The sequence below is a fragment of the Trichosurus vulpecula genome, chromosome 3 (genome assembly GCF_011100635.1).
Source record: "Trichosurus vulpecula isolate mTriVul1 chromosome 3, mTriVul1.pri, whole genome shotgun sequence".
NCBI lineage: Eukaryota > Metazoa > Chordata > Mammalia > Diprotodontia > Phalangeridae > Trichosurus > Trichosurus vulpecula.
The window spans coordinates 265,392,658-265,681,015 of NC_050575.1; the positions used below are offsets into that span (position 1 = coordinate 265,392,658).

The window sequence follows — 288,358 nt, forward strand, 5'->3', positions numbered from 1 at the left end:
ATGGCTCTGAACCAATTCTAGAGCGGCGGAACCCACAGAACAGTGGAGGGAAGCAGGGCTCCGGCCCAGGACAGCCTGGATGGTCTCTGGGTGAGGTCTATCCCACACGGAGCTCAGAGCTGGGAGCTGGGAACGGAGTGGAGCAGAGCCCAGCCTGAGCGGCATGGACCAAAGAAACCAGGAGCCGGGCGGAGCGGGCCCTGGTGCCCTGTGTCGGTGAGGTGCGGCAGTTGCTGGTCTTCTCAACCCACAAACACCAAAGACTGCGGAGAAGGTTAGTGGGAAAAACTGCAGGAGTGGAAGGAGTTTGTGGTTCGGCTTCCAGCCCCGGGGGCAGCAGAGGTGGGGCAGCTACAGTTGCTGCTGCTTCTGGCCCCAGGCCCACCTGGTGGGAGGAATTAAGTGGCGGATCAGAGCAGGAGTGCACAGCCTGTTGAAGATCTAAGCCCAGCCCGGGCTGGGAGTTCTAGGGGAAGGAGTAGTGCTGGTGTGACAGAGCTGGCACCTCCCCCCCAAACGTGGAACATAGAACTCGTTAGTCTACAAGCAGTCATACCCCGCTGAAAAACTCAAGGGTCAAGTTAGTTGGTTGGGAATATGGCCAGGCAGCGAAAGCACACCCAGATTCAGTCTCAGACTTTGGATTCTTTCTTTGGTGACAAAGAAGACCAAAACATACAGCCTAAAGAAGACAACAAAGTCATAGAGCCTACAACAAAAGCCTCCAAGAAAAACATGAACTGGTCCCAGGCCATGGAAGAGCTCAAAAAGGATTTGGAAAAGAAAGTTAGAGAAGTAGAGGAAAAATTGGGAAGAGAAATGAGAAGGATGCGAGAAAACTATGAAAAACAAGTCAATGATTTGCTAAAGGAGACCCAAAAAAATACTGAAAAATACACTGAAGAAAACAACACCTTACAAAATAGATTAACTCAAATGGCAAAAGAGCTCCAAAAAGCCAATGAGGCGAAGAATGCCTTGAAAGGCAGAATTAGCCAAATGGAAAAGGAGGTCCAAAAGATCACTGAAGAAAATACTACTTTAAAAATTAGATTGGAACAAATGGAAGCTAGTGACTTTATGAGAAATCAAGATATTATAAAACAGAACCAAAGGAATGAAAAAATGGAAGACAATGTGAAATATTTTATTGGAAAAACCACTGACTTGGAAAATAGATCCAGGAGAGATCATTTAAAAATTATTGGACTACCTGAAAGCCATGATCAAAAAAAGAGCCTAGATAGCATCTTTCAAGAAATTATCAAGGAGAACTGCCCTGATATTCTGGAGCTACAGGGCAAAATAGAAATTGAAAGAATCCATCGATCACCTCCTCAAATAGATCCCAAAAAGAAATCTCCTAGGAATATTGTCACCAAATTCCAGAGCTCCCAGATCAAGGAGAAAATCCTGCAAGCAGCCAGAAAGAAACAATTTGAGTATTGTAGAAATACAATCAGAATAACCCAAGATCTGGCAGCTTCTACATTAAGAGATCGAAGGGCTTGGAATATGATATTCCGGAGGTCAATGGAGCTAGGATTAAAACCTAGAATCACCTACCCAGCAAAACTGAGTATCATGCTCCAAGGCAAAATATGGACTTTCAATAAAATAGAGGACTTTCAAGCTTTCTCAGTGAAAAGACCAGAACTGAATAGAAAATTTGACTTTCAAACACAAGAATCAAGAGAAGCATGAAAAGGTAATCAAGAAACAGAAATTGCAAGGGACTTACTAAAGTTGAACTGTTTTGTTTACATTCCTACATGGAAAGATGATGTGTATGATACATGAGACGTCAGTATTAGGGTAGCTGAAGGGAATATGCATGTGTATATATATATATATATATATATATATATATATATGTGTGTGTGTGTGTGTGTGTGTGTGTGTGTGTATGTGTGTGTGTGTATGTATGTATGTATATGTTTATGTATATATAGGTGAATGTATATATAGGTGAATGTGTATGTATGTATATATCTATGTGTGTATGTGTGTGTATATATATATATATACATATATAAAAGAGAGAGAGCAGACACAGGGTGAGTTGAAGATGAAGGGAAGATATCTAAAAGAAATAAAATCAAATTAAGGGATGAGAAAGCAACATACTGAGAGAGGGAGATAGGGAGAGATAGAATGGGGTGGATTATCTCACATAAAGGTGGCAAGAGGAAGCAGTTCTGTGGAGGAGGGGAGAGGGCAGGTGACGGGGGAATGAGTGAACCTTGCTCTCATCAGATTTGGCCTGAGGAGGGAATACCATGCATACTCAATTGGGTATCTTACCCCACAGGAAAGAAGAGGGAGGAAGATTAAAAAAAATAAAAGGGGGGGATGATGGAGGGGAGGGCAGATGGGGGTGGAGGTAATCAAAAACAAACACTTTGGAAAGGGGACAGGGTCAAGGGAGAAAATTCAATAAAGCGGGATGGGTTGGGAAGGAGCAAATTATAGTTACTCTTTCACAACATGAGTATTGTGGAAGTGTTATACATAATGATACACATGTGGCCTAGGTTGAATTGCTTGACTTCTTAGGGAGGGTGGGTGGGAAGGGAAGAGGGGAGAGAATTTGGAATTCAAAGTTTTAAAAACAGATGTTCAAAAACAACAAAAAAAAAGTTTTTGCATGCAACTAGAAAATAAGATACACAGGCAATGGGGTGTAGAAATTTATCTTGCCCTACAAGAAAGGAAGGGAAAAAGGGATGAGAGGGGAGAGGAGTGATAGACGGGAGAGCTGACTGGGGAACAGGGCAACCAGAATATATGCCATCTTGGAGTGGGGGGGAGGGTAGAAATGGGGAGAAAATTTGTAATTCAAACTATTGTGAAAATCAATGTTGAAAATTAAATATGTTAAATAAACAAATTTAAATTAGAAAAAAATTTTGCTTTGACCTCCTCAGGGCTCATCATGATGGTAGCATAGGCACTGATGATGGTGGTGCAGCACTTTTCTCAAGTGGCAATCTCATTGTCATGAGCCTGTCATTCACTACCTTTGTAGGTATACAAGTTTATTGACTAGATTGGCTTTGATTACAAAATCTACACCAGCTTCACAGTGCTCCCTTTCACTGTGGCCACTTGAGAAAAACATATATTGACCTCTGACTTTGGTAAGCTAGCCTTCATTTGCCAGCCTTTTTTCACTCAGGGGTATTATTTGGATGTGACACCTGCTGAGTTCTCTCACAATGAGAGCTATTTGTCTTTCAGGTCTACTGGACTTTGTGTCACCCTCGTGTGCCAATGGTGAATGGAATCATCTTTGTAGAAGTTTTTGTACATTTTTTGTGTGTTCTGACCTCAGAGTTGGATCCCTATCTGCTTCAGGAAATAAGCCAGGGTTGCATAAGCAGACAATTTTTAGGGCACCTTTTCTAGCTCCTTCCTCACACCAGGAGGTGAGCAGTGTAATCCCTAAAAGGCTACTCAGGCACCGAGGGGGCTACTGAATCCTACTATTGCTTCTAGTGAGATGACCCTATAGCCTGGGCTGCCTGTGTGCAGGGTTGTGACTACCATTCCCAGTGTATTCTCACCTGCTGCTTTGTCACCTGCCTATCGTCACAAGACTTTGAGTTGGTAAAAATGGTAAAATGGTATGGGTGATATCTTTTGATTTGGGTATAAATTGGATTTAAGTGAAGCAGAGTTTCATGAAGTTACTGGTTTTGCTCTCTCCTCCAGAGTCTTCCCAATCCAGTGGCAGGGCAGAGTCAAGATGATAGGTGATGGCTCAAGATGCAGTGGATGATCTTGGCTTCTTTGATGTCTAGCCAAGTTTTAAGTGCTCCACAATACCTGCTTTAGTTGTATTCATGGCTTTTCGAACACATTTTTCTCCTCTGTCCATTCCACCAGGAGAAGTCTTTACATTGTTGAGTAGACACCCCCTGCAACTCACCAGTGGGTTTGAGACCCCTTGGTTACCCTCAGCCTGATTCAGTCTGTCTGCTGACATGGCTTACTGCGGTGTGGCTGCTGCGCATGCCGCACCTTCTTGGAGCCACAGGTGAGAGTTAGGTGAAACAGGTGGATACCAAAGGTGGAAGGCAGCCCTGAAAAGGGGTGAGCAGTCTTCACACAAGAGGTACTAGCCTTCCCTGAATACAGCCTACACCCCATTTGGGTAATAACAGTGAGAATGAAGAGGAGTATGTGTATTGCTCACACCTATTTCCGAAAGGAAAAGAACAATGTCTGCTTTACCTCTGACATCCATCCCTATAGCATCTCATACTCTTTGGATTCTGAAAAATATTCATCAAATTGAACTAAATGACTACACCTTAACAAATAGGAAATGACTGGTTATACAGGGTGTTCCTAAAGTCTGAACACATAGGCAAAAATGCATATTTTCAAGAAATGAAATGAATGAAATTTTCAACATTTTATTTAATTCGAATATTAACAAAAAACATCTTCAATTCATTTGTGATGTAAAGGTTGATGCGCTTTGCAAGATTCATGTGAATTTGATGCAATAACTCCACATTGCCATCAATTACCTATGTGTCCAGACTTTAGGGACACCGTGTAGACTGACCTAGGGATCATATTAGAATTAGCTTTCTATACAGTCAGACATGAGACAATTAGAGTAAAAGTCAAAATCAATATCAAATTAGAAGATGGAATAAAGATGAAAAGAAAAAATCATGAATAATTGCAACAGCTTCAACCTGACCTCTTCAAATGAACCACTGATGGTAAAAAACGAGAAATGGAAAAAGACAAAGCAGTTAAATTTGTCATCATTTAATTTAAAATGTAACCTATATAAACACTCCCTACAATAAGAATGTTCCTCTCCAAATCTAGAAACCACCCTATCCAGAAAAAAATACAGTATTCTTGCCAAAGATGTATACATGGTAGCTAAAGGTGACATTCATTTAAAATACAACTCCCTCCCCCAAAAAAATTACAGAGAGGGATAATGGAAGATTACAAGCAAGATAAATTCATTAAGCAATGAAAATAAGTGGAACTTAAAACAAGTTAACAGAAAATTTGGTATGAGACCCATCTGAGCCACATTATTTCATGATCACAAAGAATAAATACAAAAATGGAACAGATTTACGAGCTTTTCTATGAGGATCAACTTTAAATCATTAGTCACAAAGGAAATATTACTTCTGTATCATCCCATTAGGAGAAAATATCATGCCGACTGCATCAAACCCTAGGACATTAGAATTCCTCATCAATATGATCCAGGAGTACTCATAAGTGACTGGACCAATAATTCATATAGGAAAAACAAAATATATGAAAAAATGCTTGTTGAATAGAGTATTACAGAAAACTGAATATCTTCTCCATTGACCTGGTATATTGATATATTTATACGAGACAGACAATGCAGATAGACAATGAGTTCGGTTTAGAGTTTAATAAAAGGAAGAGATGAGAGTGAATTTCACATGAGAAAAAGCCAGTTGTTTTAATGGTACCAAGTTACTTCTTTGTGCCATCTTCTCCTCCTCCTTCTTTTCTTAAAGCACAAATGCTATTGGAGCGATGCTACATGGCTGTGAATTCTGTAATGCCACAATCTCCAAAGAATCAAGATTGCAGATGACCACAAAGGTAACTGATTGATGCACAATGGGCATGAGCTGTCTTCTTATGCATGTCATCATATTTTCAATGATGTCTCATGCATAAGAAGTAGCAGAAAAGAGAATATGGAGGAGATGATTGGAAAAGGAGGTGGGCTAGTCATGTGGCATGTGAAGGATTGCAGAGATGAGTGTTGCTATGGTACTTATGAAATGTACAAATGTTCCAGAACAAGGCCTCCAGCACATTCGGTATTGATCCTTGGAAGAGGCTCCAAGAGAGAATGTAAAGAACTGATTAAATTGAGAAGGGGGGAAGGGATTGCAATACACACTGATGTGAGATTAACTCCCAGATATTTGCAAGATTCCTTCCTTCCATATTCTCAGTCAAGGTTCCAAGGATAGCATAGGTGCCTCTCATACTTTTGGCAAAAGAATAAATGAATCTTAAACAATCTTTAAAACTACAATTGAAATCATCTGTCTACAGATTCTGTCAACTTGCTGGTCAGTTCCATTCATTCTGATGTATATCGTGGAGTAAAAGCATGGGAGAGTGGAAGGACCACAGAATGTTTTTCCCTGACCTTCAGGTACACTTGGGCTCTACCACATACTGGGGTAATGTACACAGAGATGGAGACATGATACAGTAGCTTGGTTCTTATTTTCTTAGAGATCAGCATTGCTGAGAAATATTCCATAGCAGTTAGGTGGCACAGTGGATATAGGTTGGGGCCTAGGGTCAGGGAGACCTGCATTCCAACCAGCCTCAGACAGTTACTAGATATACAACCCTGATCAAGTTACTTGACCTGTCTGCTTCAGCTTCCTTTTTTTTTTTTTTGCAGGGGGGGAGACAGGACAATTGGGGTTAAGTGACTTGCCCAAGGTCACACAGCTAGTAAGTGTGTCAAGTGTCTGAGGCCAGATTTGAACTCAGGTCCTCCTGACTCCACCAAATGGAGGTAATAGTAGCACCTCCCTTACCAGAGTTGATTTGAGGATCAAATGAAATAATATTTGTGAAAGAAGTTACAAAGTGCTTGGCACATAGGAGGTGTTTAATGGATACTTGTTCTCTTCCCTTGTCCCCATGGGCAGCTTAGACCTAGTAACAGTACAGTAAAGACTGAGGAATCAGGTTGAGTGGGAGTTTTGTCTGCCATTGCAAAAAAAGGGCAATTGAAGGTTGCAGGGCAATTATGGATGGTATCCTTCCCAGAAAATTCTAGTGAGAATGACAAGGAATTAAACTTAACATTTCCTTGTAGCACATACCGTATTACCTAAATCTTTTGTTTTATTCTGCCCAAACTCTGGCAAAGAATATAAAATTAAAATCAGCAGTATCATGGACGATGGCACAGGGTTACTGAAGTCAGGGAGATCTGAGTTCAAACTCAGCTTCAGATACGTTACTGACTGTGTGACCCTGGGCAAGGCACTTAACCTCTGTTTACCTCAGTTTCCCCATCTGTCGGCTGGTGATAATAATAGCACCTCCCTCCCAGGGTTGTTGTGAGTATCAAATGAGTTAATAATTGCAAAGTGCTTAACACAGTGCCTGACACATACTAAGTGCTATATGAATGTTAGCTATTACTATTATTTTTATTAATTACTATTATTCACTACAGCCTCTAGGCATAGAGAGACTATAGAGGGTGAGGATCAGGATGACTCTGTAGCCACCATTATAGCAGGCACAGGTGATATGTCAGGGCCTTTTTCTCTTCTTCCTTTCTCCAACCCCTTCCCCTCCTCCTAGCAGTAAGGTAGAGAGACATTTTGTTTGTTTTTGTCTAAGTTTCTTTTTTCCTCAGAAATGAGCTTCCTCGAGCTCTTGCCTCCCTCTTTGTGCAGAATGCTCTGCATTCCACCAAAGCAGGCCTTGTGGAAAGCAGGCAAGGAAAGATTATTTCTTGTAATATAAAATTTGTATCCTGGGATCATGGGCCCGATGGTATGCTCCACCATGTAAGAGCTACCTTCAGAGGAAAAAGACTCACTGTGTGAGTACTCTGCCATATCACTCTCGAGGGGAATAAAATTCATTGTGTCTCAGAGGGATTTAGGTCAGCTTAGTATTGGGACAATGTCTTGTTTGTGGTCATATACTTTTGGTTAATGGGGTCTTCAATATACCACGAGTTAGGAGATACTGGGACTCTAAACTGAATATGTTGGATAGGGCTGCTTCTTCAGGACCATGGACCTGCCAATGGCCGTTGAATCTCTCCAGGCTTTTAACATAATACTCCCCACCCCCACCCCCACAATTGTTTCTAGTACCTTATAATTAGAATCTGACCACTGGCCAACCTGACAGAGAGAATAACATAGTCTAGAAACAGGCTGTAAGAAACATCAGGAAGAAGAAGTCATTTGTTACAAGTAAGTTGGTGGGTTAATGATATTATTTATTAATTTGAATAAAATTCTTACTGCATTAAGTAACATGTGAGTACCTTCAATCATGGCTATGCATAATACTTCTGATTGTTTATCTCTGCCCTACTTGATTAAAATAAAATTTGGTTTATCACCAGAAACAAAGAAATAACAATACTTAAATATGCTAATATATACACTTAAGCATATCCATTGTTTGGTCAGTTCAGGTGCTCCATCCCCTGATAGAGATTGAAACCTCCTCCATACCTTAGTAGAAGATCTTAAGGAGATACTATGGCTGAAAAGAAATTATTACTTGGTGTCCCACCCTCCTGTGATGAGCTCCTCTAAACTTAGCTAGGATAGTCCTCAGAATGCCAGAGGCAAAAGGCATGGTGTGGTCAGATGGAAAGAACACTAGATTTGGTGTCAAGAGGATCCCAAACCAAATCATAGCTTTGCTCTTTAACATTTGGGTGAATTTGGGCAAGTCACTTAATCCCACTAAGTCAATCTCCTCATCTGTAAAATAAAATGGTTGGACTAAACAACTTACAGTGTCTTCTTTAAATCTTGTACCAGGCTCATCCTCAAAGCCTTGCTGGCTTAGTAATATATGCCTACAATTTTCTTCTGCTGGCTTAGCTTTTAAAAGTCCATGGTCAGTCCTTGGTCACAGTGAAGTATTGTAGTGATACTTCTAGTAGAGTACAGATATCAATACCTGATTTAATCTGAACTTATCTGATTTACTTACTGCCTCTTTACCACCTAATACCAATAGTGGCATAGTATATTGATTACTGGATTTGAAAGCGTCTTTGGCCTTGCGCAAGTCATTTCCTTAAACATACATTGTGGGGCTTGGAAGAAGTGATTTCTCATGTTCATTCCAGATTCTAAATCTATGATACTATGTTGTTTTCTAAGCTGTAACTTTCCTTCTATTTCTTCAGCACGAAAGCTGAAATCACTCATGAACACTAGGTGGCAGCTTTGCATTTTCCTTGATTTTGCCAAACAGATTCCGTTTTAAAGCCTTAAAGATGATAGAATCCAACCACCCTCAGTTTACAGATGGAGATTCTTTACAGGATCCATGTCCTGCCCCCACTGTGTGGGTGTGCCTTAGGCTCATTCCTGGCTATATCTTGCATATCTCTCCTCTGCCATTCTCTTCTCTCTCCCTGCTCTCTCTCTCTACTTCCCTCCCCAGCTCTGTTTCTCTTGTTGACCTCATCCGCTCTCAGGGGTTCACATTTCACCTCTATGATGCAGATGACTCCCGCACCTATATATGTAGCCCTCATCTTTCTCTTGAACTGTAGTCCTGCATTTCCAACTGGTTGCTTGATAAAAGAGGTCGTGAGAGCAAATATGGTATAGTAGATAGAGTGCTGGCCTTAGAGTCAGGAAGACCTAAATTCCAATCCTGCCTCTAACAATTACCCACTATGTGACCCTAGGCCAATCACTTTAACTTTCTGAGGCTCAGTTTTCTAAAAGGCAAAATGAGGGGGTTGGGGGAGATGGCCTCAAAAGTCCCTTCTAGCTCTAAATCGATATTCCTATGATTTTAAACCAGATGTTTACAGACATCTCAGATGTGACATTTCCAAAATAGAACACATTCTATTTCACCTTAAATGCACCCCTCCTCTTTACTGCACTACTTATGTCAAAGGTTCCAAGATCCTTCATCACCAGCATTTGAAGACTCTTCACTCTAATATTGCACATTCAGTGAGGTGCCAAATCTTTTTTGAGTCAATGTCCCCAATATCTCACACTCCCATCCCCTTCTCCCCATTCATATATTCAGGACCTCTTCACCTCACACTGAATGATTACAACAGTCTCTGAAGGGCTGGCCTGCATCCAGACCTCTCCCTTCTCCAATCCATCCACTGACTCAGCTACAAAACTGGAAGTCCTAGAGAACAGGCTTCACCATGACACATTTCTGCTCAAGAAATTTTGATGTTTCCATATTGATTCTAAGATAAAAAGTAAACTCCTGTTTGGCACCTAAAGCTGCTTATGAGGTGGCTCCAACTCAGTTTTCTAGACTAATTTTGTGTTATTTATCCTCATGTGCTCTGTGTGCTAATTAAACAAGCTATTCCTCATAAATGACATCCCAAAAGCCTCTCTGCTGTTGTGCAGTCTGGCCCCCAGGCCTAAAATTCTCTCCTTTTTCACTTCTTCCTCTTGGACGCCCTACCACTCATCAAAGCTCAGGTCAAGATCTACCTCCTTCAAGAGGTCTTTCCTGGCACCTTCGGTTGTTACTGCCTGCCGTGATATTATATTGCACCTACTATATTAATAATATTATAATAAATGCATTTACATATACATGCATGTACTTATATCTATAACATATAATGCTCTGTGTATATTTTGGTTTTGCCCAGTAGAATTTGAGTTCCTAGAAGACTGTCTTCTGTTATTTCTCTTTTTAAATCCCTACACCTACACCAATGCTTGGCACATAGCAATCTCTAAATGAATACTTACTAAAATGAATTGAAATTGAGGCTCAGAAAGCCTAAGAGAGTTGCCCAAATGTACATATCTACTTAAAGGAAAGGTCAGGGCTAGAATCCATGTTTTTTTTTTTATTCCAGGACAAATATCCTTTGAAGGAAAACATACCCCCATTACCTGCCAAAGAAAGGAAAGGAAAAAGGTACCAAAGTTTAAAAAGTATACATTTCCTTTTAAAAATATCAATTTACTTTAAGAAGTTTTCCCAAAAAAATGCCATTAAATATGTAAGTTAGGACCTGAAGTAAGACTACATGATTATGAGCAAGAATAAGTTATATAATTAGGACAAATATTAAAATAATTTTAAATGGCTTTTATTTTCTCAGTATTATAGTGGGTTTTTTTTTTAAATGGTATTTTGACCATTGATCCAAAAAAAGTAAGGGAGAATAAAATGTACCAAAAAGCCAGTAGATGGCAGTATACTTTAAGGTGTATACTCCAAATGTAATGGAAAATGCCAAAAGAAAGAAGGAAACCATCCATGAAAATAGTAGGTGGATTTGTAAAGAACACAGGCAGAGAAAAGCTCAGTAATATATAACATATAACACTAAATGCCTTATCTGTACAGTGTACAAAGATGTACCCTACTCAGGGTAAATTGACTAAAAATTATCTGTTCCTGATGAAAATAATTTTAAAATCATCAGTTCCTTGAGAGAAAGAACCAGCTGCCAGAAAGATATGCCGAAGAGGTCAATAATAAAAAGAATTCAGCAAAAAACTGGGAGAAAAGTGGATGACCATCGACTAGAGAGTTTCTATATATCAGCAGTGACACACGAATGTGATAGAATATTACTGTACTATAAGAAATGACAAATGTGATGAATATAGAGAAGCATGGAATCAGGAAAACAACAGATACAATGACTGCAACAATATGTGTACCAACAATAGCAAAATAATCCCATGAAATTATAATGACAAATGTGCTCCCAAAGAAGTTACATCAGAAGGTACCTCCTTCCCCTGCTTTAGAGATGGGGGACTATGGCTATGGAAAACTGCATATAATGTTAGATTTTTCCAATATGCTGCTTTTCCCCCTTTTATAAGGGATAGCTCTTGTGCAGGAGGGATACACTGGGAAATATAATGTAAAAAGAAAAGACATTAATATTCCAGTCAGTAAGCATTTATTAAAAACCTACTATGTGTCTGTCAAGCACTGGGCTAGGTGCTGGCATCCTGAAGAATTAAGGCACTACAACTGTCATGATTATTTTTTAGGTTCATTAAGACTCTTTGGCTTAGTCTCATTTATGTGGGGAATGCTCTGATTTGTATGACTGAATTCTATGTGTGACACAGGTAGCATAAATGAAAAACATAATTTGGTTCAAGAAAAGTTTAGATAAATAGACTCATAGGACTCAGAGAACCTAACAACTAGAAGAAGGGATTGAGATAATCTAATAATAGGTAACACTTATATAGCTATTTAACACTTACAAAACAACATCGTTACAACAATTACTTGACAACAGGAGTACAAATATCGCATTTTACAGATGAAGAAACTAAGGTCCAGAGAAGAAAAATGACTTGAACAAAGTCATATAACAAATTTGTAGAAAAGCAAGCAATAGAATCCAGGCCTCTCAGTTTCCATTTGAGTGTTCTTTCTACTCTTCTGGGGATACAGTCTCCGTTTTGAGATAGATGTCATAACAATTGACCATGTTCTCAAAAAGAAAAAAAAAAGCTTTCCAATTTCACACTTTCAGAGCAAGAATACTGGACAAGCTAGATCTTTGGATGCCCCCGGGATAACACTTCTTGTATTGCCTTAAAAATGTATGAAAATGGACTGAGGGAGCTTGAGAATTGGATGCTAGGATGAGAGCCTATAATTTAAACAAAAAGTTGTATTTTTAATACAAAGCTTGAATGGGGTAGTGAAAAAGCACAGTGTTTCTTCTATCTCCCAACTATATTCCTCCTCTGCTTTCCCACCTTATTTGGGCTTTTTGTATGTGTTGGGAGGGGGGAGTGGGGAAGAGGAGATGGATTAGAGAGAAGGAAGAATGGGATAGGGAGGACCCTAGCATCACTGAATCTTCCCATTCAACAAGCATTTATTAAGGATCTTCTATGCAAGTAGAGCATAGTTGTGTAAGGGACAGATAAAAGGGATAAAAAAAGAAAAAAAAGAAACAGTGCCTGGGCTCAGGGAGTTTACATTGTGAACTTCCTTCCTATCCAATGCAGGAATTCCCTCTAAAACATTCCTAAAACACAGTTATTTATCCTTTGCTCAAACACAACCCATTACTTTGTGAGGCAGCTGATTTCATTGTCAAATATCTCTAAATAATGGAAAGGTCTTCTCTACACTAAGCCAAGCTAACATAATAAAAATGACAATTTTGCCTAAATTAATTTACTTATTCAGTGCCATACCAGTCAAATTACCAAAAATTATTTTATAGAGCTTGAAAAAATAATATCAAAATTCATCTGGAAGAAAAAAAGGTCCAGAATATCAAGGGAATTAATGAAAAGACATGCTAGGGAAGGTTTCCTAGCCATACCAGATCTTAAATTGTATGGTAAAACAGCAAATATCAAAGTACTTAGTCAGTATTTGGTACTGACTAAGAAACAGAGGGGTAGATCAGTGGAATAGGTTAGTTACACAACACACAGTAGTCAATGACAATAGGGATCTACTCTTTGATAAACCCAAAGAGTCCAGCTTTTGGGGTAAGGACTCACTATTTGACAAAAACTGCTGGGAAAACTGGAAAATAGGATGGCAGAAACTGGGCATAGACCAATGTCTGACAATGTACACTAAAATAAAGTCCAAATGGGTGCACGAGTTAGATATAAAGGCTAATACTATAAACAAATTAGGGGAGTAAGGAATAGTCTATCTGTCAGATTTATGGAGAATGAAGGAATTTATAACCAAACAAGAGATAGAGAACATCATGAAATGCAAAATGGTTAATGTTGATTACACTAAATTGGAAAGATTTTGCACAAAGCCAGTGGAACCAAGGTTAGGAGGGAAGCAGAAAACAGAGAAAGAATTTTTACAACTAGTATCTCTGATAAAGGCCTAATTTCTAAAATCTATAGAGAACTGAGTCAAATTTGCAAGAATACAAGTCATTCCCTAATTGATAAATGGTCAAAGGATATGAACAGGCAGTTTTTAGAGGAAGAAATTGAACTTATCTATACTCATAAGAAAAATGTTCTAAATCACTATTGATTAGAGAGATGCAAATCAAAACAACTCTGAGGCACCACATCACATCTATCAGATTGAGTAACATGACAAAACAGAAAAATAATAAATGCTAGAGAAGATGCGGGAAAGTTGGAACACTAATTCATTGTTGGTAGAGTGTGAGCTGATCCAACCGTTCTGGAGAGTAATTTGCAACTATGCCCAAAGGGCTATAAAAATGTGCATACCCTTTAACCCAGCAATAGTGCTTTTAGGGCTGTATCCCAAATAGATCATAAAAATGTGAAAAGGATCAAAAGGTACAAAAATATTTGCGGTGGCCAAGAACTAGAAATTGAGGGGATGCCCATCAAGTGGGGAATGGATGAACAAGTTGTAGTATATGAATGTAAGGGAATGCTATTGTGCTAGAAGATTGGAGCCGACAGACTTCATTATAACCTGGAATGACTTATATGAACTGATGTTGAGTGAGGGGAGCAGAACCAGGAGATCATTATACACGATTACAGACACATGGTATCTGTAAGGACTAACTTTGATAGACTTGACTCCTCTCATCAATGCAAGGTTCAAAGACAGCTCCAAAAGACTCATGCTGGAAAAAGCTATGCACATCCAGAAAAAGGATTATGGAGTCTGAATGCAGACTGAGGCAAAAACTTTTTGCTCTCTTTTTTTTTCCTTCTTTTTTGGTCTGGACTATTATGTAAATAAGCTCAATGTGATGGTATATGTAGAACCTATGTTGGATTACATGCCATCTTGGGGGGATAGGGGGGAGGAGAGGGAGGGAGAGAAATGTGGAACCCCAAAACCTGTGGAACTGAATGTTGTAAACTAAAAATTAAAAATAAATTTATTAAAAAAAGAATTCCCTATTTCACAAAAACTGCTGGGAAAACAGGAAAACAATATGGCAGAAACCGGGCATAGACTAATATCTTACACTGTACAGCAAAATAAAGTCAGAGTGGGTTCACAATTTAGGTATAAAGGCTGATAATATAAGCAATTTGGGAGAGGAAGGAACATTTTACCTGTCAGATTTATGGAGAAGGGAAGAATTTATGACTGAACAAGAGATAGCCTTACAAAATGCAAAATGGATAATTTTGATTATGTAAAATTGAAAATTTTTGTACAAACAAAGCCAATGCAATAAATACTAGGAGGGAAGCAGAAAATTGGAAAAGAATTTTTACAACCAGTTGTAATGGTGATCAGGGCAGGATTTTTTTTTTTTTACTATTTCCTCTTTTTGAGTGCTAAGGCTATCAAGTGACTTTAATGAGTCTCACCTTTTTTTGAATGGGGCAGGGAAACTGGACCACTTTTGTTTTGAAGTGTTTCTCAGCACTAAGGCAATCAAGAGTCATTGATTCGTATAGAATGTGGTGCTAGTGATTGATGAACTTTCCCACTCTCCATGGTGAGACCAGCTGTCAGTGTATATGTACTGGATGGCTAGCATTCCACTTCGGGAGGCACATTCATTGAAAAAGTAATGGTGACAAGACTCTGGGAAAGCTGTTCAAACAGCCCCCCTGGCTTCGAAAAACCAAGATGATGGTGCTTCTCTGGCAACCATTGTGATTTTGTCAGACAGAAATCTATCTGTTGAACTGTTTACAATATATGCTTGTAATTTCTGTTCATATTTGCTCTGATGTTCAGGGTGTTGGGCTTCACCCCTGAACTTAGTGAATGATATATGTCTGTTTAATTAAAGTAAGATTGTTATTGGGACCAATAACACCAGCACACAGGAGGGCAGCTAAAAAAGGTTCCTTGATCTACTTTTCTAAGGAAAACAACTTTAAGGGGTTAACAATCTTACTTTAAAGTGGTCCCACTTTAAGAGTCAGCTACTTTGCAGCCTTAGCTGCCTCTGTGATAGCCTTGCTATACAAGCCCTTTCTCTTCTTACTAAAGCGTGACTGGAAGTTTTCTGAAAAGGAAGACAGTTGCAGTAGTGCAAGGAAAGATGTTGGAAACTGAAACCATGAAATACAGGCCTCCTGTTGATGTATCAGGCAGTTATCTTTCTGGCTTACTGTTATAGTAAGAATGGAGGCTGGCCACCATGGGAAGCCATAAATCTTGGCCCCAACAATGTCCCCTACCTATATGGTCATGCCATCTGATGTGATGCATTTAGAGACATTTTTGAAAAAGACCTTCATTTTTAAGGTATTACTGAGCTTTTTCTCTTCCCTTGAAGAGGATGAAGTGGAAGAGGAGGAAAGTGCATGCATAAGCCTGGAGGAAAATCAAAGCTTTGAGCAGAACTGCACTGTGAATTGGAAGATTTGAAATCTTCTGCCCTATCAACGCTACACACTGCTGCACTGAAGAGGCAGATTTCTTTGGACTTATGGTCCTATAAACAGCGATATTGCTTTTGCTGCCCTTTTGGCCCAATGTCTGGTGTTCATCCTGTTCATCAGGAACATGTCTTTACCTTGTGTCCTGAACCTCACTGTTGGCCTCTTCGAGACCTCTGGAGGGATTCTGCTTTTCTGCAGGGACCTCACCTGCTGAGCAGGTAGAAGTGCAGTGAGACTGGGGTTTAGGTGCCATCTTGCCACTCCACATTTTCTCAAGTCCAGCCTTCAGGGAAGAGTCAGTTTTCTTCACTCTTATATCTTTGTGGCTTGGAATGCAACTGGGGTGGAAGGGAACCTAAGGTGGTGTTCTGAAACCAATGGTTGAAGTGAACCTTAGAACCTCTTTTTTTGGAAGTGGAAGTTTCACTGTTTCTTTGGTGCCTCTTCCTTGGCCATTTTCACACTTGCTGGACTTTTGCTTGGTCCATGTTCTTGCTCAGGAGGACCTTTTTTTTTTAACTGGGTGTTTGAAGTATTTGCCTGAGCAGACACTTTAACTAATGTGCCTCTGCTGTGAGCAATATTTGAAACTTTGACCACAGCATTTCTTTTCTGGCTGTCACCTTGGTTTTTCCCATCCAATTTACAGTCAGTTTAAGGTTTATAATCACAGTATTTAACACTTTCAGTCCTCTGGTTTTGGTTATCATCCTATTTAGAACACTCCCTGGCATTGCCACTTTTTGGGCTTCTTGATTGAATCTCTGGGCTCCTCCCTGTCCATTTTTCTTTTGGGTCCTTTACTTTTCCCAGGAGGAGGCTGAGGTATGGACTGGCTCTCTGTCTCCCTGTTCAACAAAGGGGGAGGATAAGGTGCTCCTTGGTGAAAGAGAGGTGGTGCTTTACCAGTCCCCAGGCTTTTAGCAAGGCTAGGTCCGGTGGCTAAATGGGAGGACGGTCATCAGGAGCAGCACCATCCAAGGCCCACTTGATTTCTGTTCCTTTTTGGACCCATCTACTGGGGAGCAGCAGGGCCTCCGGTTTCTCTGCGTGTTCTCTTTGGGAAACGTTCCAGGGACTGCATGGGGCCCAGCCTGCTTCTCCAGCCTGCAGAGCGTTCCCACCAAAGGATGGCCAGGAGACCACACGCTCTTTTGGACAGGTCCCCGAGGACCCCCGACAAAAGCTTCTCCCCGAGGCGGAAGGGCAGGAGGAGCGCGCGATCCATGGAGTGGTCCAAGGGCACCCGCGCCTCCGAGCCCGGGATGGGCTGAGCCACAGTCCACCACCGTGACCAGAGGCGGGCCCGCGGGCTGACGCTGGAGCTGAGGTGACTGCGGCGGCTCTTCGGTGGCCGTTTCGTTCCCCTCCGCCGGCAGCCGCGTCAGGGGCTCGAGTCCTCGCGGGGCTGTCGTTGCCTCCCCCTCCTCCTTCGGTTCTCTTTCCTCCGGGAGGGCGGTTTCTCCTCCGGCTCGAGCCTCAGACCGCTGTCCGGGACTCAGGGCGGCGGGGCGGTTCAACGGCCTGAGGGGCGGCCTTGCCGACCGTGGCGTCAAGCAGCAGGGCTTCGGTGGCTTCAGGCCACAGGCGGGGGGATCGGTGCCGGGCTCGGGGCCACCCTCGCTGCCCGGGATGGGCGCCATCTCTGGCTGGGCCTCGCCGCACCCCTCCCCCACCGGGACGCTGCCGTCGCTGCTGCTTCCTCAGCCACGGCCGCCATTTTCTTTGCGGCTTCTCTTCGTCTTGAGAGGAGGGCAGCCACACTCCAGGTAGAGAGCCTATTAAAGCGGGCTTGCAGAGCCTTTGTTCTCCTTTGGGAGCCCCATGACTGAAAGGTGCTGCCGAACACCCGGGGTGGGAATCTGGCTGCCGAGCAATGCGTGGCTCTGGGCCTTCTTCTTCCCTGAGTCCCGGTGCCTGCTTCCTTCGGGGGGTGGGGGCGGGGTAGGGGGGATAGACGGGGAAACTGAGCGAGAGGAGGCCAGGAGAAGCCAGTTTAGGAGCCAAGGAGATCCCGGGAGGCCGGCCCATGATGGAACAAACTATGGTGGGGGAGGGAGACCCTGATGCCAGGTCAATGGGCTGAGCTGTGGGCAGTGACAATGGGAGGAGCTCGGCCCTGCTGTCCCTGGTCACCTCATCTCCCCACCCCCTGCAGGTTTTACTCTGAGAATCCCAGCCTGTCCTGGTAGTGGGCGTCCCCCTTAAACTGCCTTCTCCCTTCATCTGGGAGGGGGCTCTCTTAAGGGGCCATCTCCCTTGGTGGGGGAGAGTTCTCCCGCTTGGGGCTGCCACACCACCCCTTTAAGCTGGGGTGTTCACCCTGACTCTGCATCTCCCTCAAAGGATGGAAGAGCCTGCTTGGTGCATCGTGTTACCCGAAATCAGTGCCTTTCCTTGACTTGGGGACAGTCTGAGCAAATTCTTTAGATGCTACTTTGCAACCCAACATTTCGGGTGTCCCTGAACTTCATCACTTCTGCTGCCCATCAGGCATATTTCCAAATGAGGGTAAGCTCAGTGCCCCGGTCTGACTGCAGGATTGTTGGGGGCCCCCCATTGGCTGGCTCTGGCTAAATGGGGGACTTTCTGCATGAGAACCCTGTGTTGTTCTCCCACTGGGATACAGGTACAGGCCGGCAGGTGGGCTCTTCGCCTGGTTGAGATCTCTGCACCAGGTTTTGGGGCCTCTGAGCCTTGTGGTAATCTCTGGACCTGGTTGAGGTGTCTGTACCTCATTTGCAGTTTCTCTCGAAGTGGAGGATGCCCTGCTTGAGAACCCTGTGTTTTTTCCCTTCCCACGGTGGAGGTGGGGTGGCTTCAAGGGAAAATGACTTGTTTGGTACTTAGAGCAACAAAGGAGCTCCTCCTGCATCCCTGGACTCCCCGCTAGGCTGTCTCCTGCAAAATGGGGACAAATTGAACCTAGGTGAAGTTTATTTGAGTAAAAGACTTTATTCCAGCCTGAGTGTTTTGGAATTGTCCTTGATCATTGTATTGCTTGTCTGCTGGAATTGGTCATAGCACAGAGCCGCCATTACTGTGTACAGTGTTCTCCTGGTGCTGCTTTCTTCACTCAGCGTCAGTTCATGAAGTCTTTCCAGGATTTTCTGAAATCCACCTGCTGATCATTTCTTACAGAACACTGGCAGTCCATTGCATTCATATGCCACAGCTTGTTCAGCCTTTCCCCATTTGATGGGCATCCCTTCAATTTCCAGTTCTTGGCCATCACATAAAGAAGTGCTGTAAATATTTTTGTACATGTGGTTCCTTTCCCCTTCTTTATGATCTCTTCAGGATACAGACCCGCTGGTGGTATTGCTGGATCAAAGAGTATGTATAGTTTTATAGCCCTTTGGGCATAGTTCTAAATTGCTCTCCAGAATGGTTGGATCAGTTGACAACTCCACCTTATCTAGAATCTTTTTGAAAAAGACCTTGAAAGGGATCTTTCTCTATTTCCTCTTTTTCTGGATGCATTTCTTCTGTGGTATTTCATATAAAATGCCATCTTTCTTTCTCTAGTGGAAGGTCCAGTATCAAACCTAAATGAGCTAAACTTGGGTAGGTACTTTGGATGCACTTAACTACCCATTATTTCAATTAGCATACTCTCAAGAGTGATTTGAGATGAAGAAAAAGAAAGTCTCTTTGTGAGTATGTCAGTAAGAGAAGAGTAAGCCTTAAACTGTAGAGAGCATTACAGAATACCTTATTTTTTTTTTTAATTCCATGCAGTCGGATTCCTTCTGTACATGAAGGGGAAATTCAAGTCAGCTGCCTGTACAGCTTGAAACTTTTATTTTACAGTACTTATATTAAATTTCCTTTATAATGCTAGACCTTGAAAATTTTACTGCCTAATTAGTTGTCAGTGCTAAAAGGTGGAGGCCAACTTTCAGACAGTGGCATAGGGAGCAAAGGAGTCCCCAAATGACGTAGCTCTGATCCCATTTACCTTGTCCCTTTCTTCCCCATCTTTCAGGAGGCCATTTGTTATGCCCTGCCCCCCCTCCAGTTTCTCCTTCTTGCCCCAGCTCACCCCACTGTTTTTTCTCCCATCTCCACAGACCCCACTGTTTGTACTCCCATCTCCACCGACCCCACTGTTTGTGTTCCCTGTGTACACTGTTTGTGTAACCAGGTAGGGTTATATCCGGATCTCGCTTGCTTTTTTTGGGCACAACACTCTCTGTAGATTATCTCCAATTTATCCTGTAGATATTATCTTCTTTGTTTATGGTTGTTTGCATTTTGTCATCCCCATTAGACTACGAGGTTTGTTTTTTTTTAAATATTTTTCCCCGGTTAAAGACAGTTTTTAAAATTTATTTTAAAAAAATGAGTCCCAAGATTCCTCTCTCTCTCCCTGAGACAGTAAGCAATTTGATACGTTATACATGTTCAGTCTTGCAGAACACGTTGCCCCATTATAGACTGTGAGCTTCTTGATAACAGGACTTGCCTTTTGCTTTTTCAAGGTGGTTCTTTTTGTATCCCCAGGGCAATTCCAACAGCATCTGGCACTTTGTACTTGAGAGTACTCAAGTACTTAGGTACTTGCCAAATGCTTATTGACTGACTAGCCATCATTATTGGCAAAACATGGATAAAGAAGGATACTTGTAATACCTATCTCTTGTGAAGAAAGTGGTTAGTAAACTTCAGCAATATAAATGTGAGCTATTGTGATCAGGTGAGGTGAGCCCAGGACAAGGTGCCCGGTAGAATACTCCCCAAAGTCTCATGCCCTAGATGGGTCTGAAACTGTTGGCTTCATGATTCACCTAAATGGGAAGTCAGTCATAAAGTGAAGATAATGTGAGAAGATAATGGGGTTGAGTCCACAAGGACCAAGCCTCTACTAGAGGCTCTTTCATAACTAGCTTCATGGTATTGGGCGAATTGCTTACCCTCCCTGCATTTCTGTTTCTTGATGTGTAAAATAGAAATCATGATGCACAACCAAAGAGTTGTTGGACTCTGATTATTTTTAAACCTCTACTGTAGATGAAACAGAAAGGGGGTGGGGCTACAGAATAATCTGGTACTGGTCACTGCCTTCTAGCTGACCATCTAGTTGAAGACATAAGAAACTAAAGAAGGTGGCATGGGATTCATTTTTTATTTATTGGTATAGATAGAAGAGTGACATAGAGATTCAAAAAGAGGAGAATAGGTGCTATGTGAAGCAGTCAAAGAAGTATTTGTGGAGGAAGTACCCAAATTTTGTGATGGATATTGAAGTAGGTTGAAAGTAAAGAGCTCTAAAGAAGGAGTTCTTAATCTGGGATCCATCCATTCATTTCACAGGGTCTGTGAACTTGAGTGGGACAACATCCCAAATCTACTTTCACTTAATCTCTACCTGAAGTTTAGCATTTCCTTTCATCATCAATGAAAGTAACAAATAGTATTTTGGGAAGGAGTCTATAGCCTTTGTCACACTGCCAAGAGGTCCAGGATGCACACACAAATAGATTAAGAATCTCTGCTCTTATATTGCATTCGGAAGCTAAATATTAATAATTTTTATATTTTCACAATGTTGTGCAGTTTTACTAGTTCTACCAACAGAAAAGGACTGAATGTTAAGCATTAAGCCTTTCTGAAAACCCTTTTGGAATTAGAGGGTGTTGTTGAAAGCCTATAGAAGTACTTTGCCTTTTTTGTAAATGTCTTGTTTCTTTTCTTCCAATGGATCAATCAACAAATTAAAAAAAAAATAACTTTGCAAACTGCTGCCAAAAGAAATATACACAAACTCTCTGGTAAAAGAACACATTCTAGCTTCATGCTAAGCCAAAGTTAACATGAAGCAATAAGTTTTTACTTATAGTCCCTAAGGAGGCATTTGATTTTATGACAACATCATTTCAATATTTTTTGAAGCACCAAGATAATCACAGACAGTATCAACTGGTACTCCAGGCACTAAATAGTTTTTCAAATAAAGTGAAGGTCTTTTTACTAATATCTCTCCATGCAGGAGTACTTAGAAGTGAAGTTTCAGAATGGTAAGCCTCTCACCCAGAAGCATGGGTAGAGACTAGCATGGGACCAGTTCACACTAACGTTCTTTTTGCCTCAGTAATTCGACCTGCTTGGGAGACACTGCTGTGTCTGTGTGGACATAATGGGTAAATCGATGTTCACAGGAGAAGGCTGTCTTTGTGAAACACAGCAAATGCATGGGACCCCTTTGAAGGAACAGAACTCCTAGCCTGAAAACTTGAGGAAAGGAGCAGACTAGTTACCAAGTGGAGTACGGTCAGACTTCTCTAGAAACAGACAAGATCAGTGTCTAGACTCATTTTTCTTAATTTCACTAAATTCATTTTCAGAGGTGCTACTGAAAGTAGAGCAGCTTCCAAGGCTTGAGCTTCTTTCAGGGTCTTTCAGGACCTAAAGGTCTAGATCTGCTAAACTGCTTGAAACAGCCCAACAATGCTGTTTATTTGGGGCATCTTAGGGCCAGGGAAAAAAGTTTTTGTTTGAGGAGTTAGCGTGCCTGGTTTCTAGTTGCATGTCTTCCATTAGCCAGTTGAATAACCCCAGCGAGCAACTGACTTTCTCACTCTGGGCCTGATTGCAGAGCTATGTAGCTATGAAGTGGGAGAGGCAAAATTTGAACCAAGCTGTTTCTGATCCCATGTTCAGCACTCTGTTCACATACCATGATGCCTTTGAAGGTCACGTACCAAGACTGTGGTAGATCTGGGATTGTAAGCTAAGTCCTCTGATTTCATACTCTCTCCCCTAAACCATGCCTTTGGCTTTCTGTTGGTCTATGAATGGAAACTACAGTAGCTGGGAGGACTTGGAAAGAATCTGACAAGTTCACTTGATAAAGTCTGACTTTTTCCCCAGGTTATACTTGCGGCAAACTCTCTAGATGCTGTAAGTGGGCACTGTTTTCTCAAGTGCCCAGGTAGAGTCCAGGTAAATGACTTTCTGTACCAGCTGCAGGCCACGAGCAGATAGATTTCTGATGACCCAAGAAAATACCCTGAGAGAAATACATTAGTATTGCATGTACCATATGTACCTCTGTTGTTGTCGTGCATTTATTTTGGTTGTGTCCAGTTCTTAATGACCCCATTTGGGGTTTTCTTGTAAACATACTAGAGTGGCTTGCCATTTCCTTCTCTTCTGGCTCATTTTGCTGATAAAGGAACTGAGGAAAAAAGGGTTAAGTGACTTGCCCAGGGCCACAGAGCTCATAAGTGGTCTGAGGCCAGATTTGTACTCAGGTCTTCCTGACTCGACATCTGGCTGTCTATCCACCCTATCTTCTCCATACATACCCCTAAAGGCCTTTAAACATTTGCATTCTTGTGGCAACAATTTTCCTTGTGAAAAGAGTGGTATTGTTGATATGGTCCGTTAATCCTGGTAAAATATTCAAACATAGGTTAATGGATGAATGGATACAAAAATCACTTAATGGATGTCTCCTTTGATCTTATCCCCACATTACAGTTGAGGAAACTGAGACAAACCAAGGTTGAGTGACTTTGCTAAAGGTCATATAGCTAGTAAGTATACAAAGGCAAATTTAAACTCCTCTCTTCCTGAGTCAAGGCCCCACTGTACCACCTAGTAACTTTACTTCATAATAGCCTTTTATTTATTCTACCACATTTGTTAAGTGCCAGTAGGTAGAGGGGAAATAGCCCTTGCCCTTACAGAGTTTGCAGTCTACCTTGTATTGGGTGTTATTCTTGTATGTATACCTATCTGTCTGTCTATCTCTCTATCTCTGATTTTAGGCGGTGGTTTCTTGGCAGACCTCTTTGACATCATCCCAGAACTACAGAATCTCAGATTTAGAAAAGTGCCTCAAAGGCCATGAACAGGTCCCTGGAAAAAAAATTCACTTCATAACATCCTAGAGGCTATTCACTCTGTACTTGAAGACCTCACGTGAAAAGGAGCCCTATGTAACTACAAGCATTCTCCTTTGGGATAGTTCTAAATATCAGGAGGTTGAGTTTCTTTTTTCTTTCATTGATCAGAAATCTTCATCATCTTAGCTTCTTCTCATTGGACTCATGGTCAAAAACAGAAGAAATGGAATGCCTCTTGGAAGCCCTTTAGACTCTTAAAACCAGCCCCTGGAGGTCTTCTTTTTATCCAGGCTAAACATCCTCAGTTCTCACAAGTGACCTTTGTTATGTGTGATTCCAGCACCATTCACTGTGGTGTTCACCCTGCTCTGGATATTCTAGATGGGACCCAGGCCTAGAGCAGACCCTGCAACTGTGGTCTGACCAAGATGGAGTCGAGATCGACTTCATACTTAACCAGATTTGCAGGGGGAGGCCCCTTCCATACTTACAATGTCTTATCACCCAGGCAATTTGAGCTTGCTGCCACTTAACAGTGCATGCTTCAGAGGAATGTTGTTTTGGTAGAAGAAAGGATTGTCCCCTTTTCCTTTTAAATCATTTCCTCTTACAACCCTTTCACTCACCCTGACTAGACATATAGAAGTGCTTTGTTACTGTTCAAATCACCATCATATGATATTGGCTAGAGGCGGCGCAGGCAGATTGACTCATGCCTGAGCTTGACCTTAACTAACTCCTAGTTTAAATATTCCAACAGCATTATTTTTCATTGAGATGTTCTTTATACACCTTAACTTGATGGGCACAGCAGTGAGTAAGAGGAACTCACCATCAAGAAGAAAAGTTGGAACTGTTTCAATTCAAGACTAATATATCTGGCCTGTCATTTCCTTAGCACTTGTTCTCAGGCAAAGATGCACGAACAACCTCTTTAAAAATGCCTGCAATGTGATTAATGCTATCCTGGTGATTGAGCTCACTATAATGTCAAGTTTATCCGAATACCATAAAATCTTTTTCATTATGAAGAGGTGTGTGATGGAATGGAAGAAACTTTGGACTTTGATAAAATCTGACTGAGTACTGTTGCTGATACTTCTGAGCTGTAGAAAGGTCACAAGTCACTTTTCCTGTTCTAACTCTACTGTCCAGTCAAGCAAGATGATTATGTAGAAATTGTTTTGTCAATAGACAGCACTATGGAAACGTTATTGTTATCTTTGTCATGTATAATAGAAAGATTGCTGAATTGGCAGTTCCAATCCCAATTTTTGCCACATACTTCCTGTGTGATCTCAGGCAAGTCACTGAAGGTCTCTAGGTCTCAGTTTGCTGATTCTGATTAATGAGGAATTTGGATGAGATGGTTTGTTAAGGCCCTTCTTATTCTAAATTCATGATCTTCTAATAACTGTCCCAGCTATAGAATTCCCTGTTTTCTTTTATGGCATCCTCATTCTTACAGGCAACTGAATTTGAAAACTCCCAATTGGTCATCATCTTCCATTCTTTCTTTCATCTGTCCTGCCATATCTACTCCAAGGCAAGTCCCCCAGCTTCATTTGTATGCCCTCCTCTTCATACCTAGCAGCATAACACAAGTCCAGGACTCATCCCCAACTCTCCCTGCAGGAGCTTCATACCTGGTCTCTGTTTTGTTCTAATATATTCCTTCATGCTTCCCAGCATGGTTTTGTTAGCGTTATGGTTATGGTTCAGTTGTTTTCAGTCGTGTCTGAGTCTTGGTGACTCCGTTTGGGGTTTTCTTGGCAAAGACACTGAAGTGGTTTGCCATTTCCTTCTCTGGCTCATTTTACAGAGGAAGAAACTGAGGTGAACAGTACTACATGACTTACCCTGGGGCACGCATCTAGTGCCTGAGATCAGATTGGAACTCAGGACTTCCTGATTCCAGGTCCTGCACTCTATCCAATGTGCCACCAAGCTGCCCAGTCTTGTTAAGATATTGGTCTAACTATGTCTCCTCTCCAGTTGAGTTCTACTTTGCCTTCCTGGCCTGATGTCACATCATTCCCCTCATCCACTCTTATTTTCTGGCCCAAATGGACTAAGAACTATTTCTTAATTTCATCCTGCCTTTGCTGACCAATGTATGTTCAGTGCATGTTATCCAGTATGCCTAGAAAGCATTTCCTCTTTACTTCTACTGGGGGAGCACCTCTGTGTTACAGTGGATAGAGCTCAGAACCCAAAGTCAGGAAGAGTCTTTTGAGTTCCAATCTTCCCTCAAATACTTACCAGCTCTGTGACCCTGGGCAAGCCACTTGTCCCCCTCTGCCTCTGTTTACTCATTTGTCCAATGCGAATAATAACGGCATGTATCTCATAGGATTGTTCTGAGGAAAACATGTGAGAATTTTTAAAATGCTCTAAAACGTTGTTGATTGTAATTAGTAGTAGTAGTAATATATGGAAAAACAATGCTTATTACTATTCTTCTTATTACAGAAATTCTTTTTTCTTTGAGATTCAACTCACTTTCTCCTTGTAGAGTTCTCTAATTGCTTCCCCCTTCCTCACGTTCTTTTTTTTCTTCTGTTTTACTATTTGAGTATGTGCTATCATGCTCTTAGATTGGGGCGAGGGCCTGGGTTCTTCATGTTGGTAGTATTCCCATGGTGATTTCTTTGTTGACTGAACTGAATTAGATTCGATGAACTGAGTATCACATGTTCTCCTTGTAAGTAGAATAGGCAGCTGCTCACTTACTAGTCTTGGAGGAGTAACAAAATGGCTTTTGCCCCAAAGTACTCAACTTCCCAGGTTGCCAAGTGTAATGTTTGGCTTTCACAATATTAGCCATACCATTAGGCTGAGGTACTTTTTAAAGTCTTCTGTGCTATCCCTGGTCTCTTGTCAGGAAGAAGGAGCAATTCAGAATCTTATCTGACATTAATACCTCAGTAGAAATTAAACTTATCATATCAGTACTGAGATAGAAGGACAGGTAAGGAAGATGCATAGAATGCAGGTTTAGGTGGAACACGAAGTAGCCCTGAGAAGCTTAGGGGAGAACAGAGAGGTGTGGAGCAGATATGTAGGGGATATGGAGTTACGAAGATGACTTGAAAGAAGGCCCCAGAGAGCAAACTTTTTGTATTTCACTCATGTCCCTGGATGTTTTGGGGGTACAACCATTGCAGGATTTGCTAAGTGGACATAATACAATATATTTTATGCTATATAATCTCTACATAACCTATCTAGGGCATGTAAATCTTTGGTAACAGTTAAAAAGTAGCCTTTGCTGTGGTGTAAGATGATGAGAAATGATGGATTCCCTTCTGCCCAATTTTTCTAGGTTGTTAGAAGAAGAAAGGGCTGGAAATATTGGCACCATCGAACTTTATGCACAGAGTTCATCTCACCATTGAAAATATGGAAGTGAAATATGTAGGTTTTCCAGTGCAGTGGCACAACTTGTTGCTGGCAGATGGAGTGAATCCGCTACCCATCCAACTTGCTGCCATGAAGGTACTGCGATATAGTGGTGGTCCCCAATTGACTTAAGATTTCATTTGTGTGCTTGTATTTAATTTTAGCAACTATATTTAGGGACAATAGGATTTTTCCTGGGGCAATGTTTTCTCGAGTTTTAGAGGTCAGTAAGGGAAAGTGAGAGCAACAGTACTGCTTAATCTACCATTTCAGTTCCCAGAAGTTAAGTCCACATCCTCCTGTCTTTCTGAGTACTCTGCAATCTCACATTCATTATGTCTCCATCCACACCATACTCATTAATTATGGTTCTACCCCCAAGGCTCTGTCCTAGACCCATTTCTCCTTCTTCTCTGTACCCTCTCAACTTGATGATCTTTTCAATTCTCATGGATCCCGTCACCACCTCTAGGCAGAGATTCCTGGATCTTGATATCAAGCCCTTGTTTCTGAGCTCCAGTTTTCCATCAGGAACTGCCTGCTGGGCATTTTTAAGGTTTCCCCTTACAAAACTGGCTACATTCCTGTTTTGAGTCTTCTGCTAAGAAGCTAATGCTTCTTCACATGACTCTCTCTAGTTCATCTTGATTGTTACCCATATTTAGTTCATTTGTGTTCAGACATTGAAGCTACGAGCTCTATTGGTGACTCTTGGCTTGGATTATTTCTGTTGAAATTCTGAGTGCCTTGCTTTTCTTTTTATACCAGCCGTGTACCAGGCATGACCAGATCAGGGCTGCTCTGCCATTTGTCTGTAGCCCTGATGACCCTGGGGACTTCCTGTAGAATTTTAAAAATATTGGACAAGGCTCGACATCTGTAGCGGAGTATGCCACCACACTGAACACCAAAACACAAGTCGCCATTAAAAAAATGAAAATGAGGGAACAAGAGAGGTCTGAGATGCTTTTCCATGAGGTAAATGATGTACCCTGCGCACTTCCCTATTAGTTGAGGAAAGAGTGATTAGCCCTGGAATATGTCTTTCAACAGATTGGTCTACTGGTAAGAGCACTGAGACCGTTCTGATGTTCTGGTTGCCCAATTTTTGAGTATGTAGTCAGTGTAGCAAGGGGAGATCAATATTCTTAATTGTCTTTGGGCACCAATGTCTGGGAAATACAAAGAATGTAGGCACGTTTTCTAATTAAACCTGATAATATCTAATGGCAAAGTCTCAGGGAAGGAGATGAAAGACCCTGAAAGACTGTTAGCAGTGGGAGCCCAGAGCACATGGGCTCATAGGATCGTATATTATAGCTCCCAGCTAGCAGAGGCCTCAGACCATCTGATGTAGCCCCCTTGTTTTACAGAGAAGGAAAGTGAAGCCCAGAGAAGTTAGGGGCTTTGTCCCAGGTCACACAGGCAATAAAATGGCAGGGTCAGGATTTAAACTAAGATTGTCTGTTTCCAAATGCTGCAGCTCTCTATCCACTCTACCAAATCCTAGCTTTGCTTTGAATACCTGGTGCGACTGTGAGTTGTTTATTTTTCCCTTTCTTGGTCTTCATTTTCTTATCAACAAAATCAAGGGGCCAGACTAGATATACCCTAAGATCTCTTACACCTCTAAACCTTATAATTCAGTGAAAGAATACCCCTCTTGACAATGAGGAAACTGAGATTCCTTAGCAATAAATCACGTTCACTCTAATGGGAAAGTGTTCATGATGACCTCTGGGTTTTCATGGAGTTTCTAGAAGCTAGTTCTTTAACAGATAAACTCCTGCTACGTAAACTTGTTTAGAGTTTACCTGTCACTCAAAGACCCTAGTTAATTCACTTATTTTTCCTATCAGATAAAGTGTCTCGACAATCAATATGTTACCATTAGGTTATGTTTATCAATGCCCCATTTAGGGGTGTGTTATTATTGTTGAAAGTATTAGTTTGGAAGTATTAATAGCAACAGTTACAATTCCAAACCCTACATTACCCAACTCCCAGAAGGTATTGACCTCCTTACCCTCCTTTATTTAGGACTTTTTCGAAAATTTCTTGGAGATTAATTGATCAAGAATCAGAAGCTATAAAATTATAGACAGCCATAGAGCCAAATACATAAGTCTTATCTTAAAAAATGGTGGAAACTGATTTGATTCTTTAAGAATCCTTTCTGTCTACTATTGATGTGCTCATTACCACCCTCAGTTTCTCTGGGGAGGAATCACGTTCATCACTTGCCTGATATATTATTGCTCAGCTAAATTATTATTTTTTATGAATAAGCCAAACATGTTTTTATAAATAGCACAGGAAATGTGATGGTTTGACTTCGTCTTATGAACGAGTCACAAGGTATTTGCTGGGTTACATTTTCTTCCACCTTTCACTCAATGGACCCCTGTTGCAGTAATCAGGGTGGGGCTTTTTGCTCTTCTTCTCTTAAATGCCTTTAATGATTCTGGCCTTTGTTTTAATGGGGCAGGTAAAATGGAATCTTTTTGCCTTGGAGTGTTTCTCAGCACTAAGACAATGTAATGGTAAGGAGGGCAGGACTTTTTGTTGTCTTCTCCTTCAGAATGCTGAGTTAAGTACCTTTGATGAGTCTTGCTTTTCAAATGCAATGGAAAGCATAATGGGATTTTTCACTGTTCTTTGCTTGAGTGCTTCTCAGCACTGAGGTAATCAAGTGCCCCAAGGCCCTGAAGCAGAAGATCCAAGCTTGGTGTTTGACTTTTGGAGCTTACTCATGAAAATAGTGTTGAGACTGTGGGCAAGCAGTTGTAACCGCCCCCCAGCTTTGATAACCCAGACAGACATTGGCGCTTCTCTGGTAACTACATATTCTGATTTGATCAGACAAGGTCTGTGTGTTGATGTTTGTAATTTCTGTTTGTATTTGTTCTGAAATTCAGGAAGCTGATCTTTTCCCCCTGAACTAAGTGAATGATATATGTATGCTTAATGAAACTGAGATTGATAACCCCTTAAAGTTGCTTTCCTTAGAAAAGCAGATCAAAGAGCCTGTGCTGGCAGCTCTTCTTGCTAGTCTTGTTGGGTCTTACACCTAAACAGCTGATGCTAGCCGAATTGTTGTTACACCCCCAAATCCCATGGACCTTTCAAATTGATTAAAGACTTGTCCAGTTATTATTAGGATTTTTTACAAAAGGAAATTCCTTAGTATTCATTTTATTGTGTTGATTGATTGATTGATTAGGGTGAGTAGAATAGAATCCTGCTCTTAACACATTTATGAGTTTTAAAAGTCTAGTAATATGTCTAACAGTGAGAAGAATTGTCTGCGGGGGGAGGGGTTTGAAAAGGGTGGAGGATGATTTCAAGTTCTCATGCAAACAAACAGGTGAAGCAGCGGTGCTTTTGTCAGTATGTGACTTCCCTGGGCTCCCATTTATCACTTAGTGGATAAGCCCTAAAGGATCTCTTGAAACACAAAGAGGTATAGTATCTGGCCCAAGGGGACACAGCTAGTAAATGGAAGAGGCAGGATTTTAAGCCAGGTCTTGCTGGCCCCGGAGCCAAAACCAGGTTATTCTAAGCCACCTCTTTACCAACTAACAGCCAGATCATTTCCTTTTCTTTTGTACAGATTGTGATGAGAAATTACAATCATAACAATATTGTAAAGATGTATAATCCTTGTCTTGTGGAGGAGGAGCTGTGGGTGTTAATGGAATTTGTAGAAGGTGGGGCCTTAACAGAAATCTTAACTCACCTGAGGTAAGTGTTTTTAGTACCTAGAGATCCCCGAGAGACTCTTTTTGTCTACACTTGTCTTTCCCTCCCAGGTGGTACCCCATTGATCCATGTGATCATTAGACCATCCTTGGTGATATCTCGATTTAACTCTAAGAAATTCTCGTCATACCACACTCCAAGAATACAGGGAATGAGCCCCCATTGAAACACCTACTGAACTGAAGTTAACATGCTCTTGCAAATGATAAGTGTTCATTGATAAATATTAGAACATTGAATCATACTCTGCGTTTCTTAATCGTTCAACAAATATTCATTTCTTACAAATGTGTATTACTCTGTGCTATGAACTTTCCTAAGTGGTAGGGATATAAAAATAGGCAGAAATCTATCCAGCCTCCAGAAGATTGCACTGCAGTGATGGAAATGACATATACTTAAATAGCTACATGAAAGATACATACGTGTAGTTGGCAGTTACTGAGTGGAAGGCTCTAGAAGCTTAGGGACCAAGAATGACCTCTTGTCTGAAGCACTATTTGCACCACCTTCTTTCAGGAAGCCAGGGGAACTAAGAGGTAGAAGTCAGAAGGAGAAGTATTGCAAGCATGGAGGAGGTGTCTTAATGCTGTGTGCCATGAGAAATTGAGCAGAAGTGCGAGACAAGTGATATTTTCAAATTTATTTCAAATAAAAAATAGCAGTCATAAGACCAACCACAGGATATTGTTTTGTTGCATGTAAGAAGAGAGAAATATACTTCTGTTTTGTTTTAGAACAGTCTCAAAAGATAAAGAAGTACTTTACATCCTGTTGCCTCTGCCTTTTGCCTCCCTCCTAGTTTCGTAAATGAAAGCGCAGCGAGGAGAGTATGCCTCAGTGAAGAGAAGATAGGGAAGCTTTGCGAAAATACAATCATGTGGCTAGATCACTGATGAAGCACAAAAGTATCAACTGGCCCCATGTTGGTGGTCTGTAGTTTTTCCAGTTTGTGAAAAGCAAGTAATGACATGAAATACAAACCTTTTTTTTTTTTTCTAAATTCACTTAGGGCCAGGCAAATATTCCTAAAACCTAGGACAGAGGCAACAGCTCAGAAGAAGACCTGTTCAGTGCTAAGGAATATACAGCTAAATGTCTTTAAGGAATTGATAAATACCCAAAGTAATAGGAATCTGGAAACGTAATTGAGGTCATTTTATTTCTAAATTACATTTTTAGAAGTTCTCTTAGGTTGTAATATTTGAGAGACCCTTGTGAGGTCTGAATTTTGTTATATATGAATTGATCTTTTAGAAAAGGGTGTGTTAAAAATGTGATAGTTTGAAACTTGTATTTGGTTATAAACAAGTAATATTACAGCAGATTTTCCTTTTGAAATCTGGAATATTTATAAAAATGTATACAGTGTTTCAGGGTGTTAATCTTCACGTGTTGGTAATGAGATGAATGACTTCTGTGTAAGGAGACTTACAAATGCATTCACCTAACTTGATGGGTAGTCTCCAGTTTTAAACACACAAAAATATTTAAGGTATTATTACATTTGTATGGTTTAAATGTTGTTAAGAATTATCCTATCAGAAAAAAATGACGAATGGGTTAAAAAGCTGTTATCTACTTATTGCTAATATTATAAACTTCCAAGTTTTGGTCTTTTGGGAATTTATGAAAGGCAATTCCCCCTATAATCTAGATGTTGTTAGATTAATCTAAGAATTGAAGCTGTTAACTAAAACAAAAATTCTTGGCATAAATTCTTATCAATCCTGGGTGAAATCTTGACTTTTATGAGCCTCTGGTTGGGACCAGATGCAAGGGAGATATGCACAAGGTGAATGTGCCTCACAGAGAGAGCCACACAGGTCTGGGCAAATGTTGACACCACCTAGTGCTGAATGGGGTGGAAATTGATGTCTCTTTGATCAGGATCCAGTGACCTAGGTCTACCCCAAAACTCATTTTAATATAGCTCCCCTCCCAGAATGTAGGCCCATCAATTGGCATCCCTTGGGAACACCTACTTTTGGAAGGGCATGTTTTAAAACTGCCATTTAGAACGTTTTTCAGCTTGGCAGAAGGGAAGGAGCGGGGGGAGAGGTAGCAATTTCTGGGATCTACTGAAAGAGAGAGAACAGCAGGGGTCAGAAACCTGCTGACCTCCAAACCTGGCTTTTTAAGTCAGCAGAACTGACTTAGTGATTGTTTTTTAGGATAAGATTAGAATTTAAGATGTGGGTCTTGGTACAGTTTTATTAGTGAAACTTGTGAAAGCACCCACCCTCTGGGGGAGATCCCATTAGTCAGAGCAGGTAGATACAATGGTTTTTTTATGGCAGGTCTCAGTATTCAAAAATAAGTAGTTAATGATAAAAGGAAAGGTATGTGTCAGAATCTGTTACTATTGTGAAGTAATGTTGTGGTACCTAAAGATCTGGCAGGTTTTATTGGGAAAAATGGAAAATTTGATTAACGCAATTATGTGAAATCTTGCTGTTTTCAATCAAATAATTGGGTAAATTGGTACTCGTGCATAGCCATGTAAAGACTAACATTCTTTCTGGATATTAATGTAAACAACTAGACAAAAGAAGAAGTGAAGATACCAACATAATGCTGAATTATTATCTCATAGACTAAGACTGGGATTTAAAGTTATCGTGTATCTGTACAGAATAAGGTCCTTATAGGTTTCAAAGTGATGTAAGAGCAATCGCGTATTAAGACAAATAGTGTAATTAATTACTGAAATTAAATCAGAGACATTGTCAGCATGGGGAAAGTAATTTCAATGTAAGTTTCTTAAAGAGAGATAAGTTGTAGAATACTTTTGAATTGATGGGAAAAGTTAAATGTGGTTGTTTGGATTTGAATTCATTGCATGGTCTAAAACATAAGATAAAGTTAGTGTTTGAACCTATCATATTCATATGGTTCAATTCTTGAAGTATATCGCATTCTTTCTGATCAGGCATAGTTACAGAATAGAAAATCCTGGAAAATGGATGCAAATGTGTTAGAGCAATGACTTATGATCTTAATGTGAAGATTTTATGAACAAGGGTGGAAACACATGCAAGCTATTTAAGGCTCGCTTTGGAGATGTTCCTTACGCAATGTTTGATTATAGTCTTATCTTAAACTGATTATTGGATTTTGCTATTCAGAGACTTAATGGGACAGTTTCTGAGTCTAACTCCAGGTGTGAAAATCAAGGAAGGCTGTCTGAGCCACTGATCCATGATGCCAATAGCCCTGTGAGGGGCAAGTATGAACTGCAGGTATGATTTCATGGGAAAGTTGAGAGGCAAACTGTTCCACCTGTGCTGAGGTGGGACTCTCTTGACTTGATTCCTTAACTGAAACGTGGCAGACTTTAAGCCTGGCTCAATGCAGTTTGCAGTTTGAAATAACTTCTGCCTGGATTAGACGTGAAGTTGGGGAATGTTCCCTTACTATAAGTTATGTCCCTAATCTACTAGTGGCAAATTACTATAATCAGAAGCTTTTGTAAGTACAGTAACAAATCTGTTAAAATAATTGATTATGGAACATCTTATGTTACTATAGGACTGGGATTAGTGTTCCTGTGTGTTTTCTTGTATAAGATAGGGTCCTTCAATTCTTGGTAATGATATGGAGAGAATTAGGTCAAGGGCTTGTGGAACATTATTTTGTTATTTGGTTAATATTGTGCTTGTCTAAAGTTTTGTTAAGATTAGTAATGTTAAAGGAAGAATGGCTTGTGTTTTATTTTGTAAATGCCTGAAAAGAAACATGGCATGACTATAAAAGTTTATGATTTCATATGTACTATGTTGAAGATTGATTATTTAATGTATTTATGTATGTACTGGTGCCTATTATTATTTCCTTAGTGAAATCTCATCCTCCGGGTGGATTAATGTAAAGTATAAGAAACTGGGTTCTGATGTGAATTTTTTAAACATAACAATGGTCAAGGTTCCCATTTTGAATTTGCAAAGGGTTATAAGGATTGGAAATGGTAACTTAAAATTGTGCTCAGGTCACTTTTGTAGGAGAATGGAAAGAAAGCTGATCTCTACAAGAAGAAGAAGATGCTGAGATTCTTTGCTGGAGATGGCTGGAACAAATACCAAGGACCAGCGGACTTCATTGATGATGTTCCCTGCCAGACAGCTGTTTGGTGGGAGATTTTTTGAATTTTGAATGAACACTTGCATTATTGTTTTCTTTTAGGTCTCCAGTATCTGTATTTATAAAGGGGACTTCCTCCTTTGATTTGTCAATGCAACAATCAAACTTTACCCCTTCCCATGTTTACTTAGAGGGGTGATGGTTAAGGAGAAAAATTCAGATGAGAAAGGGAGTATTAAAGATGTGGAAAAAATTTGAACAAAACAAGGAGATATATGTGGGAAATTGAATCTGTCAAATTATTGGTAAAAAATGATGACAAGGAGAGAGTGGTGAAGGATATCACTCAGAATATTAGCAAATTAGTTCCTGTTCCAGTCCAGACCTGGAGTTCCCCTTTTAATGTATCCTGAATGTCCTGGTTTGGAGGCTCCTGGTGGAAACAAGTGCTATGGTTTCTACTTATAGCTATAAATGGAGTATTACTCCTTCCTTTCTGCTTGCCTTGTATTGTGCAATTAATTACCAAAACAGTGCACAATTCTATACAAAAGATAATGTCTGGCCATGAAGGTGTAATGATTATGGTGAGAAAACACAGGGAGGGACCCTTTTCGAGACTATGGATAGGGTTGAACATATAGGACATGTTGAGAAAAACCTGATAGATGAGGTCTGTCAGGAATGGTGTGAGGAAATTTCAAGAAGGATGAAAGAATAGGGGAGATTGTGAGAAATGGCTCACAGTGAAGTTCCCTCACTGGAACCTCCCTGCTGCACTCTTATCTCTCTCTCTCTCTCTCTCTTTCTCTCTCTCTCTCTCTCTCTCTCTCTCTCTCTCTCTCTTTCTCTCTCTCTCTCTTTCTCTCTCTCTCTCTCTGCTCTACTTTGCCAACTAGTTTTGTTTCATTTCCTGAGTGACTCGTGATTTCCCCGAAATGATTAAACTGAAACTGAACCATACTTGTCCTCTTCTGATTGGTCATCTCCAAATTTAGTGAAAGAAAGGCATAATGAGGTTTTGGAAAACCACTGTCCTCTGACAGGGTACTACTTTGATGAATAATTATGGTAATGAAGGACTGAAATTGTTTTGCGCTGATTAGTTAGACATTAGTAAGAAGATTGTGAGCTTCCCTCACCAGGCAATGGTGAGGTAGGACAGGAGTTAGAGATGGGGTTAGGGTTAGGACAAAAGAAGCCTGCCAGCTTCCATATCTCCCACTCTCTGGCTGCCCCTGCTTGAGCAGTAAGAGCTGTGCCCTTTCTCATGAGAAAGAATAGAAACCTTTTCTCATCTCCAACTCAGACTCTGAACTTCTAATTCTGGTGGTAGTCATCCCACACACTAAAGAGGTCAAAGGAAGCTTAGCTGCTTAAGGTTTTCTCTAGGCTTGAAAAAGGAGGTAAAATGGACCATCAAAGTATCTTGGAGGTTGTTCATCTTACTCATCCACTTCCTCAGGAGAGAAAAGGGAAAAGAAGTGATACTGGATACTTTATCTAGAAATAAACATTATACTTTTAGTTGGAGTTTGCCTTATTCCATCTCTCTTCCAAAGACTAGGCATAGTAGCACAAAGCTAAGGAATGTTAATCAAACACAAACCCAAGAATGTTTGTGAGGACATTACAGTATTTTTAAATAGTATCAAACAGGAGAGATGTAAATAGGATTTGTTTTTTATTCTAACATATGCAAAGAAGGACACTGATGGACTTTTATGCACCAAGAAAAATTTCTCATTGCTTGGTCAGCCTGAACTTCTCACCATGAGTACTGAGTTGCAAATTCTTTTTTTTTTTTTTTTTTTTTTTGGACAGGGGAAGGCAAGGCAATTGGGGTTAAGTGACTTGGCCAACGACACACAGCTAGTAAGTGTGCCAAGTGTCTGAGGTCAGATTTGAAAAAATGTCCTCCTGACTCCAGGGTCAGTGCTCTACTAACTGCGCCACCTAGGTGCCTCCTGAATTGCAAATTCAAAGGTGGTTTTTATCTTTCTTCCAATTAGGGCAAGGAATTGCACATTTTTTTCATTCTGAAATAGTAAAATTATGATGACAGGCAGAAATTTGTGAAATTACATATTATATAGGTATGCATTACATGTAGATACATATATGTGTGTATGTGTGTATATGTGTACATGTGTGTATATTTACCTATATACATAAATGTATATGTACATACTTACATACATATGTACAGGTAGAGAGAAGAGAGTAGCTAGGTATTACCATGAATACAGTACTGCATCTGTCAGGAAGACTCATCTTCATGAGTTCAAATCTAGCCTCAGACTCTTACTGGGGGACCCTGGGCAAGTCACTGAACCCTGTTTGCCACAGTTTCTGCATCTATAAAGTGAGCCAGAAAAGGAAATGGCAAACCACTCCAGTATCCTTGCAAAGAAAACCTCAATAGGGGTCAAGAAGAGTCAGACACAATTGAAAAATCATTGAACAACATCCATATCCATATATAAATATATGTATGTATGTGTATGTTTATTTATACACAGTTTTCCCTTCCACAATGCAGGAGCTAGGGGCACAGTGCCCTAGTGATCTGGAAAGTTCGTGTAAAATTTTTGGGCCCTCCATTCATACCGGAGAAGTCTGAATTACTATCATATTAAAAGAAATTTTTGATACTGTACAGTAATATGTAGATGTCTGATATTTTTCCAAGTTTCTAAATTTTTTCTGTCTCATCTGCTGGCCTTTGTGTGTAATCTGTGGCTTGCACAAAACTCCCCCCAGATTCCCATTCAATTTCTTATACCAACCTGCACCATACTGAAACAGCAATGGGGTGAGTCATGAGGAAAAAGGGATAACTTTATGTGCACACACACACACACACACACACACACACACACACACACATACAGATGGAGAAAAATCTTCAAAAGAAACCAATTAAGTTATTCCCTAGTTTACCCAGCTAGTAGCTGTCCAGGTCCTCTGGGTTGTTTACCTGCTATCTGCTTCACATCTCATTAGTGAGGGAATTGAGGGGACCAGAACTAGTGGCTAATTGTGGGAACTAAGTGAACTACAGTGACCCCCCATATCTTGTGATTTAGTTTTGTTTTTTTTTCCTTTTGAGTGATTTCTTCTTTCACAGTTGTGACTAATATGGAAATATGTTTTACATGATAGCATATATGTAAATTATGTCAAATTGCCTACCATTTTTAGAAGAAGGGAAGGGAGTGAGGGAAGGAGAAGAATTTGGAACTCAAAATCTTGTAACAACAAATGCTAAAAATTGTCTTGACATATAATTTTGTATATAAAACTATATAAAAATTTAAAGGATCAAATGGAAAATAAGAAGAGAAGCAAAGAATTTGTTATGTGAAACACTGACATGATAAAGTGACATGATTATTTCATATAATTGTGATTATATAAAAGCAATAGTTGAAATTTCATTGATGAGTAAAAAAAAATACAGTTTCACATGTATTAATGATACACACACACAAGACATGAAAATCAAACTATATTGAATGTAAATAAAAAAACAAAAAAGGCTCGTGTGTCGTGGTAGTGATGGTGGTGGCAGCCGTTGCTGGAAATGGAGCTGTCTCTATTACCAAGTTATTAGTTGCCATTTTATCTCTTTGTCTCTACCTCTAACTTATATCACAATGGGATCACAGCCATAAAACTTCAGTTATGTAGTCTGTTCCTAACAGAGTTAGAAGCTTTGCTTAGACTGATTTTTCTCCCTGCTTTTACTCTGAGCTTAAGAAACTACAGAATATTTTCCTCATTATTAGTTATTATTAGTTCTTTGTTGCCATTTTTCTTTGTTTCAGTATTTGAGTTACATCACAATTGATTAATATTAATGAATTATATCATCTTCATTAGTTAGGATTAGTTATTAATTGCCATTTTTTGTCCTTCGTTGAACCTCCATCCAATATCCCAAAAATATCCCAATCCCAGAAGAGATTTAAATTTGGTTCATTTCTTTGGAATACCATGATTTCGACCAGACATCTCATGAGCACCAATGGACGTGATAAATATTAGGAAACTAGCTTCTCTAATTCAAATATCCATTTTAGGAGGGGAGAGATTTTTTCAAGTTCAGGATTTCATAGGAGTAACTCATGTGCCTTTAGCATTTCAATCTTTTTTATTTTTAAAGAGTGCTCTTTTTTAAAAAAATTTAATTTATTTAATATATTTGGTTTTCAGCATTGATTTCCACAAGAGTTTGAATTACAAATTTTCTCCCCATTTCTACCCTCCCCCCCACTCCAAGATGGCATATATTCTGGTTGCCCCATTCCCCAGTCAGCCCTCCCTTCTGTCACCCCACTCCCCTCCCATCCCCCTTTCCCTTCTTCTCATGTAGGGCAAGATAAATTTCTACACCCCATTGCCAGTGTATCTTATTTCCTAGTTGCATGTAAAAACTTTTTTTTTGTTTGTTTTTGAACATCTGTTTTTAATGCTTTGAGTTTCAAATTCTCTCCCCTCTTCCCTCCCTGCCCACCCTCCCTGAGAAGTCAAGCAATTCAACATAGGCCATATGCGTATCATTATGTGAAACCCTTCCACAATACTCATGTTGTGAAAGACCCACCATATTTTGCTCCTTCCTAACCTATCCCCCTTTATTGAATTTTCTCCCTTGACCCTGTTCCTTTTTGAAAGTGTTTTTTTTATTACCTCCACCCCCATCTGCCCTCCCTTCTATCATCTGCCCCTTTTTTTTATCTTCTTCTTCCTCTTTTTTTCTTGTGGGGTAAGTTACCCAATTGAGAATGTATCGTATTCCCTCCTTAGGTCAAATCTGTTGAGAGCAAGATTCGCTCATTCCCCCTCACCTGACTTCTCTTCCCTTCCTACAGAACTGCTTTTTCTTTCCATTTTTATGCAAGATAATATACCCCATTCTATCTCTCCCTATCTCCCTCTCTCAATATATTCCTCTTTCATCCCTTAATTTGATTTTATTTCTTTTAGATATCTTCCCTTCATCTTCAACTCACCCTGTGCCTGCGCTCTCTCTCTCTCTCTCTCTCTCTATATATATATATATATACACACACACATATACATATATATGCATATATACATACTCACATATACATATATATACATAAACATATATATATACATATATATATATATAAAAATATGAATATTCCCTTCAGCTACCCTAATATTAAGGTCTCATGAATCATACACATCATCTTTCCATGTAGGAATGTAAACAAAACAGTTCAACTTTAGTAAGTCCCTTGCAATTTCTTTTTCTTGATTACCTTTTCATGCTTGTCTTGATTATTGTGTTTGAAAGTGAAATTTTCTATTCAGCTCTGGTCTTTTCACTGAGAAAGCTCAAAAGTCCTCCACTTTATTGAAAGTCCATATTTTGCCTTGGAGCATGATACTCAGTTTTGCTGGGTAGGTGATTCTTGGTTTTAATCCTAGCTCCATTGACCTCTGGAATATCGTATTCCAAGCCCTTCGATCTCTTAATGTAGAGGCTGCCAGATCTTGGGTTATTCTGATTGGGTTTCCACAATACTCAAATTGTTTCTTTCTGGCTGCTTACAGTATTTTCTCCTTGATCTGGAGCTCTGGAATTTGGCAACAATATTCCTAGGAGATTTCTTTTTGGGATCTATTTGAGGAGGCGATCTGTGGATTCTTTCAATTTCTATTTTGCCCTGTGGCTCTAGAATATCAGGGCAGTTCTCCTCAATAATTTCTTGAAAGATGATATCTAGGCTCTTTTTTTGATCATGGCTTTCAGGTAGTCCAATAATTTTTAAATTATCTCTCCTGGATCTATTTTCCAGGTCAGTGGTTTTTCCAAGGAGATATTTCACATTGTCTTCCATTTTTTCATTCCTTTGGTTCTGTTTTATATTATCTTGATTTCTCATAAAGTCACTAGCTTCCACTTGCTCCAATCTCATTTTTAAGGTAGTATTTTCTTCAGTGGTCTTTTGGACCTCCTTTTCCATTTGGGTAATTCTGCCTTTCCAGGCATTCCTCTCCTCATTGGCTTTTTGGAGCTCTTCTGCCATTTGAGTTAGTCTATTTTTTAAGGTGTTGTTTTCTTCAGTGTATTTTTCAGCATTTTTTTTGGGTCTCCTTTAGCATGTCATTGACTTGTTGTTCATGGTTTTCTCACATACTTCTCATTTCTCTTCCCAATTTTTCCTCTACTTCTCTAACTTGCTTTTCCAAATCCTTTTTGAGCTCTTCCATGGCCTGAGACCAGTTCATGTTTTTCTTTCAGGCTTTTGTTGTAGGCTCTTTGACTTTATTGACTTCTTCTTGCTGTATGTTTTGGTCTTCTTTGTTACCAAAGAAAGATTCCAAAGTCTGAGACTGAATCTGGGTGCGTTTTCGCTGCCTGGCCATATTCCCAACCAACTAACCTGACCCTTGAGTTTTTCAGTGGGGTATGACTTCTTGTAGACTAAAGAGTTCTATGTTCCAAGCTTGGGGGGATGCGCCAGCTCTGCCACACCAGCATTCCTCCTTCCCCAAGAACCCCCAACCCGGACTGGACTTAGATCTTCAGCAGGCTCTTCACTCCTGCTCTGATCCGCCACTTAATTCCTCCCACCAGGTGGGCCTGGGGCCAGCAGCAACTGCAGCTGTAGTTCTGTAGCTGCCCCACCTCCGCTGCCCCCAGGGCGGTAGCTGCACTGGGAACTCCTTCCACTCCAGCAGCTTTTCCCACTTATCTTCTCTGTTGCCTTTGGTGTTTGTGGGTTGAGAAGTCTGGTTACTGCTGCAGCTCACTGATTCAGGGCAGTAGGGAACACTCCGCCCTTCTCCTGGTCTGGTTGGTCCGCGCCCCGCCCACACTGGGCTCTGCTGTGCTCTGCTCCGTTCCCAGCTCCCTGCAGGATAGACCTCACCCAGAGATCATCCAGGCTGTCCTGGGCTGGAGCCCTGCTTCCCTCTGCTCTTTTGTGGGTTCTGCAGTTCTAGAATTGATTCAGAGCCATTTTTTATAGATTTTTGGAGGGACTCGGCAGGGAGCTCACACTAGTCCCTGCTTTTCAGCTGCCATCTTGGCTGCTCCAATCTAATTTTTAAGGTAGTATTTTCTTCAGTGGTCTTTTGGACCTCCTTTTCCATTTGGGTAATTCTGCCTTTCAAGGCATTCTTCTCCTTGTTGCCTTTTTGGAGCTCTTTTGCCATTTGAGTTGGTCTATTTTTTAAGGTGTTGTTTTCTTCAATATTTTTTTCTGTATTTTTTTGGGTCTCCTTTAGCAAGTCATTGACTCATTTTTCATGGTTTTCTCGCATCGTTCTCATTTCTCTTCCCAATTTTTCCTCTACTTCTCTAACTTGCTTTTCCAAATCCTTTTTGAGCTCTTCCATGGCCTGAGACCAGTTCATGTTTTTCTTGGAGGTTTTTGTTGTAGGCTCTTTGACTTTGTTGACTTCTTCTTGCTGTATGTTTTGGTCTTCTTTGTTACCAAAGAAAGATTCCAAAGTCTGAGACTGAATCTGAGTGCGTTTTTGTTGCCTGGCCATGTTCCCAGCCAACTTACTTGACCCTTGAGTTTTTCATCAGGGTATGACTGCTTGTAGAGTAAAGAGTACTTTGTTCCAAGCTTGAGGGGATGTGCTGTTGTTTTCAGAGCTATTTCTATATAGCAAGCTCTGCCACACCAGCACTCCTCCTTCTCCATGAACTGCCAGCCTAACCTGACTCAGATCTTAAGCCTGCTCTGATCTGCCACTTAATTCCTCCCACCAGGTGGGTCTGGGGCCAGCAGCAACTGCAGCTGTAGTTCTGTAGCTGCACCATCCCTACTGTCCCTGGGGTGGTGGCTGAACTGCCAACTCTTTTCACTCTGTACCCCACAGCTTTTCCTACTAACCTTCTCTGTTGTCTTTGGTGTTTGTGGGTTGAGAAGTCTGGTTACTGCCACAGCTCACTGATTCATGGCACTAGGGCCTGTTCTTCCTGGCTCCCTGTCTGGTTGGTCCTGCCACCACCCATGCTGGGCTCTGCTCCACTCTGCTACCAGCTCCATGCACAATAGACCTCATCCAGTGACCATCCAGGCTGTCCTGGGCTGGAGCCCTGCTTACCTCTGCTATTTTGTGGGTTCTGCAGTTCTAGCATTTGTTCAGAGCCACTTTTTATAGGTTTTTGGAGGGACCTGGCGGGGAGCTCAAGCAAGTCCCTGCTTTCCAGCCTCCATCTTGGTTCCACCCCCAGCATTTCAGTCTTTTAAGCCAGGACAACCTATATTAATGAATGAAATGGAACATCAGCTCCACTTTACACAAGGGCCTTGAAACCATGCCACATGGGGATTCAAGGAGGTCCTGAAGCTTAGCCTCAGGAATGTAAAAAAGTCAGAGGGAGACATTTTAGTAGCCATCAGATATGAAAGATGGTCCCAAGCTCAAGAGAATACACTTATATTACTTGGCTGCAGTGGGCACAAATAGGTGTGGCACAGATTTCAACTCAGTGAGATGACTCGCTACCAATTTCACCATTAGACCTGTGCAAAAGTGACATGGTTACTCTGTGAGAAAGTGTTTTCTCCCTCATTAGAGGTATCCTTGTCCTCAAGGTATTGAAGAATGGATTCATCTGTCAGGCAAGGAATTGGATCCAATGACCTCTAGAGTGCCTTGTCAATTGTATGATCATGGAGTTAAATCACAATTAGCCATCAAACTTCCCTCATATATGCAGTTACCTACGGGGTTAGAAGGTTTGACTAGACTGTGATTTTTCTCCCTACTTTGAGTTTAAGAAACTACAGAATACTTTCCTCATTATTAGTTATTATTAGTTCTTAGTGGCCATTTTTGCCTTATTTCACTGAGTCCTATATTCATTAGGTATTAGTTATTATTTGTTGTTATTAGTTATTCGTTGCCATTTTTCATCCCTATTTGAACCTCCCCCAATATCCCAATAACATCCCCAAGCCAGAAGTCATTTAATTTTCGTTCATTTCCTTTGAAGGGACACCATGATTTTGACCCAAAGTCTCATGAACACAATAGACCTGGTGAGTATTATTACTTCATGGGCTTGAAAAGGCTTGTGTGTTGTGGTGGTGTTGGTGGTGGTCGCCATTGCTGTAAATAGAGCTGTCTTTCTTCCCAAGCTATTAATTGCCATTTTTTCTCCTTGCCTCTACCTCTGAGTTCTTTCCCAATGGAGTTATGTCACTGAATTATATCACAATGGGATCATAGCCATAAAACTTCACTTATATATGCTGTAACAAACAAGAGTTAGAAGCTTTGCTTAGACTGTGATTTTTCTTCCTACAAGAAAGTAGAGATTACTTTCCTCATTATTAGCTCTTTGTTGCCATTTTTTCCTTGTTTTGGCATTCAGGTTATATCACAATGGAGTTTTATCATTGAGTTCTATCATTATTATTAGTTATTATTAGGTACTAGCTGCCATGTTTTGTCTTTATTTGAACCTCTACCCAATATCCCAAGAATATCTCAATCCCAGATGTGATTTTATTTTAGTTCATTTCCTTTGGGACATCATGATTTCAACCTGAAGTCTCATGGAAACAATTAGATGTGTTCATTGGCTTGAAAAGGCTTGTGTGTTGCAATGGTGATGGTTTTGGTGGCAATTGCTGGAAATGGAGGTGTCTCTATTCCCAAGTTATTAGTAGCCATTTTGTCTCCTTGTCTCTGTCTCTGAGTTATATCACAGTGGAGTTATGTCACTGAGTTATATCACAAAGGGATCATGGTATAAACTCCCCCTTACATATGCTGTTAGTAACAGTTCGAAGCTTTGCTGAGACTGTGCTTTTTCTCCCTACCCTTAATATAAGCAACGACCAAAACTTTCCTCATTTTTCTTTGTTATTTGTTATTAGTTCCTATTTTTTCCCTTCTTTTAGCATTTGAGTTCTGGCACAATAGTTATATCACTGAATTCTATTTATTTTTAGTTATTAGTTATTTATTTATTTTAACAATTTAGATCTATTTGTTTTTATTTATTTATTTATATAGCTATTTTTATTTATTTACATATTTCTATCTATTTTTTCTACTTATTGATTTACATATATATATTTATTTTTTATAGGATACCATGTTTTCAACCCAGAGTCTCATGAAAACTATTAGATAAGGTAAGTATTACTTCATTGGCTTGAAAAGTCTTGTGTGTTGTGGTGCTGTGATGGTGGTGGTGGCCATTGCTGTAAATAGAGCTGTCTTTATTCCCAAGTTATTAGGTGCCATTTTTTCTCCTTTCTAACTCTGAGTTCTATCCCAATGGACTTATGTCACTGAGTTATATCGCAGTGGGATCCAAGCCATAAAACTTCCATGATATATGCTGTTACTAACAGATTGAGTAACTTTGCTTCAGCTATGATTTTTCACCCTTATTTGCTCTTCATTTATGAAAGTATGGAATACTGTCCTATTATTAGCTGTCAGTTGCCTTTTGTCTGCTTATCTCTGCTTATCTTATTTGAACCTGCACATAGTAGATGTGTGTCTCACAATATCCCAGTCCCAGAAGTGATTTAATTTTAGTTCATTTCCTTTGGAACACCATGATTTCCACCTGATGTCTCATGAAGATATTTAGATATAGAAAGTACTTCCTCCTTGACTTGAAAAGGCTTGTGTGTTGCGGTGATGATGGTGTTGGTGACCATTGCTGCAAATAGAGCTGTCTTTATTCCCAAATACATGGTATTTGCCATCACCATGATTTTGCTAAGCTTTCAGGAAACTACCTGGAGTTGAACATCCAGTTGTCTTGAACCTTACCTCACCTGGGCTAGAGATATCCTTTTTTCTGTTCTACAGGCCCGAGTCACAGGTCTGAAGTGAGTGAGTAAATTCAATCTTTTATTATCGAGCATTAATATGGGAGCATCAGGGACTTGCTACTGCAAGATGCTGAGCTTCTGTTTGGGGCCAGAGTACTTTCATATCCTACTCCTTCAGGACTATGGAGAAGATCCACTGGTTGTCTAGGACATTTATTCTCCTGAATGTAAGATTCTACTATAGAGTGCCTCAACATACCACAGATTCAGTGATGTTGCAAGTCCTCCCATGCCACTCACACATAGAAATGTGTGATATGTATGTATGGACAGGGATTGGTACCAAGGTACCATGGTAACCTCCATTTATTTCAGTGATAAAATTTATTTGCTCTATTTAGGATTCCTAGGTCCAGTCCTTAACCTTGTCTGCATTTGTGGGTCCCAGACTTCATAACTTTCTTTAATTTAATTTTTTTTAATTTATGGACTAAAACAAGCATTTCCATAGCATAGTGCAATACAACAGATGATTGCACATAAAACCACAAATTCATGACTTCCTAGCTTTCGTTTCAAGTCCCCCCCAAACAAACAAACAAGCATGTTTTGTCCTCTGTCAGGATTGGAGTTAGGACAGTAACAGGATGACATAGCCAAGGAATTAATTCCAGGACTTGGCATTGAATAATCCTAGCCAGATCTTAGTAGGTATGAAGAATTTAGGAATCAAGAAGCCAGGCTTCCTTATCTAGGTGCCATAGGCCCAGGTGAAGGTGCCTTGTATTCCAGAATTAAAAAGCAAGCAGCGTAGACAAGGTGAGGTGAAAAGGAAATGAAGCCCTTAGTAGAAAGTTCAGGTGGAAAGGTTTAGGGGACCAGCAGCCAGAGGGAACCAAAGAATTAATGGAGGGCCAAAGTGAGAGATGATGCCTGAGTCTAAAGTATCTGTCAACAAGTCTCAGGAATGCAAGCTGTTGTGTGGAGAACATAAGGAACCCAGGTACAGAAAGACTAGACTGCAGGCAGGAGTGAGCATGGAGAGGAAGATACAGGAGATAGGAAGAAAAGACATCCAGGGACTCAGTGCGTCATAGGAGAATAATTACCTGTCTCTCTGAGTGCAGCTTAAGGTTTTTTGGCTGCTTTATTCTATAATTCTTGTTAAGCTTGAAGTCTACTCAAGGCCTTAGATGTTCTTCAGACAGAATGCTGTGCAGCCATGCTTCCCACTTCTGCCACTTTTGTGAAATTGATTTTTTTCAACCCAAGTGTAAAGCTTTCTGCTTTTCCCTACCAAGTTCATCTTACTTGATTTGGCCCACTCTTCTGGTCTGCATGTTCTTTCAATATTGTCTCTGCCATACAGTGTTAACTATTGCTCATAGCTCTTTGGTCAGCCATGGTTTTGAGAAAAATGGTAAACAACATAGGGAAAAGCACAGATCTCTGGGGAACTCCACTTGAGATTTGCTGCCAAGTCTATATTGGGCTATTAGTGACTGGAGTCAAACAGTTTAATTTGTTGTACTACTGTTGTATTACAGTTGCCTATATCTCTCACTATTCTCCACAGGTATAGCACTGGAGACTTTTTCAATGCTGTGCTAAAATCTAGGGGAAGTCTCTCTACGTAATTCTCCTGATCTAGCAGTCTAGTGATTTCAAGGAAATATGGTTAGTCTGGAATGATCTGGGGGGCGTTTTCTTTATTTTTTAATTTGTATTGCTACCTTCTTTCTTGTACCTCACATTCATACACTCACACACATACATACATACTCACACATATACTCAGATACATACATAGGAATGCACACATGTAAATATATTCATGCATGTATACGCTATATGGATGTTTTAGAGGTACAGCCCCACTGCAAGATTCACTAACTGGCCAAAATATAATCTATGTGATAGCATGTAACATATTATGTAACTTAGCTAGGGTATATAATTGTTCATATTAACAAGTGGCTTTTGCTGTGGTGTATGGTGAGAAATAATAGCTTCTTCTTTGCTCAATTTTTCTAGGGTGTTGCCCTTTGTCTTCAAAAAGGAAAAAAAAGGGTAGAAATCTCGGCACCATCAAATTTTAGACACGTTACGCACATAGGATTTGATGCCCAAGAGGAGGATTTCACAGGACTCTCGCTGAAATCACACAGCTTGCTGCAGGCAGACACACGGAATGAAGCAAAACTGATTCTGGACCCTTCCACCATCACATCAGCTCTGACTCCCTGTAATTATACTAATAGTCTATATCTCTCAATAGTCTCCATAGGTATAGGCAGATTGACTCATGCCTGAGCTTGACCTTAACTAATTCCTAGTTTAAATATTCCAACTGCATTGTTTTCTCATTGCGATGTTCTTTATACACCTTAACTTGATGGGCATAGCAATGAGTAAGTGGAACTCACAATCAGGAAGAAAAGATTAAACTGTTTCAATTCAAGACTTAAATATATTCAGCTTATCATTTCCTTAGCACTTGTTCTCAGGCAAAGATGCACAAACAACCTCTTTAAAATGCCTTTAATATGATTATTGCTGTCCTTCTTCCACTTGCCACTAGCGGCTGTGGCAACCAGATATTGCCAAATAGTATACCAAATTCTGACTTCGTTTCACTTAAATTCAAGGGAAAAATTTCTCGCTTTCTTTCTTACCTCTCTTCACATTCCAAATTGGCCAGATTTGGAATGGAGGGAGAAAGAAAGAGCATTTTGTCCAGCCACTTCCCAAAAGTTTCCAAACCTTATTTCTTCCTAATTTTGACCCAATACTTCTCCAACTTGCCTTTTCTATAACAAAAACCAAACAAGAAAACATTTTTCTCTCTAGAGATAAAGGACATTACAGGCTGTCAGGTTACACACTCCACACACAAACACAAATACAGAACACAGACACAGAGATAGCAAACACAGAGAGGAGTTTTTCAGTCTTTTACACAGATAGCTTGGCCCTCAGGAATGTAATGGAGGCCAGGTGCTATGCTTTATTGGAGTCTTGGAGACCCTGCTTTTTAAGATGACCTGGGGCAAATCACCGACTGTAGGGGAAATGTGCTTGTCTCTGATTCTTGTAATTTGGGTAGTTGTTATTAAGAGACCTCTTTCCCTTATATTCTTGGTCTCTTTCTCCCAGTTGCATTTCCCCATCTCTACAATCCCCATATAAGCCTGGTGATTACCTTAGAATAGGAAAATGAAAGTAAAAGAGTTAATCCCCATAAAAGCCTGTTGATACTTAGGAAAGAAAAATGAAAGTTTTTAATACCCAAGAAAAGATTATCGTCCTTATACCTTAATCGACTGTGTATGTCTATGGGAGCTCCTTTTGTTTTTGTTTTTGTTTTTTTCTTCCAGGGCCTCTACCATGGGAGACTCAACCCTCTCAGAGCCTCTGTCCCCCGAACCTGTCTGCTTCAGGTATGTCTGCTTTGAATCTGTGTTTACCTCGGGTCTCTCTGCTTTGGGTTTGTTTGCTCCAAGTGTCCACCTTGGGTCTGTTTGCTTTGTATTCGTCTGCTTCGGGTGTCCTTGGCTACCAGAGAGTGAAAAGGATGCCACAGAGATTTAAAAGAAACACAGGTCAGGCAGAAGAGAAAGACTAGCTCTGTTGATTAAACTGAGGGACAGGGCTTATATACCTTTTAGGCAAGCAGAATCAACAAGTCCCCGTGGGAGCGATTTGTTAAAATTCATAACTAACTTGTGCTTAGTTCCCTTTTGCTGTAAAAAATATTGTGTTAATAGCTCACATGTGGTGTTTAGCACATGTGTGCCCTGGGGTTTTGGAGAGAGCACATGTATACCAAGGAGGGGTATGGAGAGCCCACTTGAGGAGTTATCAGCCCAAGGGCAAGAACAGGCCCCAGGGAAAACCTGGCCTATATCTTTATCACAGAATGGACTTTCTCAGAGCTGGCCCTCTACACTGTCCTGGTGATGGAGCTCACTATAATGTCAGGTTTATTCCAGTAACTTAAAATCTTTTTTCATTAAGGAGAGTGTATGGTGGAATGGAAGAAACTTTGGACTTTGATGAAATATGACTTTGAGTCCTGTCGCTGCTACTTCTCAGTTGCAGAAAGGTCACAAGTCACTTCTCCTATTCTAACCCTAGTGTCTGATCAAACAAGATGATTATGTAGAAATTGTCTTGTCAATAGACAGCACTATACAAACGCTATTTTTATCTTTGGCATGTATAGTAGAAAGACTGCTGGATTGGCAGTTCCAATCCCAATTTTGCCACATACTTGCTGTGTGATCTCAGCCAAGTCACTGAAGGTCTCTGGGCCTCAGTTTGCTGATTGTGATTAAAGAAGGATTTAGTTGAGAAGGTTTATTAAGGCCCTTCTAATTCTAAATTCGTGATCTCCTAATAACTGTCCCACCTTTTGTTTTTCCTGTTTCCTTTTATGGCATCATTCTTGCAAGTGGATTTGAAAACTCCCAATTAGTTATGATCTTCACTCTTTCTTCCATCTCTCCTGTCATATCTTATCCAAGGCAAATCCTGCTGCTTCTAAGCCCACAGAGTTATTTGTATGCCCTCCTCTCCATCCCTAGCACCTTAACACAAGTCCAGGACTCATCCTTATCTCTCCCTGCTGCAGCTTTTAGTTTTTAGCTGTTTTTAGCTGGTCCCTATTTTGTTCTAATTTTTTGCCTTCATGTTTGCCAGAATGAACTTGTTAAACATGACTCTTGTGTTGCCCTTGTTTTCAGTCATGTCTGACTCTTGGTGACCCCATTTGGGGTTTTTTGGCAAAGATACTGGAGTGGTTTGCCATTTTCTTCTCTGGTTCATTTTACAGAGGAAAAAACTGAGGTGAACAGGATTAATTGACTTGCCTGGGGCATGCAGCTAGTGTCTAAGACCAGATTGGAACTCAGGACTTCCTGATTCCAGGCCCTACACTCTATCCAATGTGCCACCAAGCTGCCCGGACTTGGACTTAAAATATTGGTCTAACTATGTCTTCTCCCCAGTTGGGTGCTAATTCGCCTTCCTGGCCTGATGTGCCATCATTCCCCACATCCACTCTTGCTTTCTAGCCCAAGGGGACTAAGAACTATTTCCTAATTTCATCCTGCCTTTTCTAACCAATGTATGTTCAAAGCAAGTTATCTAGTATGCCTGGCATGCATTTACTCTTTCCTTCTACCTGGTGAGCATGTCTGTGTTACAGTAGATAGAGCTCAGAACACAAGGTCAGAAAAAGTCTTGAGTTCCAATCTTCCCTCAAATATTTACCAGCTTTGTGACCCTGGGCAAGCCACTTGTGCCCCACTGCCTCCGTTTTCTCATGTCTCAAATGCAAATAGTAATAGCATGCATCTCATAGGCTTGTTGTGAGCCAAAAATGTGGGAACATGTAAAATGCTACACAAATGTATAGTAGTGGTAGTAGTAGCAGGAGTAGTAGGAGCAGTAGTAGTTGGAGGAGTATATGGAGTAACAATGCTTATCACTATTCTTATGGAAATTCTTTTTTTCTTTGAGATCTGACTCAGGTATCACCTTCTCCTTGAAGAATTCTTTAATTGCTTCCTACTACTCCCATTCTCTTTTTTCTTGCATTTTCCTGTTTGTGTAAGCACTGTATTCCTCTTAGATTGGGGCCAAGGCCTGGGTGCTTCATGTTAGTAGCATTCACATGGTACTCTGCATGTAGGAAATACAAGCTTAGTAAATGTTGGCTGAATTGAATTAGATTCGATGAATTGAATACCACATGTTCTACTGGTAAGTAGAATAGGCAGCTGCTCACTTACTGGTCTTGGAGGAGTAACCAAATGCCCTTTGCCCCAAAGCACCCAGCTTCCCAGGTTGCCAAGTATAATGTCTGAATTTCACAAAATTAGTCATACCTTTAGGCTAAGGTATCTTTTAAAGTCTTTTGTGCTATCCCTGGTGTGTTGGAGCAGATAGGTAGGGGATATGCAGTTACAAAGATGAATTGAAAGACGGCCCCAGAGAGCAAGCTATTCATATTTCACTCATGTCCCTGGATGTTTTGGGGGTACAAACATTGCAGGATTTACTAGGCAGACAAAGTATATTATATCTTATGCTCTATAATCTCTACATAACCTATCTAGAGCATATAACTCTTTGGTAACAGTTAACAAGTGGCTTTTGCTGTGGTGTATGATGGTGAGAAACAATGGATTCTCCTCTGCCCAATTTTTCTAGGCTGCTACAAGAAGAAAAGCCTGAAAATATCGGCACCATTCACTTTTACCCATCAAGTGCACGTCACTTTCGACAAAACAAAGAAAACATATCTAGGTCTGCCAGTTCAGTGGCACAACTTGGGGCTGGCAGACAAAGTCAACCTGCCACCCAGCCATCTTGCTGCCATGAAGGTACTGTGATATAATGGTGGTCCCCAGTTGACTTAAGACTTCATTTGTCTGCTTGTGTTTACTTTTAGCAACTATATTTAGGAACAATTGGATTTTTCCTGGGGTGATGGTTTGTGCATTTTGAGGTCAATAAGGGAGAGTGAGAGCACCTTATGGCTTGATCCACTATCTTTGTTCCCAGAAGTCAAGTTCACATCCTCCTATCTTTCTGACTACTCTGCAATCTCTCCTTCATTGTATCTTCATCCACACTATACTCATTAATTATGGGGCTACCCTCAAGGCTCTGTCCTAGACCCATTTCTCTTTCTCCTCTATACCTGTCAACTTGATGATCTTACCAATTCTCATGGATCCAGTTATCACCTCTAGCCAGAGATTCCTGGATCTTGATATTAAGCCCTTGTAACTCTCCTGAGCTCTAGTCTTTCATATGGAACTATTTGTTGGATATTTTTATTTGGATGCCCTGGGTAGGCATCTGAAACTGTCCAAAGTAGAATGCGTTATTCTACCCCCCGCCAAAAAAAAAAAAAACCCTGTCTCTCTTCTAAATTTCTCTATTCCTGACACAGGTAGCACCATACTTCAAGTCACAGAGGTTTGAAGCCTCAATGTCATCTGAAAATCTACTCGGCCATTCCGTATTTCCAATCATTTGCCATTTCTATCATCTCTCATGTATGTCCTCTCTTCTCCATTCATACAGTTAGTACTTTACTGTAGGGCCTCATCAACTCTCACCTAGACTACTGGAATGGCCTCTTAGTCTCCCTACCTCCAGTCCCCTCTTACTTCAATCCATGCACACCTGCCAAAGTGATTTTCTTAATGCAGAGGTCTGCCTCATCTCACCTGACCCCCATCCAAGAAACTCCAATGGTATTGCCCCTAGAATCAGTGACAGACTTTGCTCTGTGATATTTAAAGCTCTTCACAACCTGACCCTTTTCTGCCTTTGGGGTTTGTTTACACATTACTCTGTGCTACACACTCTATGGCCTAGCCATACTCAGCTGAAATTCCTCACACAGAGAGGTTGTACCATTCTCCTGATGGTTCCTCATGCCTAGCATGCTGTGTTCTTACCTCCAAAACTTAGAATCCTTAGTTCTAGTGGCCCTTTCTGAGGGACATCTTTCCCATCTCTCCCAGATACTAGTGTTCCTTACTCACCGAGATTGCCTTCCATATCCTCTGTATATATCATTTATAGACATGTTATCTTCCCTCATTAGAAAGTGAGCTCCTTCACAGAAGATTCTGGGAAGAAGGCGGAGTAGGTCAGAAGATTCCAAGGTACATACTGAAGACTGACTATAAGGGATCCATCAGAACAGACTGCTTACCTTTTATATAACATAAAATGTAAAATGTATGTCTAATATTCTTATTATTAATTGTCGAGCTCATAAGAAAGAGGGGGATAAACCTGACTATGATATGAACTTAAAAAGTAAAACCATTTAGAAACAGCTAAAAACAGTAACTATTTTATACAAAAGAGGTGCAAGAAGAAGAAAGGATACAGAGGATTTAGATGGGAGAGGAGGGCTGGTAGTTCTGGTAATCTTCTTTCATCATGAATGGATTTAAGAGGGAACAATACATATATATTTGGAAGAGTATTGAAGTCTTCTAATTTAGAAGAAATAAAATGGTAGGGGTATAGTGAGGGGGGAGAGGACAAGGGAGGGGTTTTTAGAGGGGAGAATGAGGGAATAGGTAAAGGGAGGAGGGCAGGGTATGGAGGATGGGAATGGGAGGACAGGGGAGGGATCTTTAGAGGGGGGAAGGCAAGTAACAGGAGAGTAGGGTGATTGGTAGAGGGGGGTGGTAAGCAAGTAATAGGAAGGCGATGTAGCAGGTAGAAGTAAGTAGAGGAGGCAGGAGGGATAGGAAACAAAAGATATGTACAAATATAAAAAAACAGTGGGAGTATTTTGGGGAAAGTACATGTCTACATACGTACGTGTGTGTGTATATATATGTATGTATGTATGTATTTATGTGTGTGTGTGTAACTGTATGTGTATGTATATATCAAGAAACATATCTAAATTATATTGTAGCTTTCTGAGGGGGGAGGGGGGAAGAGAAAAAAAAGAACAAAGTTAAAAAGCGCGCAGCAGAGAACAAAAGAAAACACAAGGAAGCAAAAGATGGACAATTCTCAATACAACGTGTATTGTTTATCATACACGCTTTCTTGAAATGAAAGTTTATTGTTACATGTTTTGAATCCTCTCCTATGTTCTGCTACGCACATGACATGCTTTTTTTCTTTCTTTATATTTAAGTTTCAATATTTAAGTTTATGATATGTTTTTGTTTCTTTTTTCTATTTTGTATTTGCATTCTGGTAAAATAAAATAATTTTTAAAAACAGTTAAAAAAGTGAGCTCCTCAGGAGGACCTCGGGTAAACCTGGAAAGACTTATATGAAGTGATCCTGAGTGAAGTGAGCAGAATCAGGAAAACATTGTACATGGTAACAGCCAAAGGGGACCAGGACTGATTTTGATAGACTTAGCCCTTCTCAGCAATTCAAGGACCTAAAATTTTTCCAAAGGACACATGATGGAAAATGCCATCCAAGTATAAATTAAGAACTGTGGAGGCAGAATGTAGAGTGAAGCAGCAGACTCTTTTCTCTTATATTTTGTTTTGCTTTGTTTTCTTTCTCATGGTTTCTCCCATTCCTAATAATTCTTCTGTGCAACATGACTAATGTGAAAATGTGTAGAGCCCATATTGTATTGCTTGCCTTCTTGGGGAGGGAGAGAGGACGGAGGGGAAGAACATTCAAACTTGTGGCAATGAATGTTGAAAACTGAAAATAAATGTTAAAAAATTGATTTGCAGCCATAAGCATCTACATGTGTTGTCTCCTCCTGTTAGAGCATGACTTTCTCTAGAATGAGGACTCTCTGGCTTTTCAGTTTGTATCCTTGGCGGTTAACTGTGCTTTGCACAAAGTTAAGTGCCTAATACCTATTTGTTCAAAAAAGAAAGTAAGCTCCTTGAGGGAAAGGTCTCTTTCCACTTTTTCCTTTGCATCCCTAGCACTTAGTATAACAGCTGGCATTTTATGTTAATTATTGACTTTTTCTTTAAATAAATTGCAATGGGAATTTTCAACAGAACATGGAGCAATGCATTGGTTGAATTATTTCTAGAAATATTGAGTCATCTTTCCAGGTAAATTATTAAATTCAATCACTTTATAGATTGCATTAAAACTTACTTTTAGCTTTCACAATGGAATGATTTTAAATCACATTCATCATCACCTTTTTTGTGATCATATACAAATCTTTCTTTTTTCCTCTTTGCTTTTCATCACCTATTTGTGTGCCCTATTTTCCCAAATTATTCAACATTCCAGTTTAATAGCAAATTTCATCTGGAGGTTCTTATGTCCATATAATAGAGAGTAGATTTGCATACACCAAAATCTTCAGGCTATAGTAAAAGTCAATTTCTTTTCTCCATTAAAACAAAAGAATTTTTTTCAGTTTTGAGGTTGATCTCAGGAATTTTCAGTGTGTTCACTGAAAATCATTTGCCTGGTGCAATGCACAGACTGCCAAGCATGTATGAAATAAGCAGATCCCAGAATAACAAAGCAAAACATTCATTTAAACTAGGAAATGATCAACTTCTGACCTTCAGCATGAACTTCCACAAATGTAATTGTGGATAATGGGAAAATAACTGTGAAGCACATGCTTTTCATTTCACTGAATTAGAGCTTTTTCAGCACAATTAGTGAGAGAGAAGGTCTTTTCCCAGTATAAAGCGCATTATTATTATTATTATTACCATTTTTGTAACACTAGTGCCAGATAACTGTTATATATTTCCTCCAAGCTTTCCTAAGAATTAAAGATTGAATTTTCAGAGGAGCCTAATTAACATTTTTAAGTTATAAGGACGTTCTTTAGTGAAGAGGAGAAAGAGCAAGTGGAGAAAACAGACATTCGTATAAACAGCAACTATAGTGCTCTAATTTCAACTATCCCTGGGAATCATTTTTAGAGAGTTAGTCTGTGTTCACCAATGTAGTTATCAACTTGAGAAGACCATCTGAGGTATTTCACCTTATCACCGCCATTTATTAGTACCACAGAGGCCAATCATTTGACTTTCTGGTAAATATGCAAAAGAACAAAGTCACCGAGAAGCCACAAACAATCATAAAGAAAATTCCCCCAACCATATTTTCCTTAAAAATATTTTAAATATTTCACACAATATATGGAGAACTTCCAGTGTGAACTGGAGATACTAACGCAAGGAGATCATTTTAACTTCATAGGTAATTTACTGATGTTGATGCTAAACCACTGTCATATCATCCTATGTTTGAATGACTCAGTATCTTGACATCATTCCATTCAAATGAAAATGGGTTACTGTTGGATGAATTTACTTCCAGTGGAAACTGAGAGTCATCCCTGCATTGTATTGGAGTAGATTGTTTATCAGCATAATCAGCTTTTTGCCCTGGAAATCCTTGATATAGCCTAAAAACAGAGAGGCATGCCCTTTAGCCCTTCAGTGAAGGAAAGAACTAGCTCACCCAATCCACATTTTATGGACTCCCAACATATTCTGGTATTTCTGGGAAGTCAGCTTACATGTCACAAGTAAATTTGTTAGTAAATGGATCACTATTCTAGAGCCTTTGACTCATTTGAATATTAATAACATGGAATCAAATCTTATAATTTTTTGACACCTCCTGGATGAAAGGCACTGAGCTGAGTACTATTCAAGTTTGAAGACAAATTTGGAATTCTCCGCATATTTTCTTATTCACATACAATTATCAGGCTGTGTCTACAGGGCACATTCAAATAAGCACATTGCATGGGACTTCTTTTGTGAAGGAAACATCCTAGTAAGCTCTCTAGGTACTAAAATAGATCAGTTAGGTAAGGTTGAGCCAACAGACTAATTCAGTTGGAACATTTACTTGAGTTAGCTTGGGAATCCAAGTGAGCACATGAAAAGTCCTGAGCCTAAAAGGGCCAGTGTCTCCCATTGCATTCTGGGTCATCTCCAGTCATCCTGAGGAATATCAGGTTACTAGATCCAGATGGCTCTGGAGGAGAAAGTGAGGCTGGTGACCTTGCATAGTCCTCCCTCATTCAAATCAAAGTCAACTGCAAGTCATGTCATCATTTCCCTGATGTCCTGGTCCTCTTTGAAAATGAAGGACAAAGACAAACTTTGAGTTGACTGAGCTACCTGAAAGGGCACCCAGCTAGTCTGGTAACTCAGCTCATCTTCCCTCTCTCACTCTCCCTCTCCTTCTCCTCTCCAAAGGAAAGTAAATTTTGATGGCCAGAAGCTGCCACTTAACTTGGCATTTATTGGATAGATCTTTCTTTCTTTTCCTTCTTTCTTTCTTTTTCCTTCTTCCTTCCTTTCTTCCTTTCTTCCTTCTTTCCTTCCTTTCTTTGTTTCTTTCTTTTCATTTCTTTGTTTCTTTTCTTTTTTTTCCTTCCTTCTTTCCTTCTTTCTTTCTTTCTTCCTGTCTTTCTTTCTTTCCTTCCTTCCTTCTTCCTTTCCTTCTTTCCTTCTTTCCTTCCATCCATCCATCCTTCCAAATCCAGTTTACTTGGAAGCTCATGAATAGGTCCAATTCATCAGAGAAATGTTCACAGGTATTTTCAGCATAGCTGAGTGGAGAGAAAATTTCAGTAAAAGGAAAAAGTTCAAGTCCTCTCTCTCTAGCTCTGTGACTGTGTGAGTCACCTCCATGAAATTAAATTTTCTTGCCTGTCAAATGAAGATGATACCATAATAAAATCAGTAATAGCTGATATCTATATCACTGAAGCTTGCACATTGTCTTATGCACATTTATCTTAATTTTTTACAAAAAATTCATGAGGCAGGTAACAACAACAATAAGAATACCAGCTAATATATATCAGCTTAAGGTTTGCATAATGTTTTTTGTATATTATCTCATTTGGTCTTCATCACAATTATGCCCTTAAAAGCAGGAAATGCTTTGTGTCTTTCTTTGTATCTTCAGTGCTTGGTACAGTGTCTGGCACACAGTAGGTACTTAATAAATATATATAGACCGAATGAAGTAGATGCTATTATCATCCCCATTTTATCTATTAGGAAACTGAGGCAGAGCGGGCTAAATGACCTGTCCAACGTTGCACACGCTAATAAGTATATGAGATGGGATTTGAATTTGGGTTTTTCTGGCTCTAAGTCCAAGGCTCTAACGACTACACCAAGCTGCTTCTCATTACTGTCATGTTTACGCCAGTATTTCAGGAAATTGAAGGTCAGAAAGATTAGAAGGACTTGCCCATGGTCATGGAGTTAGTAAATATAAAAGTTGGAATTCCATCCTAGGTCTCTTCTACCAGTTTGGAATTCTTTGGGCTACATCATAATGCATACTGTATCTGTCTGAAGGGAAGGCAACAGGCCAGATGATCTCTAGACCTCCAACGTTAAGATCTGAATCTTAGGATGTGGTCACAATGATACACAGTCTGTACTTTAGAAACTTTAAATATGGAGCAGCACAACACTCTGTTACTCAGGATATAACTTCAGGTAATGGCCTTGTTACTCTTGCCAGTGAAGTGTCTGTGTGTGTGTGTGTGTGTATGTTTCTGTAAGTACATCCCTACAGGTAAGAGGGGTTGGTCCCTCTCTCTTTGGACCAGTCTGTACAAAGTGCTTGTGTTTTGGTCATCTTTCAGAATAAGCGTTTTGTCTTTGAAGCACAGGATCACAGATTTTGAGCTAGAAGATTTTGTTAGAGGCCATTTAGACCAGGTCCCTCATTTTACAGATGAAGAAACTGAGCCTCAGAGAGGTTAATTTCCTTGTCCATGGTCACACATGAGTAAATATTAGAGGCAACCGTCAAATCCTGGTATTCTTAAATCTTAGACTTTAACACATCTATCATATATATCATGTATTTGGTCCAAAAAATGACCAACCTATAGTGTCCAGCTAGGCTTACCTTTTGTAATTGATTAGGTTTATAGAATTCTTTTCATAAAAGAAATATAACAGATGTAGATATGTAATTACTCATACCAGCTTACTGACTTGACTCTGATGATTTTTCTAATATGTTTCTTTGAGGAAATTCTCCTTACTCATGAGTCCACAGTAGTTTGATTAAGAACAATTGTCTGGATCCCTGTTTTAGACTAAAATATCACATATTCCCTTTTCTAGCTGACGAGGTAGCTGGTAATCACAAGTGGTAACACATATTCTTTCATTAGTTACCCACTAACGTTCACTTTGTTTCTCCAAGATCATGAAGGATCGTTTCTTCCCTGTTCAAGGAATCCTCTCATTTAGGAAATTAGTGCAGGCTCCAAAACCATAATGGGGAAAATGCAAACATTTATTTTTATTTGCAAATGCAGTTTTCTGCCAGTAGTTGGTGCTCACAAAACCTCTTAAGCTACAATAACTTTCAGTAAACTCAATAAATACTTTAAAAAAATATCTAGTGATAAGAAAATTACAGAAAATTTTTTCTTACACTGTTGAAAATGTTTTGAATCCAAAATTTACTATCATATTCAAAGGTTATTAGCAGTTATTCTGGTTATTAAAAAGATTTTTTAAAACATCTCTATATTCCTGGTTTAAGACAATTATTCACTTGAAACTCCAGGCCTGTAGTGTTCTAGTATTTATGCTTTGGATTTTAAAATCGTGTACATTTCCATAAATACATGTTTTTTGCTGATTTTTATGAAATGAAATTTTTAATCCTATTTACCACAGAGAATCTCCATCTGCTTGCAAAAACAAATAAAAAACAAACAAACAAAAGTACCCCAGGGAAATCCAAACAGCAGTAGGTAATCTTATACTTAATTCTTTTTTCTTTTAAATATAACAAAAAATTAGAAACCTATTAATTACAAAAACTCCTTAATGATACCTAGAGCAACCAGAGATAGTTTTTTTTTTCCAAATCTAATTCACATTTGTAACAGTACTTGAAGTAATTAAGAAAGCTTCTGGTTGGTCTATTTGGTAAGGAATGGCTTCTTTCTGATATATAATTAAAAGAAACTAATAGTGATGATGTAGCACTTCCAAAGTTTTAAAGGCATATCTACATAGGCCTACAGTTAACATGCAAGTTATCCAACAGGCAACACAAAATTTATTGTTGTAGTCATTCAATTATCAACATTCAAGAAGGTCTAGACAGCAGCACAACTCTTCTATGTCAGAAACACATTAATAACGTGAAAACAGGAAAAGTCAGAATATAACTGGGAAAATACCCCCTGTGGTAAACTGACTGTTAGAGTCAACTCAGACTTCCATCATGTGAAGAATCAATTCAGACTTCCCTCTGTGTAAACAATAGAGATTAATACTGTGGTACAAGGTCAACACAGACTGAACTGAGGGATCCGCCTTCTTGCTAGGAGACACTGATCAATCCTTAGATCTCTCCTGTAACAAATCAAAGTTTAGTATGAAAGCAAAGGTTTTGAAATGAGACAAAAATGGAATTGTTGAGCTTCTAATTTAATTATTTCTCTTTTTCCTTTTGGGAATTGAAATAATTTGATTAGTGTATTTGCAGTGCTCAATTTTTATAAATGAGCTTGATTTTCCCTAGTGTAGAAACACCTCCTAAGTAGTTGAGCTGGTCACTTGGGAAAGCCATACTCAGTTTTTCAGACTACTAAGGGACCACTTAGTAAATTCCTGCTTCATTGCACTTGTATCCTGGAAGAAGGAACTTGATGTCTCTAAATGTAGGACTGGCTACCAAGTAGTAGCTTTTATTGGGATGATAGTTTTTTTCCAATGGGAAAACAAAATGTGTGCTATTATCTCCTCCCACCCACCCACCTTTCTCTACCACATACAATACTTATTAAATTAAGAAGGATATTCTACTAAAGCTGAAGATGATAAGTATTCTTCCGGGATTCTAAAGAACTCTCTGTTCTCTGATAAAAATGTAGGAAAGACTTTGTTCAAACTCCTGCTAAGTTACACATATTACTTCAACTAATACAATGGCTACTTGACATCAAAGTACTATAAATTATCAAAAGTATAATACAGAAAATTACAAATTCATTGCAAAATACATTACACTGCTACAATTCAGAAAAAAAGTGCTTTTTATCTTTTGCCAGAAAAGTATTGTTCCAAAATAGAAATGGAGGGTAGTCTTCCTCTTGGAGCAAACTCCTGTGGCTTATCCTACATGTGCTATGCATAATAACCTTTTCAAAAAAATGCCTATATGGAGTCTTTCAGGTTTGCTGGCTGAAGGGCTCAAAAAAATAATGGAAATGACAGGTTGTTTGTACTTCCCCATGGTTTTCATGCTCTTCTTCCAAATCTCATGAGAAATCCTCCTTTGGATCTCTAACCATGGGGATCCGCCATTTAGCGGTGCCTGTATTGTCTCATGAGTGGAACAATGCAAGCAGGTGGGCCGGCTAGTTTCAAGAATGGATGTCCAATTAGTTCTTGTGCTGTTGCTCTCTGGGAGGGTTCCCTCACCAACATCAAGTCTAGGAACCCTCGAAGCACTGAAGAAACCTGTAATATCACACAGACATCATGAATAAGATAATGTAAATCATCATCCCAACAAAAACTGACTTTTACAAAGTCCTTAATGGCTAAAAACAAAACAAAAAACCCCAAACCACGGCCTACATTATCTGCTGCAATTCAGACAACTACCTTGTGAGGTAGGCAATCAAATTATTACTATCTCCATTTCACAAATAGAGAAACTAAAGCTGATAGGGGATAAATTGCCAGACGAAGACCACATTTGTAATTTCCAGAGCCAGGATTCTAGCCTAGGACTTTCTTTATCTCTAAGATTAGTATTTCTTTCCCTTATCCTATACTAGCTTTTCATAGACACTTATCAGAGTTCTGTAAATTAGTTTCTCACTTAGCCTAAATAGTTAATTCTAAGAAATAACCCTAATGGGAACATGGAAACAAAAAAGGCACTGCTTTCCATTACTAGAAGTAATTTATCCTGGTACCATCAATTTAGGAAAAAAATAGGATATGTGATAATAATAATAACACACACAGTAACTTAAAGGAGTAGTCATACTTCAGGCAGAGGCTGAACTACAAAATCTCTAAGGCCCCTTCTAAGATTCTAGGATTCTCTAGTAATCAATACATCAATTACAAGTTGAAATAAATTGAGTAGTTGATAATTGTTTACATGCAATAACCCTGGTCTCAGAATGCCAAGGTGGCCTATTGATTATCAATTTTTTGATCTTCAATAAATCATATAAATCTTCACCTTGTGTAGGTCCTTCACTCTTGGAGGTAAGTTATCACGGATCCTACGCATTGCCTGGAGTGGAGGTTCATTGAAATAAGGAGGTTCTCCATCTATCATTTCTATGACCATAATTCCAAGTGACCAGATATCCACCTGTTTTATAAAGTTCATAGATTAATATTGAGGGGGAAATGGTCATTATGAAGCACATACTTTACCTAAAGCAAGTAATTCACAAATTATTCATAAACAATTTTACTCATAAATAACCCAAGAGGGAGATTTTTTTAAAGCATATATTCCTTAGACAGAGGTTTCATTTCAGTTATGTTTATAAAAAAAAATCTAATTTCTCATGGGGAGTTCTGGTTTGCCTTGTAAGGAAGTAGATCTCATCAATAATATTCTACAAAAGCAATGTATATATCACCATTTCAAAGTTTGTTGCTTTCATTAGAACCTTATTTTACCACCTGCAGCTGTCTGATAGGTCCAGACAGTAAATCTCCATAAAATAAAAAGAGGTTGTCAAAATAACAACATATTTAAAACTTTCTACTTAAGAAAAACTGCATTTAAAATACTGAAAGTAAATTTAAAATAGTGTCACATTCCATAGAAGACATTTTGATATTTACTGCTTTAGACATCAGGTTTAGATGGATAATGGTCAAAAGATATGAAAAGATAATTTTCAAAGGAAGACATGAAAATATGAACTAATCCTTGGGAAATCTTAAGACTTACTATAAAAGAGATATACAGTAAAAACAACTTTGAGGTACCATCTCATAATCACCAACTTAGCAAAAATAATTAAGAGCACCAAAACTCAATGCTGGCAGGGTTGTGGAATACAAGGTACACTCAATCATTATGGATGGAATTACAAAGTTGCAGAATCATTTTGGAGAGCAATATAACAGCATACATTAACCATTAAAAAACATACCCTTTGAACTAATCATTCCATTGTTAGGAATAGAATCAGAAAATATCAAAAAGCAAAATTAAAAAGAGCTCTCTGTTGGAGGATTTTCCCATCAGTACTATGTATAAGTACCAAGACTTAGAAACAATGTAAATGCTGAGCAGCGGGGGAAATTGTAGTCCATTACAGGAATAGGAGAGGCAACATGGCATATTATAGCAGATAGAAAACTTCCTTCGGAGTAAGGGAGTCTTGGGGATCAAATCCCATCTCAGACATAAGCTAGCTATGCGACTGGGCAATTCACTTAATGTCTCAGTGCCCCGGGGAACTGTCCGCAAGTACACAGCATTCACAGGTCTATATTAGGAGACAGGGTTTCTTCAATGGAAGTCCCCTATACCAATCAAACCAAAGGGATAGACAGTGCCCCTACTTCCTCCTGCTAAGTTATAAAGAAAATTGACTTGGGTGTATCATTAAAAATTAAGTTTTCAATACAAATTGTTAATAATAAAAAAGTCAGTTTAAAAAACAAAGAAAACAAAAGAGAAGTTCAGCTGTTTTGGCAAAACTTTGCCTTGTAGGAACCTTTGGGTTCTACATTGTCTTGTAAAATCAGAACGTGCAGCAGTTGGCTTTATACATCCCGTTTCAGGGTAGAGGGACAAGAATAGGCAGATGACACACAGTGATTTCTAGTTAAAGAATGGGGAATTCATTCAAGGGGAATGAAATCAACACACTATCAATTTCCAGTTACACTGACACATCGTATCAGCTGGATGTATTCCTATCATAACCTATACAATGGCCTGCTTTTACAGTTTATATCTCAGGGCCAAGATGAAAAAATTGAATGTAGTTTATCATCCAAGGTACCACAAGCTACAACGTACATACACATCCTCAGGTTTCATTCAGTCAGTTTGTTCGGTTCAGTGCTTCTCACCACATCTTTACATTTCTCCTTCAGCTATACAATATGGGTGATTCCCCAACACATAAATATATTGGATCTTACACATTATAATGGTTGATAATTAATTCAGAGCAGACTCCTTGGGAAACTGGACACATTTCAAACAAAACTTAATAACTGTGATAGATAAATGTTATCTTTTGAGAGTAGATTTGAGTTTTAGAAAAACTGATAAACATAATACAGATTCAATTATGACATTAGAATCATACATTTAAACAGGTTGGGAATTTTAGAGGTTGGTGCTCTGTCTTTCTTTATACCTTGATCTTCTCCATTTTGAAGATGTGGAAATTGAAGTACAGAGAGGTTAAGGGTTAAGTGAATTACGCTGGGCCATATAACTAATGAATGTCTGAAGGAAGGATTTGATCCCAGTTCCCCCTGACTACAATTCTAGTATTCTGTCAGTTAGGCTATGTTGCCTTTCTAAATAAAGTAAATTATATAAGTGGGTAATAATGCCATTTCTTATTTAATTTGGGAGAAAAAAAATAAGAGATGTAATTGTAGAGTAATGAACCTTTGAGAATAAGTTTCTTTCTATGACTCTAAAGACATTATCGTGTGTGTATGTGTGCACATGTGTATACACACATGTTTGTGAATACCTACACATATTTACACATGATATACATAAACACACATACATATAATATACATATATTTAGATACGAAACATACATGTGCTTTTGTATGTGTAACATACATACACACACACATATATAAAATTTATTGAGCTCTCACAATCTTCCTGGCCTTATGACATACACAAATGCTTTCGTGTATTTCATGGTTGCAGAAAGGATATTTTTTTTCCTTACCTCTGTTCCATAAGGTAGTCTAGATATGACCTCTGGTGCCATCCAGTAGGGAGTGCCAACCAGTGATTTCCTCTTTGGGACTTCTTTGGAAACTTGGGCACAGAAACCAAAATCAGATAACTTTATCTGGAAAAACAAATAGATGCAACAGCATGACTCCATTGACCATATTTTCTGCCATTCTCTATAGACATCAGGGAAGCAAGATACAAAATTAAATGATTTGTTATTTCCTGTACTTTAGCAGATAATATATTCAGTACTTCAGCAGATAATATTGTAATCTGCCCTACTATGCCTAGCACAATACTAACTGTTCAATATATATCTGATTTTATTTTAAAATGATGGATTCAAGGAATTTTATATATGTATCTATATGTATATGTATATAAATATATACATGCACACATATTTATATATGTTGATTTTCTTTTAAAATGATGTTCTCAACTGTACAACTATGCATATATTGAGAAAATAAAAGCAAGATTATTGGATGCTATAAAGATATTTAGAAATTCATCATCTAATAATGTTTTTACATATAAGTCAGTTAATAAGTGTTTATTAAGCTCCTACTGTGTGTCAGGTACTTTGTTAAGGGCTAGGGATACTAAGAAAGGTAAAAGATAGTACCTGCTCTCAAAAGAGCTCACAGTCGGATGGTGAAATGAGTGGAATATCCTCCCTACTAATACTCATTCTTTAGAGCTTTATCTACACATCAACTCCTCCACGGAGCCTTCCTTTCAAACAAGATTATAATCTTCTTAAAGGGAGGGACTTTTTCATTTTTGACTTTGTATCCCCAGAATTCTGTGCAGTGTCTGGCACATAGTAGGCACGTTTTACAGTGCTTTCAGATTGACTGATTGCTTGATTTCAAGGTTGGTTAAATACCGTCTTCCTTTTTTGACCTTGCATAGCATTTTGTTTTGCACATGTTTTTGTACTTCTATTAAGTTTTGTGGTATAAGTTATCTGTATATATGGGTTTTTCCCCCACTTTATAGACTGTAAGATCTAAGCAGAGGCTTTCTCACTTCCCGGCCATCTTGGCGGCAGGTCTCTGGCTGAGGGTCCTCCCGCACCGCAGGCAGGAAGATGGTGGCCGCAAAGAAGACGAAAAAGTCGCTGGAGTCCATCAACTCGAGGCTCCAGCTGGTCATGAAAAGCGGCAAAAACGTGCTGGGCTACAAACAGACCCTGAAAATGATCCGACAAGGCAAAGCCAAGTTGGTCATCTTAGCCAACAACTGCCCAGCCTTGAGGAAATCAGAGATTGAATATTACGCTATGTTGGCCAAAACTGGCGTACATCACTACAGTGGCAATAACATTGAATTGGGTACAGCATGTGGGAAGTACTACAGAGTATGTACACTGGCTATCATTGATCCAGGTGATTCTGATATCATTAGAAGCATGCCAGAACAGACCAGTGAGAAGTAAACTGTACAAAAATATACTTTAATAAACGGGCCAAAACTTGTTTTAAAAAAAAAAGATCTAAGCAGAGAAAAGCTGTGTTTTAGCTCAACATTTTAATCTCTAGCAGTGCTTACTGTAGTGATCAGCAAGCACACTGTAATACCTAAGAAGTGTTGGTTAGTTAAAACTGAATTCTAAGGAATATGCCCATAGAATGGAAAGAAAGGAAACAGATCCTTAAGGGAAAAAGTTAATTCCTATCATTTCTCTTTCCTGATTGTAAACTACAGGATCAATGAAATATCTGAACAAAGGGAATGCCAGAAAGTTGCTATCAGGAGTGACTTATCATCTGTTTAATGCAGATATCTCTTTCCAGGCTTCAAGATGACTGGAAGTTTAATAATGTTCTCCATGACAAACAGAAGGGAGATGAGTGGAATCACTACCAATTTTTGAAAAGTCAAGACCATTTTTCTCTCCTATGAGTGTAAGAGCATTTCAATAACCATTGCTCATCTGAGTACGTAACAGAAAATTTTCTTTACAAAAAAGTTAAGTACACCCAACTCATCCCTGAATAAATCTTCAATTGCAGATGAGTACCCAAGTAATAAGTATAAATGAAGCATTGCATATAGGTCCTAAAAGCAAGCTGTGTTGCCTCTGAGATGTCCCTTTTCCTCATCTTGACAGAGTTGTGTAACTTCTCCATTTAGTAAAGCACCCCTTTACTCCAGAATTCCATTTAGCTTCAGAAAACTTGGGCTAATGGGAATGCCTGCTAAGATGAAAAGGAGCAACTTATTAGGCAAAGACCATCTTGGGAACCAGCCAATTAGGAACTGCCTTTACATGTAGGTTTAAGTAGTGCAGTGGGAGGAGCATGGGCTTGAAATGAGGAAGACTCATCTTCCTGAGTGCAAATCCAGCCTCAGACACTTATGCTAGCTGTAACCCTGAGCAAGCCACTTACCCCTGTTTGCCCAGTTCCCCATCTATAAAATGAGCTGAAGAAGGAAATGGCAAACCATTCGGGTTTCTTTGCTAAGAAAAACCCAAAAGGGGTCACGCAGAGTCAAACAGGACTGAAATGACTGAACAACAAAAACAACAACAACAAACTAATTAGATTAAATTTCTACTTGAACTTTACCTCCACAGTGAGAGTATGTAGTGTTTAAGTAGGAATTAAGGTAATAAAAGCAAGTGTGAGGGAATAGCAAGGTTCGGGGAAGGGAGGAAGGTAGAGTGAAGAAGCTACAATCACATGAAAAAATCTCAAACATGTCATTCAAGAGAATTTGAAAAATCTGCACTAAATACCGTGTTTAGGAAATTCCTACACAGGATCATGGCTGCAGAGGAGGGAAGGGACCTTAGAGGTCACCTAATCCAAACCCCTCACTTTAGAGATGAGAAATTGAGACCCAAAGAGGTTACTACTCGATCATGAGGTAGTGAGGTGTCACAATGCATACAGCACTAGACTTGCCTGCCTCATATACTTCCTAGCTGTGTCACTATGAGCAAGTCATTTAATCAACACCTTTCAGCTTCAGTTTCTTTATCAGTCAAGTTGACAATCACTGATTAAGCAGATATGGGGCACTGTGATAAGCTCTGGAGCTACAAAGAAAGGCAAAAAATAGTTCCTGTTCTCCAGGAGCTCATAATCTCACTGAGGAGAGGACATGCAAACAATGATGTACAAACAAGATCTGTACAGGATCCACTGGGGGGAAGTCTCAGAAGAAGGGCACTCCAAAAGAGTAAGGAGGACTAGGAAAGGTTTCTTGTAGAAGTTAGGACTTAAGTTGAGACTTGAAGGAAGTCAGGGAAGCCAGGAGGTGCAGATAAGGAAGGGAAGCATTCCAGGCTGAAAGGACAGCCAGTGAATATGCCCAGAATCAGGAGGAGATGGAGCATTTGAGGCAAGGAACAGGAGAGAGGCCAGAGGATGTGGGGCAGCAAAGATCGAGAGTATGTAGTGGGGCAGCAAGGTTCAGGAACAGGGAAAATGTCAGACAGAACTGCATCGACCTCACAGCGTTGTAGGAGGCCATTGTATGAGTTAGCATATGAAAAGTGCTTTGCAAACAAAGTGCTACATAAATTCTCTTAAGTATGGTTGTTGTTTTTGTCCTTATTAGGTTGGCTAAGAACTCGTTGAACTGGGTATGAGTACTTCAGACTCCATACTTAGCATTCTTTCCATGGATGAAGTGTGAGCCTCTTGAGAACAAAGACTATAAAATTTTGTCTTTATGTCTCATGCCCAGCACTGTTCTTTTTTTTAAAAAAATTTAGTTTTCAACATTGATTTCCACAAGATTTTGAGTTACAAATTTCCTCCTCATTTCTACCCTCCACCACCCTAAGATGGCATAAATTCTGATTGCCCCTTTTCCCAGTTTGCCCTCCCTTCTATCACCTCACTCCCCTCCTTATGCCCCTTCCCCTTACTTTCTTGCAGGGCAAGATAGATTTCTATACCCCATTGCCTGTATATCTTATTTCCCAGTTGCATGTAAAAACAATTTTTTTTAAACAATTGTTTTTAGAACTTTGAGTTCCAAATTCTCTCCCTTCTTCCCTCCCCACCCACCCTCCTTGAGAAGGCAAGCAATTCAACATAGGCCACACATGTATCGTTATGCAAAACAATTCCATAATAGTCACATTGTGAAAGACTAACTATATTTGTCTCCATCTTATCCTGTCCCCCTTTATTCACTTTTCTCCCTTGACCTTGTCCTTTTTCAAAAGTGCTTGCTTTTGACTACCTCCTCCCCCAATATGCCCTCCCTTCTATCATCCCCTCCTTGTCCCTTTCCCCCCTATTTTCCTGTAGGGTAAGATAACCAACCCAATTGAGTGAATATGTTATTCCCTCCTTAAGTCAAATTCGATGAGAGCAAGATTCACTCATTCCTTTTCACCTGCCCCCTCTTTTCCATTATAACTGCTTTTTCTTGTCACTTTTGAGATAATTTACCCCATTCTATCTCTACCTTTCTCCTTCTTCCAATATATTTCTCTTACTCCTTAATTTTATTTTTTGAAGATATCATCCCTTTATATTCAACTCACACTGTGCCCTGTGTCTATATATATGTATATACACATACACACACACACACACACACACACACACACACACACACACACACATATATATATGTATGTATGTATACTCCCTTCAGCTACCGTAATACTGAGAAAGGTCTCATGAGTTACAAATATCATCTTTCCATGTAGGAATGTAAACAAAACTTTTCAACTTTAGTAAATCCCTTATGATTTTTCTTTCCTGTTTACCTTTCCATGCTTCCCTTAATTCTTGTATTTGAAAGCTAAATTTTCTATTCAGCTCTGATCTTTTCATCGAAAATGCTTGAAAGTCCTCTATTTTATTGAAAATCCATATTTTGACCTGGAGTATTATACTCAGTTTTGCTGGGTAGGTGGTGATTCTTGGTTTTAATCCTAGCTCCTTTGACCTCTGGAATATCATATTCCAAGCCCTTTGATCCCTTAATGTAGAAGCTGCTAGATCTTGTGTTATCCTGATTGTGTTTCTACGACACTTGAATTGTTTCTTTCTGGCTGCTTGCAGTATTTTCTCCTTGATATGGGAGCTCTGGAATTTAGTGACACTATTCCTAGGAGTTTTCTTTTTGGGATCTTTTTCAAGAGGGGATCAGTGGATTCTTTCAATTTCTATTTTACCGGCTGGCTCTGGAATATCAGGGCAGTTCTCCTCGATAATTTCTTGAAAGATGATGTCTGGGTCCTTTTATTTTATCATGGCTTTCGGATAGTCCAATAATTTTAAAATTCTCTCTCCTGGATCTATTCTCCAGGTCAGTGGTTTTTCCAGTGAGATATTTCACATTGTCTTCCATTTTTTCATTCTTTTGGTTCTGTTTTATAATATCTTGATTTCTCTCAAAGTCATTAGCTTCCACTTGCTCCAATCTAATTTTTAAGGTGGTATTTTCTTCAGTGGTCTTTTGGACCTCCTTTTCCATTTGGCTAATTCTGCCTTTTAAGGCATTCTTCTCCTCATTGGCTTTTTGGAGCTCTTTTGCCATTTGGGTTAGTCTATTTTAAGCTGTTATTTTCTTCAATATTTTGGGGGGTCTCCTTTAGCAAGCTGATGATTTGTTTTTCATGATTTGCTTGCATCACTCTCATTTCTCTTCTCAGTTTTTCCTCTACTTCTCTTACATGATTTTCAAACTCCTATTTGAGCTCTCCCATGGCCTATGATCAATTCTTATTTTTCTTGGAGGATTTGGATGTAGGTGCTTTCACTTTGTTGACTTCTTTTGGATGTATGTTTTCATCCTTTTTGTCACCAAAAAAAGATTCTATAGTCTGAGTCCTTTTATGCTGTTTGATTATCTTCCCAGCCAATCACTTGACTTTTGAGCTTTTTGTCAGGGTATGACTGCTTTCAGAGTGGAAAGTGCTTTGTCCCAATCTTCAGGGGTTTTGCACTGCTGTTTTCAGAGCTACTTCTATTCTGAGGTGGTATGATGCTCCTCTCCTGGCCTGTGCTCTAGTCTGTGAGTGCAAGTACTCCTTTCTGCCTTGTGACCACCAGAAGATCTCCCTTTCCACAACCATGACAAAGCTCTGCCTCACCAGTGCTCCTCCTGCAAGGAACCGCCAATCAGGACTGCCACCCAAATCCAAGCAGGGCAAAGCAAGAGAACCTTGCCTCAGTGACAGCGAAGCGATCTCTGCACTCTTGCTCTGATCAGTTGCTTGATTCTCCCCACTGTGTGGGCCTGGGGCCAGAAGCAGCCTCTGCCACTGCTGTAGCCACCTTTGCCTCCCCAGGGCTGCGGCCACACCACGCACTTCCCTCACCCAGATCCAGCAGTTTTTCCACTGACCTGCTCGGCTGCCTTTGGTGTTTGTGAGTTGAGAAGTCTGGTAACTGCCATGGTTCAGTGATTCAGGGCACCAAGCCCAGCACTGTCCTTGACACCTAGTAGGTACTCAATAGGTGCTTGCTGATTAATTGTACTGTGGCAGCTTCTTCCCTAATAACTGACGGTTGTATTTGTTATACGGTTCTCAGAGCAGAGCCCTAATAAGGTGTTAAACAAAAGGGAAAGAAACTGCAATGCAGTGGTATCATAAGATGGAGAGCTACAAGCCACCTTAGAGATCATTTAGGACAAGTCTCTTGTATTATGGATGAGGAAACTGAGGTATGATGATAGAAATGAGTTACCTAAGGGTGCACAAAGTGAGTAAGTAACAGCTGGGATTGGAGCTTAGGCCAGGTGACTACAAATGCAATGATTTCTCCTACCCCGGGATGGAAGAAAAGAGAGCTCAGACAAGGAAAGAATTAGCCAGGCAGAAAACCAGCTTTTTGGCTACGAAATCTGGAAGCCAAAGAAGTAGGAATGGCAAGGAATCCTCCAGGTATGAGAGCTCCCAAGACTTTGCAGTATTGCATGATTTTGGCAAGTTACTTCACTCTAGGAATCTGCTTTCTAATGTGTAAAATGGACAGGGTGTGTAAAGAGGGAAAGAAGGAGTGGGCTGGGCTGGGCTAGAGGATCTTTTGAGTTTCTCTTAAGTCTTTGATGATTCTATGAGATTTACTCTGTGTCCTCCTCTCACTACAGCTCTTCATGAAAGAGTGAGGACAGTCAATTGTTATATTGCTTCTTATTTGTGTACGGGTTCAACTAGATGGTATGGGAGATGTCTTCTGACTTTGAGATTCTATGATTCAAGAACCCTTCCTGATATGGTCCTAAAGAGAGCTGTCCTGGGCTTCAGGCTTCCTTACACTAACTTAGATATTTAAAATAGGTACGTAGAAAAGAAAGCAGTGACCTCAAAGGGTCAACGTGGCTTCATGTTCATCAGTTTAAGCTCATAGTCCTGACAGATGAACATCATTTTTCATCCTGATATGCTCGCTCAGTAGACTGTAGACCAGAGGAATCCGGTAGGCCTACATTTTAGCCAAACTTGATGAAATCTGATATCCATGTGGACCAGATGGACTGACATGGGCTAGATGAAAGTACGTTTAGCTGGATTTAGAATTTCTTGAATGATTAACTTTGAATTTGGTACTTCAAGGGATAAAAAAAAGAAATATTAGAAAAAAAGATACTTAGTCCCCAGGTACCACAGAAATCTAATGAACTGGAAAATCTTTGGCTAAACAAGTACAGTGGCAACAATTACGTGAACAGATTAAATAAAACCATACTAGTGTCCCAATGCTATTTCTTTACTTCCATACTTTTCTTTAGAGCTATAGTCTATCATCTTATTATATGGACAAGTATCCAGAGAGTCAATAAACATTGATGAAGCAGCTATTATGGGCCAGGGACTATGCCCAAAGCTAGGGATACAAAGAAAGCCAAAAGATAGTCTGTTCTCTCAAGCAGCTCACAGTCTAATGGGGTGACTGCTACATACAAAAAAGATACACACACACATGATATAACACATATTTTTTGTATATTTAATAAATTGGGGAAAATAACAGAGAGAAGTCAGTAGCATTAAGATGGACCGGGAAAGACCTATCGAAGGTGTAGTTTTAGCTGGCAATTGAAGGGACCTGTGGAAGCCAGGAGGTAGAAATGAGGAGGGAGGAAATTTCCAGCTGTAAAAATATCCAGAGTCCCAAGATGGAGTGTCTTGTGCCAGGAACAGCAAGGAGGACAGTGTTACTGGATGGCAGAGAACATAGGTAAGTACGATGTAAGAAGACTGGAAAGTCACTCAGTTTCCTTAAATATGAAATGGGGAAAATAAAAGTAGGGCCTGCTCCATCTTTGAAAAATATAAAGCATTCTCTCTCTTTTTTCCTTTTTTTAAAATTTGGTTTTGTTTCTCCTTTCTCATGATTCATTCCATTGGTTATAATTCTTCATTACAACTGGACTACTATGTAAATAAGTTAAATGTGAAGGTATATGTAGAACCTACATTGGATTGCATGCCATCTTGGGGGATTGTGGGGAGGAAGGAGAGAGAGAAAATTTGGAACCCAAATACTTGTGGAACTGAGTGTTGTAAACTAAAAATAAAACGAAATAAAAAATATAAAGTATGGCATTAAAAATGTTAAGAACTCTCTTTTTTAGTATATTTATATAAATAGCAGGGAGCTATGAGAAAATGGTAAAAAAAAATTGGTTGAAAAATGCGAAAAGTATTACTGCAGATCAATCTTTATTTTTTCAATCTGACTAATGACTAATTTTTTCAATCTGACTAGACCTGGCTGGAAGGGCATCCTAAGGCCACTCAATGAATCACTGTGTTCCTGGGTCTCAAGATTCCCCTTGACTCTCTGAATCATTTCTGAAAGAAGTCTGCCAAGTGCCAAGATATCCAGACGATTATGACTATGCTTTGGGAAAAAAGAAGTAACTCTAAGAGAGGTTTTATTCCATTTATCATCAATGCCATGGCCCTCAATGGCAGGAAGAGAGGTTAAGTAGACCGCCTTGGTCAAATTCCATTTTATATCCATTCTGCTAATCCAAATTTTCTTTGAGGATTCAGCTCTTCTTTTCTTCCTTCACTTCTCTGTAGTATTCTAAATTGTAAAGCAGCTGATGCATTGAAGGAGTATATGAAATGGCTGCCATGACTACCTGTCCAAGCAGGTTCCCTCTAAGGAAGCACCAACAGCAGCTTGATTATAATCCCTTGGAAAGCCCAGATGGCTAATGCCTTCGGTTAAATTTGGAATAGAATCACAGGAGATATTTTCACGCATATGAGTAGAGAACTAATTTTTGTTAGAATTGAAGCAGGAAGGGGAAAACGAAGTTTCTACACTCCATGAGTTTCTATACTCACTGTTCACGCAAAGAAACGCACTTTAAATTTGGGCTCTCGTTGAAGGTGATGGCTGGGATTTCAGTTTCAGATATTGTGATCATAGCACACGTTGACCCTCTTCGTAAAGTGTGTGCCATAGATGGGAGGCAGAGACACCAAGTCGGGAAGTTCAGAGTCTAGAGGAACAAGTACCTCAGGGACAGCTGTCCTCTGAGGCTGATGTCCACAGCTGATGATCAGATTGAATTGTGTACTTTTACTAAAGGGAAGGAAAATCTTAATATCTTACCCGGCCATCACTTGTCAGAAGGATGGAGTCACTCTTTATGTCTCGATGAATAACTCCCTGATTGTGAAGGTAAGAAAGGGCCCTCAGGACTGATAAACAGACTGTAGCTATCTGTTCTTCATTCATTCTAAAAAAAAAAAAAGAAATCATGTTTAAAAAGTTACTTTGAAGGATTAAGGATACCTTTTAAGCAAAATCAAATGGACAGATTTAGAGTGTGTTCAGGTTCGTTAGTTCTAGCTAATGCAAATGAAAGAAATGTGGCTTCATCTGGAACATAGTAGATGCTTAATAAATGCTTGTTAACTGACATTTGATTTGACTCATACAACAGTCTTTAAGTCAGCACAAAACTGGTGGCAATGGGCCCCAAAGACTTATCTATTAAATAGTCTATTCTAAGTAAAAGTTATTCCTACCTCTTGACTATTGGGTAATTGGGGCAGTTGGTGGTGCAGTGGATATAATATCAGACGAGTCAGGAGGACTTGAATTCAAATGTGGCCTCAGACCCTTACTAGCTGTAAGACTGTGGGCAGGTCACTTACCCTTTTTAGACCCATTTCCTCATTTGTCAAATGAGCTGAAGAAGGAAATGGCAACCTTTCTAACATATTTGCTAAGAAAAAACTCAAATGGGATCACAGAGAGAAAGACACAACTGAAAGACTCAATAACAAAAATCACATATTAAATAAAAATCATATCCTGGGACTATGTGCTAAATCACACTAATATTTTACTAATTCTAAACAGTTTCTGAATATTTTTAACAAGGTTAATGCCATCATACAATGAAGCTACATGAGTAACAGTTCAGGTAGAAAGAGGAAAAAAATCCTCTATATTTATGGGAACATATGTTCCTGTTTACATAAGATTATGTAGGCACTTAATGAGGCTCATTCAAAAAATAGTGAGGATATTCTTTGATAAAGGAAATGAAGTAAACAAGAGTGAGGGGACAGAAGGGAAGGGAAGGAAAGAGAAGGAAAGGGAAGGGAAGAGGAAGGAACCAAAAGTCTTCATCTTACTTAGTTTCTTGCCTGACCTAGCAATGTCAAACTGCCAGTGTTAACATCTAACAAAGGCAAACAATTCTGTAATTTCTTTCCATAGTTATGGTAATCACCCAGAAGGGAAAACCACTACTTATTTTAGAATTCATTTATGTTGATCAGCTAAATATGTCTTCAATTATTATCACACAAAGTATCCTAATCTTCCTTCTATTGCATTTCCCCCCAGCATACGAGATTTTAATTTGTTCCAAGCAGACAATAAAAGTCTACAGATGGGCTACAATAACAACTGACTATGTTACATTGTTAAGGACCATTTGAGAGGTCATCTCTCAGAAGTTTAGGTTTGATCTGCTAAGATGTTCTAAGACTGATTTCTAACTCAATGAATTTGAACTATTCAAGGCTAGCTGAAGTTCACACTATTATTATTATTATTATTTTATTTCTAGAAATCTTTCCATGCTAAGTAGAATTTAATTCACAAGAATGAGAATGAAATTTATTTCCTCTAATCAATCAATTTATCGACATGTATCAAAATTTTTAAGGTAGAAATTTCCCAAATTTGCATAATCATCGTTTAAAATTTTGTATATTCAAGACACCCCTTGATAATTTTTCAACTGCTTCTTCTTCAATGCTGGTGCCCCAGTCCCAGTTCTCTGGACTAGTAAAAGGACAATCAGGAAAAGACAAAAAGATAGGTCCGCTGTGTTAACGGCAGGAGGAAGAGAGAGATCAACTGCCAATTGGGAACCTTTTCCTGATTTAATCCTGAAAACTGAAATTATTTTTAAGGGAGGAAAAGGTTTCTTTTGGAAAGAAATTTGATGAACTTTTCTTCTGCGTGTTGCCACATGAACAAATTCCCCTTTGCGCTATCATCTTTATGATCTGGAAAAGTCTAGGATTTGCAGGTTTCTCTGTTCTCAGGAACCTGCAGAGTGCATTGCCTCAGGAAGAAGGAGAGCTGCCTGTATGTATCTGGTCCTGTGCTAGCGCTCCCATGAAGACAATATCCTCCCAGCTGAAACTGCATGGAAAATTGGTAGAGGTCCTCATTCCTCCTCCAGTGTCCTCTATTATCTGGAAGCCACAAATTGGAAAAAGTACAGATGACCAACATGGGGCCAGTCGATACTTTTGTGCTTCATCAGTGATCTAGCCACATAATTGTATTTTCACAAAGCTTCCCTATCTTCTCTTCACTGAGGCTTACTCTCCTGGCTGCACTTTCATTTATGGAACAAGGAGGGAGGCAAGAGGCAGAGGCAACAGGATGGAAAGTACTTCTTTATCTTTCAAGATTGTTTTAAAACAAAACAGAAATATATTTCTTCTTTTATGTAACAAAACGATATTCTTTGGTTGGTCTTATACCTGCTATTTTTTATTTGAAATAAACTGAAAATATCTTGTCTTGCACTTCTGTTTAATTTATCATAGCACGCAGTATTAATACACTTCTTCCATGCTTGGAATACTTCTCCTTCTGACTTCTGCCTCTTCATTCCCGTGGCTTCTTGAAAGAAGGTGGTGCAAATAGTGCTTCAGACAAGAAGCCATTCTTGGTCCCCAAGATTCTAGAGCCTTCCCCTCTAGGTACCTACCAACTACTGCGTATATCTTTCATGTAGCTATTTATTTATATGTCATTTTCCTCACTGAAGTGCAATCTCCTTGAGGGCAGGGAATATTTTTGCCTATCTTGGTGTAATTTCCTTGAGGGCAGGGAATGTTTTTGCCTATCCTGAGATTCCTACTACTTAGTAAAGTTCAAAGCACAGAGAAAGCATGCAATAAATGAATATACACTGATTGACTGATTAAGAAATGAATAGTATAATTCAATCTTATAATATTTATCACTGAACATTTATCATTTGCAAGAGCATACTAACTTCAACATATATTTAAATGGGGCTTATTCCCTGTATGTTGTATGGGGACTGTGGTATGACAGTAAGATGTAATGCCTACCTATGAGTTTCTTAGAACTGAGATATTAACAAGGATGGTCTAATGATTACATGGGTCACTCAGGTACCACCTGTTAGTGAAAGATAAGTATATGAAAAAAAGAGTCTCCCAGGGATTTCCAGGTACTAAATAAACTCACCTCATATGAGTTACTATCTCAGTCAAAGCCCCGCCTTCCAGAAACTCCATGACAACCCACAGCTCATCACCAACAAGATAACTATTGTACATGTCAACCACATTGTCATGATGATAATCCCTCATTATTACAACCTGTACAAAAGAAAAGGAAATGATATCTCTATTAGTTGGCAAAGAAGTAGCCTGGAATAGCAAATGTGGCTTTGGATGTGGGCCCAGGAAGATCCTGTCTCTCACATCTACCAGCTGTGTTACCTTGGGCAAGTTACAAAACCTCTTTGTATACCAAGAGATTCTTTAGGATTTATCCACTAAGTCATAAATGGGAGACCCTAGAATCACATACTGACAAAATCACAACTACTTCACATATTTGTTTGCATGAGAAGGTGAAATCTTATTTTTTTTTTCTGCTGGAGACAGTTCTTCTCACTATTAAACTTCTAAAATTTATAAATGTGTAAGAGTGGATTCTATTCTCCTCACCCTAATCAATAAATCAACACAATAAATTGGGTATTCAGGAATTTCTTTTTCAAAAAATACTTACAATAAGTGAATAAGTCTTTAATCAATTTGAAAGGACCACGGGATGTGGGGCCATTGGATGAAAGGTGGAAAATGTCACACAGGAAATACCTTGCGAATGGTTCATAAGATAAACTCCTAACATCACATTTCTTGGACTGTTTATAAAAATATATTTGGGCTATTTACAAAAATGGCAATTCAGTTGAGCAGTATATCCGGCACGTGGTAAACCTGCTTCTTCTCCAGAGAAACTGGGGGTGGCAATGAGCACATCAACGCTACACAGACAGGATTCTTAAAGGATCAAACCAGTTTCCACATATTGTTTTTAAGATAAGAGGTATGTATTTAACTTCATGGCTGACTATAATTTTATAGCTTCTGATTCTTGATCAATTATTCTCCAAGAAATGTTTGAGAAAGTCCTTAAAGAGAGTAGGGTAAGGAGAACCATAGCTTCTGGGAGTTGGGTAATGCAGTTTTTAGAATTATAATTATTGCTATTAATACTTCAACTAATACTTTCAACGATAATAACATGCCTCTAAATGGGGCGTTGATAAGCATAACCTAATGGTAACATATTCATTGTCAAGACACTGTATCTGATGGGAAAAAAATAAGTTAATTAACCAGGGTCTTTGAGTGATATCTAAACACTAAACAAATTTACGTAGTAAGAGTTTATCTGTCAAAGAACTACCTCTTAGAAATTCAATAAAAACCCAGAGTTCATCATCAACAATTTCCCATTAGAGTGGACAAATGACTTTATTGCTAAGGAATCTCAGTTTTCTCACTGGTAAATAAGAGTATTCCTTCACTGAATTATAAGGTTTAGAGGTGTAAGAGGCCTTAGAGCCTATCTTTTCTGGCCTATTGATTTTGTTGATAAGAAAATGAAGACTGAGAAAAGAAAAAGTAAATGACTCAGTCACCCAGGTATTCAAAGCAGAGCCGGGATCAGACAATCTTAGTTTGAATCCTGATCCTGCTACTTTCCTACCTGTGTGACCTGGAACAAAGCCCTTAACTTCTCTGGGTTTCACTTTTCTCCTCTGTAAAACGAGGGAGCTGGATTAGATGGTCTGAACCTCTTCTAGCTCCTAATCTATGATGCTATGAGCACACATCCTCCAAGCCCCAATCCAGTGGTCCCACTGCTAACACAGTTGCAGGGTCTCTCATCTCCTCCCTTCAGACTTACTTCACCATTAGATATTACGAGGTTTAATTAGAGAACAGTTCCTACTTTCTTTGTGTTCGCCATATATTGGTGCGATTCCCCTCCTCCCCTCCCCTTTTCTAGCTACATTTAGCATAGCTTCAAAAATTGGTTAACCAGAACATGTAAATGATCACAGGGCTCTTACCAATAGACCAATCTCTTGAAATGCATATTCCAGGGCCAATCACCCTTTAATCAAATAATAGAAAATGTTCAGGGAACATTGATTTACCTCATTAAAAAGTAGCTCACGCCGCTGTTGTTTCCTGAGGTCCATTTTCTTTACTGCGACTTGTTTTCCTGTGGGTTTCTCAGTGGCAAGATAAACTATTCCAGTCGACCCTTCTCCTATTTTAATGAAATTATCCAGGTATTCGCGTGGGTCACCAGGGCTGACCACAAGCTGTAGAGCAGCCCTGAATTGTTCATGGGACACCCTAGAGGGCTGCTGGTCTGAGGATGAACCCCAACTAGGTGGGGGATAAGCACTTGAAGAGACGCTTGGGGAACTTGGATAAGAAGCTGTAGAAATGTACTGAGAGCTGCTCTGGAGCCCAGGCTGGTGGTAGTGAGCAGCCTTGTGATATCCAGAAGGATACTGGTAGCCGCTTGAGGAATAGTTAACTTTGTTCTGAGTTTGAGGTAGTTTGACAGGGCCCCGAGGGTAAGTGTCAGATCCAGACAGGGTTGGGCTAACCGCCATCTGTGCTCGATCATAATCCACCTGGGGAAGGAAGTAATGCTAGTCATCACGGGTAGTCTTCACATATATGCCAGCGAGTTAGTTCATAACTTTGGCTGAATGATGACTGTGTGCAGAGCATCATTATATTGGGCCTAGCCTGGGCAAATAATAAAATAAGAGAAGTCTGTCTTGCGTATCCCCGAGTCTGGAATTTCAGTCTCCTTTGCACTCATACACATACCCAGGGCCTTGAGGTTGTCTTTCTTTCCTCCCATCAAAATCTAATCTCAGAATTAGTTATTTATGCCTTATTATTATATCTTATGTTATTAGTCATTTATACCTTAGTATAAATTCCACTAAATGTGTTCCCTCTCCTTTGATATTGACATTTTAGGCATTGTTCCTTTGAAATAAAAGGCTTTGTACTGCTATAGGAATTGAAAGCATCAAGGGGTAGGTGAGGGAGGTCTATAGAGGAAACAGTCCTCAGTGCCCCAGAAATCATAATATGTAAGTAGGTATTGACACTGCCTTCCCACAAGGTTGGCTATAGAGTTTCTGATTTCTGCTGCCTGACTTCTTTCAGAGATGCTCTTTGGGTGGGCTATAAGTCAGATGGACCTGGAGACTTCAGGCCACCCCCGGCTGTTCAGAACCCTCTACTTTTCTACTGCGTCTAGAGCCTGCCCAGCTTGAAGAAGTCCCTATGTGTCATATATCTGTCTCCTCTGTCCCCCATCAAAATGTATCTGTCATTCTTATTTCTTCAATATACGATTCCTAGAAAAAATTTTTAAAAACCTCATAAAAGTTTAAGTGACTTATAATAGCTAAATGTTGACTTTTCCCCAAAGTAATCTTTATAATGAGATAGGGGAGATATCATGCCTTAACCATAAGATGGACTATAAATGCTCCGTTCCAGGGAAGTTTGTTCAGGATTCCTCCAGTAGTAATTCAATTCCATTAAAATAAAACAAAACATTTACTATGTATTTACTGTGCATGAAGCAAGAAATAATGTTGCATAGTGTATATCAAGCTTGTCTCTCTGTCAGAATTACTTGGATTCAATTTCTGTCTCTGATACATATTTTTTGAAATCTATTTTTTATTTTTAGTTTAGTTCCACAAATTTGTGAGTTCCAAATTTTCTTCCCCTCTCCCTCCTCCCCCTTCCCCCCCCAAGAAGGCAGGTAATCCAATATAGCTTCTACATATACCTTCACATTAAACTTATTTACACAATAGTCAAGTTGTAAAGAAGAATTATAACCAATGGAATGAACCATGAGAAAGAAAAAACAAAACCAAAAGAGAAGAAAAAAAGAGCAAATAGTTTACTTCAATCTGCATTCAGACTCCGTAATTCTTTCTCCAGATATGGATAGCTTTTTTTCATCATAAGTCTTTTGGAGTTGTCTTAGAACCTTATATTGCTGAGAAGAGCCACGTCTATCAAAGTTAGTCACTACAGATACTGTATGTCTGTAACTGTGTATAATGTTCTCCTGGTTCTGCTGCCCTCACTCAGCATCAGATCATGTAAGTCTTTCTAGGTTTTTATGAATTCCATCTGCTCCTCATCTCTTATAACACAATAGCATTCCATTACATTCATATACCACAACTTCTTTAGCCATTCCCCAATTGATGGGCATCCCCTTGATTTCCAATTCTTTGCCACCACAAAAAGAGCTGCTATAAATATTTTTGTACATACTGGTCCATTTTCTACTTGTGTGATCTCTTTGGGATACAGCCCTAGAAGTGGTATTGCTGGGTCAAAGCGTATGCAGATTTTTATAGCCCTTTGGGCATAGTTCTGACACATATTGACTATGTGACCGTAGTGAAGTCATTCAACCTCTCACTCATCTGAGCAACACTATAAGGTTTTTCTTAACTTTTGTGTGTCATGAATGTCTTTGGTACTGTAGTGAAGCCTATGGATCCCTTCTTAGAATGATTTTAAATGAAAAGATAAAATACATAGGATTACAAAGTAAGAAAATTGTATGGGGGAAATTAAAAAAAAACGTCAAGTTCATCTATTGTAGGTCATCTCTGTTCTAAGACTGTAAACTCCACATAAATTGGAGATCTGTCGGGGTAGAGAGAGTTTCCTTATCAGAAGTTTCTTCTATTGATGAAGGTCCATACCACACAGATATAATTTCAGCAGAACATTTATGCTTTGTCTCTCTTCTATCATCATCTTAGCAGTGGTCTTATTCCCTTTTCTCCATTCCACCCCCATTTCAACAATCTGGCTAGCAGCTGTTGTGGGGGTGAAAAACCAACACAAGCCCAACAACAAGCACGCTGCCAGCACGTTGCCAAAGCCCAGGTTCTTTTAATCTGCTTTACTAAGGAAAGCAACGTTAAGGGGTTAACAAGCTTCTTTTAATCCAGCATACAAATATCACTCATTTAGTTCAGGGGAAAAAGCCAGCGCCCTGAACTTCAGGGCAAAATACAAAGTACAAACATCAACAGATAGACCTTGTCTGATTCAAATCCAATACATGGTTACCAGAGTTTAACAAAGTCCTAGCATCCGGGTTTACGAGCTGGAGGGCTCTTAGCTACACCTGCCCAGAGTCTCCGCATCAGCAGGCCACCAAGAGTGAGAGCCCTGAGCAAATAGCTCTGTCTTCTCTTCTTATGCCGTTTCAGACGTCATCAAATCTCATCTGAATGACCGGAACTTAGGCTCCTATGATTGGCTCTTGAGTTAGCACCTCCCCTTAGTACCCTGGGAGCTTCACACCCACACAGGCTTAGCACCTAGTAAGACTCAATGAAATACACTGTATTAATCAAAGGAAACAAAAGCCAAACTCTTCAAGGACATTTGGTTGAACTGAGTGCTAAGAGCCCATTTTGCTTACTAACACAACCCCCCACCAAATGTAAGTGGCACACTAGATAAGGCATTAGACTGATGGTCAGAAAGACTTGAGTTCAAATGTGATCTCAGATACCTACTAATTATGTAACCCCAGCTTTCCTCATCTGTAAAATAGGATAATATAGAACCTACCTTTTAGGGTTGTTGTGAGGATCAAATGAGAGAATGTTAATGAAGTGCTTTGCAAACTTTTAAGTACTACATATATGCTTACTATAATAATAATAAGCAACACCTTTATTTTTAGAGTTCTTGTAAATGCTCATTTTCCTATGTAGAGAACTCTTTATTTTTTGACTTATTACGCGCGCACACACACACACACACACACACACACACATACATACACACACAGACAGAGATGTGGGTGATGGGGATAAATAAACCAAAAGAAAACACGCCCTACCCTCAAGGATGCCATATTCTTCTCTTTACATTTTACAAGGAACATTAAATAACCACCTACTTTATTTTGCATGAATTGGGTATGATATGCACATAGTGGATACTTAACAAATGCTGCTACTATTAATATTAAATCAGTTATTGAAATTTAATGCTAAATATTTAAAACCATAAAGTACTGACTGGAGTGTCCTCTACAAGGTTCCTGTTGTAATGCCTCATAATGGAGGAAAGGTCACCCTGGATTCTTGAAGGTTAGATTGGCGTATTTCAACTCCCAGCAGGACCCACAAAGCTACAGGACAGCTTTGAGGGCAGACCTGGAAAGAGACTGTCTACAGTCTGACTAGCTAAGTACACACAGGCTTATCACCAGAAGGTCATCCAGTAGATGATAATTTCTTTGGCCATGGCAAACCATAAAAGATAACCATTCCTTCAATTGGGACCCATAGTCCTGTGTGGCCCTCTCCTACTTCTACTTTTGCAGTGACAGTGGTTGGTTGATTGGTTACTGTCCTTTGTTCTTGAAGAGGCCCAAAATGACATCACTATGCTAGAGTCAAGTTTCAGTGTGTCTGACTGTGGCTGATCAGCTCAATAGGAGCTTGAAATGTTCTACCACAGGTCATCCACATTTAAATAGTCTGTGTGAGCATTTGGGATGGATACTCTAAATCTGCACATCCTGCGTTTCCTTTGAGCTGTTTCAATTCGGTCCTGCTCATAGAGCACAGCACCTCCTCTGATGTGGGCATGCCATGCTGAGCGGTCCTGTGCCAGTGTCTCCCATATCACATAATTAATCCCAAAGTTCTTGAGACCTTGTATCACTTCTTCTGACCACCATGTGAATGCTTGTCCTGTGTGAGCTGTCCATAAAACAGTCTTTTTGACAAGCGCACATTTTGCATTCAAACAATGTGGCCAGTCCACATTACTCAGAGAGTTGCACTCTCTGAAGCAGAGTATGAATGACTGGCAGTTTAGTTCAAGTAAGGACCTCAGCATCTAGTATCTTATCCTGCCAGGTGATCTTCAGAATCTTCCTAAGACAGTACAAATGGAAGTGATTCAGTTTCCTGGCCTAGTATCGGTATAATGTCCAGGTTTCACAGGCACACAACAATGAAGTCAGCACAATGGCTCTGCAGATCTTCAGTTTGGCAGTCAGTCTAATATTTCTTCTCTCCCATACTTTCCTTCAGAGCCTCCCAAACACTGAGATAGGTCTGGCAATTTGTGCCTCAACCTCATTATCGATGTGTACATTCCTGGAAAGTAACTACCAAGGTAAGTGAACTTATTCACAGCAATCAAAACTTCTCTATTTGCTGTAACCGATGGTTCCACACATAGATGGTGTGGTGGTGGCTGATGGAGCACCTGTGTGTTCTTGGCGTTAATTGTTAGGCCGAAAATAGCACAAGCAGCAGAGAATTGATCCATACTTTGTTGCACCTCAGCTTCAGAGGCACAATCATCTGCAATTTAGTGCACAATCATCTGCAAACAGAAAATCATGCACCAGCACTCCCTCCACTTTGGTCTTGGCTTGTAGCCTTTTCAAGTTGAAGAATATACCATCAGCATGGTAGCTGACCTTGATGCCATGTTCATCATCATTGAAAGCATTTGCCAGCACGGCTGAAAACATCATGCTAAAAAAGCACGGGAGCAAAAGCACAGTTTTGTTTCACTCTGCTGGTGACTGGGAAAGCACAAGGACATTGTCCATTATCCAGAACCTGGGCAAGCATGCTGTCATGGCACTGACATACAATCCTGATGAACTTCTCCGGGCAACCACATTTTGACATACTTTTCCATAAGCCCTCATGACTGACAGTATCAAAGGCCTTGGTCAGATCTACAGACATTAGGTACAGACCTCTGTTCTGCTCCTGGCATTTCTCCTGGAGTTGTCGGGCAGCAAACACCACACTGACTGTTCCTGGGACCTTTATGAAGCCACACTGGCTCTCAGGTAGATGGCCATTTTCCAGGTGAAGGATCATCCTATTAATGGTGACTCTGGCAAGAATCTTGCCAGCAACAATTAAGAGAGAGATGCCCCTGTGATTGTCACAGGACAGTCTATTTCCTTTACCTTCATAGAGATGGACAATAGAGGCATCCTTTCCTGGGGGATAACCTCATCTTGCCATATAACCTGGAAAATTTCCATCAACTTTTGTATGAGCAATGGACCCCTACTTTGTAAATCTCAGCTGGAATAGAATCAGCACCAGGTGCTTTGCCACAGGAAAGGGGCCTAATGGCATTCAAAACCTCTTCTTCAGCTGGAGCTTCAGCTAGGGAGGGATTGACTTCAACCTGAGGTAAACGGTCAATGGCCTCAGCATTGACTGATGATGGTCTGTTGAGAAGACTATGGAAGTGTTCAGACCATCTTCCTAGGGTCATGTCCTTATCACTAATTAATGTGGCTCCATTAGCATTGAGTAGCTGAGATGCACCATAGGTCTTTGGCCCATAAATAGCCCTCAGTGCATCATAAAAGTGCTTTGGATTATTACTATCAGCATAAAACTGAATTTCATCTGCCTTATGACTGAGCTAAGAATCCTGCATCTCTCTAAGCTTTGCTTGTACTTTACTTTTGATGGAATTAAATGCTTCCTTCTTAGAGGTGGACCAACTATCGTGCTGGTAAACCCAGTGGAATTCTTTTTCATTTAGCAGCTTCTGAATTTCCCCATCATTTTCACCAAACCAGTCTTGGTGTTTGTGAGTGTTCTGATATAGATGTTTAAATGCAGTGCCATATACCAAATCTCTGAGTGCTTACCACTCCTTTTCTTCTCCACTGTTGCCAACTGTGTGTTGGCCCAACTTTTCCTCCAAGTCAGCAACAAACTGTTCCCACTCAGAGAAGACCTCTAATTTGTTGACATTAATTCTTCTGGTAGTCACTTTGCCGTGTGGCTGCCAGTTTTGTTGAATGGGAATATTTAGCATGGAGAGAATTATCAGTCCAGCACTCTGCATCACACATTGCCTTCATCACTCTCACATCCTGTCTGTCTCTTTTCCTTACAATCACATAGTCCATTAAATGCCAATGTTTGCTGCAAAGGGGCATCCATGAAGTTTTATTGTGTCTAGGTAAATGGAAGACAGTGTTGGTGATGAGAAGGTCATGAGATGCACAAGTGTTCAGTAGTAAGTGACCATTGCTGTTGCTGTTTCCAACTCCATTCCTCCCTAGGACTCCTTGCCAAGTCTGGTAGTCTGAACCTACTCTATCATTAAAGTCACCCAGAAGTATAAGCTTGTCCTCTTTTGATGATAAGGTTCTCCAGGTCTTCATAAATTTTTTCTTTAACCTCATCAGGGTTTGTCATGGTGGGGGAATATACTCTGATGATGGTGGAGTGATGTTTTCTTACAAGTGGCAATCTCATTGTTATGAGCCTGTTGTTGACTCCTTTTGAAAGGCATACAAGCTTGTTGACTAGATTAGTTTTCATTGTAAAACTTATACTAGCCTCACTACGCTCCCCTCCACTGCAGCCCCTTGAGAAAAATGAACATCCAACTCCAACTCCAGGAAGCTGCCCTTCATTTGCCAGCCTTGTTTCACTCAGGGCTTCTATTTGGATGTAAAACCTGCTGAGAGCTATTCATTTTTCAGGCCTGCTGGATTTTGTGTTGTTTATAAATATGTGCACCTTACAGGTTTCATTGTTTCCTTTCTTTTTTATACTAATCTCCCAAATGGGTTTTGGAGAACCTCCAGTGCCAAGAAGAACAACCTTCCCTTCAACTTCTGACCTCCTATTTCCTCCTCCAACCCCATGGTGCCCTCCACTTAATGATGAACATTCTCATACCTGGTCATACTCTTCATATCCCAGTGACTCTGAACTCATGTAGATCGTCATCCAAATCCTATTCCATACCGTCTATCACCTGATTCCTTATTTCTATCCCCTAAAACCTTCTTAGTCCAAAGTTTCATCCTAACTCCACTTAGCCCTTCCACTGTGCCCTCCTAGTATGGGGGCAAGAATTGAGGAGGAGAGAAAAATTGTAAGGCAGGTATCACACTCATTTAGGAAAGAAAAGGAATGGCTTGGTAACAGGGAAAGGTGTAAACAACCACCAGGATTTTGATTTGGCTACAGAAAGTTATTTTGGTGACAAGGAAGACCAAAACACACTCAGAAAAAGATAGCAAAGCCAAAGCACCTACATCTAAAGCAGACTCCAAGAAATGTATGAATTGGTTTCAGGCCATGGAAGAGCTCGAAAAGGATTTCGAAAATCACGTAAGAGAGGTAAAGGAGAAATAGTAAAGAGAAATGAGAGTGATGCAGGAAAATCATGAGAAAAGGGTCAATAGCTTGGTAAAGGAGGCACATACACACAAAATACTGAAGAAAATAACACCTTAAAAAACAGACTAGGCCAAATGGCAAAAGAAGTATGAAAAGCTTATGAGGAGAAGAATGCCTTAAATAGCAGAATTGGCTAAATGGAAAAGGATGTACAAAAGCACACTGAAGAAAATAATTCCTTAAAAATTAGAATGTAGCAAATGGAAGCTAGTGACTCCATGAGAAATCAAGAAACAAACAAAAAAAGAAGAGCATGTGAACTTTCTTATTGGAAAAACAACTAACTTGGGAAATAGATCCAGGAAAGATAATTGAAAAATTATTGGACTACCTGAAAACCATGTTCAAAAAAAGAACCTAGCCATCATCTTTCAAGAAATTATCAAGGAAAACTGTCCTGATATTCTCAGAATCAGAGGGTAAAACAGAAATTGAAAGAATCCATTAATCATCTCTTGAAAGAGACCCCAAAATGAAAACTTCCAGGAATATTATGGCCAAATTCCAGAGTTCTCAAATCAAGGAAAAAATACTGCAAGCAACCAGAAATAAACAATTCAAGTATGGTGGAGCCACAGTCAGGATAACACAAGATTTAGCAGCTTTCTTTAAAGGATTGGAGGGCTTGGAATATGATATTCTAGAGGATAAAGGAGCTAGGATGACAGCCAAGAATCACCTACACAGAAAAACTGACCTTCAGAGGGAAATGTGCACATTCAATGAGATAGAGGACTTTTAAGCACTCTTAATGAAAAGACCAGAGCCAAATAGAAAATCTGACTTCCAAATACAAGACTCAAGAAAAGGATAAAAGAGTAAACAGGACCTAATAAGGTTAAACTATTTACGTTGCTACATGGAAAGATGATGTTTGTAACTCATAAGACCTTTCTCATTATTAAGGTAGTTAGAAGGAGTATATACAGACAGAGGGCACAGATGTGAGTTGAATATAAAGGGATGATACCTAAAAAAACAAAATTAAGGGATGAGAGAGAAATGTACTAGGAGAAAGAGAAAAGGAGAGGTAGAACGGGGTAAATTATCTCACATAAAAAGGCAAGCAAAAGCTTTTACAGTGGAGGGGAGGAGGGGGGAGGTGAGGGGGAGTGAGTGAACCTTACTCTCATCAGAACTGGCTCAAAGAGGGAATAATATACACACTCAATTGGGTATAGAAATCTATCTTTGTGTTGGTAAGCAAAATGGCCTTTGTTTCCTTTGATTAATTCAGTGTCTTTGATTGAGTCTTACTTGGTGCTAAGCCCCAGGCCCAAACTCCTATTATGTGTAAAACCTTAGTGGGTGTGAATTGGCAACTAAGGTGGGGTCCAAGGTGGGGCTAACTCCAGGGAGGGCCTAGTTTACATGTCTGGGAGAGCAAAGGCTTTTAGACCACGTGGGTTTAAGTCCGCCTCTTTGTGACGATTCTAGGTCACGTGGGTGAGTCGCATGTGTGACTCACCCCTGACACTGAAAAAGATATAAAAACCAGGGGTTGGCTGTTTTTTGGAGCTCTACCTGCAGTAGTGGTGGTGAGTGTGACTCTGGGCCAGCCCTCGTTCCGAGCTCCCAGGCTGAACCTAGATGTTGGTAACTATGAATTGTATTGGGTCTCTCTGTTGATATTTGTAATTTGTATTTTGTTCTGAAGTTCAGGGTGCTGGATTTTTCCCTTGAACTAAGTGAATGCTGTCTGTATGCTGGATTAAAGTAAACCTGTCAACCCCTTCACCTTGCTTTCCTTATTAAGGCAGATCAAAAGAACCTGTGCTGTTGGCAGCTTTCTGGGTGCTGGCTGTGGGTGGATCTTACACCCCCACAGAAGCTGCTAGCTGGATTGTTGAAACAATCTTACCTTACAGGAAAGTAGGAGGGGAAGGGGATAAGAGAAGGGATGGAGGGCTGATTGGGGGAGGGGGTAGTCAGAAGCAAAACACCTTTGAGGAGAGATAGGGTGAGAGAGAGAACAGAATAAATGGTGGGGTGGGGGTAATAGGATTGAGGGGAAAACAGCAATAGAAACTGTGAGAAAACATTTTGAAGCAAGTTTTTCTGATAAAGACCTCATTTCTCAAACATACAGACAAGTGAGTCAAACTTAGAAAAATAAGAGCCATTCCCCAATTGATAAATGATCAAAAGATATAACCAATTTTCAGATGAAGTAATCAAAGCTATCTACAACTATATGAAAAATTATTCTAACTCACTATTGATTGGAGAAATGCAAATTAAAACAATTCTGGTGTACTATCTCATACCTATTAGATTGGCTAATAGGACCGAAAAGGTAAATAACAAATGTTAGAGGAGATGTGGGAAAAATGAGACTTTAATGCATTGTTGGTGGAGTTATGAACTGATTCAACCATTCTAGAGCAATTACAAACTATGACCAAAGACCTATAAAACTATGCATACCGTTTGACCTAGCAATACCACTACTAGGCATGTATCCTAAAAGAGGTAAAAAAAAAAAAACAAAAAGGAAAAGTACTGTATGTACAAAAATATTTATAGCAGCTTTTTTCTGAGGGTAAAGAATTATAAGTTGAGCAGAAGCCCATCAATTGGGGAATGGCTGAACAAGTTGTGGTATGTGATTATGATGGAATAATTATTGTACACTAAGAAATGATAAACAGCAGGCTCTCAAAAAAACCTGGAAAGACCTGCATGGACTGATGCAAAATCAAATGCACTACGTATAAAATAACTGCAATATTGTAAGATGTTCAGCTGTGAAGGACTTAGCTATTCTCAGCAATATAACCATCCAAGACAACTCTGAAGGACTGAAGGACTGAAGGACTTAGGATGACAAATGATATCCATCCCCAAACCGTTGGTTTCTGAACACAGATTTAAGTATAATTTTACTTTATTTTTTGAGGCTTTTTTTGGTCTTTATCTTCTTTCACAGCATGACTATTATGGCAGTGTTTTGCATGACTACACATGTATAACCTATATCGAATTGCTTGCCTTCTCAATTGGGGGGGCGGGGTCAGGAAGGAGGAAGGGAGAGAATTTGGAACTGAAGGTTTTCAAAACAAATGTTAGAAGTTGTTTTTACATGTAAGTGAGCAAAATACAATCCTAAGTAAATGCAAAAAAATGCAAACTAATTAAAAGAATGATGCCACTTTTACTCATTTGAGTTTCTAGAGACTTGGAAAAGTAAAAATCAATTTGTTATTCATCTCACTACAGGCAGGAGAACCACTCATTCTTCTTAGCATTTTCAGTGAAGCAGAGCCAAACAAACAGTTGTGGCCTCTATTTTCACAGCAGGAAGTTCTGTGTTACTGGTAGGGTTATTTATTTGTAGGACTAAAACAGAGTTCTAAACACATATGCATTATTTTGTGTCTTTTTCAATGTCTAATTTTTTTAATCAAATAAACATTTTAACAGTAGATGTACCATCCTTTCTCCTTGCCTCCCACAGAACTCAAATAAAGACATGTAGCTCTTGGCTCCCAGACTTTATTGTTTTCAAATTGGAAGTGAAACACTTATTTTAAATGAGTGGATTTTATGGTTTTAAGGCTACAGAGAGCTTAAAAAATAACTTGAAGGTTACTCCTATAGGTTCAGCTTCTGCTGGCCTGTGATGTGATGTTATGGGCAATCTCTGCACTTAAGATGGCCAGGGCAGCTCAGCTCTTTGCTTTATTTGTGGAGAAAAAGGAAGACAGAGGAATATCTCCTCGAAATATAACAAAGAGCAATCCTATCATTGTCCCTCTCAACCTAATTCCCCCTCTAAAAGGTGGAGCCTGGGGCTTGTGGATACCTATCATAATTGAAAAGCAATAAAATCCCTTATGTAATGTCAAGGTATAGTCAGAAGAAAATAGGACTAGGGGTGATGTTACTTACGTTAGCTATTAGACCATTGCGATTGTATGATAAAGTCAAACTTCAATAACATTTCTTATTTAAAAGGCTAACTGCTATGGTGAAGCTACCGCTCTTTCATGGTTTTATTATTGTTGTTTTTGCTATAGTTATTTAGGGAAAAAAATAAGCACTTTCAGCACAAACTGTGTGGAGGAGACTGGGGAGCAAGAAAAATCAGACTGATGGCTGCCAACTTACCTTTGGAACGCACGTGGTGGTTTCTGAGAGGCGAGGGTAGGTGTAAGAGCTGTATGAGTGTCCTTGTGGGTGTGACTTAAATGAACTTGCTCCATATGGCATGGCAGGTTCCTGAAGCCCAGAACCTGATCTTGACCTCTGCCGCATGGCTGGCTGAGGGCTGGTCTGATTTATATATGAAGACTTTGGTCTCCTATCATAATCATCCATGCTGGGCCTCCATTCACTTTCACTATACACCAGGCTTTCTTTTGAACATTCACTTGTCCCTGCAGTCCTAGAGGGAGTTAATTGAAAGGAATCTCGGTAATCTAGAGGGGATCCAGTTGAAACTCTGTGATAGTCCCACTTGAAGCCACTATATTCACTTGGTTTACTTAGCATATCCATGTGGATGTGATAATCTGGAGGAAGCCTGGACATATCTGATTTCAAAGCCTGTATGTCGGAATAATAGGCATCATCAGATTTCATTTTCACTGCATGTCCATTTTGCTTAGATACTTGGCTGCCTTCATAATATCGATCTAACTCATCTCCATATGGACCTTTTTCTCTATATTTTTCTGTCATGTAGTCAGTGGTAGTGTCAGATTCACTGGAGTACTGAGAAAATGAGATGAAACCATTTTCTTCCGAATGTCTCTGGACATGGTTGGAGGTACCCTGATGAGGAGTGGGAGGACTTTCTTTCCTTAGAGAATTGGAACGAGTAACAGAGATGTTGTCAAATTCTTCTAGCAAACCATTGATTGAAGTTTCCTTGCAGGGTTTGTTTCCCCTAACAATTGTCTGGAAAGATGAAAAGAAATATTTTTTTTAGGAATGCCTTAACATCTGTGTATTCAAAAAACAAAATCAAGCAAATAGTCCCTCCCTACTCCCCCCAAAAAGAACACCTTGCGCTTGGCTGAGAAATGAAACCACTGAAGAAATGCGTTTCTGGGTGCATAAGATGTAGGATTTAGGATTATTTGATTTAGAATCAGAGGGGGCCTTAGTGTTTACCTAGTTTAACCCTCTAATTTTATAGATGAGGAAATTTAAACCCAGATGGACTTACCCAAGGTCACATGGGTAATAAAAAGCATAGCTCAGATTCAAACTCAACAAACATTTATGCATTAATTGATTTCAATGACACAATGGGAAAAAAAAAACAGCCAAAAAGTACCAGTTTCAATTTGCCCAATTATTTTTCTTATTTATCTCAAGAACAAAATTGATTTCATCACGTACCTAATACTGTTTTTAAAATTACCAATAGTTTAATTGTTATTTTATGCTGAGAGATTGTGGACAATGGTCATTCACCTACATAAGGCACCAATTAGCCCTCTACTTTCACTCTTCCCCATAATCAAGCAAAAGCAATCTAGAAATAGAGGCAATTATCATTTTCACAACCCACAGCTATTGCTTAGCAAGTGATGCCATTGGGGGATTGTTAAAAAAGACAAAAACAATGAACACACGCACACACAGTATATCATGACCACATATATGTATACATGTATGAGCACACACGTGCCTATAGAGACACGTGTGTTCACTTCCTACTGGTTGCAGAGCATTATCTTAGAACAAAGATTAGATAAGGTGAGGAACCTGCCCTCAAGGAGCTTACAGTCTAGCATCAAAATAAGAACCCATCACGTGTGTGAATGTGGTCAAGTACTTCTCTGTAATTCTGATTTCATATATTTCATTGTTCAAAATAGGTTAGGCACAGTGAAGAATATATCCCATTGATCCCCACACAGAGTGATTATTCCGTCCCGCCGTCCTCTTCTTGAAGGTGGTGTCCCCTTCACACATATGTAAGAAGACAAAGAACGGTCATTTCTAGATGTTAGCCCGTGTTGTCTAGGATAAGGTGAGGAAACAGGCAAGGACACAGCCGTGTTCCAACCTACTGCTAAAAGTCTTAATGTTCTACATCTCACTTATTCCCTATATGCTCAAAGAGCAAATCTACAAAGCATGTCAGTGCACTGCGGTATACATCTTTAGCCAAATATTCTCACTCTTTTGGCAGCCCTCATATGACACATGCTTATCTCTAATGATGTGTTTTGCTTCTTTTTTGTTTCAATCCTTCCCTGGGGAACCCAGTTAAATAAAACAACTGATTTATTTGTAGGAGGCAAGTGGGTAAAGAAACTTCAGGAAAAGGCTAAATGACCTCAGGATAGGTCTTGCTTAACTTGTCCTTCTACAAATCTTCCACTGAATGACAGTAAAGTAATGCTACCAGCCACAAAATAGGAAACTGATAGATGTCGTTGGCTTCCCTATGAATCTGAATTCTACTACATATTTCCTGTGTGATCTTGGGACAAATCCACATAGGGAAATGAATAGTTGTATTGAATAATTAAGCAGGGTTGGGGGACCTCTGGCCTTCTAGGTCCTTTAGTGCAGCCTTTTGACTAAATCCAAATTTATAGAACAAATCCTTCTGCAAAATCCTTCTGTTCTGTGAAATTTAGAGTCAGTCAAAAGGCTGCCCTGAAGGATCTAGAAGGTCACATGGGGCAATAGGGCCTCAGGTTCTCCCTCCCTGGAGTAGAGAATCCAATTCTTCTTCTACAGGTGGTGTTATTTTTTGAAAGTGTTTTTGTATATAGCAACTTATTGCTTGGGTTTTGTTTTCTTATCTATTCTGATTTCTTTTGTTGGGGAATTTAATCTATTGACATTTAAACATATAGTAGTTAGGTTTGTGTTTTCTTCCACTTGCATTGACTTTGTCCCTATTATTAGTTTTGTTTACAATAAATGCATCCTAGTCTTTAAAAGAAATTCACCATTATTACAAATTTAAGCAATAATATGTATAGAGGAGATTGTATATGAAACTGAACTTCTATCACACAGATTTTTTTTAAATTGGGGTGTTATACATTAACAAAACATGCCTTTTTGTGTCCAGCTATAGGCTATTCTATAATCTCTTCTATGTATTATTAAATATTTCATTAACTCATGATTTCTCCTGTTTACTTCTTTGTAATACTAGTCTTTTCCAAAGTCTCACCTATCCTGATTAACTTGCTCTATCCCAGTTTCCTTGAGTATACTTAAATTGATAGTTTCTCTTTTTATTACTTCCAATCTCTCTTTTTTTTTGGCTCACAATCCCTTTTGAATGCTTTGCTCAACTTCCCCCCCCCCAAGTATAATAATAATAGCCTTTCTTCTGTTGAAGATCCATTTTTTTCTGTTGATAATTAGGCTCCTTTTGGCAGTATATGTAATTCTGGAGGGCTCCTTGTTTTTCTTGGCTTCTTCTAATATTATATTCCAGGCTTTTATCTAATGGAGAATAGTCCTAGGTTATTATGAGTGATTTTTTTCTACCATAGCTAAATGTTTTTTTTTCCTTGAGTGATTGTAAAACTTGGTCATTTTGATTTGAGATTCTGAAATTTAATCACTCTATGCCTTGAGGTTTCAAGCTTCATGTTTTTCTCTTTTGGTGATGTGAGGATTCTATCATTCAGTACTTTGCCATTTGTTTTCAACATTTATGGACAATTTCCTTTGATTTTTCCCCACAGCATGGTATTTAGGCTCTTTAATTCATCGTGTTTGATGGAAGACCTATGATACGTAAAATTGTCTTTCTCCTTTCCACTCATGAAGCATACTTCCTGTTTTCCCATACCCACTGAAAGATCAGACACCTGCCATTTTATATCCTAGAATGAAGATCAGCTACAGCAGCTAATGAACTCTCTTCCAATTTTCTTTTGTCTTTTCCAATCCGGAGTTCATAGTTTTAGAGTTGGAAGTGACCTCAGAGATCACCTAGTCCAACTTAGCAGGTTAGGTTAAACAGTGGGTTGGAGTGCTGGACTTGGAGTCAGGAAGATCTGAGTTCAAATCCTGCCTCAGACCCTTCCACCTATGTTAGCCTGTGTAGGTTCACTTAACCACCCTCAGCTTCACTTTCCTCACATGTAAAAGGAGAATAATAATATTACCCCCTCCCTCACAGAATTCTGGTGAGGACAGAAAAAGACATTTGCATAGTCCTTCTCAAACATTAAAGTGCTATATAAATTCTAGCTATTATTATTATAACTAATAGCAGTAGGAATAACGCTATGTTTAAATTATTTGCCTCTGAGTAGTGCAATGTACCAGATGCATAACAGAGATCCTGACAGAGGACAATAGCACTGTTTGTCTTCATTCTCTGTAACTTCTCAAGTCCTTGTTTAACCCTTCAATGCGTATCTCTTAAATATCCAAACTGGTTGGTGTAATATCAATTAAGGTGGGACTTTCTTTTACTGTTTTAGAATGATTAAGTGTCTTTGATTGAGCCTTACTAGGTGCAAAGCCCCAGGCCCAAACCCCTATCTACTAGGTGCTAAACCTATGTGGGCGTGAAGCCCTCAGGGTCCTAAGGGGAGTTACTAAGACCAGAGCCAATGGTAGGAGCCTAAGTTCTGGTTGCTCAGATGATGTTTGATGACAGCTAAAGAGTGTATAAAAAAGAGGACAGAGCTATTTGCTTGGGGCTCTCACTCTTGGAGGAGTGTTGATGTGGAGACTCTGGGCAGCTATAGTTAAGAGCCCTCCAGCTTGTGAACCTGGATGTTGATGCCTTCTTGGTAACTATGACTTGTATTTGGTCTGCTTATAATGTATGTTTGTAATTTGTTTGTATTTGCTCTGAAGTTCAGGGGGCTGGCTTTCCCCCCTGAACTAAGTGAATGATATTTGTATGTGGAGTTGAAATAAGATTGTTAACCTCTTAATGCTACTTTCCTTAGTAAAGCAGATCAAAAAAACCTGTGCTGGCAGCATTCTTGTTGTTGAGCCTGTGTTGGTCTTTCACCCCCACAGCAGCTGCTAGGCTAATTGTTGCAACAGTTGGTGAGGTCTGTGCGTATCCACATGGATCCCTTTGGACCATTTCCATTACTGGAATGACTTCTGTGTTTCAAGAATTTTATTCTTCAGTACTTCTCATTGCTCCTCAGCTGACTTCCCCAATAGATTTGTAAGTCATGGTTGAGAAGAACCAGGGGAACAACATCGACAGTAACAATAACATCGTAAAAAGAAACAGTTTTCAAAGATGTTCTATCATCAGTGTAATGATTTACTATGACTACTGAGGGCTCATGACAAAATATGCTACAAATCTCCTGCCAGGGAGGTGATGGACTCAGCATATATGAGACACACACTTTTCTCTCTGTCTCTGTCTTTCCATCTGTGTGTGTGTGTGTGTGTGTGTGTGTGTGTGTCTGTCTGTCTGTCTCTTTGTCTGTCTGCCTCTTTGTCTGTCTCCGTCTCTCTTTCTCTGGGTCCACACACATGCACACACATACACACACAAACACATACACACACACACACACGATATATATAGTAAATAAATTTTATCAATCAAAATATGAGGAAGCCAATGGAGATCTATCATTCTGCATCTGTTTCCTACCATCAAGGATAGCTAATTTCTAGAGTGTGAGAGATGAAATACTTGGGGAGGAGGGGGAAGTGATCTCACCCTGCCTTATAATTTGTCACACAGAATTTGTCAATAGTGCAACATTCACCCCAGATGTTAGGAGAGCAAATTTCAGAATGTTCAAAGTAAGGATAGGTTGGCTGAATCTGATGACTCAGAATACTACTTTAATTTACTTTTACTTTTTCATTTAGCTTTAAGTCCATTTTCTTTCCTTCATACCTCCTTTAAAACACTAGGGAAAAAAAGAGAAAAATAAAAACCCTTGTAACAAACATGCATAGTCAAGCAAAACAAATGCCCACATTGGCTATGTTTATGAATGCATGTGCATATATGGACATGTGCCTATGTGGACACATCTACACATATCTACACACATAAATATGCATGCAATACATATATGTGCATCCTGATGACAATATAATGTTTTTATTTTTCCACTGACCTTCAATGAAATGCTATCTAGCACGCTTCCCCCCACCCCTCCCCCGGTTCCTAGATTTTCCTCATGTGAGTCACATTCTATGCTTGGCTCTGTTGCCACCAAGACTTTACCTATGAAGTTAAAATGATCTCCTTGCATTAATATCTCCAGTTCACACTGGAAGTTCTTTATACTTTGTGTGAAATACTTAAAATATTTTTAAGGAAAAAGTGGCTGGGGGAACTTCCTTTATGTTTGCTTGTGGCTTCTCAATGACTTTGTTCTTTTGCATATTTTCCAGAAAGTCAAATTATTTGCCTCTGTGGTACTAATAAATGGCAGTGATAAGGCTGGAATACCTCAAATAGTCCTCCCAATTTTACAACTATATTGATGAAGACAGATAAACTCTCTAAAAATGATTCCTAGTGGTATTTGAAAAGACCACTATAGTTGCTGTTTATGTGAAAGTGTTTTCTCCATTTGTTTTTTCTCCTCTTAACTAAGGAAAATCCTTCTAACTTAAAGTATTAATTAGGGTCCTTTAAAATTCACTCTTCAATTCTTAGGAAAACTTAAAGGAAATATATACCACCTATCTCGTGCTAGTGTTACAAAAATGGTAATAAGACAACAGTGCTTTATACTGGTAAAAGACCTATTCTCTCACTAATTGTGCTGAAAAAGCTCTAAGTCAACAAAATGAAAAGAATGTACTTCACAGTTATTTCCCGTTATCCTCAATTACATTCAGGTAGTTTCATGCTGAAGGTCAGAGGTATATCATTCCATAGTGTAAATGAATGTTTTGCTTTGTAATTCTGGAGTCTGTTTCATACATGCTTGGTAGTCTATGCATCACATCAGGCAAATTATTTTCAGTGAACACATTGAAAATGTGTGAGATCAACCTCAGAATTAAGAGAAAATATTCCTTTGTTTTAGTGGAGAAAAGAAATTTAATTTTAGTATAACCTAAACATTTTGGTATATAAATAAATCTATTCTCTTTTATAGGAATATAAGAATCTCTACATGAAATTTGGCATTAAACCAGAATGACAGAATAATTAAGGAAAATAGTGCATCTGTATACAAATAGGCAATGAAAACCAAGAGAAAAAAGATTTGTATGTGATCACAAATAAAGATGATGATGAAGGTGATTTAAAATGATTTAAAATGAGAGCTAAAAGTCAGTTTCAGCAAACTATAAGTGCTTGAATTTAATAATTTATCTGGAAAGATTACTCAATATTTCTAGAAATAATTCAACAACTGCATTGCTCCATGTGCTGTTGAAAATATCCATTGCAATTTATTTAAAGAACTAGTGAATTAATAAGCACATATTAAGCCAGGTATTATGGAAAGAGCCAGGGATGCAAAGAACAAGTGAAAACAGACCCTTCCCTCAAGGAGCTTACTTTCTAATTAGGGAAGGTAACATATCTATAAAAGATACATACATTGGATATGGAAGGGAATCTTAGTGGGTAGGGAACTAGTATCAGGGAGACTTGGGAAAGATGTCCTTCAGAAAGGGACACTAGAACTAGGGATTCTAAGTTTTGGAGGTAAGAACGCACAGCATGCTAGGCATGAGGTACCATCAGAAGAATGGCACACCTCTCTGTGTGAGGAGCTTCAGCTGAGTACGGCTAGGCTATAGAGTGTGTGGCACAGAGTAATGTGTAAGAAAACTCCAAAGGCAGAAAAGGCACAAGTAGTAAAGAGCTTTAAATATCACAGAGGAAAGTCTGTCATTGATCCTAGGGGCAATAGAGAACCAATGGAGTTTCTTGAGTGGGGGACCGGTGAGATTAGCCAGATGTATGTATTAGGAAAATCATTTTAGCAGGTGCAGATGGATTGAATAAAAAGGTGACTGGATGTAGGGAGACTAAGAGGCCATTCCATTAGTCTAGGTGAGAAGTGATGAGGCCCTACAGTAAGGTAGTAACTGTATGTATGGAGAAGGGAGGACACACATGAGAGATGTTGTGGAGATGGAAATGATGAGATTTGGCAACTGATTGGAAATATGGGGTGTCCAAGTAGATTTCCAGGTGACCCTGAGCCTTCAAACCTATGTGACTATAAGGGTGGTGGTAACTGTGACAGGGATAGAGAAATTCAGAAGAGAGATAGGTTTTTGGGGAAACATAACGAGTTCTTCTTTGGACATTTTCAGATGCCTGCATCCAATTAAATGTCCAATTAAAAACATCCAACAGGCAGTTCCTAATGTAAGACTGGTGTTCGGGATAGAAACAAGGGCTTAATATCAAGATCCATGAGAATTGAAAAGATCATCAAGTTGAGAGGGTATAGAGAAGAAGGAGAAATGGGTCTAGGACAGAGCCTTGGGGGTAGATCCATAATTAATGAGTATGGTATGGCTGAAAATATAATGAAGGAAACTGGGGACTGGTCAGAAAGAAAAGAGTAAAACCAAGAGAGAGAAATATCATGGAAAGTCAGAGAGGACAGAGTATTCCTAAGGTATAAGCAGTCAAAAAGTGTCAAAGGCTAGGTTTCCAATCATCTTACATATCATTCCCCCCAAAAAAAACTCCATGGTAGAGCCATGTTGGCCAATTTTCTCTTCCTTGAACATGACAGCTCATCTCTTGGCTGTCCCTAATGTCTTCAATATTGTCTGTCCTTACCCCTGCCTCCACCTTCTGCAGAGTGCCTTTCCCAGTCCTTCTAAGATACCTTCCACCTACTACATATGCATCCTGTATGTACCGATTTATATAGATGTTTTTCTCCCCCATCAAAAGGTAAATTCCTCAAGAGGACAGCTTTCACTTTTCTTTGAATTTTCAATGCTAAGTACAGTGCTTGGCACATAGAAAGTGGTTAATAAATGCTTCCTGATTGGCTGACTGATTGACATGTTGCAGAGTGGTGAAGAAGGATGAGACTTAAGAGGAGGTCTCTTAGATTTTGCAGCTAAAAGACCATGGTAACTTTGGAAAGAGCAATTTCCTTTGAACCATGACATTAGAAGCTACATTACTCGGAGTTTAGAAAAGAGTGAGAGCAGAAATAGAAGCATCAAATGCAGAGAGAGTCTTCAAAAAGGTTGAGCTGAGAAGGGGAGGAAAGAAAAAAGCAAAGGGTGTGTTGGAATCACCTTGATCCTGCACACTAGAGCCCAATGTTAAATTTTCACGTGAACATTTATACCTCGGAAACTGGCAAACACTAAAAATTAGGGCTTGATTTATTGTTCTGTTGATTGTCTAGACTTAATAAAGTGATGGACAAAATGTTGATAATGCTTATTAAATGGAAAAGTGTGCCCTCTGCATATTTTTTTTACCCTTCCCATAACTGGTTGTTAAATACTTACCACTACACCTCTGAATATAGGATGATGTCTAGAGGGGATTCTAGGATTAAGTGGGGATTTTTGTTTTTCTATTTTTAAGGATGGGGGAGATGTGGGTGTGTTTGTAGGGAGCAGGGAAGAAACCAGTAGAAAGGAGCAGACTGAAGATTGAGAAGGGAGATGTTTGTGAAGGCAATCTGCTGGTAAACACAGGAAATGGGTCAGATTAAGGATACATTGGTGAAGTTTAAAGTATAAAATAGGCTTTTGAAGAACAATAAATTTTATTCTTTTCTTTCTTAAGAACATAATTCCTATTTCAAGAAAATTAAGCAAAACCTCCCTTTCAAGAGCTAAATTGATGAGTTATTTCTAGAAAAGAAATAAGGGTAGATTTTGATTTCATGGGAAAAGTAAAATGTTTCATTTTGTTGCCAGGCACTGCACTGTTTAATGTTTTTATGTTTCTAAAGGAGTTTGACTCCCATGGACTCCCACAGCCGAATTACAACTTTAACAAAGTCAGTGCTGCTGGCTTGGCTTCTCCCCCTTCCCAGCGCCTGAGTGCTGTTTATAAAGAAAACCCAAGTCGAGAGAGGCAAGCAAAATCACATGGAAGAAATGTCATAGCTGTAGATGATGGAACCACAGATCAACAGCTGGAGCTGCAAAGGGCCTTATAGCACATTTTAATATTTGAAACTGTATTTCAATTTAAGTAATTTCCCTTGTAATATTATATATTTTATTTTATGCATTCAAAAATATTATTCTGATGAAGCAGAATATAGGCTTCACCAGACAGTCAAAAGTAGTCTACGACAAATAACTGGTTAAGAATTCCTGCTTTAGAGATCTTATAGGACAGCCTCTTAATTTTGCAAATGAGGATGCTGAGGCCCAGAGAGAAAACAAAAAAAAGAAACCCAAAACTTACCCAAGGTCACACAGATTATAGATGTTAGAGACAGAATTTGACCCTAGGTAACTTGAGTCCAAGCCCAGAATTTTTATACTATCCCAAACTGTGCCATGAGTGAAAAATGTCTGTATTCTTTGATCTTATTACTTATACCTTCTAATTGTCTGAATCACTGCTTAATTTAAATACATTAATATTGTTTAAATAAATACTTCCTTTTCCCAAATGATTATTACTCCTTCTTATCTATATAATAGTGCTACGTTAGTTACAAAATTTTTTTTAAATTATTATTATTAGAAAAAGAAAATAACTTTTCCACTGACTTTGTATGATAGGATATGTTTCTTTGAGATAATGGGCTGTCAGAAAGCACATGACTTTTCGCAACTAACAGAATGGTAATAGTACTTTGAATCTGCAAGAGCAAGAGGTGGGACAATGTTTTCTATTGTAAATAATGAAATAAAAAACACGGTGTTCGATAGCATGGCTTAACTAGCTTCAAAAGGGAAGACTGCTATTTGCTATTTGCTATTTGTCACCTTCAATAATAGGCTGTTTATCAAAGCAGATTTTGCAATGTAAAGGAACGTGCAGCTTTCTATACAGCAACAAAAAAGGGTATCAGTGAATGTTATGCCACAGAAATGTTATACGTTAAAAATCAATGAAGGCCAATCTATTTGAATTAGAGTCCACTACTTTGAACTACTGGCTTTCATTTTCTTTCCATTGCCTTCTGGACAATTTCAGGGTTTGCTCTGGACCCCAGTGACAGCAGCCATATTTCATCGTGTTCCTTCAGTGGTCCGTCCTCTGGTGATAAGCTATAATGGATCTGTCTGTAAGAACAGCTGTTTTCCCTTGTTCCCAAGGAGAGATGAAAAACAGTTTCTGCTCTCAAATACTGGATTAAACGTGTCAATAATGAAATGTGTAATTAACAGCTTTGCCCTAATAACACTTTGCATTTATTGTCTTTAAAATGATTGCACCTTGTGTGATTTTAAAGAATGCTTTAAGAATCTGCTCTTTGGAACTAAGTTTCTTTTGTTTTGTTTTGTTTTTTAAAGGCATCGCCTTCACTGTGACACAAACCACAGACCCAGACTTTCATGTAAAGTGTATGCCTATAAACAGGTCAGATAAATTTCAGTTATCTCTTTTCTTCACTTTTATTAATGCACGGCACTGGAGGGGTCTAGGTGCAATGGAAGCAATCTAAATTCTTTGAGAAATGGCATCCTTAGATCTCCTATCAGAAAAGGTTAAATTCCAGAGTGAATTGGGGAAGTTCACATGCCCCCAGACCTGCTACTTATCTTTTTTTTAAAAGCTACTCTCATGGCTGGCTTTTGGTAAAGGTGGCTGAGAAAGAGGCCTTTGGATGGTGGGGTTTGGGAAATAATTTCTCACCAGAGTTCTTGTTCTTCAGACTACCTAAGGTACCATGAAAACAAAAATGCCATAAAATATCAATTAAAAGGAACTTCAAATAATGAGAACTATCGAATTAAGAGGAATTTTTTGCTGTCTTCTATTTTTAGGAGAAAATAGGCAATTCAAGGAAAAGCATAAAAATAAAGCAAAACAAATTCCAATCAAGGATTTGGCAGTGGGAGATGAGGAGACTCTAATAACAGCCATAAGATGACCTGTGGTCAGTACCCCCAGCTAGGCCCAGTCTCTTACTCCTCAGCAGTGCTAAATATTGACAGCTAGAATGTAGAATGAGACCTTTCAGAGGCACTAGGACATTCTTTAGTCATCCATGACAAAATTCATTTATGCTCAGTATTTTCTACTTACCAAGGCAAGAAAGAATTCATAGTATTTTAGATTTTATTAAAAGCTACCTTCTCACCTACTCTGTGCTTCCAAAAGTTTAATAAGCTGAAAATGTGATTAATCAGGAGAAACCAATAAATCAAGTTTTGCTCCATGAAATTATTTTGATTTAATAAACACACACACAAAATAATTGTTCCTGAGCCATTCACACAAGGTTCTTTCTGACAAACTAATTAGTTATGACCTGTCTACATGACAATGTGCAGGAAATAGTGGCTATCCCTAGTCTCCGTCATTCATGCCACACTGATAGCTGATTAATTTACCCAAAAGTAATAGTCAGAATAGCTCTGGTTGCTGAATATGAAGCTGATTTGAGGAACTGAACAACTGAAAATATATTTGAAGTATATTACTGATCAAAATTTTGGTGGTGATGGTGTGGTTCCTCTGGAGATTGGTAGGCATACCAGTTTGCCCTAACAGAAATATGAGAGAGGATTTAAGAACTGGACATAGACATAAGGGCAGAAATTTGGCAAAAGACAAGTCTGGACATCTTGGTGGTAGTGTAGGACTCTTTGGGTTCTCTACCTCACCATCAATCAGTTATTTACACAATCACCCATTCAAGAAAGTGAATCAAGCAGGAGACCATTGTGGGCTTGAAACCAGTGTCTATCAGTGTGGCCCAGGGATGCCAGGGCAAGAACTTCACCTGAACTGGATCCACGTGAAGATATTAAGAGAAGCAATCTGAATTAAGAAATTAATTAATTAAGACCCTGACATTAAAGGATGACAATAAAAGAAACTATATTAGAATATGCAGTATTAATAAAAAGGTCAATCCTTGCCTTCAAGGAGCTTACAATCTAGGAGGAACACAATATACAAAAGGAGGAAGGAAGGAAGGAAGGAAGGAAGGAAGGAAGGAAGGAAGGAAGGAAGGAAGGAAGGAAGGGGGGGCGATGAGACACAAGGGTGTCAGTGTATGTGTGTATGTGTATTTTTGGCAGAGATGTATTCACTGTCATTAGTGGAACTATAGTACCATCATAATAAAAGTGCTCACACCTTATAGATAAAGGTTATACATTTGGATCTGAAAATGAGAAATGAACATACTTGACAGTCAGTACATACATAAAAATACAGATGCTAAATCATAAACAAATCATCAAATCTTATGAATCATAGGATGACTATGACTATTGTGATGGGTTGATGGGACCTAGACCCCTAAAGGAAAAGGCCATGTCTTTGAAAGCAACCCAGTTCCTGAATTTTCCAACACAATTGGCAGCTGAAGGCATCTGGCTCACCCTAGGCCACCTAGATACTTGGCAGTCCTTTTCGGTCACTCTTGGTGCACCACAGACTACTTAATACTCCTTTCACTATCGCACCTGGCCCACCCCAGGCTATTTACCACTCCTCAATCCCATCCAGGTCTTTTCACTGTCCTTTTTTTGTATATAAGTATCAGCCTCACCCCCTTTAAGTTGCAGATTCACTGGGAACCCTGCCTGCTTCTATTGGGGTTACAATAAACTGCTCCTTGACTGAACCATGGTTTGAGTGCATGAATTCATTCCAGGCACATGCCACACTCTACTCTGACATTTCTGGGTTTCCAATAACCCAAACCACATCATTTTGGTAGTCTGTATGGGGGATTGCAAAGAGTTGGACACAAATGAAACAACTGAACACTATGAAATCCATTGATAAATATTTTCTGAAATAAAATTAATAATAATAGCTAACACTTATATAGAGTTCTGTGGTTTACAAAGAACTTTATGTATGTTATCTTATTTTATTCTCACAACAACCCTGGGAGGTAGGTACTATTTAGTATTATAACTTTACAGATGAGGAAACTGAGGCAGACAGGGGCTAAATGATTTGTGTGACTGAAGTAGGCTTCAAATCTCCTTAATTCAAACTTTGAATTCTTAGGAAAGCAGAGAGTTTTAAGTATTATTAAGTACTAAACAAAATTACATCTATACAATTATGAAATTATAATATCTAATAAAATTATAAATATTTTTTGTTGCTCAATCATTTCAGTTGTGTCAGACTCTTCACGATCCCATTTAGAGCAAGAGGTTATCTTAGAGACCATCTAGTCAAACTCTCTCTTTTTACAGAAGAAGAAACTGAGGCATAGAGAGGTTAGGTCACTTGCCCAAGTCACAAAATAAGTATCAGAGACAGGATTCAAACCTGACTCTTCCTAACTCCAAGTCTAGTGCCCTAACCACCATGTAACACTTCCTCTTGATTCATTGGTTTGGGAGTATCCATTTACATTTCCCTGCCATTTAATATAGATTTACTTCATGAAATCTAAAGAAACTCAGATCACTCAGTCCAACCCATACTCAATCAAAGATCCTTCCACCAGCATCCCCAAAGGTGGCAAAATTCCATTTGAAGACCTCCAGTGAGAAGCAATCCACTACTTGCTAGGTCAGGCCATTCTACTTTTTTATAGCTCTGTTAGGAAATAAAGCCAAAATGAACTTTTTGTTAAGGTCTACCCATTATTCCTACTTTTGCTTTCTGAGGTTAAGCAGAACAAGTCCAATCAATCAATTTCCCCCTTTAACAAGTACGTTACAGGGTAAGATTATAGATATTATTAGATTAATATATAATTTTATATTTATAGTTTTGGTGCAGTTAGGCAGCACAGTGAATAGGACGCTAGACCTGGAGTCAGAAGACCAGAGTTCAAATCCAGCCTCAGATACCTACTAGCTGTGAGCTCATGGGCAAGTCACTTAACCCTGCTTGCCTCAGTTTCCTCACCTGTAAGATGAGCTAGAGAAGGACATGGCAAACCACTCCAGTATCTTTGCTAAGAAAACTCCAAAAAGGGTCACAAAGAATCAGGCTAAACTGAAAATGAAAAAATAATGGCACCCACCTCCCAGAGTTTTTTTAATGAGAAAATGAGATATTTGGTGTTACTGTTATTATTATTATGAATAAATTTTTAAAGTTTCAAAATGATGAGATGGGGAAAAACCCTTTTGCTCAATACTTTATATAATGTATTTATCACAGCAACCTTGTAAAGTAGGTCATGTATAATCCTCCCTTTACCAATGAGAAAACTAAGGCACAGAATGATTAAATCTCTTGACTAGGGTTCCACTGCTATAAGGTAGAGTATTCAAATGATAGTCATTTTTCTGTAAGTCCAACATTATATCATGCTGATTTGCCTGATGATACACATTTGTAGTGACTCATTAAAAAGGACTAGAGACTAGGGAATCACAGTTCATGGAGTTGATGGGAATTTGATTTATACAATATCTCCAAGCTCCCTGCTAAGGAGCAATGTTCTGCTTCTTACTCAAGTACTAAAATGTCTTGCCAAAATATAAAACGGAGAAAGAGATATAATTATTCATATCTGTCGAATGGCTGTGGGTGGACAGAGTTTGAGTGTTCCAAGTCATGCTGGTGACTCAAGGCAGGAAACTCAAGGCTGAAACCACAGCAAAGCATCTCTCAGGAGATAAAGAGAAAACACAGGTTTGGTTGATTAACATATGTCTGTGTATTTGTAGAAGATGCACACGCAAACAAGAATGTGAGCCAAAGGGCTGAACCAATGACCTCTTATCCTGCTCAGCAGAAGCATGTAAGCAGGATAAACAAATCTGGAAATAATAAGAGTGACATTTCTATATATGTACATACTTCTAGGTATATAGATAGGGATATATACATAATCATAATTAAAACATACAACATATATATATATATATATAGTTTTTTAAAGATTTTTAGCCATTTTCCTTGGCTTTGTCCCTGAGGGTTTTCATTATTTTGCTATAGAGTTGATTCATTTGTTTTGTAAATCACTAATAATATCCACATTTATAGGGTATGTTGGAATTTATGGAGTGCTTTTTTCACAACCCCTTGAAAAACAGCCCATTTTACTGATGAGATAACTAAGGCTCAGAGAGATTGTGTGATTTGTTTTCATTTCTCACCTAGCTGCTCTCCTGGACTTCATCATTGTCTTCAGAAATTCATTTTCCTGAAAGATCACATCAGCTCTGAATCTCACAAGTCCTCCTTAGTTCCCTTGGGCCCCACCCCCTTGGATCCTTCCCCTCACTCTGATTGGAGGAGGTAAAGGATGGCTATCACCAGGTCCTTTACTAAAGGAGGGAAACTAAGGCAGCCGTTTCATCTTTCCCATCCTGCTACAGCACGTTATCAACAGGTACCCTCCCTCCATCCTTCTTTTTATATATTATCTTCCCGCATTAGATTCTGAGCTCCTTGAGGGCAGGGAGCATATTCTACCTTTCTTTGCATCACTACAGTGCTTGGTAAATAGGAGGTTGGTTGGTTGTTGTCAATCTTGAGGAGGACCAAAATGACATCACTATGTCGGAGTCAAGGTACAGCGTGTCCCACTGTGTGTGATCGTACTGTAACAACAATGCTACTAGCAGCCGCTGTGGAGACCCACAACAAGGATGAAATCGCAGCAAGGCATCTCTCAAGGGATAAGGAGAAAACTCAGGTTTGGCTGATCAGCATATGTCTTTGCATAAGATGCACATGCAAACAAAACTGTGAGCCAATGGTGTGCGTCATGGCAAGCAAAGTGGGGCTTTCTGTTTTGCTCTTTTTTTCTTTTGGAGTTCTAGTTCTTCTCAGCGCTCGGGTGTATCAGTAAGGCAGTAATAACAATGTAGATGATAATCGTCAAAACGCCTGTGTACGAACCAATGCCCTCTCATCCTGCTCAGCAGAAGCAACACCAGCACACAGGAGGACTGCTGGCGCAGGATCTTTGATCTGCTTTTCTAAGGAAAGCAACTTTAAGGGGTTTACAATCTCACTTTAATTAAACATACATATGTCATTCACTTAGTTCAGGGGAAAAAGTCAGCACCCTGAACTTGAGAGAAAACACAAGCGGAAATTATATAAACAGAGCAAATAACACAAATTCAGAGCAAATACAAACAGAAACTATATAAAAAGAGCAAATAACACAAATCAGCAGACGGTGCTTCTGTCCGTCCACAGCAAAACATATATAGTTAGCAGAGAGAGAAGCACCCGCATCTGGGCTTTCAAAGCCAGTGGCGGGGGGGGGGGCGGGGGGCGGTGCTTAACAGCTGTCCAAAGTCTCGTCTGGTGAAATCACAGGAACGCTCTTCCAATGACTGAACCCCCCCCCCCAACAAAATGCTAACCTCAGAGTATATATACACTTCTTCAGGATCAGGCATCACAACCATGTGACTCAAACTCATGTGACTTAGGCTTTCTTGTTACTTAAGTAGGTCATCAAAGACTCTCAATTAATCGAAGACTCTCGATTGAAACAAAGGTAAGTCTCAATCAAAGGCACCTGATTATCTGATGTAGTAGCAATTTAGATTTGAAGATCTTCCCCAGCCATTAATAGGCCATGTGACCTGCTTACCAGGAAGCCTAAGTCACGTGTGATGGGAGGAGCTTCCTGACAGGAAAAGGAAGTTATGTCACAGGAAATGCTGAGAGAGAGAGAGAGAGAGCGCAGTTACGGCTGCTAATGGCCGCCGGCCATTGTGATAGTTAGAACTGAACAGGCTGTGACTTAGCTGTACTGTGAGTTTGTTTTGGGGAAGACCCCAGCAGGGGGTAGGAGAGGTTTTGGGATGGCGAGGCTCCATGTTGAATGTTTTACTGCTCTGACAGATTGGGTAAATGGCTTGTGGGATCTGGTCCTCTGGTGTCTGAATAAATGGTTTACTTCTTCTACCTTCTATATGGAGAGTCTCATATACTTTGCGATACAGAACTCCGTAGGCACTTTGACAATTATCATCTACACTGTTATTACTGCCTTGCTGATACACCCGAGTGCTGAGAAGAACTAGAACTCCAACAGAAGAAAGAGCAAAACAAAAAGCCCCACTTTGCTTGCCACTACGCATGCCAAAATGTGTTCTGAACACTCTACCCATTTGGGCACAATTAGTCCATATGAACATTTGGAGTGGAGATGTCTCCAAATATGTGCATCTCATATTTCTTTTGAGCTGCGGCAATTCTGCTTCTCTTCAGCACCTTCTTTGATGTGGGCACACCATGTTGGGCGGCCCTTTGCCAGTGTCTCCCGTGTCATGCAATTGATTCCAAAGTTCTTCAGAGAGACCTTGAGAGCAGCGTAGTATGGCTTCTTCTGACCTCCATGTGAGTGCTTGCCTTGTGTGAGTTCTCTATAAAATAATCTTTTATGCAAACTTATATGTGGCATTCAAACAATGTGGCCAGCCCATAGGAGTTGGGCTCTCTGCAGTAGTTTGAATGCTTGTCAGGTTAGCTTGAGAAAGGAACTCATTGTCCATCACCTTATCCTGCCAGGTGATCTTCAGAAACTTCCTAAAACAATTCAAATGCCAAGACATGGTGCTAGTATACTGTCCAAGTTTCACAGGTATACAACAATGAGGTCAGCACAATGGCTATGTAGACCTTCAGTCTGGCAGACAATCTAGTATTTCTCTTTTCCTGCACTTTCCTTCGGAGCTTCCCAAACACTGGTTCTGTCAATGCATGCATCAATCTCATCTACGTGTACATCCCTGGAAACTATAGTGCCAAGTTAAGTGAACTTATCCACAGTATTAAGAATCTCTCTATTTGCTGTAACTGATGGGACCACATGTGGATGGTGTCGTGCTGTCTGGTGGAGAACATGTGTTTTCTTTGTACTAATTGTTAGACCAAAATGAGCACAAGCAGCAGAGAATCGATCCATTTATTGTATTGCATTCTTACATAGCAGGTACTTACTAAATGCTTAGGTAGGTGATGCAGTGGATAGAGTCCTCCTGAGTTTAAATCTGGCCTCAGACGCTTAATAGGTGTGTGACCCTGGGCAAGTCACTTAACCCTGTTTGCCTCAGTTTCCTCACCTATAAAATGAGCTGGAGAAGAAAATGGCAAACCACTCTAGTGTCTTTTCCAAGGAAACCCCAAGTGGTGTCCCAAAAGTCAAACAGGACTGAAATGACCGAACAACAAAAATACATGTTTATTTACTGACTAATTATCTGGGATCACTAGGTAGTGCCAGAGCTGGAACTAAAACTCAGGTCATGTGACTCTGAGTTCAGTGTTCTTTCTAGAGCACCTAAGGGGCTTCTAGTTGGATTCCTTAAAAGTTCATCTCTTTAAGATACAATGATCTTTGTACAAGGATTTTAGATTTAGAGCTAGAAAGGATCTTTGAACCCATCTAGCCTGTTCTCTTCCCCTCCTTTTATGTATGCAAAAAATAAGACCCAGAAAAGTTGAGCAAGACATAGCACACCTGGCAAGCAGCAAAACTAGAATTTAAACCTAAGTCCTTTGACTCCAAATTAGTATCCTTTCCTCCAGCAGACTCCCTCTCAGAGAAGTAGTAAGATATGAACCTTGAGAATGTTTTTCATTCCTATTAGAGCTTTATGTCAAAGGACAAGACATGGGTAAAGATACAGAGCTGGACCTGGAGGCAGGAAGGCCTGAGTTTAAATACCACTTCAGAAGACATTTACTAGCTGTGTGATCCTGGGCAAGTAGCTTAACCTCTGCCATAATTTTCCCATCTGTAAAATGGAATAATAATAGTGTACCCACCCCCCCAAGGTTGTTGTGAGGATAAATGAGATAATATTTGTAAAGTGTTCTGAAGACCTCAATGCACTATACAAATGATGTTGCTGTTATAGTTTTCAGCAAAGAAAATTTAGGCTTGATTTAAAGGGGAAAAAATCCTTAGAATCAGATCTGTTATCCCAAACTGGAATGGGCTTCAATGGAAAATGGTGGGTTTCCCTTCACTAGAGGAAGTATTCCAGCAAAGGTTGAATGACCACTTGGGTATATTGTGGAGAAAATTCTTGCTTAGGAATGGTCACTGAGGCCCTTTCCAACACTGAGATTTTGACACTATGGGAACTCCATTTGATAGAACAGACATTCTAGACTGGAGATAATGAAGAAAGTCATTTGGACTATGTGGTATCATGAAATTGTAGGATCAGAAGGCTAAGGGTAGAAATCAGTTCATTCACTGACCATACTTATAAACACGTTCTCATGTAAATGGTTCACTGTGATGGTGAAGTGATATAAATAAAAGAAAGGGAACACACCAAGGACTTCAGTCATTCACCTTCTAATCCAGCCCAGAGGATAGAAAAGGGAGAGGGGGAGGAAGGTGCAGAGGTAGAGAGCTGCTTTTTTTTAAAAAATATATACTGTCATTTTAAAATAAACACATATATCTCTAAGAATGTAGATCCAGAGAATACTTTGAAATTAAGATTTCTGTCCACGTTAATGTTCATAACTCTCCTTTGTTCATAAGGAAGACAGAAGAAAATTACAAATTCTAACTTTAATAGAAAATAAGAGAGGGAAAGGATATAGCACTTTGCTGGTCTTAGTTTTTCCACTTCCCTGTCAAAATCTCTCTCTCTCTCTCTCTCTCTCTCTCTCTCTCTCTCTCTCTCTCTCTCTCTCTCTCTCTCTCTCTCTCTCTCCCCCTCCCTCCCTCCCTTCCTCCACCCTCCCCCTCTTTCACACACACACACACAATATTTATTAAGCATTGGCATAATTACATATGGGCTAAATAATGTACATTTTCTATCAGAAACATGTTTCTGCCCTCCACTAGTAAATGCTAAAACTTATTTTATTTTCGTGGGCCAGTTCCATTCAACACTCCCTCTTGCTTGCCACTGTACCTTCTGGACCTCTGGACCTTGCCATCTGCCCTGCAGCCTTGTGCCTTCTTTACTCTACCTTCTAGTTCTAGAACCATAATTCATTCAGTACTGACACTGATCTTGCAAAGGATGTGTTAAGTCAGCTCCTCTATGGCTCCCCTCATGGTCCTTGTGGCTTCTCAGATCAAAATACTCCATTCTGACAACCACTGCCCTATATGTACTATCTCCCCATATTAGAACGTAGGATTCTTTAAAGCAGGGGATTTTTGCATTTGTATCCTTACTGCTTAGAATGGGGCTCGGCACACTGTAAGCACTTAATAAATGCTTTTTTTCATTTATTTATTCAGCATTTATTCATAGCTATTATGTAAAGGGTACATAGGATTGTCGTTGTCCAGTTGTTTCAGTGCTGTCCAACTCTTCATGACCCCATCTGAGGCTTTCTTGGCAAAGATACTGACATGGTTTGCCATTTCCTTCTCCAGCTCATCATATAGATGAGGAACTGAAGCAAACAGGGGTAAGTGACTTTGCTGGGGTTGCATAAACATTAAGTGTCTGAGGCCAAATGACCTTTCAATGGTTCTCCCTTGTCTATCCAATAAGCTACTACCAAATCCAAGGCCTTCCACAATTGGACTCCTACTTATCTGTGGAGCCTTTTCTCAACTACTGCTCTTTCTACACTCTTCTTTCTAGGCAAACTGGCCCATTTTCCAGCACTCACAGCTTTTGTTTATGGTATCTCCCACGCTTAGAATGAACTCCATAACTTAGGAGTCACATCTTTCATGAAGACTTCCTAGATTTCCTCTCCCTCAAGCCTCCTAAAACTAGTCTTTCCCTCCTTTCATTTCTCATAGTACTTTGCCTTGGACCTTTCTTTCACGCTTTTTTACCTATCCTTTTATATATACAGATATTTCTATAAATGTCTCCTCTCCTCCAGCCCCCTCCCTTTGCTACAGTGAAAACTCCTTGAAGGTAGTATCATAGAGTGAGGACAGTAAAGACAGATTGAATTGATTAGCTCAGTAATTACATCACCCTTCCCCATTTAAAACAAGTGATAAAATTCCCTAGTACCTTAACCAGGTAAAAGCAGTCAATCTCAATCACAGGCTTTGGACTAAATTTAAAAAGTCCTAAGTTTCCTTTCCATATCCTCTTTGGCTGGAAGAGAACCTTTTGAATTTCAAAAGGTCTAGAAGATGTTAGACTTACTATCTTCCCAAAAGTGTCTCATCAGCATCCCTTACATTTTACTGGAAAGGACTTGAAATAGTATGCATAGATGGCTTAAGGATCATAGATATTCTTGGAAAACATGTCAATAAAACTAAAACAAAAACAAACAAAACAAACAAAAAATAACCCCAACCCTACTGTTATGTGAATCAGTTCACAGTTCCACCAAGAGTGAATTAGTGTCCCAATTTTTTTATATCCCCTCCAACATTTGTCATTTTCCCCTTCAATCATTTTGGCCAATGATAGGTGTAAAATGATATCTTAAGGTTGTTTTAATATGCATTTCCCTAGTCAATGACCATTTTTTCATCTGACTATAAATTGTTTTGATTTCCTCATTGGAAAAATGCCTGTTCATATCCTTTGACCATTTATCAATTGGAGAATAACTCATTCTTAGAGAGTTGACAAAGTGCTTTAAATATTTGAGATATGAGACCTTTATCTGAGAAATTGTCTATAAAATTTTTCCAAATTTTCTGCTCTCCTTCTGATCTTGGCTATATTTGTTTCATCTGTACAAAACCTTTTAAGTTAATGTAATCAAAATTATCCATTTTATACCTCACACCGCTCTTTATCTCTTGTTTATTCATAAATTGTTCACCCATTCGCAAGTCTGATAGGTAATGCGTTCCATGTTCTTCAAATTTTCTTGTAATACCTCTCTTTATATCTAGGTCATGTATCCATTTTGATGTTATCTTGGTAAATGGTGTAAGATATTGGTCTATGCCCAATTTCTGCCACAGTGCTTTCCAATTTTCCCCATAATTTTTACCAAATAATAAATTCTCATCCCCCAAACTTAAGTCTTTACATTTGTCAAACACAAGGTTACTAAAGTCATTTGCTGCTGCAGATTGTATGGCTACTCTGTTTCACTGATATATCCTTCTATTTCTTAACCAGTACCAAACAGTTTTGACAATTACTGCCTTATAGTATAGTTTTCTTCTTCCAAATGAATTTCATTATTATACTTTCTAACTCAATAAAATATTTTTTGATAATTTAATTGGGATGACATTGAATACATAAATCAGTTTAGGTAAAATAGTCATTTTTATTATATTGGCCCTGCCCTGTGAGCTAATCTAATATTTTTGAAGAACAACCTGGAATTATGCCCAAAGAGGCATTAAACTGCCTCTACCCTTTGGCCCAGCAATACTACCAGGTGTGTTTCCCAAGATGATTAGGGAAAAAGAGAAAGAGTCCATATGTTCTAAAATGTTTATAGCAGCTCTCTTTGTGGGGGCGAAGAACTGGAAACTTCAGGGACACCCATCAACTGGGGAATGGTTGAACAAATTGTGGTATATGATCATGACTGAATACTACTGTGCTACAAGAAACAATGAACTTGATGATCTCAGAAAAATATGGATAGAATTATACAAAACAATGAAGAGTGAAGTGAACACATCCAAGAGAACATTGTATACAGTAATAGCAATCTTGTTTTAAGAGCAATTTTGAGTTTAGTTTGGCAACTAAGTCATTTTGAGTATTATAAATACCCAAATTAACTACAAAAGACCTATGAAGACACTACGTGCATCCAGAGAAATAACCAATAAATAGAAGTAGGTAGGAGGAAGAAAAAAAGAAAAAAGGAATTATGTGATAACTTTAATATGTACTTAAAAGAAATAGTAATTTGTACATAATAGATTTGAGTTTTATGTGCAATCAACTTTTTTCCTATCCTACCACGTTATGGAAATACTTGTTTTATTTCTTAAGTTCAGAATTAAAGAAACAACTAAACAAGTAAATAAACACGATGATGTGGAAATAATACAAGAAATGCTTTCAGAACTTCTGAGTAGTGACAAAAATGCAGTGAAGTAGAGAATTTATAGATTGTCATTCAGAAAGATTGTCACTGTATGAAATGCGGTGATCAAATTTCACAATTCCAGTACCAAACAACAAATTTTGCAATCAGCCTATATAAATAAGCAAAGTTCTTTCCAAGAGGGTATTCTGGACATAGTTGTGACCTTTAGGGAAATTTCTGTGAATCATAAGGTAGGCTATGACTATCCCATGCTCCATTCTTAGCTAATGGGATAGAGCTTGATTTTAGAAAAAAAGAAACTTTATACATAGGAAGTTTTAGAAGATGAAAAAAGTGAGTGATAATTTAAGGATATGGTATTATCCTTAGATTACATTGATGAGACTAAATTGATGAGGCAACGTGCAGGTGAAGGGAAATTCCCCTTACCCCAGCTAGTGCTACAAGTGTTAGAGGCACAAATCAAGTGACCTTGAGACCTTTGCCACCCGGATCGGTATCTCAGTACCTAATACAGTCTGTTGAGTCCAAGTCTAAGCTACTTCAAGGAAAATTCAGCAGATGTGCCTTGAGTTCCTAAGTCACCCTAAAAAGCTCCAGGATAGATACCTCGCTATTCCCCATGAGAGTATCTGGGAGGGAAGCTGAACTAAGTTTTTTTGGCTTGCCTGACAGATCTACTGTCTACTCTCAAGCCGATCATGTTAGCAATGACACTGGCTTAATCAGCATTATGCTGATTAACATTTCATACAATATGCTTTGTATGTGAATTGAAGAAACACACAATCAGTAGCTTAGTGAATGAGAAGAACCACTAGGTAGGGGCTGAGCCAAGATCTGCATGGATGAAACCACACTTAAAATCCCTAGGCTAAGGGGACATACTACTTCCTACAAAGGAGCAGAGGTAAGGAAGTGAGAGGTAGTCAGTTCTTTGAGAGTTCAGAGAGAGCTTGGCAATTATCTCAGCACAACCTCTTTTATGTGGAAGAGTACATAGGAGGTACCTATGAGCATTTGACTGACAGCACCTGACCTTTGTGACTGGAAAGGTTCTGACATGAATTTCTGTACAGATAGCCGACTAATAACTCTTTTAAAATGCATTTATGGATTGTTTCTAAGCTATTTTGATACCTGATTGGCACCACTTTTTACGTGGACATAAAATAGCTATGATGGATCTACAAAACCACATCAGTACATTCAATGTTCATTGTTGAGCAGCCTAAAAAACAAATGGGATCATTCAAGGACAAAACACACAGCCTTACTAGATGTAATCGGAGAAATGTCAGTACAAACATTTAAGTGATAACATGCGATATTCTTAGCAACCCAACTTCTTCAGAGAGTACTGAAAAGCTTGTAAGGAGCAAATTGTGGGGATTGTAAAAACAACTGACCACAACTGCACTATTCAGATTGTAAGATTTCAGAGCAATTTCCAAACTGAGTTGCTATGACAACACAAGAAATGTTTTAATATCATCAGTTGTCTGAAATTCTAATGATATTTAAAAATAAAAAAGCTCTCTAATGAAATGTTTAGTCTTCATGCCAAATGTGCTATACCTTGCTGAACACAAAGTGATTAACACCTAAAAGTTGTGGATGAGCAACATTAAATGCCAAAAATAATCATTACTTAGTGGATTTTTGTAGACTGTTGAGAAACATAGTATATCCCCCACCCCATTTTGGCCAACATAGTTTAACCTTTTAATTAGGGTAAAAGTTTTCAAAGCCTGACATTTTAGGAACTCTTTATAAACAAAGAAACAACTCAATCTCTTTAAGGCATAACAAATGTGAGAAAACCCACAAACCTCAAAGCAATTCTTCCTTTTACATAGCAATATTATTAAATAACATTTAAAACACTGGAACAGGTGTTGCTGCTAATCCCGGCAACTTACTAAGTCTATTTTCTGAGGACAGGAAAAGTATGCAGAGGCTCCTTACTACTAGGCTGGTGATTAATTCTTGGGCCTTGACAATCTATGCAACAAAGAAATAAACAAAATACTGCTTGGCCCTGTGCATCCTCTTCTACCTCTTCAGTGATGGTGGCAGAGTAGTAGAAGATTCGGGTAGGAAGAGGTAAGAATTATACCATCCTTAGGCTGTCTATGAACTGTAACTTTACTAACAAAAATCAATGTAAGATTCCAGTCCAACAGTCAATAAGTGTATACACTGGTGAAGAAACTGAATCATATCAGTACTGACCTTCTATCTCTAACAAATCCAGAAGGCAGAAGGAAATTGCAGCTATCCAAAAGGATGAATGTTCAGATTCTCCTTGGATGGCACAAATAAAGGAGTTGGAACTGGCTTTATCATGCATCCAAAAGCAACAATGAACATCCTTTCATAGGATATTTGCCAAGCTTGTATTGCAGTGCACAGGACAAACACTTGGAAAAAGACTACCTCCTACAGCAGCCTCATTGTTGACTGCAAAACTCCAAAATTAAAAAAAGTAGGTCAAGGGAGATTGTATCAAGGAAGAGAACAAAGATTCTGAATGACTAAGCAGAATGGTAGAGGGCAAACTTCACCTCCTTCACAATCTTACCTTGGTCAGTCTTCCTTATGTTTATCAAATATTATTGGGGAACTAGGTGGTGCAATGGATAGAGTGATAGCCCTAGAGTCGAGGACCCAAGTTCTAATCTGACCTTAGACTCTAACTAGCTGTGTGACCCTTGGCAAATCATTTAATCCTGTTTATTTGCCTCAGTTTCCTCACCTATAGAATGAGCTGAAGAAGGAAATGGCAAACCACTCCAGCGTCTTTGCCAAGAAAACCCCAAATGGGCTCACAGAGAGTCTGACAAGACTGAAATGACTCAATGACAAATCAGATATTATTGGCTTAGAGATTCATGTTAACAGGGACTCCATGAATTTCTCCATAATCTTCTGCATAAATATCAGAAAGCTTTTATTTCAGCATCTACCCAGTAGAAAAGATTCCATCAGCTTCAGATAAAATATGTCGGAGATTGACACTTTCAACCTTTGCTGCCTTTATAATGGGCTGCTCACTAGTAGAGCTGCCAGATGCTACTGGATATGACTTAGAAGTTCTCATGCCACCTGCCTCCCCCTTCCCCCACAAGTCATGCTCACTGGTGTTCCACAATGAACTGAAGTCACTTCAGCTTCTGGTTATAGAAATCTAAAGTTTCATTCATTGTTGAGTGAAATCTTCCCCTATCATTGCTCACTCAGTCTCCTTCTTCTAGTCTGTTGGTTGCACATTTCACACTTTATCTTATAGGTAACTATAATAAAAGGCCTAATTACAGGCAACATCTGATCCACAAGGAGATTTGACTGAAAGCTTTGCTGAGTCAGTCAGATGCAACCACAGCATCTGTGTAGAATACAGCAGTGAATGTTTGAGAGCTTTCCCTATCGGCAGGAGCTCAGGCCCCCCAGTAATATCCTAGAATGACCCTGCAGCATCCAAATCTACTTTAAGAACTGCCACTAATGTCAGTACCATGGAGCCTTATTAGACAAAGCCTCTACCAAGTATTTTTTTTACAATTAAAATATTTTACCCAAAAAGTCCTATCACTTTGTGCAATGGTAGGGCTCTCAAATATAGAATGACTTATTTGCAAGGCAGCTAACTCAGAGTTAGTTAGTCTTGGGTTTCACATGAACTCTCTGCTATTTAATGGCCATGTGACCTTTGGCAAATCATTCATCAACATCAAAGTATAGTTTTTTCAACTGTAAAATGGGTATCTGATTATGAGCAGTATCTGCCTCATGTGTTATTGTGAGGAAAGTGCTTGGAAAAAATAAAGTGCTATATAAATCTAAGCTATTTGTGCATGTGACGAAGGAATATGGTCAAAGAGGCAAGGCTGCACAATTTGAAAAACCAAAACAAAATATATCCTTAGGTACCAAGCTCCTCACCGGAATTTCCAGAAATTATATATGGTCCTTCACTGCTCACTTTCTTGAACCTCTTAAAGTGGAGAAAATCCAAGTTAGCTCATTAAACCATGAGATTGACTCTGAGCTAGACAGACCTTGCCAGGACTTGAACCTCTATGCCTTTTTAGCTTATTTTCTAGTTCAGCTCAAATGTCTGGTTCTTCAATGCTTGCACAATTAATAATTCTCTGCAATGAAGCTTTTCTATAATGAAATTGGCTGCTAAAAATAACAACAACAAACTTTCACAACTTACAAAAGCCAGGTAGTCTGAGTGCTGAGGAAGTTGAGAAATTCCATTCCGATTTCCTCAGTCTAGGTTAGTGGCAGCAGCGCTGTCCACCAGCAAGGTGCTGAAAGAGCTCAGTTGATAGCTGCCTGTTTGGCATGGGAAAGATGCTGTTCCAACTGAAGATATACACAACTTCTTAGCTAGGCACAGGACTATGGAAAAAATGTGGGAGTATCTCCACATTGCTAAGAGGATTGAGGAACCTCAGTCTTCTTCATATAGGGAGAGAATTGTCTGGCCATTGCGAGCTCCTTTCTCACTTACTTTCCCCCCTGTAACAAACCTTGGACAGACTGGATTCAGAGAAGTATTGAAAGACTTAGATAAACTGATGCAAAATGAAGTAACCAGAGACAAGAAAACAATATGCACAATGAATGTTATTGTTGTTCAGTCATTTTCAATCATGTCTGACTCTTCATGACCCCATTTTCGGTTTTCTTGACAAAAATATTGGAATGGCTTGCCATTTCCTTCTCCAGCTTGTTTTACAGATGAGGAAATGGAAGCCAACAGGGTAGAGTGACTTGCTTGGAGTTACACAGCTAGTAAGTGTTTGAGGCCAGATTTGAACTCAGGAGGAGGAGTCTTCCTGACTCCAGGCCTGGCACTTTATCTACTCTGGCACCTAGCTGCCCCACACAATGACTATAAGAGTATAAATGGAAAGGACAACTACAGAATAATCAAAGATGAATGTCACACAGTTGCAAACCACAAGCTTAGACCCAAAGAAGAGACAAGAAAGCACCATTCTCCACTCATTTGCAGGTGTGTGTGTGTGTGTGTGTGTGTGTGTGTGTGTGTGTGTATTTCCATGGATGCAGAATGTTTATTATACTGTCAGGGTTTTTGGGGGGTTGTGGTGGTGAGGGGAATGTATTGATCAGGTTTGTTGATCTTTTCTGTCTTTATTATTTTTAAAATAATTTATTAGATGTCTTGGCTCCCAGGGAAGGAGAGATTATATGAAAAAAATTTAAAACAAATATCAATAAAATTTATTTTTTTATAAAAGAAATCCTGGAAAGGCATAATCCTCTATATTATCTTTAAATAGGAAGCTGCCTATTGGACTCAGCCTTACCCTACTTAAAACTCTAAGCCTGGTAGTCTTATCCACACAGCAGAAAGCATGAGCATAAGCATACAAGCAGGGTAGAAAGCAGTGTGCTCTAGGGTTGAGTGGTCACAATCTTTTATGTAGCAGTATATTTGTTGACCCCATTTGTTCTTCCATGACTTTAGTAACCTTTCTGAACTCAGTTTCTGCTTGCTTTAATTCAAATTCAGATATCTATCTTCTCCTACTCATTGCTAGATTTTCACTTTCTTCTTTGGATCTATGGAACTTACTTATTTCAGTATTTACTGTGATCCTAGTTTGAATCCACTATCTACTTAGATCTGTGGTATCTTCCAGACCTCATCTGCTTAATTAGACTTGTAGCCCTGACCTCTTCTAAACTTCCCTATCCTTTTCCAACTTACATCCTGGATCCACACTTCTCTTTTCCTCTCCAATCTATTTAATTCTCCTTCTCCCCCATCCTTTTCCTGTCCATCTCCCTCTTTCCTGAAAGTCTTAACAGCCTCAGCCCTAGTAGTCTTGCTCTATGATATAGAGTGATGTGATAAGAGTTTTATTAAATTCTGAGGTTCTTAAAAGTACCTGGAAAGAGTTCCAAAGACATGAAACCCAGTACGTGAACTGAGGCAGCATGGTAAGAAAGTGTGCTAAAGACCTGAATTTGAGTCCCAAGTTATTTACCTATAATTTCTGTGACCTGGAGCAAGTCCCTGTTACCACTCCATGGATCAATTTCCTTATCTGTAAAAGGGAGAAAATATCTGCTTCATCTGTCTCACAGGGCTGTTGTGAAGATCCAATTGGTTAAGGTATGAAAAAAGTGTTCTATACCCATACAACACATACGCCAATTAGCACCACCAGCACCACCACCACTACCACCATCATCATCATCATCATCATCATCATCATCATCATCATCATCCCTCCACTGAAAAGAGGATCTCAGGGACTGTTTGCTGGGGAGGTGCAAGCTCAGATAGGTTTTATCCCAAACTGGAAAGATTTCAACTATAGGACTAGTGATAAACTGTGTATCTGATATACAAGGTCCAGTCTAGTTGAGTCTGGAAAGGCTTATCACCAGGTTGGCCACAATGTGATTGATTTTTTGGTAAAAGGTATTCACAAAGACTATCTGTTATGTTATGGATGGGTTGCAAGGTATTTCAATGGAAGGAATTCTCACAATTATAAAAAATTATAAAATCATAGATACTCAGAGTATGCATATTGGGCTGCCTTTCCTCAGAATGGAGATATATATTTACCATCAATCCTCATGGCCAATTTGGAATTTGTGTTCACACTCTCATGACTTCATGGAAAACTGTATGAATGAAATAAGACCCTATACTATGTTGTCTATGCGACAACAGAATTCAAGGGAAGATATCAGGCCCACTTTAATGTTTCACATGTGTTTCCAAACCCTAATGTTCAAAATCTCAAAGAGAAATTATTTTACTCACCAAATATCTTCTCTGAGATAAAGTCAAGGGATATATTTGTGTATGTATGTGTATATATTTGTGTGTTTACACACACACATACACACACATATACGTACAATTTTAAAAAGGATACAAACACAGGTGTGCATAGATACAGAAATTATATTGAGGATTTATATGAGACTATGAAAGTAATCTGCATTAAGCTGCTGAAGTAATTCTAGAATAATTTAAATTAGATTTGGTTTGCTGGACAGATCCACTTTCAGCTATTTTCTAACATCAGTGGTAGATTGGCCCTGACACTCTTAATCAATTAAACTGTCTAGTTGACAAGGCATACAAAACAGCTGCTCCTTAATCTGCTATTGCTTGTAATTGAAATAGGAGTACAAAACAAAGAAAAGGGTAAATGTGGTCATTGCAGCATTCACAGTGCACACGCAAAACTAAAAAACAAAACCTTGTGTCAAAAGTGATACCCTGTTGGCATGAAAATGTTAATACTCCACCAAAAGCAAAAGTGAATGGTAGGCATTCTTTTACATTGTTAGAGCTGTTTTGTTATTATTGGCAGCTAGGTTGTGCCATGGATAGGTGCTGGGCTTAGAGTAGGAACAATTTGAGTTCAAATCCTTCTTCAGACACTTAATAGATTTATAACCATGGTCAAGTCACTTAATCTCTCTCATCCTATTTTTCTCATCAGTAAAATGGGGATAATAAGTGCATCTACAACATATAGGCATACCTCGAAGATACTGCAGATTTGTTTCCAGACCACTGCAATAAACAGAATATTGTCATAAAGCGAGTCACATGAATTTCTTGGTTTCCCAGTACATATAAAAGTTATGTTTATACTATATTGTACTCTATTAAACATGCAACAGTATGTCAGAAAAACCCACAATGTACATACCTTAATTAAAAAATACTTTATTGCTAAAAAGTGTTAATCATCATCTGAGCAGTCAGCAAGTCACAACCTTTTTGCTGGTGGAGGGTCTTGCATTCATGTTGATAACTGCTGGCTGCTCAGGGTGGTGGCTGCTGCAGTTTGGGGTGGCTGTGGTGATTTCTTAAAACAAGACAGCAATGAAGTTTGCTGCATCATTGACTTTCTCTTTCATTTGAATACTTAGAAGCTATTGTAAGGTTATTAATTGGCCTAATTTCAATATTGTTGTGTCTCAGGGAATAGGGAGGCCCAAGGAGAGGGAAAGAAACAGGGAAATACCAGTCAGTGGAGCAGTCAGAGCGCACACAATATTTATCAATTCAGTTCAACATCTTATAAGGACGTCCCAAAACAATTATAATAATAACACGAAAGATCACTGATCATAGATCACCATAACAGATACAATAATAACGGAAAAGTCTGAAATATTTCTAAGAATTACCAAAATGTGAGAGAAACATGATGTGAGCGCATGCTTTCAGAAAAATGGCACCAATAAATTTGTCTGATGCAGGGTTTCCACAAACCTTCAATTTGTAAAAAAAAAAATGCAATTATCTGTGAAGTGTAATAAAGCAAAGCACAATAAAACGAGGTATGCCTGTATAAAGTTATTGTGAGGCTCAAATGAAAGCATATCCAAACCACTTTGCAAACCTTAAAGTACTATATAAATGATAGCTATGATGATGATGATGATTATATCTGCTACATGCTAGCTTTTTAACATGTGATAAATTATACCAATGACCTAACATTGGCACTGAGTGGTGACAGATTTGCATTGCTCCATCTACCTATTTTTAGGGCTAATGGCTTCAATATGCAGGATGGTCATTTGGTTTGGAACTGCAGCTTGTATTCATGGCATGGAATAGAACTAACCAGTTAAGTGATGATGGATCCCACATTGGGGACTTTATCCATCACTCCATGTTATAACCAATTAAATCAATAGGACCCCAGCTTTCCACAAGTGGCAGTCTGGCATAAGTAAGTAGATGGCAGGTACCTCACATAAACATTTAAACAGTGTAAATTATACTGTTTTATTTGTAAGAACACTGGACTATGTCTACACTCTCTCACATACACAAACACACAAAGTCTCAACAACTCTTCAGAAATACTGTCTTCACCAAATTCTCAATCTCAGTTGTATTCTATACAATGCAAAGATAGCAAGAAATAGGAAGCATTTGGTGCAAGGATTTGGGCAACTTTTGGTACTGATAATAGACAACTCAAGATTTCTCAGGAGAAAAACAGAGAGTAAACTAGGTAAATATACTTATGCTAAGAAGCAGTAGCCTTAAAGCTATTAAAGGGATTTGGAATAAGCAACCTTGAAGGTCCCTTCCAGCTCTAGGTTTATGATCCTATGACAAAATGTTGGCATTGGGTTCTACCTTATTATTACTCTACTCTCATTGGGATGATTTACTTGAGAAATATATTAAGGGTAGTAGTGAGGGGTAGGAAAGAATGGACAGGAAAGGGTCGCTGATGCCTGGCTTAAATCTTTTACTCTATGTGGTCAAAACTTTGATAAGGCAAAACCAAATCTAATTTTGCAGCACTTTAGTAAGCATTTGAATAATTTAACCAGAAATGAAAGATGGCACTGTAGTACGATGGTGTGAGAAGTGTAATTTTAAATTATATTATCTTATTGTTATATAGGATTCCAACATGGAGTCACTTGAGTTAAGTAGTCCTAATATCCATATAGCACATGGGCAATGATAGATAATTTTGTACTTTTCTACTGTCATGACCTATTTTAGCCCTATATCGAATAGCTGATGCTCACAGTTTCCAAATGGATAAATATCTTGACCAACCAAAGTAGCCTACGAGCCACTCTTTTTCTCATGCTTCAGACAGCAAACTCAAACCCTCAGCCAATTTCTGGTCCTGATAAAGAAATTTCACCTTCACCCCGCCCTGCCCCCAACTTCTGGATTATGGTATTGATAAGCAGCCCTGATAACTTTTCAATCACATGTGGGTCTGATTAAAAATGCCCCCTTTCACATCTGGCATCAATTACCTGCTCTCCACCAAGCCCATTTTTAGGGTATAAAACTTTCCCATTTGAATTTCCAACTCAGTGTATGTACTTTCCCCAGCATAACTCTCTCCCCCTCCCACTGGGTGAGTTTCTTGTATTTCTGGGGATGAACCTCTGTCTATACTGCCACACAGTATATAAGTAGATGCTTTTTGGGGGGTCTACTTGCTGTGCTACATAATAATAAAATGTTTATTTTCATCAACTTCCCTAGTAGCAATCTCCCGAACCCAGGTCTTGGCTTTAACCAGAACCATGAGGCCAAAGAAAGCAAGGCCAGGGCAGGGTGGGCGGTGCGGTGCAGTGGGCAGGGAGGGGGAGGGTGGTGGTTTAAAAAACACAAAAGCAAATTCCTTGAACAAAAACTCAAGAGACTTTGGTTCTAATCCTCATCTCATTCAGGATCAGTCGTGAGGGTAGGAAATCAGGAAAGATGCCTGTTAATTCCTGAATTGGGTAGATGAGAGTTTCATATCTATATACTGGCATCACAAAGGATTCATGTGTGTGCTGAGACAAAGTAAGGTGATATCCCAGATGCAATACTGTGAAAGTGTATAAGGATCACTAAAGGGAAATGAATAGTAGACGAGGGAATAGTTACCCAAGGGTGTAAAGAGTAATTAAAAAACAAGCTTTTCCCAGACGGACTATTTGGTTTGGTCTCAGATCTAACTGGTAACTTTGGGCCAGTTTTTGATCTTCATTAAGGTAGCATTAATAGGGACAGAGCATACAAAATGAGGCAAGCCATAGTTCTATTATTATATAGTCTGTGCTGCTCAGACGTCTGGAATATTATATTAACTGTGCATCCCACTTTAGAAAGGACATTGAAGAATTGAAGAGAGCCCAGGATGGCAAAGGGAGTCAAGATCATGGCAAATGCAGATTAGCTGAAGAAAATGGTCATGCTTAACCTAGAGATGATAACACTGTGGGTGGGAAATGGGGAAGGGGCTTGCCTTTATCGCTGGAGACAGCATCACATAGAAAAAGGACTGGAGTTATTTTGCTTGAACTGAGAGGGGAGAAAGAACTAGAAGTAATGGGTGCAAGTGGCAGCAAGAAAGATTTCATTTATAAGTGAAGAAAACTTTCTATTAATTAGAATTATAACAAAGTGGAATGGGATGCTGTTGAACTTGGTGTGTTCCCTTTCATTAGAGGTCAGGCAAAGGTTGGATGATCACTTGTCGAGTATGTCATAAAGAAGATTCTGGCTAAGGTACAAATTGACAAGGTGACTTCTGATGTCTCTTCCAGCTCTGAGATTTCCACCTGTGAAGCAAGGATAACAACACTTGCTATACATCCCTCTTAGAGCAATTTTATGGGTGAATTGTGATAACATATCAGTCATGTTAATAAAGCGTGGATGGCTGGTTTAAAAATATAGCAAGAGTCAAAATTAAATTTGTGCTTTAAAATAAAAATGGATTCTCTTAAGCCCTTCCTTTTATGACCATTATATTGTGAGAAATGAAGTATTACCAAAAACTGTTAGGTAAGATTGCAATGTTGGTGTCATGTGTGTGAAATAAACTTGAAATCAGTATCTGACATTAGACAAATTAAACTCAAATGATGAATTTCTTCTGTACCAGTCAAGTACAGTAGAATTCTTTTATTAGCTGAACCTAGTGTCTTTAAAGATATCACGTCTGAATATGTTGCTAAGCAAGTGAATGCTGCCACCTGGTGTTAGGAATGGATAAAACCAATACCGTCCTTTAGGAAGAGGTATTTGAAAGACATCTTATATTATGAAGGCAGAATTCATGACTTCAAAGAAAATCATGTATATGCCTGAATGGTTCAGAACCGCAGGATATAAGGAATTCTCTAAGTAGAAGGCAGAAGAATTAAAGCATTTATTCAAGCTCCAAAGTAGCAGACCCATGAACCAGTGTCCCCAATTCAATATCCTGGCCAAAAGCTTCCAGGCCCAATACGTCCACCTCACAAGAGCAACCAGGAGGTTACAGAAAAACATGATAACATTAAACCAAATCATATTCATGCTTCCCCCCTCCAGTAAGAAGACTACCCACTGGCCTCAAGCCCTTGCTCAGCACTCTCCAGTCTGCACTGGGGTCAGCCCTGCTACCAGCAGCGCCTGCTTCTTCAGCTCCTTTGGCTTCGGCTTCAGCTTTGGCTGTCACTGTTGCTGTCACTGGCTCCAACAAGAGTCAATCTCCAAACTGTGTTCTCTCCTTTTATACAGTTTCAGACGTCATCGAGCGTCATCTGAGCAACCAGAACTTAAGCTCCTGTGATTCACTCTGGTCTTAGCGCCTCCCCTTAGGACCCTGGGAGCTTCACCCTCACATCAGCTTAGCACCTAGTAATTAGAGGTTTGGGAAAAACCTAGGAGCAAAGATCTAATCAGACCTTCTTAGTTGGGCCCGCCCCCTCCTTAGTCTGCCCCACCTGGGGCCCCACCTTAAGCCTATTCAAATGGGCGGGAAAGAGCTGAGGTGACTATGCCATTTGTTTCAACAATCTGGCTAGCAGCTGTTGTGGGGGTGAAAGACCAACACAAGCCCAACAACAAGCACACTACCAGCATGCTCCAAACTTGTAAATCTCAGCTGGAATAGAATCAGCACCAGGTGCTTTGCCACACAAAATGAGATTATGGCATTCAAAATCTCTTTTAATTGGAACTTCACCTGGGAAGGGACTGACTTCAACCCGAGGTGAACAGTCAATGGCTTCAGCATAGATTGATGACCGTCTGTTGAGAATACTATGGAAGTGTTCAGCCCATCTCTCTAGGATCATGTTCTTATCACTAATAAATGTGGTTCCACCGGCACTGAGTAGTTAAGATGCACCATAAGTCTTTGGTCTATAATCAGCCTTTAGGGCATTATAAAAATGCTTTGGATTGTTACTATCAGCATAAAACTGAATTTTATCTGCCTTCTTACTGAGCCAAGAATCCTGCATCTCTCTAAGCTTCACTTGTACTTTACTTTTGATGGAATTAAATGATGCCTTCTTAGAGATGGATGAGCTATCCTACTGGTAAATCCCATGGAATTCTCATTTTTCATTTAGCAGCTTCTGAATTTCCCCATCATTTTCATCAAACTGGTCTTGGTGTTTGCGAGTGTTCTGACCTAGATGAGTAAATGCAATGCTATACACGACATCTCTGAAAGCTGCCCACTCCTTTTCTGCTTCACTTTTGTCAAGTGAGTGTTAGCTCAACTTTCCCTCCAAGTTAGCAACAAACTGTTCCCATTCAGAGAAGTGTTCTAATCTTTAATTTTTCTGGTAGTCATTTTGCCTTGCAGCCGCTGCTTTTGTTGAATGCAAATATTCAGTCTGGAGAGAATAAGCCTATGACCAGTTCAGCACTCTTGAGCCACACATTGCCTTAGTCACTCATATCCTATCTGTCACTTCTCCTTACAATCATATAGTCTATTAGATGCCAATGTTTGCTACGAAGGTACACCCACAGTTTTATTGCATTTAGGTAAACAGAAGACAGCGTTGGTGATGAGAAAGTCATGAGATGCACAAGTGTTCAGTAGTAAGTGACACTGCTGTTGCTGTTTCCAACTTCATTCCTCCCTGGGAATTCCTGCTAAGTCTGGTAGTCTGAGCCTACTCTAACATTAAAGTCACTTAGAATGATAAGCTTGTCCTATTTTGGCACACTAATGATAAGCGTCTCCAGGTCTTCATAAATTTTTTCTTTGACCTCATCAGAGTTCATCGTGGCGGGAGTATAAGCACTGATAATAGTGGCGTGGCACTTTACTGCAAATGGCAATCTCATTGTCATGAGCCTGTCATTCACTCCTTTTGTAGGTATGAAAGCTTGTTGATTAGATTGGTTTTGGTAACAAAATCTACACCAGCTTCACAAGGAAGAATATTCAAGAAAAATATGTATTGACCTCACACTTTGGTAAGTTGGCCTTCATTTACCAGGGATACTATATGGATATGATGCCTGCTGAGTTCACTCACAATGTGACCTGTTTGTCTTTCAGATCTACTGGATTTTATGTTGTCCTTAAGTGTACACATAGTTCATGTACCCATGGTGAGTGGAATTATCTTTGTAGAAGTTTTTGCACATTTTTTTTTTACCTCAGGGTTGGATCCCCACTTGCCATGGTAATCAGGCTGGGCTGTAAGCAGTCAATTTTTAGGGTAACTTTTCTTTTTTATGTTTAATCATTTTTATTTAATATTTTAGTTTTCAACATTGATTTCCACAAGATTTTGAGTTACAAATATTTTCCCCAATTCTATCCTCCCCTCCCCACTCCAAGATGACATATGTTCTTATTGCCCCATTCCACAGTCAGCCCTCCCTTCTGTCACCCCACTCTCCACATACCGTTTCCCTTTACTTTCTTGTAGAGCAGAATAGATTTCTATGCCTCACTCCCTATATATCTTATTTCCTGGGTGCGTGCAAAAACAACTGTTTTTTGAGCATCTGCTTTTAAAACTTTGAGTTCCAAATTCTCTCCCCTCTTCCCTTCCCACCCACCCTCCCTAAGAAGGCAAGCAATTCAACATAGGCCACACATGTATCATTAGGTAAACACTTCCAAAATACTCCTGTTGTGAAAGACTGACTATATTTTCTTCCATCCTATACTGTCCACCTTTATTCAATTTCTCCCTTGACCCTGTCACTTTTCAAAAGTGTTTGCTTTTGACTAGCTTCTCCCATTATGTCCCCTCCCTTCTATCATCCCCCATTTTGTATCCCCTTACCCCTACTTTCCTATAGGGTAAGAAACCCAATTGAGTATGTATGTTATTCCCTCCTCAAGTCAAATCTGATGAGAGCAAGATTCACTCATTCCCCCTCACTTGTTTCCTCTTCCGTTCCAACAGAATTTCTTTTTCTTACCACTTTTATGAGAGATAATTTATCCCATTCTATCTCTCCCTCTCTCAATATATTCCTCTCTCACCACTTTATTTTATTTTATTTTTTAGATATCATCTCTTCATATTCAACTCACCCTGTGCCCTCTGTCTATATATATATGTATATTCCCTTTAACTACCCTAATACTGAGAAAGGTCTCATGGATTACACACATCATCCTTCCATGTAGGAATGTAAACATAACAGTTCAACTTTAGTAAGTCCCTTAGGTTTCTCTTTCTTGTTTTCCTTTTCATGCTTCTCTTGATTCTTGTATTTGAAAGTCAGATTTTCTATTCAGCTCTGGTATTTTCATTGAGAAAGCTTGAAAGTCCTCTATTTTTTGGGGGGTTAGTCTATTTTTTAAGGTGTTACTTTTTTTGTTTTTTTAATTTATTTAATATATTTAGTTTCCAGCATTGATTTTCACAAGAGTTTGAGTTACAAATTTTCTCCCCATTTCTACCCTCCCCCCCACTCCAAGATGGCGTATATTCTGGTTGCCCTGTTCCCCAGTCAGCCCTCCCTTCTGTCACCCCACTCCCCTCCCATCCAATTTCCCTTCCTTTCTTGTAGGGCAAGATAAATTTCTACGCACCGTTGCCTGTGCATCTTATTTTCTAGTTGCATGCAAAAACTTTTTTTTGTTGTTTTTGAACATCTGTTTTTAAAACTATGAGATTCAAATTTTCTCCCCTCTTCCCTTCCAACCCACCCTCCCTAAAAAGTCAAGCAATTCAACATAGGCCACATGCATATCATTATGTAAAACCCTTCCACAATATTCATGTTGTGAAAGACTAACTATATTTTGCTCCTTCCCTAACCTATCCCCCTTTATCCAATTTTCTCCCTTGACCCTGTCCCTTTTTGAAAGTGTTTGTTTTTGATTACCTCCTTCCCCTATCTGCCCTCCCTTCTATCGTGCCCCCTTTTTTATCTCCTTCCTCCTTCTTTCCTGTAGGGTACGATACCCAGTTGAGTATGTATGGTATTCCCTCCACAGGTCGAATCCGATGAGAGCAAGATTCACTCATTTGCCCTCACCTGCCCCCTCTTCCCTTCCAACAGAACTGCTTTTTCTTGCTACTCTTATGCAAGATAATTTACCCATTCTATCTCTCCCTTTCTCCCTCTCTCAATATATTCCTCTCTCATCCCTTAATTTCATTTTATTTCTTTTAGATATCATCCCTTCATCTTCAACTCACCCTGTACCCTCTCTCTCTCTCTCTTTCTCTCTCTTTCTCTCTCTTTCTCTCTCTCCCTCTCTCTCTCTCTCTCTCTTTCTCTCTCTCTCTCTCTGTATATATATATATATATATATATATATATATATATATATATATACACACACACATACATATACATACACACACACACACATATATATACATACATACACACACACACACACACACACACACACATACACACACATTTATACGCATATTCCCTTCAGCTACCCTAATACTGAGGTCTCATGAATCATACACATCATCTTTCCATGTAGGAATGTAAACAAAACAGTTCAACTTTAGTAAGTCCCTTGCTATTTCTTTTTCTTGTTCTTTTTCTTGATTACCTTTTCATGCTTCTCTTGATTCTTGTGTTTGAAAGTGAAATTTTCTCCTCAGCTGTGGTCTTTTCACTGAGAAAGCTTGAAAGTCCTCTGTTTTATGGAAATTCATATTTGGCCTTGGAGCATGATACTCACTTTTGCTGGGTAGGTGATTCTTGGTTTTAATCCTAGCTCCATTGACCTCTGGAATATCGTATTCCAAGCCCTCAGATCTCTTAATGAAGATGCTGCTAGATCTTGGGTTATTCTGACTGTGTTTCCACAATACTCAAATTGTTTCTTTCTGGCTGCTTGTGGTATTTTCTCCTTGATCTGGGAGCTCTGGAATTTGGCAATAATATTCCTAGGAGATTTCTTTTTGAGATCTTTTTCAGGAGGCAATCAGTGGATTCTTTCAATTTCTATTTTACCCTCTGGGTCTAGAATGTTAGGGCAGTTCTCCTTGACAATTTCTTGAAAGATGATATCTAGGTTCTTTTTTCAATCATGGCTTTCAGGTAGTCCAATAATTTTTAAATTATCTCTCCTGGATCTATTTTCCAGGTCAGTCGTTTTTTCAATGAGATATTTCACATTGTCTTCCACTTTTTCATCCTTTGGTTCTGTTTTATAATATCTTGATTTCTCATAAAGTCAATAGCTTCCACTTGCTCCAATCTCATTTTTAAGGTACTATTTTCTTCAGCGGTCTTTTGGACCTCCTTTTCCATTTGGCTAATTCTGCCTTTCAAGGCATTCTTCTCCTCATTAGCTTTTTGGAGCTCTTTTGCCATTTGACTTAGTCTATTTTTTAAGGTGTTGTTTTCTTCAGTATATTTTTCAGCATTTTTTGTGTCCCCTTTAGCAAGTCATTGACTTGTTTTTCATGGTTTTCTCGCATCGTTCTCATTTCTCCTCCCAATTTTTCCTGTACTTCTCTAACTTGCTTTTCAAAATCCTTTTTGAGTTCTTCCATGACCTGAGACCAGTTCATGTTTTTCTTGGAGGCTTTTATTGTAGGCTCTTTGACTTTGTTGACTTCTTCTGGCTGTATGTTTTGGTCATTTTTGTCACCAAAGAAAGATTCCAAAGTCTGAGACTGAATCTGGGTGCATTTTTGCTGCCTGGCCATGTTCCCAGCCAACGTACTAGACCCTTGAGTTTTTCAGCGGGGTAGGGCTGCTTGTAGACTAAAGAGTACTTTGTTCCAAGCTTGGGGGGATACGCTGCTGTTTTCAGAGCTATTACAGCCAGCTCTGCTACACCAGCACTCCTTCTTCCCCAAGAACCCCTCAACCTGGACTGGACTCAGATCTTCAGCAGGCTCTGCACTCCTGCTCTGATCTGCCACTTAATTCCTCCCACCAGGTGGGCCTCGGGATGGTAGCAACTGCAGCTGTAGTTCTGTAGCTGCCCCACATCCACTGCCCCCAGGGTGGTGGCTGAACTGCAAACTCTATCACCTTGTCCCCAGCAGCTTTTCCCACTAACCTTCTTTGTTGTCTTTGGTGTTTGTAGGTTGAGAAGTCTGGTAACTGCTGCAGCTCAATGATTCATGGCCCTAAGGCCTGCTCTGCCCGACTCCTGGTCTGGTCTGTCCTGGCATGGCCCATGCTGGGCTCTGCTCTGCTCCGCTCCCAGCTCTGTGCGCAATGCACCTTACCCAGAGACCATCCAGGCTGTCCTGGGCTAGAGCCCTGCTTCCCTCCACTATTTTGTGGGTTCTGCAGTTCTTCTCTGTTGTCTTTGGTGTTTGTGGGTTGAGAAGTCTGGCAACTGCCACAGCTCACTGATTCAGGGTGCTAGGGCCTGCTCCGCCTGGCTCCTGGTCTGGTTGGTCCGTGGGGCCCATGCTGGGCTCTACTCTACTCTGCTCCCAGCTCTGTGTATGATAGACCTCACCCAGCAACCATCCAGGCTGTCCTGGGTTGGAGCTGTGCTTCCCTCTGCTATTTTGTGGGTTCTGCAGTTCTAGAATTGGTTCAGAGCCATTTTTTATAGGTTTTTGGAGGGACTTGGTGGGGAGCTCACTCTAGTCCCTGCTTTCCAGCCACCATCTTGGCTCTGGCCCCCAAGGTGTTAGTTTCTTCAGTATTTTTTTTGGGGGGGGTCTCCTTTAGCAAGTCATTGACTTGTTTTTCAAGATTTTCTTGCATCACTCTTATTTCTGTTCACAATTTTCCCTCTACTTCTCTTACTTGCTTTTTCAAATTCTTTTTGAGCTCTTCCATGGTCTGAGACCAATTCATATTTTTCTTGGAGGCTTTTGATGTAGGCTCTTTGACTTTCTTGACTTCTTCTGGCTATATATTTTGATCTTTTTTGTCACCACAAAAGATTCTAGAGTCTAAGCCTCAGTCTGTGTCCTTTTTCACTGCCTGTTCATGTTCCCAGCCAACTACTTGACCTTTGAGCTTTTTGTCAGGGTATGACTGCTTGTAGAGTAGAGAGTACTTTCTCCCAAGCTTTAGCAGCTGTGCTGCTGTTTTCAGAGCTACTTCTACTCCACTATCATTGTGAGCTCTACCACAGCAGTGCTCTTCCTCCCCCAAGAACCACCAACCAGATTGCGACCCAGATCCAAGAGGACAAAGCTGCCCTACACTCCTGCTCTGGTCTGCCACTTGATTCCTTCCACTGTGTAAGCCAGGGACTCTGGAAGTAGCTGACGCTGGAGCTCTGGAAGCAGCTGCAGGAGCTTCCTGCTGCTGCTGCTGCCGCTGTCACTGCCATGCCACCTCAGCCACCCCTAGGGCTGGGGACAGACTGTTCTCTAACCCAATCCAGCAGTTTTTCCACTAACCTGCTCCGTGGTCTTTGGCGTTTGTGGATCCAGAAGTCTGGTAACTGCCACAGCTCAATGATTCAAGGCCCTAAGGCCTGCTCTGGCTGACTCCTGGTCTGGTCTGTCCTGGCATGGCCCACACTGGGCTGCGCTGTGCTCCCAGAACCATATGATAGACCCTTCCCAGCAACCATCCAGGCTCTTCTGGGCTGGAGACCTGCTTCTCTTTGCTATTTTGTGGGTCCCACAGCTCTACAATTTGTTCAGAGCTATTTTTTACAGGTGTTTGGAGGGATTTGGGGGAGAGCTTAAGAAAGTCCATGCTTTCCAGCCACTATCTTGGCTCTGCCCCCAGGGTACCTTTTCTAGCCTCTTCCTCACACCAGGAGGTTAGCAGTTCGATTCTTAAAAGGCTGCTGAGACACCCAGGGGCTGCCAAATCCCACTGCTGCTTCCAGTGAGAAACGACCTTATGGTCTTGGCTTCCTGTATGCATGATTGTTGACTACAGCTCTCAGTTAACCACACCTGCTGCTTCATCACTTGCCTGTTGCCACAGGGCTTTAAGATAGGTATAATGTAAAATGTATAAGTGATGTTTTTTTAATTTGTGGGTGAACTGGATTTAAGTGAGAAAGAGTTGCACGAAGTCCTCCACCTCACTCTCTCTTCCAAATTCATGATAGTCCAGTGGCAGAAAAACGTCAAGATGACTGGTAATGGCTCAAGGTGCAGTTGATGACCTTGGCATCTTTGATGTCTAACCCAGCTCTAAGTGCTCCACAACACCTGCTTTAGTTGTCTTCGTGGCCGTTGGAACAAATTGTTCTCATCCATCCCTTCCACCAGGGGAAGTGTTTACATGCTTGGATAGATACAGCCCCCCCAACTCACCAACAGGTTTGAGACCCCTTGGTTTAGACTGTCTGCCAAAACAGTTTAACGGGGCGTGGCCACTGTGCTACACCTTAGAACCATAGGTGAGAGCGAGGTGGAACAGGTAGACACCAAAGGTGGAAACCCTGAAAAGGGTTCAGCAGCCTTCACACCAGAGGTAATAGTCCTCCCTGAACACACCCGATACCCCATTTGGGTAATAATAGTGGGAACGAAGAGGAATATGTGAACTGCTCACACTTATTTCCAAAAGTTACAGCATCTCATACTCTTTGGACTCTGAAAAATATTCATCAAATTAAATTGAATGACTATACCTTGACAAATAGGAAATGAGTGGTTAAAGACAAAAGGATCATACTAGAATTAGATTTCTGTACAGTTAGACATTAGACAATTAGAGCAAAGGTCAAAATCAATATCAAATTAGAAGAAGGGATAAAGAGGAAAAGAGAAAATCTAGAATAATTGCAATAATTTCAAAATGACCTCTTCAAATGAGTCACTTATGATGAAAAATGAAAAATGGAAAAAGAGAAAGCAATTGAATTTGTCATCATTTCCTTTAAAATTTAACCCATATAAACACCCCCTACAATAAGAAGGTTCCTCTCCAAATCTCGAAACCATCCTATCCAGCAAAGATGCAATGTTCTTACTGAAGATGTACATATGGTAGCCAAAGGTGATACTCACTTAAAATACAAATCATATCTTTAAAAAAATACACCTCCTCCCCCGAAAAACAACACACAGAGAGGGATAATGGAAAATTACAATAAATATAAATTCATTAAGCAGTGAAAAGCACTGGAACTGAAAATAATTTGATATGAGACCCATCTGAGACACATCATCTCATGATCACAGAGAACAATAAAAAAATAGAACAGATTTGTGAGCTTCTGTATAATGATCATCTTTAAATCATTAGTCACAGAGGAAATATTACTTCTGTATCATCCTGTTGGTAGAAAAGATCATGCCAACTTCATCAATCCCTAGGACATTAGAGTTCCTCATCAATATGATCCAGGAGTACTCATGAGTGACTGGACCAGTAACTCATATAGGAAAACACTGTGGATGAAAAAATCCCTATTAAATAGCATATTACAGAAAACTGAATATCTTCTCCATTGACCTGGTATGTTGATATATTTATACGAGACAGACAATGCAGATAGGCAATGAGTTGGGTTCAGAGTTTAATAAAAGGAAGAGATTAAATTGAATTTCACATGAGAAAAAGCCAGTTATTTTAATGGTACCTAGTTACTTCTTTATGCCATCTTCTTCTCCTCCTCCTTTTTTTAAAGCACAAATGCTATTGGAGCAATGCTATATGGCTGTGAATTCTGTAACGCCACAATCTTCAAAGAATCAAGATTGCAGATGACTACAAAGGTAACTGATTGATGCACAGTGGGCATAAGCTGCCTTTTTATGCACATCATCATATTTTCAATGATGTCTTATGCATAAGAAGTAGCAGAAAAGAGAATATGGAGGAGATGATTGGAAAAGGAGGTAGGCTAGTCATGTGGCATGAAGCGTTGCAGAGATTGATAACCCTGAGTGTTGCTATGATACCTGTAAAATGTAAAAATGGTCCAGAGGAAGGCCTCCAGCACATTAGATATTGATCCTTGGAAGAAGCTCCAAGAGAGAATGTAAAGAACTGATTAAATTGAGAAGGGTGGAAGGGACTGCAATCTGCACTGATGTGGGATTAACTCCCAGATATTTGCAAGATTCCTTCCTTCCATATTCTCAGTCAAGGTTCCAAGCATAGCATAGGTGCCTCTCATACTTTTGGCACAAGAATAAATGAATCCTAAACAAACTTCGAAGGTAAAACTGAAATCATCTATCCAGAGATTCTGTCAACTTGCTGGTCAGTTCCATTCATTCTGATGTATATCATGGAGTAAAAGCATGGGAGAGTGGAAGGACCACAGAATGTTTTTCCCTGACCTTCAGGTACACTTGGGCTCTACCACATACTGGGGTAATGTACACAGAGATGGAGCCATGATACAGTAGCTTGGTTCTTATTTTCTTAGAGATCAGCATTGCTGAGAAATATTCCATAGCAGTTAGGGGGCACAGTGGATATAGGTTGGGGCCTAGGGTCAGGGAGACCTGCATTCCAACCAGCCTCAGACAGTTACTAGATATACAACCCTGATCAAGTTACTTGACCTGTCTGCTTCAGCTTCCTTTTTTTTGCAGGGGGGAAGACAGGGCAATTGGGGTTAAGTGACTTGCCCAAGGTCACACAGCTAGTAAGTGTGTCAAGTGTCTGAGGCCAAATTTGAACTCAGGTCCTCCTGACTCCAACAAAATGGAGGTAATAGTAGCACCTCCCTTACCAGAGTTGTTTTGAGGATCAAATGAAATAATATTTGTGAAAGAACTTACAAAGTGCTTGGCACATAGGAGGTGTTTAATGGATACTTGTTCTCTTCCCTTGTCCCCATGGGCAGCTTAGACCTAGTAACAGTACAGTAAAGACTGAGGAATCAGGTTGAGTGGCAGTTTTGTCTGTCATTGCAAAAAAAGGGCAATTGAAGGTTGCAGGGCAATTATGGATGGTATCCTTCCCAGAAAATTCTAGTGAGAATGACAAGGAATTAAACTTAACATTTCCTTGTAGCATATACCATATTACCTAAATCTTTCGTTTTATTCTGCCCAAACTCTGGCAAAGAATATAAAATTAAAATCAGCAGTATCATGGATGGTGGCACAGGGTTACTGAAGTCAGGAAGATCTGAGTTCAAACTCAGCTTCAGATACATTACTGGCTGTGTGACCCTGGGCAAGGCACTTAACCTCTGTTTACCTCAGTTTCCCCATCTGGAGGCTGGTGATAATAATAGCACCTCCCTCCCAGGGTTGTTGTGAGTATCAAATGAGTTAATAATTGCAAAGTGCTTAACACAGTGCCTGGCACATGCTAAGGGTTATATGAATGTTAGCTATTACTATTATTTTTATTAATTACTATTATTCACTACAGCCTCTAGGCATAGAGAGACTATAGAGGGTGAGGATCAGGATGACTCTGTAGCCACCATTATACCAGGCACAGGTGATATGTCAGGGCCTTTTTCTCTTCTTCCTTTCTCCAACCCCTTCCCCTCCTCCTAGCAGTAAGGTAGAGAGACATTTTGTTTGTTTTTGTCTACGTTTCTTTTTTCCTCAGAAATGAGCTTCCTCGAGCTCTTGCCTCCCTCTTTGTGCGGAATGCTCTGCATTCCACCAAAGCAGGCCTTGTGGAAAGCAGGCAAGGAAAGATTATTTCTTGTAATATAAAATTTGTATCCTGGGATCATGGGCCCGATGGTATGCTCCACCATGTAAGAGCTACCTTCAGAGGAAAAAATACTTAAACATGCTAATACATATGTGAATACTGTAGCATGCCCATGATTTCATCAGTTCAGGTGCTCCATCCCCTGATAGAGACTGCAGCCTCCTCCACACCTTAGTAGAAGATCTTAATGACATACTGTGGCTGAAAAGAAATCATCACTTGGTGTCCCATCCTCCTGTGATGAGCTTCTCCAAACTTAGCTAGGATATTCTTCAGAATGCTAGAGGCAAAAGGCATAGCGGGGTCTAATGGAAAGAACACTAGATTTGGTATCAAGAGGATCCCAAACCAAATCATAGCTTTGCTCTTCAACAGCTGCGTGAATTTGGGCAAGTCACTTAATCACTTAATCCCACTGAGCCTCAGTTTTTCCTCATCTGTAAAATAAAATGGTTGGACTAAACAATTTACAGTGTTTTCTTCTTTAAATCTTGTACCAGGCACATCCTCAAAGCCTTGCGGGCTTGGTAAAATATGCCTATATTTTTCTTTTGCTGGCTTTAGTCAATATCTGGTCATAGTGAAGTATTACAGTGATACTTCTGATAGAGTACAAATAAATACCCAATCTAATATTCTGAGCTTATCTGTTTGACTTGACTTACTGCCTCTTCACTGGCCATAATCCAATGACTTGCCTGAGGCCAAGGACACTTTCAAATCCGGTAATCCCATTCAATAACCACTACAGCAGCATCCTGACATGCTGTATTCAATAATACAATTCAACTTTTATAAAATTCCAGTCAATTCTTTAATTTCATTCTTGCTTATCTTTTATGTTAGTGGTTTATGTCTTAAAGGGGTATGATTATTCTTCCCTTACTATTATGGTTTTATATTCCTTATTTTCCCTGTAATTCAACTAAGTTTTCTTCTAAGTAGATCATGTGCTTTTATGTGCATACAATATAGAATTATTATATATGGCATCTTTAAGTATGATGCAGTCTCCCTACTTCTTAATTGTATTTATTTTTACTTTTACCTTGTCTGGAATGGACAAATGAGTTGACTAAAAGCATATTATAGATTTTGCTGTAGCCTCATACTGTAACTCTGTGAACCTTTATGTTTTAAATATTATGTGTTTCTTGTGAGCAATATATCATTAAATTCTGCTTTTTAAACCATTCTGCTGTCATTTCCTTAAAAATACATTGTGGGGCTTGGAAGAAGTAATTTCTAATGTTCATTCCAGATTCTAAATCCATGATACTCTGTTGTGTTCTCAGTAAAGCTGTAACTTTCCCTACAAATACTTCTTCAGCATAAAAGCTGAAATCACTCATGAACACTAGGTGGCAGCTTTGCTTTTTCTTTGATTTTGCCAAACAGAATCACAGTTTTAAAGCTGGAATGAGCCTTAAAGATAATAAAATCCAACTGCCTCAATTTACAGATGCAGATTCTTTACAGAATCCACATCCAGCCCCCACTGTGTGGGTGTGCCTCAGGCTTGTTCCTGGGTGTATCTTGCATATCTCCCCTCTGCCATTCTCTCCTCTCTCCCTGCTTGCTCTCCCTCCTTCACTTCCCCTTCCCTCCCCTTCTCTCTCTCATTTCTCTTTTTGACCTCAGTCAGCAGTCAGGGGTTCAAATAACATCTCTATGTTGTAGAAGACTCCCACACCTACATACGTAGCACTCATCTTTCTCTTGAACTCCAGCCCTGCATTTCCAACTAGCTGTTTGATATAAGGGGACATGAGAGGCAATTTAGCGTAATAGATAAAGTGCTGGCATTAGAGTCATGAAGACCTGAGTTCCAATCCAGCATCTATGTGACCCTGGGCAAATCACTTTAACTCTCTGAGGCTCAGTTTTCTCAAAGGCAAAATGATGGGGTTGGGGGAGATGGCCTCAAAAGTCCTTCCTAGCTCTAAATCGATATTCCTATGATTTTAAACCAGGTGTTCACAGACATCTCCAATGCAACATTTCCAAAACAGAACTTCATCCTAAATGCGCCCCTCCTCTTTACTGCATTATTTATTTCAAAGGTTCCAAGATCCTTCATCACCAGCATATGAAGACTCTTCACTCTCACTAATATTGCACATTCAGTCAGGTGCCAAATCTTTTTGAGTCGATGTCCCCAACATCTCACACTCCCATCCCCTTTTCCCCATTCATCTATTCAGGACCTCGTCACCTCACATTGAACGATTACAACAGTCTCTAAAGGGCTGGCCTGCATCTAGACCTCTCCCTTCTCCAACCCATCCCCCAACTCAGCTACAAAACTGGTAGTCCTAGAGAACAGGCTTCACCATGACACATTTCTGCTCAAGAAATTTCGATGTTTCCATATTGATTCTAGGATAAAAAGTAAACTCCTGTTTGGCACCTAAAGCTGCTTATGAGGTGGCTCCAATTCACTTTTCCAGACTATTTATCCTCATGCTATTTATCCTCATGTGTTCTGTGTGCTAATTAAACAAGCTATTCCTCATAAATGACATCCAAAAAGCCTCTCTGCTGTTGTGCAGTCTGGCCCCCAGGCCTAAAATTCTCTCCTTTTTCACTTCTTCCTCTTGGAAGCCCTACCACTCATCAAAGCTCAGCTCAATATCTACCTCCTTCAAAAGGTCTTTCCTGGGACCTCTGGTTGTTACTGCCTGCCTTGATATTATATTGCATTCACTATATTAATAATATTATAATAAATGCATTTACATATATGTGTATATATTTATACCTATAACGTACAATGCTCTGTGTATATTTTGGTTTTGCCCAGTAGAATCTGAGTTTCTAGAAGACTGACTGTCTTCTGTTATTTCTCTTTTTAAATCCCTACACCTAAACCAATGCTTGGCACATAGCAATCTCTAAAGGATACTTACTAAAACGAATGGAAATCAAGGCTCAGAAATCTTAATAGAGCTGCCCAAATGCACATATCTACTTAAAGGAAAGGTCAGGGCTAGAAGCCATGTTTTTTGTTTTTTTTTATTCCAGGCCAAATACCCTTTGCAAAAAAAATACCCTGTCCCCCCCCCCAAATAAAAGAGGAAAGAAAAAAGATACCAAAGTTAAGAAAAAGGTAGACATTTCCTTTTAAAAGTATCAATTTAATAAGTTTCAAAAAATGCCACTGAATATGTAAGTTAGGACCCGAAGTAAGACTATATGATTCTTAGCAAAAGTAAGCTCTATAATTAGGAGAAATATTAAAATAATTTTAAATGGCTTTTATTTTCTCAGTATTATAGTGGGTTTTTTTTTCAAATGGTATTTTGACATTGATTCAAAAAAGTAAGGGAGAATGTAATGTACTCAAAAGCCAGTAGATGTCAGCGTACTTCAAGATACATACTCCAAATGTAATGGTAAATACCAAAAGAAAGAAGGAAACCATCCAAGAAAATAGCAGTGGATCTATAAAGACCATAGGCAGAGAAAACTCAGTAATATATTATACATAACAGTAAATGCCTTAAGTGTACAGTGTACAAAGATGTACACCCTACTCAGGGCAAAATGACTAAAAATTATCTGTTTCTGATGAAAAATCATCAATTCCTTAAGAGAAAGAACTAACTGCTGGGCAGATATGCCAAAGAGGTCAATAATAAAAGACCTTAGCCAAGAACTGGAAGTAAAGTAGATGACCATCGATTAGAGAGAGGTTCTATATATAAGCGGTGGTACATAAATGTGATGGAATATTACTGTATTATAAGAAATGACAAATGTGATGAATAGAGAGAAGCATGGAAAGGGCTATATAGGCCCAGAGTGAAGCAGAATCAGGAAAACAAGAAACACAATGACTGCAATAATATAAGTGGACCAACAATAGCAAAATAATCCTGTGAAATTATAGTGACAAACGTGCTCCCAAAGAAGTTACATGAGAAGGCACCTCGTTCCCCTGCTTTACAGAGATGTGGGGCGATGGCTATGGAAATCTACATATGTTAGATTTTTTCCAATACACTGCTTTTCCCCCTTTTATAAGGGATAGCTCTTGTGGAAGAGGGCTACACTGGGAAATATAATGTAAAAAGAAAAGACATTAATATTTCAGTCAGTAAGCATTTATTAAAAACCTACTATGTGTCAAGCACTGGGCTAGGTGCTGGCATCCTGAAAAATTAAGGCACTACAACTGGAGTGATTATTTTTTAGGTTCATTAAGACTCTTTGGCTTAGTCTCATTTATGTGGGGAATGCTCTGATTTATATGACTGAATTCTATGTGTGACACAGGTAGCATAAATGAAAAACATAATTTGGTTCAAGAAAAGTTTAGATAAATAGACTCATAGGACTCAGAGAACCTAACAACTAGAAGAAGGGATTGAGATAATCTAATAATAGGTAACACTTATATAGGGATTTAACATTTACAAAATAATGTCCTTGATACAGGAGTACAAATATCCTCTTTTAGAGATGAAAAAACTAAGGCCCAGAGAAGAAAAATGACTTGAACAAAGTCACATAACGAATCTGTAGAAAAGCAAGCAATAGAATCTAGGCCTCTCGGTTGCCATTTGAGTGTTCTTTCTACCCTTCTGGGGATACAGTCGCAGTTTTGAGATAGATGTCATAATAGGTGACCATGTTCTCAAAAAAAAGCTTTCCAGTTTCACACTTTCAGAGCAAGAATATTGGACAAGCTAGATCTTTGGATGGGCCTCGGATAACACTTCTTGTATTGCCTTAAAAAATGTATGAAAATGGACTGAGGGAGCTTGAGAATTGGATGCTAGGATGAGAGCCTATAATTTAAAAAAAAAAGTTGTATTTTTTATTACAAGGCTTGAATGGAGTAGTGAAAAAGCACAATGTTTCTTCTATCTCCCAACTATAATCCTCCTCTGCTTCCCTTATCTTGCCTTATTTGGGCTTTCTGTATGTGTTGGGGGGTGGGGTGTGGGGAAGAGGAGATGGATTAGAGAGAAGGAAGAATGGGATAGCGAGGACCCTAGCATCACTGAGTCTTCCCATTCGACAAGCATTTATTAAGGATCTGCTATGCAAGTAAAGCATAGTTGTGTAAGGGACAGATAGAAAGGATAAAAAAAGGAAACAGTGCCTGGGCTCAAGGAGTTGACATCGTGAACCTCCTATCTAATGCAAGAATTCCCTCTAAAACATGCCTAAAACATGGTTATTTAGCCTTCACTCAAACACAACCCATTACTTTGTGAGGCAGCTGATTTCATTGTCAAATATCTCTAAATAATGGAAAGGTCTTCTCTATACTAAGGCCAAACCTCTTTTGCCACCCCTTCAAATCTAGAGCAGCACAGAACAAAAATGATCCCTCTCCCAAAAGACTATTCTTTAAATATGTGAAAACACTGCTGCATGATTCCTTTTCCCACTTTTGCCCTTGGTCAAGTCATCTCCTCTCCGAGTTAAATGTTCCCCAATTCCTCAAGCTATTCGTTGTACAACATGGTTGCCAGGCCCTCCTCAAGTCGGCCAATGTTCAAGCAGACTATGGGGAAAGAAAAATTGATGCTTTGTTATATGTGTTTGGGAGTAGAATTTAAGGCACCAAAAGAAATTTAACCTTCCTACTATCTCCCTGCCCCATACATGCCTTCTGCTTTGTACCCCCTCCCACAACATTACCAAAGCATATGTACAGTTTAGTGACTTTTTGGCATACTTCTAAATAACTTTCCAAAATGGCTAGACCAAACTTCAGTTCCACTAAGTGTGTATTAGTGTGCCTGTTCTCTTTTGTCTTCCCTAACAAATGTCATTTTCTTCATTGTTCTCATGCTTTTTGAAGAATTTTCTATGGTTCTCATGATTTGTTCTTCAAGATACCAATTCTTTAAGGTTAAGTTATTCTCCAACTGATTTTCAATCTTTTATTTAAAGTTCCTTCACTGAATATAGTTTTTTTTTGTTGTATTAAGGTCAATAAAGGATATAATGTTTTTGCTCTACTACATGTTTGTTTAGCTTCTGTGCCCTAATCCAGGATAAATTTTTGTAAAAGTATTCATATGTTTGAGAATATATATGTTATATGTATGTATATAATATGTATTGCTCTCTATTCCCATTCAATAACCACTACAGCAGCATCCTGACATGCCGTATTCAATAATACAATTCAACTTTTATAAAATTCCAGTCAATTCTTTAATTTCATTCTTGATTATCTTTTATGTTAGTGGTTTATGTCTTAAAGGGGTACGATTATTCTTCCCTTACTATTATGGTTTTATATTCCTTATTTTCCCTGTAATTCAACTAAGTTTTCTTCTAAGTAGATCATGTGCTTTTATGTGCATACAATATAGAATTATTATACATGGCATCTTTAAGTATGATGTAGTCTCCCTACTTCTTAATTGTATTTATTTTTACTTTTACCTTGTCTGGAATGGACAAATGAGTTGACCAAAAGCATACTATAGATTTTGCTGTAGCCTTCGTACTGTAACTATGTGAACCTTTATGTTTTAAGTGTTATGTGTTTCTTGTGAGCAATATATCATTAAATTCTGCTTTCTAAACCATTCTGCTGTCCTCTTGTAAGGGTGAATCTGTCCCATTCACATTTATGATTAATTGTCCATTTTCCTCCATCTTATCCTATTATGCTTTTCCCTTTTTGGCTCCTACCCTCACTTTTAAAATGTAGTACAAGAGGAGTGTGCTTGAACCTGATGATCCATAATTTAAGTGCTCTGTTTCTTTTCCACTGCTCCTCTTATTTTCTCCTCACTCATTTCCCAATCACAGGTTCTTACTTTTTTTTCTTTCTTTTAAATCTCCCCCTTATCACCCATGCTCTAGTAGTGGAATTTCTATTGCTTCTGATCTACCCCTGAACAATCTTACCCTTCCCTCATTCCTGGAAGTTTTAATTTTGGGGTTTCCTTTTAGAGGTAAACAGTAGATTCTATTTTTATTCTACTTTCTGGTTCTAACAGATGTGGGCAGTTTTATAATTTCTTTAAATATGGAATTCAGGCTTTTTCATTGGCAATAGTTTTCAGGGGGTCAAGTGATTTTAAAATTCTTTCTCTTTGACCCATTTTCCTGGTAGGTCATTTTTGAATGGGAATACCTTTCATTTTCTTCTATTTTCCAATATTTTGGTTTTGATAAATGTACTCTTGTTCTCATGGAGTCACAGATGTTTAATTTTCAAGGAGTATTTTTTTAGTTTCCACTTTATCTTCTAAACTATTAATTCTTGATTTGGATTTTCCCTCGCAGCTTTCCTTTTATCCCTTCCTTCATTTCCTCCAGGTACTCTTGTAGTCTCTATGACCAAGTCATTTTTTGAGACTTTATATGTAATTGTTGCTGTGTTGTTCTTTTCATCTTGGTTTTCATCTTGGTCAGTGTTTGAACCATATTTCTTCATTGTGTTTAGTGTCTTCTTTTTCCTAATATTTCTAGCATCAGTTCTTGATTTGGGATTTAATGCCTGGTCCAGACAGTGCCACTTCTCAGACTCTTAGATAGAGTACTCCTGACCTTACTTTCTTGGGTTCTTGCTACTGGCTTCTACTTCCCTTGATAGATGTGTGGGTTTCAGTCTTCCTACTCTGGGCTTTGTGGCTGGCTGTCCCAGATGAGGGTGTTGGGTAGACTTCTCCCCCTGACTGAGGCTTCCTTGATGACAGTGCTGCCTCTTCTGTGGCTCTCCTTGTCAGGATGCTGCTATCATTTACTACTCCTCCAACCCCATTGTTTTCCTCTGTCAGGAGCTCTTTTGTACTCTCTGCCCTCTCTCAGTACAATATCTTGGTCTACTGCCTTTTTCTCCACACCCATTTTTGTTGTTAGGACCTCACCTCTTTTGAGCCCTCTGGGTTCTAGCTGGTTAGAGTGCTCCTTCACTCTATTGCTCTCTTCAGGGTTTTCCTTGTCTGTACGCTACCTATTCAATGTCCCCTGAACCCCAGCTGGTCAGGGCAATGCAGCATCCACTTGGTGGAGGCATGTCAGTGATCTTGCCTCATTCGGGCTTTCTATAAGGGTATTGCCAGGGGCTCTCTTAATAAAATCTTCCAAGCTTGTACTTGTCGGATCAGCCACAGTGGGACACATAGTATTTTTTTTAAAATTTTTTTCTTTAATATTTGTAGTTTGCAGCACTGATTTTCATAAGAGTTTGAATTACAAATTTTCTCCCCATTTCTACCCTCCCCCCATTCCAAGATGGCATATATTCTGATTTCCCCATTCCCCAGTCAGCCCTCCCTTCTGTCACCCCACTCCCCCCCATCCCCTTTTCTCTTACTTTTTTGTATGGCAAGATAGATTTCTATGCCTCACTGCCTGTATATACTATTTCCTAGTTGCATGCAAAAACTTTTTTTTAACATCTGCTTTTAAAACGTTGAGTTCCAAATTCTCTCCCCTCTTATCTCCCCACCCACGCTCCCTAAGAAGTCAAGCAATTCAACATAGGCCACATGTGTATCATGATGTAAAACCCTTCCACAATACTCATGTTGTAAAGACTAACAATATTTTGCTCCTTCCTATCCGATCCCCCTTTATTCAATTTTCTCCCTTGACCCGGTCCCTTTTCAAAAGTGTTTGCTTTTGATTACCTCCTCCCCCTATCTGCCCTCCCTTCTATCGTGCCCCCTTTTTTATCTCCTTCCTCCTTCTTTCCTGTAGGGTATGATACCCAGTTGAGTATGTATGTTATTCCCCCCTCAGGTCGAATCCAATGAGAGCAAGATTCACTCATTTCCCCTCACCTGCCCCCTCTTCCCTTCCAACAGAACTGTTTTTTCTTGCCACTTTTATGCGATATAATTTACGCCTTTCTATCTCTCCCTTTCTCCCTCTCTCAATATATTCCTCTCTCACCCTGTGCCCTCTGTCTATACATATATATATGTGTGTGTGTGTGTGTGTGTGTGTGTGTGTATACATGTATATGTATATGTATATATGTATATTCCCTTCAGCTACCCTAATTCAGAGGTCTCATGAATTATACACATCATCTTTCCATGTAGCAATGTACACAAAACAGCTCAACTTCTTCAGTGGTCTTTTGGACTTCCTTTTCCATTTGGCTAATTCTGCCTTTCAAGGCATTCTTCTCCTCATTGCCTTTTTGGAGCACTTTTGCCATTTGAATTAGTCTATTTTTAAGGTGTTATTTTCTTCAGTATCTTTTTGGGTCTCCTTTAGCAAGTCATTGACTTGTTTTTCATGGTTTTCTCACATCCTTCTCATTTCTCTTCCCAATTTTTCCTGTACTTCTCTTACTTGCTTTTCCAAATCCTTTTTGAGCTCTTCCATGGCCTGATACCAATTTATATTTTTCTTGGAGGCTTTTGATGTAGGCTCTTTGACTTTGTTGACTTCTTCTGGCTGTATATTTTGGTCTTCTTTGTCACCAAAGAAAGATCCAAAGTCTGAGTCTGAATCTGAGTCCATTTTCACTGCCTGGCCATGTTCCCAGCCAACTACTTGACCCTTGAGTTTTTCATTGGGGTATGACTGCTTGTAGAGTATAGAGTACTTTGTCCCAAGCTTGAGGGGCAACACTGTTGTTTTCAGGGCTACTTCTACACAGCAAGCTCTGCCACACCAGTGCTCCTCCTCCCCCAAGAACCACCAACCCACACCATGACTCAGATCTAAGCAGGCTCTTCACTCCCACTGGGATCTGCCAGTTATTTCCTCCCACCAGGTGGGCCTGGGGCCAGAAACAACTGCCGCTGTAACTCTGTAGCTGCACCTCCTCTGCCACCCCCGGGGCGGTGGCCGAACTGAGAACTCCTTTCACTCAGTCCCTGCAGTTTTTTCCCACTAACCTTCTCTGCTGTCTTTGGTGTTTGTGGGTTGAGAAGTCTGGTAACTGCCACAGCTCAGTGATTCGGGGCGCTAGGGCTTGTTCCGCCCGGCTCCCAGTCTGGCTGGTCTGGGCACAGCCCATGCTGGGCTCTGCTCCCAGCTCTGGTGCGATAGACCTTACCCAGCGACCATCTAGGCTGTCCTGGGCTGAAGCCCTGCTTCCCTCCGCTATTCTGCGGGTTCTGCAGTTCTAGAATTTGTTCAGAGCCATTTTTATGGGTGTTTGGAGGGTCCTGGGGGAGAGCCCTAGGCAAGTCCTTGCTTTTCAGCCACCACCTTGGCTCCACCCTCCAGGATAAATAGTATCTTGACCCCCAGATAGTGAGGTCATTCTCTTCAAGAACAAAAGACAACAACCAACCAACTATATACAAGGCACTATATTACATGCTGAGGTTAGAAAGATAAAATGTATTGACTAGGTTTAAATGATGGGCTCAATTAAGTAATATAATTTTTGACAAGGTAAAAAAACAATATCTATATAAGTACAGGATAAAGAGACCAGTGGAGTAGAGATTATCCCACCACTGTGTTAACCCTGTTTCCTGCCATAGTTTCAATGGGAGCATTGGCCTTCAGGCCTCTTTTGGGGGGCCCTGGTGTATGGATTGCAAAGATGTAGCACTGGCTTTGTCTCTTGCTATGGGTCTGAAAAGATCAGTGACTTCAGTCCTCCTGTAAGTAGCCTGGGTGTTTTGTGGGTACTCTCTCCTGCTGTGACTGTTACAGGAGCACCATCTTCCGGTTTCCCAGAGGACCCTGAGTTGTGGGTACATTTTTCACCTATGCAGTGACCCACAGTGGCTCCCTCTGTAGCCTGCTGAAGCTACAGAGGACATATACATCCTTCGGGATGCTGCTAGTCCAAATACCCACTAATTTCTGGTTGTCTTTCTTGTGCAGACCTTAAATGGGAGAAGGAAAACGATGGTATTTCCCTTTGGTCTTCTTAATAATTCTTTTACTTGGTGCTTTCCTATGTCTGTGAAAAGAGGTGGGCTATTCTAGGGTCTTTCAACATTGCCATTTTCATCCTAAAACAGCAATATCAATTTAGCAGCTATGGGAAAGAATATAGAGGGGGGAACCCACAAAAAGGAATCATTTTTGTTCTTCTTAGCATTTATTAGCAGTCTCTGCTTCTTCTATCTTTACTGTTCCTGTCATTCTTATAGGACCAAGATGCTACTTTGCATTCCTTCTCAGTCACCTTTCCTAACATCATTATCTGTATATATCTACTATATAACTAAAATAGTTGGTGAGTCAGTTGGTGAATGAGCTCCTCAACAATCCACATCAGTCTTCTGGATACTACCACCTTTGGTCATCACTCAGTTTTTTGTACTTGTCACAAACATTCCATTTTGAGGGCATTTATTTGGCAGCATTTCCCTAGGGACAAGATCCACCCTTACAAACCAGTCAAACACTAAGGTTTCCAGAACTTGAACTCTATGAATATGATTCCGCACATTTTAAGGAAGATCAATAAACACGTATTTCCTTTATTCTTACTGGCTACATGGCCCAAGTGGGTACGATAAGAATACAATATCTCTGTAATTGCATTAAGTCTTTTTGGAAGCTCTAAACATTCTTATTAATAAAACATTACATTTATATAGCAAGCATTTTAACTCACTAAAGTTACATCTGTCAGCTTATTTGAAAACTCACATTTGATAATCTATACAGCTGAGAGGATAGATATTATATTATTTTATTGAGGAAGAAACTACAGCCCAGAAAAGTGCCCTGTCCAGGATCAGACACCTTCTAAGTCAGAGGATAAGACTGGAACCCAGGCTTGCCTTAAGTCTTTCCACTGGTTTAAACTTAACAGTTAGCTAAAATGGTTGTCAGTACATCATCATTTCTGCCCCCCCCCTGCCACCCCATTTAAGGGTGTTAGACAAACATTGAGGCAGGCATGTACTGAGGCCCTTGGAGGTCAAAGTTTCAGTCTGGATTCAGATTTAGATTTGTCATCAGTCTGATTTATTCCAAGTCTTAACACATTTCTCTCAGGTTCCTGCTGACATATAGAGTTCTGCTATCTCCCTCTTAAGCAATGAGCACTTTAGTTCTATTCTTTAATTTATCGTAGAAATTCAAAGGGCATGTTTGATGGAATTCTCCCACATCCTGTTCACACTCCTCAGCACATCTATCATGAATAAGCTAAAGCCTTTCTGTAGCTATCTGGACCACAGAATTTCATACCAGAAAATCATAAAGGCAAAGGCAGGAGATGTAGCTACTAAGTGGTCCCTTAAAGTAAAATGCAGGCATACCATCAGCCAAGATGCAAAGTATTTATGGATATAAATCCTAAGTGACAGGGAACTGACCTGTAATTTCCCCAGAATGGGGAGCTCCTAGGTGAGGAACTGTTCTCTATATTTCAAGTCAGCACTTTCTCTGAAACTCATAGTCTTAGAGAGTTGACCAGGGCACTAAAAGTTTAAGCGACTTGCCTAGGGTCACAAAATCAGCCATGAATCCAGGTTTTCCTTTCCATAAGAGTCTATTCACTATCCACCATGAAGCCTCTCATGGATTCAAATACATCTCCCCCTCCACACCCCTTTCCCTGATAAAAATGGCAGCACTGACACATTTACCCTTTAGATGCTAAGGGACTCAACAATACAAAGTAAACTGTCTTTCCTACAGTGCAGTTGCTGAGAAGTATGGTAAAGACAGCCTTTCCCTTTGACCCATGGTGTTTCTGTATATAACTAACTTATTCCCTGAACAGGAGCCTACTTCCTGACAATCAGTCTGTGAAATAATTTCTCTTTCCGTTACTTCTCTCAACTTGGCTCTGTTTCCTTAATTCCCTGTCTTCCATATCCTGCAGCATTTGGGATGTGGAGCTGGCATGGCCTGGGGTTTCCAGCCAACACTTCCTTTCTCTAACAGCTGGCATGTCTGGCAGAGGTTTCTGTGGAATGACAAGATTTCTAGGCTCTGCTTGTGCACTCAGCAGAGGCTGTTGTAAGGAAAGTGTTTGATTCCCCCCTCTCCCCATCCCCCACCTGAACTCATGAGAGAGAATGATTTACAGAATCTACAAATTCTGTAGGCCTGAAGTGAAAATCGTAACTGGATTGTACCCTTAGACTTCTAAAATGGAATAAAATTTCATACTAAAGTTAGCTTGGAAGGTTTGTTGTTAGATTTAAAGTTATTAATAGCTTTCTGGACAGCTCAATAATTATCTTGGCATTTGTAGGGTTTTTTTTCTTTATGCCTAGAAGATATTATTATAGTAGCCTTCTGGTTGGTTGCCCTCCTTCAATCAAGTCTCTCCCTCACTCCAGTCCATCCTCACTTGGCTGCCCAAGTGATCTTACTAAAATGCAGGTCTGACCACATCACTCCCTTCCTCAGGAAACTCCAAGAGCTCCTTATTACTTCCACATAAAATCCTCTGTCTTTTCTAAGCCTTATACTACTATCTGCTTCCTTCCTAACTTTCCTTTTATCTTTAATTAATTATTTTAGCTTTACTCACTTCCACTGTGACGCTGGCCTTCATTCTGTTCCTCACAAATGACACTCCACTTCCTGATGGAGTGAGTGGCTGACCCACGTATCTGTAATGCTCTCCCTCCTTGTCTCTATTTCCTGGCTTCCTTCAAGCCTCAGCTCAAATCCTACCTTCTTCAACAGATCTCTTACAGTCCCTCTCCACTGTACCCTGCCATTGCTAGAGACTTCCTTCTGAAACTGATTCTGATTTACACTGTATATCTTGCAAATTTATAGTTTACATGCTGTATCCCTGGTTAGGATGTGAGCTCCTTGAGGGCAGGAACAACTTTTGCCTTTTTTTTCTAGCCCTAGATCTTAGCACAGTGGCTGGCATATATTAAGCACTTACTGCCTGTTGACTTCACTTGACTTTAAGTAACAGAAAACTAGACACACATTTTACTATTTGTCTGAGTAAAATACTTTTTAAGGAATAATGTTGTAAAATGAGAAACATTGGGAAGGTGAAATCAATGACAGTTGGCAACTGGTGAGATATGGGGTATATATGAGAGGGAAGAGTGAAAGATTATCCTGGATTGTAAATCTGGGTGACTGGAAGGATAATGGTGCCTCAAAAGAATTAGGGAAATTTGGAAGAAAGAGAGATTTGATTTAAAAGACCTTTAGTTAGGTAAACCTGATACATAAGTTTATGACCTGTAAGTAGACTTTATCCCGGTGTTTATAGAACACATATTCTTCATTGAATGGAAAATCAATTATCTATAGCAGATTCATTCAGAGATATGGAAAATGTAAATGACGTCATAAGGGGACCAGCCAAGATGGAAGCTGAAAAACAGGGACTCACTTAAGCCAGCTTAGACCCTGAGTCTGGTCCGGGTTGGTGGTTCTTGGGGGAGGAGTAGTGGTGGTGTGGCAGAGCTTGCTGCGTATCTCTGAAAACAACAGCGCAGCCCCTCAAGCTTGGGACAAAGTACTCTATACTCTACAAGCAGCCATACCCCAACGAAAAACTCAAGGGTCAAGTAGTTGGCTGGGAACATGGCCAGGCAGTGAAAATGGACTCAGATTCAGATTCAGACTTTGGAATCTTTCTTTGGTGACAAAGAAGACCAAAACATACAGCCAGAAGAAGTCAACAGAGTCAAAGAGCCTACATCAAAAGCCTCCAAGAAAAATATAAATTGGTATCAGGCCATGGAAGAGCTCAAAAAGGATTTGGAAAAGCAAGTTAGAGAAGTAGAGGAAAAATTGGGAAGAGAAATGAGAGTGATGCAAGGAAAACAAAAGTCAATGACTTACTAAAGGAGACCCAAAAATACTGAAGAAAATAACACCTTAAAAATACACTAACTCAATGGCAAAAGAGCTCCAAAAAGCCAATGAGGAGAAGAATGTCTTGAAAGGCAGAACTAGACAAATGGAAAAGGAAGTCCAAAAGACCACTGAAGAAAATACCACCTTAAAAATTAGATTGGAGCAAGTGGAAGCTAGTGACTTTATCAGAAATCAAGACATTAAATGACAGTATAAAATGCCTTTTAAAATTATTCAATTTAACTGTGAATTTGCAAACACTTAAGTTGAACCTGATTGCATTTATGTTTACTCTGTTTCTCAATTTTTGAAATGTTAAGTGATTCACTGGCAATTATTCATTAAATGATAACCTGAAGGATCTAAATGTATGATACATTGAGTATTTATAGCAAGTATTATTTTTAACACAGCTGCTTCCATTAAAATTTCATTTAAAATTCATTATTTTTTATATTTAGTATTTTATTTTTCCCCAGTTATGTCTAAAAACAATTTTTAACATTCATTTTTAAGTTCCAAATTCTCTCCCTTCCTCCTTCCCCACCCCCACTCATCGAGAAGGCAAGCAGTTCAGTATGGGTTATATAAGTGCAGTCATGCAAATCCTATTCATAACAGTCATGTTATAAAAAAAAACTTAAGAAAAATAAAGAAAGTAAAAAAAATATGCTTTGATCTGTATTCAGGCAGAGTTCTTTCTCTGGGGATGGATAGTATTTTTCATCATTCAGAGTTGTCTTGGATCCCTGTATTGCTGAGAATAGCTAAGTCATTCCCAGTTGATCTTCTTACAATATTGCTGCTACTTTGTGCACAGTACACTTCACTTTGCCTCAGCCCATGCAAGTATTTCCAGGCTCTTCTGAGAACATTCTGCTCATCATATCTTATAGTACAATGGTATTCCCTCATAATCACATGCCACAACTTGTTCAGCTATTCCCCAATTGATGGGCATCCCTGTGTAATGGTAATGTGAATGGGAAGATCTTTCCCATCAATTAATAGGCCCATGTGACCTGCTTAAGTCACATGGAAGCCTAAGTCACAAGAGTAGAACTGGGAGGAAGTTGATCAAAGCAGTTAGAGTTGAGGTAGAGAGAGAAAGCAGGCATAGAGCTATGAGTGAGAGAAGGGCATTTTGCTTGAGGGTGTTCGTTTGTGGGATGGCCTTTGCAGGGGGAAGGGCTGAGAATGGAGGTGTGCCCTGCATTGTTATTGTGTATAGACTTCTTTGTTGCTGTGATGGATTTGTCTTTCTGGTGTTGGGATTCAACTTTCTGGTGTCTGAATAAAGGTTTTGGTTCTATCTTCCATGTGGAAAGTCTTGTCATATTTTGCGATTCAGAGCTATGCCAGCATATTCATAGCCACTGTAGGCGCTGTGAATATCTAATTGGTGCTACACCCTCAACTTCTAACTCTTCACCCCCAGAAAAGAGCTGCTTAAATATTTTTGTACATATATGTTCTTTTCCTTTTTGTTTGTCATCTCCTTTGGAATATAGACCTAATAGTGGTGCTGCTAGGTCAAAGGGTATGCCTGGTTTCACAGCCCTTTGGCATAGTTCCAAATTGCTCTAAAGAATGGGTGAATCACAAACTCCACCAAGAGTGCATTAAACAGCCATCTTTCTCATATCCCTTCCAAGATTTGTCATCTACCTTTTCTGTCCTATTAGTCAATCTAATAGATATGAGTTAGTCCTCAGAATTGTTTTAATTTGCATCTCTCCAACCAAAAGTGAGTTAGAATATTTTTCATATGGCTATAGACAGCCCTGACTACTTCACCTGAAAACTGATCATATCCCCTGTTCACTTCTCAATGGGGGAATGGCTCTTATTTATATAAAACTGACTCAGTTCTTTATATGTTTGAGAAATTAGGCTTTTACCAGAGAAACCTGTTTCAATATTTCTTTTACACTCACTATTGTTAACTGTGTTTCTCTTCATGCTATCCCCCCATTTATTCTATTCTCTTCCTCCTTTCATCCTGTCCCTCCTCAAGAGTGTTTTGCTTCTGACTACTCCCTCCTCCAATATGCCCTCCCTTCTATCACCCTCCCTCTCTTCTCTTATCCCCTTCCTCTCCTACTTTCCTGTAGGGTAAAATAGATTTTGTGTGTATGTCAATCCCTCTTTGAGCCACTTCTGATGAGAATAAGGTTCATTCGCTTTACCTACCCCCTCTTCCCCTCCACTGCAAAAGCTTTTTCTTCTTTTATGTGAGATAATTTACCCCATAATTTACCCCATTCTACCTTGCCCTTTCTCTTTCCTCCAGTATATTCTTCTCTCTCCCCTTAATTTTATTTTTAGATATCATCACTTCATATTCAATTCACCTCTGTGCCCTCTGTCTATATATACCCCTTCTAACTACCCTAATAATGAGAAAGGTCTTATGAGTTACAAATATCATCTTCCCATGTAGGAATGTAAATAGTTTAACCTTATTAAGTCCCTTTCCTGTTTACTTTTTTATGCTTCTCTTGAGTCTTGTATTTGAAAGCCAAATTTTCTATTCAGTTCTGGTCTTTTCATCGAATCTTTGAGTCTTCTATTTCATTGAATGTCCATTTTCCCTCCTAAATGACTGTACTCAGTTTTTCTGGGTAATTGATTCTTGGTTGTTGGTCCTGGCTCCTTTGCTTCCTGGAATATTATATTTCAAGCCCTCTGATCTTTTGATGTAGAAAGTGCTAAATCTTGTGTTATCCTGACTGTGGCTCCACCATACTTGAATTGTTTTTTTTTTTTTTTTCCCCTGGTTCCTTGCAATATTTTCTCCTTGACCTGGAACTCTGGAATTTGGCTACAATATTCCTGGGAGTTTTCATTTTGGGATCTCTTTCAGGAAGTGATCAGTGGATTCTTTCAATTTATATTTTACCCCCTGGTTCTAAAGTACGAGGGCAGTTTTTTTTTTTCTTGATGATTTCTTGAACAATAATGTCTAGGCTCTTTTTTTGATTATGGCTTTCAGGTACTCCAACAATTTTTAAATGATCTCTCCTGGATCTTTCTTCCAGATCAATTATTTTTTCCAATGAAATAGTTCACATTGTCTTATATTTTTTTTCATGTTTTGCTTTTGTTTTATTGTTTCTTGATTCCTCATAAATTCATCAGCTTCCATTAACTCCATTCTAATTTTTCTTCAGTGAGCTTTTGGACCTCCTTTTACATTTGGGCAATTCTGCTTCTTAAGGTATTCTTCTCCTCATTGGCTTTTTGGACCTCTTTTACCATTTCGCCTAGTCTGTTTTTTAAGGTGCTATTTTCTTTAGTATTTTTTGTGTGTCTCCTTTACCAAGGTATTGACTCATTTTTCAATATTTTCTTGCATCACTCTCATTTCTCTTCCCAATTTTTCTCTGTCTGTCTTGATTTTCAAAATCCTTTTTGAGGTCTTCCATGGCCTGAGACCAATTTGTACTTTTCTTGGAGCCTTTGAATGTAGGAGATTTGACTTTGTTGTATTCTTCTGAGTGTGTGTTTTGATCTTCCTTGTCACCACAATAACATTCTACAGTCTGAGTTTTTCCCATTATTTGGTCCTTTCCCCAGCCTATTACGTAATGTTTAACTTTTTAGCAAAGTACGGCTCTTCCAGGGTGGAGGGCACATTGTCCCAAACTTCAGGGATTTTGTGCAGCAGTTTTCACAGATACTTCTAGGACCAGTAAATTTTCAGTTCTTCCAAGGTGATGTGACCTAACAAGAGGTACTTACTCCTCAAGTAACCACAAGCACTCTTTTTTCTGCCCTGGAACTGTGAAGAGGGTCCCCCCACCTTCCAGGTATGGCTGCCAACTCTGGTGTGTTAGTGCCCCTCCTTGACTTAGGACTGCCACCCAGGACTGCGACTCAGATCCAAGTATGGGCAAAGTAACAAGAGTCCTGCTTTGTGCTAGCAAAAACACCCTTGTAATCTCCTTCTGACTAGTTGTTCAACTCCCTTACTGTCTATGGGCTGAGCATTCTGTAAGCAGCCACTGATGCTGCCATTGCTGATTCAATCACTCCAAAGCCTCTTCCTAGTTTGTTGTGGCTGGGGCTGTGCTGGAGAGGTCTTGACTGGACTGTGTTCCACTATCACCCAGGTGCAATAGACCTTTCCTGCCCACCTTCTAAGTTGTCTTTGGCGTCTGTGGGCTGAGGGGTCTGGAAACCATTACTGCTTATGGTGATTCAGTCACCCCAAGGCCTGCTTCCTGTTTTCTGGGGCCAGTCTACGCTGGCATGGCCTGCATTGGACTGTGCTGCTCTCTCATCCTTATGTAACAGACTTTTCTTGTTGACTTTCCAACTTGTCTTGGGCTGGAAGTTTGTTTCATTCCTTCTTTTTGTGGGTTCTGCTTCTCTAAGATTTGTTTAGAGTAATTTTTTGAATTTATTTGGAGAGGTTTGGGGAAGAGCTCTGAGGAGTCTCTGCTTTTGTTCAGCCATCTTGGCTCCACCTCTCCTTCCATTAAATTTTTAACATAAATGTGATCACTAAAAAGCATTGGAATTAAAGTATTCCTGAGATAACCAGAATGATAGCTTCCTCACTGATAAAAATACAGTCTACAGTTTAATCCTGTCACTTGAAATATATAGCAAAGTAGAATAAACTTTAGGATTGGACAGTAGTACAAACAATACCCATAATTGCAATTTTGTGTCCTATTTCTCTAAAAAGTAAATTTAAAATGAAAATAAAGCTTTTTAAACTTTAAAAAAATTAACGTCAAGAAATAAATTGAGGCTTGGACTTTTGTTTAATTGAAAAAGAATTTCTTGACTGGAAACACTTGCCAGAGTTTGCAGATGGAGGAGAGATTTAGTTAGTATAGATTTAGGAATGACAGAGAATAGTGTCGAGTGAGAAATAAGATAATCTTTGGAAGGAAAAAGTGTTAAATTATGGAGAATGTCAAAGTTGAAAGGCACCACAGAGGCCACCTAGTCCAACCTATACCAAAACAAAAATCCCCTCTATAACGCTCCCCCCCCTGCACCACCTCACGTGGTCACCCTGCCTCTATGTGAATACTTCTAGGCAGAGAGAAGCTGCTCTGCCTTTGGATGGCTCCAGAATTGGGAAATGCTTTCCAAATGTGAGCTGAAATCTGTTTGTCTATAACTTCTACCAATTAATTGTTCCTACTTTCTTAGTCCAAGCAAAATAAGTGTAATCTCTCTTTTGCATTTAGTGCCTTCAGATGCTTCAAGGCAACTATTTCAAATCCTCTCATCCATCCAGGTTGTCCAACTTGTCAAAATCCTTCTCAGAACTAAATGTTATACTCCAGATGTGGTCTGGCAAGGGCAATGGAAAGAAGAACTAACACCTTCCCCTTTGACATAGTCTGAGATCCCATAGACAATTTTGGTTGTTACACTGATTCATATTGCTGATTTGCAACATCTATATATTTTTTACACAAACTTTTGTCTATCCACATATGGACCGTTCTACACTTGTGCACTGGATTGTTTGAACCAGTATAGAGGAATTTTCATTTAGACAATAAATGTCATGTTATCAGTTTTAGTTCATTGGTGTAGCCAATTAAGTACTTTTAAGATGTTCATTCTGTCCTCTAACATACTACTCCCAGCTTTGTGTCATTGGTAGTTTTGATAAATATGCTATCCATGTTTTCATGTAGGTCAATGATAAAAAAGTTTCAATTAGAACAGGCGAAAAGAAGAAGATCCCTAGAATACTCTACTGGAGATCTCTCTTCAGTGTGACATTAATCTATTACTGACTACTATTTGAGTTTGGTCATTTGATCAATTCTGTATTAACTCAACTACATTATCGTCTAGACAAGTTGGGGTCTAAAGTGGGGTCCAAGGATCCTTCAGGTATTAAGGCATGACTCCAAGAGGTGTGTGATCAAAAAACTGGATGATGATGGGGAAATGTGTTGCAATCCACCCTTTGTGTGATAATCTATGAGGTCATTTTCTTTTTTAAAAAATTCATTCATTTTTAGTTTTCAACATTCATTTCTACAATATTGTGAGTTACAAATTTTATCCCCATCTCTACCCTCCCCCCAACTCCAAGATGGTATGTATTTTGATTGCTCCTTTCCCCAGTCTGCCTTACCTTCTATCACCCCACTCCTCCCCACTTACTTGTAAAGCCAGATATATTTCTATACCCCATTGCCTGTCTGTCTTATTTCCCAGTTGCAATTAAAAACAATTTTTAACACTTGTTTTTAGAACTTTGAATTCCAAAATTTTTCCCTTCTTCCCTCCTCACACACCCTCCCTGAGAAGGCAAGCAATTCAATGCAGTTTATACATGTGTCATTATGTAAAACACTTCCATAATAGTCATGTTGTAAAAGACTAACTATATTTCCATCCATCCTATCCAGTCCCCAATTTATTCAATTTTCTCCTTTGACCTTGTCCCTTTTCAAAAGTGTTTGCTTTTGACTACCCCCTCCCCCAATCTGCTCTCCCTTCTATCACCCTCCCCTCCCCTTCTCCCCTACTTTCCTGTAGGGTAAGATACCCAATTGATTGTGTATGTTATTCCCTCCTTAAGCCAACTCCAATGAGAGCAAGGTTCACTCATTCCATTTCACCTACACACTCTTGATTTTCATTATAACAGCTTTTTTCTTGCCTCTTTCATGTGAGATAATTTACCCCATTCTATCTCTTATTCCTTCTCCCAATATATGTGTCTCTCTCTCAGCGCTAATTTTTTTTAAATCATCCCTTCATATTCAACTCATTCTATCTATCTATCTATCTATCTAACTATCTATCTATCTATCTATGTATCTATCTATCTATTCCCTTCAACTACCCTAATACTGAGAAATGTCTTATAAGTTACAAACATCATCATTCCCTGTGGGAATGTAAACAGTGCAACTTTAGTAAGTCCCTTATGATTTCTCTTTCCTCTTTACCTTTTTATGCTTTTCTTGATTCTTGTCTTTGGAAGTCAAGTTTTCCGTTCAGCTCTGGTTTCTTCATCAAGAATGCTTGAAAGTCCTGTATTTCATTGAATGTCCATTTTTTTTGCCCTGAAGTATAATACTTCAGTTTTGATGAGTAGGTGATTCTTGGTTTTAATCCTAGCTCCTTTGACCTCCAGAATATCATATTCCAAGCCCTTTGATCCCTTAATGTAGAAGCTCCTAGATCTTGTGTTTTCCTGATTGTGCTTCCACAATCCTCAAATTGTTTCTTTCTGGCTGCTTGCAATATTTTCTCCTTGACCTCAGAACTCTAGAATTTGGCTACAATAATTCTAGGACTTTTCCTTTGTGGATCTTTGTCAAGAAGCAACTGGTGGATTCTTTCAGTTTCTATTTTACGCTCTGCTTCTAGAATAACAGGGCAGGTTTCCTTGATAATTTCTTGAAAGATGATATCTAGGCTCTTTTTTCTTTCTTTTTTTCTTTATTTAATATCTTTGGTTTTCAGCATTGATTTTCACAGGTTTGAATTACAAATTTTCTCCCCATTTCTACCCTCCCACCCACTCCAACATGGCATATATTCTGATTACCCTGTTCCCCAGTCAGCCCTCCCTTCTGTCACCCCACTCCCTCCCATCCCCTTTTCCCATTACTTTCTTGTAGGGCAAGATAGATTTCTATGCCCCATTATGTGTATATCTTATTTCCCAGTTGCATGCAAAAACTTTTTTTAACATCTGGTTTTAAAACTCTGAGTTCCAAATTCTCTCCCCTCTTACCTCCCCACCCAACTTCCCTAAGAAGGCAAGCAACTCAACACAGGCCACATGTATCATTATGTAAAACTCTTCCACAATACTCATGTTGTGAAAGACTAACTATATTTTGCTCCTTCCTACCCTATCCCCCTTATTCAATTTTCTCCCTTGACCCAGTGCCTTTTCGAAAGTGTTTGCTTTTGCTTACCTCCTCCCTCTATCTGCCCTCCCTTCTACCATCCCCCCCCTTTTTTTATCAATTTTCTCCTTCTTTCCTGTGGGGTAAGATACCCAATTTAGTGTGTATGTTATTCCCTCCTCAGGTCAATCCAATGAGAGCATGATTCACTCATTCCCCCTCACCTGCCCCTCTTCTCTTCCAACAGAACTGTTTTTTGCCACTTTTATGCAAGATAATTTACCCCATTCTATCTCTCCCTTTCTCCGTCTCTCAATATATTCCTCTCTCATCACTTAATTTGATTTTTTTCAGTATCATCCCTTCACATGCAACTCACCCTGTGCCCTTTGTCTATATATGTATGTATGTATGTGTGTGTGTGTGTATGTATGTATTCGCTTCAGTTACCCTAATACTGAGGTCTCATGAATTATACACATCATCTTTCCATGTAGCAATGTAAACAAAACAACTCAACTTCAGTAAGTCCATTATGATTTCTCCTTCTTTCTTACCTTTTCGTGCTTCTCTTGATTCTTGTGTTTGAAAGTCAAATTTTCTATTCAGCTCTGGTTTTTTCACTAAGAAAGCTTGAAAGTCCTCTGTTTTATGGAAAATCCATATTTTGCCTTGGAGCATGATACTCACTTTTGCTGGGTAGGTGATTCTTGGTTTTAATCCTAGCTCCACTGACCTCTGGAATATCATATTCCAAGCCCTTTGATCCCTTAATGTAGAAGCTGCTAGATCTTGGACTATTTTGATTGTGGTTCCACAATACTCAAATTGTTTCTTTCTGGATGCTTGCAATATTTTCTCCTTGATCTGGGAGCTCTGGAATTTGGCGACAACATTCCTAGGAGCTTTCTTTTTGGGATCTTTTTGAGGAGGCGATCGGTGGATTCTTTCAATTTCTATTTTACCCTCTGGCTCTAGAATATCAGGGCAGTTCTCCTTGATAATTTCTTGAAAGATGATATCTAGGCTCTTTTTTTGATCATGGCTTTCGGGTAGTCCAATAATTTTTAAATTATCTCTCCTGGATCTATTTTCCAGGTCAGTGGTTTTTCCAACGAGATATTTCACATTGTCTTTCATTTTTTTTCATTCCTTTGGTTTTGTTTTATAATATCTCGATTTCTCATCAAGTCACTAGCCTCCACTTGCTCCAATCTAATTTTAAGGTCGTATTTTCTTCAATGGTCTTTTGGACCTCCTTTTCCATTTGGCTAATTCTGCCTTTCAAGGCATTCTTCTCCTCATTAGCTTTTTGGAGCTCCTTTGCCATTTGGGTTAGTCTATTTTTTAAGGTATTGTTTTCTTCAATATTTTTTCCAGTATTTTTGGGGTCTCCTTTAGCAAGTCATTGACTCATTTTTTCATGTTTTTCTTGCATCATTCTCACTTTTCGTCCCAATTTTTCCTCTACTTCTCTAACTTGCTTTTCCAAATCCTTTTTGAGCTCTTCCACGGCCTGAGACCAGTTCATGTTTTTCTTGGAGGCTGTTGGTGTAGGCTCTTTGACTTTGTTGACTTCTTCTGGCTGTATGTTTTGATATTCTTTGTCACCAAAGAAAGATTCCAAATTCTGAGACTAAATCTGGGTGTGTTTTTGCTGCCTGGTCAAGTTCCCAGCCAACTACTTGACGTCACCTTGAGTTTTTCGTTGGGGTATGACTGCTTGTAGAGTAGAGAGTACTTTGTCCCAAGCTTGAGGGGCTGCACTGTTGTTTTCAGAGCTATTTCCACACAGCAAGCTCTGCCACACCAGTGCTCCTCCTCCCCCAAGAACCGCCAACCCAAACCACGACTCAGATCTAAGCATGCTCTGCACTCCCACTCTAATCCGCCACTTCATTCCTCCTACCAGGTGGGCCTGGGGCCAGAAGCAACTGCAGCTGTAGTTCTGTAGCTATACCTCCTCCACTGCCCCTGGAGTGGTGGCTGAACCACAACTCTTTTCACTCTGTCCGTGCAGTTTTTTCCCACTAACCTTCTCTGTTGCCTTTGGTGTTTGTGGGTTGAGAAGTCTGGTACCTGCCACAGCTCACTGATTCAGGATGCTAGGGCCTGTTATGCCCCCTCTGGCTCTCACTGGTCTGGGTAGAGCCCACTCTGGGCTCTGCTACCAGCTCTGGTGCGATAGACCTTACCCAGCAACCATCTAGGCTGTCCTGGGGTGGAGCCCTGCTTCCCTCAGCTATTCCATGGCTTCTGCAGTTCTAGAATTTGTTCAGAGCCATTTTTATGGGTGTTTGGAGGGTCGTGAGGGAGACTCCTAGGCACGGCCTTGATTTGTGGCTGCCATCTTGGCTCTGCCCCCCTAGGCCCTTTTTTTTGATCATGGCTTTCAGGTAATCCAATAATTTTTAAATTCTCTTTCCTGGATCCATTTTCCAGGTCAGTGGTTTTTCCAATAAGATATTTCACATTGTCTTTTTTTTTTATTCTTTTGTTCTGTTTTATATTTTCTTGATTTCTCAAAAAATCATTAGCTTCCATTTGCTCCATTCTAATTTTTAAGGTATTACTTTCTTCAGTGATCTTTTGGACCTCCTTTTCCATTTGGTCAATTCTGCTTTTTAAGGCATTCTTTGCCTCATTGGCTTTTTGGACCTCTTTGGCCTGGGTTAGTCTATTTTTCAAGGTGTTATTTTTTGGGTCTCCAAGCTGTTGACTCATTTTTCATGATTTTCTTGCATGACTCTCATTTCTCTTCCCAATTTTTCCTCTACTTCTCTTACTTGATTTGCCAAATCCTTTTTGAGCTCTTCCATGGCTTGAGACCAATTCATATTTTTCTTGGAGGCTTTGGATGTAGGATCTTTTACTTTGTTGTCTTCTTCTGGCTGTATGTTTTGGTCTTCTTTGTCACCAAAATAAGATTCTATAGTTTGAGTTTTTTTACACTGTCTGTTCCCAGCCAATTACATGACTTTTGAGCTCTTTGTCAAGGTATGACTGCTTTCAGAGTGGAAAGTCCTCTGGTTCGAGCTTCAGGTGTTTTGTGTTGCTCTTTTCAGAGCTACTTATAGGCACCTGCAAATTTTCAGTTCTTCTGAGGTGTTATGATCCAATGAGAGATATCTACTCCTTTCCTGGCCTGTGCTCTGGTTTGTGAGTGATCTCAAACACTCTTTTCTGCCTTTTAACTGCCAGGACAACTCATTCTCCACAGCCACCACAAGCTCTACCACAGCAGCACTCCTCCTCACCCTGGGACCACCAACCAGGACTGTGACCTGGATCGAAGCGGAGCAAAGCAAGAGAATCCTGCCTAAGCACCAACAAAGAGAACTCTGTACTCCTGTCTGATCAGCCACTTGATTCCACCCACTGTATGTGGGCCTGGAGCTTCAGAAGCAGCCACAACCATTGGTGCTGCTGCAGCCACCTCTGCTGCCCTGGGGCTGGGGTTGGACCAAGCCCTTCTCTCATCCAGGTCCAATAGAGTTTTCCCATTGACCTGCTAAGTTGTCTTTGGCATTTGTGGGTTGAGAAGTCTGGAAACCTCCACAGCTCATAGATTCAGTGCTCTGAGGCCTGCTCCACTTGGTCTGCTCTGGCCTGATCTGTCCCAGTGTGGCCCAACCTGGGCTGTGCTCTGCTTCCAGCCTGGTGTGATAGAACTTTTGCAGCTACCACTGAGGCTGTCTTGGGCTGGAAACTTGTCTCATTCTGTCATTTTGTGGGTTCTGTAGCTCTATATTTTGTTTAGAGTCATTTTTACAGGTGTTTGGAAGGATTTGGAAAAGAGCTCAATCAAGTCTCTGCTTTCACTCCACTATCTTGGGTTTGACCCCATAGGGATCATTTTCAACCCAACCACACCTATTGTTCAGTTATTCCCTCCCCCCCCCAACTCTGCCCTCTTTCACAGGTATGTGGGCACCCGACCTTCACACTTTGGCAATTATACCAAAACCAAACCCGTGGACCCACAGTAGCAGCTAAACATGTGCCACTGGAGATCATCAATCACTGGGGCAGAGCTAAGATGGCAGGGTGAAGGCAGGGACTCACCTCAGCTCTCCCACAAAAACCTTCAAATATCTCTAAAATGTGAATCTGAACAAATTCTAGAGTGGCACAGTCCACAAAGAGACAGAGTGTGATAGATTTCCAGCCCAAAGCAGCTTCAAAGGTCAACAGGAAGGATCTGTTGCACTAGTCTGGAAGAGGAGCACAGTCTAGTGCGCAGGTCGCACCAGCATGGACTGGACCATAGCAAGACCAGAGCAGTACCGAGCGGACTGAATCTCTGGTAGCAGTGGGGATTCCCAAACCTCTGAGCCCAGGATGTGGGTCTGTTGATACTGGAGGAGAGAGAGGCATAGTCCTGCACAGGGTCTGCAGCAGCAGCAACAACTATTCCAAGGCTATCAGCCCACAGACTGAATGTGTGAAAGTCACCTACTTAAACTTCTGGGAGCCAAGATAGCAGAGTAAGCAGTGAGTCCCTCTTACCCTCCCCTGTTGACTTTGAAAAACCCAGAGAATATTACCCCAGAAAAAATCCTGGAATAGTGGACCCAGCAGAAAGACAGCAGTCCTTTGCCTCTAGAGGCTAGGCAGAATAATGGAAAAGGTCCCTCTTGCTGTGGCTGAACGGGGCCAGTAAAGGATGGGAGGCATCCTAGCCAGCCAGCAGCAAGCCCCACCTCAGCAGACCAGCAGGAGTTCCTGAGCCCCAGGGTGGTGGAGCCAGCAAGTGCCAACACCAGGATGCCAGGTATGCCTTCGCACAGGTGAATCAACAGACACAAGCACAGACAAACATCCACCAGTGGCTGAGCCTGCCCATGCTCTAGCACAGTCATAGGGAAGGAGGAGACCTCCAGTGGCCAGACTACCCCTCCCTCACACCTCACACTGCAAGCTTCAGCGTAACCTTGAGGAAACACAGAAAGACCTCACCTGGCTTCAGCACTCACCAATCAGCTGCTACATCTTTATATAGCTTCCAGCTTCCAGATCCAGAAGCCACAGCACACAAAGCCAGTAAACAGGCCCCTCGCCTGCAGCACAAGAAGTGTGGGACAGAGCCCCCTATACCCCAGAAACAGAGATACACTTTAAAAGCCAGGAAAAAGGCAATCACAATGAGCAAAAAACAAATTGGAAAAGCGGAGACCATATATTCTTATTATGGGGACAGGGAAGATCAAAATATGAATTTAGAAGAGGACAGAATTGACACTGTCCCCACATCTGAAACCTCAAAAGGGAATATGAACTGGACTCAAGCCCAAAAAGCATCCTTGGAAGAGCTCAGGAAGGATTTTAAAAGTCAAATTAGACAGGCAGAAGAAAAATTGATCAATTTAAAAAAAAAACAATTGACAAAATGGGAAAAAAAATCACTAAAGAAAACAACTCGTTAAAAAGTAAAATGGCCAAATGGATAAAGAGGTACAAAATCTAACTGGAGAAAATAACTCCTTAAAAAGTAAAATTGACCAAATGGAAAAGGAGGTACAAAAACTAACTGAAGAAAATAAATCATCAAAAATCAGAATTGGGCAAATAAAAGCTAATGACTCTATGAGGCAACAAGAATCACTCAAACAAAATGAAAAAATAGAAGAAAACCTAAACTATCTCATTGGAAGAACAACTGACCTGGAAAAGAGATACCCAATACATCTGAGGTACCACATCAAATCTGTCAGATTGACTAACATGATAAAACAGGAAAATGATAAATGTTGGAGAAAATGTGGGAAAGTTGCAACACTAATTCATTGTTGGTGGAGCTGTGAGCTGATCCAATCGTTTCGGAGAGCAATTTGGAACTATGCCCAAAGGGCTATAAAAATGTGCGTACCCCAAGATGGTGGAGTAAAAGCAAGGACTTGCTTGAGCTCTTCCCCAAACCCCTCCATATCCCTGTAAAAATGACAGTAAACAAATCCTAGAGCTACATAACGCACAAAATGACAGAGTGAAACAAATCTCCAACCCAAAACAACTTAGAAGGTGAACAGGAAGAGTCTACTGCACTGTGCTGGGAATGGAGCACAGTCGAGTGCAGGCTGTGATGGCACAGAATTGGCTGGAGCGGGACTCAGGTGACTGAATGACTGGCAGTTGCGGCAGTTCCCTGACTTCTCAACCCGCAAATGCCAAAGACAAAATAGAAGGTCAGTGGGGAAAATCTGTTGGACCTGGGTGAGAGAAGAGTGTGGTCTAGCCCCAGCCCTGTGTGGCAGAGGTGGTGGCTGCTGCAGCAGCAGTGGCAGCAGTGGCTGCTTCCAGAACTACAGGCCCACAGACAGTGGGGGGATCAAGTGGCTGATCAGAGGGGAATTGCAGGGATCTCTTTGCTGAGCTCAGGCAGGATTCTTTTGCTTTGCCCTGCTTGGATCTGGGTGGCAGTCCTGGGTGGCAGTGCTGGGATGAAGAGCAGTACTAATGTGGTAGAGCTTGTGGTGGCTGTGGAGAGGGAGTCCTCCTCACAATTACAAGGCAGAAAAGAGTGCTTGTGGTTACTCACAGACCAGATCACAGGCCAGGAAAAGAGTAAACACCTCTCCTTGAACCTCTCCTCTACCTTAGAAGAACTGAAAATTTACAGGTGCCTAGAAGTATCTCTGACAACAGCTGTGCAAAACCCTGGAAATTTGGGACACAGCACTCTCCCCACTCTTGAAGCAGAGTCCTACCTTGACAAAGAGTGCAAAAGTCAAGTAATTGGGTGGGAAAATGAGCAAACAGTGTAAAAAATCAACCTGGAGAATCTTACTTTGGTGACAAAGATGATCAAAACATACAGCCAGAAGAAAATAAAGTCAAAGATCCTACATCCAAAGCCTCTAAGAAAAATATAAATTGGTCACAGGCCATGAAAGATCTCAATAAGGATTTGGAAAAGCAAGTAAGAGAAGTAGAGGAAAAATTCGGAAGAGAAATGAGGGTAATGCAAGAAAATCATGAAAAACGAGTCAACAGCTCACTAAAGGAGACCCCCAAAAATACTGAAGAAAATAACACCTTAAAAAGACTAACCCAAATGCAAAAAGGTCCAAAAAGCCAGTGAGGAGAAGAATGCCTTAAAAAGCAGAATTGGCCAAATGGAAAAGGAGGTCAAAAAGACCACTGAAGAAAATAATTCCTTAAAAATTAGAATGGAGCAAATGGAGGCTAATGATTTTTTGAGAAATCAAGAAATGACAAAACAGAACCAAAAGAATGAAAAAAATAGAAGACAATGTGAAATATCTTATTGGAAAAACCACTGACCTGGAAAATAGATCCAGGAGAGAGAATTCAAAAATTATTGGACTACCTGAAAGCCATGATCAAAAAAGAGCCTTTCAAGAAATTATCAAGGAAAACTGCCCTGATATTCTAGAACCAGAGGGAAAAATAGAAATTGAAAGACTCCACCAATTTCCTCTTGAAAAAGATCTCAAGAGTAAAACTCCTAGGAATAGTGTAGCCAAATTCCTGGGTTCCCAGGTCAAGGAGAAAATATTGTGAGTAGCCAGAAAGAAACAATTTGAGTATTGTGGAAACATAATCAGGATAACACAAGATCTAGGAGCTTCTAAATTAAGGGATCGAAGGGCTTGGAATATGATATTCTGGAGGTCAAAGGAGCTAGGATTAAAACCAAGAACCACCTACCCTGCAAAACTGAGTATAATACTTTAGGGCAAAAAAATGGACATTCAATGAAATAGAGGACTTTCAAACATTCTTGATGAAAAAACCAAGAGCTGAATAGAAAATCTGACTTTCAAATACAAGAATCAAGAAAAGTCTGAAAAGGTATACAGGAAAGTGAAATCATAAGAGAATTATTAAAGTTGGACTGTTTACATTCCCACATGGAAAGATGATATTTGTAACTCATGAGACCTTTCTCAGTAATAGGGTACTGGAAGGGAATATATCTATGTACACACACACACACACACACATATACACGCATACATACATATGTGTATGGAGGTATAGACAGGGCACAAGGTGAGTTGAATATGAAGGGATAATATCTAAAAAATAAAACTAAGGGGTGAGAGGGGAGTATATTGGGAGAAGGGCAAAGGGAGAGATAGATTAGGGCAAATTATCTCACATAAAAGAGGCAAGAAAAAGCTATTACATTGGAGGGGAAGAGGGGGCAGGTGAAAGGGAATAAGTCAACCTTACTCATCAGATTTGGCTTAAGGAGGGAATAACATACACACTCAATTGGGTATCTTACCCTACAGGAAATTAGGGTAAAGGGGATAAGAGGGGGGATGATATAAGGGAGATTGGGGGAGGGGGTAGTCAGAGGCAAACACTTTTGAAAAGGGACAGGGTCAAAGGAGAAAATAGAATAAATGTGGGGTGAGATAGGATGGAGGGAAATATAGTCTTTCACAATATGACTATTATGGAAGTGTTTTGCATAACAATACATATATAACCTATATTAATTTGCTTGTCTTCTCAATGATGGTGGGTGGGGAGGAAAGAGGAGAGAGAATATGGAACTCAAAGTTCTAAAAACAAATGTTAAAAATTGTTTTTACATACAACTGAGAAATAAGATATACAAATAATGGAGTATAGAAATCTATCTTACCCTACAAGAAAGTAAGGGGGAAGGGGATAATGGGAGGTGATAGAAGGGAGGACAGACTTGGGGAAGGGGTAACCAGAATGCATGACATCTTTGGGTGTGGGGGGAAAAGGAGAGATGGGGAGAAAATTTGGAACTCAAAATCTTGTGGAAACGAATGTTGAAATCTAAAAATGAATAAATTACATATTTTTTTTAAAATGTGCATACCCTTTGACCCATCAATACCACTTCCAGGGCTGTATTCCAAAGAGATCAGAAAAATGGGAAAAGGACCCACCTGTGCAAAAATATTTATGGCATCTCTCTTTGTGGTGGCAAGAACTAGAATTTAGGGGATGCCCATCAATTGGGGGAATGGCTGAACAAGTTGTTGTATATGAATATAATGGAATACTACTATGCTATAAGAAATGATGAACAGACAGACTTCAGAAAACCCTGGAAAGACTTATGTGAACTGATGCTGAGTGAAGTGAGCTGAGCCAGAAGAACATTATACACAGTAACAGCCACAGTGTGTGATGACTGATTTTGATAGACTTAGTACTTCTTAGCAATGCAAGGCCCTAAAACAGTTCCAAAGGACTCATAATGGAAAATGCCATCCACATTCAGAGAAAGAACTATGGAGTCTGAATGCAGGGTGAAGCAGACTATTTTTTTTTGTTGTTGTCGTTTCATATATTTTTTTTCTTTCTCATGGTTCCTCCCATTTATTATAATTCTATACATAACTAAATACGTGACTTAATGTGAAAACATATTTAATAGGAATGCATATGTAGAGCCTATATCAGATTGCAAGCCATCTTGAAGAGGGAGGTGGGAGGGAGGGGGAGAAAATTTTAAATTCATGGAAGTGAATGTTGAAAACTATAAGTAAATAAATTAACTAATAAAAAGTGCCATTGGAATAATTCCTTTTTTGTTCTCCTACTAAACCTACCTACTGTCCCTCAGATCACTTCATGCCTGTAACAGAAGCCTCTGGCAAGGCAGGTTCAGTATTCCACAACAGTGATCACTTACGTCCTTCCCCATATCTCTCAATTCCATTTTGAGTAAAGAACAGGGTGAGCAGACACAGGTGGGTTGTGATCTGCTCTGAAGATCCCAATATCTTCTAAACTTCCTAGTTTCTGTCCAGGTTATCACCATCCTGCCAGTCACCTAGGTTTGCAAACTCTCTGTCATTTTCAACTCATATTCAAGCAGTTGCCAAATCAGGACATTTCTCTCTACCAGCATCTCTCATATAGGTTCCCTTCTCTCCACTCACACGGTTGGTGTGTGGCCCTCATCAACCCTCTCTTAGATTTATGCAACAGACTTTAATTGGTTTCACTGCTTCAAGTCTTGCCCCATTCCAATCTACCCCTTTAGCACCCACTGAAGTGATCTTAATAAAATGCACATCTGACTATATCATCTCATTATCAACAAAGTTCACTGACACCCTACTAAATATAGGCCCAAATATAGAGTTCTCTGTTTAGCATTTAGAACCCTTCACAACCTAGCCATCCCCTGCTTTTCTAAATTTACTATTCATTTCTCTTTTTTTGTACACTGTGGTCCAACTAACGTGGTTTTCTTGCTTTTCTTCACCTTTACACAAAACCACAACTAAATACACAAATCTTAATAAGGAAATTAAGGTATAATATTATCCATGAAGCAGAACCACATAAAGAATGATAAATAGGTTTATATTGAAAACTCTCTGCTGTGCTGAAATCAAAGACAATTTGCTTTTACGTGTTTTTGCATTGTGTATGGTGAATAATCTACACAGAGAGAAACATTACTCCTGCTGAAAAGCTGTTATGTTCACTTACTTCCATCATTTGTTACTTGATTGCTGTATTGTGTATCTTACCATAAAAAGTAAGAAAAAGCAATTCACCTGCTTGTCTAGCTACATTGATCAAATTAACTGGATAATTAATTCCTAACACAGCCTATTACTTATAGGCTCACCTTTTTGCCTGGAACACACATATGAACTTTTTTATCAGAAATAAGTAAGCATATTCAATAACTCTGCTCTCAGGAACAAAAAAGGTTTCTGTGATGCCACTGATAAAATAAATTTGATAATATTTTATTTCATCTTTATTCCATAGAATCACAGATTTAGAGTTAAATGGAACCTTAGCAGCTATTGAGTCTGACCATCTCATTTTACATATGAGGAAACTGAGGCCCAGAGAGGTTAAGTAGCTTTTTCAAGATGACAGAGTTAAGTGAGGCAGGTTTTGAACTCAGGTCTCCCTGACTCTACGTTCAGTATGCTATCTACTACACCACCTATGTACCTCTAAAAATTTCTTTTGTGTATGCTTTGCAATGTAGTACATGTATATAATCTAAAATAAGTATGTATTCACACGTTGAAGATACATACACATTTGTTTTTCTTGTGGGATACATGAAAAAATAAAAGCTTTGAGCTCAAAAACAAACTGTCACAAAATGACGGTTTTCTTTCCAGATGGGGTTATTAGGCTGGTTAAACATCTTTTCTCTACGTATGTTTTGAGAGAATTTATCAAATGCTTGCAGGTATACTATGTCTGTGGCATTTCTGTGACGAGTTTAATAACTCTATCCAAAAAGAAAACTATCAGCTTGTCCCAATTTGATTTACATAAATAAATGCCTGTTTATAGTGATTGCTGCTTCCTTTCCATCTCACAAACTCTTCACTTAATAAACGAACTCTAGAATTTTTCCATAACTAGAAATCAAGCTAATTGGCTGAGAGTTTGGATTTATTCTTTGCCTTTATGCCTGCATCTTGGAATCAGGAAGACCTGAGTTCAAATCTAGTCTCAGGCACTTACTCGTATGAATTTGGGCTAGTCACTTAGCCTGTTTTCCTTAATCCACTGGAAAAGGAAACGGCAAACCAGTCCAGTATCTCTGCCCATGGACAGTATGGTGAACAGGGTCACAAAGCTTCAGACATGACTGAACAACTGAACAACTACAACAACAATAACAAGAAGGCACCAAGTATTCAGAGAATTCAAGTTCTCACAGGACTTTTCTGAATCCAATAGGTTTATTGATAGCTTGAGAAAAGTGCAATTTATCTGCACTGTCCTATAAAATCTTAGTATAGTAGAATTTGATCTGCTTAATGAGACAGCTGCAACTCCAATAGATGTGCTATTTTTAACAGTTGGTTTTGAAATACAGGTGAACTGCCAGACAGATTTCATTTACAATTAAACATTTTCCTTTCAAAGGAAAAAAAAAACTTCATTTGCAATATAATAGGCCTTCTCTTCTGCAAGAGGTAGTCTATGTTTTTAAAATATATACTTTCTACCAGAATATATTCTAAGTAATAAAAGCACATTGCCTGTCACATGGTAAATGCTTAATAAATGCTTGATGTCGAATAAAACATCTACCTTTATGGAAGTATATACTCATATAACTAATGCTATATTTTAAAAATTTATGATAGCATTTCAAACCACTTACCTTCAAAAGGTATTCATTCAATAAAATTGAACCAAAGATAAATTTCTCAAAACACAAATGTACACATACACACATTCACGCACATTTTCCCCTTTTTTAATATTTCAGTTCCTTATCTGTGACTGCAGATAACATAACTTTCAGGCATGAGTCAAGTGGCAAATTCAGAGAGCTATCTGCTGAATCCCGTTAGAAGCTCTCTGCTACTCAGGAAAACCCCAAATATGCATTTTCTTTAAGATCATCAGACAGCTGAGATCTGAAGTCTGGTCAGCTCAATACCGCTGACTGACCTGGTAGAGAGACCTACTGACTTCATTTCATATTGGGCATTAAAAATTTGGAACTAGCCCAGGGACAGAGGAAAGAGGACGAATTCTTTGGAATGATGAGCAGAATATCTGAAATTTAAATTATTACGTGCAAAGAAGGATTTGAATTTTTTTAAATGAAAGTTTCATTAATGAATTCTGTCTTAATATCACAGTAAAGTCTGGATGGACAAGTCTTTCCCGATGAAGTAAAATCATTAAATAAAACCAATTAGCACTGTGACCAAGTCTGATAGCATATGAAACATTTGGCACAAGGGGTCCTTCAACTATCTAAAGAAAGAAGGGGGCATTATTTTTCATGTTGTCTGGGGCCATGACTGGTCATTACAATCACATATTTCAATGTCATTTGAATGTTCTTTTCACGTAAATAAAAGTAGTCCCTGGATATATGCATTTCTATTCTGCCTCTTTGACCTCTATTAGTTTATACAAGTTTTGCAATGTTTCTCTGAATTCATCATATGATTTCTTACTGTATGATAGTGATTTGTACTTTTAATACAGTACAATCTCTTTAGCCATTTCCCAATCAAAGGGCACCCATTAAGTTTCATGATTTTTTGCCACCATGAGTGTCCTATTATGAAGTTTGTTCTACAAAGGACCTTTCTATTTTTCAGTCTCCTTGGGATATGTATAAGCTACATAATAAATATTATAATGGATGCAATATCTATAAAATTTCTCTTTATAATAAATATTATGTATGCACATATGCATATTCACATACATATGTGTGTCTAGCAATCAGATCCCTGGGCCTAAGGGTATATAGTCTCTTTTCCGGAATAATTCCAAACTGTTCTCTGGTATGGTTGAATCAGTTCATAGCTTCCGTAAATCCAAAATTCAATGAACATCATTCCAGGTAAACGGGCTGAAGGGGAGGAGTGATGTTTAATAAAGTACAGGTGGATTTTTACCCTTACATTCCCCCTGGTACTGGATTCTTCCAATGTACAGATTAGGCAGAACAGTGTGAATGTGGTGGCAGCTGCTCACTTCCCCTTCCCAATTAGACTTTGGGGGCAGCACTTGGCACTTTGCCCCCTGTATCTGGCATGAGTCAAAACAACTACTGTGGAGGGGAAAGGAACAAATTAACTCAGCTTTACAATTCCTTCTCTGAGAAGGTCCTCAGGCTTTTGGAGTGAATGGGGCCACAAGTTCCTAATATGCTGCCAAAGCCTTACTGTCCATTTTAAGATTCCTGTGATCAGTTTTACTTCAGAAACCTTACTAGTTCTAGTTTCTGGTGCACTCATTATGTGTCTCTAGGCTAAAAAGAATGACTCATGTTCCTCCAATTATGGCCTCCACGATGTGGCTGTGAACCAGGAAGGAGGTGACATATATTCACTTTGCAGGCTGGTTAGGTCAATGTGAAAACAGATGTCATATTTACAGATGAATTCTAATTAGTCTGCAAACCAAAAGTCAAATAGCACGTACTCATGGCCTGAAGAAATCAGGATATGCCTAAGGCAATCAGGCAGAAGGCCTAAAATAAATTGTAATACATTGCACATTTCATTTCTAATAGACCAGGTTTTTTGCATCAATTTCATGGCTCAGTAATCTCTGCAGACAGGTGCTTCTGTTCTCTTGTCCTTATGTTGCAGGGATCAGTGTGAGAGAGTAGGCAAAATGAGGAAGAGGAGGAAGAAGGAGACCATATGTTGGCCATAATAATGCAAAAGCCATCGAGGAATATCTTTGTGGGCCCATAAATTTCCAGAAACTGTTTGCAGAGCACTTTATCAGAAGCACACTTTAGGGCTTAAATTCTTAGTGTCATTTCTTAGATGCATGAGGGGTTTAGGTCATCACTGGCATCCATAAGAGCATTTGTCAATAACTATCCTGGGCTCCTTCTACAAGCAGAACATCCCTTTAGTAACACAGATTATTCAACAGAAAGAATTCTTTTAGGATTAAATACTGCCAGATATATAAAAAATATCACAAAAGGTTGTAAAATCATTTGTTTGCTCTTAAGAATTGTTCCTGGAGTGCTGCTATAAAGTCCTGTTAGTCTGCCTCCACTGGCTGGAGCACTCTGGATGCCGAATTCTGCTCTGGTCCAGAGTTGCCTAGTATACGATAATGATGAAGAATTCAGAGAAACCTACATGAACTAATGCAAAATAGGTAGAATAATGAGGATAATTGATATAGTGTTCACAATGTGTAAAGGAAAATAACACGGAGAGACTTCAGAACTTTGACCCATAGTGACTTAAGGAGACTGAGGCCTAAAAGAGGTCTCCTGCCTCCTTGGAGAGGCGTGGCAGATCATAGGGCAGGGGAAGAGCAATACTTTTTCCACATATGGTTAATGTGTTGATATGCTTTGATCAATTGTACTTATTTGTTGCAAGAAGGATTTGGGGGTGAAAACATTGGGTAATAACAGTGCCATTAAAAAAAGCATAAATAAAACTTTTTAAACAAAATCAACATGTGTTCTATGCATGTTTTCTATTAGGTCACCCTTTCTCATTAATCTTCCCTTCTTCCTTCCTTCCTTCCTTCCTCCTCATAGCATGACTGATGTGGAAATATGCTTTATATTATTGCACATGTATAACCTATATCAGATTGTTTGCTGTCTTGGGGTGGGGAAAGAGGGGATAAAGAGAAGGAGAAAAATTTAGAACTCAAAATCGTTCCAAAAATGAATGTTGAAAATTGTCTTTACATGTAACTGTTAATAATAAAGTACTATTAAAAATTTAAAAAAAAAAGAATTCCCTATGTGGACAAAAGCACAGATCCTTTACATATTCACAGGAAAAAAAACTGTTGGATTTCATTATTAAAATATGAAAAGATTTTGCACAACAACAAAACACCTCTAAAATTAAAAAATAGATGGCCAAAATTTCAGTAAATAGAGCCTGACATTCAGTCTAAATATACACATATGTGTATGTTTGTGTGTGTATGTGCTCAAATAGTAACTTTTTTTTAAAATGGAAGAAATAGAAATAACAGAGCCATAGGTAAATGCTCAGCATTGTTGGTGGGACCACAGAAGAATCTTGCAAACATGCTAAAAAAACAATAGAATTACTCAATAAGAATCACAATGCCGATCATACCTGTAGACCCTGTGTGTCCATTGCTAGGACTTTATCAAAATATATCATAAAAGAAGAAAAAAAAACTTCTGTACAGATGCATCCATAACTTCCATTTATAATAACAAAAAATTGGAGGCCCAACAAATGGAACAGGGCTAAACACATTTTATGAGTGTAGTAACGAGTAAAGATAGATTATTAAGTTCATATGAAAAATGATTAAATTCCTGGTACTATAAAATGATAAATATGAAATCTGTGAGGAACTGTGGAAAGAGCTATATCAAGTGATACAAATGAGATCAGCAGAAGCAGAATCATGAGTGCGTGTATCAGAGAAAGGCAACAAAGAGAAGAAGGAAAAGAGGTAGAGAGGAGAAGATGAAGAAAAGAAGGAAGGGACATACCTAAAGAAGAACAGTGCTAAGGCATCTTTTTTTTCTGTTTGCTTGCTGCTTAATTTGATTCTAATCTGTGAATTGCTAAGGGCTGTACCTGACACGTTACTTCTTATTTTGTGTGTTTGATTATTTTTGTGGCTGGTCGCTAAGTTTACAATAAAACATTTTTTAAAAGATTGACTACACCTTGAATGTCAGAGAGCAGCAGAAAGAAAAAGAGAAAAAGTTTTGTGAATAAAAACCCAAGGTTTTTTGTTTTTTTTTTAGGCCAAGTGAAAAGGTAATTTAATGAACTTAGAACAGCAATGGTAACACTGTATCTTCATAATGTCAGACTGATTTTTGCCTTTCCAAGATCAAATTTGCATTTTGCTTTCTCTAACTATATTGGGTTGAAGACGAGGGCTTCCTTATTAACTTGATTCACATATAAGATAGGAAGCCTTTGTTTAGGCTTTTTTATTATATCTTCTTCTGTAGGATGTTTGCAAAGTACTTTGCAGACCTTAAAACTATATAATTGTTATATGTTATAATAGTTTTTGTTGTTATTTTTACTAATTCAATAAACATTTATTAAGCACCCATTATGTGCCAGACACTGTGCTGAACACTGGGGATATATAAAGAAGCAAAACATAATCCCTGTCCTCAAACAGCTCATAATCTAGTGAGAGAGAAAACATGCAAACAAATATATACATATATATACACACACACACACACACACACATATACATATACATATATATGCATATATATGTATGTATATAAGCAAGCTATATGCAGGAATAATAAATAATGAACAAAGGGAAGGCACTGGAATTAAGAGGGGTTAAGGAAGGCTTCCTGTAGGAGGTGGGATTTTAGTTGGGCCTTATAGGAAGCCAGGGAGGTCAGTGGTCAGAGCAAAGAGGAGAGAGTCTTCCAGGCAAGGGAGACAGTCAGAGAAAATGCCCAGAGCCAAGAGATGGAGTGTCTTGGTTATGGAATAGCCAGGAGGCCAGCGTCACTAGATCTAAGAGTACATGTTGGAGAGTACCAGGATCCCCATACCAAGACCATTCCTCTCTTTTTACTATTAGGACCCACCCTGTTTTTCAGAGCTAAGGCCCAGTGAGCAAGCTGTGCCCTGAGCTTGGCTTAACAGCAATCTTTTGTGCTCACCCTTTGGATGAACTCAGCCTCAGCAAAATCCCAGAACTGACCTCGGAAAGCACCTATAGATTCATGTTCTGGTCATGAAGCCCTGCTATGAATCAAACTTGTCTTGCTATTGCTGTTATCCCTCACTGTCAGGGCTACAGCTCATTGCATAGCCACTAGTATATACATTGAGATTTGCATGCAACAAAGGGGGTCTCCTAATAGAGAAGGCCCCAACATGTGTCTAGTTTCCCACCTCCAATGGAATAAAGAAAGCTTTTTGCTTATGACCACTGTTAGTTCTCTGCTATATTTATTTTATTTCTTAGAGTAAACTGTAGCTCTGATAACCTGTATGTGATGTGAGTTCTTTGGTATTTTCATAACCTCTGTTACTTTTTGTTCATTTGTTTTCAGACTTGACTGGAGTAAGGTGTAAGAAGACTAGAAAGGTAGGAGGGGGCTAGGTTATGGAGGGATTTGAGTGCCTAACAGAACATTTTGTATTTGTGCTTCGTGGGTAATAAGAAGTCACTGGAGTTAACTGAGCCTGGGGGTGACATGATAGACTTTCATTTTAGGGAAATCGCTTCAGTGGCTGAATGGAGCATGGTTTGGAGTGGGAAGAGACTTGAGGGAGGCAGACCCGCCAGCAGGCTACTGCAGTAATAGAGGTGAAACACACTCCATATTTGGCCTAAGAGTGGGGTCACTGGCTCCCAAGTTCTTGGCCCCAACCTTAGAAAGTGGAATAACCTCCCAGTATGGCAACTGTAGCAAAGGATGTGACCTGTGACCTGCAGAGTGAGACTTCTCAAACTTCAGTTTCTTAAATGAAAGACAGGAAATGTACTGGTCAGAGTGACCCTGGCATCCAGCTTTCAGGCATTGTTGTGCAGTGTCGGCCTTGAGGTTGCTTTGATAGCAATCCTATGCATAAGAGCCACAAAACCCCTCCGTCCTTCGAGAGAGAACAGGGGATGTTCTTGGGCACAACCAGGCTCTTGAAGGCTAGAAAAGCAGTAAGGAGTGGGGCTAAGTCACAACATAGAAGAAACAAAGACTTGAACTTTGCCCTTCACTGTTACTGTGGGTTATTTATCTTGAATGAGATAATTTTTGTAAAAGGCACTTGGCACAGTCTTTGGCACACAGTAGGCACCATATAAATGCTCATCCCCCTGAGGGCTGGTGGGTGGAATACCAAACTTCTCCCAAGGCCTTCCTTTAGAGAGGGCAGAAACTGGAAATTTGGGGCTCACTCCATTCTGTATCTGTTGCTCTTCTTGGGTTCAACTCCACAAAACAAAGATGCTCCCATGCCTTGGATTATTTGGACACTGCAGATTCATTGGAGAGTGTGTTTCCTTTCCAGGTAAGTCAAGTCCTCAGGGTAGTGCCTTAAGGCTGAATGCTTGCATCATCTCTGGAATGAAATGGTACTCAATGCAATCATTGGGGGATTGCCCTACTAGCAACCCCAAGTTAATTTTCCTTCTGAGGCGAGTCCAAACTGCACAGTGGTCCTATTGGTCTGGAGTACTTTAGGACCATGGGGAAAGATGGGACTTACCAGAAAGGGAAGAAAACAGTATCTATTTCTGGGCTATTTTGGGTCCTTTATGCACTTTAAATTTTCTTTGAGGTGGAATAAAGTCTGTCCTGTACCTAATATGTGCACTACTTTAAATATTTGTATGGAAACTGAAAACCTGTTATTGCCTCTGAGGACCTAGACACAAACCTATATGGAAGATATATTCAGAGATTTTCTGAAGGAAAATGAGTGGGAATGGTATAAGCCAGAGAGAGAGAGTGATTTGGAAAAATAATACCTTGAATTGAGTCCAGTCTATGCAAGTCCAGAGATAGAGGCACTGTGTTAAGGCTCACAGGTTCCATCCTAGCTCTGCATGGACCCTTCTCTAAGCACTGTGGCAGAAGTCTTTCAAACGGTAGAAAACTAGTGCATTAAAATGCTGCGGAGAAAGCATTTGCGGAGAAAATTTGGAAAGAACGACGCTAGTTCTCCTTTTGACCGTAAAACTCATCTTGAGAATTCCTAGTCAGATGGTTACATCATTTATCTCATCAGTGAAACTAGCTGATAGTGGAGCCATCATCTTCCGCCCATTCACAGAGAGGAGCCTGTTCCTGCAGCTATCCTGATTTCACTCATTTTTTACTGGACCTGTCTCCCTCAGAAGCACTTTGGTTTCTTAGAATCACTTTCTGTTCCTGCATTCTCTTTGATTTCTGATAGTCTGTGGATACAGAGTTGAGAAAATGAAGCCAATACATTATTCACCTATTACCTAAAGATATAGAAAAGGTGATCTAATGTGCTCTACTCTTCACAATCCAAGTCTTTTGTTTGTTTTGTTTTTTAGAATGGTAGAATAGTAGAGCCCCTTATTGCAATCCATTCTGGACTCTGCCTTATTAACCCTTTTTGTCTTGTTTCCTTGGATCTTTTTTTTTTTACTATTAAAAACCAAAAGTGTTAATGATGTCTTTTATTTTTTCATCAAAATCATTTCTGAATACACTCCCCACTTTCTACCCCCTTGATCTGAACCCTCTCTTGTGATAAAGGATTTTGCTTCCTTTTAATTTTCTTTCAATTTACATAATTGAAATTAATGTGTCCATTGTCCTTCTGATTCTGCTTACTTTCACTCTGTCTCAGTTTGCACAGATCTTCCCATGCTTCTCTGAATTCCTCATGTGAGTCTTTTCTTACTGCACAACAGAGTAGCATCACATCTATATGCCATGGTTTGTTCAGCTATTCCCCAGAGGAAGGGCACCCACTTTGCCTTGAGATCTTTGTTACCACAAAAAGTGCTGTTCTGAGACTTCTGGTATATATGGGAACATTTCTGCTTTGGCTCTTCTTGTACATAAATGTCTGGAGGCATGATCAAAGGGTACGTGCCCAGTAGTAGGATCAGAAGGCATGAATAATTTAACTATTTTCTCCCATCATTCCAAATTGTTTTCCAGGATGGTTGTGTTTGGTTTAAGGATTTTTATTTGAGCTTCTTTGTCTGAACAAACACAAGGCAAGTTCTGGAAGGAAGGAAAGAAAGAAGAGAAAGAGAGAAAGAAAAACACTTGCTTTCCCCTAGGCAATTAGTCTGATGCAGTAGATATTTAAACAATTCCACCAGTAGTCTGATATAGGACTATGGGAAGGTATTACAGCATTTACTTAAACAACTTTGCCCTTGTTTTAATCAGCTAAAAAGTGGAAAGGGGATGAAAGAGTGAAAGAAATATATGAGTAAATTGCTTCTAGTTGCCAGTAGGCCCTTTGGGGATCAAAGCATAAGGAGAACATCACTATCCTGTCCCTTCCTCCACCAAAGAACTTTGAAATCTTAGTTAGAGCATTCAATTGCTTGGCTCAAACCAAAATATTTGATTAGCCAGAATACTACAACATTCAAGTATAGATACTAGAGAAAGCCAGAGATAAAGGTTTGAGGCCTGTGGGAAATCAAATTCCTATTTCATGAGAGCTACACTGAGCAATAATTCATGGAGGGAAATGGGCTTCAGAAAGAAATGAAGATTCATTCAATCAATAAACACACGGTGTATGTTTAGGTGAAGAGGGCCAACAAGCATCCACAGACCAGCAGAATAACTGGGCAAATAGGCAGCTTAAACTAGCCATATCCCTCACAAGATACAGCATATTCTCAGGACAAACTATAGCCACATGAATTTTAACATCAATGGGATTCTTAGAATAATGAGAAGGTGTATATCTGATTTAATTTTTTTCCAGTCTTTTTGTTAGGACATCAGTGGAACCCAGGAACTGCCTGGTAAGGGCCGGAGTGATAGCCTTTAACTGGGACCTCTTTAGGTGATTACAGACCTCAGGGGCATCTGTGGACACAGCAGACTGAAGTCATACAGGGCCACTGCTACTCACCAGCTTAGCTTAGCCCAAGTGTCAGAGTATTTATGCACATATCCGGATGAATCAGCAGGGCAGAAAGGAGAGGAATCTTCCTGTGTGCGTGCAGGGGGAAATCTGAACGTTACCACCTTCTTATAAGCCTCCTTCACCATCTGGCAGAGTTAGCAGGGAGCCTTCCCCATTCCTACCTTTTACTTCCAACATCTTCATTGTCAGCAAGATCTCATCTATTCCTCACGCTGCTATGTGGTGGAGTCAGCTACAGGAAGTTGTGGTATTCATAAAGGTCCTTGGGCACGGACAATGGGGTGTAGGCTTCCTTAACTTTTTTAAAGTTGAAAATTGTTTGACTGACTTCACTGTGACCAATCTGGCCATCTCTCTCACACCTCGAATTGATGAAAAAGTGGAGTTCTGTGGCACACTTCTTTTTGCCCTGTATCTATAGTATCTCTTCTGTTTATTTGACAACAGCCACATCTATGCCTAGCAATATGGATCTCAGGGAGAAAAGGAGAGTTGGGGGTGTCAGTATCGGTGGGGCAGGGATAGAGGACCCAGCTCTAGATCTAGGAATTAAGTACTTGCTCACAGCTTTGGAGAAAGCAGTTTCACTTGAATGATGAGATCAGAGCCAAGATCTTCCACCAAGCTTGAAGAGATGCTTTAAAAGAGAGTAAGGGGCACTAAGTGGAAATGTTATTATAGATGATTTTTCAGAGTTTAGCTCAGAAAAGGAAGAAGGACATAGGATAATATCAAGCAAAGATCTACTGAGGTGTTTTCTGTTTGCTTGTTTGTTTTTGTTTTTAAGGATGAGGAAGACCTAAGTGTGTTTGTAAGAAGCAGGAAGCCTGTAGACAGTAAAAGATTGAAGATTAGAGAAGAAGTTGGCAGGACAGCAGAGGCAATCAGGTGTAGAATAAAGGAAGAGCTGGGATTTAGGGTGTATGTAGCAGGATTAGCTTTGGTAAAGAGAAGGCAAACTCTTCATCAGAGACTGGAATAAAAGAAGAGATAACAGAGTGACCTCCCTAGGATATCTGATAAAGAGAACAGCAGGAGAGGGAGGCCTTGGCCTCTTTTTTGTGAGCTATGAGGTGAAGTCCTTAGCTGTGAAGGTAAGGAGGTGGTAATGACAGAAAAGAGCTATTTTGGTAAGATTCAACTAAAGAGCAGTAAAATGATTACCTCTCTGCAGTGAGAGCCCAGGTGATACTAGATAACACATATTTATGATGGACCCAGTCAGAATAATTTCATAACTTTCTCTAGATCTATTAAGCAACATGTGTGAAGGAGCAAAGGGGGAAGACGGTGGGAGATTTGGGGTTTGGGTTTAACAAGTTATAATCAGTGATAGGCCAAGAGGTCAAGAAATTAAGAAGAGTCAATATTGGCTCACTAAGAGGCTGAGAATGGAAAGAGCGATGGTAGAGCAAGGGTAAAATTTTGGGAAAGTTCTGAATAATAGGAAAATAAAAGAACATGAAGGGATAAATGATGCCCAGAGTGAGTAAACGAAATAGTGCTGTTGTGCTTCACTCACTGAAATTATTTAATTTAAATGTAAAAGACTACAAAGCAAGTTTAATTGTCTGTATTGATACTCAATGTTAAGATTCAACAAAAAACGTAAACCATGTGACCTAGTCTCTTTCATTGCTGATTATTTAATTTTGTTTTATGATACTATTTTTCTCTCAGAGATTTTCCAATATTGGGCTGGAATAGTTTAAAACTTAATCATCTGTGAGTTCATCGATATAGGCGCTCCTTTTAATGATGCAGATCACAACCTAGCCACGTCTTCTTATCCTGTATAATTCAATCACCATTATAAAATTGAGAGTCCCACTAGGAGTCAGAGGTTGTCTATCTTCAACCTATATCAAACTCAAAGATGGCAACAGAATTAAGCAAGAGCAGTGGGGTTAGACAGAACATGCAACTGAAACCCTGGTTCTTTCTTAGGTATTGAATATCTTTATGGCATGGTTTCCAATACCAGAAAAATTGACCCTAATTCTATTCTGACATTTTTTTTTTCCTTTTCAGTGCTAAAAACAAAACAAAACAAAAAATCCCAAACCACAACTTTTTTGGCACTCCATAAATATTTCTTATAAATCATATGGTGAGATCAAAGGAAAACTGTTGTACAAGCCAGATGCTACACTGGAAGCCTTAAGATGTGCAAAAAAAGAGTGAGGAAGGCCCCTGAAATGTTAGGTGAACCCTTTGTGGTGACACTGCAGGAGGAAACGCAAGAGTTACCTGTGAAGGGCAGTCTTGAATGGTTTGCAATCTGTATCCTTGAGAACATCTGTATTAATGTGGTCACATTCCAGTTGAATATTAAGTATAATCATTTATTTATTAATTAATTCTGAACTATAGCATAACAAAATTTTTATTTTCCTAGATATGCTTTCTTCTTGGAAAGAATAGATATGTATCTATAGTGTCCCAAAAGTCTTAAAATGCAGGTTTAAACTTTGATAGCTTATACATGTATGCATACATGCATATACGTGTATGTACATCCATCCATCCATACCTGTGCATGTATATATAAATATATATATATACACATATATTACTAATATTCATTCAAGAATGAGTAAATTTGAGAAGCTACACTTAATGAACTCAATTTTTAAAACAACCACTTGAAGAGAGGTCACATCTATTTTGTGATTATATCTTATGGGGCTGAAGAAGATATTAAACTCCCCGCAACTACAGGGGAAGGATTTATTGATATTTTGTTTTATAAACTGAATCACCTTTTTGAGTTATGGAATGACTATTACTAAATTACTGAGGTTAATATCATATATAAGGGAGCCATTCAAAAGATCATTGCTTGGCATATTTATACTTTGCCCCCTAAATGTGCCAGAGATTTCTGATTTCAGCACTGTATGGGGACTTCTGGTGTGGGAATGTCCTCCATCAATACAGGGACTAAACAATCTATGATTAAGTAAAAGAAAGTTGCTTAAGGTACACAGTTTAAATAACTTGGCCAGGGTCACACAGCTAGGAAGTATCAAAGACAGGGTTTGAACCTGAGACTTCCTAACTTCAAGTTGAGAACTTTATCCACTGTTCTGAGCTGCCTCCCAATTGTCCCTAAATATAGTTGCTAAAACTAAATACAAGCAGACAAATAAAATCTTAAGTCAACCTGAGACCACCACTATCACAGTACCTTCATGGGAGCTAGTTGAATGGGTGTGATGGATGAAGGGTCCACTACGGGCTTTGGTCGATTGGCTGTGTCTGCCAGCAGGCTGTGCCACTGCTGTGGTAGTCCTGTGAATTTCTGTTCTCTGGGATCAAATCCAGTGTGAACTCTGTGCTCAAAATTTGACGGTCCGGAGATTTCAAGCCTTTTCTTTTTCTTGCCAAACATGATGGAAAACTCTAGAAAAATTGAACAGAAGAGAAGCCATTGTTTCTCACCATCATATACCACAGCAAAGGCCACTTGTTAATTGTTAACAAACATTTATATACCCTAGAATATACGTACATTATGTAGTATAACATATATTATGTCTGGCTAGTAAATCCTTCAGCAGTTGTACCCCTAAGATATCCAGGGACATGAGCAGCCTGTGAAATAAAAACAGTTCGCTCTGTGGGGCCTTCTTTCAATTCACCTTTGTAACTATATACCCTCTACCTATTTGTTCTCCACCTCTCTATTCTCCCCTAAGCTTCTCGGGGCCACTTTGTGTTCCACCTAAGCCTCATTCTATGTGTAGCATCCTGCATCTTCCTTACCTCTCCTTCTATCTCAGTACTGATGTGATAAGCTAATTTCTACTAAGATATTAATGTCAGGTAAGAATTGCTCCTTTTTCCTGACAACACACCATGGACAGCACAGAAGACTTTAAAAGATACCTTAGCCTAATGGTATGACTAATTTTGTGAAATTCAAACATTATACTTAGCAACCTGGGAAGTTGAGTACTTTGGGGCAAAGGGCATTTGGTTACCTTTCAAAGACTAGTAAGTGAGCAGCTGCCTATTCTACTTACCAGGGTAACATATGATATTCAATTAATCAAACCTAATTCAATTCGGCCAGCATTTACTAAGTTTGTATTTCCTACATGCAAAGCACCATGCTAATGCTACCAACATGAAGGACCCAGGCCCTGGCCCCAATCTAAGGGGAATATAGCATGTGCACAAAATACAAGACAAAACAGAATGGGAGTAGGTAGGGAGGAATTGGAGAACTCTTTGAGAAGGTGGTACCTGAGTTGGATCTCAAGAATTTCAATAATAATAATTATTATTATTACATATATTACTACTACTAAGTATGATTAGTAACATTTGTATAGCATTTTACACGTTCTCACCTTTTTTCCTCAGAACAAGCCTATGAGATACATGCCACTATTATTTCCATTTGAGACATGAGTAAACGGAGGCAGAGGGGGACAAGTGGCTTGCCCAGGGTCACAGAGCTGGTAAGTATTTGAGGGCAGATTTGAATTCAAAGACTTTTTTCTGACGTTGGGTTCTGAGCTCTATTCACTGTAACAGAGAGGTACTCATCTGATAGAAGTAAAGAGGAAATGAATTCCAGGCATACTGGATAACATGCATTGAACATACATTGGTCAGAAAAGGCAAGATGAAATTAGGAAATAATTATTAGTTCATTTTGGCTAGAAAATAGAGTGGATGAGGGGAATGATATGACATCAGGCCACAAAGGCAAGGAACAACTAAATTTGGGAGGAGACATAGTTAGATCAGTATCTTTTTTCGGGGGGGTAAGCTCATTTTTAAAATTAATTAACCTATTTTAATTTTTAGTTTTGGTTTACAACATTACAATATTCAGTTCCTCAAATTTTTGAGTTTCAAACTTTCTCCCCCCTCCCTCTACGCTTCCTTCCCCCACCAAGATGTCACGCAATTCGATATAGGTTCTACATATACATACACACTAAAAATATTTTCACAATAGTAAAGTTGTAAAGAAGAACTATAACCAATGGAGTGAACCATGAGAAAGAAGAAACAAAACAGACAAAAACAAAAACAAAAAAAAGGAAGCAAATAGTTTGCTTCAATCTGCATTCAGACTCCATAATTCTTTCTCTGGATGTGAATCACTTTTTCCATCATGAGTCTTTTGGAGCTGTCTTAGAACCTTGCATTGCTGAGAAGAGCCAAGTCTATCAAAGTTAGTCATCAGAGACACCCCATTAGACCAATATTTTAACAAGACTGGGCAGCTTGGTGCCACATTGGATAGAGCGCAGGGCTTGGAATCAGTAACACTTGAGTTCAAATCTGGTATCAGACATCACCTGCATGACCTGGGGCAAATCACTTAATCCTGTTTGCCTCAGTTTCTTCATCTATAAAATGAGCTGGAGGAGGAAATGGCAAACCACTCCAGTATCTTTGCCAAGAAAACCCCAAATGAAGTTAGACATGACTGAAAACAACTGAACCACAACAACAACGTTAACAAGACCATTCTGGCAAACATGAAGGAATAGATTAGAACAAAATAGAGATCAGGTAAGAAGCTGTAGCAGCAATGTGGCTAGGAGCTGCTGTAGGGGTGTGCAAGACCAGTAACACCAGCTTACAGAAGGGCTGCTAACACAGCTTCTTTGATCGGCTTTTCTAAGGAAAGCAACTTTAAGGGGTTAACAATCTCAGTTTAATCAAACATACATATATCATTCACTGAGTTCAGGGGGAAAAGATCAAGGGAAATTACAAACATCAAGAGACAGAACTTGTCTGATTCAAATCACAATTCATAGTTACCAGAGAAGCCCCAACATCTTATCTGTTTGGGTTACAAAGCCGGCGGGGGAGCATTTATGGCTTACCCAGAGTCTCAACACTCCTTCCATGAGTATGCCCCAAAAGTCAAACACCAAGCTCCCCTCAATTATACCCATGCTGGGTCTGTGAAAGTTCCCCATCCCCAGTATCACATCATATACAAGTCGATGACTCTTGATTGTCTTAATGCTGAGAAATTTCAAGACAAAGACAGCAAAAAGGTTTCCCACCCATTCAAACAAAAGGGAGACTTGACAGTCTTGGCATCCCAAAAGGGAAGAACAGGGAAAAGTCCTATTGCCTTAACAGAAGTGCTTCTAAAAGCTGGTGCAGGAAGAGTTGGGGATGAGTCCTGGACTTGTGTTATGCTGCTAGGTATGAAGAGGAGGGCATACAAATGATGCTGTGGGCTTAGAATCAGCAGGATTTGCCTTGGATTAGATATGGCAGGAGAGATGGAAGAAAGAGTGGAAGATGATGACCAACTGGGAGTTTTCAAATCCAGTTGCCAATAAGAATGATGATGCCATAAAAGAAAATAGGAAATTCAAAAGACGGGACACTTATTGGGAGATCACAAATTTAGAATTAGAAGGGCCTAAACAAACCTTCTCATCCAAATCCCTCTTTAATCAGAATCAGCAAACTGAGGCCCAGAGACCTTTAGTGACTTGCCTGAGATCACGCAGCAAGTATGTGGCAAAATTGGGATTGCAACTGCCAATTCAGCCCTTTTTCTACTATACATGCAAAAGATAACAATCATGTTTGCATAGTGCTATTGACAAAACAATTTCTACATAATCATCCTGTTTGATCAGACACTAGGGTTCCAATATGAGAAATAGCTTGTGGCTTTTCTGCAACTAAGAAGTATCAGCAAAAGGACTCAAAGTCAGATTTTATCAAAGTCCAAAGTTTTTTCCATTCTAGTATGCACTCTCCTTAATGAAAAAGATTTTAAGTTACTGGAATAAACTTATCATTATGGTGAACTCAATCACCAGGATAGCAATAATCACATTAAAAAGCATTTGTAAAGAGGCTGTTTGTATATACTTACCTGAGAACAAATACTAAAGAAATGATAGGCCAAATATATTTCAGTCTTGAAGTGAAACAGTTCAATCTTTTATTCCTGATTGTAAGTTGCTCCTGCTGGTTGCTGTGCCAATCAAGTTATTTCTTTATACTTTATTTATATTCCTTTATTCTTTAATTTCAATGAGAAAATAATGCCGTTGGAGTATTTAAACTAGGAGTCAGGAAAGGCAGAATCAATCTGCCTGCACGGACTCTAGCAATATTATATAATGGTGATTTGAACAGTAACAAAGTACTTCTATATATCTAGTAAAGGTGAGTTAAAGGGTTGTAAGAGGAAAATGATTTAAAAGGAAAAATGGAAAATCATTCCTTCTACCAAAACATTTCTCTGAAGCATATGCTGTTAAGTGGCAGCAAGCTAAAATTGCCTGGGTAATAAAATATTGCATGAATAGGAAGCCTCCCCCCCCCACCAAAAAAAAATCTAGTAAGTATCAGAGTCTATCTTTACTCCATATTGGTCAGACCACAGTCGGAATGTCTGGTTTAGGTCTGGATACCATCTAGAATATCCAGAAAAGGGTGAACACTATAGTGAATGGTCCTGGAATCACAGATTACAAAGATCAGTTACAAGAATATTTAGAATATTTAGCCTGGATAAAAAGAAGACTAACAGGCATTGTCTTTAAATATCTGAAGAGCTTTCAAGAGGAATTAGATTTCTTCCACTTTTGACCATGGGTTCAATGTGTAGAAACTAAGAAGATGAAAATTTCTGACTAATGAAAGAAAAAAGAGACAAAACTTCCTGATAATTAGAACTATCCCAAAGAAGAATGCTTTTAGTTTCATAGAGCTACTTTTCACATGACTTCTTCAAGCAAAAACTGAACAGCCTCTTGGATGTTATAAAGGGAATATTATTTTTCAGGGACATGTTGGCCTTTGAGGTACCTTCTAAATCTGAGATCATTCTTTTTTTTAAATTTATTTTTAGTTTTCAACAATCACTTCCATAAGATTTTGAATTTCAAATTTTCTCCCCATATCTTCCTTCCCCCACCCCAAGATGGCATGTAATTTGATATAGGCTCTACATATACATTCATATCGAAGCTATTTTCACATTAGCCATGTTGTAAAGAATTAAAACCAATGGGAGAAACTACAAGAAAGAAGAAACAAACAAAAAAAGGAAAGAGAAGGAGAGCAAATAATATGCTCCAATCTGCATTCAGACTCCATAGTTCTTTTTCTAGATATGGACAGAGTTTTCCATCATGAGTCCTTTGGAGTTGATCTTGGATCCTTGCATTGCTAAGAAGAGATAAGTCTATCAAGGTTAGTCATCGTACATCATGGCTGTTACTGTGTACAGTGTTCTCCTGGTTCTGCTCTATTCACTCAGCATCAGTTCATTCAAGCTTTTCCAGGTTTTTCTGAAGTCTGGCTGCTCATCATTTCTTATAGTACAGTAGTATTCCATTACAGTCATATGCCACGACTTGTTCAACCATTCCCCAATTGATGGGCATTCCCTCAATTTCCAATTCTTGGTCACTCCAAAAAAAGCTGCTATAAATATTTTTGTACATGTGCATCCTTTTCCCATTTGTAGGATCTCTTTGGGATACAGATCTGGAAGTGATATTGCTGGGTCAAAGGGTATGAATCGTTTTATTGCCCTTTAGGCATAGCTCCAAATGGCTCTCCAGAATGGTTAGATCAGTTCACAACTCCACCAACAACGGATTAGTATTCTAATTTTCCCACATCTTCTCCAGCATTTGTAATTGTTTTGACATGTTAACCAATCTGATAGGTGTGATGTGATACCTCAGAGTTGTTTTAATCTGCATTTCTCTAATCGATAGTGATTTAGAGCATTTTTATATGACATAGAAAGTTTAATTTCTTCATCTGAAAACTGCCTGTTCATATCCTTTGACCATTTATGAATTGGGGAATGACTTGTATTCTTATAAATTTGACTCAGTTCTTTCCATATTTTAGAAATGAGGGCTTTTTCAGAGACACTGGCTGTAAAAAAACATTTCCCATTTTCTGCTTCCCTCCTAATCTTGGTTGTGCTAGATTTATTTGTGCAAAAACTTTTCAATTTAATGTAATCAAAATTATTCATTTTGCATTTTATGATGTTCTGTATCTTTTGTTTGGTCATAAATTCTTCTGTTCTCCTTAAACCTGACAGGTAAGTTATTCCTGCTCTCCCAGTGTGCTTATATTATCCACCTTTATATTTAAATCATGTACCCATTTTGACTTTATTTTGGTATATGGTGTAAGATGTTGGTCTATGCCTAGATTCTGTCATGATATTTTCCAGTTTTCCCAGCAGTTTTTGTCAAATAGTGAGTTCTTATCCAAGGTAAATTGAAGGTTTATCAAACAGTAGATTACTATGGTCATTGACCACTATGGCTTGTGTACCTAACCTATTCCACTCATCCACCACTCTATTTCTTAGTCAATTTCAAACAGTTTTGATGATGGCTGCTTTATAATACAGTTTTAGATCTGGCATGAACAGGCCACCTTCCCTTGCATTTCTTTTCATTAATTCCCTTGATATTTCGGACCTTTTGTTCTTCCAGATGAATTTTGTTATTTTTTCTAGCTCTATAAAATAATTTTTGGTAGTCTGATTGCTATGGCATTGAATAATTAATTTAGGTAAAATTGTAATTTTTGTTATATTAGCTTGGCCTATCCATGAGCAACTGATGTTCTTCCAATTATTTAGATCTGACTTTATTTGTGTGGAAAGTGTTTTGTAATTGTGCTCATATAGTTCCTGGGTTTGTTTTGGCAGATAGGCAGATAGATTTGGCAGTAACTTTAAGTGGAATTTCTCTATCTCTTGCTGTTGGGCTTTGTTAGTAATATATAGAAATGCCAACGATTTATGTGGATTTATTTTATATCCTGCGACTTTGCTAAAGTTATTATTTCAGGTAGGTTTTTACTCATAAACCTGAGATTCTTTAGTTCTGTAATGAAGTCAAAGAGGTTGAGAGGTCTGCGGTGAAAACAGCTTCAACCACCTGATAGAGATAGATAGATAGATAGATAGATAGATAGATAGATAGAGATATAAGAACAATGCTAAATACTAGGTAGACGGTGAGCTCTCCTCTACTTACTGGCACTGAGTAAATGTTGCAGAATAAATGAAATGCTATTGTAAAGCAAGGCTGCTAGGTGGCGTGGTGGGGCCTTGAGAGGGGAGTTGCTAGCTGTGTGACCTTGGGCAAGCCACTTAACTTCTGTTTGCCTCATTTTTTTCCACTGCAAAATGGAGATAACATCAGCACCTACCTCCCAGGGTTGTTGTGGGGATGAAATGAGAAATTATTTGTAAATCATTTAGCATACAGTAGGTGCTATATAAATCTTACTCCCTTTCCTTCCTTTTTCTTCAGAGTAGCATCTATTCCACTGTACAACCTATGTTATTACCAGGAGAATGCTGGTGAATAATAAAGACAAACGAATCAGGCAACGGCCTAAACTCTAACATCCCATTCTAAACTCAGCAGGCAAGTCTGTGTTAATTCTAATCTCAGCCCTGAACCTGCTCCTCAGTCCCACTAATGGCCCAGTTAAATTTTCTTCCATTTCAGCACTCATGCTCTCTCTCTCTCCCCTTTTAAACTTGGAGTAATTTTATTATTATTATTTTAATTAAGATTTTTTATTTTTAGTTTACAACACTAACTTGGAGTAATTTTATAACACTATGTTCCATCTATGGCAGTTCACAGCTCTTTTTCTATCATTAACCTTCCTGTTCTTTTTTTTTTTTCTGGTGCCAAGGAAGCTTTGGGAATTTCATTTTATTTTCTGGGGATGATATTGAAGGTACTTTCTGCCATTTTAAACATCGTTTTCTTTTTTTTTTTATCCTGAGCTTTATTGTTTTTTGTTTAAAGCACATCTGCATTGAAACATTAGAGGGCACCCCTTCTTCCTTTTTGAGCTTTATTTCAAGAATGAGCATGATGGAAAAAACCACTGCACTCACAATCAGTCCCTCCTCCAGCTCATCCCCCTATCTCTGTTAACCACAATCCCACAAACATAACATAAAGTCTATCCTCAAACCTGATGTGAAATCTTGTGATACCATCCTGAATATAAATTAAAGAATTTCAAGAGAAAGTGCACAATAATGTATGGAAGTTTTCCTTCTTCTTTCAGGAAAAATTTTTTTTTTTAAAAGAAAGGCATGTGAGCCTGACAAAATTAGTTTCATGAGTTGCTGAGGAAAAAAAGAAAAAAAAATCTCCTTCTAGTCAATCAACCTTATGGTAATGGGCTTCTCTGTACTTAGGAAGTCAGGTCTTCGGACAAGAGTCTATCATGCGCCAGCACTAGATGTATTCCCATCACAGTAGGACCAATCTAAGCTTGTACGCCATTGATGTAATCACTGGAACCTGGGTTAATCTCCTTGCCACACTGAGCCACTAGATAAGGATATCTGCAAAAAAATTGCTCTATAAATGTGAGTTATTATCATTATGATTCTCTGAGAGTAAAAGTGTTAATATCAAATTAACAAATTATTTGTTATGCCTCCTATATGTAAAGCCCCATATAAGGGCTATAATTTAAAATTAAGCCTCTGATTCATAATTTACTACTTCCACAGAACTTCACTGATTCATTCAACAAACACTTGTTGATCAATCCATTGTGTTCAGGATTGAGCCAACCACTGTGAGGAATGCAAAGCATTGCAAGATTGCCTTTGGAGGGCCCACAAAGAGTGAGCTATAGACCAGGGTAAGGCAAAACTCAAACAATTTCAGCTGTCCAAGAGTGAAAACTCCCCTATATCCTGTGAGTGAGTTCCCCTCTCTTGAAGAAGGCTGGAGGACAAGCTGTAGAATACATTCCATAGAGAATTCTTTTCAAGAATCTGTACATGAGACTATTTGGCCTCTGGGGTCTCTCTTGCAGCTGAGATTTTGTGAATCATGCCCTCAGTCTAATGAGAGGCAATATGGTACGATGTGTATAGCTGGCTGACTCTGGAGTCAGGAAGACCTGAGTTCACATTGTGATTTCAACACTTACTAGCGATGGCCAAAGCACGTAATAGTCTAGGTGCCAGTCCCTCTGAGGCAATGAGGCAGATAGGATGGTGAGTATATGCAGCAAAGTGGGCCTGGAGTCTGGGAGGCCAAGGTGAAATTCAACCTCAAGTACTCCACTAGTGAAGTAACTCTGGGCACGCTACTTAGCCTTTATGTGCCTCAATTTCATTTGCTATAAAATAGAGATTAAAAAAGCATCTACTTCCTGGGGTTGTTGTGAGGATCAAATGAGATATTTGTAAAGTGTCTAGCATGGTGCCTACTAGGTACTGGATGAAGATTTATTCTCTTCTTTCCTTCTTCCTCACCTGTAAAGTGGGATTGATAACACCTGCAGTAGCTACTTCACAGTAGTACTGTCATTAATCATCATCATTATCATCATTCTGGCTCCAAGAAACGCAGTCTTTTGCAGAAATTTATTATCCTTGTGCATTCCTCAAGTACATCCCCCTCATCATTTATTAATTTAAAAAACATTAAAATTGACTTAATTTAGACTTAATATAACTTTTTGCGCCAGACCGTTAAATACACAAGACTGCAAAGGAATTGTTTTATTATATTTACTGCATATCTGTATATTAGCCCTAATATACAGATATATAATTATATTTCTATATATTAGGCCTAATATAGAGATAAATAATTATATTGAAATATAATGATCAAAATAGTAAAATACAAACAGGTAAACAAGTTCACAGACTCAATGTTAAGGACCCTTTATTTAGACTTTCTTTAAAATATAGCTTTCAAGTATATGTCATTTACAGGCAGTTTCAGCTAAAAAGAAGTGCTGATTTACAGATGGAGCAACCAAAAATAGAGATGCTAATAATCATTTTGCAATCCTATAAGATGAGGTCAACTTATCTCACCAAATAAGTAAGTTGAGGGCTTGTAACTCAAAAGGGCTCAATCCTATTTAGATTCCTATCTCCTATGATATGCAGCAGTTAATACAGATTGGTGTTCATTAAGGTTATTTGAATCACGCAATGACGAGTGGAGTTCTAATTCTAGCCTTCCTCACTCATGCTTCCATCTGCCTACAATATTTACAAAAGTTCTGGGACATCAGCAAAAGCTGCTACAGTACCATAATCACCACATTCATAGGAGGGAGGGAGGGTGGGGAGGAGAGGGAGAGAGAGAGAGAGTGTGTTTGAGGGAAAGAAATGGAGGAAGAGAATGAGAGACTGGGGGAGGGACAGACAGACAGACAGAGAAACAGAAAGATCTCCTCCTTTGAGGAGTTAATAGTACATATTCATAAGTACATGACCAGATGGAGACGTGAGGAAACCATGTGTGACAGACATAATATATACCTATTGTCAGTCACTCTAGGATAAGCGTGTGTGTAACAACGATGCTACTTGCCACTACTGTGGCTGTGAAAGGCCAGTAACACCAGCACGCAGGAGGGCTACTAGCACATGTTCTTTGATCCTCTTTTCTAAGGAAAGTGACTTTAAGGGGGTAACAATCTTACTTGAATTAAGCATACATATATCATTCACTTAGTTCAGGGGAAAAAGTCAGTACCCTGAACTTCAGAGTGAACAAAAACAGAAATTATATAAACCGAGCAAAATAACAAAAATCAACAGACAGGCTTCTAGCCATCTGACCAAGACATTTCCAGAGAGAGAAGCACCAACATCTGAGTTTTTCAAAGCCAGGGGCTCCGTGGTGGGTTACCCAGAGTCTCATCTGGTCAAATCACACGACACTCTTCCAGTGAGTGAGCTCCCAAGCAAAACCTCTCCTCCTGCATTTCCGAGAGTTCTCAATTCTCAATTTTCAGTTCAATGGCTATCCTCTAGGTATATGTGGCCTTTTTCTCTAATTAGCAAAAGGGTGTGGGCCTTCCTATAAACAAAGGCAAGACTCAGTCAATGGCACTTGATTGCCTTAGTGTTGAGAAGCACTCCAAAAGAAAAAAAAAAACAGTAAAAAGTTCCACTTTGCTTGCCCTTACAATGTGTCTTACTATGTCTTAGGGTATTGTGCAAGACCTTCTGTATGAATTCCAAAACTGATCTCAATTCTCAAACAGGAAAAGGAGGATAATAAAACAACCGTAAGGATAAAGTAAAAAATAAATGCCATCTAATGACATCTACCTGCCCAGAAAGTTGAAGGCTACCATTAGCCCTTCTCTTTGTTCTATCTGTGGCGAAGAACAATAATCTACAAGGGAGCCAGTCCTAGGCCCGCACATTTGTTGCACATCCAACTTCTTTACTTGCCCAAAGTTTGATTTCCTTCATACCTTGTCATAGTTCATCACAGGGTACCCAGTCTAGAGGTGGATGGCATCTCAGAGACCATCAGTTACCAACTCCATCATTTTATAGAGGAGGAGACTCAGGCCCTGAGAGGCTTTAAAGAATATGATAGGGCCTTGGCCGGATAATCCTCAGGCACTCGACAAACTGCAAGAAGTCAAGGGAAACAGTAAAATGCCAATGAGGCAATGGATATTTTTTTCAGAATGTTATCTAAATTTATTGTGGTACAATACTCATCCATGAACAAATAACTACTTAGATTCATGAATGTAAATACCGAATCTATAGATCTATAGCATTTCTAAACTAGAAGGGAACGAGGAGATAACACTCATTTTACAGATGAGTAAATTCAGGCCCAGAGTGAGAAAGTAAATTGGTCACTGAGGTTATTCAACTAGTTAATGGAAGACATGGGACTAGAAACCAGGCATGCTAACCCTAAAATAAATACTTTTTCCACTGCCCTAAGATGCCCCAAATACACAGCATTGTTGGGCTGCTTCAACCAGTTTAGCAGAGCTAGACCTTTCGGGAATGATGGGTAGAGTGGTCATTATCAAGACCCTGGAAGTAGCTCAAAGCCTTGGAGGAGGCCATTCAGTAGCACCTCTGAAAAGGTTTCTAAGAAAAATGACTCTAGACACTGTTCTTGTCTGTTGCTAAAGAACCCTGACCCTACTATTTGCTAACTAGTGTGTTCCTTTCCTCAAGTTCTCAGGCTAGGAGTTCTGTTCCTTCAGAGAGCTCCTATGCATTTGCTGTGTTTCAACAAAGGGAAACTTCTCTTGTGAACATTTATATATCTGTATGTCTACACAGATAAAAAAGTGTCTTCCAAGTGGGTCAAATTACTGGGGCAAAGAAGCCATTAATGTGAATTAGTCCCATGCTAATCTCCACCCATGCCTATAGGTGACAGGTTTACCATTCTGAAACTTCACTTCTAATTATTAGTGGATGGAGAGATATTGGTAAAAAGACCATCAGAATTTATTTTAAATGCTACTTAGTGTTTGGTATACCAATCAACAATGTATTTGATTATCTTGTGTTTCAAAAAAATATTGAAATTATATTGTCATAACATCAAATTCTTCCTTAGGGAGTATAAGTAAAAACATATTGCTTAATATTAACTTTGGCTTAGGATGAAACTAAAATATGTTCTCTTACCAGAGAGCTGGTGTATATTTCTTTTGGCAGGAGTTTGTAAAATTATTTTGTTAAGTGTTTGATTAATCCATTGTAGGAAAAGAAACATGACATTTAAAAAGGCAAAGTACTTCTATAGTCTTTCTACAACATGATCCAATTCTAAAAGGGATCTCAGAAATAGTTAACGCTTAACATTCAGTCCTCTTCTATTTAGAAATAGTAAAAGAGGACAACATTGTGAAAATATTAAAATTACTAATATTTAACTTCTGAATGCACTATAATGATAGCACACTGCATCTGTCTAGAGCAGAGATTCTTAATCTATTTGTGTGTGCATCATGGACTCGTTTGGCAGTGTGACAAAGCCTATAGACTACTTCTCAGAATATTATTTGTTGCTTAAATTGATAATTAAAGGAAATGCTAAATTTTAGTCAGAGATTAGTGAAAGTAAGATTGGGATGTTTTCCCACCCAGGGTCACAGACAATGGAATGAGTGAATGGATCCCAGGTTAAGAACTCCTTATCTAGAGCAACATTCTTTTTTTAATTTTATTTTTAATTTTTTTATTATTTATTATTTTTAGTTTTCAACATTGATTTCCACTACATTTTGAGTTACAAACTTTCTCCCCATTTCTACCCTCCTCCCAACCCAAGATGGCATATATTCTGATTGCCCCTTTCCTCAGTCTGCCCTCCCTTCTGTCACCCCACTACCTCCCCATCCCCTTTCCCCTTACTTTCTCATAGGGCAAGATAGATTTCTATACCTTGTTGCTTGTATATCTTATTTCTCAGTTGCATGGAAAAATAACTTTTTTTGAGCATTTGTTTTTGGAACTATGAATTCAAAATTTTCTCCCTTCTTCCCTCTCCACTTACCCTCCTTGAGAAGGCAAGCAATTCAACATAGGCCACACATGTATCATTATGCAAAACACTTCTGTAATAGTCATGTTGTGAAAAGCTAACTATATTTCCCTCCATCCTATCCTGGCCCTCTTTATTCAATTTTCTCCCTTGACCTTGTCCTTTTTCAAAATTGTTTGCTTTTGATTACCTCCTCCTCCAATCTGACTTCCCTTCTATCATCCCCCCTTATCCCCTTCCCCCCTACTTTCCTATAGGGTAAGACACCCAGTTGAGTGTGTATGTCATTCCCTCATTAAGTCAAATTCGATGACAGTAAGATTCACTCATTCCCTTTCACCTCCCCCCTCTGTCCTTCCATTATAACTGCTTTTTTTGCCACTTTTATGTGAGACAATTTACCCCATTATATCTCTCCCTTTCTCTTTCTCCCAATATATTCCTGTCTCACCCCTTATTTTATTTTTTTAGGATATCGTCCCTTCATATTCAACTCACCTCGTGCCCTCTGTCTATATATATATATATATATATATATATATATATATATATATATATATATATATATATATATGTATATAAATATGTATATATGTATACGTATATATGTGTGTATGTATATATGTATGTATGTGCGTGTGTATATGTATATAGATATAGATACATACATACATATACACGCACACACACACATATATATATACATATATATATATATATATATATATATATATATATATATATATATATATATATATATATATATATATATATATATATATATATATATACACACACATGTATATTCCCTTCAATATTCCCTTCAACTACCCTAATCCTGAGAATGGTCTCGTGAGTTATAAATATCATCTTTCCATGTAGGAATGTCAACATAACAGTTCAACTTTAGTAAGTCCCTTATGATTTCTCTTTCCTGTTTACCTTTCCTGCTCCTCTTGATTCTTGTGTTTGAAAGTCAAATTTTCTATTCAGCTCTGGTCTTTTCATTGAGAAAACTTGAAAGTCCTCTATTTTATTGAAAGTCTATATTTTGCCTTGGAGCATTATACTCAGTTTTGCTGGGTAGATGATTCTTGGTTTTAATCCTAGCCCCTTTGACTTCCAGAATACCATATTCCATGCCCTTTGATCCCTTAGTGTAGAAGCTGCTAGATCTTGTATTATCTTGATTGTGTTTCCACAATACTCAAATTGTTTCTTTCTGCAACATTTTCTCCTTGACCTGGAAACTATGGAATTTGGTGACAATATTCCTAGGAGTTTTCTTTTAGGGATCTTTTTCAAGAGATGATTGGTGGACTCTTTCAATTTCTATTTTACCTTCTGGTTCTAGAATATCAGGGCAGTTTTCCTTTATAATTTTTTGAAAGATGATATCTAGGCTCTTTTTTTAATCATGGTTTTCAGGTAGTCCAATAATTTTTAAATTCTCTCCCCTAGATCTTTTCTCCAGGTCAGTGGTTTTTCCAATGAGATATTCCACATTGTTTTCCATTTTTTAATTCCTTTGGCTCTGTTTTATAATTTCTCATAAAGTCACTAGCTTCTACTTCCTCCATTCTAATTTTTAAGGTGGTATTTTCTTCAGTGGTCTTTTGGACCTCCTTTTTGATTTGGCTAATTTTGCCTTTTAAGGCATTCTTCTCCCCACTGGTTTTTGGAGCTCTTTTGACATTTGGGTTAGTTTATTTTTAAGGTGTTATTTTCTTCAGTATTTTTTAGGTCTCCTTCAGCAAGTTGTTGACTTGTTTTTCATTATTTTCTTGCATCACTCTCACTTCTCTTCAAGAGCAACTTTCAACCTACTTCAATACCCATGACAAAATGTGGGTCCTTCCTCCACAAACACTTCTTTGACCACTTCACCTCATACTTCTTCTCTTCTCTTAAATCTTTATGTCACTCTTCTATCTGTATCACTGACTGAAAAACTTTAATCCCATGCCACCTTATTTAGTTTCTTCTGTCTCCAACTAGATGGTAGGTAAAAGGCAATGAATATGTACCAGATTATTTTGTAGCCCCACCATCCTTCATATTTAATATACAATAGATGTTTTAAAAAACTAGATTCCAACAACTCTTCGGTTGTGCATAGAGAAGGAAGGCATCATGATCTCTATTTGACACATCAAGAAACAGAAACGCAGTGAGGGTAAGCAATTTTCCCAATACCACAACACTAGTTATGAAAGAGCAGCTACTGAAGGCTTGGTCCTCAGGGACTCAGCCCCAGTATCTTCTCACATTATCTTCATTTCATGACTGACTTCTCATTTAGGTGAATCATGAACCCAACAGTTTCAGACCCGTCTAGGGCAAGATACTTTGGGGAGTATTCTGCCTGCAAACCTTGTCCTGGGCTTAGCTCACCTGATGATAACACATTTATATCATACTTTAAAGTTTACTAACCACTTTCTTCACAGCAGAGAGATAATCAAAGTATACTTATTCATCCATGTTTTGCCAATAATGATAGTCAATAAGCATTTATCAAGTACCTACTAAGTGTCAGGGATGGTGCCAATGCCCTGGGGATACAAAAACAACCACCTCAAAAAAGCAAAAGACAATTCCAGTTCTCAACAAGCTCACAGTCTATAATGTGCCAATGTGTTTTAAATGCCTGAAGATGTATAACCTATATCAAATTGCTTACTGTCTCAGGAAGAGGAGAGGGGAGAGAGAGAGAGAGAGAGAGAGAGAGAGGGAGGGAGGGAGGGAGAGAGAGAGTGAGAGAGAGAGAGAGAAATTTGGAACTCATGTTTTTAAATGAATGTTAAAAATTGTTGTTAACTGGGGAAAAACATTTTTCTAAACCGTCGCAGTTAAAGAGGGAAGACAAAATGCAAACAATCCTATACAAAGAAGATAATATCCAAAGGACAAATTGGAGATAATTAACAGAGGGAAGGTACTAGCATTAAGGGGGATTAGGAAAGGTTAGCATCTATATAGCATTTAAGGTTTACATATGCTACCTCATCTGATCCTTACGATTAGACTCCAAATGCTACTGCTTGCCCCATTTTACTGCAGGGGAACTGAGGTTGAGAGAAGCTAAGGGACTTGCCCAGGGTCACACAGATAGTAGCTGGGATGGGATTCCAGTCCAGGTAGTCCAATATTCTCCCCATTTCACTACCTAGCTGCCTCCAGCAGAAGAGGAAACTGAGATTCAGATTGGTTGTTTGCCAATGCATACAAGCCCGTGAAGAAAGTCAAAACTCAAACCTTGCTTGTTCTGGCTCCAAATTAGGTGCTCTTTCCACTACATCTCATGTCCCTGAGATAATAGGTTTAATAGGTTTCTGCTTTGCTTTCTCACTCCTTTCCCCTGACAGAGAAGTCCCAAGTTCCTACAGCCCCACCCTAATCCTGTCTTGGCCTGGAGACATAGAGTCCCTGCCTTCTAGGATGTTGAAAATGACTCATTCAGAAGAGGATGACAGTGGATCCAGAGAAAGGAAGCCCCCAATGCTGGGGAGAAGCTTTCACTGCCAGCTTTGACTGTGCCTGGGATTATGGGGCTTCCTTTTCTTTGCAGCCTTCAGGACCTTCTTTTGCCCTCCCTGGCTTGGCTGCCCTGGCCAGGGATCCTGTCTTGATGGAGTCACTGACATCCCATTCCCAGTCTATTGGAGTGGGCTGCTATGAGTTGGAGGCCACTGAATAGCCTCCTGAAGGATGGGGAAGAAAGGGACAAGGTAAGTGGAATCAGAGCTACATCATTTGGGGATTCCTTTGCTCCCTATGCCACTATCTGAAAGTTGGCCTCCACCTTTTGGCACTGACAACTAATTCAGTTGTAAATTTTTCAAGCTCTAGGGTCATAAAGGGAATTTAATATAAGTACTGTATAATTAAAGTTTCAAGCTGTACAGGCAGCTAACTTGAACTTCCCCTTTATGCACAGAAGGAATAGAATGCATGGAATTTTTTTTAAAAAGGTACTCTAAAGAATACTTTGCTTGCTACAGCTTAAGGCTTACTCTTCTCTTACTGCCATGCTCATGAAGAAATCTTTTTTTCTTCTTCTCAAATCACTCTTGAGAGGATATTAAATGAAATAATGGGTAGTTAAGTGCATCAAAAGTACCTAACCATGTTTGGATCATTTAAGCTTAATACTGGACCTGCCCCTAGAGGAAGAAAGAAGGCATTTTATATGAAATACCACAGAAGGAATGCATCCAGAAAGAGAAGAAATAGAGAAGGATCCCTTTCTAGGATATTTTCAAGAAGACTACAGATATGGTAGAGTTGTGAACTGATCCAACCATCCTGGAGAGCAATTTGGAACTATGCCCAAAGGGCTATAAAACTGTGCATACCCTTTGATCCCGCAATACCACTAGGTCTGTATCCCAAAGAGATCATAAAGAAGGGGAAAAGGACCCATATGTACAAATATATTTACAGCAGTTCCTTTTGTGATGGCCAAGAACTAGAAATTGAAGGGATGCCCCTCAAATGGGAAAAGGCTAAACAAGCTGTAGTAATGGACTACTAGGGTTCTATAAGAAATGATGAGCAGGTAGATTTCAGAAAAGCCTGGAAAGACTTACATGAACTGATGCTGAGTGAAAGTGGGCAGAACCAGGAGAACATCATACACAGTAATAGCAATTCTGCGCAATGAGTAACTCTGATAGACTTAGCTCTTCTTAGCAATACAATGATCTAAGACAATTCTAAAAGACTCAGGATGGAATATGGTATCCACATCCAGAAAAAGAACTATGGAGTCTGAATGCACACACTATTTTCTCTTTTTCTTTCTCGTGCTTTTCTCCTTGCGATCTGATTCTTCTTTCACAATACGACTAATGGGGAAATATGTTTAAAGTGACTGTACACGTACAGCCTATATCAGACTGCATACTGTCTTGGGGGAGGGAGGGAGAAAAAAATGGAATTCAAAATCCTATAAAATCTTATAAAAGTGAATGTTGAAAACTGGAAAAAATACTATGAAGAAAAAAGAATATATGTAGCTATATACACACATACACATGTGTGTATGTATACGTGTGTATGTGTGCATATTAACTATGAAGTGGGAAGTAGTATATGCAATTCCACCAGGTTTGTAGTTATAATGCTTTTAAGGGAAAACCGCATGAACTATATAATAGCAATTTGGGAGGAAATTAGAAAAACCTTGAAGGTTGGGCATATTTAACCCAAAATTAAAAATATTTTCGCCAAAACAAATGTTGATGATCTATTGGTTTAATGGTTTTTTTTTCCCCAACAGAAAAGTGTTGTCTCCTTTTCTCAAAACAGAATAGCATTCTTGATTGAAAGAGTCTTAATGGCAGCTCACTCCTGCTCTTAGGTGTACCTGTGTATTCTCATTAATAGACTCAGTTTGCTCCATAGTGGTCTTAATTCCACCACTGGAATTGGAATATATGAAGGGTTCTTTTCATTGAAGACATCAGGATATTCAAATGCTAAGTTGCTCTAATGCATATAGATAGCAGTATCACCTGGAGATATGCATTTGAATCTCACATGACTGAGGGAAGATTAACAAGTGGTTAAGATGAGGTCTGAGAATAGGATTTGGATTTGCAAAATCATCACTTAAAAAAAAAAAGGCAAGGTCCTGCCCAGGGATGGAGTATACCTATGAAGGGTTGGTAAGGATGCATCCACTATAGTCTTACAAATTTAATAAAAATAAACTTTAAGTCCTTTAAAATTTTAAAGCTTTAAAAGGAACAGGAGGAGAGGAAACTGCTTTGGGACATCCACAAACTAGACAACAAAGAGAGTATCTCCAATGTAGGAAAAACAATAGCAGGAGAAAACAGCCAGAGAGGTATAGGAGGCAAAATCTGAGACAGGATTCAACAATAAAACCAACGGCCTTCTAAGGATGAGGTCCCTTTCAGTTTTAAATCTACAAGCTAAGTGTACAAAGGATGGTTAAAAACAAGATGAACTAGAGATCCTCATACAAAAAGGAAAATGTGGCTACATTAGTATCACTGATACTTGGTGGAATGAACCTGCTGACTGCTACATGGCTCAGAATAAATACAATTAATTTTTTGGAAAGAAATGGGATAAAGAGGAGGGGAAAATAACATTAGAGATTGAGAATATACCTTCATATGGGGACACATTCAGGAATGAGGGAGAGGGGTTAAAAAGGTGGAGAGTATTTGGTAAAAATCAATTGAAGAGGAAAGCACCATGATAGGGGAATATCTGACAAAACATTGGGTCAGGAAGTAGATGGGCACTATCAACCACCTTTGAAAAAGAATGGAAAACAGGAAAGCACTGGTTTGGAGAAGAATAAATGTTATATCCATTTTTTTCCTTCCTTCCTTCTTCCCTTCCTTTTCCTTTCCTTCCTTCCTATCTTGAAGAATAAGTAGATAAGAATAAAGCCTAAAATTTATGGGCCCATGACTTTGACTTTCATTGTTGGAAAAATTCTAGAACACATTTCTACAGGGATGATTAATGAACATAAAAAAGGAGACAGGAATGATAAAGAACCCACCAGAATTTTGTGAACACCAGGTAATACTCAAATAGAGTCATTTCTGTCTCAGAAAGCAATTGGGAATTATGTTAACAAGTGACTAAAATGTACACAATCTTTGATCCAGAAATGCCAGCTGGGGATATTATCCAAAGAGGTCAACGATAGAAAGACAGGTCCCTTATACACCAAAAGAGAATTTTTTTTTTTTTTTTGCTTCTGCAAATAGAAATAAATTACTTGGGAAGTTAGTAAACTGCAGTTCATAAATGTAGTGGGACCTTAGAAAGGTACACACTGCAGTGCATAGAGTGCTGAATGCACAGACAGAGATTGAAATTCCACTTAGTATATGACCCTGACCAAATGACTACATCTCTATGGATATCTGTTTCCTCATTTGTAAAATGAAGGGAGTCGATTCAATGACCTCTAAGGTCCCTTCCAGCTCTAAATCTATGATCCTAAGATTAGTGAACTGTAGGAAACAATGAATAGTAAAAACATAAGAAAGCGTAGCAAAAGATATAAAGGGGTCAAAAGCGAGTTAAACAGAACCAGGCAAACGATATTTACAATAATACAAAAGGAAAATGTCACAAGTACATGTAATGAAGGTAGACTGAGGTATAGATTTCAAGCTAGATCAGTTTATTAACAGTGATGCACATGGCTGTTAAAGTAGTCCACCAGCAACCTCAGCAAGGCCAGCGCCCCCAGAAAAGGAGGAGACGCTCTTCATTACCATATGGTGAGAGGTTGTAGCATTGGAACTTTAGAACTGGTGATACTAAGAAAGGTGGGCTGGCATTCAGGTAAGGCTGATCATGCCCATCTCTAATTATTAAGGAATGTACATTCTTATATGGCACCCATCTATATTTCGTAGTCTTTGCTAGCAGATCACAGATAAAAAAATTGCCATCTCCTTGGAAGAGAGAAAAACTCCCTTAACTGCACAAAACAGGAAAGGACAGACATATCTTTTGGGGACTGTAATTTTGTGGGGCTAAACAAATAGAAATCCATGAAGTATCTTAGGGGCTACTAGCATGAGAGAGAACAACCTTTCTTCTAAAACTAACTTTAAGCTAGCTCAGCTGGATTTGTGAGCTTAACTCAAGCCAGGTAGATATAGACCCAATTATAAAATTAACATGGCATGAAATAATTTACAATTGAGAATCAGTACAGTAGAAATCAATACAAAAAATCACAGGTAACACCAATTTTGTTATTTTCACAAAAGAAAAAAATACCAGAAAAAAAGCAGAATGTTGTGGAATTATAGACATAATAAGCATTTGTCTCTGAAGAAAAGGAGGAAAAATGCCATTGACTTCATTCTTTGCAGAAGTGGGGTACTATGGGTATGGAACATTGCATATACTGTCAGCATTCAGTTGGTTTATTAGTAAGCTTTACTGTATTACTTTCTCTCTCATTTCCTTCTTTATTCTTTATTATGAGGGAAGGCCCTGGGAGTAAGGGAAGATGAAAACACATACTCTCACACATAAGTGTCTGTGGTTAGTTTGGCATAACCTGTTTTTTAAAAATTGCTTTATTATTATTTTACCTCACGTTTATATACACATATGTATGCATGTACACACATATAAACATGTATGCACTCATATATGTATATGATAGATTTCAGGCTATAGTACAATAGTATAATTATAGGGATTCAGAACGAATTAATTGTTTGACTCCAGTCACTAACAGCCCAATGTAAACTTAGCAGCAAGTCTCAAGCAGAGTTCCCCAGAGATCTGTGCTTTGCCCTATGTTATTTAACATTTTTCTCGAAACCTTGGGTGACCCAACAGCTGTGAACAATAGTTAACACCCTGTATGGCAGAGACAATATTCAAAGAACATGCAGACCAGAAGAGTGGGACAAATCAAGTAAGATGAACTTAGCAGGGAAAAGCAAAAAGCTTTACACTTGGGTTAAACAAAATCAACTTCACAAAAGTGGCAGAAGTGGGAAGCATGGCTGCACAGCATTCTGTCTGAAGATCTAAGGCCTTGAGTGGACTTCAAGCTTAACAAGAATTATAGGATAAAGCAGCCAAAGAACCTTAAGCTGCACTAAGAGACAGGGAATTATCCTCCTATGACTCACGGAGTCCCTGGCTGTCTTTTCTTCCTGTCTCCTGTGTCTTCCTCTCCATGCTCACTCTTGCAGTCTAGTCGTTCTATACATGGGTTCCTTCCCTTATGTTCTCCACACAACAGCTTGTGTTCCTGAGACTTGTTGACAGATACTTTAGACTCAGGCATCATCTCTCACTTTGGCCCTCCATTAATTGTTTGGTTCCCTCTGCCTGCTGGTCCCCTAAAGCTTTCCACCTGAACTTTCCACTAAGGGCTTCATTTCCTTTTCACCTCACCTTGTCTACACTGTTTGCTTTTTAATTCTGGAATCCAAGGCACCTTCACCTGAGCCTATGGCACCTAGACATGGAAGTCTGGCTTCTTGATTCCTAAACTCTTCATACCTACTAAGATCTGGCTAGGATCATTCAATGCCAAGTCCTGGAATTAATTACTTGGCTACTTCATCCTGTTACTGTCCTAGCTCCAATCCTGACAGCAGACAAAACATGCTTGTATGTTTGTTTGTTTTTGGGGGGGGACTTGCAATGAAAGCTAGGAAGTCATGCTATGGAAATGCTTATTTTAGTCCATAAATTTTAAAAAAATTAAATTAAAGAAATTTATGAAGTCTGGGACCCACAAATGCAGACAAAGTTAAGGGCTGGACCTAGGACCCCTAAATAGAGCAACCAAATTTTGTTACTGAAATAAACAGAGGTTACCGTGGTACCTTGCACTGGAGTAACATCAAGTAATATAAAATATATGGAAAACCCTATCTAATCTATTGAATATTATGGAAATGTTAAGGTCTTTTCATTTATTATTATTATTTTTCTATGATGGAGAGGCAGTATGACACAATGGATATAATTCTGGAGTAGGAATCAGGAAGATGTGAGTTCTAATCCACCCTCTGACACCTACTAGCACTGTTACAATGGACACATCCCCTAACCTCTAAGCCTTTGGAAACTCTCTAAGATGATATCAAATTCAAATGGAAATAGTGGCCACTAAATGGCACACAAGGATCCCTGTGGCATCACAATGATTTAGAACACCACACATTAACATCTGTGTTTTACCGTATTTTTATTTATTTTGTTAAATATTTCCTAATTACATCTTAACCTGGTTCTTACCCATGCTGCTGATCTAAGACATAACTTAAGCTACAGATAGACTGTGATCTGGGTTGCTTTCTCATACTGACAAAAATCACAGATTCTTACCTTATGACCTATCATCAGATGGTATAGTCATATTATGCCGATTTGATTACTTAAAGAACATGTCCATAGTTATGATACGAAGAAACTGTTTCTTTTAAGTGCCGCTCATTTGAGTACTTTGGGTATACAAAAAATCACATATCCATAGAGATTCTGAGAGCGGGGAAGGGTTCCTCTTCCCAGTCTCTACTTGGATAAGATCCTCTCTGCCACATTCCCAATGAGCATTCAGCTAGGAATCACAGGGGATGGAATACTGGGCCTTGAATTACAAAGACCACAGGTCAAACATGGCCTTTAACACTTCCTAGCTCTATGATCTGGGCAAGTCATTTAACCTGTTTGCCTCTCTTTCCTCGATGATAAACTGAGGATATCTTGCAGGGTTGGCATGAGGATCGATCAAATGAAATAATATTTGGAAAACTCTTAGCCTAGTGTCTGACACAGAAATGCTTCTTTTCTCCCTTCTTTCGTCTTTCAGTGTGTGCCTTACTCAGGGGTTAGTCACACATATATTACATAGGCAGCTGACTATACAGTGCCATTTGAGGGGAGTTAAAAAAAGGCTTCCAGACCAAAAAATGTATTTCTCATTGTTGTAGTGTCAACCTTAGCAGGGTTTTAAAGGCATTTAGACATTTCACTATCTAGCAGAAACAGTATATTACAGCCAGCCCAGCATCAAAGCCTTGAGGAGCAAGGAGTGACCTCCAGTACTGCCCTGAGGCAGAGACAAGAATTCATCCAGTCCAGATGCCACATTTGGATTTGGGACCGTAGAAATTGTGCTAAGTCTGGGCCCACTCTCCCCAGAAACCAAGATGGTGATGGGGAGAATGTACTCAGCCCTTCCACACCCAAAGTCCTAAAGGGAATGTTTGTATTTTTGTCACTGGTATAACTTTGAAGTTACAACAGCTCTTAGTAACGATAAATAAAATGAGTTACTGACAAGTGTATTAGTTTAATGATTAATTTATTGTATTAACAATCTGACACACTGTTATATAGCAGAGACTACAACCCAAAGCAAATAGGACAAACAAAGTAGGGAAATACATAAAATGTGGGACCACGAGGCATGACTAGCAAGTGCTCTCTACAAATGAGATGCTGAAAGGAATGAACTGAATAGAAAGGGTGCTCAATGCAACATCTGGCCTAGTGCTGACCCTGGCTCGAAATCAAAAGAACTTAATGATAACAGCAAGTAATCCTTTACCGAGAGCCAGATTTCTCTTTGCACTGCTGAAGCAAGCCAAGTCAGCAAAATGGAGACAGAGCTTAGTGAGCAAAGTCTTGGTTGGCTGGTGTTAGATCCACTGAACTTTATAAGGCCCAAGTGAAGCAGTATAGTACAGTGGATAGAGTACTGGATTTGGAGCCACAAGTCTTGAGTTTCAGTGACCACTCTGAGACTTATTACTTACTACCTGTGTGACACTGGGCAAATCAATGAACCTCTCTGGGTTCTCAGTTTCTTCATCTTGAAAAGGAGAGTGTTGGACTAGGCTCTAAAGTTTCTCAAAGCTCTGAGTCTATGATACTAGGATGAGAACAGTTGGCAGTAAGACAATATTTAGAGGACTTGGAGTTTCTTCAGTATGGATTCTCCATCAGCCAATGCATCAACCAACGCACAGCCCTCTCTCTCTTGAGGAATGGGTTGATTCAGAGAATTTCTCAATTGGAAAAAACGATCCAGCAGCCTGCCTGTGGCTGACCTCCTGCTGAGCCTGTCTGGTTTTAGCTAGGCTAGAGCTCAGTGAGGGACACACAGACCTTCACTGGGCTTGTATGAAAGTCCTTTCTAGCCAGATGGCACCTGCCAGGGGCTTGTTCCAGTAGCACAGCCTTCGAGAAACCAAAGACACAAAGACACCTCCTCTCGTTGGGGGACTTCAGATCACTTATTGCCTGAAGAGAATGAAACATAAACTGATCTTTAAATGCCAGAATCCTGAATACACATTCCTCTCTTTGGAAACCACTCAAATTCACCTACTTTGTTTGAAAAAAGTCTTCTGTAGATTAGCCCTCTTAAACTAGCATTCATTCTCATAGAATCAAGATGTAGAAGACATTTGAAAACAGACAATTGTTGATACAGGTGGCCTCATATTTAAAGCCATTCATCCCTTTTAAAATTATCATCTAAGCTCACAGTGCTGATGTCAGATGCCGAATCCCTCAGATATCAGTAACAGCGTGTTACTAAAGATGCTGAGAGGAATGCTCCCCTGCTAGCTTAGGGGCTAGAGTCTTGATTCTTGGAGTCAAGAGGACCCAGGTTCAAATGCTACTTAGCACACCTACTGGATGGCTGACCTTAAGCAAATAATTTAACTTCTTTGAGCCTCAGTTTCCTCATTGGTATAAATGGGTTAATAATACCTCGATTATCTATGCAATAGAGTTGTGGTGAGGCCGAAAAGAGATACAAATACAGACTGCGCTCCAAACCTTAGAGTGCCATGAAATTAATTTTTATTATATTGCTGTCCCATATCAGTGATATCAAAAGGTCTCATTAAAAATCCCCCCAAATAGGATAATATCCTACTAGGAATCAGAAATCAAATTCCCACAATGTACTAGACAGAGCAGCAGACGTATAGTCAGCAAGACTTGGTTCAAACTCTACCTCAAACACTAGCTAGATGACCTTGGAGACAAGCCACTTAACCTGATTCTCAGGTTCTTCAACTTTAAAGTGGGCATAGTAACATCTGCAGCCCTTACTCCCTACCTCACAAAGGTTCCTAGTGGGGATAAGATGTCACTGTCCAAACCAAAATACCCATCCCTATCCACCAACTCCTACATGTGTTGTCTCCTTCGTTAGAAGGAGGGCCGGTATTAGCTTTTATATTGGTAATTCCAAGTGCTTAGCATACCATAAATGATTAATGAATCATCTGAAAAAATGCATTCATCTAAGTCATATGTTGATTGTCCTCTCCACTGTTTATTTGCTTTTCATAGAATCCTCAGCCCACAGAAATCTACTGTTGAAATCATTTAGTTCAACCCACTCGTTTATCAACGAGTCCAAAGAAATGAAGCTGTTTGCTCAAGGTCACACAGCTGATAAGTAGAACAGGGCTGAGTCTTCTGACTTCCAGTCCTGCTTCTCTTAACGCTCCATCAGGCTCTCTCCTCCTTTGCTTCTGCGAACAGTCAAGCCCTTAAGACTTGATTCTTTATCCCCAGCCTTGGACAGGTTCAAGAGTACAACTTCCCAACACTACTAGCATTTGCAAATGCTCAGTATTAGATAGAAATAACACTTCCCATGCTGATGTTTTGTCACCTAATTCTCAAAATTCACAGGTGATTAAAGAGATGTGATTTTGTATTCATGATCAAAGACACAAAAAAATCACAGTTGGAAAAGTTGTCAAATTTGCAAACATGACAGGCAGGCCTCTTCTCTTGTGTGCAATATATAAAAGAACTCAGAATTGGACAGCTAGGAATCTCAATCGGCCTTAATGATGTCTTATTTATACTGGTCAGAGAGATCACGCTAACACTTCTCTACCGTAGCTCTCTTTCATGTGAAGGTCACATTTTAACACTAGAGATTTGTGAGAATCTAGGATTCAAAAAGGGCAGCGTGGATATTGATGTTCCAAAAGAAAGTTATCATCTCTTTGAATTGCCTTAAGACTAAAGAGAGTTCCTTTACTTCCTCCCAGTCCATAGCAGGAGACGACGAGTTGTCAGAACGTCTGAAGCTAGGGTCTCTGCTTCATTTTTTTTAAAGGAATTGCTGGGAGAAAGAGGATGGTGGTACAGTAGACAGAACACTAAATTTAGAGTCAGAGGACCTGTGTTCAACTCCTGGCTTTATTATTTACTACCTGTGGGAGCTTGAGTATGTCCCTGTCTGTCTCCGATCATCAGTTTCTTCATCTGTAAAATGGTCAGTCTAGATGACTTCTAAAATCCCTTCCAATTTACAATCGATATGTCATTCTTCCAAGAAGTTACTCTCATTTAGATACCTCATAAAAGCATAAAGGTATTTCCTTATTCAACGAAAAGGGTAGGGTGGCAAAAGTAGAAATTTTCCCATGACCAGAAAAGCTTAGAAACTGATAATACTTAAGCAGAGAATGGGTCAATTGAAGTGTTTTTTTTTTTCTGGCTCACTCTAAAACTAGGGTTCTCAAACTTTTCTGACTGTCATAGATTCCATCCCTCTGGCAATCTGGTAGAACCTCCAGACGGCTTCTTAGAACAATGTTTTTAAATGCATAAAATAAAATGCAATACAAAAGAAATCAATTACATCGACATAGTTATCAAAATATTTAAAATAAAGAAACTGACATAGCCTGGGTTAAGACTCCTGTTCTTTCTACCCATCAGATCTAACCTCAGATTTTACTTAATTTTTTTTTATTAATCTGTCATTCTGAGTAGAGAGGAAACAAACCTACAGCTCTTTCAAATATGGTGGCATAGTAGATAGAGTGCAGGGTCTGGAGCCAGGAAGACTCATGTTCCTGAGTTTAAATCTGATCTCAGACATTTACTAGCTATGTGACCCTGGGCAAGTCACTTAGCCCTGTTTGTCTTAGTTTCCTGTAAAATGAGCGGAGAAGGAAATGGCAAACCACTCTAGTATCTTTGCCAAGAAAACCCCAAATGGGATCACAAAGATTCAGACACAACTGAAAATGACTGAATAACAACAACTTTCAAGAATGTCCTTTCCTTGATGGGAACTCCATAGGGCTGAAATATCTTACTTGAAAATAAGAAATAAACATAATTCTCATCCTTTTTATTCTTCCCCCCCCACCAGACAATTATGCTCCTCAGCTCAATCTGCCTCAATCAGGCAAAGTCAAGAAGCCTAATAATAACAGCAACAAATTAGTAATTAGCTTCTTGTATTGTGACACCCTTGACTTTAAGCCACACCATTGTGAACCTCTTTCCAGATGAATTTGGAGGATACCTGTCACATGAGGCTCTCAAGATACAGTAGAACCCTATTATAAGGCAGGCAATTAGAAGCAAGGATAACACTGAAGTTACAGGTTTTCCACACTTTAAAAAGATATTTTCTGTCCCTCTGTCCCTCTCCCCCTCTCTCTGTTTCCTTTCTCATTTATATGTGTGCATATATATCATACATTTCTATGTATAAGTGGGATGTGAAGCCTTTCAACATAACTGAATCTGTGGTATATTGAGGCACTCTATAATAGAATCTTACATTCATTAGAATAAATCTCCTAGACAACCAGTGGCTCTTCTCTCCAGTCCTGAGGGAGTAGAATAGGAAAGTACTCTGGCCCCAAACAGAAGCTCAGTATCTTGCAGTAGCAGGTCCCTGATGCGCCCATGTTAATGCTTGATAATAAAAGACTGAGTTTAACCACTCACTTCAGACCTATGACTCAGGCCTGTAGAACAGAAAAAGGATATCTCTAGCCCAGGTGAGGTAAAGTTCAAGACCACTGGATGTTCAACTCCAGGTGGTTTCCTGATAGCTTAGCAAAATCACGGTGACAGCAAACACCATGTATTTGAGAATAAAGACGTTCTATTTCCAGTAATGGTCATCACCACCATCAGCACCCCAACACACAAGCCTTTCAAGTCAATGAGGTAACACTTACCATATCTAAATTGTGTTCATGAAAAGGTAGACATCATGGCGTTCCACAGGAAATGAACTAGAATTAAATCACTTCTGTGATTGGGGACATTATATGAGATACAGCTACTGTGTGGAGGTTCAAATGAGATGTGCGCAATAGAGAAAAAATCGCAGGGAATAACTAATAATGATGAAAGTATTCTGGAGCTGCATAAACTCAGAATAAAAGTAGGGAGAAAAATCACAGATGAAGCAAAGCTTCTACATCTGTTAATAACAGCCTATATAACTGAAATTTTATGGCTATGATGCCATCATGATGAAACTCCGCAAGTGATATAACCCAGAAATCTAGAATTAGAAGGGTCATCTGATCCAGTTCCCTGCCTGACGGATAAATCCATTCTTCAATATCTTGAGGACAAGCAGACATCCAGCCTCAGCTTGAACACTTCTAATGAGGGAGAAAACACTTTATCACAGAGTAAACCATGCCACTTTTGTGCAAATCTAATTATTAAATTGAGTTGAAATCTGTCTTCCAGTAACTAAGGATCATATATCATAGATTTAAGGATTGAAAAAATCTTCAAGGTCATCTAGTCCAAAGTTTTCATTTTACAGTTGAGGAAACTGAGGCCTAGAGGGGTTAAGTGACTGCCCCAAAGTCACTAATGTATTAAGTGGCAGCCAGAATTTGAACCCAGAACCCATGATGCCAAATATAGCATTCTTTCCACTGTACCATACCTACTGCTGCCCATGGAAGCCAACAATACAAGTGTATTATCTTTATGTTGGGACCCTCTCTTAAATATCTGATGGCTACTATCATGTCTCTCTCTAATTTTTCACATTCTTGAGACTATCAGAAACTCCTTGAATCCCCATGTGGCATGGTTTCAAGGCCCTTATGTAAAACAGAGCTTATGTTCCATTTTATTCATTTACATAGGTTATGCTTGGTTAAATGACTGAAATCATAAAGGCATACGAGTTACTCCTATGAAATCCCCAACTTTAAAAATTCTCTCTACCCCCGAAATGCATATTTTAATTAGAAAAGCTAGTTTTCTATAGACCAATCAAATTAAATAGAATATAGTCTATGGGCTCAGATAAGAGGCAGGGGGATTAATGCCCAGAAAGTAATAACTCATTTCTGCATCTTAAAATAGTGCAAAAAGGACATTAAGTTAAGTTTCTGGCAGAAGTACTTTAAGTAGTAATTCTATTCACCACTCTCTGTTGTGTACGACCATCCTCTGAAATTCATATCTGTTTATATAAACATACATACACATATAAATATATATACATATACACATACATATATACATATATATACACATATATGTATGTATATGGATTTTTCTACCTAACATATTAATGTTATTCAATTTTCCCAGTTTGCTGGAGAACTGTGGGGGTTTCTGGCTCCTTCAAGTGGAAACTCTTATTGTTCATTTATTTTCCTCTAAATTTCTGATAAATATTATATCTGAAGTCAGCCAAGACTGAGCTCTCATATGAAAAATATGAGGCATTAATGGATCCATAGACACTCAGCATCGCCCAGTAAGCCTATTCTGGGCTGTCTATAAAGATGTAAAGATGGAAGAAATGAGTGGGTCTACTTTAAATATATGCCCAAAGGGGTGGGTGTGGGAGGGTGAACAACTTGCTTATGTTTTTTTTTTTAATGGAAAATGTGTTTAAAGATAGGGCTTGAAACTTCTACTTTTCTCCATGGTCCTGATTTCCCCCTTGCTCAAGTGATTATGGTTCTTTATCTCTATGGTAACACTGGAGCAGGAGGAAGAGGATCTGAGCTAAGGGAGGGGACAGAGAGAAAATACTGAGGGATGGGAATGTTAGCTTAAAGCAGTCAGTAACTAGAATGGGCTGAAGCACTTTTAAGGCTGAGCTGCAAAGACAATCCAAAACCACCCTGGGATGAAAATTGCTGCATGCTATGTGTCTCCATGGATTCATTCCCAAGCCCTGCTCTAACTTCTGTTCCTTTGAAACGGAGGTTGGTGGTTTTGAAGAACAATGAAAATCTAGGACTAAAGAAAAGTCCATGTATCATGGCAGATGCTAAAAGAATGCCAGGCCTGGGAAAAATGAGACCCCATCTCTAGTTTTTGCTCTGTCCTTCAGTAGTTTTTCACTGAAAAGCCTTCTGGGCCTCAGTTGCCTCATTTATAAAGTGAGGGTTTTCAATTAGATGATCTCTATGTTTCCATCCAGCTTTGTAAATCCATGATGCCATGAGAGATGGCAGCATGCATCATTAACCCTCTAAATAGCTATCTATGTTACATATATATGTGTGTGTGTGTGTGTGTGTGTATACACATATATATTATTACCTTCTTTTGTATGAGAGTAAACAGACATGAAAATGGTATGAATTATTCCTGGTTTCTAATAGCAGAACTGTTATAGACTGGAAGGCAGATCTCTTAGTCCCCAGCTTTGATGTTACTGTCTACACCAGAATTAATATTTCCTTTTGTGGCTAAAACTTCTAAGACAATGAAAATAACCTATGGCTGAGTGAACAAGTCTAGAGAACTGTTAAGGAATACAACACACACACACATACACACACACACACACACACACTAAAAAATAATGGGATTTAGGGGGAAATCTCTTAAATCCCATCCTACCTAGTTTCATCTTTTGAAAGAAGTCAGAGTTCTTTTATTGTCTATCCCAAATCCTGTATACAAATTTCATCCTCTCCCCTAACCCGTAAGTACTAAAGACAACAGTCATGCATGAGTAATGGTTATCATTTTTACAACAAATGGCTCATAGCCTCCAGCCCACTGTTAGGTCCCATGGCCTCATAAACAAGACAAAGGGGATTTTAAAGTCAGAAAAAAAAATATTCACAGTCATGCAGTCCTGACCCATAAATGCCAGATTATCACATTAAAGAAACTCCAAAAATGCCTTTGTGGAGAGCCATCCTAGAAACCTTACATTCGTTCTGGAGTAGAGAAGGGAGCTCTGAATATGGATCTGTTGGCATCTTCATAATCATCACTCTCAGATCTACTTTATCAAAGTTATCCTCTTAAGATGTAAAGGAATTCTTACAAAAGTAAATCTATATATAGCAAAAATAGCATTCTTAGTGATCTGTTTGCTTAAGAAAGAATAAATAAATAAATAAATACTTAGAAGCCCAAGGTGATGATTGCCCCGGGGGCTGGTAAGACGAGTTAAGATGAATCTGAGATAGAAATAAAAATAATTTAGCAAAGGGAAACCATTCCAAGACCAAGCTCTGTCCGTGTTACTGTTAAGCAGGGCTAACTGAACACCCATTTGAAAACTGACTTCTGTGATAATATACAACCAGGTAAGGTATTGCCTAGATTCGAGAAAAACCAAACAGAGCACAATACCATTTCACATTCATGTAGAGATCTAACGTTTATCACATCCTTTCCTCACAACAACTCTGTGAGGTGAAGAAGAATAAGCATACTTAGTCCCATTTCACAGGTCAGGGAATTGAGGAACCAAATTGTTCAGTGACTTGCCTGGGGTCTCACGGTTTCTAAGTAGCAGAGACGGGATCTGAGTGGAGATCTTCTGACTCCAAATTCAGGACTGTTTCCACTGCATAGATTCCTCCTCTTGGAGAGAAACAAGTCAAACACATGCTCACGCCCTTCCTTTGAAACAAGAGGCAATCTGAGCAGATGCCTCAGGAAGGGGAAAAACCAGCACTGAAATGCTAAACTGGGAATGATGTTCTCTGACCGATAATGCTCATTCTTCCTAAAAGACAAGCACTATTGTATACAAGTCTGTTTACGAATGCTCAGCTGGACCGTGGTTTCCTAACTTAGAAACCACGTTGTGTTTCTAAATTCATAGCATTTATGTAATAAGATTAATAATGCATTTTCATCACAGGATCTGAAATGACTTTCTTCATCGAGAGTCAGTGGCATACTAGGTTCAAAGACCCTGACCCATTTCACAGACTGCAAACTAAGGTACAGAAATACTGAACAACTTGGTCTGATGTTTAAAATGCTGGTGGTTTCTCCAAACCTTTAAGGCTCAAATCACTGAAACCTTTATTTATGAAAAAGAAGCCATATTGGCATCTTTTAAACTTCCTACTGCTCTTCTTCCAAGATTAGAACAAGGTTAAACAATGAACCATTGCTATGCTTTCTAGGCATGGTAAATCAACAAGAACTTAATATGTGCCAGGTACTGTGATAAGTGCATTTTGTTGTTATTTAGTTACTTTCAGTTGTGTCCAACTTTTCGTAACCCCATATGCGGTTTCATTGGCAAAGGTACTGGAGTGGTTTGCCATTTACTTCTCCAGCTCATTTTGCAGATGAGGAACTGAGGCAAACAGGATTAAAGTAACTTGCCCAGGGTCACACAGCTAGTAAGTATCTGAGGCTGGATTTGAACTCAGGTCTTCCTGACTCCAGGCCCAGTACCCTACCCACTGCACCACCTGGCTCCCCGTGATAAGTGCTGGGAATGCAAAGAAAGGCAAAAAACAATCCCTACAATCCCTAGCTCGCACTGAATTGAAAAGAGACAACTTAAAAAAAATTATGTTATAAACACGATATATATATATAGGATAAATTTTAGATAACAGAAGGAAAAAGAGCTATTGATCTATAACTGTGGGGTCAATTTCCAAACCGAGAGATTTGTATAACAGTGAAGTCACAGGTCTGGATCAAAAAAATAGCTAGATGGCAAGATAACTAGATAGACTCTCTATAATGGTGTATGAATTACTCGAGACAAGCAATAATTTTAATAGGGTTTCATTTTATAATAATAACGGTCACGCATTTTACTTCTACTGACACTAGTTTGACTCAATATCTGACCTTTACCATTTTAAATCAGACTGAGCTGGTTTCCTCACCTTTAGTTAGTTCTCTGTCTGGTGAATGCTGGATTTCATGTCATTCATGGATATTCTACTGCTCTCTTGTTATGGCTTTATTTTGCTTTAAGATTGGGTTTTATTTCAAGGAAATGTGTAAAAATTGCACCTTTTAAAGAGCATACTTCAATAACTGTTAGAGAGGACTGTAGCAGTACATGTTGATATGGGGAAGTCAAGTATATCAAGGATCATTGAAGTTTACAATGAAATATTAGTTAGACTGAAGAAGAAAGGAAAATTACCAAGAACTTACAAACCATCCAAACTAGCTTTGTTCTTACAATCACCCGTTGAGTATTCCACATCCATGTTTGTGAACTTTGGAATTCCTTTATCTGGTCATAGTACGTTATCCTTCCATGTTTCCCTCTATTTTATAACGTCCAAACCTGTTTTTATCTTCCCCATGCTCTCCAATGCCTCTGCTGCTCCATCCTTTACCAGGCTTCGTCCTTGAGCTGCCTGCCCTGTCCTGTCCTTCCTCCCCCGTTCTGACCTCTCGGTGAACATTTTAACTACACATTAGCCTCTCCTCCTGAGTTTCTTGCCTGAACAAACCTCAGCCTTGGATTATTCTCGTCATCCCCTGCCTTTGCTCCTAGTCATATGCTGCTCAATGGAGCTGGAGAGAATCATGAAATCGTGCTAACAAATTTTATGTTACATCATCTCAACCGGATCCTCTATGTGGTAAGGCAATCCTTTCACACGGCTCTTAACTGATTCACTATTCCACTCGTCGGAGCCTCCCGTGCCTCCTGTTCTTCCCCCCATCCTCTTAGCTATGAAGCTTGCCCCATTATTTCACTAAAAATATGAAACCCATCACCCAGAACTCCTCCTTCTTTCCTGTTTATTGCTCAGATTAACTTTCCCTACTATTGCCTCCTTCGTTCTTGGAGAGGTGGTCCTTCTCCTCGCCGAGGTAAACATCTGTATATACACAAGCAGTCAAATTTCATCCCATCTTCTCTAGCAGACTGCCCCCTCTTTTATCTCCCTCTCTAATTAATCCTCAATAGCTGACTACCGGTTGCTTCCCTACTGCCTGTCTATATTTGTGTCCCACTGTAACGGCAAACGTGCTAGCATACCCAGGATGGCTGCTAGTGCAGGTTCTTAGATCTGCTTTACTAGGAAAGCAACTTAAAGAGAGTCAGTGATCTTCTTTAACTACACAGAAAAGAGTACAAAGAGAAATAAAGACCAACAGACAGGACTTTACTGCCTGAATCAAAGCTTTACATCCATCACTGAATCGAGAGAGCTTTTACCTCTGAGGAGTTGGGGAGCTCTGAACATATGGCCACTCAGAGTCTCGATCAGGGAATCACAACATCTTTCTCATAAAGGAGCCCCCCAAAGCAAAAGCTCACCTCTCACAATATGTACTCTTTCAGCTAATAGGCTCAGAGCCAGAGGCATCGCAACTTGAATCATTGCCTAATTAGCTTGTTAACAAAAGGTGTACAAGCGTTCTTATAAGCAAGGTTCCCTTAATGGGCTCCACATGAGGCGTATTAATGGGCAGGGAAGATCTTACACCGCCCCCATTAACCTTATACCCATATTCCTTCAAAAAACCTTCACTTCATCCACCCATCTCCCCTAGTGTCATTCTAAATTTCTCCTCTCCTTCATGGCTGAACTTGAGAAGGACATCTACAATCCGTACATCAGCTAGCTTCCCTTATACCCTCTTGAAGGTAGTCTAACTTCCAGTCTAAACATTCAATTGAAAATCGTTTCTCCAAAGTTACCAATGATTTCTTAATTTTCCAACTCAATGGTTTTTTCTCAGTCTTTATCCTTCTTGATCTCTCTGCAGCTTTTGACCATGCTGATCACCCTCTTCTCCTCCATATCTTCTTCTCTTTAGGCCACTCCTACCTGTCTGACTATCCTCATTCTACTTTTGTTGGATCTTCATCCAGGTCTTGCCCACTACTCATGAGCATCCCTCAAGGCTCTGATGTAGGCTCTTTTCTCTGCTCCCTTTGTATTTTGCATGAATTAAATTATCATCTTTAAGAAGATGATTCTCAGATCTATTTACCCAGCCCTAACCTCTCTCCTTACCCTCTAATCTTACATCTCCAACTATAAGGCATCTCAAAAAAGATGTCTCATCGTCATCTCAAGCTCAATATGTCCAAAACTAAACTCACTATTCCCCCCAAAAAACTCTGCCCTGTATTACTATTGAGGGCACCATCATCCTCAAAACCTCAACTTCTTATTCTCTCTCACCACACATATCCAGTCTGTTGCCAAGTTCAGTTGATTCTACTTTCACAACGTTTCTTGTATGCGCTTCCTCCTCTTCTCTGATGCTCTTACAGGTCATCTCCTCACAACTAGACCATTGCAACAGCCTTCTGGTTAGCCTCCGAGCCTTAAATAACTCCCCACTCTAGTCCATCTTCCATTCAGCTACCACAGTTGTAACTGTGACACTTTCTTATTGAATAAACTCCAGTGGCTCCCTATTTCCTTCAGGATCAAATACAAAATCCTATGTTTGGCTTTTAAAGCCCTTCATAACATGGCCCCTTATTATCTTCTCAGTCTTATTACACCTTACCCCCCACCACATACTTTGTAATCCAATGACACTTGGCTCCTTGCTGTTCCTCAAAGAAGTCCTTCCAATTCTGGCTGTCCCCCACACCTGGAATGCTCTCCTCCCCCCCATTCTACCTCTGGGTTTCCCTGGCTTCCTTCAAGTTTGGCAAAAATCCCACCTTCAGCCCAAAGTTTTGACTGTCCTCCTTAATGCTGGTGCCTTCCTTCCTCTTGAGATTTTCTCCTATTTGCCCTGTATATATCTTGTTTGTATGTAGTTAGTTACTGATTGTCTCTCCCATTAGACTGTGAGTTCCTTGAAGGGAGGGGCTGTTTTAGCCTTTTCTTACATCTCCCACACATACCGCAATTTCTGTCACCTATTAGGCACTTAGTAAATGCTTGTAGACTTGACTTGACTAATCCTCAGAGAAAAAAGCAAAGATCTTCTGAGGGACCTGGCAGCTGGATGGGTTATTCTGATTCCTTCATAGAGTGACGCAGGCTTCCTGAAGTTAGCAGAACAGCAAGAATACCAGTAAATGCAGTTGTTAACTTTTGCTATGAAGATAAAACACTTGTCACGGGCTAAACAACACTAATGCCATTTTCACAACTGAAATTCACTTTTTCATTCAAGGCTATTCCAAAACCACTGTGCAAAGCAGTTCAGGTGATGCTATAATACCTGTGCATCTTCATCAAACTCTAAGATATTCAAGTAAAAAAAGGTTTTAGGAAATTTTTACTCCCTTTCAGTTGTTTCAGTCCCGTCCAACTTTTCATGACCCCATTTGTGTTCTTTTTGTCGTTATTTTTTTGGCTAAGATAATGGAGTGTTTTGCCATTTCCTTCTCCAGCTCATTTTTAAGATGAGGAACTGAAGCAAAAAGGGTTGAGTGGACTGCTCAGGAAAATTAATACAGCTGTTAAGTGACATAGCCAGATTTGATACTCAGGTCTTCCTGACTCTAGGCATGGTGCTCTATCCACTGCATCACCTAGGGCCCTTTGTTATTGTTGTTCAGATGTTCGATTTGTGTCTGACTCTTCACGATGCCATTTGGGGATTTCTTGGCAAAGATACAAGAATGGTGTGACATTTCCTTCTCCAGCTCATTTTACTAATGAAGAAACTGAGACAAACAGGGTTAAGCAACTTGACAAGGCTAACACAGTTAGTAAATGTCTGAGGCCATATTTGAACTCAGGAAGATTAGTCTTCCTGACTCTAGGCCTGGCACTCTATTCACTGTGCTACCCAGCTGCCCAATTTATTTCCAGACCAGTCCAAATTGAGATAATGAAGAATTCTGATAAATATACTGACATACTGAACACCAGAATTGTTCTGGATTAACAGAAATTCCCATGTGGAAACTGAATAATGCAATATGAACTTGAATATGACATTTCATGAAATGTTAAGATATTTATCACAGAGATGGAGATAAGCATGCTTTACCTGATTTAAACTCCATTAAAAATCTCTAAGAGGCTCCAATAAAGGCTAGATGTGGGGAGAAAAAGACTGTTCACCAAAGATTTCTTTAATAAACCAATATGATACATGAGGTTTCATGATAAAAAATTCTAGCATGTGCAAATATCTTGTTCACACACCACCAAATCATGTCAAATAAATGACGCATTGCATATTAAAAGGCATTTTAGGGATGTAAAAAGTTATAGGACTTCTTGTATATATCAGTATACAATATTTATTTTGCCACACTACTATTAAAATTGTACCTTCTTAATATACCAGTAGTTGCCTTGGGAAGTTTTTGTTTTAGCTCAAGTTTGTCTGAGTTTTCATTCTATACATGGGCCAAGATGACACAACCTAGGTAATCCAAGGGGACAGAATAACACTGGTGATAGCTGCCAAATGAGAGATCAGCACCCTGAAATATGTCTGTTGGATTATAAAGAAAAACTGAAAGAAACGCTTCTGAGGTCTAGCTATGTTTCCCCTTTCCTTCTGAAAATATCTTTATGATAGTTACAAGCTAAAGGTTCCCATCCCAGCTCAATTTAAATTGAAACTCAAATTTTCCTTGTATCTCCATAGGACCTTTCTCATTTTTAGGGTGGTTAGAAGGAGTATATATAGACAGAGGGCACAGGGTTGAGTTGAATATGAAGGGATGATATCTAAAAAACAAAATTAAGGGATGAGAGAGGGAAGTACCAGGAGAAAGAGAAAGGAAGAGGTAAAATGGGGTAAATTATCTCACATAAAAGAGGCAAGAAAAAGCTTTTACAGTGGAGGGGAAGCAGGGGGAAGCGAGGCGAAGCAAACCTTACTTTCATTAGAATTGCCTCAAAGAAGGAATAACATACATACTCAATTGGGTATAGAAATCTATCTTACCCTACAGGAAAGTAGGAGACAAAGGAGACGGGAGAAGGGAGGATAGACTGGGGAAGGGGATGGCTAGAAGCAAAAACACTTTTGAGGAGGGACAGGGTAAAAGGAGAGAGAATAGAATAAATGGGGGGGAATAGGATGGAGGGAAACAAGTTAGCAATAATAACTATGAAGAAATTCTTGAAGCATAAAGTCCTCATTTCTCAAACATAGATAACTGAGTCAAATTTATAAAAAAAGGAGCCATTCCCCAATAGATGATCAGAAGATATGATCAGTTTTCAGATGATGTAATCAAAGCTATCGATAGCCTTATAAAAATACTCTAACACTATTGATTGCAGAATGCAAATTAAAACAATTCTGAGGTACTATCTCATACCTATTAGATTGGCTAATAGGGCAGAAAAGGTAAATGACAAGTGTTTGAGGGAATACAGGAAAAATAAAACATTAAGGCAATTAAATTAATAAAAATGGGGTATAGGATAATAAGACGTTAAGGCAATGGTGAAGTTGTGAATTCATTCATCCATTTTGTGGAGCAATTTGGAACTATACCCAAAGGGCTATAAAACCATGTGTACCATTTGACCTGGCAACACCACTACTAGGTCTGTATCCCAAAAGAGATAAAAAAACACAAAGGAAAAGGCCCTATAGGTATAAAAGTATTTACAGCAGCTCTTTCCTAGAGTCAAAGAATTAGAAATTAAAGGGATACCCATCATTTGGGTAAATGGCTGAACAATTTGTGGTATATGATTATGATTGAACACTATTGTAGTGTAAGAAATGATGAGCAGGATGCTCTCAGAGAAACCTGGAAAGCCTTGCCTGGTGTAGTCAAAGGTACTATGTACAAAGTAACAGCAACATTGTAAGACCATCAGCTAAGAATGGCTTAGCTATTCTCAGCAATACAATAACCCAAGACAACTCTGAAGGATTTATGGTGAAAAATACTCCATTCCCAGAGAAAAATATCATGGTATCTGAATACAGATTGAAGCATAGCTTTTTTTTTTTACTTTATTTTTCTTGAGGGTTTTTTCGGTCTATGTTTTCTTTCATAATATGACTATTACGGATATGTTTTGCATGACTACAAACGTCTCATCTATATCAAATTGCTTGCCTTCTCAATAAAGGGAGGTTGGGCATGGAGGAAGGGAGAGAATTTGGAACTCAAAGTTTTAAAAAGTATGTTAAAATTGTTCTTATATGTAACTAGGAAAAAATAAAATGCTAAAAAAGAAAAAAAAAGAAACTCAAAGTTTCCTTCTCTCAATTCTTAAAAGAAAATACACGAACAGAAATACACCCAAACCCACAAGTTTGTGCACATGCCATGGTGAGGAAACAGGGCAGAACTTTAGGGAAGGAATGTGCTGTCACTGAGAGATAAATATGACCTTAGTAACTTCCCCCTCAATGGGGTACAAGTTGTTTTTTTTTTCTGTAGTAGGGACACATTTCTGCTGAATCATCTGTACTTTCTTATTCAATCCCCCATTGTGACCAACCAGCTAAGGGCTTCAGTCTGTGGCCACATAACAGAGTAAAGCTGACCGGCTTACACAGGCACTGATCCCATAACCTTGGCAGTGTAAACACAAAGAACAGATTATGCTTTTGTAGACTGTCATTAGCACTGTGTTCTCACCAATAAAGTAAAGTGGCATCTTGTTGAACCTACACGAACTCTTTCTGAACATTAGGGTACAGGAGCCAGAGTAGGAAGGGACTACTGAGGAGAGACCACTTACTCCAAAGCCTTTTCATTTTACACATGAGGAAATTGAGATATTGATTTGACAAGTGCATTAAATCACTGTAATGTGGATGAGTGTGTTATGACACTTTCATTGTGGCTTTGCGTGACTTGTTCTTTTGATCTTGGGGTGCTGCATGCACAAGGTTCCTTAGACAGAACAAACAGTATTCCAAAGAAACTACTATCTAAAAGTCCAAGAGATTTTGCATCACTCACTAAAGGCTGCAAAAGAAAATACTACTACAAACATTAAGTGACTAATTAGGTTACTTGTTAGGAGCACCAAAGGCTGTTCAATGCCTGAAGAATTTCAGAAACATAGTAGACTCTTAATAAATTTTGTTGAAATGAAGATTTCATTATTAAATGGATTAGGGTTTCAATAGTCTAAGAAGCTGTAATTTCACTGGTTTGAGTCCTTTCATCACTGCAGCTTCTCCTTTGATTTTCTTGAGAGCCTACTTCCCTCAGCAGATGTTCTAAACCTCTAACCTACTCAGGTCTATAATGCCTCATCCACCTCTTTTTCTCTCAGCCTCCTTACTGCACTGAGAAAACAAAAGCCATCCACTCTCATCTTTCTATTTCCCACCCTGCCATATTTTAAAATCTTTCTAAATTGTTGCCCATCCAACCAGGACAGTAGGGGGAACCTGTAGCAGGGTAATCTAGGATCACCCATTGATTCCTATCTTTGAGAAAGAACTGACCTTTCTCTTTGCCAAGGCCAAACTTCTATTCATCTACTTCCATTCTTCTCCCCTAGGAGCTTGCTCCATTGGTCATTCGTGCTCTCATTTTCCCTCCCTCCTTATCTACATGGATAATTCCCACAACTTACAATCATGTGTAGTGATATCTCACCCTTAAAATAACCTTAATTTGACTGTGCCATGACCTCAAGTCGTCATCCTATAACTCCTCTCTTTTGATAGCAAATTTCTAGAAAGAAACCTAATCATAATAATAATAGCTAGCATTTATATAATGTTTTAATATTTGCAAAGGTTTTTACAAATATTATCTCTTTTTGTCCTCACAATAGCCCTGAGATGTAGGTGTTATTATTAGCCCCATTTTACAGAAGAAGAAACTGAGGCAGAAGGCAGCTACTTGACCTTCCCAGGGTGACACAGCTGATAAACGTCTGAGGTCACATTTGAACTCATCTTCCTGACTCTAGGTTCACTGCTCTATCAACTCACCTGACCTTTCTTATCACCCATTCACTTCTAAATCCCTTATGATTTGGTTTATGGCCTCACCACTTGATTGAAACACCAAGGTTATCAATGATCTTTTAATTTATAAAGATGATGGCCTCTTTTTCTCAGTTCTCAACCTCCATGACTTTTCTGAAAATTTTGATTCTGTTTACTACTCTTTCCTTTTGGACACCCTCTCCTTTCTTGGTCTGAATGACATTGCTTTCTCCCAGCTCTCCTGTCTGAAGACTTCTGTGTCTCCATCTCTTTTTCTGAGTAATAATCTAGCTCCTGTCACATTTGCTTGGGTGTCCTCCAAGGTTACACCTCGCCCCTCCTCTCTTTTCATTATATACATGATCTCTTGAAAATGTCATCAGCTTGATCAACTTTGATAAACTTAGCTCTTCTCAGTAGTGCAATGATCTAAGAGAATTCCAAAAAACTCATAATGGAAAATGCTATCCACATGTAGAGAAAGAACTATGGAGGCTGAATGCAGATCGAAGCATATTTTTTTCCCTTGTTTTGTTTTTTATTTCTCATGGTTTTTCCCTTTGGTTCTAATTCTTCTCCACAACATGACTAATGTGAAAAGAAGAAAATGTCATCGGCTCCCATGGGTTCATCTCTATACTAATGGCTCTCATTTCTACCAATTCAGCCCTAATCTGTCATGTGAACTTTGATCATCTATTGCCTACTTTATGTATCTTTCTGGATATTTTATGGGCATCTGAAACGCAACACGTCCAAACCAGAGCCCATTGTCTTCCTCAACTAGGACTCCTCCTCCCAAACTTCCCTATTTCTGTTGGATAGTATGAATGTCCTTGAAGTCCAGAAGGTTGAAGATCTCAGAATCATTTTTGACTAGTTCCTGTCCTTGACAACGTATTTCACACCTGTTCTCTTTTCTTCACTCACAAAATGAATTGCCCTCTGCCCCCCACTGCCCTTGAAAAGCCCACATTTGCCTTTCATCTGGAATAATGTAACAGCTGTCTACCGGTCTCTGTACTCCCCGGTTTCTCTCAAACCATTTTCCAAACAGTGGCCAAAATAATCTTCCTACCGTATACATCTGACTGAGTCATTTTTTAGCTTCTACTGGATCAAATGTAAACTCTTTAAGCCTGATATTTAAGGCTTTCCACAATCTGGTTCTTTCTAGCCTTATTTCATATTACACCCCTTCTCCCCAGGAAGTTTTTGTCCTAGCCAAGAAGGACTACCAGCTAGCCTCCTTCATTAACATTATATTGTGGTCAAAATGCACTATTAACTCTGCCTCAAACAACACTCCATAATCTCTGACCTCCATGCATTAACACAAGCTCTCCCCATGCCTGGCATAAACTTCTTTCTCATCTCCTCAGATTTGTGGCCTCCCTTCAAGATTCAATTCAGGTGCCATCTTCTCCATGAAGCATTCTTTGATCTCTCCAAGCTGTCAGTTCTGGTTTCAACTCCATGGAGTAAGATGGCCCTTCCAGGATAAACTCTTCACTTCTAAACTCACTACCTTGCTGCTAAGTCAAGTCTGCCAAGGTACTAAATGTTGATTGGGCTGGATTGTTTGCCTTAGATTCCTCATCTGTAAAGTGAAGATAATAACAGGACTTACTGTACAGAGTTGTTATGAGGATCAGTGCTTTGCACACCTTAAAAATTATATGAATGCTAGCTCCTATTATGTAGAACTTTAGTTGGAAAAAACTGTGATGCGGATTCATGCACGACCATAAAACTATGGGAGAGAATCACTAATTTTCACAGAAAGTAAAATTTAATTACTTATGTTAATTATGTAACAATAACTATGGTGATTTACATTATCTGCTCAGAACAAGCTTTGCTACAAAACTCATTTTTAGGATTTTCAATATGTGTCCATACTTCTGTTGGATATGAAACACTTAATCATAATGCTATATATCCAAATAATACAACCATTTTAAAGCTAAAACAGGAATTCTTATTCCTTATTTCAAGATATATGTTTCAGATGTGCCTTATGAACTAGCCAACTCCACTTAAAATGTATTTGCTACTTTTATTTCTCACATATTTTTACACATACATAGCAACTGTCCTCCTGGAAATAGGTTTTAAAATATGAAATCAACTTTTCAATTTCTGTGTTTAAATGGTTCCCAGATGTCCCCTGTTCTGTTTAGGTATAATTGTTCTTAGATCTCTCCTCCACTGCCCATCCCTGACAAGTCTAGATAAAATCACCATTCCCTAAGACAAGTGTTCTTTTCTACGATGTAACTTTACTCGCTCTCTTTAAAAGATGCACTGTGTATTGGGAGACGGGTTCCTAGGAGTTGCAGTATCCAGGCTACAGGCAACTCCTTCTTCATTTATGTTGCTGGAGACTAAGCAAAATAGCTCTTCCTAATTGTTATTTCCTGGCTCACGCTACAGGGAAGACTTTTAGGAAATGTATAAATTGCCATGTAGGCAATTCTCACACTTAAAAAGTGCTTGTGTATCAAAAGTTCATTTGTAAATATGCTGTTTGGAATTCAAATCACATTTTTTTCCCCGTATTTAGGTTGCCAGGCTGCCAACAAACTATCTTTAACCTTAAATGTACCTGGATTATTATACTAGCAGTAAGATCTAAACTTCAACTATACCTACTTGACACTTAGAACAGTGTCCTAAGTGAACTCCATGATAAGAACACATTTGCTCTAGCACCACCATCACCATTTCCCTCTTCCCCAGTCCCACCTCCAGCAGAGACTTGAGTTCAATATTCCCAAGGCTGCTAGGCAATGCATTTAGGAAGACCTGAGTTCAACTTCTACCTTTGAGATGTAGTAGCAGTGTGATCCAAGGGGTCACATAACTTTTCTCAACAATTTCCTCTTCTATGAAATGAGTTTGTAATAATGCCCATCTTCCAGGGTTATTATGAGGATTAAATGAGATATTATATACAAAGTGTATGCAAACCTTAAAGCATTATATTGGCAGATAATTGGCACGATGGACAGAGCACTGGACCTGGAGTCAGAGAGACCTGAGTTCAAAGTGAGACCTTGCGCAAGTTACTTAACACTGTTTGCCTCAGTTTCCTCATGTGTAGAATGAGGAGGAGAAGGAAACGGCAAACCACTCCAGTATTTCTGTCAACAAAACCCCCAAAAAGGTCACGCAGGGTCGGACACAAATGAAAAACAACTAAACAATAAAACAACAAAGCATCACATAAATACTTATTAACATCATCATTATTACTATTAACCAATAACGTCTTAACTTGCTGTCTTTCTAAGGAAAAGCAGCACCTCTGTAGACTTCGAGACTGACAACAGTATCGCCTGTCTATCACATCACCACTCTGGGGTGTTGAGATCCTGATTTATCATTGAACTTGTCGCCGTGAGATTGTAAAGGGTAAGAAAACACCCATCAGTCAAGAGCACGAGGGGTTCAATGGCACTTATCATGTGCCTCAAGTTACACAACAACAGAGTCAATCATGGGTCAAAGAGAGAAGGTGTCCGCCTCCGAGCCTCTCAGATGAGGCCATTTCCCCGGCTCAGCAGCAGTCTGCCTTCCCCTCCTCCCCTTTGATGGCTATTACTTTTGTGTTCTCTTTTTGATTCCTACTCCTCTTAGGTAAGAGTTCCTTACTCTGTAATTCATTTCCTCTTAGAATAGATAATTAGTTTGCAGGGGGAACCTCCTAAAAGCAGAACGCCAAGATTCAGCATCACCTGCCTCTGCAATGGAGGAGGGGGGCACAGGGCATCCCCCTGGGAAGACGGGGAGGGGCTGCTTGTAAACACTACACCACGAGCAGTCGTCTCTTAATACTTTGAATCGTTTGTTGTTGTCCAGTCGTTTCAGTCATGCCCAGCTCTCTGTCACCCCATTTGGGGTTTTCTTAGCAAACTGGGGTGATTTGCCAATTCCTTCTCCAGTTCATTTTACAGATGGGGAGACTAAGGCAAACAGGGCTAAGTCACTTGCCCAGGGTCACACAGCCAATCTCAAGTCAGATGTTAAACATAGGAAGATGAGCTTTCCTGACTCTAGGGCTGGAACTCTATCCATTAGGCCCTAGCTGCCCCAATCCCGATTTGTACAAGGTACCAACTGGCAGTTGATGACTCAGAGAACCATGAGAAAGGGATATACAACATGTCTGCCATTAAGAATTAATTGTTCCTATTATCTGTGGTCTGTGCTAGTGGATAGAATGCTGGGCCTGAAATCAGAAAAGACTCATCTTCCTGAGTTCGACTGTGACATCAGATACTAGATGTGTGACCCTGGGTAAGTCACTTAACCCTGTTCGCCTCAATTCCCCATCTGTAAAATGAGCTGGAGAAGGAATGGCAAACCAGTCTAACATCTTTCCCGAGGAAACCCCAAAAGGGATCACAGAGAGTAGGACGTGACTGGAAAAATGACTGAATGTCATCTGGGGATCCCCAGAAGACCGCTGACCTCTGGGTTAAAGCCTCACTCATCTCAGAGACGTCTGTAATTTAATGGTCAACCAAGTCTTAAGCTAAAGGAAAGAAAGTTTGTGTAATTATCCATCATTGGAGGAGAACTGGAGATTACAACAGGGTTTTCCCATTCTCTCTGAAATTACACCATGCCACCTTATCAACTAACATAAGGCTGATCCTGTTCACTGCAATTAATAGATCTTGAACTGTATTCTGAAACACACTACATTTTTATAGATAATACAGGCATTACCTTCCCCTCTGAGAGATACTATAGCAGAGAATGATACATGGGGTTGACAACTAATTAAATTACCTCTGAATTTATATCCAACTCTAAGATTTTACGATTCAAAGGCTGATGCTCTACAAAAGTATAATGCCCAGTTTCTTGTGCACAGCTAATTCTCATTATAGACACTCAGGGAGCCCTGTGAAAGAACTTGAAGTGAGGACCTGAGTTCAAATTCTGATTCTGACATGGAATAATTGTATGACTATGGATCTGAATTTCCTAATCCATAAAATATGAATAAAAATAGAGCGCTATGATTCATTAACCTTATAGTATAATATAAATGTAAGTTATTGTTGATAGAAATATTAATACTTTTTGTATTGCTGCTTATAAAATAACTCTTAAACAACAGTTCAGATGTCTTTCCTAATCTAATAGATGGGAAGGATCACGCAACCTAGTAATAGCATGTTTCCTGGGAAAGTTGTGTAGTTTTTTTAGTCAAAAGGAAAACAGAACTTAAGTTGAGGGCAGGAGCTCTATCATTTTATAATTTTCACGTTTCCCAGACTCTAGCCTTACCATAATAAGTACTTAATACATGCCTATTTATCACAGAACTTTATACTTCCTCCAATTCATAGTAGCAGGCTTTGCACATACAGTAGGACTTAAGTATACTTGGAAATGAGCTGAACTACAGTTATTTATGAGGCATTGCTTAGAAGCTATCACAGTATACATTTTCCATTTACATAGCCGTGTGCTTTTGTGAAATCTATTGTTTCCTAAATAAATTAATTACATTATATTTGTTTGGTATGATAGGTACCCTGAAAAATAAATGGTCACAGTAATTACGTGTGTATAATTAATTAACTTAAATTTTATAATTAAATACCCTGAACAGACAGTAGGACTTAGTATTTGGATGCTCCAGTTACATACATAATCCTTGAATTTTGTGCTCTAGTTATAAGCAGGAATGGTCAGTAAGATAAGGCCTTTTGCAGTTGACTTAAGATTAGCATTGAAATTGTTCCTCTTAACCTTCTGAAAGAGGCAGGATTTCTGCGAAGAATTCAATGATTCTCTGAGTGCTATGTAATAAAAAGACTTGATAGTATTTTTTTTTCTAAAATATAGCCAGAACATTCTATAGGACAGTCCCTAGATAATATCACATTTATATGGAGGTTTAAGGTTTGTGACATGCTGTTTCTTACTCTTAAAAAAAATCTCAATACAACTCTGTGAGGTAGGTATTATTACTATCCCCATTTTAGAGCTGGGGGAACTGAAGCTGAGAGAGGTCAAGTGACTTGCCCAGGGTCACAGAGCAAATGATGGCCTGAGAGGAATTTGAACTCCATTTGACTCCAACTCTAGCACTCCATCTACTACAGTGTGCTACATCTTAGATGATGGGTTCTCCACTCAATTTCCAAAGTCTATCTCAACTCAAAGTACCATTCCCGTGAACTCCCCTACAGGACAATCTAAACTAGAACTTAACTTGTTTAAGTCCCAGTGGAGAAATCCTGGGTGAGAGAGACAGAAAGAAGGCAGTAGAAGTCAATGCTCCTGAAGAGCTTCTGGTTTCAAAAATGAAGCTTGTAAGGCAGGATGCTATGTTCTAAACACCCGTCTATCCTAAGTTTAGTATAAGGTTTGAATGCTCTGACTAGTTAAAACAGATGTGGTGCATTGCATAGAGGGCCAGGCCTAGAAGGAAAAAGACTCATCTTCCTGAGTTCAAATCTGGCCTCAGACACTTACTAGCTGCATGACCCTGGGCAAATCACTTAACCCTGTTTGCTTCAGTTTCCTCACCTGCAAAATGAGCTGGAGAAGGAAATGGCTAACCACTCCACTATCTTTGCCAAGAAAGCCCCACATGGGTCATGAAGACTCGGACAGATGGCTGAACAACAACAGAAAGCTCCAGGCAGACTCAAGTCTTCTGAGACCTTTGAAACCCTTTTAGCAGTATCAGGCCATAATAACTGCAGAATATCACACATCGGTGCAAAGAAAGAACATATTAACCTGTAGCCATTCCTCTCATGCAATCTCCTTGATGGGTGTTTATGTTTGTTTCATAACAAGAAAAAAAAGTAAACAGGAAAAGAAAAAAATGCTAAAGAATAAGCCCATTTTGGCACAGTGCCATCCACCCTTCCTTGGAGCACAAATTCAAAAACAGGCATAGATAGGGAAGGAAAAAAGCATAGGGGATACAGTTCTATAAGGTAACCCAAACCTGAGGCCTGGTGCAACAAGGAGTCATATGAAAAATAAATTTGTCCAGAGTGAATGAATAAAGTGATCCAGGCTTTCATTTATTCCCATCCTGTTAAGCAAAGCTCAGTTAATGTAGGGTGTCCCAAAAGTCTTAGTGCAGTCTTAATCCTTAGTAACTTAAAACTGCAGTAAGAGTTTTTGGGACATGACATAGTTTCATTATTCACTTTTACCAGAGGAAAAGAGTTGCTGTTGCTGGTTTTTTTTTTAAACAAACTAACGGCTATTGCAGCAATCCCAAATATTTGCATTTAATTAGCAAGTAAGTCAAGAGATCTCATACAACTTGCTCATGTTGTTGGCCAGAAAGCTATTCTGGTACAGCATGCAGCACGGAATATACATATTTTATTGCAGTAACTATCACTATAAGTGGTCTCACTTGGAGCTGAAATCTCTCATATGCATATTCTGCTCCATTAGAATTGAGAGCAGAGAATGTCATACTTTTCTAATTGTAACCTCAACATTTAGCACAGTGCTTTGCACACAGTATTTTTTTTTCATTCACTTAAATACAAACTGGGGTGATATTTTAAATGTTTCAAGCAAATATATGTATTATATGAATCTGGTAGGTCAATGCTTTTAAGGTCAGTAGATGGAATTTCAACCTTTGAAACTTAAAAAAAATCTTTAATTCACCCATTTTGGGAGGACTCATCAAAATAAAATTTACTGCTTACCCCAGGGAGAAAAATGAAATGAAAGAGAGTTCAATAGCATCCCTTGAATTGTGTCAACATTATTTATGTGATTTGTGAACAAAAAAAGAAGGAAAATAGCATGGTGTGAATTCCAGCTTTGTTAGAAAATATAGCTGGGAGGAGACCGGATAAAGGAAGAAAGAAAAGGACTGGCTGTGATATTATCCCAAAGAGGAAAAACACTAGAAATCCCTGTACAAAATCAACAAGGGAAGAAAAGTTTGTAAGAGAAAATAAGGGACTATTTCATTCTCTGAGAGTTAATAAACATAAGGATACTGTACTCATTCTTTTCCTTTGGTAGGTGAGAACATGAATGTATACTATTTGGAAACTAAAGGCAGAGAAGTTTAGTTAATTAAGTCAATTTTTGTTATGGTAACATTTTTAATGTGTTATATGTTTGCCATACAATGACAGTATACTTGAAAACAGTCAAATTACTGGCCAATACAGAAACTGGTTGGCTTTTCAGATATCTTATTTTTTTGGATATTTATACATGGCTATATTTCTAGGGATTTCATCAGAATGACAGAAAAAATTCTGACTATCGACACTGTTGAACACGACGGTGGTTTTATCCTCTAATAGTATTTCTTCTTTGGATCACAGATGGAAGCTGTGTTCCCTTGTTTCTTTTTGGCTCTGTATTTACACACTCCATTTAAAACCCCTAACAAAACAATCAATAAACTCCCAAGAGCCTTTTAATAAAAATGCCTCACATATAACTGATTCAGGGTCATGATGATGTCACCTTATATAAGTCACTCCCCTTCTGGACTTGGGTTTCCTAACCTGTACTATGAAATGGGGTAATTCCCAAGGTCCGTTCCAACGCCAACACTGTAATTCTACAAATATGTGCTATGATGCTATGGTAGGGCTGTTACCATATGACCAGTTTTTCCCATTTACATGGCTTTAAGAAGTTTCTTTAGATAGGACCCTGAAAGCTAGGTTAAATATCTGTGGCAGAGTTATGCCTCGTTCCGGAAGTATGCCACATTCATGTGACCCAAGACTCATTTTATACTCAGATTCACGGCGCCGGCCCCAGGCAAGTCAGTTTAAAAAGACGTGTCCACCTCCCCTCAGCCTTCCAGCTCCCTCTCTCTTTTTCCTTGAACACTCCACTCCTATCCAAGTCAGCAGTGCCATTATGCTCCGGAACTCATCTCCTTCCCCTATCCCTGACCTTAATTTCCCCTGAACCCATCCAGATCTTTGCTCCTTGTAGTGACATTTTAAGGGTAGCTAGTTGGTACAATGGATAGAGCACCAGGCCTGGAGTCAGGAAGACTCATCTTCATAGTTCAAATACAGCATCGGACATTTACTGACCCTGGACAAGTCACTTAACCCTGTTTGCCTCAGTTTCCTCATCTGTAAAATGAGCTGGAGAAGGAAATGCCAAACCACTATAGTATCTTTGCCAAGAAAATCCCAAATGGATCTTGAAGAGTCGAATGCGACTGAACAACAACAGAAAGATACATAATTGGGATCTATATCTCCAGCTCTCCCTCTTCAGAATGTACCTAGACTTTTTCCCATTCTGGATGGTTCCTATACTTAAACACTGATAATACCCTAAAATTAACAGCTTTATATATTATCCATTATATTATTCATATATTATCCATTATCAATTTATAATACTATGTATTATCCATTTGTATTATATATTATCCATTTATAATATTCCCTCTTAATCTAGGGTAGTAATTTTTCCAAGGAACCTTAAAAAATGAAATGAATATCTAATGGGAAAATTTCAGGAACTGGGGAAGATTTAGGAGCACAAGGGTCTTTTTCTTGCATCCATATACTTCCATTAGAACAGTGCGAAGAAAGGATCAGAAAGTGTTAATCAACTATCACTTCAAAAATGCTTTTCTAAAAGTTTTTTCAATGACTTAGACATAGGCAAATAGTTATTGTAAGATATATTACTCTACCACATTTCAAATGTGAACATAGCGTATTCACTTATGCATCATAGTACTGACTTCCCATTCATCACTCTTCGTCCTTCATTCTTTGGCTGTGAACTGAGCGATTACCGCGGCACACCATCCATCCCCAGTCCCTCTTGTAGTTATACTTATCTCATGCCTAGCATGTACAAAACACTGAACTCAGTTCCATGAGGCACACACAGAGAAGACAGGGTTCTTGTGCTCAAGGGGCTCCCGGTCTCCTTAGGGAGACAAAATATGTTACATACGCAAAGCTAACAGAAGACAGTAGAACCACCAAACGAGCGTTCTAGATAAGAATTGTAAAGAGTGGGGAAATCACCCTGAGTTAATGTGATTGAAGAGAAGGTACATGGAAGAGAGGTAGTTTGGGCTGGATTTTGAAGGACAGGTAGGATATCAATTGGTGGAGAGGAACAGGATGGTAATGAAAGCAAGGGTCGCTGTATGAATAAATTCTTAAAAAGTAAGCTTTCAGATAATCCAATCCAATTCAACAAGGTTTTATTAAGACCTACTATGTCAAGAGAGTGCTAAGCAATGTAAATACAGAAGGGAAAAAGTCCCTGCCCTCAAGAAGTTTACATTCTATTGGGAGTGGGAGAACCACATGTAAATAAATGAATATATATGTATACATGATACACACACACATATACATACACACAGCCATATATATTTATACATGTGTGTTATAATATGAAACATAAGTTATACTCAGAGAATATTAGAAAATTCACTCTAGAAGCAGGAGATAAGTCTAAGGAAGTTGCAAAATTAGCTTCATTCTTCCCAAAAATGTCATGAGGAAGAGCATCAAGGGCTCAAAAATACCCTGATGAATGACTGCTTGGTGTTTAGTTGTTAGATTTGCTTTAAGTTAATGGGTTATATTTTTTTTTAAAGACTGTGATCACATGTGCACACCACAGTCACTTCTTTACAAAAGTAGGCCAAAATGGAAGGGTTGGGGGAGTAGTCAGAGGCAGACAAAAAGACTTAGATGGTTCAGATTTCTGACCAACGTCACAGTGAGATAAACGTTGCTTGAGTCCTACAGACAGATTAAGTCCATTTCTCTTTATGTTTCCAGAACCATGGAGATATATGACTTGGTCACCATACTCTGGAGAAGATTTCACATACATAAATAACATCATCCTATATATACGTGTTCTGCATATTTTGAGCTGTTCTATGGAACGTGGTTTCTATAAGGTTGAAATTGTGGTTGAAGAAATAATTTACATTTAAATTTGTCCTAACCCTATACAAGATATTAGGGTTTGGAGACACAAACAAATAACCCAGAAACTATATATCGAGTACAGGTATCTCAATTAATATTAGACACCTGACATCTTAGAAACTTCCAAAGATTTCACTAAGCTCCTTGATTATCATATGACCATTCATCCACTTAGTGAACACCCATCTACTGGCCACCTAGTACTTCCTAAGTACTGTGATGAGAACACAAAAAATGAGCAGGATAATGAAGATTCTATTCTCAAGGAGTTTGTTGCCTAGAAAAAGAAATAGGACATGACCACAAAAAATCATATTACAAGGTAGAATGTGATAGGTTCAACATCTCTAGAAGACTTCCTAATGTTAGTCTCTCATGCTGCAACCTTAGGCCCTTACTTCTGGCATGGTCCTCAGTGGAGATGAAGAATGGTAAGATCATAGCTTTAGAATGGAAAGGGACCTTAGAGACCATGTATTCCAGGCCCCACCTTTTACAGATGAGGTAAACAAGACCCAGGAAGGTTAACTGGCTTGCCCAGCCCAATGCCATACAAATAGTAAGCAACTGTCAGGAAGCAGCTTCTACTGGACCACACTCCATTCTCTGAATAAGAAAAATGTTATATGCTGCTACCTAAATTAATCAATCTCCTTTACAGCAAGTCAGCATCATTTCAAAGGGGCCATTAAATTTTATAAATAATATTTAGTGGATTTGTGATCTCACTGATATGGATAACCATGGTTTCTCCAGATTCCCTCCAGTATTACAAATCCCAATCCATTCATGCCTTCACATTCTGTATTACTCTCATCTATGCTATCTTTTAAGTCATTCATAGGAAACTTGACCAAGGTACTGGAGGCCTTCTTTTAGATCTTTTATCATTAGGCAAATGAAAAAAAATTAGTAAGCACTTATATACGCCAGGCAGTGTGCCAAGCATCAGAGAGATACACACACACACACACACACACATGCATATATGAATAAATTTCATATGTCTATATGTATGTATGTGTGTGTGTGTCTATAGATAGAATAATAGATAGATATAGAGTCCCTTCCCTCAAGGAGCATGCATTATACAGAAAAAAGACATGTAGAGAGGTGTTGTGATCAAGGAATGACATTTTGCTTTGAGGATTTTGAAGGAGGAAAACAGCAAGTTGGTGCTAAAATGGCTTGGATGGATGGATGGAATGTAAAGCTGTAGTGTGGTGTAGTTTATAGGGCCAGTCAGCCAGTAAATATAATGGGTTAAGTAGCCTAATTTTCACATGCTCAGCAACTAATCAACTGGGTTGGGGTCTTAGGATGGAAATTCTAAAAATGAGAAAATCAGTTTCCCCAAGCACTGTGGGCTTCAGTAATGTGTAGTGGCCCAGGTCCCAGCTTCAGTGTGGAGGAGCAGGTCAGTGACACCAGGCAGATGGCAAGATGGCCTGGGCAGTTGGCTAGATAAATGTAAAGTTGATGCATTGTGGAAAAGGTATAGATCTTAGGGAAGCTATTCATTATCACTCACTCTTGCTACATGACAGCCTCGACTCCATTTCTGATCATTAATTTCCTGGAAGTTATTTCTTATGTCACTTGTCACACATGGGTCATCTTTGGTAATCACTGGGAGATGATAATCACAATTTGTACATATATAGCACAATAAGGTTTATAGAGCTCTACTCTCACTGAAACCATGTGCAAAGCATAGAAGGGTCCAAGCCAAGTGCAGAGGAAAGCCCACAGAATGCTAGGGCAGTCAGGAAGCCTTGGTTCTAGTCTTGAATCTTTCACTGATTGCTTTGTGACCTTGAACAAATCACTTTATCTTTACAGAAATGTTTACTTTGCTGTAAAATGAGAGGATTACACCACATAGCCCAATGGAAAGACCACTGGCAAATCCTGTGCTTTCCAGTTATAATCTGTGTGACCTTCAACTGGGCCATTTAGCAATGAATTCTATGAATCTAAAATCTCTCTGGGCTTAAAGCTACAAGACAAGATATCTCTTGGTCCAATGTCTGTTTGTACTGGACCAGAAGATAAACTGGTCTTAACATTAGGGATAGTTATGAAATGTAGACAGTTTGTTTTGTCCCTAGACTTTTCTTTCTGTAGTTTTTTCCCAGTTCTATGTGGACCCTCCTCTTGGATCTGAAAGGCTCATACGCTCTACCTTTCTCTCTTTCCTTAATGACAACTTGCTTCTGAGACTTCTAGGAGCCAAGATGGCAGAGAAAGCAGTAAATTGCTGTCACTCTTCCATAATGACCTCTGAAAAAAAAAAACAGAAAATAGTGCCCCCGGAAAAATCCTTAAACAGCAAAGCCAGCAGAATGACGGGGTGGAAGTCTTTTAGCCCTGGAAACTTGGAGGATTGGCAAGAAAGATCCATTTCACTCAGGACAGGAAGCATTCCAGCAAACCAGCAGGACATCTTGAGACCCAGTGTGGTGGCACAGGCAAACACCAACACGATACCATGCAACAGCATAGTCAGGGGAACTGCAGAATCCATCTTAGAGAACCACCACGTGCTTCAGTGCAGCTCAGGGTAGTCAGGCATCCTCCAGAGGCCAGACGTAATGTACTTCCATGTAGCCTTGGGGAAATGCAGAAAAACCCCACCTGGCCTCAGCACATACCGGACACCACCACTAGAACCTCAGCTCTGCACCAGGTAAACTGCCAGAGCATTACAGCCTCCAGCTGCCAGCCCCTGAAGGCCCAGCACACAAAGCCAGTGACCAGGCCCCAGGCCCCCAGCACAAGAAGCTTGGGACAATGCCCCCTGTGCTCCAGCAGGAAACCTCAACTTCAAAGCCAGGAAATAGGCAAACAACATGAGGGAAAAGCAAAAATGGACACTGACCATAGACAGTTTCTATGGGGACATGGAAGATCAAAGCACAAACTCAGAAGAAGACAACATTATCAACATACCTACAAATGAAACCTCAAAGGGGCATATGACTAGGACGCAAGTACACTAAGCATTCTTGGAAGAGCTCAAGAAGGATTTTAAAAGTCAAATAAGTGAGGTAGAAGAAAAATTGAGAAAAGAAATGACAGGTATGCAAGAGAGAGTCAACAGCTTAGAAAAGGAAGGACAAAAATTGACTGAAGAAAACAATTCCTTAAAAAATTCTATTGGCCAAATGGAAAACAAGGTACAAAAATTCACTGAAGAGAAGAACCCCTCAAAAAGCAGAATCAGCCAAATGGAAAAGGACGAACACAAATTCACAGAAGAGAACTCCTTAAAAAGAATTGGCTGAATGGAAAAGCAAGAACTAAAACTAACTGAAGAAAACAATTCATTAAAAAATTAGAATTGGGCAAGTAGAACCTAATGGTTCTGTGAGATATCAAAAGCAGTCAAACAAAATTAAAGGAATGAAAAAATAGAAGACAATGTGAACTATCTCATTGGAAAAACCATACCTGGAAGACAGATCCAGGAGAGATAATTTAAGAATTATTGGTCTACCTGAAAGCCATGATAAAAAAAAAAAGAGTCTGGCCAGCATCTTTCAAGGAATTTTCAATGAAAACTGCCCTGATATCCTAGAACCAGAGGGCAAAATAGTCATTGAAAGAATCCACCGATCACCTCCTGAAAGAGATTCTAAAATGAAAACTCTGAGGAATACTGTAGCCACATTCCAGAATCATCAGGTCATGGAGAAAATACTGCAAGCAGCCATAAAAAGAGAAAAAGACAATTTTAAATATCATGGAACTGCAGTCAGACTTATTCAGGACCTCGCAGCTTCTACATTAAAGGATCAGAGGCCTTACAATATGATATTACAGAAGGCAAAGGAGCTTTGATTACAACCAAGAATCAACTACCCAGAAAATTAAGCATAATCTGTCATGGAAGGTGATGCACATTCAAAGAAATAGGGGAATCCCAAACTTTCCTGATGAAAAAACCAGAGCTAAACAGAGAATTCAGGCTCCAAATACAAGACTCAAGAGAAATAAAAAAAAAGGTAAACAGGAAAGAAAAAACAAACAAAAATGTTATTCAATAATGGTTAAATTGTTTATATCCCTACATGGGAAGATGATGCTTGTAACTCTGGAGAACTATATCTTTATTAGGGCATTTAGAAGGCATATACGTAGACAAAGCATGTGGATGTAAGTTGACTTTGATGTGACAATAAAAATTAATTAATCAAAAGACTATACGAGGAAAGGGGGAGGCAGAAAAGGGCAAATTACATCACATGAAGAGGTGCAATGACCTATTAGAGTAGAGGGAAAGAAGGGAGGGAGGCAAGCACCTGAAACTTACTCTGATTGGATTTAGCTCAAAGAGGGAATAACAGACACACTCAGTTGGGTACAGAAATTTATCGTATCTTATAGGAAGTAGGAGGGGAAAGGGGAAAGAAAAAGGAAGGGAATTAATAGAAAGGAAGACTGACTGAGGGAGGTGGTAGTCAGAAACAAAGCATTAGAGAGGAGGGACAGGAAGAAAAGAGAAAGAAAAGCATAAACGGGGAAGGGAGGAAGGATGGAGAGAAAGACAGAGTTAGTAATCATCACTATGAATGGGATGAACTCTCTCATAAAATGGAAGCAGATAGCAGAGTGGATTAAAAACTATAATTCTACAATATGTTGTTTGCAAGAAACATATTTGAAGCAGAGGGATACACACAGAATAAAGTTAAAGGGCTGGAGCAAAATATATAATGCTTCAGCTGAAGTAAAAAAAAAAAGGCAGCAATCTTGATCTCAGACAAAGCAAAAGCAAAACTAGATCTAATCAGAAGGGATAAAGAAGGAAAATACATCCTGCTGAAAAGTACCGTAGACAATAACGTAAGATCATTACTAAACATATATGCACCAAATGGTATAGCATCCAAATTCTTAGAGGAGAAGTTAAGGGAATTACAGGAAGAAAGAGAGAGCACAACTATACTAGTGGAGGACTTTAACCTCCCCCTCTCAAAACTAGTTAAATCTAATCACAAAGTCAACAAGAAAGAAGTTAAGGAAGTGAATAGAATTTTAGAAAAGTTAGATATGGTAGACCTTTGGAGAAAACTGAACGGGGATAGAAAGAAATATACCTTTTTCTCAGTGGTACATGATATCTACACAAAAACTGACCATGTACTAAGGCATAACAATGTCAAAATCCAATGCTGAAAGGCAGAAATATTTCAGATCGTGATGCAATAAAAATTACATGTAATAAAAGGCCATGGAAAGACAGACTAAAACTTAATTGGAAACAAAATAATCTAATTCTAAAGAATGAGTGAGTCAAACAACAAATCATAGAAATAATCAATAACTTCATCCAAGAGAATGACAATAATGAGACAACATATCAAAACTTATAGGATGCAGCTAAAGTAGTTCTTAGAGAAAATTTTATGGCTCTAAATGTTTACATGAATAAAATAGAGAAAGAGGAGATCAATGAATTGGGCATGTAATTAAAAAAGCCAGAAAAAGAACAAATTAAAAATCCCCAATTTAATACCAAATTAGAAATTCTGAAAATCAAAGGCAACATTAATAAAACTGAAATTAAGAAAACTATTGAACTAATAAATAAAAATAAGAGCTGGTTTAATGAAAAACCACAATAAAATAAATAAACCTTTGGTTAATTTGATTTTAAAAAAAGAAAGGATAAAACCAAATTATAAGCATCAAAAATGAAAAGGGTAATTCACCACCAATGAAAAGGAAATTAAAACAATAATTAGAAATTATTTTGCCCAATTATACGCCCATAAATTTGACAACCTTAGTGAAGTGAATGAGTATTTACAAAAATATAAAGTGTTCTGATTAACAGAAGAGGAAACAAAATACTTAAATAACCCTATTTCAAAAAAAGAAATTGAACAAGCCATCAATGAACTCCCTAAGAAAGAATCTCCAGGGCAAGATGGATTTACAAGTGAATTTTACCAAATATTTAAAGAACAATTCATTTCAACACAAAATAGACTATTTGGGAACACAGGCAAAAGAGTCCTACCAAATTCTTGATACTAATATAGTGCTGATACCTAAGCCTGGAAGGGCCAAAACAGAGAAAGAATGTTATAGATTAATTTCGCAAATGAATATGTGCAAAAATTGTAAATAAAATATTAGCAAAGAGATTACAGTAACTTTTCACAAAGATAATACAATATAAGCAGGTGGAATTTACACTAAGACTTCAGTGTTGAATCAGTATTATAAACCCATTATATACCCATATATTACATATCCATAACAAAATTAATAGAAACCATGTGACTATCTCAATAGATACAGCAAAAGATTTTCACAAAGTACAAACCCATTCCTATTAAAAATACTAGAGAGAATGGGACTAAATGGAGTTTTTCTTAAAATGATAAGTGGCATCTATAAAACCATCAGCAAGCAATATATGTAATGTGGATAAGCTAGAAGCATTTCCAATAAGATCGAGGGTGAAACAAGGATGTCTATCATCACCACTGCTATTTGATATTTTACTAGAAATGTTAGCATTAGCAGTAAGAGAACAAAAAGAAATTGAAGGAATTAGAATAGACAATGAAGAAATGAAGCTATCACTCTTTGCAGATGATATGTTGGTGTACTTAGAAAATCCTACAGAGTCAACTAAAAAACTACTTGAAATAATTAACAATTTGAACAAAGTTGCAGGATATAAAATAAACCCACATAAATCACTGGCATTGTTATATATTACTAACAAAGCCCAGCAGCAAGAGATAGAAAGACAAATCCCATTTAAAGCAACTGTAGACGATGTAAAATATTTGGGAGACAAATCTGAGAACTATATGAACACAATTACAAACCATTTTTCACACAAATAAAATCAGATCTAAATAACTTGGAAAACATCAATTGCTCATGGGTAGGTTGAGTTAATATAATAAAAATGACAATTCTTCCTAAATTTACTTATTTCGTGCTATACTAATCAAAACTACCAAAATTATATGATAGAGCTAGAAAAAAATAACAGAATTCATCTGGAAGAACAAAGGTTCAGAATATCAAGAGAATTAATGAAAAAAAAATGCAAGGGAAGGCAGCCTGTCTGTGCCAGATCTAAAACTGTATTATAAAGCAGCAATCATCAAAACTACATGGTACTGGCTAAGAAAGAGAGTGGTGGATCAGTAGAACAGGTTAGGTACACAAGACACAGTAGTCAATGACTATAGTAATCTACTGTTTGATAAATCCAAAGACTCCAGCTTCTGACATAAGAAATCACTATTTGACAAAAACTTATGGGAAAATTGGAATATAGTATGGCAGAAACTAGGCATAGACCAACATCCTGGAGAGGAGGTGGGGGAGGGTGGGTGGAAAATTTAGACCTCAAAATCTTATAAAAGTGAATGCTGAAAAATAAAAATAAGTAACTAAATAACTTTAAAGAAAAAAGAACACTGGAAAGGACCTAGTCACACATTTACAGTAGGTGACCAATTTGTTGTTGTTCTTTCTTTTCAGTTGTGCCCAATTCTTCATGATTCCATATGGGGTTTTGTTGGCAAAAGATATTGGAGTTGCTGGCCATTTCCTTCTCCAGATCATTTTACAGATGAAGAAACCGAGGTTAACAGGGTTAAATGATTTGCCTAGGGTCACGGAGCCAGTAAGTGTCTGAGGTCGCATTTGAACTCAGGTCTTCCTTAGTCTAGGACCAGTGTTCTATCAACTGCACTACCTAACTGCTCCTCTTGATGACTTACTTGCAGCAAATACCTTATAATCTTACTTTTTGTAATTGTTGATTGTTAAATTTTATATCTTTTGAGGGTTCTTTTTAACATCACCAGAATTATTCCTTTTATCCTTCCTCCTCCCCTTCACAAAGAATCACCCCATTTAATATATAATTTTTAAATTAAAGGAAGAAACAAAATAAAACCAGTAAAACGGATCAATACATCAAAAAAGTCTATATTGCCAATGTACCTCCCACCTGTGCATAGGAGCAGGCTGAGGAAGTCTTCTCTTAACTCTTCTTTGGAATCAGGTTTGTTCTTTGTAATTTTATAACATTCACTCTTGATCATTTTGGGGCTGCTCTTTCCATTTACATTGTTGCAGTCAAATGTATATATCGTTTCCTTTGCTCTGCTTACTACACTCTGCATCAGATGCAGTAAATCTTTCCATGCTTCTCTATATTCATCATATCTGTCAGTTCTTACAACACAATAATATTCCACTCGTCTCCTCTCTAATTGTTGACTGAAAGGCCCTTTCCTTACTAGGATTAAATATAAAGTACTTTGCAAACTTTAAATTTCTATATAAATGTTAGCCATCACTATCATATGATTATTGTTATTTGTGTTGTTAGTGGGATTTACGGCATCAGCAGGCAGGTAGGAAGATTTTTTTTTTTGATTGCAATCACTAACAACAAGAAACCTAATCAACCCAAAGACAAATCTAATTAAGTCCTCTGCAGCTGACTTGGGGTTCCTGATCTACTGGAGAAGGAAGCTAATGCTGCTGGAGAACTAGTCTTGAGATCTGTTTAGGGTAGAGGAAATTTTGATTCATTACCAAGTGTTTTCAGGCTTTTAGGCATAGAAGACCCTGCTGAATATAAATCAGTTCCACTCTGAGGCTTCTTTTCTTTAGGCCATTCTCTGAGAAGAGATCAACCTTCTTTTCTCCTACTTTAACTTTTACCTCTCTCTCTCTCTTCCCAAGACCCTCAGTTACAAAGCTGACATTCTCTGCCGTATGTGTTATGATTTTAGTCAGCTGTTTCATGATGGTTTTCTAGCATAACAACATCAAATCTAGCCTATCATATCTAGCAGAACAACTTTATGCATCCCTATGTCTCTAATTACAAAGTGTGTCACTGAAAGTCACCTTGCCTCAAGCCTGCCTATACACATGATTCCCTTTCATATTCTCTACAGTCCAGTTACATTGTCCTTTTTGGTTTTTTTCCCAAACTCCTCATTCTATTTCATCTCATATTTACTTTTCCTGGGTACTTGTTAGATAGGAGCTCCTTAGCTCCCTGCAGGTTCACTATGGATGTGGGCAGACTTCAGAAGGGCAACAGTGGAGACCACAGAGAAGGGGGGGGTCATATTACTTTATTTTTGATAGCAGCAGGTCAGTAAGGGATGAAGAGGAATCATCCATGTGCCTCAACAGCATTCCCAGCATTCCACATTCCTCATTCTGCAAATCCACACTTACTGACCAGTACTTGTTTGATTTATAGAGAAGCATACAAAGAAGGCATCATGCCAACAATAAGCTCTTAAGTTTACATTAACTTTGGCTATATCATGATGCATTAGCATAGAGCAGGCTCAGTGTGGTGTTACAGGTTAAGCTCGGATGTTTTTATTACCTGTGGTTATATAATGATGTGCAAGTTCAGGGGGGGGCTGTTTACAAGCCATGATCCTGGGAACCTGTATCTTTAAAAAACAGATCCATATCAACGTACACACAACATTCTATGCACAGAATGTCCCCCAGGTATGTGATGTACACTTTCCTCAACTTTGGGCCTCTTGGAATTCTTAGCTTTTTTCCAAGTCTCAGTTGATATGGCATCTCTCATGGGAAACTCCTTATTTCTCTAGGTGCCAATATTTTCTCCTTCCACAAATGAACTTGTGTTGATTTATATGAATACATGTAATATTCTCTCATTTCTTTGAAAAAATAAAACTGCCTTTCACACGAGAACATTTCTTATACTATTTCAAACTTTCAATCATATGAACCTGACTCTCTCCTGAAGACAGCAGCATCTCTGGATATCCTCTCTAGTATTAAACATACCTTCTCTCACAACATACTCCCCCAAACACTGGGCCAGAACGGGGAGTAGGCAAGTTTTACCTCATTGACACTTCCAGTATTTCCTCTAGTACACCCTCTGCCAATTCCTTAGGGATGTCTCCTATTTGAGGTTCATTCCATTCAGCCATATGATAGTATCCATATCTTGGTAGCTGCTGTCTGCCAGCATCAGGTCATTCTTTCTTTTTTTTAAAAAAAAAGAAGTCCAATCTTTGCCTCAATCTTTTTCTTCACCCCATACTTTACAGAACTTTTGAAGGAATGTTAATGTCTTCTTCAATCATGGAGTCATTGCAGAACAGGAAAAAGAGTCTTGCTTCTAGAATCAGAGGTCCTTGATTCAAACCCTGCTGTTGATGCCTGCTACCATGACCTTGGACAAGTTAATAAATCTCCCTGGGCTTCAGTCTCTTCAATTGTGATGTATCAGGTGATTGATTCTTTCCAGCTCTAGATATAAGATCCTACATCTTTATGGTCCTATAAGTTTTCAACCTCTTCAACTTTCATGATCCATACCTTTCGTCCAGCTAGAAGAGGCCTCAGAAGACATCTAGTCCAACCCCCTTATTTCAAAAGTGGGGAAACTGAGATCTCAGATTAACTTACCCAAGGGCTCACAGGTAGCAAAGGGAAGAGCTCAGACACAAACTTCAGGTCCTGTGCCAATAGGGTCAGTTGTTCTCAGTATTATACCACATGGTTTCTTGGCTGGTAGCCCCTATATCTTCTAGCTACATCCACCTCCCATCATGGTAGCCTTGCCAACAGCTGGATGAGTCTGATATCACCAGTCAGTGCTGCCTGTATAGTGTAGATATTAATCATATGAGGTGACATCAAATATCAAACCATAAAAATGTAGTGTTGGTCATAAAGCAGGTCATCCATAAACACTTGTTCAGTGGGTAGTGGTTAAAAATGCTGCAAGTGATGGCCTCCCAGTGGGTCTCCTATCACTCAACCAACCTTGCCAAGTCACATTTTGGGAGCATGTATATAGCAGGTTCAGTGGAGAAGTATGCTTCTTCTTTACCCTTTATCCAGAGTTCCTTGTGAAATTCAAGGATAAGTTTACATGCCTAAAGGAATTTCTATTCTTCCTCCTCCCTACCTTAATTCTACATTTCCAGGAGGGCAGAGAAGACACTCAACCCTTTAGTTTGTCATCTTCTTCAAGGCTTCAAGGCATCATCGATACTGTTCTTATGTTCATTGAGTCAAGCAAGGCTGCCTCACATAAACTGCCTTGCTACCCCTTCCTTCATGTCCCTTTTCCATTAAATGAAAGGGAGAGATTCTTCCTGGCTCCTTGGTTGCTCGTTCCTCCTCTTATTTTCCAGCTGGATCTGCACCAATGTCTGCTCATCTGTAAGTTAGTGGTACACAGGGCATTCTCCTGCACCTGATTCTTTGGCCAAGGTAAGCAACACCTTGGTGTATGTGAACAGTGGCTCAAGGCTCACTGGTCACAGGTGACCTAGAACCTGGTAGACTGTCTTTAGTACGACCAGCCAAAGAAGGTAACAAAGACTCTAGTTTCTTGCCCACTTTGGGACATGATGCTTTCTACTATTTGGAATACTCTGAAGACCCCAGGGAGGCTCCATTGTTGAGTATTCATGGCATTTTCATACCTTGACATGAGAGTCAATTCTACTCAGAGAAAAGAGCTATTTGATGAGAATCTCAAGCAGGGACTGAATATAGTATCATCATTGCAAATTCGCACTCAGGGATCATTAAGGAGTTAAGATTTCTCTCTGAGGACCAGCTTCTTTCTTTACATTTGAGTAAGAGGCATTTCAAGTAGTGCCAAAAGCATATACCAGCTCTCATTGCTTTTGTTTACTAATAATTAAGGGCCATACTGGAGTATTTCTCTCTTCAGGTACAGCCTCATTTATTTTATGAGTCAGAAGGTGTCACAAGTGCAGCCTCTCTGTAAACAGCCTCCTTCTTCACAGCAGCAGCATCCGTGGGAGGTGCTCAGCTACAGCATCCCTGTCCTCCACCTCTGCATTGGAAGACGAACACAAATCAAGCAATGGGACGAACTCACCAGTCACAAGCTCAGCCTAATGCCAACTACCCGAAAATGGTGCACCATAGAAGCTTAAGAGAAGGCAAGAAGGCAACTGGTTTTCAATTCCTATCAAAACAACAAATATCTATGGTACTTCTTGTACTGACAAAGATATAAAGGTATGATAAGCACATACCCTCTTCCTTCAATGAGCTTCTAGTCTGGTAGGAGGAGATAACATATATACACCAATGACAACACTATAAGATAAAGCTCTTGAAACTCCTTTAGCCCTGCAAGAATTACTTTTTTAGATCTTCATTTTATTTATATTTATTTATTCCTTTGGCTGTATTTTATCTTTTCCTTACAACATCCCTCTATTCCCATCTCCCCAACCCATAATCATTCGTTTTCCCAGCCCTTGCACTTCCCAATTTCTAGTTAGTTAGAATCCTGGGTATGTCAAGATTGGAAAGCAAGGTCATGACGGCTCTCCTCCCAAAGGAGAGAGGCAAGGTTGAAAAAGGAAAGGCAATGCTGCTAGAAACAGCCAGGGTGATTGATAAATATACATGAATGCAGTCTCTGGCTTGAAAGGAATTCTGTCAATCATGGTGTTTAGTCTTATCTGACTTATGCAAGACTACTGTATTTGTGAGAGCCAAAACTAGTACATTTGAAATGAGTTCCTAAGGCTGCACAGTGAATAGAAAACTGGACAGAAGCAGAATGAGCTGAGTTCAAATGCTACTTCACACTTAGTAAGTTGTATAATTCTCAAGTTATTTCACCTCTTAGCCAGTTTCCTCTTCGGTAAAATGGGAATACTGATAGCATCTACCTCACAAGGTTAATGAGATCAAATGAGATAATATATGAAATGATTTTTTGCAAACCTTAAGGTTCCATATAAATGCTAGCTGTTATTATCTAATGTCTTTGGTGGAGACATCTGGTAGTTAGGATATTACTGGCTGGATAGAAGGTACAGCCTCATTTCTCTGAGCCAAAGATGACAACCTAGTAGGTATCAATGAGCTCTTCAACGATGTGCACATTTCTTCCTATAACTTTCCTTGTGAAGATCACTCCATGGGTGTAGAAGAGTCAGTAAAACCTGTAGTTATATCAATTAATTGTAATATTTTCAAGTTCCCTAATTTTCCTTAACCTGGATAGCACAGAGGAAAAAATATATATAAGTCATCTTGAAAGGAGAACAAACTTGGACAAGTTTGAAAGCCAATGGATTATTCAGAGTCTAAGTCATTCTCATAACTTTTGAGAAGCCCTGCTGAGGTATTTATATAAATTCTCTGGTCTCTTAAATCTTAAAAGTGTTGATGTTTTCAGGTTAAAGTATCCTAGAACTTATAATAAACAACCTTTTAATACTGCAATCTCTCAGTGGTGAGGTTATTATTAATATAAATATTTTGATACATGTAGAAAAACTAAAGCATGCTTTGAATATTCTACACTGTGGACGTGATTTCAAAAAGATGGCATGGTGGATTTTTAAAAGGTAACCTCCAAACTGTCATCTGCTCAAAGGGTCATCCAGTGTCTGTAAGGAATCTATTCAGAATGGCAGATGGGAAAAAAATCAATTTAGATTATACAAAGTGAAGACAAAATACACAAAAGGCAGCTTTTATGGCAGCATAATCAGTATATACAAAACTAGGGACTGAAAATTCTGGTTGGCAGACTGAGCTAGCAAAGAAACAGAGCCAGATGTTCTTTCCAAGGTGCAACATCTAAATTTACAACCACCACCACAACTTTGCTCCCAGAATAGAAAGATGAAATGGTAGTTGAGGCATTGTTGGAAAGGCAAGGGTGAAATCTGGGGACCATGAATCCAAATACCTTCATACCTCTCTACTTAATGGCAAAGTTTTTTTGCTAGTTGTTGGAGTTCAATTTCTCCTAGTACATCTAGCATATATGTCCATTGTGTCTATCCCAGATTTTTATGTTGATAACCTAACTCTCTATAAGCTCGCCATCCAAATGGATGTCCTAACTTGGGCATTCTTTATCCACCAGGTTTTTTTTTCTTTGTGAACGGGGAGATTTTTGAGATTTTGACTCATTTAGAGGTTCTGGGAACTGTAAAATACAGAAAAATGATTTGATAAAGCCCAATTTTAGAGGTCTAGGTTATTTAAATTCTGGAAGGTCAACATGGAGAAGGATTTTTTGATATCTTGCTTGCTTCTCAAGATTCCCATACTCACACTCCCTACAATGAGTAGAACTTGCCACTGCATTTCAAATACTATGATAACTGGTATAATTAAGCTTTCCACAGCTGTGGAGATAAAATTATCTCTTGATTATTTGTATCAACCACGGAAGTGGGGGATGGAAAAATGCAAAACTATGGGAACTCTACTGCTTTATTTCATTATAGAGAATATTTAGGGTGAATAAAGCTCCTAAGTGGAGGCAGCAATTCTTTCTCCAAGAGCACCTCAATGAATCACCTTTTTAACTTCAGGGAATTGCTTTCCATTAAGACTTAAGTGCCATATCAGACAGACAACCATCAAGATATTAGTGTGATAGTTTGGCAAGATAACTGAAGCTCCAATTGTCCTACACATATAACAACTCACTTAAGATTATCTTATGGTATCTTAGGAAGTATAATGAAGCGTATTGCCTGGGAGTCAAGAAAGCAGACATTAGTAAAGTACATGGCCACAGACAAGTTCATGAACCTCTTGGGGGCTCAGCTCCCTCTTCTGTAAAATGACAGAGTTAGACTACATCATCTTCAGTTATTTTCTAGCTCTCAAATCCTTAGTAGCTTCAACATTGTTCTCCAAATAACTAAAAGTGAATTATTCAGAACAGGTTATCTTCTGTTCGGTTTTTTTGAGGAGCAGGGAAGGCAAGGCAATTGGCGTTAAGTGACTTGCCCAAGGTCACACAAGTAGTACGTGTGCCAAGGGTCTAAGGCCACAGCTGAACTCAGGTCCTCCTGACTCCAGGGCCAGTGCTCTACTCAATGCACCACCTAACTGCCCCACAGCTTAGCTTCTAAAGGAAGGTCATCATAAGGGACTTTCCAAAGGTTTCCAATGATACTTTTAGAATATATGTTCCCTAAGTATGCTGAAGTTAATAGGCGGTAACAAATAATCAAATATACTGCAGTCTGAATAATAACGGTAGCTAATAAATCAGTATCACATGTGTACTTGCAATTTCATATAGTACTATGTTAATATTTACTTTTTTAGTCTGCAAAGTGAAGTGGTAAACCAACTGAACTAAAGCGACAGAAACCTTTTTGCATCCCTTAATTTCAGTGCCTTCCCTCTGGGATTATCTCTATTTTATAATATACAAACACACATACCCATATACATATATGTATATACACATATGCACATTATATGCACACATACGCATATTATGTATTATATTCACATTATATATTATATATACACATATATTTTTTAAATTTTTTCCATAGTGGTTTACATGTTGTCTCTCCTAGTATAATGTGAACTCCTTGACAGAAAGAACTGTTTTCTGCCTTTCCTTGTACCCTCAGTGATTAGTACAGTACATGGCATAAAGTAGGCACTTAATAAATTCTTGTTGATAATACACAACAGTAAATAAATATAGATACAAACAAAGTAAATAAAATAAATACATAGTAGTAAATAATTATACTAACCTTGTGTTTGATAAATGTAAAGACCTAAGCCTTTGGATAAGAACTCACAATTTGGTAAAAATTCCTGAGAAAACTGGAAAGCAGTCTGGCAGAAACTAGGTATAGACCAATATCTTACACCATTTACCAACATAAGGTAAAAGAACTTATATATATATATAAGTATAGCAGCTCTCTTTGTGGTGACAGAGAACTGGAAATTGAGGGGATGCCCATCAATTGTGGAATGGCTGAGCAAGCTGTGGTATATGAATGTAATGGAATTCTACTATGAACCGGCTGATTTTAAGAAAGAAAACCATGGAAAGACATGCATGAAATAATGCAGAGTGAAATGAGCAGAACCAAGAGAATGTTACATACAGTAAAAGCAATATTGTTCAAAGAGTAACTGTAAATGTCTAAGCTATTTTGAGTAACATGAATTAGTTGATTATGAAGGACTTATGAAAGTGAATGTTGTCTACTTCCAGAGAAAGAACTGATATATAAAGAAGTGCGTATTACACGGTTTCACACACACACTCTCACTCTCTCTCTCCATATATACATACACACACACACACACACACACACACACACACACACACACACAAAATGTTAACCTTCTCTAATGCAGGGATGGGAGGGAGGGAAACAACCCAGAATTCAAAATGTAACAAAAAATAAATAAAACTAAATAGTATTTTAAAAATGCTTGTTGACTTGATTTGACTAAAGTGTAAGAAAAACTTATCTAAAATTTCTTTCCCATTGGACTGGTAGCTTTTATTATGTTTCACGGCCATAGATGCATCTCTGATTTTCTGGATGCTATGGTTTAGAATTATTGACCTGCCTCACTGGGTCGATAGAGTTCAAAATAAATACACAAAAGGAATCTTTGAACATATCCAAGTACGCAGAAGACATCTTATTTGCCTCACAGAAACAAAGAGAAGAATCACATGTACTCTTAGAGAATATTCCTATTTGACCTAAAATGTTAAACATGGAATGGACCCTTCAGGAATGGAAAAAAAAAAGCATCTATCAAGTGTTTACTATGTGCAAAGCACTGAGGGTACAAATAGAAGAGCAAGGCTGTCTCTGCTCTTAAGTATCTGCTCTTCTGTATCAAGAACCCCAAAAAGCCAAAAGCATTTTAGAATGGTAAATGATAAGGAGGTTTGTGGTCACTGTTACTGACACTCTCCTCTTTTATGTTTTCACATGGCTTCGGTCAGTGCTAACGGGTTAACAAGAAAAATTTAAAAAACATTCATTAATGTTTTAAAATCATTTATGAGTGTCATCCATTCTATTCCAGTATATATACACACACACACACACACACACACATATATATGCATATATATAGGTTTGAATATAGAATATTGATAAGGATGACTATAAATAGAAAATAATGATTTTTAAAAATTAGCAAAGAGGGCCAGGGTGACTGACGTACTAGATATAACATGAAACTTATTACTTAACTTGGAATCAGGAAGTCCTTGGTTCCAATCCTGGTTTTCTCACAGATTAATTCCTTGACCATGGGCAAGTTATATTACCTCTTTGACCTCCAGCTTTCTCATTTGCATCAAGTGAAGAGTAACACCTGCAAGACCTACCCCACAGGGTAACTGTCAGACTCAAATGAAATAACATATATACGTATATATATGTTATATATACATATAATACATATAATATATATATATATGTATATAAATATAAATTTTTGCCACCCTTCAAGCACTATAGAAATGCTATTACTTACTATAGAGCAACCTTTGTTTAACTGATTGAACGAGAAACCTAAAATACCATCTCAAAGCATACACTGATAAAATCCTAACTATCAGTAACCAAGTTTCATTTACTTAGGTTCTCTAGATCTGAAAAATTTCATCACTGCTTAGGAATCATTTTGCCATATCTATATTTTATGGTCCTTGAGATTCTATAAATACTTGAAAGCTCACTGCTGCTATGTAATGTAATGTATGTAAATGTAATACAAATATTTAAATTGGAGTGATAACGAGCCACGTTATGACAATTCTATTGAATTTACTTAATGCTAACTCCCATGGCATATAGTATTTCAGAAAGTTAGCTTCAGAAGTGTATCAGACACCAGAAGACAGCAACTCCAAAAGTTATAAGAATGACAAGAAAGATGCTCTACGAAGGAAAACAAATGAAATAATTTTTCATTAAAAGTATACAGAAGTTGAACTGGGTAACTTCTTTCGTCTCCATCTCCTACTGCCTTGGCGGTGTACTCTTATAATCCAACATGATTGAAATGCACTCCCTCCTGATGTCTGCCTCATGGAGTCCCATCTCCTCCTTTAAGACATTGCTTAATCAACCTCTTCTGCCTGCAGCCTTTCTAGATCTTCACAACGGCTAAGGCCTTTTCTTCTCAACTAAGGATGTAGCTACTTTGGATATATTTATGGTCACTTTCAGAGGTAGGATTCAGCCGGTTCGCACCGGTTCAGCTGAAATGATTCCTAATTTTATGTTGAGTTTGACGAACCGGTTGTTAATTCCCATGGTGAGAAACTTGTTTGATCTTTTCCCCTTTCCATCGTCCCTTCTCCTCCCTGCCTTCCGTCCCATCCTCTCCTCGGGTAGCTCCTGGCCTCCGATTGGTCCAGTTGCAATCATGGCATCTCATTATCCCAGGCACACAGGCTCTCATTAGCTGAGTCCAGGCCTCTGCGGGGTGGCACTTTGGGAAAGGCGATTCACCAACTGTGCATCCTGGGGTAGTAGTGCTTCGAGTATTTCAGACTCCTTGGATGCTTGAGTGGGGAGGGAATTGTTTCCTCTGGCCAACTGATGGGGGCTTTTTTGTCTTGGCCCCCGTGGGTCAAGGTTCAGAGGAGGCACAAGCACCACTGTTTGCCACCGACCCTATTCTTACTTCTGGTCCCTTTGCCAAGCCACAGGGTGAGTGGCTGAAAGGCACCCTGCCTTGTTTTCTTTCCTCCTCCTCCTCCTCCTCCTCTTCCTCCTCCTCCTCCTCCTCCTCTTCCTCTTCCTTCTCCTCCTCTTCCTCTTCCTCCCTCTCCTCCTCCCCACCTGCCCCCCCAGCAGGCTTTCCAAAAGGTGCCAAACAACTCTAAGCTCAATAGATGGGTTAAAAATTGGTGAATCAGTGAAACATGTTGTGGAATTTTCAAGGCTAATGGTAAATAATTATCAGGCTTAACTTTTGGTTTGGTTTATATTTAGTGAGGGAAGAGATGGCAGCACACTTAGTACAGCATCCCATCTAAATAGGCTCTTTTCGATACAAGTAGCCTACTTTTTCCCCTTCTTTATTTCTTGCTTGATAGCGTCAGTCTATTGTCTCCCAAAAGATGGAGGGTGCAAAACAGGGAAAGGGAGGGAGGGAAAGGACTGTTTCAACAGCTCCTAGGATAACTGATGGTAGGTGTTCTGCTGAAATAAAAGTGTCCTAGATGTTCTTAAGAATAGCTTTAACACCGACTCTCAGTTTCTTCCTTAAGAATCCTGGGCAAGGCTATTTACAGGAGTTAAATCAACAACTAGGTAATTAGATATTTGTTATGTGTCCAGGACTGTTGGGGACACAGAAATAGAAAATAATCCCTTACTTTGAGAAGTTAGGATTCTAGTTAGTAGAGACAAGACAATGGTACCAACAATGAGATGAATAAAAGATAGTCTATAATCCAGTGCTAAGTAGTTAGGTAGGGAACAATGTCACATTTTTAAACAGCGCTAGGGCATGACTTTGAATGAGTCATTTAACTTATCCAGACTTCAGTTTTTTATCTGAATAATATGGGAGTTGGAGCTGATGATCTAACAGGCTCCTCCCAGCTCTAAATCTCTGATCCCACGACGGTAATGACATTTTAGTTTAAGAAGGTTGGCTCATTTAGTGGTTTGCGGGATGAAATGGAGGGAAAGAGGTGGGAGAAAAAAAAACTGGCCTGGGAGACTAGTGAGGAGAGAGCTTTACTTCTACTTGTGATGGAGAATGGCTCAAGCACCTACTTCTGGTGGGATTTCTATGTTTTTTGGTTATATTCTCAAGGCATCCAGATTAGCTAGCCACTGAGGTACCTACTAATTCTAAAATTCTGTGAAGTAAGTGTCAGAGCTCAGGTGATGTCAAATATAGGATGAGCAAAAATAAAAACCTGAGATCTGCTCCCTACTCACGGTTAGTGACCTATGTATGATTTGGACTGAGGTTGTCCAGTACTTAATAAATGCTTACTAAGTGACTGATTCCCCAAAAAAACTAACCCTGCCCCCCCCAAAAAAAAACCGGTCATTAGGGCAGAGAATCGTTGTTAATTTATTTGAATCCCACCACTGGTCGCTTCACGTTATTATGCACTCGCTCTCTTCCATTGTAACGTAAGCACATTTCAAGTAAGGATTGTTTCATTCTTTGTACTTGCATCCAGAGCCTAACACATAATAGATACTTGATAGATTGTTTAAAGGATTGATTGAAGCTTCTATCAACTATGCAATTTTAAAATTTGTTCTTTTAAAAACTAGGTTTAATTGATACCTTTTCTACCCTCTTCCTCCCCCCCCCCCCGCCAAAATCACACCCCACTCCTTGTAGCAAAGTAAAATAGTTAAGCAAAAACCCCAGTGTAGGCAGTGCCTTCAGCATTCTGCCCCAATCCTCTCCTTGTCTTTGTGCTGAGAGGTAGCTCGTGTTCCACGTTCCAAAGTTTCACTTGGGCAGAGTTCACCTTGCTTTAAGCATTCTATTCATTTAGAATGCTGTAATGGTGAATACATTACTCTTTTGGATCTGCTTATTTAACTCTGCGTCGGTTCATACAAATCTTGCCTTGTTTCTCTCAATACCTTATACCCATTTACATCTGAGAGGAAGCTAGGCAGTACAGCGGAGAGCAAGATCTGGAGTAAGGAAGACCTACGTTCAAATCCAGCCTCAGACACTTACTCGTTGTGTGACCCTGGGCGAGTCACTTAACCCTGTCTGCCTCAGTTTCCTCATCTATAAAATGTGCAGAAGGAAATGACAAACCACTCCAGTTTCTTTGTGAAGAAAACCCCCAAGGGGGTCATGAAGCGTCAGACAATAACAATAGTACATATTGTTGCTACTGTTCAGTCAGTCACTTCTGAGTCTTCGTGACCCCATGCCACCATAGCACAGGAGGCCCTTCGACCACTCACTATCTCCTGAAGTCTGTCCGAGCTCACGTTCATTGCTTCCATATCTTTCCCATTATCTTTTCTGAATAAATCCTGTCTTCTCATTATGGGGCCAAAGTATTTAAGCTAAAGTTTCTGTCCTTCCAATGAAGAGTCTGAATTAATTTCTCTAAGTATTGACTTATTTGATCTCCTTGAAGTTCAAGGAACTCTCAAAAGTCTTCTCTAGCATCAAAATTCGAAAGCATCAATTCTGTGGCGCACAGGTTTCCCAATAGTCCAACTCTTACAAACATATATCACTCGTGGAAAAACTATAGCTTTTACTGTATGAGCCTTTGTCAGCAAGGTGATGTCTCTGCTTTCTGGTATGCTGTCCAGATTTACCAGAGCTTTTCTTCCAAGGAGCAAAGAGTCTTTTAATTTCATGGCTGCAGGTGCTGTCTTCTGTGATCTCTGAGCCCAAATAAAATCTGACACTGCTTCCATTTCTTCTCCCTCTGTTTGCCAGGAAGTGATTAGACCTGTTGATAAGATCCTACTTTTTTTTTGGTTTGTTTTTTATGTTAAGTTTCAAGCCAGCTTTTATATTTTCCTCTTTCATCCTCATTAAGATGCATCTTCATAAGATTCTTTTAAATCATTCCTCATTTGATGGGCACCCAATTTGTTTCCATTTCTTTGCTACCACAAAAAAGCGATGCTATGAATATTTTGTAAAGATTGAATACTTGTTTCTGCCTTCGATGTTCTTTGAGCGTATGGTCATTAATGGGATCATTAGATCAAAGGGCAAGAACAGTTTGGTCACTTTTTGCATAATTTCAATTTTATATGCTGAAATTTTGGAACACTTCACAGTTCCATCCAAAGTATATTAGTATGCCTCTCTTTCCACAGACCTATCAACATTAGTCTTTTTTCTAGCTTTGCCAATTTTCAAAGTGTAAGGTTAACCACTGAGGTATTTTGATATGCCTCTCTCTAATAGTGATTTGGAGAATGTTTTCACATGATCATAGTTTGCAATTCTTTTGGAAAGTATTTGTCCATATTTTTTGTCCACTTAGATAAAGTGATTTGGAGAATGTTTTCACATGATCATAGTTTGCAATTCTTTTGGAAAGTATTTGTCCATATTTTTTGTCCACTTAGATAAATGTGAATAATGTCATCGTTTTTCAGAAAATAGATTGAATCATTTTTCTTGCAAATATGACTTTACACTTGATAACTTCTGAGTTTAACATAGTTTCTATGTAAAATGATATTTTGAAATACAGCCCAAGTGTGCATATATATATATACATCATATATACACACACATATATATCATATATCATATACACACACACACACATATATATATACATGTATATAGGTGTGTGTATATATATATAAATGCCTATATGTATATATATATGTATACATAAAATTTTATTGTTTAAATGTTCAAAGTGATAGGCAACAAAAATAACACATGAATTAGTTAGATTAGCATATTTCACTTTTTTTTTAAAAAAGCCAATGTTCAAACTGAACCAAACAGAGTAATAACAGTGATTTCTTTGCAAATGAGTAGAAGGCACATTAAAATGAGATGCTTGTCAGTAAACCTGTATTTATAGATAGTCACACAAACACATTAAACCTCACCAGTTTGTCAAGGTACAATCATTTACTAAACCTAAAAACCCATTAGAGAAAATGATGAGTTCTGAATTATGGATACTGTCTTGATTTTATTAGTACTTTCTAAATCTATGCATTAAAAAGATTCTGCTCCTTCCCGGTAAAGGGCATATTAATAGACTCCATGAGGCTTTCTAATGTACCATGCAGAACAAATTTTTATTTTATAAAGTAAGTCTTCTTTCAGTTTAGCATATCCTGACAACTGAAGGCTACTGAAGGGATGTGGCAAAAATGTATTATTTACCAATGAAAACTTTCAGATATGAAGTAGTTACTCTTAATCCTGTAAGATGGCACACATGGAGTTAGCCCCCAAATTCCTAGTAAAAGTTAGAGTGCACAAACAGACCCAGCTATTTTCTGTATTTCCTAGGGATTCTCTACTTAAGCTACTGACCCTCCTGACAGCCAAGGCTGTTTAATTGTGGGTGAGCCTTCCTTGGGGACTAATGCTTATTTGTTTGTTTTAATACAGGTTGTATATACTTGGATGAAGGGGCTTGGGCAAAGTCGGCCTGAAGAATGAACTGCAATGAACTCTGCAGGTTCTACACCTCTGTGGGTGCTCAGAAGCAACCTGAAGTAGAAGCTACTATGACAGAAATTCAGTTAGAGAATTTTTTTTTTTGCAAGGTGCAGTGGAGGATGGAAGGGGAAAATATCATCATCATCATCATCAACAACTGTACCTTCTAGAACCTTCATTTAAGGAGAGTGCCCAGACTAACCATCTATTCATTTCCCTCCAGGCTACGCTCTTCCAATTTTTTTTTTTTGCTATATCCCAGCATCCTCTTCATCCTGGAAGAGCACTTCAGCCCTAGAACTCACACTTTGGAAATGCCCCCTACCCGTGATTAGAGTCCCTGATTAGATGGCTTCTCTCAGGATCTCCAACTGAGAAGGGCATCCAAGCCAGCTATCTCTTCATTTGCCACTTGGTGTACTTCTCACAACTTACCTAACATATTCCTGTGCAAGGTTAACTCCCTCCCCTCCAAGAAGCCAGCTACAGTTTCAGTTTATGGGCAAATGTCCTAGTCAAAATGCACACATCTTAAGTCTGTTTCCTCTCATTGATTTTGAAGTCACCAAGATGGCTTCATCTGTTGCTTCACTGGTATCCAAAAAAAGGTAACACTAAGAGGAAGGCCTCCAGCAAGTTAGGTAAATCTTCTTTAGAGATTTTATGGAATCACACACACACACACACACACACAGAATTTAACAATATACACACATATACTTAAAACATATGCATGTAGGCCATATGTGTGTATATACATATATATACACATGTACATATATACATACACATGCATACAATCATTTCTTACACATTACTCCCCTTCCCAAATGCTATGATTCAGCCAAACCAACCATATATCTGTTTATCACACACAATACTTCATCTACTCTCTCCAAGCCTTCACACTGACTGCTTCTTTATCATTACCTCCTTCTCTTCCTTTAAGGCAGGGCTGTCCAAAATGAGGCGTGGCCTGCAGGAGGATTTATGCAGCCCCCCTACAAACACAGAAATTTACATAAATGCTTTAGTAAAGGAAGCAGATCTACCAGAGCTCTCACTAAAACTGCAAATCAAAATATATTGTCTATTGTTTCAATAAAAACCTAAGGCTGGACAGGCCTGCTTTAAGATGCCAGTAAAATCCCTGTATTATTAGTGTCTTCCCTCCTTTCCTTGTATTTATTTTGTTTTTAATTCTGAATACATGTAGAACATAAGCTCCTTGAGAGAAAGGGTTATTTCATCCTTTGTATCTCCAGCACTCAACCTGACATGTGCAGTAGGCACTTAATCTTTGTAGCTTGGGGATGATTGGGTAGAAGATTTGGAGATGGAAGGTTACCAGGGTATCTTGGGTATCACAGAAAGTGCTTGAAGCTGGAGTCAGTCAACCAACAAGCATTTAGTAAACATTTACTCTGTACCAGGCACTCCACTAAGCCCAGGGACACAAGGAGTCTATGGAAACCTAGGAAGGCCAAAGATGAAAAATATACAGGGGAAGGGAAACAGGATAGTGAGAGGCATGAGTTCAAATTATAAAAATGTCATTGAAGATATTTAAAGTGGAGAAATTATAACATAATGTGGATATGATAGCTCTATACAAGTCTATTAAAGGCTGCTATGTCGGAGAAGGATTAGAACAATTTTTCTTAGACCAGAAGATAATACTAGGAACAATTGAGGGTGGGGTGGTGAGAGAAAGAATTATAAAGAAAACATTTAGGATTGGTTTTAAGACGGTTATCTAAAAATAGATGAGCTGCCTTAACAAGTAGTGGGTTCCCTCTTATTTGAAAGTCTTCTAATAAGAATGGATGGCCACTTGTCAAGTACAATATTGATGCTGCCTCATCTATAAAATGAAGGGGTTGGAATAAATAGCCGCAGAGGCCCCTTCTAGCTCTAGATTTATGAGTTTTCTTGTTTCAGTCAAGGCTGGGCTAGACAACCTCTAAAATCTATTATGACTTTGAGATTTTGTGATTCTGTGTGCAAATCCTTTTTTGACACTAGTTATCTTATCTTAGGCAAATCATCTGACCTCTTTGAATCTGTTTCCTTTTCCTAAGTAAAGTGGGGATAACTCTTATGTCTCTTGCTTTCCAATGTAGTTATGAAAGCACTATATAAATGTGGGTTCTTTTTATCATTGTGAGCTGCATCATCAGAGAAAGTAACCACCTTACTGAGATCAAGCACCTGCCACAGTACCGAAGTTTGACAAAGGTGCATTGCTAGAAAGACTGTGATAAGCTTGAAAAGATAATCTAGGAACGAGGAAGAAAAGTAAGCCACTCTGTCCTTTCCCTCTGAACCCGTAGCACTCTCTGAAGAACAAAAGAAATGAACAACTAAACATATTTTACATCTACCAAATTTATATCTTGCTTGAAAGGACAATTAAAAATTTGGAAAGAATTTTCTAAACACAACCTGTTTAGATGCCTATTCAAAGAATCTATTTAGTGATCCTCATGTTTTAACAGATGCTTAGTTGTCACTCACACGGAGATTGAATAGAGAAAAATGGTATTTCTGAGAATTGAAACATTGGTTTAAAAAAGATATCACATGACCTGATTGTTCCCTGCCACTGCTAAGTGCCTCCAACAACAGAGATAAATACTTCTGTGTATCCCACTGCTGGTTTTAATCTATCTCATGTACCTTTGAAAAGTCTCTAATGTGGAAATGAACACTTAGATGGAACATACTCAACTGGAAATTAATCAAATTAGCCTCTTTATAGTCAGTTTCATGGCTTATTGATGTGAAGACCAAACAGTTGTAAACTTATTCTTATAATAGCAATGCCCTCCACTAATACCCTTCTCTAATGAAAGCTTCATGGTGGTGAGAACAGAGGTAGTCATGGATTCTTAAAAGTCATGTCAGTGTAAGACAAACTCTAGCAGGCCCTAGCAATGCCCTATCAAGCCAGTACGGTTTTATATCAGTCTGTTCCCAGGACCAGCTTAGCTAATAATAAAAATGACAACAACAATAATAATAATGTATACACAGTACACATGCACATGCATGTATGTATGTTTACACATGCTTATGTATATATGCATTACAAATGCATTTTTCACATACATACCTATTTGTTCCCTCCAATTAGAATCTGAGTCCAATTGTGAGTAGGGATTGATTTATTCTTTGTACTTGTGTCCACAGGATCTAGCAGAGTGCCTATAGCATACAGTAGTAGATCCTTAAAAAGTATGTCTTGATAAACTGATTGATATATCATGATGTACATCACTATCTATCTTCCCTCCCTCCCTCCCTCTCTCTCTCTCTCTCCCTCCCCCTCTCTCTCTCTCTCTCTCTCTCTCTCTCTCTCTCTCTCTCTCTCTCTCTCTCTCTCTCTCTCTCTCTGTCTCTCTCTCTCTCTCTATCTATCTATCTCCCCAGTCCCAAATCCCATTAGTAAAGGACCCTTTTCATTGATGGAGATGAATGCATTGCCCTGCATGAGGAACGGAACAGAGTTGCTATGGGAAGGAGAACCCTAGCCTTCCTCAATCTTTTTTGAGATTCTTCAAGCTTTGAGACACTTCTGTCTCCTAGCTTCAAGAAAGACGGAAGAGACCAACCCCACTTTGGATTGCTAAAGAAAAAGATTCTAGGAAGTCATAAGCTAGTCTCCATCATGTCTCTATCCCCAGATTGCTATCTTGGAACCTTAAGAGAACCTCCCCTTGGGTGAGATCTAGAACTCTCTCTTGACTGAGCTAAGTTATCTTACTCCTAATGTGAGATCTCCTTCACTCTGTATTGTCTGGTACATAGTCATCTATGTATACTTTCTCTGATTTCTGTTTTGCTATGTTGTAGTTAAATGGGCTTCTTTGCTATTTGCTATGTGTGTTGCTATGTGTGATATTTGGTGGGAAAAGGGTCAAGCTTTGGCTATAGAGATTAGGGTCCCCCCCCCCCACAATGATGACAGCAAGATCACAAACTAGATTGAACTTGATCATATCCCCTAGACATTTAAGGGAGCAGATAGACAAAGTTATAATCCAGTACCCCCTCTCTCCGAGGAAAGCAGAATGTTAGCCTCTGGCTCCAACTTCTTGCTTCCCCATCCTGCAGGAATTAGTCTCCTTTGGAGAAAGGTGGGGGAGAAGAGGCTAGAGATAGCTATTCTGCCTCCCTTCAAGACACACATAGACCTCCTTTGTCGCAAGTGGTGTTGGCTCCTTTACATGTGGATTCTCTCTCGATAATCATGGGGGCCTATTTGGTTGTATATACATACATGCATACATATAGACATATATAGGTATGCACATACAGATGTATGTACTTACATACAGAGACACATACATACACACACATACATCAGCACTTAAATATGTAAAGCATTTATGCCATCTTATATTTTTAAATTGCATAAAACATGGGAAAGAGAGCTTTATCATAATTGATTGCTAATCATTCAGGTTTTTTGCTTAAGACTTTTGATTGGTTTTGGCTCAGTTTATTAGATTAGCAGGAGAAACTGATAATAATCCTGACTCAAATCTCTGGCTCTGGATTGGTAAAACTTCATTCCTGACTCCTTTCTCAAAGCACATTCATCATCTCATTTGATTATAGCCAAATTGGAGAAGGCTCATCTCCAGCAGATTGGTTACTGAAGTAGTCCATCATCCCAACCTACTAAGGGACTGCAATTAGATACTGATCTGCATTAAGGAAAAGTGTTGAAGTCACAGATTCTTAAAGTACAATATTGCTTATGGGGGGGGGTGGGAGAGAGGAGAAATGAAGGCCATAATATAACAACTTTATTTGTGATCTATCCAAAATAGATTTCCTACATATTTAAACAATGGGAATGGACTATCTTATGAGACTCAAGGGATACTAAAAATAGCTAGAAGGTGCATTCCTTTAGAAACAATCAAAAATAGAGTCTCCTATGGCATTTTAAGTGGTCTGCAACTTTCCATTACAAAGACCTGGGGGACAGAGTGCTCTTTTTTCTATGAAGATGTTTCTCAATTGCCAAAGGCATCTTTAAATTTACTAAAGCAAGTTCTTGAGTGTCCAGGGTAATAATTAGAGGAAGCTAACTGCATGCAACATTTGGAGAAATGCATTTTTTTCTGCGTTCCATTTGCATAAATTGAATATGGATAGATGAACTTTATAATCATTTATTATTTAAATGTTGAAGCCTTTCCTTTAAAACTTTTGTTTGGTCTTGAAAGACCCCATTTCTTAAATAAGTAGGAACGTTTGATAAAATTCTAACTTAAATCTCAGCCTTTGGACTGGGAAAGGGTTTGTCTCTGACTCTTTTCCATCCTTTCTTCCCTTCCTTAGTTTATCTACTAAAAGTCACCATAGTCATACCCTGTGGGTATGTGTGTTCCTGAAGACACAAATATCTTTCATCTTTTGAATGATGGAGGGCAAAAAATGATCCAAATGGTGGGGATGTAGGGAAGTAGTAGTGAGATAAATCTTGAAAAATGATTGCTGATCAGACATAGGGGAGTCTCAGCTAATTCAAAGGGTTGGATACAGCTCTCCCCAGATCTCCCCATCTGCAACTAAGGAGGCAGTAAAGGTAGATGACGCTTACAGATAAAATTATGACCCAGTACCCCTCTGTTTCCATTGCACCAATCCATAGGAGGAAGGAGCAGTTATTTAGTCAATTGGCATAGCATCAAGAAAGCCTCATTTCCTCAGCTCTCTGGGTCTGTCCCAAACACAACGGGCCTGGGTAGGGCTACTCCTCCTTATTCTGCCTGACACATCAGAAACCCCAGATCTCTGGGATAGGAAAAAGAGGTTTTACAATTATAAAGAAGTCAATATTATAGTAGACTAAACTTAGCCCATGTTTCTTCTCAAATCTATCTTAAAATAAAAACATTAATGTGGCCAATAATCAATGTCATTTTTAGTATGTGCATACATTTTAAAGACAGACATAAAAATCTATGCATCTATTGATAAACAATGATATCTATATCTAGCTATGGATCTATATACAACGTGCACACACATACAGTCTCAATTTTCTTGTCAGAGCCAATTAATGACAATAGGTATGGTATACTTATAATTCCTTCCTCAATATTAGATGAAGCTACCCTGACTCAACTAATTAAAGGGCCTTCCCTCCAAAAGCCCCCATCATATCTAAAAATATTAGAAGTTCCTTTGATTCATGACAGACATAGCTGGTATGAGAACACTCTAATTTGTTAATAGTTAACAAAGCACTAATTAGATTTATCACTGACTGCAGGTCTCCTTACTCCCCTATCAAAGAGTCACTGGATTTCAGTGACATTAGAAATTATCTTGTCCAACTCCTTCATTCTGCAGATAAATAACTGAGGTACAGTATGGGGGAACCGACTTGCCCAAGGTCACATAGCTACGAAATGGTGGGGGCAGAACTGGAAGCCAGGTCTTCTGACTCTAAGTTTCGTCCTCTTTTTGTCGTATCACACTGCCCACTGTCCTCATTCTTGTCATACTGTTCTCACTGCCTGGAATGCACTAGCCCTCCCTTCCTCTGCCCCTCACCAAGTCCTGCCCATATTTCAGTGACTTCTTCCATGAAGCCTTCTTTCATGACCTCAAGCCTCATTGACCTCTCTCCATATGTGAACTCTTGTAGTACTTAAAGTCCATCCAGCTTTAAATTGCTTGCTGCTTCTTTGGCTTAAGCATTGTCTCCCCACCCTCCCCAGCCATATATATCAGTTCCGCCAAGGACAGAGAATGGGTCATGCAATTCTTTTGTACGTTCCACTGGCATACTTTAATGTTGACTGATGTCAAGGAATTCTGTTCCTCACACTCTTTTTATACGATTGTTGAGGTTTCTGTGCAGGGGTATATTTCACCACATATGGAAACCTCTTGTGATACCTGCAAATAAAAATGTCTAACATAATGGAATTATTTCCAAACCTCTCCCAATAGTCCACGGTAACAGAGCTCTATTGTCTTCAGGCTAAAAAGGGGTTCTGCCTTTTCATTCCATCATTTCTTCGACACTTCAAGGATCTGTACTGTGGAAATTTTCTTTCCCTCCCTATCTTCATGCTCCCACCATACCACACCCCAAAGTGTGATCCTTCCATGTTTTAGGGAATAACTTTTATGCGCTTTCGATGAAAAATCTGGCTTCCCAGTGATTGTTTACCTTAAAGATCCCTTGTGAGAGGCAGGGAAGATTATGATGTTAAGAGTTACAGGTTGGTAATATCTTGATGTCACTAGACTAGTCAGGGCAGAAAGCTGGCGTATTGTTTGCTACCCTTTCATTGCCAGGAAAAGGGCAAAGTGGTGTGAACGTGACCTTTAGAAGAGCCTTTATTATTGTCACTAGGCCACTGACAATCCTTTTACACTCTCAACAGATGGAAAACACCAGGGATCTGGTTACATCAGTCAAAAAGCACTTCCCATGGCCCTTAAGGTTCACTGTTCCAGTGACACTGGCAAGATGCTCCATCTCTAGACTCTGGAAAATTTCAATGGCTATTCCCTATGCCTAGATTTGCTTCCTTCAAATCTCAGCTAAAATCCTATCTTCTCCGAGTAGCCTTTCCTGAATCCCCATGATGCTAGTGCCTTCCCTCTATTAATTATCTCGTTTGTCCTGAATATATCTTGTGTGTATGTAGTTGTTTGCATGTTGTCTCTTCCACTAGACTGTGAGTACATTAACAGAAGGGACTGTCTGTTGCCCTTCTTTGTATCTCCAGTGTTCAGCATAGTGCCTGGCACATAGTAGGTACTTAATCAGTTGGTCAGTAAACATTTACTAAGCACCTAGTATGTGCCGGGCACTGTGCTGAACACTGGAGATACAAAAAGAGGCAAAAGACAAATCCCTGCACTCAAAGAGCTTACAATCTAATGTGGGAGACAACACGCAAATATATATGTGTGTATGTGTATACATATACATACACACATATGTCCATACATATACATGTATGCATGTATATATGTATGTGTGTGTATATACATACACACACACACACATATCAAGCAAGCTATATTTAGGCTAAATAGGAAATAATTTAAAAAAGGAAAGCACTGGAATTAAGACGGGTTAGGGGTGGCTTCCTCTAGAAGGTGAAGCTTAAAGGAACACAGAGAGGTCAGTAGATGACCAGAGGAAAGAGAGCACTCCAGGAATGGGTGACAACCAGAGCTGAGAGATAGAGTCTCTTGTTTGTGAAATGGTGACTGACTGACTGACTGACTGACCTAGGGCTATTGGTTAAGAACTCGATTTTCAGCCCTTTCATACTAATGGGAGGACAGCTAGGTGGTACAGTGGTTAGAAAGACCTGGAGTCAGGGAGATCTCAGCTCAAATCTGGCCTTAGATACTAACTGTGTGACCCTGGGCAAGTCACTTAAATCTGTTTGCTTCAGTTTCCTCATCTGTAAAAATGAGTTGGAGAAGGAAATGGCAAACCCCTCCAGCATCTTTGCCAAGAAAACCCCAAGTGGGGTCATGAAGAGTCAGAACACCTAAAACAATCGAACCACAACAATACTCAGCTTAAGGACGTTTTTTAAAATAGAAGTAAGATCCATTCACTAAAATGAAAATTCAGTAAAATGAAAATAACTCCTATATTCCCTTGAGGCTCCTTTTAATGAGAGGTAACCTATTTGTAAACCAAAGGGTTATAAGATCAAAGATCTAGTCAAGGGTTTTGTCTTCTTCATTAAGATACCTATTTCCTTAACATTGTCTCAAACTGGCTATGTGTACAGCATCCGCAGGTAGATAACTTAACAAATTTTTTTGGTGTGCATTAAAAAGGAGCTGGATCTGAAGTCTTCTGGGGGTGAATTTAAAACTTTCAATTATGAGAAACATAATGTAGGGATTCCTCAGCGAGAGCATCAAGGCATGTAGATTCTAAGACACCTCTTCTTTTCCTGCAGTTTCATTATTTAAAAGGGTCTTCTATTGCTTAATTAGCTGGTGCAAGGCATTTCCTCAATAGACATTTGCTAATTACAACCGAGTTTTCAATCCACTGCTCCATCCAGAGAGATCATATACACTTCTGTAAAGGATGTTGATTTTCTCTACTTAATTTCCCTAAGAATACTTCTGTTTTAACTTCTCCTTTTCCTCCCTCTCCTCAATGACATCTCTGATCCTTACTTTCACCCCCACATAACAAAAACTAGGTAAACTAAGTGCTGAGCCTTTTCTATTTCTCCAAGTAGTTTTCTACTGACAACAACCGATCAACAAGCATTCATCAGGCACTTACTAAATACCAGGAGAACAGCTGGGTGGTGCAGTGAATACAATGCCAGGCCTGGAGTCAGGAAGACTCATCTTCATGAGTTCAAATCTGGCCTCAGACACTTACTAGCTGTGTGACCCTGGGCAAGTCACTTAACTGTTTGTCTCAGTCCCTCATCTGTAAAATGATCTGGAGGAGGAAATGGCAAACCTCTCCAGAATCTTTGCCCAAAAAAAACCCCAAATGAGGTGAAGAAGAGCTGGACGTGACTGAAACAGCAATAATAACAAATGTGTCAGGCACAGTAGCACACCTGCTGATCCCTGGGACCTCTTATTATAATGATGACGATGATAACGAACATTTATATAGTACTTTAAGGTTTGCAAGGCAATTTACAAATATTATCTCATTTGATCCTGATAACACTCCTGGGAGGCAGAGCCATTTTAATAAACTGAGTCAAAGAGAAGTGAAGTGCCTTGCCCAGTGGCTGAGCTAGAATTTGAACTCAGGTCTCCCTTACTCAAGGTCCAGCACTCTATTCACTCCACCAGCCAGCTGTCTCTGTGAAGAGAGCTAGATTGTAACTCTTACAAATATGATATATATATATATATATATACACATACATATATATACACACACACACATACACACATACATATATACACACACACTTACATATATATGCACATACATAAACACTTATGTATGTATATATCTGTGTATGCACACACACGTATATATGTGTGTGTAGATATATATATATGTGTGTGTGTGTGTATTATATATATGTATATATATATAAACATTTAATGACTACAACCACTACAACCCCCACTCTACAGAAGCCAAGGAAAGAAAGGACTTTAATTTACTCCATCGAGCTATGTTTTTTGGACTTTCGTTTTTTCAATCAAGTTTCTAAATGAAAGGAAAGCACTTGTTTAAAATAAAGTGCAGGTGAGATGTTAGATAAGGGTCCAGGTGTCACATGACAGGCAATACTCAGAGAAACTGCTACACCAAACTTTTAAGATGTATGCGCGTCCTTCTGAGAGTCTATAGTAGAAGAGGGAACTTGGGCTTCACAGGTGGAGGACTGCAATGTCTGCAGCATCTGGAAAAGGACACCAGGTAAGCATTCTGGATCACCTTCTCTCAATGCATATTCATGAAGGAAAACCAAAACAAAACAAAGGGTAGAGACTCTGCCTGTGGTTTCAGTGGCATAGGGATTTCCCAAGAAAGAAATTCCCTTGATTCTTGCCAAGATCAGCAACCTTCTCTGTGATTTAGAGGCTAAAAGAGTTATCTAGACTAGGGCTGTCCAACATGTTGCGATTTTATGCGGCCTGCCTGTGGGTTTTAGTTTTCATGAGTGAGGAGATAGAATGGTAATTTTCATGGAATGAATATAAGATTTTTAATCAATGCTTTAGTAAATGAAGTTGAGCCCAGGGATGGCCTAGGGTTGGACAGTCCTGGTCTAGGTCACTGAGAAGATCAGCAACTTCCCAGGGATCGCTCAGGCAGTATTGATCAGAAGCAGGACTTCAATCCCGGTCCTGTTGGCTTCAGATCTGGCTCTCTAGCAATATTTTCTATTCTCTTGAACTTAAAGAATTATAACTCACTTATAAATGGCAATAGGTTTTACATCTAAATTTCTTTAAGAAAAACTCATGCTAGCACCCTGAGAATTGTCTCTTAACAAATTATGAGGGAATGAGTCATTTTGGATAATGGAATGTTCTAGAAGTGGAAGCTGTTACGCTTTGAACATGTTTAACTTTTTGATGGCACTTTAAAAAGGCACAGCTATGTCCATCAGGCATCAGCCGTTTCTTGGTGGTTTAGTATGGTATTTATATTGAATGTTATTTCTCTATTAAGATACAATATTATCCACTAGGCTATACCTGTGGTTGGAAGTGCAGATGCAGACTGTCTGACAAAGCAGTTTGTGGCACACAAAAGAGTCTATCAGAACCTCTCTTATAGAAGCAGAAGAGTTCCTAGGATAGAGCCTTGGAGGACAACAGCAGTCTGTGGAAGTGATTTAGATGAAGATGTAGGGAGTAAATGGCAGGAAAAAAGTGATTTAGATAGGTAGGAAGGGAATAAGGAAAGATCAGTGTCAAGAGCACAGAAAGAAGAGTGCATTCAATAGAAGAGAATGACCAACAACGTCAAAGGGGCAGCTACAGGGGGTAGACAGCTGGGCATGGAGGCAGGAAGACCTGAGTTCAAATGTGGCCTCAGACACCTAATAGCTTGGTGAGCCTGGGCAAGTCACTTAACCTGCTTGCCTCAGTTTCCTTATCTGTAAAATGGGGACAAGAATAGCACCTACGTCCTGGGATTGTCCTGAAGTTCAAATGTGATAATAGCTGTAAAGCACCGTGACAGCAATCAGACTTTTCCCAGTTCTTGCCTTTTGGGATGCTAAGACGACCAAATCTCCCCCTTGGTTTGAATCGGTATCTTTGTCTTGGAGTATTTCTCAGCTATTTCTCAGCACTGAGGCAATCAGGAGTCACTGACTTGTACTATGATGTGACACTGGGGATGGGGAACTTTCACACATCCAGCCTGGGGGAGGTCCGGGCCTGACCTCAGGGCTCCGAACAGGATATGATTGAGGGGAGCTTGGTGTTTGACTTTTGGGGCACACTCATGGAAGGATGAGTCAACCTGAGACTCTGGGCAAGCCGTAACTGCCCCCTGGCTTTGTAATCCAGATAGATGTTGGTGAGTCTCTGGTAACCATGAACTGTGATTTGAATCAGACAAGGTCTGTCTGTTGATGTTTGCAATTTCTGTTTGTATTTGCCTTGAAGTGCAGGGGGCTGATCTTTTCCCCCAGAGCTAAGGGATTGATATATGTATCTTTGATTAAACTGAGATGATTAACCCCTTACTTTCCTTAGAAAAGCAGATCAAAGAACCCGTGTTAGCAGGCCTTCTGTGGGCTGGTTGTTGTTAGTCTTACAGAGCCTCAAAAACTGCTAGCTGAATGTTTCTACAAGCACTTGGCACATAGAAAGTGTTATATAAATGTTAACTAGTTGTTAAAGGCTGCAGAGAGGTCAGTAAGGATGAGGGTAGAGAAAAGGCCATTAGATTTGGCATTTAAGAGATCTTCGGTAACTTTGGAGAGAGGATTTGGAAGCAAAAGAGAAGACAGAAAATGGAGGAAAACGAGCATAGTTAGCTTTCTCAAGTTTGGCAAAGAATAAAAAGAGAGAAGAAGGGCCTTCCCTAGCCAGGATGATCACATCATCTGAGATTGAGGGTCTTTCAAGAAAGGAAGAGACATGGATGTGTCTGTAGGCAGCAGAGAAGGAGCAAGTAGGTAAAGAGATGAAAGAAGAGAAAGTAGGGGTGATGGAAGGAGCAATCTGTTGGAAAAGACAGGAGGGTATGGGACCAAGGGTACCTATAATGGGATTTACCTTGGCAAGGAGGAGGGCATTAAAGAGGAATGGTATGCTGAAGGGGGTTAGGGGCAGGCCTAATATTCGGACCTTATCAGTTCAGGTTCAGTGCTGGGACAGAATGAAGCGCCCATAAGTCATCAAACAGCAAAAGGAAATTTACTTTGCCCTAATACAGCAAAGATATGTAACAAGGATACAATGGCCTTACCTTTTATAAACATGGCTGCTCATGTCGCCATGTTAAAATTTGTCTAGTCAGCAGAAAAGTGTGAGCTCTTCAGAAATCCATCAATTTGGAGGGACCCTAACTGCTCCTGTGTAGGACAATCCAGGAGATTACACCAAAGGAAGCAGGACACAATCAGGCCTAGGAACAGTTTTCTTCCCTTTTAGGGGAAACTGATTTCTGAAATGGGAAATGGCGAAGCCTGGTTCTAGCACAGAAGGATAGAAATAAAGAAGTAAGTAATTGAGGATGGAGAATGGGGTTCAGCAGCTGAGGGTCAGAATTACTGGGATAGGGAGAATATAAAGGGGTAGATACACATTAAATTCTGAGGAATGAATGAGTCCAAGCAAAGTATTTGGGGATGGAGAAAGGTCTGTTGAAAGAATCAGATATAATTACTATTAAAAGAAGGTATGTAGTATTCCCTGGCAGAAGCTAGGTGGCACAATGGATAGAGCGCCAGGCCTGGTATCAGGAAGATTCATTTTCCTAAGATCAAATCTGGCCTCAGACACTTACTAGCTGTGTGGCCCTGGGCAAGTCACTTAACCCTGTTTGCCTCAGTTTCCTTAAGTGTAAAATGAGCTGGAGAAGGAATAGCAAATCACTCCAGTATCTTTACCCCAAAAACCTCAAACAGTATCAGAGTCAGACACAACTGAAAATGACTGACCAACTAAAAAGTATTCCCTTGTCCTTATTATGCGGTCAATACATCTTTTTTCCTCCTTATCATACATTTCTCTGATGTCCTTAATACTATTTCCATTTCTTGACTAATTCAAAAAATAAAAATCAAAAGACAGTCCCTGCCCTCATGGACAGAAAACCTCAGAAATCTTTGACTGGACAAGATACAAATACCCCACAAGGCATCATACCCTTACTTGGGGGTGCTCTGTCCAAAGGAATGTAAATTTTGATCTCTGCAACCTGGAAAGATATCTTGGGGTCTAAGGGCTAAATTTCTTGCCTAAAGACCATGTCTTAAACCCAAATCACTCTGGCTCTCATTGACTAGCCAACAATAGGTCCCAGACCAAGCCCCACTTGGTCATTCTTTGGGTCCTGAGTGACTCAGGGTAAATGTAAACAGTAATTGCTTCTATTTTGCCCAGAAACCCTGGGGGTCTTCCACTTCCAGTTAGTTTTTTTTTAATAGGTAAAAGAGGCCATTTTCTACCTCATGTCTTACCTAGCCTTAATCATTGATTGGGCATTACCTCAGTCAAACTGAGACCTGTTAAAGACCTTAGCTTAAAAAGGCCAAGGTCTCCCACTGCATCCAGGGCCATCTCCAGTCCTCCTGATCTATATCTTGCCACTGGACCCAGATGGCTCTGGAGGAAAATGTGAAGCTGGTGACTGTGCATAGCTCTCTCTCACTTAAATCCAATTCACTTACATGTCACAGCACCACCTCCCTGATGTCATGGTCCTCTTGGAAAAGGAAAGACAAACCTCAACCACCTTAACTGTCATATGTTAACACCGCTCAGGCCCAGCACAGACCTCCCCATTTTCCTTTGACTGAATCTCAACCACTGGTATCAGTGTAACCTTAAAAGAATGAGAAGAAGGCCTTCTGCACAAAAGCAGCAGCATGATGTGGTTGAAAAATTGGTGGGTTTGTGATCAGAGGACTTGGAGTCAAGTCCCACCCTTCCCACTTGCTACCTGAATGACTGAGCCACTCTGGATCTCAGTTTCCTCATGCAAAAAAAAATGATTGGCTTGGAAAAGACAGGAGGGGATTTGTGGGAGAACAGAGACAAGGCTTACATAGGATAGTTATGCATGGATCGATGTGATCTGAAATACAGAATCCCTTACTTGTGGGTGTATCCACTTCAATACGAGCACAGATCCAGTGGAATCTTGGTTTATGTGCAACATTAACCTACATTATGGTGTTACCCTGATAAATCCTCATGCCATGGCCCTGAGCCTTTGTTCTTAAAGGCTGTGAAATGGAACTTAGGGAGACCCTACCAATCTCAAAAGGCTTTGGGTACAGCACTGTATGTCTGCTTCTAGCAACCTGGCACTAACTTTGGGGAGGCTCATCACCAGGCTAACTGTTAATCACCAGGGTGATTCAACTCTTTGGTGTTCTCTTGAAAAATATGTATTGAATTTAGAATGATTTTATTAATTGTTAAAAATTGTTTTTACATGTAATTGGAAAAAAAATAAAGTGTTATTCAAAAACAGAGGAAAAATATGTATTAAATTGTTGAGGGGTTATGAAGTGAAATATGGCTTCAGATACTTACCAGCTGTGTGACCCTGGGCAAGTCAATTATATCAGTTTGCCTCAGTTTCCTCATCTGTAAAATGAGCTGGAAAAGAAAATAGCAAACCACTCTAGCATCTGCCAACAAAATGCCAAATGGGGTCAGAAAGGGTGGGGCGTGACTGAAATCACTGAATAACAACAGCAATATCTTTCTGACTTTGGGCCTGGTGTTCTATCCACTGTGCCACCTAGCTGCCCATAGTGGGCATTTAATAACTGTTGATTGATTAATTGATTGATACCTAGACTATGGCAATCAGGTGAATGGAAGGCCCAGTGGATTAGTCCATGATTACACCTAGCAATTACACCTCCATCACTCTCCTTCCTGCCATTATTTGTCTTCCTACTCGGTTTGTCTCACACAGTCAATTTCTTCTATGAACTGTTTACCAATATCTGATCCCATCCAGTTTCTACCCTTCTACTTTGTTAATCCCAAATCTGGGTATCGACCATTACTATCTACTTGTTCCATACCTGGTTCTACACTGGTGAGGGAAGGCCATTGGAGAAATCCCCACGGAGAAGGTAAGCTCCTTGAAGGCAGAGGCTGTCTTTGAATCCGTAGTCCCCAGAACAAGAGTATATGCATAAAAATACAAAATAAATGCTTTCTGGATTGTATTAGTTTCCATTATCCTCCTCCAACTCTCGCAGCTATTAACATGACTCTAGAATCTTGACAAAAGTTACTGGACGATGAAGAAAGTGCACAAAATCGGCTTCTATATTCTGCATGACAGACCAAGGATACCGAAGGCCCTTTGTCTTAAGTCTAGCAGAAGTGTGAGTTTCATGGTCAAATTCAGTCATCCTGCTTTAACATAACTTTTACTAATGGAAGTTTATATGTTCATAGAATCACAGAGCTAGAGTCAAAAGGGTCCTCAGAAGTCATATAGTTCAAAACCATCATTTTATAGAGAAGAAAACTGAGTCCCTAGAAGACTAAGTGACTTGTCTAGTCATGCAGGACTTAAATGGCAAAGAAAGGCAAGAAAGAAGGGAGAAAGGAAGGATGGAGTGAGGGAAGGAATCACAGAAAGAGGGAAAGATGGAAGAAAAGAAGGAAGGAGGAAAGAAAAGAAGAAAAAATGGAGAGGGAAAGAAGGAAGGGAAGGAGGGAAGGAGGGAGGATACAAAGAAAGGAGAGAGGGAGGAAGGAAGAAAAAGAGCATTTATTAAGTATCTACTATGTGCCAGGCACTGTGCTAAGTACTTTATAAATATTACCTCATCTGATCCTAACAAGAACCCTGGGGAGTACGTTTTATTATAATCCCCATCGTACAGTTGAAGTAACTGAAGCCGACTGAAGTTAAGTGACTTGCTCAGGGTCACACAGCTAGTAAGTGTCTGAGGGCCAATTTGAACTCAGGTCTTCCTGACTCCAGGTCTAGTACTCTATGCTCCACACCAGAGGTAAGAGATTTGAACTTGGGCCTCATGTCTCAACAATTCTTTCTACTAAACCATACTGCTTCTCACCCCAGGGCTTAGTCATAAGGGACTGTGCTAAAAAGAGTCAAAAATATTTATGGAGATGAAACAAGAATTGAGAGATTGTCTCAACTATTCTAGACATGACTAATCCTAAGTTATCCCAAAAAGAACAGCTTAGCCTTTCACTTTAGATACCCATAAGTAGTAACTGAACGTGGTTTTTCCCCTACATTTGATAAATCATCAGATAGGCATGGCAATTCTAATGAAGGAGACCAGGTAGTGATTAACTGCTTTTTCAGTTGCCTCTTTTTTCTTCCATAAATATTCAAATCTTTTAAATTAAATACAACAGAATAACCTCACTTCAATTCATGAGTTTGCAATGGATTTTTAAAATGTATAAAGGCCTCACTGGAGCAGAAATTGATCTTTTAATGCAGTTATATAGATTTTCCAATTTACTTCCCTCTTCACTATTTCATATGTTCCTTGAAGACTGGCTTTCAAAGCTGATTTATTTATTTATCTGAAGTCAATGAAAGTGGAAGTTTACTACAATTGCTTGATCAAAAACAAGCCCTATGCTTCAGAATATTATAAATATGATCAATGCATCTTTCAAAAGGTAATGCTAACATAAGCAGCAAGTATAGCAAATGAAGAGAAGTAGGCTTCTCACTCTTCAACTGGATCGCAAATAGACAGAAATGTTATAATATGGAGTTTCCTTTTATAGTTTCCTCTTACATTTCAAAGTATAAATCAAGCCAGCAGTGAATGCAATTTAGAAATTAAACAGGTGCTAAAATTAACTAGCAATTAAGAGTAAAATAATTCAAGATATTTAAATCAAAGTTTCATCTTCATCTTGAAGAAGTGAAGTAATTCAAATATCTCCTATTTATTTTTATACTTTATTGTAACCATCACATAAACTTTCCTTACAACTACCCAATATTTCTTGCTCTTAGCCTGCCTTGTAAGTATTGGTAATTACTTTGATTTCCTACCTATGCTGCACTACCCCCCCCCCCCGAAACCTTTTTCTAAGGACTGTAGTTAAGCTTATCATTGAAAGGGACTATTTCTTCCTTCTAAAAAAATTCAAGAAATTTTCTGGGGTGTGATGGATAAAAATGTCATCTCGAAGGGCTAATTTTTAAAACAAACAAATGGGGGTCGAGCCAACATGGCAGAGTAAAAGGACTCTCTTGAGCTCTCCCATAAACCCTTCCAAATACCTGTAAAAACGACTCTAAACAAATTCTAGAGCAGCAGAACCCACAAAAATATACAGTGAAACAAATTTCCAGCCCAAGACAACCTGGTAGTTTGACAGGAGAGGCCTGTTGCACCAGGCTGAGAAAGAAGCACAGTTCAGCACAAAATACACCAGCACAGACCAGACCCCAGCAAACCCAGAGCAAGCCTCAGGGGACTGAATCACTGGCAGCTGTGGCAGTTTCCAGACTTCTCAAGCCACAAACTCCAAAGACAACTTAGAAGGTCAATAGGAAAGGTCTGTGGGACCTGGGTGAGAGAGGAGCGTGGTCAGGTACCCCAGCCCCAGCACAGCCCTGGGGCTGTGGCATTGGCAGCTACTTTGGGAACTCTCAGCCAACAGATGGTGGGGAGATCAAGCAACTGATTGAAGTGGGATTACAGGGGTCTCTTTGCTGGCACTGAGGCAGGTTTCTGTTGTTTCTTGGTGCTTGGATCTGGGTCACAGTCCTGGGTGGTGGTCCTGAGGCAAGGAAGAGCGCTGGCATTGCAGAGCTTGTGGCGGTGGTGGAGAGGGAATCCTCACAGTTCCAAGGCAGAAAAGAGTGCTTATACTCACTCAAAGACCACAACACAAGCCATGATAGTAGTAAACATGTCTCCTTAGATCATACCATTTTGGATGAACTGAAAATTTACAGGTCCATAGAAGTATCTCTGAAAACAGCTGCACAAAACTTCTGAAGCTTGGGACAGTATGCCCTCCACACTGAAAACTGAGCCTTACCTTAACAGAGAGTTAAAAAAGTCAAGTAACTGGCTGGGAAAATGAGCAAACAGTTGGGGAAAAATTAAACAAAACCTCAGACTATAGAATCTTACTTTGTCAACAAAGATCAAAACATAAAGGCAGAAGAAGACAACAAAGCCAAAGCTCTTCCATACAAAGCCTCCAAGAAAAATATGAATTGCTTTCAAGCCCTGGAAGAGCTCAAAAAGGATTTTGAAAATCAAGTAAGAAAAGTAGAGGAAAATTTTGGAAGAGAAATGAGAGTGATGCAAGAAAATAATGAAAAATGAGTCAACAGCTAGCTAAAGGAGACCCCAAAAAATACTGAAGGAAATAACAACTTAAAAAATAGACTTGACCACATGGCAAAAGAGGTCCAAAAAGCCAATGAGGAGAAGAATGCCTTAAAAAGCAGAATTGGGGGGCACAGCCAAGATGGTGTCAGGAAAGCCGGGACTTACTTAAGCTTCCCCCAAAATCCCTCCAAACACCTGTAAAAAATGGTTCTGAACTACTTCTGGAGCTGCAGAACCCACGAAATAGCAGAGGGAAACAGGTCTCCAGCCCAGGAGAGCCTGGATGGTTGCCAGGAAGGGTCTATTGCATGGTGCTGAGAGGAAAGGGGAGTCCAGCATGGGCTGTGCAGGGACAGACCATACCTGGAGTCACCTAGCTGAAAGAGGCCTTGGGGCCATGAAACAGTGAGCTGTGGCAGTTACCAGAATTCTCAACCAACAAACACCAAAGAGCAGGTTAGGGGGAAACTGTGGGATTAAGTTCAGAGTGGTCTGGCCACCAGCTCTGGGGGTGGAGGAAGTAGTGCAGCGGTGGCGGCAGCAGCAGCAGGAAGCTCCTGAGGCTGCCTCCAGAGTGCCAGTATCAGCAGCTTCCTGACTCCCTGGCTCACACAGTGGGAGGAATCTAGCAGCAGATCAGACCAGGAGTACAAGAAGCACTTTGTGGGCACAAAGGCAGATTCTCTTACTGTGCCCTGGTTGGATATGAATTGAGGTCCTGGTTGGCAGTTCTTGGGGGAAGAGGAGTGCTGCTGTGACAGAGCCTGGTGGAGTACAAGTAGCTCTAAAAACAGCAGTGCTTGGATCCTAAAGCTTGGGACAAAGTACTCTATACTCTACAAGCAGTCATATCCTGACAAAAAGCTCAAGGGTCAAGTAGTTGCCTGGGAACATGAACAGGCAGCGAAAACGAACTCAGACTCAAACACAGACTCAAACTCTAGATTCCTTTTCTGGTGACAAAGAAGATCAAATAATACAGCCAGAAGAGGTCAACAAAGTCAAAGAGCCTACATCAAAAGCCTCCAAGAAAGATACAAATTGGGCTCAGGCCATGGAATAGCTCAAAAAGGATTCGGAAAAGCAAGTAAGAGAAGTAGAGGAAAAATTGGGAAGAGAAATGAGAGTGATGCAAGAAAACCATGAAAAACAAGTCAATGACTTGCTAAAGGAGACCCCCCAAAATACTGAAGAAAATAACACCTTAAAGAATAGACTAACCCAAATGGCAAAAGAGCCCCAAAAAGCCAATGAGAAGAAGAATGCCTTGAAAGGTAGAATTAGCCAAATGGAAAAGGAGGTCCAAAAGACCACTGAAGAAAATACTGCCTAAAAAATTAGATGGGAGCAAGTGGAAGCTAGTGACTTGATGAGAAATCAAGATACTATAAAACAGAACCAAAGGAATGAAAAGACAATGTGAAATATCTCATTGGCAAAACCACTGACCTGGAGAAGAGATCCAGGAGGGATAATTTTAAAATTATTGGACTACCTGAAAGCCATGATCAAAAAAAGAACCTAGACATCACCTTTCAAGAAATTATCAAGGAAAACTGCCCTGATACTCTAGAGCCAGAAGGTAAAACAGAAATTGAAATAATCCACCTATCGCCTCTTGAAAAAGATCCCAAAAAGAAAACTCCTAGGAATATTGTCGCCAAATTCCAGAGTTTCCAGGTCAAGGAGAAAATACTGCAAGCTGCCAGAAAGAAACAATTTGAATATTGTGGAAACACAATCAGAGTAACACAAGATTTAGCAGCTTCTACAATATAATATTCTGGAGGTCAAAGGAGCTAGGATTAAAACGAAGAATCACCTACCCAGCAAAACTGAGCATCATGCTCCAAGGCAAAATATGGATTTCTCAATAAAATAGAGGACTTTCAAGCTTTCTCAATGAAAAGACTAGAGCTGAATAGAAAATTTGACTTTCAAATACAAGAATCAAGAGAAGCACGAAAAGGTAAATAAGAAAGAGAGATCATAAGGGACTTACTAAAGTTGAACTGTTATGTTTACATTCCTACATGGAAAGATGATGTGTGTAATTCAGGAGACCTTTCTCAGTATTAGGGGAGTTGAAGGGAATATACATACGTATACATATACATACACATACACATACACATATATGCATATATACACACATACATACACACACACACACACACACACATATATATGTATGTGTGTATATAGAGAGAGAGACAGAGAGACAGAGACAGAGAGACAGAGGGCAAAGGGTGAGTTGAATATGAAGGGATTATATCTAAAAAATGAAATAAACTTAAGGGGTGAGAGAGGAATATATTGAGAGAGGGAGAAAGGGAGAGATACAATGGGGTAAATTATCTCACATAAAAGTGGCAAGAAAAAGCAGTCTGTTGGAAGGGAAGAGGGGGCAGGTGAGGGGGAATGAGTGAATCTTGCTCTCATTGGACTTGACTTGAGGAGGGAATAAGATACACACTCAATTGGGTATCTTACTCCACAGAAAAGTAAGGGGAAGGGAATTAAAAAAGGGGATGATAGAAGGGAGGGCAGATGGGGGAGGAGGTAATCAAAAGCAAACACATTTGAAAAGGGACAGAGTTAAGGGAGAAAACTGAATAAAGGGGGACAGGATAAGATGGAAGGAAATATAGTTAGCATTTCACAACATGAGCATTATGGAAGTGTTTTGTATAATGATACATGTGTGATCTATGTTGAATTGTTTGCTTTCCCAGGGAGGGGGGTGGAAAGGGAAGAGGCGAAAGAATTTGGAACTCAAAATTTTAAAAGAAGATGCTCAAAAAAATAAAAAAAAAAGATTTCTCTGCAGTTCTTTTAAACAAATATTACTAATATTTCATTTACCTGTAATAGCTGACCTTAATTTTTCTGCTAAATATTCTTGGTACTAGAATATATCATCTCCCTGGCCTATATGGTCTGTGATTGTGTGCTAAATTTTCTTATATTATCATTTAATTTATAAAATAATTTTATTTCTAATAATGTACACTTATTTTTCAATGTCAAAAAAATTAAAATTTTAAATGATATTTCAATACCTTGGATTATATTCTAGGATTGTATGCTAAGTTTTCTTATATTGTCATTTAATTTATAACATCCTTTCATGTCTAATACAATGCCTATCTTAGAATGTAAAAACACCAGAATTTAAAAATTATATTCTTTGAAAAAAAGAAATAATCAGAAAAACTACATGGGGCGGGGGGAGGGCAGGGCAATTGGGGTTGAGTGGCTTGCCGAAGGTCACACAGCTGGTGGGTGTGTCGGGTATCTGGGGCCGGATTTGGGCTCAGGTCCTCCTGACTCCAGGGACAGTGCTCTGCTCACTGTACCACCTAGCTGCCCCAAAAAACTACATTTTGCTAAAAGTTAGTATGAAGTAACTCAATGTATGTGCACCAAATGGTATAGAATCCAAATTCCTTAAGGAAAAGTTAGTTGAGTTACAGGAGAAGATTGATACTAAAACTATATTAGTGGGGGGACCTCAATTCACTCCTCTCAGAACTACATAAATCTAACTATAAAACCAATAAGAAAGAAATTAAGGGGGTAAATAGAATTTTAGAAAAGCTGGACAATTACCACTTTGTAATACAGTTGAAATCTGGTACTGCTAGGCCACTTTCCTTCACAGTTTTTTTTCATTGATTTCCTTGATACTCTTGAACTTTTGTTCTTCCAGATAAATGTTGTTAGGATTTTTTTCTACTTCTATAAAATAATTCTTATAATTTGGTATGGTAATGAATAAATAAATTAATTTAGATAGAAATGTCATTTTTATTATTTTGGCTCAGCCTACCCATGAGCAACTCATATTTCTCTAATTATTTAGATCTGATTTTATTTGTGTCAAAAGTATTTTGTAACTGTGTTCATAAGTTCCTGGATGTACATTGGAAGATGGACTCCCAAGTATGTTATGCCATCTGTAGTTATTTTAAATGGGACTTCTTCTTCTATCTCTTCCTGTTAGGTTTTGTTCATAACATACAGAAATGCTAATAAAAAAAAAAGAAGAAGAAGAATTGGCCGAATGGAAAAGGAGGTCCAAAAGACCACTGAAGAAAACAATTCCTTAAAAATTAGAATGGAGCAAATAGAAATTAATGACTTTATGAGAAATCAAGAAATTATGAAACAAAACTAAAAGAATGAAAAAATAGAACACAATGTGAAATATCTCATTAGAAAAACCACTGACCTAGAAAATAGATCCAGGAGAAATAATTTAAAAATTATTGAATGACCTGAAGGCCATGATCAAAAAAAGAGCCTAGATATCATCTTTCAAGAAATTATTAAGGAAAACTGCCTTGATATTCTATAACCAGAGGGTAAGATAGAAATTGAAACAATCCACTGATCACCTCCTCAAAGAGATCCCAAAGGGAAGCCTCCTAGGAATATTCTATTCCAGATTTCCCAAGTCAAGGAGAAAAATATTGCCAGAAAGAAACAATTCAAATATCATGGAAACACAATTAGGATAACACAAGATTTAGCAGCTTCTACATTAAGGGATCAGAGAGCTTGGAATATGATATTCCAGAGGTCCAAGGAGCTAGGATTAAAACTGAGAATCACTTACCCAGCAAAACTGAGTGTAATCAATGAGGTAAAAAAAATTACATTCAATGATGGAGAGGAATTTAATGCATTCTTGAGAAGCCAGAGCTAAATAGAAAAACTGACTCTCAAATATAAGACTGAAGAGAACCATGAAAAGGTAAACAGGAAAGAGAAATCATAAGGGACTTACTAAAGTTGAACTGTTTACATTCATACATGGAAAGATAATATTTGTAACTCATGAGACCTTTCTCAGTATTACGGTAGTATATATAGATATAGATATATAGATATATAGACAGAGAGCACAGAATGAGTTGAATTTGAAGGAATGATATCAAAAAAATAAAATTAAGGGGTGATACAGAAATGTACTGGGAGAAGGAGAAACAGAGAGGTAGAATGGCATAAAGTATCTCACATAAAAGAGGCGAGAAAAAGGTTTTGCAGTGGAGGGGAAAAGGGAGGAGGTGAGAGAGAATGCGTGAACCTTACTGTCATCAGATTTGGCTTAAGGAGGGAATAACATATATATGCAATTGGGTATGGAAATCTCTCTTACCCTACAGGAAAGTACAGAGGAAGGAGACGGGAATGAGGGGGTGATAGAAATTGCGGGAGGGAGTAATTGGAAGAAAACACTTGAGGAGGGACAGGGTCAAAGAGAGAATAGAATAAATGAGGGGGGCAGGATAGGATGGAGGGAAATATAGTCAGTCATTCACAACATGACTATTATGGAAGTGTTTTGTACGACTATGCATGTATAACCTATATTGAATTGCTTGCCTTCTTAATGAGGGTAGGTAGGGAGGAAGGGAGAGAATTTGGAACTCAAAGTTTTAAAAATGAATGTCGAAAATTGTTTTTACATACAACTGGGAAATAAAATATACAAGCAATGGGGTATAGAAATCTATCTTGACCTATAGGAAAATAGAAGGAGAAGAAGATAAGAGAAGGAGGGACTATGATAGAAGGGAGGGCAGTTTGAGGGAAGGGGTAATCATGGGGTAGGGGGAGGAGAGAGATGGGGAGACAATTTAGAACTCAAAGTCTTGTGAAAGTGAATGCTGAAAACTAAAAATAAATGAATTAATTCATTTTAAAAAATAAACAGTTATCTGAATGTTCAATAGGCTGTGTTCAGGTTTGTTTGTTTTTTTTTAAGATGGTGATAACCTCAAAATTCCAGGTAGCATTTCTATGATAAGTAAGATTAATATAATGTCTGATTACAAGTCACTTTAGCATAACAGCTGTGAATACTGAAAAAAAAAAAGGTCTTAGCCTTTGTGAGTCTTGGCTGATTTTTGTTCATATCTGTACCACCTATGCCAATATTGTCTATCCTCACAAATGGGCACATATTCTGCTTTTCTTGCAGTGTGAAAGGCCAGAAATAATATGGGTACAAAAATAACAATTTAAGGTTTTCAAAGCACTTTGCTAAAAATAATCGCTTCATGTAGGCAGAAGACATACCACTCTCCCCTTTCTGCAGATGAAGAAACTAGTTAAGTGGCAGAGCCCAGAGTCAATTCTAGATCCAAAACAAGGAATTTGGGTATTTGGGCTGAATGGAGCAGGGTGGGGGGGGGGCGGGATGAAGAGGGTTGACTCACTAGTAATTCCATTTTACAAAGGAGAAAGCTGAAAGAAAGGGAAGCAGCTTGACCACCTCTTCAATTACTATTCATCATAATTATGAACACAAACATTCAATGTCGATGGGGCATTTAAACAGACTTTTTTTAAAGATATCTAACTCATATTCCTTTTGTAATTAATTTGTCCTAGTATAAAACCTTTTAAGGATAAATTAACAGAGATCACAATTCCTGAAATTACATCTCACATCTCACTCATAGAATTATTTTTTTCCCTTCTTGGTGAGCGATTTGTAATATCAATAATTCTGTTCTCCATATCAGATCCTCAAAGTGCTAATACAGCGTTCCACACGATTTCATTCTACTTTAAGTGGCAGTCTGCTGTTCTCATCTAATAGGTAAACTGAAGATTTGCAGAAGGATTTTATCATCTGGCTTGACAACATAAAAGCAAGGCAGGAAGCAAGCTGGGCAAGCTGGTTTAATAGAAACCTCCTCTGAGCACTTGAAAGCAACATCATATTTGTTTCCTTCTACTCATCTGCCCCCCTGTGATCTTTGCCAGGATATAGAATGAAATATTTATAGTTATAGCTCCACATTCCTTTCCACTTTCATCACCATTTGAATAAGGCGTATTCTACTTCCATGGGAAGAAAATACCATAATAAAACGTGTTAGAAATCTGAATAAATAACCTTGGGGAGGTATTAAACTAAATCCACTAAAATCTGAGATTCCTATGTACACAAGAAGGTAACTGTGGCATATGGAAATGCATTTCTTTAGCAATCCCTTAAGCATTTGTCTATTTTGGTGAATCCTCAGCAGGGGATTTTCTCAGGAGGATAAGGTACTCTGTGGCACCTTTAGATTCCATCAAATATGGCTTTAAGTTGATTCAGTTTGCACCTTCAAATAACAGGACCCAAGGCTCTTTTATCTTTTTTATTATTATTATTAAAGATCTGATCTTCATATAGAAGAATTTCCCCTTGGCATACTTGACATTGTTTTCATGGGGGACTTCCCCTTGGAAGAACTGCCGGACTAAGTTTTTAGATTGAGGCTATTTATTTAATATTTCCAAGTTAAAGAGTTCTTCTACGGGGAGGCCAGTTTAAAGAAACCGTTGGTTTTCAATTTATGCATGATTTTTCTAAAGCTGGAAGACAATAAGTAAAAAAAAATATGCTTGAAGACAGAATGTTGCTGATAATAGCTTCTGAAAGTGTTTTAAAATTTAGGAAAGTTACAAGATTTGCAGAAATTAACCTAAATTTCATCATATTCACAAAGTGTCAAGAGATAAGCTTCTAAATGAATGTGACTTTATATATACACATATATACATATATGTATATATGTGT

The 288,358-nt window shown here is 39.1% G+C and overlaps 2 protein-coding genes and 1 pseudogene across 2 annotated transcripts; 1 reads left to right on the forward strand and 2 right to left on the reverse strand.

Moving 5' to 3' along the window:
* Positions 1-15,599: 15,599 nt before the first annotated feature.
* LOC118842474 lies at positions 15,600-17,808 on the reverse strand (annotated as a pseudogene).
* A 41,967-nt stretch (positions 17,809-59,775) lies between these two features.
* PAK5 (p21 (RAC1) activated kinase 5) lies at positions 59,776-186,505 on the reverse strand. The gene is made up of 8 exons (XM_036752189.1): positions 186,302-186,505; positions 92,386-93,177; positions 80,137-80,628; positions 78,144-78,277; positions 75,000-75,126; positions 65,429-65,554; positions 62,710-62,844; positions 59,776-61,970 (listed from the first exon to the last, which is right to left on the reverse strand). Exons 1-8 carry the CDS (start codon positions 186,503-186,505, stop codon positions 61,815-61,817), a joined length of 2,166 nt encoding a protein of 721 aa, XP_036608084.1. The 3' UTR covers positions 59,776-61,814.
* On the forward strand, positions 66,480-66,909 carry LOC118844316 (60S ribosomal protein L30-like). Its single transcript, XM_036752188.1, has one exon. It carries the CDS (start codon positions 66,536-66,538, stop codon positions 66,881-66,883), a length of 348 nt encoding a protein of 115 aa, XP_036608083.1. The 5' UTR covers positions 66,480-66,535; the 3' UTR covers positions 66,884-66,909.
* Positions 186,506-288,358: the final 101,853 nt, after the last annotated feature.

What these genes read in the sequence shown, in the direction of transcription:
- LOC118844316 (XM_036752188.1), top strand. Translation starts at nt 66,536, where the DNA reads ATGGTGGCCGCAAAGAAGACGAAAAAGTCGCTGGAGTCCATCAACTCG.
- PAK5 (XM_036752189.1), bottom strand. Translation starts at nt 186,505, where the DNA reads ATGTTTGGCAAGAAAAAGAAAAGGCTTGAAATCTCCGGACCGTCAAAT. An exon ending in CCACCACGTGCGTTCCAAAG is followed by an intron (nt 80,629 to 92,385) that starts GTAAGTTGGCAG and finishes TTCCTTCCCCAG; the next exon opens with GTGGATTATGATCGAGCACA. An exon ending in GTGAGCTACTTTTTAATGAG is followed by an intron (nt 78,278 to 80,136) that starts GTAAATCAATGT and finishes TCTTTTGTACAG; the next exon opens with GTTGTAATAATGAGGGATTA.